General features: G+C 38.2%; 6 protein-coding genes across 12 annotated transcripts; 4 read left to right on the top strand and 2 right to left on the bottom strand.

Moving 5' to 3' along the window:
• Nucleotides 1-23,400: 23,400 nt before the first annotated feature.
• On the top strand, nt 23,401-111,531 carry VSNL1 (visinin like 1). 5 transcript variants are annotated; one of them, XM_032185057.1, is made up of 4 exons: nt 23,401-23,544; nt 60,877-61,043; nt 109,323-109,538; nt 110,481-111,531. In XM_032185057.1, exons 2-4 carry the CDS (start codon nt 60,882-60,884, stop codon nt 110,676-110,678), a joined length of 576 nt encoding a protein of 191 aa, XP_032040948.1. In that variant the 5' UTR covers nt 23,401-23,544; nt 60,877-60,881; the 3' UTR covers nt 110,679-111,531. The 5 variants fall into 5 exon arrangements, with proteins under 5 accessions (XP_032040948.1, XP_032040945.1, XP_032040947.1 ...); XM_032185054.1 differs by lacking the exon at nt 23,401-23,544 and adding an exon at nt 23,741-23,838; XM_032185056.1 differs by lacking the exon at nt 23,401-23,544 and adding an exon at nt 23,741-23,838 and having other exon boundaries at nt 60,881-61,043.
• A 3,224-nt stretch (nt 111,532-114,755) lies between these two features.
• SMC6 (structural maintenance of chromosomes 6) lies at nt 114,756-147,313 on the bottom strand. Of its 3 annotated transcripts, XM_032184046.1 has the most exons (29): nt 147,202-147,313; nt 146,647-146,823; nt 144,837-144,987; nt 142,372-142,520; nt 141,109-141,226; nt 138,317-138,422; nt 137,064-137,200; nt 136,521-136,582; nt 135,563-135,643; nt 134,994-135,095; nt 134,695-134,814; nt 134,504-134,602; nt 133,309-133,455; nt 132,846-132,934; nt 132,135-132,299; nt 130,662-130,840; nt 128,808-129,009; nt 128,526-128,640; nt 127,929-128,089; nt 127,572-127,707; nt 126,531-126,611; nt 124,564-124,734; nt 123,528-123,665; nt 122,613-122,758; nt 121,810-121,935; nt 119,746-119,851; nt 118,413-118,565; nt 116,604-116,701; nt 114,756-115,396 (listed from the first exon to the last, which is right to left on the bottom strand). In XM_032184046.1, exons 4-29 carry the CDS (start codon nt 142,513-142,515, stop codon nt 115,288-115,290), a joined length of 3,291 nt encoding a protein of 1,096 aa, XP_032039937.1. In that variant the 5' UTR covers nt 142,516-142,520; nt 144,837-144,987; nt 146,647-146,823; nt 147,202-147,313; the 3' UTR covers nt 114,756-115,287. The 3 variants fall into 3 exon arrangements, with proteins under 3 accessions (XP_032039937.1, XP_032039939.1, XP_032039940.1); XM_032184048.1 differs by lacking the exon at nt 146,647-146,823; XM_032184049.1 differs by lacking the exon at nt 146,647-146,823 and having other exon boundaries at nt 147,197-147,220.
• A 651-nt stretch (nt 147,314-147,964) lies between these two features.
• Nucleotides 147,965-165,947, top strand: GEN1 (GEN1 Holliday junction 5' flap endonuclease). Its single transcript, XM_032185748.1, is given in 15 exon segments — nt 147,965-148,096; nt 149,946-150,152; nt 151,878-152,064; nt 152,915-153,091; nt 154,625-154,735; nt 156,906-156,979; nt 157,482-157,567; nt 158,367-158,517; nt 158,634-158,670; nt 158,771-158,851; nt 160,642-160,772; nt 162,120-162,181; nt 162,784-162,927; nt 163,055-163,524; nt 163,526-165,947. Coding segments are annotated over 14 exon segments (2,847 nt in total). The 5' UTR covers nt 147,965-148,096; nt 149,946-149,991; the 3' UTR covers nt 164,501-165,947.
• LOC116488272 (zona pellucida sperm-binding protein 2-like) lies at nt 154,387-200,435 on the bottom strand. The gene is made up of 20 exons (XM_032185749.1): nt 200,348-200,435; nt 198,924-199,051; nt 198,304-198,447; nt 197,588-197,671; nt 196,813-196,980; nt 196,648-196,744; nt 196,330-196,553; nt 195,300-195,453; nt 195,016-195,224; nt 194,812-194,929; nt 194,436-194,641; nt 193,906-194,020; nt 192,152-192,321; nt 191,270-191,343; nt 191,070-191,197; nt 190,117-190,306; nt 189,543-189,684; nt 189,185-189,281; nt 155,644-155,743; nt 154,387-154,726 (listed from the first exon to the last, which is right to left on the bottom strand). The coding sequence occupies exons 1-20, from the start codon at nt 200,433-200,435 to the stop codon at nt 154,723-154,725; spliced, it is 2,640 nt and encodes an 879-aa protein (XP_032041640.1). The 3' UTR covers nt 154,387-154,722.
• Nucleotides 181,013-181,522, top strand: MSGN1 (mesogenin 1). The gene has a single exon (XM_032185750.1). The coding sequence runs from the start codon at nt 181,013-181,015 to the stop codon at nt 181,520-181,522; it is 510 nt and encodes a 169-aa protein (XP_032041641.1).
• A 17,415-nt stretch (nt 200,436-217,850) lies between the features above and the next one.
• Nucleotides 217,851-242,120, top strand: KCNS3 (potassium voltage-gated channel modifier subfamily S member 3). Its single transcript, XM_032183520.1, has 3 exons — nt 217,851-217,894; nt 238,296-238,480; nt 239,156-242,120. The coding sequence occupies exon 3, from the start codon at nt 239,205-239,207 to the stop codon at nt 240,687-240,689; it is 1,485 nt and encodes a 494-aa protein (XP_032039411.1). The 5' UTR covers nt 217,851-217,894; nt 238,296-238,480; nt 239,156-239,204; the 3' UTR covers nt 240,690-242,120.
• The last annotated feature ends 46,238 nt before the right edge of the window (nt 242,121-288,358 follow it).

Here is a 288,358-nt window from a genome sequence, read left to right on the forward strand (position 1 = left end):
TCAAAATAAAAGCACACAGATGATATATTTACAAACTGGTATTCTAGGTACTGTGTGGAACATAATTTGAACAAAGTGACATTTCATGTATTGATAGAGGGAATTTATTATTTCTTGAAATGCAAATAACTATCAATAAACTATAGGTTTAAAAACATGTAAGATAAATGCATATGCTTCTATATTATATACAAAATAATATATTAAACATATTATATATTTTAATATATTAACTACAATTAAGTTCTCCAAATGTCAGGAACTTTTTTAGGGTGGTTATCTAGGTAAGCAGCAAACACAATTAACAGACTGATTCTGTTACCTCTGAGCAACCCAGTCACCGTGCAGACCTGACCTCCGAGAGCCAATGCGAAGGAGCTCATAATGTTTCATTAAGTATATAATTGAGAAAACTTTATTTATTTTTCTTAACCCAGAGTGCATGATTGAAAAGATCAAGCAGCATTCCTAATCAGTCAGGTTTACGTATTTAATGGCACACGTAGAGTAAATAAATAGATAAATAAATAAATAAAGTGAGGATACTCCTGTGAAATGCAGAGGAACCAAACGCCCAGGCAACTTGTGGCTTTCCATCCGAGGCTCTCCCCCTCCCTGAGGAGGGTTCCCCTTGCTGCAGGCGACGGGTTCCCTCGTCCTGCCCCCTCCGTCCCTGCCTCTCCCCCCTGCTTTCGTTTATCCTCTGACAAACCTTTTTATATATTTATTTTTAAGTCTTTCACGGAGACCGCCTCCAGGAGCGGTCTCGCTCCTGTCCCGCAGCCCCGGTCCCTCGACGCTCCCGCCCCGCGCACCCCTCAGCGCCCACAGGAACCCACAGGAACCCACCGCGGCGGCACCCCTCGGCCGCCCTCTTCCTCCCCGGGCTCTGAGCGCCCCGCACCGGGGCTGCCCTCGGGGCAGGGGGCACTTCGAGCTGGGAACCTGGCCAAGCGACCCCGGGACAACGACAACGACCCGCTCGGTCCGTGGCGGCCCCACCGCCCGCCCCGTCGCCTCAGGGCGGCCAGAGCCTCTGAAGGCGGGAAGAATCCCTCCGCCCGACAGAATCGTTTCACACCCGTTCTCCTCAGAATCCGAGTCTCCCTCCGCCCGGAGGAAAAAGTCCGGTGGCAGCCTCAGGTTCCCAGCCGCTGTGAGGAGGGATGGCCACAAGTACAAGTTTTGGTGCCTGAGCAAGGCGATGGTGCTGATCGAACAGCACCCAGGCAGTTATTTCTACAAGCTTTCTTCTAACTTGCGTAATTCCAAAAGCAAGAGGCTCTGTGTATGCGAACCCTCACATCCAAAGCTTTTCTTCACAATTCTTCTCTTGATATATGGAGAGCAGAAAAGACACTGTTTCCTTTATCTCTTTTCCCACAGTAGCAAGCATTGATTAAGGCAACAACCTTATTCCAAAAATACCAGATATTCATACAGCTTTCTACTTCTGAATTAGGCATCTTCTATTCTCCTGCTGAAATTCCTTTAAGAATGGTTATTTTTTTTTTAAGTGCACTCTAAACCAGCTGGTTGCTTTGACACCATTAAGGACTGACAGTAAAAATATTAATATCTTCAGGGCCTTTTGCCAAAAAAATATTTTTGTTAAAGTTTATTTCCATGCCACAGTGACCAGGTCCTCTGAAGCCCACCAGATCCAGTGCACCTGGCAGTAGACATTGCACTTAGGAACTGTACGAAACTGAGCCTTAAAATAGCTTTCTTTTCAGTATTCCTCCTTTTGTAAATAAATCTGGCTTATATCTGCTTTCTAATATTCAAGAAATAATATTAATTGAATCAATCCTTAGTTAATAAGATATGGTTACTGTCTGTGTTTAAGTAACAAATAATCTCACTGAAATCAATTAAATTACACTCATATTTTAAAGTACTTACAACACCATATGGAATGAAGTTCATGATATGAACTAGAAATAAGATTTTAAGGCATGCAAGAGAACAGCAGGATCACCACAGCACTTGTGTGTGCTATTCCCTTGCATTAGAGAAGCATCAAGGTGGCATTCCTGGAAGACAAATTATTGTATTTTTCTGAAGCAGAAAAGTTATCGTGTTCACAGTGCTTTCTCACATCTTCTGAGTGGAATAGCTCCTCGCTTGCCTGCTGATGTGAATTCCCTCAGCATGCTTGGTGGGTTGCAGGTAGATAGGAGTTGGTTTAAAATTGTTCATCGTCTCTGAACAGTGAAAACAACAAGGATTACATGAAAAATAGAGAAGACTGCTTTTCCTTGCAACTACACCACGATAAATCAAGATTGATTATTAAAGTCTTTTCTTTTGTTTCACACCTGTGGCTTATTTTGTTGTATACAACTTAGATAGCTATCATAAACTGACAGACTTCCATTGAAGCGTATTTTGCACTCTTCAATTTTCAAATTATGACAAAAAATATCCATACTACTTGATTACTGATATTACAAACTGGATACAGCGTATTTCTACAGATGGAGCAGGAAAAAGACATAATGATTTTCCTCACTACCAACTTCAGTAATATGTTAATATTATATATTTATATGTATATTTATATGTAAACACCACTTCACAATTTAGTTCTAGAATCTTTATAATTTCAAAAATTTTACTTTCTGTTGAATGATTATATCTCCATATGTCTCTCATATAACCTTTATTGTACTATGTTTGGAAGTTGACTAATTGGGTTCAACAAAGAAGTTTCTGATGCAGTGACCAACTTCAGAGATACTCCTCTACTTCAAACTAGTGTTTAAAACATTGGCTTTGTAGCACACTCACCCTCTCTCAAAATAGAAAAGCAAACTATTATAAAATTATAAAAGCAAACATGGCAAATTATTATAAAATAAAGGTCAGGAACAAATAAAAGTCAGGAATAAATACTATGAGATTAAGTCAAATATAAACAGACAGTAACAAAATATAATGATACTAGTCTATGTGATCTGTAAGACACTAAAATTTGACAATTGAATTGCCAAGTGAAACAGCATAATGTTGCTTAACTCCTTTTTCTCAGTTTGGCTGTGCTAGCTTAATGACCGCCCTTGTAATTAAACTGCATTTTAAGAATGAACTTCAAGTCTGTTGTAATCTTTTGTATTTCTGTTATGAATTGTAATGCAAAAAAATCCACTGAAACTAGTTCACCTTGTAACACTGGTTCATTAGGGTTAATAATTAAGATTCCAAAAGTAATATTATTCTTCAGTAGCAAATTATTTTATTATCATATTCCACCTTTTTCAACATTAAAAAGTTGCATTTGACACTCATGAACATGAAAATTAGCATTCTTAGAATATGTATTTTACAAATTAACTTTTTTCAATATTTTACTGTCACACATGTAACACAAGCACCTCATCATTAAAAGTATCCATGAAAAGAGTTGCTGTGTGAAAATACTTCATATGCTTTCTATTTCAACTGCTGCTGTGCACCTCTAACTCACTTATTTCCTATATATCCATGTCATTTTGTAATTGTTTAAATAAAGACTTCCACTGTTCCCCATGTTTAATCCATATTCTTCCACTGTTCCCTGATTAATCCATATTCTCTCCAATAGTTAATGCTTAGCTGTTAAGCTTTTTCTCCTAAATGTTCCTTGGTAGAATAAAGATAGAACTTCAACTACCCCCAGTGTACTTGCAATCATACGGAATACCACGTTTCATCATATACCTTAAATCCATATTCTCAGCAGTGCTCATATTCACAAATAAACAAAAAAAACACATCATATAGGATCATATAAACAAAAACCATCATATTACACTAAGTTTCTATCAGCTTCCACATGTATGCAACAGTTCTTTGAGAAGAGAGTAATTCAGCATCTGCTTGTCCCTCAGAGCTGGACCTGGAATAAAAGTGTCTCCAAAATCACAAATTTCATGAACTTATTTAGTGAATATTTACTAAATGCTTGGTAGCATTTCTTGAGACATTATTATTTTTATATTCCAGTAATACTCAAATTTTGATTTTCCTCTTTTTTCTACCATTCTAAATGGTGACAACTATTTTGCAAACAACACTATCTAGCCCTCTTTAAAAAATGAAGCTGCTCCAAAAGGAAATTGTTTTCCCTTTCAGCCTCATAAAGAGATAAATTAAAATAAAAATACTGTTGTAAAGCAAGGGGGTTACAAAGGACCTCTTCAACCCTTTGAAAAGAGTTACACACATTGTCTTCCCCCTGCCCTGGTCTAGCAAAGCTCCACAGTGATGACTTGAATTCTTTGAAGATGGTTTGGTGCTCTGCTTTCCACTGATAATAGACTCATCTGTTGTTTTCAAATGGAGCTTTGGGGAATATGAGAAGGACATGCTTAAGATGCATTTAAGAGCTTAAGCCATCCCTATGTAACTGTAGGGTGAATCATCCCCTGTGTTACCCGTTTCTTTTGTCCACTGCAATGAAGTCACTGCTTGACTGCCTCATATCGTATACATTTGACAGCTGTCACTTTGAATAAAAACTGTTGTTCATTGGACTTGATATATTGGACACATTCTCTTCCTATCACCTGATGCACTGTTTGATCATACCGCTCTGTGGCTGTGATCATATCATTCTCTATTATATTAACTCCCTCTACATTCCCAAAGACATTCTCATTTTCCAGCTGAAGTAACTTGTTTGCAGCTTGATTCCAAAACAGAAGCAGCAAAAATATATTTTGTACACAGAGCACTAGGCACAGAGATACAAAGGATCTTCATCCAATTTTACCTGCCACTATCCATCTTATCCACAAAGGAAAACAAAGAAAATAGTTATGCCTGCCAGATAGTTCAAAACTCTTTGTTATAAGTCTACAGTGTTGCTGAATTCAGGTCATACATATCCAAAGGCACTCAGAATGCAGAACCCTTCCTTTCATGCTAGCAAGACAATTAACTCAGTCCATATGATCCCTAAGCCTAACTTATTTTTGTTCAAGATACTGTACACAACATATGTTCGTCTTCACAGAACCATAGAAAAAATTAGGTTGGAAGGGGCTTCTGGAAATCGTCTGGACCAATCTGCTCAGAGCGGAGCCAAGCTTCAAGTTGCATCTAACTTCAATCTTTGATCAAGCTGCTCAGGGCTTTTCCAGTCAAGCTCTGAAAACCTCTAAGGATGGAGATTGCCCAATGCCTCTCAGCTGCTTGATTCAAAAAGCTAGTCATACCACTTTTTTAAAATTTTTATTTTATTTTTAAACAAACCATTTTTTCATTGTTGCTATCTTATTTCAGTCTTTATGCTTATCATGCACAGACTAACTAAATTATGTGTGATGCATGAGTAACACACAGTGATTCATTTAGTCTTATAGTAGTATCTATTTCTGATAAAAAGGTAGCTAAGAATAACATTACATACAAAAAAACAACTCTTCAACAAAGCACATGGTGAAGATACACAATATCTACACTTCTGTTTTCCTCTTGAACTCTGTTTACAGTTAAGAAGTTATGTTTCAGAGCTACACTGTAAAGCCACGAGTTAGTCACAGCTACTTATCAGTAGATTTCTATGTCCTTGAAAGTGAGCCTGGTTAACCACAAACACAGCAACCCTTCTGCCATTACCAAAGGAGTATACTGTACAAGTTGCAGGGAGTAACTGCTCAGACAGTATCTAAGACAAGTGGAGCCACTTTGGAGGTCATAAAGTATCACAGAAATTCACAGAAAGTGCAGCTTATGTTCGGAAGATGACAGTGTACTATCTGAGTGTGAGCTGTACACCCATAACATTCTGCAAAAGCACATAATCAGCATGCAAAATATCCTTGGGACAACTGAAAAGTTTTGTAGGATAGTTTTCCCTATATTGTTTGCACCTCAATTCCCACATAGGCAAAAGAAAAAGACAACTAAAATAAGTACTGTAGTATCTTAAGGCAATAAAAGCAGTGCAGCCTACTCAGTTTGGTTCCTGAATTCTCACATAAAGGTACTTGTCCAAATGCTTGATGTATCATGGCTTGATAATTTGGGGGTGTTCAGGAGGCAGAAAAATAACGAACTTCTCTCATCAGGGAAATCAGGAAATTTCTGAAGTCTGCTCAGCCACTTCCCATCTACCTTCTTAAGATTTTTGAGATTTTGTTGCTTTTTTCATCAGCAAGAACAGATGACAATTAAGTGTGCAAGATGAAAGTACCTTTTGAAGTGAAAAATCAAAAACTGAAATGCACCTTTGAGTATTGTGCGTTTAGTCTCTACCTAAGGCCATCAAACCTCATATGAAACCAAACTGACGGGCTTGACAGGGCCTTTATTTGTTTTCTCTTTATTTCTGAACAACCTGTGCTGGGAACTATGATGTTCAACATATTCATGAATTATCTGAAAAAGTATGTAAAGCAGATCACAGTTATTAGAGGTAGTCAGTTAGAGCTGATTGTGAAGAATGACAGCACATCCTAAGTGACTACATGATAAAACTCTAGATATTATTACTGATAAATGAGAACTAATATGTAGAAGAAGAAAAAGTAAATTAGCTATATATATTTAGAATACATTTACTAGCTGTTAATACTCAGGAAAAAAAAAAAAAAAAAAAGATCTGGGGAACTGGAAGACAATCTCTGAAAACAATATTTCAACATTATCCATCAGTCAGAAAAAGGAAAAAAAATAAAAAGGAAAAAGAAATTATTGGGAAAACATTGCCATACGTTTTTATAACATATGTATAAATCTAAAGATAGTAGTCATCCTATCTGAAAACTAAACTAATATAAACTAAACTAAAATGGTACAATAAGAGTGCTGAATGTAGAAAAAGCAATAGTGATGACCAACAATGCTAAACAACATTCAGATAAGAAAAATAAATAAATATAATAGGACTTCTAACTGAAGAAGGAAAATGATTAAGGAAAACAAGATAGAAGTCTATAAAGTCATTAGTTTTAAAAAGTATCAAGCAGGTAAAAAGAAATGTTTCACTGAAATTTAGAAGTGTTATACTGAGCTATACTCAGGTCAGTCCAGCCTAGCACCCTATCTGATAACAACAAAGAGCTCAGACACTCTGTGAAGACAATAAGAATGGGCTAAAACATGTGCATCTGCTAAGAACAGTCTGCAAACATTTCTAGTTTGGTCCCTGTTTAAGTATTCAGGATTTCCATGGATTTCTTCTCTATATTCAATAGATTTCTCTCCAATCTCCCTTTAAATCCACATACACTTTTAGCACCCATGAAAATCAGGAACAAGGAATTTCACAACTTAAACTTAATGATTTTTAGAGCAATCCCTTTTGTTTATTTGGAAACCTCCCTTTCTCATGTCAAAAGACAGCAAATATTCAGTCCTCACGCACCCCCCTCCCCTTGCCATGCTATTCAATCACGGTTTTTTAAGAACTCTATCATATCCAGCTCAGGGATCTATTTTCCAGATTGAAGAAGGGTCTTATTTGGTTGATCTTAGTACAGAAGCAATTTAAGTACCTTTGATCATCCTTGGTCCCTTCTCCGAGCCTTTTTCAGTTCTACTATATCCATGTATATAAGATGTGGATCACCAGTGTATATAGTGGTCAAGTTAGAGGTGCTTCACATATTTATGCAGTGGCATACTTGTATTCTCTTATTTTCTGGTTTGGTTTTCAGTCCTTTCCTAACAATTTTCAACATTCAGCTTGGTGTGATTTTTGTTATGCTTTGTTTTATACTGTTTTTGTGGCTTTTTTTTTCTTTTTTTTTTTTTTTTTTTCTTTTGGCTGCTGCTGAACACTGACATTTTCATTGAACCATCTATCATAAATTGAAGAGCTGGCTTCTGTGCAATAATGGTCATTTCAAAGCCCATAATTTTAAATGTGAAGCTAGGACTATTTTTCCCCCTCTTCAGCAGTTTACATTTCTCCAAATTGAATTTTAAGTGCCAGGTTATTGCTCAATCTCACAAGGCCCTTCTATAGTTCTTCACATGTGGTTCTCATTTTTACTGCCCTAAACAAGTCAATATCATCAGTGAACTTTATCACCTTGTTATGCATTCCTCTTTCCAGACTTTTTTTGTTTTGTTGTTTTTTGTTTTGTTTTTCAAATAAACTATGAGAAATTCCTTGCAGGACGACAACTGAGATATATCACTAAAATTAGTATTTTAGAAGCATGGCACAAACAAAACATAACACTTTTCTTATGTAATTAAAATGTGGAACTCCTGGTAACATGTAGTGATGAGGCTCAAAAGCATAAGTGTTTCCAACACTAATAATTGAGGAAAGATATATCCATCCAGAATGCCTTGGCTGCAAACTAAGATTCATAAAATAACAAAATGTTGATTGTCAGAAGCTAGAGGTTACTATGTGAAGGTTAATTTTGTATTTGTATTACTTCTTATACACTTTCCCTAAGCATCAGGTACTGGACACTGTTGGAGACAAGACACTGTGCCATCTTACACAGACCAGATATATAAGTATATCTGCCAGTATAGACATTTTTACTTTTTTTTTTTTTTTTTTTAAGATTTGTATTACAAATTGTTATTTAAAAATATGCTGTATGCTCACAAAATTTACAAGAAGAATACATTTACATTTACTTTGAAATGTGCCACTAATGAGAAGTTGTCAAACCCAATACTCATGAAATCATAACTGACTGGCCTTCCAAACTCAGTGCCCAATAAATATGCAGGTTGAATACACATCCCTCGTTAAATCTATTAAGATTTTTGAATGAGTTGTCCCTCTTTTTCTAGATTATTCCTGTCTGAATTACTTCCAAAAAGTAATTCAGTGATAAAAAAGAAGGTATGTTGATCCTTCAGTAAACAAAATAGCGTAGGAGTATATTTTGTTCTAATAACAGAAGATTTTGACTATGAGAGAATTACTCAACAATGTTTCAGAGGGTGCTTTCATTACACATTCATATTTCATAAGTTCTTCATAATTAAAACATCAGATTTGGACGTCAGAAACATTTGCTCTAAAGGAATCACAACTGAAGACTTAACTTATTTCTTAGCCAAAGACTTACTCACAGTTTTTCACTTCAGCAGTCTATGACTCTGAAGGTTTCCTCCAGACACATGCTCCTTCTTATATACCAGCCGTGATAAATATTTTCTGAATTCTTTAATTTAGTGTGATTAAGATATATCTGCCAATCATGAAGCAAGATTTAAACATCAAGAAATAAGGTGCATTTTTTTACATTGTAAGGGAATAAGCTCGATGTAACCTATATATACATTATTTTTGTGTGTTTTTATTACTGTTCCCCATGTGATCCTACTCTAATAAAAAGTATTATCTGTGAGAAGTAAATGTGCGCATAAAACACGTTTTTTGTTTAGGTGTCAAAATGTGGTTCTCAAGGGTAGGCACACAAAACTAATGAGAGGTAGCTTAAGTGTCACAGAGCACACGGACAACTTACGTGTTCCTTGTTAGTTCTTTAAAGTCTCCAGATGTTGTGGCAGTAAATACGCATATTGTGGTTTACAAAAAATTGGAAAAGATTAAGCTTCTGAAGTACAGGAAAAAAAAAAAAAAAAAAAAAAAAAGAAACAAAAAAGAAACTGTTCTTGTAAGTTTCAAATGTCATTCCAAAATATAATTCCTATCATATACAAAAGTGAAAACACAAATGATGCCCTTTTTTTTTGTTGAAAAACATCTAACAGACACAGGTAGGTCATCCAGTGCATCAAAACATCTGGAAATGTGCTGATTTAATGGACAGAAGCCACAATTTTTACAATGCAGTTTGTATAACTGGGCATTTTTAAAACTGTTTTTCATGCATTTAACATGGAATCATTAGGAGTTGATTATGACTTACTGTGAATAAATCAACTACTATATATAAAATGATGACTAAAAAATGAATGATGTAAATAATGTTGACAAGGCTGAAACTCAACAGAATTACAAAAGCAAGAATACTTGCTAGTATTTGAGGAAACTGTAGCTTATAATGACTCTACATTGCTGATAATCAAAGTGTAAATATTTTTCCCTGTGGAAACACAACTCACAATTACCTGCTGAATTTGGAGTAATCAGTAACAACAGTTAGACATCCTATGTAGTATTTGTAAGGTGAAACCAAGTGAACCTAAAATGTTTTATCCAAGTTATTGTAAAGAGAATGGATGGCAATTTCCTCTTCATAACTTTTAAAGTTATCTTAGTTTAAATGAGACTAAATATAAAAGAAAGGTTAAGTGTAAGGTACTGTAAATACTGATGCATCCTTTAATTTGTTAGTATGTAAAACTGCAAAGAACAGGAAAAAGGAAAAATATCTTTAAACATGGAAATCATGATGAAAAAATATTATGCCCACATTAATATGAGCATGCTTCTTCTTGTTAAATAAGCAAATAATTAAAAATAGAGAAAATCTATTTCTGTTATTTTTTATTTTAAGGAAGGGAATGGAGTAGAATGCCACTGCTAGGTAACAATTCTATGACATGAAAAGCAATAAAAAAGCAATAAAGTCAATAAAGTTTTCTTCTTCTTTTTTTTAAAGCTTCAACAATCAGACAATAGATTATAGTAACAAACACTGGCTTTTTCTCTCTTGAAAAAAATAACATTCTTTTGTTCATAAAGTTGGATGCATAAGATGGTTTCTGACATAAACTACATAAACACTGTAGCATAGCTACAGTGTTAACTTATATGTATTTGCAAAAACCTTCCTCTCCACAGACACAGAAAAATCCCTAAAGAAATGAAAAATAAAAAGTAGACAAGCACAGAGATAAAACTTCCATTCATCAGCACTCAGTTCTGCCCATCCTGTTTGTTGAGCTGGATGGGAGCATATATTCCTGTGATCCCAAGCTTTCCTGACACTGCTGCAAATTGCAAGAGCATTGTATGTGTCTTCAGCAAGCCCCAGGAATCAGACATAGCGTACAGGTAGGTAGGCTCTTCCTCTCCACTATTGCACAGCATGTAGTGATTTCATATAGCTGAAGGTCAACACTATAAATGAGACATCCTAGCAACTGGTAAATGGTTTCTGTACTGACTGCTTCCTAAAACAACTGCAAGACTATGTTGATTTAATAAGCATTTTGCTTTTAAATTCAGTTATTATTCTTTATAATCTATTTTCATATACTCAGGTGTTGCTAGTTTGACAGAAAAATGGAATTTTAGTAATACTCCTGGTATGAATAAAGATCAGTTAATCATCTTGATCAAAATCTCCCTTTTAAGTGTTTTTCATAGTCAGAAAAAAAAAATGGAAATTGTGGGGGAGGAAAAAGAAACTGAACAAGGACTAGTGAGTTCATAAATCCAGGAAGAATTTAAAGTTCTTTTTTCAAGAATATGCATCAGACATTTGTGTTCAACAAAAGCATTAGGGGAAAAAATCTTTAAGAACATGGAGATTTTTCTTGAGTTTCATGCTGCACAGCAGTAAAGTTAGATGGCTTCCATCTCCTGCTTGGTCAAAATTAAACCTGGCAAACTATCAACCTGGGAGAGATCACAAGCCTTTCTTTTTTACAAAGCATCATGTAAACTGATCAACATCATTCTCACATAAAAGATATACCAGTTATACACATATAAAGATACAGATATATACATAGGTATAGATACATTATTGTAGATCATAATTATGTACTGGAATACAATTTTATATAAAATACATTATTATGTGTACAAAAACACATATAAAGAAAAAATAGGATGTAGATCTTCACAAGCCCCCTATTTATTTATTTATTTTGTGTGCCTGTGTATGTATTTTAAATTGTGTATAGGGAATTAAAATATACTCAAGATGAGGAAAGAAAACTGATAAATTGTCCACAAATCAAGTGTCCTGATAAATATCAGATAAATTGTTGAACATCAACAAATTGTTAAAAGGGACCATCCTATAGAGAAGCTTAAAAAAGTCATACCCAGCACCCTGATAAGCAACTAAACGTCCAGTAAGTAATAGACTACAAAATTTATAAACCAAATTTTTCAAAGACAATAAATCATTTAGAAAAATCCGTAAACAGGAGGAGTAATACATGAGATTGGGCAGTAAATACTGTAGATTTAATGTTGTGTATATTTGTCTGTGCGTGTGGAGTTGTCTACACCCACAAATTTTGCATATACTCACACACATCTAAACAACTCTGATAGACCGTAAGATACATCTCTTTATTATTCAAAATTAAATTAAATTAGGTGGGACAAAACACTTATTAGAGTATCACAGGGTTTGAAATGACATCAGAGAAAAGGATCAGGAATTACTATCTGTTTTGCAAAGATGAGGAATCTAGAACACAATAGGACTTTAAACTTAAACCCCAGCTCTCTTAGCATATGATGCCTAAAAGGGATCTTCCTGGTAATAAATAAATGAGCTCTGAACCGTTGGCCTTTTCAGTATGTAGCTAATTATCACCTACAACTATCATTTAAAAGTTAAATGTCCAGGGTGAGAGACTCTCAGCCAGATGGTTACTCACCTAAGTCTCTAAGAGAAACAAGATGTGTTGCCATGTGGTGGTATCACAGCCAGCTGCAGAGAGTGCAAAATGGCTTACACTAATGATTTCTTTATTATAAATTTATTCAGGTACAATTATTTCCACTACACTGCTGAAAAATCAACATGTTTTAGGTCCAAGACATAAATCTACAATTGACCTATTACCCATTTTTACCAAACTTATCTAAAAGATAAGATTGAAAACAGAGTACTGATTAACTGATTATAAGACTCAAATGACGGTTCATGGACTGGATCCTCTGTTTTAGAAAATACATTATGTCTGCAGAAGAGGAAATATAATCTAAATCAATGCAAATTCAGCAGTGAAGCAGCTGGGCCAGTGGTGTAGATCCCACAGATTTGAGCACCAGGACTGCCATTTATACAATTAGAGATATTTCTTATCAGTCTGAAAACTACAGGGTGCTTTTCATGTAACTTAATTTAGGACATCTGCATTTGAGCTGACCACTCAAAGTTCCTTTTAGAGACAATGGAAAAAATAGGCACTTCTGGGCTGACGTTAAATCTCAAGTATTTTAGATGTTTAGGAGGAGATAAACCTTTAAAGTGCCTATTTCTTCCAACTGACTATACTGGCAGCACAGTGTGGCTAACTCAAATCATAGAATTATAGAATTATAGAATTATAGAATTATAGAATCATAGAATGGCTTGAGTTGGAAGGGATCTTAAAGATCATCTAATTCCAGCCCCCCTGCCATAGGCAGGGATGCCACCCACTAGATCAGATATGCCAAAGTCCCATCCAGCCTGGCCTTGAACACCTCCAGGGATGGGGTATCCACAGCTTCTCTTGGCAACTTGTTCCAGTGCCTCACTACCCCAGTGAAGAATTTCCTCCTAATGTCTACTCTAAATCTATCCTTTTAGTTTAAGACCATTCCCTCTTGTCCTATCATTATCTACCCAAGTAAAAAGCCCCTTTCCTTCCTTTTTATAAGACCTCCTTAAATATTCAAAAGCTACAATGTGGTATCCCCAGTACCTTCTCTTCTCCAGGCTGAACATCCCCAGATCTCTCAGCCTTTCTTCATAGCAGAGGTGCTCCAGCCCTCTGATCATCCTCATGGCCCTTCTCTTGACTTACTCTAACAGCTCCATATCTTTCTTGTGCTGGGGGCCCCAGACTTGGACACAGTGCTCCAAGTGGGGCCTCACAGGGGCAGAGTAGAGGGGGACAATCACCTCCCTCCACCTGCTGGCCAGTCCTCTGTTGATGCAGCCCAGGATGCAGTTGGCCTTCTGGGCTGCAAGCACACTGCTGGTTTGTGTCAAGCTTTTTGTCCACCAGAATCCCAAAGTCCTCTGCAGGGCTGCTCTCAATGAGTTCTTCTCTCAGTGCGTCCTCATGTCCAGGATTGCCCCAAGCCCAGGTGCAACACCTTGCACTTGGACTTGTTCAACCTCATGTGGTTCACATGGGCCAGCTTTTCCAGCCTGTCCAGGTTCCTTCAAATGGCACCATCTGTTCCTTCTTTGGTATCAACTGCACCACTCAGCTTAGTGTCATCTGCAAACTTGCTGAGGGTGCGCTCAGTCCCATTGTCTATGTCATTGATGAAGATATTGAAAAGCACTGGTCCCAAGACAGACCCCTGAGGGAGACCACTTACTATTCCAATGTCTAAATTTGGTCAAGGGAATGTTAGCCTACATTTGCACTGAGATGTCAGTGATTTGAGAAGGTAATACAATACGGCTTCAGAAAAGGATGGAGAAAAATTAAAGTGAGAAAAGACTGTGCAATGAACTGCACTGCAGAATACAGTGCCATGAACTCTAAACAATTTTTGCATACAGAAAGCCGTTGCAAAAGGGGGTAAATAAATCTATCCTCTGGAAAGCATTAGCATGACTGGAATATTGCTGGAATCTAAGTGAACTCATTCAGATATCTCTATCTGGCAAAGCATTATGAAGCACAGACACATTTTATAATCAACACTATTATTTTATCTTTAACCTTTGTTAAGCTGTCACTTTTCCACTGGGCAAACTCAGCAGGATTAGAGGAGGGAAATATCTTCACTGAGACTAGTGTTTGCAAGAAACCTTTAGGCTGAGGCATCCGGACTGCCCTTCAGTTGCTAGATTGAACACGACGGTAGAGTTGCACTATTCAGAAAAGAGAGAGTGGAACATACATTGCTTTTAGTCCCTGGGCAGATTTTCAGAAGAAAAGGAATGAGGAGCTGTCTCCCTCCTCAGGCTTGTCGCTTAGGAAGGCAATTGGCTAAGAGGACAGGAATCATATGCTGCAGTCAGCTTCTGGAAAGTTCATAGTTAAGGCATTGAAGAAATATGAAGAGTGGATCTATCTTACTGCTTCATCCTAGTGTATGAGCACAGGGTGTAATGAATCTTTGTCTAATGATGAATGCCAAAGTACAGTGCAATACAGGGAACAGGTCTGAATAGGTTTGCCATTTTCATAGACCTGCACAGTTCCAGTTTAGTTATTAGAAAATTATTTAAATGCATAGTTTTTAAACTGGGAATATATCTGCTCTTTTGGCTTACAACACTCTTCAGAGCAAACCACTTTGCCTGTAAACTGCTTTCAAAAATTTTTATCTAAGTCAATGGAGAGGTGTATTACAGAGACATTTTTAGCAACTTGTCTAAAACTTCTGATCCAGAGAGACAAATTCCTGATCAAAACCTCAGGACTGTTGGGTCACATAACATTACACGGAGTTAAATAAAATTGAAATTTCCTTAGACCTTGTTAAATCTGATGAAAAAGTATTATAAGTAATGGATAGTTAAAATATCTAGTCTAATGTCTCTATTAGTTTTTGGGTTTATTAAACCTCATCCAAGTCAGTACTGCTATCATTTCTTTGGTGTTATATTTCAGTACACCATCCAGTTAGCAGCAGCCTGCAGGGCTACAATAATGAGCTAGAGGCATAGTTGCTTTTTTTGTTTGTTTTGTTTTTCACAGTGAGTTGGTTTTAAATTAATTTCAACTTAGTCCATGATTTTTGGTTCACCTCCCAAATTATAGAAACCGACAGCCACATTATTGAAAAAAATAGCAGCTGGGAATGACTTGAAGTATGCCATCCAGTAGTTTAGATATCATATATACATATTATGTATATATGGTTACAAGAATCATGATCAGTAAAGAATTTGAAAATTGGAGGAAGATGAATTGTACAGTGTACACTACTGTATAACATGAAATGCTTTATCAAATTGTTAAGAATTAAAAATCTGTGTTAACAATGAAATAAGATTCTGTTCACATAACAAACATTCATTATTGCTATATTAAACCCAATTTTGATAAGCACAAAAATGCATGTAATAATGAATAAACATTTTCTGTTAATCTCCAGATACATAGATACTCAGGCAACCACAGTGTAATAAACATATCCAGAAATGCTGATAATGCTTCTAACAACAATTTTGCAAAGTTATCTGCTGCATTCATTTCAGGTGTTCCTGTTTCAAGTCTATACTGCAACATTGTCATTTGTTTTTGACAGCCATGTTACACTCTTCCCCCTTTTGCTTGGTTTACTTTTCTATCAGTACTATGCAAATCACAGGAGTAAGTACAAATACTTAAATTCTCTTATATAATAAGCCACATTTGAATTTTAAAATATAATACATACACAGTAATTGTCCATTTTTATATATAGAATAATCCTCCCTTACACATATGTATGTGTGTGTCTATATATATATTACGCTATGTATTATATATATTAATTTTTGGTACAAACCTCCTTTGAGAGCAAACAGTCAATACCAGGCTTGTGTAACTGGTTACTCAATGGAGCAGAGGACACGGCAGACTCCAGAAATGAGGTGGTAAACAGATGAGGGATCTCTGGGGATCTGGCAAATAGGAAGAAAATGGATGGAAATGTAACTATATTGGCTATCTATTAGGCTTCTAAAGGGAGTGGAAGTTATTCAGGAAGGCAGAAACACTTGATAGTATCATCTGATGCAGGGCTAAACCATCTGTGATGGTTCTCACAGGTAAAGAGTTTTTGAGTTCTTAGGAGTCTTAGAAAGCAGGCTCCAAGAAAATCACCCTTCTTTGTTCCTCCCTCTTCATTCTCCCTCATCAAATATAATAATCTATCAGCATATGCTCAGGTGTTCCCTAAAGTCAGCAGCAAGTGTGTGTGGTGATGTGTTATGTTACAGGACACTTGTTTACAAGCTTAAAAAGTGTTTTACACGTTTACAGAAAAGCAGGACAGTTAGCTCAGTAGTAGTCATTTTAAATTTCATGCATATCTTTATATTATGCATTTTAATAAACATTCACAAATTTGTATTTTAATAGTTACTTTTGTTTTATATGCTGATATAGCACAATTTGTCTTCAGTGTGGCACTACATTTTCCAGCTGAGCATGCTGGATGTTATATTTTTGAAAAAGAGGCAACAGCATGATTTTGACAAATACAAATGTTGGCAATTAGAAAGGCAATTATTTAATGGGTTAACACATACAGAAAAAGATTACCTAGTATTACAGATGGAAAGATTTAATTGCAAATGAAATGGTGAAATATTTTTTCATTGTGTTGGTTAACTTCTTCTGGCTCTGATGAGCTCCTCTGTCTATTGGTTTTGCACACAGTATTTCCTGTAGCCTACCTTCTGGGATGCATCTCCACTCGTAGCAGTACATCCTGCTTTTCCAATTTTTGTTCAAAACCAAATTATATTAAAATGTATTAGATCTGAAATAAATTGTACTATGAGAAGTTACTGTGTTTTGCAATGCAGTTTAATTACAAAAAGACAACTTACTTTTATTTTTTAATTACAGAAAGTCCATGAAGTTCCAAGTATATTTTCTCCTTAAGCCAGTAAACAGTCCTGATGTTCTCTCCATCTACCCTCCCCTCAGTTTTAAGTAGAAAGTACATTCATGTTACAGGCTACAAGTGTATTAGTAATGCATAACTGTATGACAAACAGTAATAATAAAAATGACGACAAAAATGCAACTAAAGTGGTTCCATCCCCACTACCTTTCCCAAAAGGCTAGGTAGCAACTTGTTTTTTTTTTGGTATGCATTGGAAAAAATAGATATTTTATTATTAAGAAATTTGATAACCTCTCTAACATTTCTGCCTTTTCCTTTATTATTTACAGTAATTTCACAGCTGTGCTTCAGTTTTATTTCCTATATTTATTTTTATTTATTTATTTATTTATTTATTTATTTACACATGCCACAATTATATTATTTTAGCTAAGGACAATCACTTATGAATTAAATAAACATGCAATACCGTCTTCGAACATCTCAAGACTGCATGACCATTTTGACTTCATAGGAATTGTTTTGTATATGTAAGAGTTCTGCCTTGAGCTAAATGGCAGGGGAAAGCATGATGCTATGTTTAGGACATTTGTAGAAAATGAAATGCTTGTAAGTTTTGCCATTCCTTAGCTTCTAAACAACCATTTTTTACTGGAAGCTTACACTTCTCAGGTCCAGAATGTCAACTTTTTATTTCCACTTGAGCAAATGCTCACTTAAGAAGAGCAACAGGAACAGCTTCTGTAGGGAACACAGCTTACTGGTGTTAAGTCTGGGCTCATGCCATTTAGCTTTAGACAGTTTACTAAGTGCCTAAATTTAAATGTATTTTTTCTTGATTCTCAGTTGCCAGGTTTCTGGTCTGAATCACTCTTTCAATGCTTCTTTTTATTTCCATTGACACCAGAGGCAATGAAAGAAAAGAGAAAATTAACTTAGCTATCAGATTTAGGTATCTAAAGTTAGGCATTGCATGCACTTCTGAGTTGTGAGTGTATTATGTAACACCAGAGATGATGTTACATAAATAGTATTTTTTTTGCATTTCATTTCATGAGCCTGAGAAAATGAGGACTAACAAATAATCTCATTAATAAAAACAATGAGTTTTAAATTATTTGGTTTGGCACATAAAAAAGTGACCTGAACACATAAACTCTTTACATTTCATTAAAAAAAAAAAAAAAAAAGTAATATTAGTAAAATATATCTTGTTTTATCTATATTCTTAGGGGCATCACTTAAAAAAAAATGAGTAAGACAGATGAATGTGAAAGAGGCACATAAAATGTAATTTTCATATAATTATATATGGCACATTAAAGAAGTAAGACAATCTACAGTCATTTTGAAACAGATAATCTCAGTCACACACGTTGTTTTCTGTTGAGTATCAAGGATCTCACCCTTTTCCAACTGCAGTGTGTTGCAGCAGCTCCATTTAATCATAAAGCCTTGAAGCAGCTCCCTTCTGCCAATCCTTGCAGCCGCATTGCTGCTTTCAGCTCCCTATGTAACAGACAAGTAAATTCCAGCATGCAGAAACTGCATGAAGGGGGCACAGAAGGGAAAAAGAAAATACCTCCTTCAAATGGCCTGGCAGAACATGAAGTATATAGTTACAGATCTAGATATACGCTCAAATTATTTCTCGTTACATTTATTCTGCTGTTGATTCTTGTACAAAGCATGCGCATAGATGTCATTAATCACAGAATTGTAGAATGTACAGAATCATTAGCAAGTATATAATCATCAGCAAGTATTCTGCATAAAGGGAGAGAAAATACACCCACTGAAATGGTATTGTGCAATTAAAGTGGTGTCTGTAAATTAGGAAGTAATGAAAAAAAAAAAGAAAAAAGAAAAAAGAGACAGAGAGAGAGACAGAAAGAAAGAAAGACAGAAAGAGAGAAAGAGAGAAAGAAAAAAAAAAGAAAGAAAGAAAAAAAAATATCTCATTACCAATAAGCCACCTGCTGATATAGTGACTCCTCTCAGAGACTACTGTGTCTTTTAATAGTGAAATCTCTACTCTGAAGCAAAGAAGGGAGAGAAAAAATGAGAGAAAGATCCTCGATTTCATTAGATTTTGAATTTCCCTCTGGAGATGCTTATCTCCCTTGGTCTATCTCTCTTCTCCCTAAGCAGAAGCTTAGGGCATCCTTTGGTTTCTTTCAAAGCCATAAGCAGAATGTTTAGGATTCAGTGTCCAAAGCTTAAAGGAAACCTGTGTAAGCCATCAGAGACTGTAAAAGGAACATATACCTAGACTTATGTGCTATTAATTTGCATGCTAAGAATTCTTATACTTAGACTGTTCATTCTTATGCTAAAATAAACTCTGATACAAATTAAATAGAAAATTTTGGGTCAGATCCTGACTTTGTTTAAATTCCTGTGGCTCCATTATAAGCAATCTGTTATTTAGCTTCAAAAAACATTTAAAGTTGCTAACTGGCAACAATTAGCTCCATTTGCAATATCCAAAGAACCGAACAGCAAGAAAATGAAAAATCCTACAATTATCTATACGATAAACAAGCATGGAGAATCTATTTCTCCAGAGACTAAAATACAATATCATCATTTACATAGATTAAAAATGAATGTGAAGTGGCTGAAAATGCCAATGGTCTGAACTGGTAAAATTCCACACCCAGCTAACAAAAGCCTTCAGTAGTTGCATAAGGTATAAGACAGAACAATCTCAACTGTGGCATAATAGCACAATTGATGATAATATAATGATTTCCTTTTTAGTGATAACCCTGTGCATCATTTATTAGGCAACATTTATTAAACTTGTTGACTTATGGCAAAATGAAGCTTTTTCATGGGCATTTTTAGTCTGAGCAGTAACACAGAGAGTTTTCACTTTTACTTACTTTTCAAATAGGCTTTTGTACAGCATTGTTACTGTAATGCAATGCATAAAAAATAAGCCAAAGTTTTCTAGAATGATTAATAGCTTACAGTTTCTCTATTTATTTATTTTTTAATGAGCATCATGTTTTCAAATGCAGTTGAAGCTATGATATAGGTAACCTGTTTTTATACAGAATTATCGAAATGTAAACAAGGGAAGCCATACATGAAAACATACTATGGAATATCTTCTGCTTAAATGACATTTTTGTATTGTAGATGGGAACTCTGCCACTGGACTTAATGAAAAAAAAAACGCCACAAGAAAAGTCCTATTTAAATATGTATTACCCCAAATGCTTTAAAATTCAACCTATACTTCTATTTATTTATTTATTTATTTTCAGCAAGCAAATGCTCAGCACCTTCTTGAAAAGCATGCCCCTCCAGGATATTGACAGGTGTGCCATCTGCAAATGACAGTCACTTAGCAGACAACCCTAAGCTAGCTTTCAACTAGCTGATGGAGATCAGCTCAGTAGCTATGAAAGCATGAAACAGCAGCAAAACACCCAAGACACCAAGGTATTACCCAGACTGGTTGCCAACACAGAGCTCTGCACTCAGGTAGCTACACTGCTGCCTCTAGAAGAGTTACCACGATGAGGTGAAATCATGCAGTAACTGCAATATGGACACAATCAAAATAGGTCACACAACTACTACTGCACTGTGATGCTAAGAAACAAACTTATAAAAAAACAGAATAAGAGACTGAAAATAGGAAGGAACAAATTGGTTAAAGCTTGTCAAGCAGATGCCACAGCACTCTATCTTTCATTATGCTAAAGATTATTATTAATGATCTGGCAGGCAGAGCAAGCAATGAGGTAGTAAATATGAAGATGACACAAAACAATTTAAATTAATCAAGACTAAATAAAACAGGAATTTCAGAGATACTCAGTGAAGTGAATCACCTCCCAACTGTGCTAAGTCTGGAAGCAATCTAAATTTTTTGCATTTTCAGGCTGCATTTTTTATTTTTTTTGCACATGCAGAAAATCAAAACATGAATTGAGGAACAGGAATGTTCTGGGAAATTAAAATACATATGTATATAAAATCTTAAAATTATCATCTTCTTGCACAAAAAAGTAAATCTTGGTGTAAAATTAGAGATTTTTGCATATCACACGAGGATAACTTTTGAATTCAATTGTCTGTTAAGTGAAAATACTCTATCTTCCCATGTATTTGTACAGTACCTAACACATCAGTTTGTGTTATAATTTGATTTTTTAAGCGTTTCACCAGTACACTAAACATTTTTAACATCTATCATGTGTCCTGCATATTCATGATGGTGTATTTTTTTTCTGAAATAAATAGCAGAATAAAAATGGGCATGACTTGCTCTAGCTACTCTATTTTGTATTTGCCTTTATTTTGTCCTCCTTTCATCTCCTTGCTGTATATGTCTGCTTTCCTTAGGGTTACTCTTAGGACATGCTAAATTTACTTAATTTATGCATGGTAAACAGTCAGTAACAGAACTCACCATGCATAAAAGTAAACGTTTATGTGCATCTTAGCCACAGAAGGGGTCTACCAATTAGCTGCATACCATACACGGTCATCAGGTGCCCTGGTCTTTACTATTACAAGAGCACCCACTGCCACTGCAGCAGCGACAAGAACAAGTGAAAGGCAACAGCAGTTGGGTTTTACATTGAAGGGCAATATCCTTTGGGTTTTATATTGGAGGATGAGTTGCTTTTTATATTGAAGGGTAAGATCAGTTGGGTTTTATATCAAAGGGATGAATGTTAAGCCAGTTAAAACATCTAACGCTAACTTCAACTCTATTTTAAAGTGTTTGTTGGAAAGAGCTCTTGCTGAAAGTGTAGTTCATAGTGTGAGGTGCTGCCCCCACACACCTGGCAGTTACAGGGGGCTCCAACCCATGGATGGTGGTGTGGCCCATGCCACAAGGCCACCTCCCTGCACACACAATGGTTACGGACGATGCAGAGGGCTCGGGGAGAAGCCTGCATTTGGCCCCAGCTCACAGGGAACGCCGGGAAACAGGTGTGGCCATCATGAATCATAGAATCATTAAGGTTAGAAAAGACCTCCAAGACCATCTGATCCAATCATCCCCCTACTACCAATTTTGCCAACTAAACCATGTCCCTAAGCACCACGTCCAACCTCTCCTTGAACTCCCCCAGGGACGGTGACTCCACCACCTCCCTGGGCAACCCGTTCCAAGGCCTGACTGCTCTTTCTGAGAAGAAATGTCTCCTCATTTCCAACCTGAGCCTCCCCTGGTGCAATGTGAGGCCATTCTCTCTACTCCTATCAACAGCTACCTGTGAGAAGAGGTTGAGCCCCAGCTCCCCACACCTTCCTTTCAGGTAGGTGCAGAGAGCAATAAGGTCTCCCCTGCGCCTCCTCTCCCCCAGCCTAAACCCCAGTTCCCTCATAGGACACATACTCCAGGAGAACACAAATGAAGACCAGGGACTCCCTGGACACCGCCCGGCCTCGCCTGAGAGAAGCCTCACACTGTGCCCGAAACACGCAGACTCCCCTAAGCCCAACCTCAGCCCCCTTCTGCCCACAGAGGTTTTCCGATTCCTCCATCTTCCCGCCCCCCCCCAACACGACGCCTTAGCCCCGGGCGCGCTCCTCACGCCCCTCCTTCCCTTCCCCTCCCTCACGCCCTCGGCAGGCGGCGGCCGCGCGCATGCTCGCGGCGGGCGGGCGGCGCGTGCGCGGGGCTGGCGACGGGGGCGCGCGCGCGCGGCGCTCTGCAGTGCGGGGCGGGCGGCGGCGCGGGGGCGCGCACTGAGCTGCGGCGCTGAGCGGCGGGCGCGCAGCTTGAGCCGCCGTCCCTCCGGCCCCAGCGCCTTGCTTTTCCTTCATCCTCCTCCTCTTCCTCCTCACCGCACGCTCTGTAAGTGCCCCCTCCCGGGAGGGGAGGGGGGGAGCGGGAAGCGCGTTCGCGGCTCCGCGCTCGTCCCCGCCGGGAAAGTTGCTCCGCGGCGGCGCGCATTGGCGAGGCGGAGGGGAGCGGCGGGCGGGTGGCGGGGGAGCGCGCTCCGTGGCTCGTTCGCGCTTGCAAGCGGCTCGGGGACAGTGGAAGTGTAGGGGCGGGTTTTTTTGGGGGGTGAAAAAGAACGAAAAGGTCGTAGGGATTGGGGTTTCCAGTAGGAAACAAACCCAAAAACCCGCGCGGGGCGAGAGCAGCCCTCGCAAGGTCATCCCAAAGCGGCGGGCAGGCAGGAGCGCGCCCCATCTTTACGGTGCCCGTAAGAACCTTTCATTTTTTATTTTTATATATATATATTTTTATTATTGTTTTTTAAGCTGAATTCTTCTCTGGCAGGACGGGCGCGTCCCCGAGCGGGGGCTGCCCCGCTGCCGGCCGGGGCAGGAGGGGGAAGCTGGAGGTGGGAGGAGGCGGCGAGAGGCGCTGCGCGGCCCCGCTCCGCTCCCCCCCGCAGGCGTGAGAAGGAGGCGGAGGGACGGGGAGACGCGAGGCGAGAGCGCTTCGCCTCCGGAGAGCAAAACAAAGGAGCGGCAGGAGCAGGTTGAGGCACAGCGTGAGCAGCACGGGAAGGGGAGGGAAGGGATGGGGGGAAGGAGGCGATTGCGGCGCTGCCCCCGCTGCTCGGGATGCGCGGGGGGCTTCTTGGTGTGTGTGTTTGGGGGGGGGGGGGGGGCGCAACTTTGCGCGCCCCCGAGGAGCGGGGTTGGGGACTTTTTTTTTTTTTTTTTTTAATTTCCCTCTAAAGCCGGGACGTGGGTGCTGTGCTGGGTGCGGTGCGGTGCCCCGCTGTCCCGGCTCCGGTGAGGGGGGAGCTGCTGGAAGCCCCCTCCCCTATATCCCTCCCTATCCCCCCCCCTTCCATGCATGCCGCCACCTGCAGGGTGTCCCCCCCTTCCTCATCCCCAACCCCATCAGCCTTTCCTTTATCGGGCTGTCCCCCCTTTCCCCTGTTTCCTCCCCCTCCCTTCTTTTGCTCTAGCCTGAGGTTCCCTCCTACACCCCCCCAATGTGGGGAGAAACCACAAGGATTTATTATTGTTGTTACTATTTGGGGGGGGGGGGGGGGGCAGATGGATGAGATCTTATGTAACTGCAGACCCCCCCCCTTCCTCCCCACCCTCAGAAGAACCTGCTCGGGGGCTTTACAGAGCTGGGATGGGGCTCTGCTTTTTTTGGGTGAGAAAGAGGGAGTCCGAGCCTGGCCCCGCAGTGGTCGCGGAGCCCTGGGGGTGCCCGCAGCTGCGGCACCGCCCGGGGACCTGCACATCTCGGGGGGCGTCTACCTGCACCACCTGGCTTCACGGCCAGGGAAATTGGAGAGAAAGCACCCAAAGGCCAGGGGAATTAGAAAACCTGCCCTTTTCATCGCGACTGAAATGTGGTTACTCGCATGCCAGAGCCCCGGGCGGTTAGCGAAAGGGGCGAATGTAGGGATAAACACCGTGTTCTGGCGCTGAAGGTGTTAACAGAGCAGATGTGTTTAAGAGATACAGCTACTTTTCCCAACGATTCCGCTGGCAAAATATTTTTAGCGATATTTTATAGCGACCGTTTCTGTCGATAGGCGTTTTCCTCCTTCGTATATCGGAAAGTTGAGCGCTTGGAGATCTCGCCGCCTCTTTCTGAAGAAGAGAGAGATGCACGTATCTGTTAACCGGGATTTGCTGAGGAGTGGAATCCTCACATTCAGAGCAAAATGAGTGTGTGAGGAAGCTCAGTCTTTGTAAAATGCATATTCACTGCCTCTTTTCAGAGTACATGCTTACTAGTAGTTCATTTCTATGACACACTTTCAAATTCATTAGATCTCACTGCGACTCTTTTTTCTAACAAAATGCTTTTTTTTTTTTTTTTTTTTTAAAGAACACAGCTAATTTAACAACATCCATTTACTTGAAAAGTTTTCCAGTGCAATGTTAAACACCACTATCCATTGCAGTTTTGCGGACTGCGATCAATTTTAATTAAAACTTTAATTACGTTTTGCCTCTCCACTCAAACAAAGCATGTATAGTGGTCCGGGCTAATGCTGCTGTCAAGGAAAAATAAGGAAACACATTCTTAATCTTCATTGTGTATTATTCCTGCCTTTGAATTAAATCCTTATCCTGCTGGACTTGAAAGGAACTGAATCACAAACTTTTGTGGCACAGAGCCGCAGTACCCAGTCAGGTTTCTGGGCTGCTCCATCTTCTGGCCCCATACAAACACATGGTACATAAAATTACACTAGTAAATTTTCCCTGATTTTTAGAGTTGCCTCACATTGTGGAACATTGAACTATTGACACCACATCAGCTGTGTTGTTGAGCAACACCTGTCTCAGACGGTCATGGCTTTATGTAACCACCCAACTGCAGGATGCCAGAGCCGTCCCCGATGCTTCCCATTGCATTTCACAGTTCCCCGTGTACATTCCCAGTAACGCACCAGAAGAACCTGCATTGATACGACATTGTGGCACCAACATGAACTGAAATCTGGATAGAAGGGTAAAGCAAAGCTCCATTGTGGGCTGGGATAGGGTATGGCAGGGCAGAAGGATGCTGCTTCTGCTTGTGGACATCCCACTGGCCGTGTAGGGTGGTGATGGTGCAGCAAAGCTGGCTTTGGTGCTGCTCAGAGAAGCATCCTGCTGCCTGCAGTGCTCTGGGCTGTGCCGGGTCTCCTCACCAGCCCTCCAGCACCTCTCTGGTACCTGCCGAGCCATGTTCTCCTGTCGCCTTTCCTTCTCCTCTTGTCGGTCTGTTGGGGTGGTATACCTTTCTGGACTTTTCTGTCTCCACTCTACATTCAGCTGCAAGCAGGATCTGAATATCAGAACGTAGATTCCTCTCAGCAGGCACATGAATGTAGCGAACTTTGTTATGGAGCTTCCAAAATTGTTTACTTGTCAAGCTGTTCTGGTTTTGTTTTTCAGTTTTGGAATTCTAATTTTGTCTGGCTGCACTGTGCATTCCTATGTTTTTGGATTATTTATTTTTTTTTAATTGCATCTGTGCCTCGCACTCATTTTAGGGATTCAGTTCCGCAAATTCTGCAGATTCCCCTGGATTTCCAGAAGTTTGTGTCTCTGTGGCAAATAATGCTGGCTCATCCTCTGAGTATGAATTAAACATCAATGTACACTAGTTGGAATTAGTCAGAGGGTTTAAAATATGATAGGTAAATTTGTTTTTAAAGTACTTAGAAAGACATTGCACTTACCATGAGAAGCTGCGCTCCTAATCTGTGATGTAACATTTTCTGTGATGGTCTTCGTCCCTTCCTTTTTTAATGCATGTTGTTTTTTCCAGCGTGGCTTGGGGCTAAATGCCCTTTGTTTTTAAGAGTTGTCTAAGGGAAGCTTGTTTCAGAGCGGTTTTGACTGCCTTTCTTTCTGCCCTTTCTTTTAATTTTGTGTTACACTCATAAAGAAGAGCAAATGTGGTCTTCCTGCATTATTTCTCTTGCCTAGTTTTGTCTCAGACTTCATCATAATGAGGCAGATCTGTCCCCATTTTCTTGTGGGTCCACATTACCCACATCTGCATGCCTCCTGCCATCTCATAAATCCTTTGCCTTTTTCGTTTTTCCTTTGGAGTATAATTTTGTGTCTTCTCTGACCTTTGTGTGCCTTCATTGCGTCTTTGGATCCCTTTTCCCTGCCAATTATGTTCTTCACTGCTTATTTCCCTTAATCCACGGGAAAGATCATGACTTATTCCATCTCTTCTCTACGTGGCATCGCTAAGAGCACTGCCTGGTACAAGAGCACAGCACGAGCAGGGAAGGCTGTGAGCACGTGTAGTGCTGTAGGATGTCAGGATCCGGATGGGCTCCCAGCGCAGCAAGGTGCTTTCTCACCTCCAGCTCCCATCTTTATTCATCAGAAGTATCTTATCCTTTGAATTTTATACTGTTGCTTTGAGAGGAATAGCCTTAATCCTTTTCAAAGGTAATGAAACAGATGATAAAAAGGATACTTGCTAGTGGAATTCGAAATCTCCAGGTAGGGCTTCAAATCCACGTTGCTTTTTAAGTTGTGACTTAAGTTGCTAAGGATACATATGTACTTTTTCAATTTGTGTTTTAAACTTCTGTGGACATTATCTACGGGGTCTCTTCTTTCAGGAGCTTCTCTACATTTAAATATGAATATGACCTAGAGGACAATAATATGCATGTAGGAAATTAAGTCAGATTACCAGAGATGGATGGTATCACAGCTGAAAGTTGTAAAAGCTAAGTAGTTTCAAGGAGACAGTTGAAGGAGAAGGAAGAGGTGTCAAGCTGTTTTTGTTCATGATTATTCCCCCAAGGAGAGTAAAGAACAGAATATATTTTCTAAAATACCTCATAAAACCACAATTAATTGAAATAAACAATGTTTATTGAGAGTGAGTTGATAAAGGTATTGTTTGTTGACCTGAAAATGACGTATTCTGAAACTCCAATACTGAGGACAAAGGAGGATGAAATGGATCTTACTGAAGATTGTCTGCCTGGAATGAACACCATTTAAATCACATTTTCAATCCCAGACTGTACAAATTTAACAGACCATATTACAGTTTCCACAGTTTTAGTGTTTTGAAAGAGAAAGAGGTTGCTATGTTCCTGATCTTGTCAACAGTCTGTGATTTCTGAAGTCACGAGAGTTGATAACTTGAGATAATCAAGTGGATGTTTTAAAATAATTAAAATATTTTCCCATGAGAAAAATAAAGAATTAAAAAACAAACAAAAAAACCCACCACTTTATAATCACAGAGCACAGAGCCGTTTAGGAATATCTACACAATCAGTCCAAAATGAGGGGAAAAAAGAACCTACAAGCTGTAATGGTGATTTTTACAGCTTGTAGACTAAAATATATGAGATAATAAACTTTTTAAGTTTTTAATAATTATTTTTTTTTTAAGTTTTAAATGAGAGTGACTTTTACTCACTTGACTTATAACTGATTTAATTTTAAATAGTTGATGGTTTCAGAACAAAATTGTTGGTTTTGTGCAACTCCACTGTGTAGTTTACAAAATACCAGAAAGAATTTATTGTCTGCTTACAGACCTTCTCAAAGTTCATTGATGTAAACACCTACAAACTGAGGGAGATTTATGATGGTAACACTTCCAAGCTCCTTTTCCGGTCCTACCAAAGTATTTCCATAGGCTTAATAGTGGAATTTTGTTTAACTGCTGATGAATTGAATCAACCAGTATAATATCAATCTATGGGGTTACCTTGCTCGTTCAGACTTTGATGAAGAACATACTGTCAGCACTGTACAACTTAAAATGTATACTCAGGAAGAAAACAAGCTGTGATGGTAATTTAAAGAGCTTTTAGACTAATAAATATAAAACTCTAAACTATTTGATGAAAATTGCTTTAATTAATTTTTAACTGGTAGATAAATGTGAAGTTCAGAGAGATGAATGGCTTCAGATTCATGAGTGTTTAACTCTACAAGGAGTATTGAAACTTTTAACCAACTGTCCACAACAGTCCATGAAACACATTCTTATTTTTTTTGGGGAAAAAAAAAAAGTCTTGATTGAAAGACCACAGATAATGGAAAATTATCACAGATCTCCCTAAGATTTTCTAGTAGTTAATTATTATTGGTGTTAAAAACGTACACCTCACATCTTGCTTCTGGACTTGGTTATCAGTTCTTGAGACAATCAGTTCGGATAAGCACCTGAAGCAGTTGAAATACCAATCTTAAATAGGTCAGCTGTTGATCCAGGTGTATGTAAGCTATCCATGGCTTGATTTTAATATCTAAAAATAATTCCACAAAGGCAGTATGTTACTGAAAATGTTTGTGTTGATTTTTTTTTGTGTGTGTGTTTTTTGTTGGTGATTTTTTTTTTATAAAAGATTAGTGTTCCACTTAGTAGAAAGCATTTTTATTCAAAAGTAGATATTAAATCATTCGCTATGAAATGGAATTAAATGGCAGTGAGGAGAGCTGAATAATGTCCTTTTGGCGGACTACATTTCAGAATATCTGTGTATTTAATTAGACTTTATTCAGAATGGAGTCATCTAAAATTAGAACATCTTGTTTATAAAAGCTGGTAGAATACAGCATATTTCTGCGTACTCTTATCAGCTATATTTAGAAATATAAAGTAACTGAAGACTCTTGAAGAATGAAATTGGGAATATTAGCAGTTTGAATTAAAAATGCTTTTGCTTTTTAAAAGAATTTGGCATATAGAGAATTCTTTTTTTTTAAATAATAAAAAAGACCAATTTTACAAGGCATTGGCACTGAAAATAAAATCTGCTTATGTAATGGATAACGCTGCAAAAAATCATTTGTGTCACTGCCGCTAATACCCAGCATATATCCAATTAATATCACCATAACTGGTGTTCTTTCATTGCAGCAGAACATATACAGTACTTTTTCAAAGTGGTCATTTTTCATTTTATATGTACATTTTTTTCAAACGGTACAAATGAGTACAGATATTCAGGAGTGATCTTGGAATACCTATATTGAAATGAATAAAAGGCTTTCAATTTGAAAGTACGATAGCCTGAAAAGTAGTTTTTGTTTGATAAGTAAAACATCATAGTGCTGATTTCTGCAGACCTGGCTGATTTATACAAAAGGACTGTATCTTCAAATACATTTTAACTAATTTTGACCTGCATTTTTCACCTCCTTTTTTTTTTTTTTTTTTTTTTTTTTTGGCATATCTCTGAGTTAGATGTGTTAGTAGTCTTGGATCTGATCACATTGATCACATTGTAAGGGCAAAGGATGCTTGGCACTGTGCTCCAGCTGGCATGAGAACATGAAGAAGGTTAGTGTATTTTTGGCTTTGAAATCAGAAGGTGACATGTTTTACGCTGTTAAAACTTCTATATTATGCCTCCTTAAATGAAGAGGGTCAAAGAGTCATAAACTGTTCTTCCTGAATAAGTATATAAAATATACTTATTTTATAATAAAATAAGCATAAAATACGCCTGCCTTCTCCTGTCACAACATACAGACACAGCTGTATGATTGAAATGACAGAGAGTTTTAGAGAAGTAGCTTCCAAGGCTCCATTTCCCTTCCTCAGGTATAGTAAGTAGATCAAAAAATAGCCTTTATCATTCTTCATTAAGAAGTTTAATTTGCAAGATGGTACATGTTAGGCAAGTGCTTAACTATTTAGTTCAGTGTCAATTTTTTATTTATTTTAATTCTCACCTGGGGAAATTGGAGGATTGGAAAGGGTTATTATTCTTTGTATTTTTCTCAGGTGCCTACCACAAATAGGTGCTACTGCAACACAGTTCAATAAGAAATATTAGTTCCTACATGGTTAAAAGGTGAACATAACTCATCGGGGCTTCCCTCTCTGTTATGTGAGAGTGTAATCCTGAAGTGTCAGCAGGAGCTCACTGCCTCCTGTCTTATCTCGTCCTTCAGCTTTTCCCTGATCCCTTTTTTCCTCTCTTGCTGGCCTTGCTTCCTCGCCTCTGTAATTCTGTTCCAACAGCCCCCTGCTTCCTGAGAGGCTCCCTGTGTTTGGGGACACCTGGCAGTGTGTGCTGCACCATGGTGCGCGTCTCCTCCACCTTTACGCATCTTAACTGAGTTTTTATTTTTATTATTTTTATTTTTATTTTTATTTTTTAACTGTGAGCTTTATAAAACAAGGATCTGGCCTTTGTGTACATTCTCAGAAGTGCAGCTGTGTGTATATTTACAAAGCTCTAACATTAAATATTTATATTAAAATTATAACAACATATAGGAGATGTATTAACTGCAACCCGTGCAGAAAGATAAGATGCATATTCAGGGGTTTCATGGAGTGATTCTGAACCAGTCCACGTCTGATAGCAGCATCTGAGTCCATCTTCTGCAAGGCTAATTGAGGCACATTTATTCTGCAGTCGCTAGATTGTGAATGAAATATGCTGACATACTCAAAGCAGCCCTAAACCGAGCATTAGATGTACCTGCAGCAAGCTGGACACAGCAGTACAGCGCTTAGCATGGCTTATGTGCTCGGGTCTTCGTCCTGCCCTTGAGTAGGTTTTGCAGCCTACACTGCCTTGTGCTTTGGCCTCAGTGCCAAGCCAGCAGGTTCAAAGCTGCTCCAGCTGCAGGGGCTGCAATGCAGACATACCCTAGAGCACTTCCCATGCAGCTGGGGTTGCATCCAGATAGCTCTAGACTGGTATTTTCATAAAGAAGTCTGTACGAAGGTATAGTACAGAGTGAGCAGATGTTCAATGCAGCTGCATTCCTCCTGTCTGCCTTGTCTGGTGAATCAATCGCCAATGCCATAACTCTCTGTATTTTAGTGCAGGGTCCCATGTGTTGCTCCTGGTAAATCTGTGTAGTGGAATCAGAGCCTATGTATTATTTTTTATCATTTTGTTTTGTTTTCTGTCTTGTGTAATGACAGGGTAGGAAGATGTGATGTAGGAGACTGAAAATGTTGTAATAATTTAGCATAATACACTTTTTCATTTTATTTCTATGTCTTGTTATCAATGGTCAGTATGTATGTTATCAGTTAATGCTGTATCATCTATGTTTGCTAATTGGCTTAACAAAATCCGTTAATGCAAGTTCTTCAGTTGCACAGCACTTTGTTTGCTTTAGACAAGACTGAGAAAGAGAATGGTTTGCTAGTTAATTGCTATTACATGTGTGATGCATTGCTTTAGTACCTCCTTCAAATATTTTTCACTTAATGTAGGTTTTTTTCATGATATTCAACTATGATTGAGAAACAACAAGTTTCTGAATCACTGAATGAGAAATCTGCAGTAAACATAAAAGAATAATTTGTATTTCATTGTCTATAGGCAGTCCTATCATTGTTTTCTATTATTGTTGTTTTAATGTTGGTGAAAAAGTCAATGTAAAACTAATTAAAAATCCTGTGACTTCACCTGCTTCAAATAAGTGAAAAATAAATATGTTTAGCTATAGTTTGAGTTTTAGTAAGTGTCTTATATTTCTTATTGGGCTTAATAAAAGTAAGATATTTTGAAAATTCCACTTCTTCCCTCTATATTGCAAGGTGTTCGGGGTCATAATATACATGTGACCCATTTCAGCAGTATGCAGCTCCCTGTTGCCAACAGAAATGTGTTAGTGATGATCAATTGCAATATATCAATGTCAACTAATCTCCAGATATGAGAAATAATTAATGGAAAATGTGAGTTTATTTGGGATTATACATCACTGCAATATCTGGAAATTGTGATTCTCTGTGCTGCCCAGTAAACTGAACAGTTCATTGTTGTAGGCATTGATATACTCAGAATGGCTTCAACGCCTGAAGCTATGCAAGATAACTAACATATTCAGTGTTTCTGCAACTCTGCATTTATTTTTCCTTTTACTCAGAATAGTAATTTATGAGATTCCTGATTCTAGGAAGATGTACGCAGCATCTAGTGTCTGTTTCAGTCCTGTACTTTTGTTTTCCATTGAAAATATTTTTAGAAGGCTTGCAGAAATGAGCAGTTTTTTCCATGTTCTGGATAATCAAAGTGAGTGGTAACACTCTGGACACTGGAATGATGAAGTATTGTTTTATAAGTACTGATTCTAGCAGAATAAAACAAGAAATAAAGGATCAAATTCACACAAGTTACAGGGACAAAATCACCATGTGTGAACACCGCTATGGTAACTGGCCGTGGTATGAAAATTCAGACTAGAATAGAAGCAACTATGAGGAGATAATGTGGCATTGGTGGGCAGTGGCTTTTAGCAACTGGCATCAGGTGACAAGCAGAGGCATCAGGAAATACTTAGGAGAAATGGAAGGATGGCTTGATGCTTCTTCATTATTAAACATTCCCAGAGAGTTGAAAGTGATTGAAAATTTCATTTATGAATCGATCCCTTCTTGAATGAGCTGGACCAAAGTCCAACACCATACAAATGTATGGAGTCATTCTTTGACCTGCTCTATGAGATCCCTACTGGGAAAAAAAATGGATCAAGTAATAGATGTGAATAGTGCAAAGTATAGCCTGAACCATCAAAACACTACTGCAGGAGACTAGATCACAATTCATGGGAAAATCTGTTGGTTTAAACTCCGAGTTGACTAGAAATGTAGGTGTAAGTGTTCAGCAAGCTGGTAGCCTAAAGGAGATGAAACTTGGGGAAAAAGAGGTGTGATCGTGAATCATGTCAGAGATGTAGGCAGGATTGGATCTGTGAGGATTTCACCGCTAGGGAGATGAAGTTTTACATGAATCAATAAGGAGGGGGAAAGTGAGCACAGACATTTAGGAAAGGGAATTGGGTAGCATTTGAAGATTTGAAGAGTGTAGAGGTGTCAGTGTCTAGGAAGGACTGAAAGACTGCGGAGTAAAGAGCCTTTCACAAAAGAGGTGATTAATTTGAAATGGAAAGTTACAACAGTTCGAGTACTTTTCATAACTTTTTAGGTGCTACAAGAAAACTTTATTGGAAAAATTTGAATTTGAATCACTTTTCTTTGAACTGCTTCTTCATATGTAATGATAGCCAAGCTATATCAGAGCTGTACTAGAGCAAAAGCATTCACTGAGCTGGGTGCTTAGAGGATGCCTTACTGAGATGCCAGTAGCTTGCCTGCTGCACTGAGATAACTTTGTTTATATGTATGAGATGGGTGCTAGATGTTGCCGTTGGGAAAGAAGGGGAATTGAGATGGTTTTAAGTCACATATAAGACCTAAAAATGACCAGAGAAGATCCCCCAATGCAGGCTCCCTCTGGCAATGAGTTGTGTGTGGGTGTAGGGGAACTGGCTCATCTAGAGGCATTTGGGACATGAAACTAAGCAGGGAGATGGATTGAAAAATAAAATGTGAAGCGTTTGCATAAGACTTTATAAGTTCTCTCATCATATGATTCATTGGTCTCATGACTGAACTGCTGCTTTTCAAAATCCTGCTTTTCCACAGTAAAAAGCTGTTAGTTTGGGGCTCTGATTTTGAAGAATTTAAATGACAAGTTGCTCATTGTTTTGCATTTGTTTTTATGTGCCATGTAGTTTTTCATCACTTATGTCAGTTTTGAATGGGAGAAGACACCTACAGTATTGGCAGATTTATGGAATTTGCCATGATTTCATTCACATCATATATGATGAAGCAGGAGGCAGAAATGTGACTTGTCCCAGAGCTTTTAGCAAAATAATGGCAGAGCAGAGGATGGTATCCAAGACCCTGAAAATCATAGCAAATAGCAGGCTGTGTTTTACCTATCTGCTTGATTATGGTGCTATAATGCAGTTCCTCTTGTGGGAGGAACTCAGTTTGTGCTGCTAATTTGAAAGTGGTAGGGAAAGAAAAAAAACACTCAAAACCCCTATTTCTAGTTGTTACGTGTCACAGTGAAAAATGTTTGGCATTTGTATAAATCATCTGCTGAATCTACAAGTTTTTCCTGGACATAATAAAGGCCAATCCCTTCCTCAGAAGGGTTGCCCTTGCAATTCAGGTGTAACTCCCATACTACTGACTGTCTTCTGCATCTGGCAGCGAGACAAGTCATACAAGAGCTGCTGGTGGCAGGTTTGGCATTTAAAAAGAATGAGAATGTGGACATGGAAATTTGAATGACAGCAGGGTCCCATTGCACTTTTGTTGTTGCACTGGCCTGTCCCACCATGCAAATCCTTGGTATACTTAAGACGTTGGGCAAGGAGCTGTTTCCAAAAATGGCAGAGATTTTCTTTGGAGGATATAACCCTTTTTGGCAGCAGAAGTGGGTTATGTCAGATTAAAATCCCTATGTAATTATCTTCCCATGAAGTAATGGGACAAATACAGAGCTGTTGTCTGCCTGTAACCTGCTTCTGAGACTTGTCCTTCCTCTTGGCTCTCTGATGTTCTCATCGTGAAGCTAGACAGGATGGTTCAGAAATATTGGCTACCCTTGTAAATTCTTACAGAAGCAAGTAGTTTCTGAAGTGCCTGAGTGTAGTTCATGAAATGATGAAAGCAATAACAAACTAAAGTTAATAATGAACTAAAAGTGTTAATTTGAACTTAAGGTATAAAATAATTACTAGGCTATCACTAGTCTAATTTTGAAATATGTATAAAGTGGAAATCAGCAGGTATTCACATTTTTACCTAGGTTCCTGTGCTTTTGCTGCTGAGATCTGTCGAGTGGTGGCGTGATAATAATGATCCACTTGGGCTGGAGCTGTGGAGGACATGGATTAGAGAGCAAAGATTGGGCTCTTGAAGTAGATAGTGAGGAGACGCATGTCTCTCTTATCTCTGAGTTTTAATTACATTGAATTAATTACATCACTTTATTACATTTACATACAATTATTGTATCGGTTTTAATTATCAGTTTAGCCGTAGTCCTTGACACATTTTTTCTTCTTCATTTTTTGGATAATAAAATGCAGTTATCAGCACTCCATTACATATGTGAGTTTCTCATGCACACATGCTTGTTAAACTACTGTGAAAAAATGATGTCCCAGATCAGTTTCTCATACGGATTTGTACATTCAGTTTTATAAAGAAGCCAGCAACTGACCTTTTCTCAGTTGTGTGCTTTATGGAAGACTATAAAATGGTAGACCTCTTCTGTAACTTAAAGTTGAATTCCCCTTTAGACAGGCTTTGTGGCTTTTCTCCTTCAGCATGTGAAGCATTACCTAGAGATCAGTTCAGTGAATAAACTGGAACACGAAAATTTCTCAGAAGAGTGCAATAAACCTGCATAACCAGTTACATCCTGATAATCTGTGGGTTGTGCCTGAGATTTGTCACTACAATAAGAGTTGGCAGAAAAAGCTGTTATCTGTGCTTGCTTGTTTCTGAGGGGAATGGGTATGACACTGTCAAGACTGAGACCAAGACTGAGGTAAAAATAGATTTTTTTAAATATTAGAGCAGAAGAAAAGGGAAGGTACATGTTTTTATGTGGAAGGGCCCAGACGTTGTGTGTTCCTTGTTATTCCTTTGAAAAATCTATATTTCTTTGGCCCACCACGCTAGTGATCATCACTGCCCATCTATTATTATTACGGCAAAATGTTGGAAAGTGAAGTCATTTGAGCACCAATTGCACTGGCTATAGGCCAATTCAACTCCATCAGACTCCATTAAGTTGTTATTAAGTGCTGTCAGCCAGCTCCACATTATGGAAGAAGAGAGATGAAAATCCGTTGTGTGTAAGAGTTGGTTATCTCATTTTTTGGGCTTAACAAGAATCTGGAGCTTGTACAACAAACTTTTCAGCTTAGTTGTGTGTTCTGAAAGTGGAACTCCACAGTCTGGTTGTTCTTCAGCAAAAGAGCTTGCCAGTTTTATTCTGTAGCTCCAGGCCATTCAATAGGACTTTTTAGAGCTCTGAATAACGTTTTTAAAGGCATGTTTTAGCTGTGGTGGATCTTTACTTTTGCAGGAACATCCCATGGCTAGCTGAAGGGGCTCGGTCACTTGATTCTTTGCTTATTTTTCTGCCTGAGGCACTTCAACAACATGTGCACTAATGTGTACCTGCAGTCAAGCTTGTTCCCAGGGGACAGATGAACGAGCAGGGCAGAAACGGTGTCTATCCTGCCTCTCCTGCGGGCAGCAAGCATCAACAACCAGCAAGGAAGCTCCCTGCACTGTGCCATTCCTGCAAGGTTTTCCCCGAATCTCCCTTCTACTTGTCCAAAATAAAATCAAGCCTCAAGTAGAGGAAAAGTAGAATATGCCTGGTGGAAAGCAGCAAGCAGCCCTTTCATCTGCAGCAAGCAGATGAAATAGTGGTTCAGAAAGAAGATTATGTTTGAAATATATTCACTAGCATGGAGCTTACTCGACCTGTCTAAAGTTTTCTCAGAGTGTATAATCTCCTGAGTGTCTGTACTGCATATTTATTAGCTCGTGCAAAATGCTGTGGTGGGAAGCAAGTCCTTCCTTGGTTGGCATGTACTGCAGGCTGGAGTTTGCTATGAGGGTCCTATACCTGCAGGCAGTGTGGGCATGGCCTGCTGCAGAGCTCACCTCAGTGCCCATGGCATAGAGGCACCTGGGGCCTACCCCGCTGACACTCAGTGAACCAAGACCTGGAGACACCACGGACTGCTGACATGACAACCCAGTTTTTCCTAAGAAATGCATGTCCCTCATCAGCTGTGCCCAGGTCACAAGTTTAACCTCCTGTTTCCCAAAGGTCTGTATGAAGCTTTGTGGAAAAGTTTCTTATTCGGCTGTTTCACACAGTGACACAGGATACCATTCCATTTCCTCCGCCCTGTCAGCTGGCTGCAGAAGAGCCTGACTTTTTCACTTTTCTCTATGTCATTCATGAAAAAATATGCAAAGCTACGCTCTACTTACTCCCTCTGTCCACAAACTATACAGTATAATACTATATAAAGGCTATATAAAGTTAGAAAGTCTTCAACACCAGAGTGCATAGCTTGTATGGGGATCTGTGGAGAATATTTTTAAACAGGTTTAATTTAATTAAATTTAATTTAAATATTTTTAAAAAGATTCTACAGCACACTGAAGAATCTTCAGACTTTTTGAGTATTTTTATGCTGTTTTTCTCCTTCCAATACACTCCTGATAAAACCTCTCAGTAGAATCAATTCTGCTCTTGATTATCTATTAAAATCAGTAACAAATAAAATATAATTTCTGCAAATACATAGATCCATGGATGTTATGCCTCCTATGTAAAATAAGAGGTCATGTTTCTGTAGCAAAGTAAATAACAAAGAGGAACTCTCCTGCTTCTGATGTTCTTTGGGTAAAGCTATTCAGAAGTAATTCCATGTATACTTAGTCCAGAAAATTGTTGTTCTCTAGAAAAATGTCTATGTTAACAAGATGCTTTTCTGAAGAACAGGAAAGGGTTATGAGTGTTATTACCTTGAATTTCTCTAGAATAGCTTTTGTAGTTCACATCCACTACCTATTTTAGTCTGAACTAATATTCAGGTGTAGGCATGCCCATAGTGATTGAATCATTAGAAGAATTTGGAAGAATTACAGGAACTTGAAAGACTGCAGTTATCAAAGCAGTGAGAGCTTAGGAGAGCTCTCTGTATGGAAGAATAGGGAGCTAAGCGTGAGAGTGAAACCATGGCTTCGTAAATGGACTTCTTGCACACGGTGTTCCTACCCACAAAATCCGGGAGGTAATTACCTGGCTTAATCAGTCACAAATGAAAGGCTGTCCCAGGAAGAAATTACCTCATCCTGAGGCTGGAACTAGGACAAACCTTCCTGGGCCTGAGAAAGGTGTATTTACCTTTCTCAGGGTTTTCATGTTGTAACAGCCTGTTCCTGAGGTGGTTGGTGGTTAATACCTCCTTTTTGTCTCAGTGACGCAACCAGCCTGAAATCTTTTTCCAAAAGCTGAACGTTGTGTGAAATGCCACTATGTGACCCGTGGAGCTCACTGCTTGGGTACGTGGAGCTTGAAGGACAGCCTACGCAGTTTCCAGGGTGTAGGAAACATTAGGAAATACTGACAGAATCAGTGTGATGAAATAAATAGTGTTCTCAGGCTGCTCTTTGTCTGACTTTGAAAACATTACTTTTTATGGCTACAGATTTTCCAGTGGGAAAAGCTGAATGCAGTTCAGGACTAGCTTTGTCTAGACTTCCACTGGTCCTAACTCCAAAAAAAAAAAAAAAAAAAAAAGCCTATTTGGCTTCTTGCTCACTGAATAAAGCTAGAATTAAATTCACTTTTTTCTGACAGAAAGTCACTGCTTGATTCAGTGCCCAAGGCCATTATTGCAGTGCTATTGATGCACTGGGGACCCACAGTGGTGTTTTTTGATGGATAAATAACTGTTGCTTTACCTACATCTGTATGTAATATCCTAACTCGGGTATAACACTTGTTGGGCATGTAATCTCAGGTATTTGTCTGAAACGTGCTCCATGCTGCCTTTGTCTAGGTGGTGGAGGTGATCTTGCTCTTTATATATTGGTGTTCTACAAATATTAATAACACTGCGCTTCAGAGAGAACGATAACCATAAACTCGTGAAATGACTCCCAACAGTTCAGCTTGATAGTCTGTTGAAATTGGGTTGCTCTGGCTGTACCCTCTTGAGGCTCACTGCCAATCTCATATTTTACCCTGAAATTCCAGGAGGAGACACTCAAAATAAACACTACGCTAACAACACTTTGAGTTATCTTTAAGGCAGTAGCTAGCATCAGTTTCTCTTGAGCCTCTGTGTGACTTTCTTCATTTGAAAATCCATGAAGTTTGACCTTTTGGATACATTTGCTCTTATTTATTCTCTCTGTTGGGTACAGTGGGAATTGAATTGATGTAGCTGAGGAAAGAATGGGTATAATGTAGATGCTAACCTGTTACGACTAAATTGTTCCTGTTGGTCCCATGTTGCCCAGTGCCAGCTGCTTTCTGTCTTCTCACTAGCTTGCTTTCAGGATAGAAAAACACAACTTTTAGATTTGTGTTTGATTTTTCTTAGGAGGAGGAAAAGAAAAGCAACCTGGAAATGACAGGACTATTCCAGGCACCATTGCAGAGTTGTTCAGCTTTTTGTTATGCAAATGCTTCTTCTTTGTCTCTGCTTTTGAAAATAAGCTGATCTTCTCATTTAGTATTAAAGCCTAAAGGTGAACGTGGTCAAAATAACCCATCGCCAAGGTCGGTATAGCCATTGAATCAGAGAGGTTTGCTAATTTTAAACTTCAGTAATGTATTTCACAAGAACAGAAGAGAGAATGTAGGATCCGGACAATACGCATCGCTGTGCACACACATTGCTGCCAATGAAAGCAAAGCTTACAGGTCTAATTTTAGGCATTTCAGCCTTGGTATTGTTCCTTACAGCACAGTTATTTTCCATACAATACAAAGCAGGCCTTTTTTTCAAGTTTTATAAACTGCTTTACAGAGCAAAGCAAGGACAAAGTGAGCATATGTCATAGTTGAAAGCAAATGAAAGAACCTTAACTAAGGCTGAGGTTAGCAGTGATTGCATGTTGTTTCTATTTTCAGAAGGCAATTCTTTAAGAAAAGCAAAAATCTAGAGAAATATATCAAAGATACTTGAAGTAAAGAGAGATATGGTGGCTGAACTAGGACCCTTGGGTATGACTGGATTTGCTTCGGTACATTTAGCTTAGGTAATTAAAATACACTGTGTTTAGATGTCTAGTAACTCATCCTCTTAAAATGTCAAAATTTCCTGTAGTGTTTGGAGAGGCAGGACTTCATGGGATGTCTGCTTATTTCTATCGGCTTAAAACTAAGTATTGTAGTTGCAGTGGAAATGTTACAAATAATTCTTTATGTAACACCATATAGATGCTATTTTCTAAAATTACCATTTATCAATACATTCATAAATAAAGAGTTTGTAGAATTCTAGAAATATAATATTATATAAATGCTTGTGTTTTTTCATACACATGAAGTACCATGGATGAGAGAGAGGCAGTGGGTACTAAGCTGTGTTCCCCATGGAACTATCAGAAAGTCAGTGATACTAATCTGTCAAAACTACTCAAAATAGCTTTAAAATTACTTGAAAAAAAAAGCTAAATTAAGCTTTAAAAAGTAATTGAATTAATATAGTCCCCACTTTCGATCTGAGGGAAGCTTATCAACTAAATAAATGTATGATAATGGCTTCTAGATCGAGATTGTAGAGGACATAAAGCAGATCTTGCTTTGGTGTGATTTTTGTTAGTAAATCTGAGCCCCAAAATGAGCTGTTTGAGACAGGTGGGTAATTGGCGGTATTGTCAGAAGGACAATATCTTGGGCAGAACCTATACAGAGGCTGCTCTAACATTGAGCTGGTATTTTATCCCCATGGTTTCAGCAGAGATCCAATGCCTCTTCACTGGGTTTCACTAGCCAGTGCCTAGACTTAGGTCATGAAGACCAGAGCAAAATTCGCTTATAGGCTCTGCAGTTGGCCCCAGACTGGGAGAGCCAGCGCAGTCTGAGCTCCAGGGGTAGACTTTGTTTCATGCCAATTTAGTTGTCTAAAAGTTAGATGTATAGTGTAAACTAATCACATGGTCATTCCTGCTAGTCAAATGAGAATAAGCATCCCCAGAAAGCAATTAATCCCACTTATCTTGTATATATACTTCTAGCATGCAATAAATTACCTCTTGGTGAATTGGGTGCCTGTTTCTCTCCATTGCACACTGGAGCCTTGATGACTAGTTTAGATTAGATATCCAACTTCTAATGGCTACCACCCAGGTAGAAACAACGGGGATTAATCAAGTTCCCTGCCACATTCACTATTCTGTGCATGGTTTGTGGATAGTTTGCTAGAGAAAAGGTTTCCTTGGTTTTTGTTGCAATCATTTCAAATTATTTGGCATTAATAGAATGATTGCTCAGTTTTCTGTTGTCTCTTGTTACATAAAAGTTTTGAAAATTGTAACCAATTTTTTGCTATTAACTGTCGTCATTAATAATAGAAACTATTTTCATTTGGTTTCTTGAGGGAGCAGACTATGGTACAGACAGGCAGCTTGATGTCCTTCTGGATTCTGGCCAGATTCTGGGAGTCATAAATCAACCAAGCTCTTTTCAAGTTAAGAGAAAAAAATGTTTCTAAACAAGTTTGGAGCAGCGATACTGGAACAGGGTGGAAGTATGACATCAGCGAAGAATGAGCAGAGTGTCGAGTGGCTTTCCTTGGTGGCAGGAACTAATTTGATGGAAACTTCAAAACAGCAATTGCTTGGTTGTTTGGAGGATTGCAGCTCCTCAGGGCTTTCCCATGCCTGTTGGAGTCAAGAGTTTTTTCCTTTTTTTTTTTTTTTTGGCAACCAATCTATATGGCAAGCAGAGCAGACAAAAAATTGGTTGTTCTTCTTAACCTTAAAAAGCCTTTTTCTAGATTTTCTGCCTTTTTTTTTTTTTTTAATGGAAGTGACATCTCTGACCCCACCACCTTTTCCATTTCTGTTTTATCCTGTTGTAAGGGCAAACTGGCAGCTTTGACAATCAGCTTTGTTTCTGCTTTTGTTGGGGGGAGAACAGTTCAAACCTCTGCTTGAACTGAGAAACCTAGGTGAGGAGAGAAACATAGGTGAGAGGAAGGGTAGGCAGGGGTCTCTGCTTCTCCACTTACAAGTGACAAACAAGTCAGTTTACTCGACACTGCTTTGTTAGGGGTAAGGAGAGAAGGAGGAATATGGAATAAGGAAATAGAAAATAAATAGAATAGAAAATAAAATTTAAACCTTTCTCTCTGCTACTTTTAATCCTTGTTTTCTACTGTAGGACATCATAATTGTTTCTTACTGCAGGTATATGGACTTCTCCTGTGGTTTTTCCTCCTGTCCCACTTTATAGGTGATCACGTTCACCCAGCCTTTTAGCACCCAAAGGCATTGTGCTGTGTCTCACTTGCCAGCTCTGTCAATGAACGCAGCTGCTTCTGCTCCTCCAGTCCACCAGTCATCCTCCCTGGGAGCATTTTCTCCTCTGACCAGCCCATGGTGATTCGGGTGGCCAGAGGAGTACACACGGGTGCACAAACTCCACACGTTTGCCCGCATGTGAGGAGGCATGCAGCAGTCTTGCCTTCCTCCCTGCAACTGCACCTCATGCCTGCAAACCACAGCGTTTCTCGGCTGGCTGCCTTGGGTTGTTTAAGCTTTACCCAACATAATTATAAGCTGCATAATTCACTTAGCTTTACAGCCTGATTTTTTAACAGAAATGCTCTCAAATGCTGTATAGCGTGCAGCATCAGTTAAGCACGCTGAGGCCTGCCCCATCCCTCCCGTGGGGCTGCTGCCTCTGTGAGATGCTGACGGAGCCCTTCTGGCAGCCCGGGCATCCATCCCTCCCTCTCAGCTCACCGGGGTGCCTGCGTTATCTTTGTGCCTGAAGACGCCAAGACAGTTTAAATGTCAATAAGACGTTGGCCAGATGATTTTCCTACAGCGTAAGCAAGCCTACTTTTTTTTTTTTTTCTTTTTTCTAACGCATACACCTTGCATGCTATGAACATAGCTGCTCTTGCTGCTTTTGCTGATGAAAAGCCAGCAAAGGAAAAGAAAAAGTGCAGATGAAACAGCAGGGGCGATGAGAATTGGAACCGAGTAGGGAATGAGAGCCAGGTAGGAGGGAGGGAGGGAAAGAAGCTGGGAGAAGGAGTCGGGATGAGCTGGTGCAGACTTACTGGGTCTGGCTTGGCAAGAGTGCTGGCAGGACAGGAGGAAGCCAAGAGCACAGGAAAAAGACCGGGCGAAGAGGCAGAAGAGGGACAACCTGGGGCTGAGATTCACAGCTTGCTGTTACCTAACCTGCCTTACAACAGAGCCAGAGTAATGCTGCACGGACACTTAGTGTTAAGCATGTCTGCATAATAAAACCAGCTTAGCCTATATTTCTTGCATCTATATAGATATACATCTGTGTAAGTGTAGGTGTTACTCAGCAACATTACAGCCAGGACTTGCGCTGAGCCGTGCAGGCACGTTCCTCATCCCAGTCTGTCAATGTGCGCTCCCAGCTTGGCCCGCTCAGCTCCCCAGGACATCGTTAATGCGACATATGATTATTCATGTGCCCGGCTATTTTTAGGAAGCATTAAATGCCAATCCCAATGTTTCACAGTGACGAGTGTGGAAGAAATTGGAACTTTCAAATTGCTGAGAACTGGTACCACATGAAGCAAGGAATGGGTGTAAAGTTTATCATGGTGAAGTTCAGTGCCTGTCCTGCTCTGTATGCTGGTGTCATTTTCTTAGAAAGTAGAGGTGATAGAGTTTAAGTTGCATTTTGAGCAGGAGATGCAGCAACTAAATACTTCAGATCAGATTTGCATAGCTATTTAGGTACTTGGTGAGATTTCATAAGAGCACTCAAGCTGCTGGAGAGCCGGTAGGTACATTTATCCTGAACCTCACCTTGACTTGCTTGAATATAAAGGAACCAAGGCAATTAGATAACAGTCTCTGCAATAGCAAGTAGTCCAGGCCCATGGAAGCGCTTACATGTCTCTGGAAGTCTGGCTTCCTATAACACTTGCCTTGAAGTCTATGTTTTCCATTCCAAGATACACACATTTTCCCACAGAATATAATGCAGAGTTTGGTGTAAATAAAAAAAGACATACTGGATCCTTTTCCCTGAAACTATGTCTTGACATACACTTGCTTGCCTCCCCCTTTGCTTGGCCTAAGTAACAGGCCTGCTCTGGTCAGGAAAGTTGAAGGGATTTTTTCCACCATGAAAAAAGCAGGCAGATTTCCTGAATATCTTTTTTTTTTTTTTTTTTTTTTTTTTTTTTTTTTTTTTTCTTGGAGATTGAAAAATATTACTACCAAAAGCCCATCATATGGAGTCTTCTCAGTTCCAGAGGGGATGCTGTAATAGGTTCTCTTTATACTGATTTTTTTTGGATTTATTTACAAAAAAGAAAAAAGAAAAAAAAAAAGTGCTACAACTATAACCAGCTCAGACAACTCTTTGCCTTCTGGCAGCCAACAGTATTTTATATTGCACCCTCTGATTTGATTTACTAGCTTCTGCTTTTTTTTTTTTTTTTTTTTTTTTTTTTTTTTTTTTTTGAAATTTTTACCTTATTTCTAAGCTGTGTTCTTCATTTCCTTTAACTTTTCTCCTGTATTGTCATGCTTGAGAGAGTTAACAGCTCTACCCATACAGCATTTAGCATAAGCAGGGCATGATACAACTACAGATATGATAGATTATCTGTCGTTTTAAAGCTTTCAGTCAAAACCAGGTGCCTATCTAAAAACTGTACTCCAATGACAAAGATTGGAGATGAGCTGTGAATTTATATGTGAAACTCTACTATTTCCTTCCTAAGTAATTACAATACTCCTTCCCAAGTTGTTAAAATGCATGAATCTATGAAAACGCTTTTAGACTTTAATGACAGGAACATGTTAAAGCCATTTTATATCTAGTTGTAAAGTTTTAAAGTCACTTTTAATGTTCGTGTACTCATAATAAGTTAAAAGGTAGTAGGCAAAAGAATAGTTATCACACATTTTTACAAATTATGGAAAGATGGAAAAAAAATGAAGTGTTCATAAATGGTTTGTGGAGTTGACTAGTAAAGTGGAAAAGTTTACTTATGATTTGAAATTACCCATGACAGTCAAATTTAAATGCAACTATTAAGTGCCACAGCATGAGTATGTGCTACTGAATATTGGGAAGATAAAACAGTAGGAGAATTTGTTGGCGATAAGAGGAAGGTAATGTATGTGGGATAAAATATATTAATGGACTGGAGATAAGTTAATAGAAATCTGGAGAGAAGCTGGGTATTCCTGAGGATAGGTTTCTGAAAATGCCAGTTCAATAAAAATAGCAATTAAAATGGCTAGGAAATACTAAGACTGAAGTGGAAAAAGTATGTCACTGCTTGAGCATGCGGAGCATCCTTTATGTAATTATAGCCACTTGTACGAGTTGGTAAAATCGTAAAACGTATGGAAAAAGGAGTCAAATTTCCTTAGCTAGGCAGAGTCTGGCTGTGTCATGACCGATGAGAAGCAGGCGATTAAGAAATAGTCACTGTTTCTCACAGTACAAGAAATAGGGTCACCAATGAAATTATTGTATAACATTTAATTAAGTTATGAAACTGATTTCCACAGGATGTTGTGGAGACCAGGATATAAATGTGGTCAAAAAGGGATCAGACAAATTCAGGAAAGCTAATTTAATCAGTGATTATTAGACATGATAGTCTGGAGAGTCAACAGAGAGAGAACAGCACCTCCAAAGTATGACTCATCCCATCCTAGGAGAAATGTCTTAGATCAACTTGCTGAATCGCTATCTGGAGATGACTGTGTCTCTGTTGGCCTGAGTGACGATTGTTGTGTAGACACTAAAATCAGAGGATGTTAAAGCTAGGTGCGTTGGATCCCAGTGTAGGTGTTATATTCATATTGTAAAGTTGTATAGGACACTTTGGAAGTTAAAAAAGCTGTGGGTAAAATGGTGAAGATGGCATTGACTATAAAGAAAGGATGTTTTTGTATTTGTCATCCAAGATATTTTTGTTCTTTCTTACCAGCAGTTTGTGCACCCTACTGCAGAAGCATAATAAATACAAAATAGATTATGTCATCATCAAAATCACTCCCAGCCTCTGGAGTCATTAGAGAGAGCAACAGTCATATTTTATCATAAACCTTTTTGCTTCCACATTCTCTAGCGATGAGTGGAGTAATCATGAGGTAATGCCAAGGAGGGCAGTGTTTGATATTTCTAGCTTCCCAAATTGTACAGACCGAAATAGTCCAAGGTAGCTGTCAGTGTGGTTTCAGCTGCTTAGTGTCACAGCTGGGAGTAAAGGATTTCAGCCGCTGCTGGTTCCTGTCACCTGGGAGCAGTTACTGTGAGAGGCAGAGCCATGTGAATGCTACCTTAACTCTTCCTCCTTGCCTGTTGCCTCCAACAATTCCCCTTTGGCTTGGGGAAAGACTCCCTTGTTGGCTTCAGCAAGACCCTCAAAGTTGTCTCAGCAAGTGCAACTCTCTTTAAAACAGAATTGTCTATGTTATGTTATGTTATTTTAATTTTTTTTCTTTTCTGGCCATCACCTTTGTTCTGTGGGCCTCAACTATTCCCATGGACAATCTAATGACAGCCTATTAGGAGCAAACATCCTGCCCCTTGAGAATTAGAGCTATATGTCATGCCTTTCGGGGCTCATAGCCAATATTATTGTCTTTTTCTTGCTGGGTCTTCTAAAGTAGTTTTCCCAGGTGGCCTTTATCTGTTGAGGTAGGTGGTGAATCAGAACAAAATTTTATTTTCCTAGGCCATTTAATGGAACTGCAGGCTGGTGTTTTAGATTTAGTATATTTAGATTTAGAGGCCATTGAAGGGATTTCTGAATCAGCTTGTCAGTATGTAGCAGTCTATCAGTTTCTCTTGTCCTGGCAGATAATAAATGCAAGGAGTTCAGACAGTATTATTTGTGAATTTCATAATGCCATAATTTCAATATTTATATAGCTTTCGCTTGTTTTCATTCATATTTTTATCTGCACCACGATTGCTTCTTTTTCTTTTGTTCAATATATTGCTACTACCTGTTGTCAGAGTGCTTTGCTGAAGGAGTTCTGCATACATGGATGTCTAGATCAAAAATGTTGTTGCTGGTGCTTTTTTGCTCATCTTTTTCTGTCATCTCCAGAAAGGTAATTCCTGAACTGTGTCCTAGAAAAACAGCACTTACAATGTAATATGAAAAGCAAGCGGGTTTCAAGTAAAAAAAATAAAAAAATAAAAAATCTCTACCTTGTGTGTTGTCTTTTGGAGGATGAGGCACGGAAGTTCTTCTGGATGTGGCAGGGCTACAAATACGTCATGTGGTCTCTTTCATTTCCTCCTTCTTCCTCAGCAAAATATTATATTTGGCCATGATGAATACTAGTGAAATTTAGATTTTGTCTCTCACTTATTTTTGTCTTTCTCTAATTTCTCACCAAAAAAAGCATGTGTGCGCACACATGGATTCAGCTGGGCAAGTATATCAGTGTTTTATTAGCACAGCTGCAAAAAACAGTTATAAAAATTTATTCCAGTAGAGCTCTCATTTAAAACAGTTGGAAGAAATTGTTCCAATTATTTTTAATGTATGAAATTACAAAATTATGCAGTCCTTTAGCATGAGAGGCTTTTTCTCTTTCCCTACCACCCTCTGGCTTATCTTTTAACAGAAAGACCATATGCTGTGATTCATACTTAGGACTTCTGAAAAGTTACAGTTTTTTTACGTTGCTGTCTTTTGTAACTATTGTACTATATAAAAGAAACCCAAACTAGAAGAAATAGCTAACAACTTTCAATTGTTGCATATCCCAGATCTGTTTTGTATTTGTAATGAATTTTATGTTATGAAGGGCATACACGAGGCTTAGAGCCTTGCCATTAAGGTCATGAAATAATAATGAGGTTCCTGTATCAGGGACACAGAGTTTCCTCAGAGAGAGACAGCTTTACTTTTGCTTTGTCCTTCTTGCTCATTTCGCAGTTTCTATCAATATTAATGTCAGAATGCATTCTTTTCTTTCCTTTTTTTTTCCCCCTAAATATATAACCTTGCTAAGACCTTTGTCATCTGTAAAAATACTTATATTTTTACAGGAGGAAGGGCTTGTGAGACTCATCTATATTATCTGTCAGTCTGATTTCAAATAGCATGCGCTGATTAATGAGGAAATACTAGGTGATGGTAATGATTATGTGCATTATTACTTTTTGATTCTGGATTTGCCCACATAGCATAGATTCTCCATGCCAAAGAACTTATTTTCTTAATCTTCATTATAGCCATTTTTACATTTTGAATCAATTGTGTGCTTTATAACACAAATTGGATTGACAGCTCTGGCAAGTGAAACTCATAAAGTTTCACTTTAAAAATCACACAGAAAGTTTAAAAAGTTTCACTTTTTAAAATCACACAGAATGAACACTTTTAAATTCAATCCTAGAGGTCCTAGTTCAGCTTCATGCTTTCCCAGCCTTGACCTTTTTGCTCCCATGTCCATCAAAGATACTAGCCAAAGCTAAAAAATGACTTGGAGATCTCAAGTATGATTTGAACCCCTTGTATGTTATGCTATAAACTAGCAAGGACAGGCACAAACAACAGGGGTCCCTGTGCTTAGCAGCTCTCCCTCTGGCACAGCTGACATGACGGCTGACCACGCACTCTCAGCTGCTTGCACACATGCTAGTGGGAGTGAATGGGACGGCTGACAGCTTCTTGGTTAACATGGCATAGCAGGCAAATGTCAGCTCATTCAGCTAGACCAGGAACACCTTATTTTCCATCTCACCTTCAGGTGCATATAACAAAGCCGTCCTACTAGCATAAGCACAGATTCAGGGGAGGCAGGCATTGTTGAAGGTCTCCAGAGGGTGAGCCTGTTGATAAATCTTGTTTAACAAATTTAGGTGTTTTTTCTGTGAAGATTTTTCTCTTGACAAAACAGAGCAGGGCACTTGTAGATGTCTAAAGTAAGTGGGCAAGATCTCATTCAACTGATTCAGCTGCTAATCATAGGGGTCTGGTGCCATCTAAAATGTGTCTTGAGACGTCACAAGGAGCTAGCAGATACCAACAGTCATACTACTCTGTCTGGGCAGCTGAATCCAGTTCAGTGTGGTTTAGGTCATTCCAATCAATACTCTCTAAAGTATGACTTAATCCTCTTTTTGCTATGAGATGGTTACCAACCTGCCTTCTTAGTATTACAGTGAAAAATGTCTCAAATAAGCTGTCAAACACCTATAAATTACACTATTATGTTCCAAACTGTAAAAATCAAATGCAAGGAAAAAAAAAACTTTACGTTTCACACTAGAGCAATGAAGAACTTCTTGTATGAAAATTATTTCTGAAGAAAACATTTTCAGGTTTTCTTCCGTGATTCTTTTATAGTCAGTGTTACTGAGGGTCAGGTTTGAAGTATATTTTTTCCTGTTCAAGTTGTTTATGTGATTCATTTGCTCACTTGTTTCTATGAGTAACATTTCTGACTGCCCCTCAGTGTCCAACTCAAAAGTGTAAAGCCATTGATTTCATTCTGCAGAATTATGATTCATCATCTCAGTAATGTATTTCCTCTGCATTTAATCATGCTCCATCTGAAGCAGTCACAAGGGATAATTCTGACGATTGGTTTATAATGTATTTGGGGTGAGCGTTGCACCAATGGATCACTAGCCACAATGTTATAAACACTTTGTTTTGACTCTGAAAGGTTTTTAGGAAAATAAAAAGCTGTATCTGCTTTCCTGCTAACCACTTCTGTTAATATCTATCATAATATAGTCATGTGGTTTTTAGTAATGTAGCTGTTTAGCACACAAGTCAAAATCATCAGTTGAAGTCAGCTTATTCACAGTGGTCAGAGATGTGTGTGCAAAAGCAAGCTAACTCCAGAGTTTTAGATGTTTCCTTCTCATGGAGGAATACAATGGAAGTAAGAGACTTAAAACTTATATGTATGTATCAGCTTCCATTTATTTCAGTCATTTCAAACCTATTCGTAGACGCTATGCTGTTGTCCCTTTGTCGGTCGTAGTTGTCACCACAGGGCACGGGAGTGAGAAAAAGGTGAAAAAGAGAGTTCAAGAGAGTTCCTGTGAGTTGGGAACGGAGAGGAACTAACCCAGGCACTAATTTTGCTGCAGTTATTCCTTGCAACGACCATACAGTGCTCACCACACCTGCTTCTCCCTGTGCATCCAGCACTATGAGACAGTTTTTGCACTGTTGGGCAGAGCTGCAGTTGATAATGAGAGAGCTCGGTATTAGAAAGGGGTTGGAGAAGGCCAAATTTTTATATAGCTTTATGATGCTCAGTTTTTTATCAAATGAAATTATATTTAATAATAAATATTCTTCTTACTCTTTGAGGACAGGACTTTAATTGACAATAAGAACAACACTGAGGAAAAAGCACAAAGTGACAAGAGGGTAAAGAGACCATCTTGAACAGCATGTTCTCTGCAGTTCAGCCATTTTGTTTTGGGGGAACCTGGAAAGGGTGGAAAAGAATTAATTTTTCCACTGTTTTGATAGGAGGAAATAACAATACAAAAGAGAGGGCTTGTATTTGGTAAACCATCATATGGTGTTTGTAATGGCATTAGTTACACCTGATTAAAGGTTGTAATGCAGAGGAATAGCAATCAACTTCAGTAATGTATGCACCCCCTGGTGAGATCAGGAATAACATTTTGGTTCTAGGTTCTCCACTGTTGATGAGAGGGATGGGATCTTTCTTGCTTCACTTGAAGCATTTAGAAATCCAGTTTCAGATCTAAGCAGGTTTACAAGGCTGCCTCTACAACCGTTAGAAAGAAAGAGATGCTTGTAGAGGGTGATTCATCCTCTCTTAAAATAGGCATACATATATTCATCCTGACTCTTTCAGACATCTATCTCTGCATGGGGTGAATCACCGTGAAGATGTCTTGCCATCTCCATTGACTGCAGAGGAACCAAAGACAACTAATGTTTTAAACAACTAATGTTCAATGTGATTAATCCACCTTGGCAGGAAAGTAAGGTGGTATTGTTTAAAAGCTGCGATAAGGAATGTGGATATAAATCAAGGATGAAGCTTGTATCATAAGCAGAGCCCAGTGACTCAGAAATGTGGTCCTAAAAGACATGTGATGGGTTAAAACCCAAATTGCAATGAGTCTGAAAGGTGAGCAGTAAGAGTACCTATTACTAAATATTCCAGTTTAGAGAATTTGGCTAGTTTGTGGAGCAGGTATGGAGAAAGTACTTACATGTAAATATGAGTAATGGCTGAAGTCTTAAAAACTCTTATCCCCAAGCCCAAAGGAAAAATAACATTTGAATAAACTCTGGTCTACAAATTTACATGAAGGCTATTTTTCAGGTAGAGGAACTGCTGGTCAAGTTTGGCATAACAAAATTAGAAGTGTAATTACAGTCTGCATAAACGTGATTCCACGGTTCCAGAAGAAGGCTGGAATTCACTCAGGGAAACTATAATGTTCAAGCATGCGTTGTTAATTTTGCCCCTCCCCGCCCCCCCAAAAAAAAAGAAGTTTGAAACAACTGTCCCAGAAGAGGTGGAATACTAATTGTCAGTAAGTCTCTGAAATACCTAGAAATCACATAAGCAGTTCTTTTGAAATGCAAGAGTTGGAAAGTAATGATCAGTGCTGAAACACAATTTGTTCCAGTGGCCACTCCTAATGATGTCTAGGAAGTTACGATTTTCAGGGCATCTCACATGGGAAAGCCTTTTGGAAGTGATAGATTCTAGAATAAAATCTCCGTGAGATCAGCAAAAAACAGTTCTATTTGGCATAGGACATAAAACAAACTTGTCAGAGCAGTGAAAGCTCTTCTGGTGGAATATTCTGGATAATCAGTCTAACCGTTACTCAAGTTTATTGGAAAGGTGTTTAGCATATGAATTACTACAAAAAGATACAGTAAATGTTCTGTGTGCATTTTAATATTGTTATTTACGAAGACAAAAATGGAGAGAATAGACCTGTTAAGAAAAAAATGCAAGTGCTGATAAATGATACTTCTTCCTCAATTCACGCCTCCTTGTGATGTACTAGTGACCACAGCTGATAGAGGCTGGGCCAATAGCAAAATAAAATGATGGCAACTGATGCATTTAAGTGTTTGACACTCAGCGTTAACAAGCATATTGTTCTCTTCAGAAAATATTCACTAAATTGTCTAGGAGATCTCAAATAGGTCACCAAATTCTGTCTCAATATTGGAGAATTAAAAGTGGGCATGACCAAAAGAATTACCATATAAGTTATAGCATGCAACAAAACCAAACAAAAGGGTGAAGAAGGAAGTGCTCAGTAAAAAAAAATTTCTTCAGAAATTTTTTTAAGATTGTCCAGAACCAAAACTTTCTGTAGAAATATGGATACCCTCCTCCTTGTGGTTTGAGACAGAGAAAGAACAAGCAAAAGGGAGATTTTGCCCCTGTCTCTCCAAGGCTAGAGCTAAATGCTAGAGCCTGGAAGCTCTCCTGAGCTCTTGGGTCTGGTTGAACAACACAGATAAGTCTCAGCTTTATGTATTTATGTATTTCTTCCTATGTCCACCAGTAAAGGAGGAAAGAAGGCTATGGCATGCTGTAAGCAGTTTCCTAATCCAAATTAGGAGAAGGGACAGAATTAGGACCCTGAGATGTACTTCAGATCACGTGCCTACGGGTTAGTTTATACACAACCTGATGTATTCAGAGTTGGGCTTTGAATATAGCCCTAATGTGCCCCACAGGGGTGGATCAACAGTGGAGCTACTGGTGATTCTAGTATTGGCCTCGATTTGAAAATGCAGAGAATTCCCATTTGGTTTTATTTCAGACTTAACAAAAGACAATATTTTCACACTTTTAATGAAATAAATCCAAATTCTGTTTCCTAGACACCTGAAGAAAAAAAGCCCTACATACCGTTACTTTAAAGCATCCTCCTGTGTGGCTTTTACCTTTCAAATGTTTATTATTATTGTTATTATTATTATTGCTTGAATCTAATTGAATATCCATCTCATTTCAAATAACATTTAAAAATATATCTCTTTTATTTTGCTTAAACCTCTTCTCTCCATTTATTATTCAATTCAGTTGGATAATTGCATCCCTTAATGACATTACTCTCTATTTTCCCCCATTTCTTTTACGCAGAGAGATTGCAGACCTGAATCTGATCTTTGGTAAAACCAGTAGAGTAATATGAAATCATTGGATTTATTCCAGATTTTACTGTAGTGTAATACCATCAGAACCTAGCCTGTTTGCTTCACCCTTATTTCATCATTTGTTATCAGCAGCAAATTACGACTGTTCCTAATTTCAGTATGGGGTTGTACACAAAAATTCTGATTTTTTTTTCCTCTACTGATGGACTTTCTGTTTTTCTGGTGCAAAGAACAGTATAAATGTGGTGAAAATTCCAGAATATAGTGTTAAGTACTATATAAAGGGGAGAGCTCTGCACAGCCTGTCCCTGTTGGGCTTCTGCTGTGTCTGGGCCCTCTGCCACTGCCTGGAGTGTTGCTCCTTGTCTGCCTTTTTTGCCCCAACAGTAACATTGAGAAGTGGATTGCATTCATCTTCCACTCCTGCTGGCTGTATCAGCTCTTTCTCCCTGCTGGCAAAGTGCAGGTGTGGAGCTGCAGTGCGTTAGGATCCATGAGTTCATGGTTCAGAGGAGTAGGAGGAGGGCGCTGAGCAGTGGGGAGCTGGGGGTCAGCATCTTCTCACGGGTAACTGGTGATAGGACTAGAGGGAATGGCCTCAAGTTGCACCAGGGGAGGTTCAGGTTGGAATTTAGGAGACATTTCTTCTCAGAAAGAGCAGTCGGGCATTGGAACAGGTTGCCCAGGGAGGTGGTAGGGTCACTGTCCCTGGGGGTGTTTAAGGAAAGGGTGGACGTGGTGCTTAGGGACATAGTTTAGTGGTCATAGCGGGATGATTGGACCAGATGATCTTGGAGGTCTTAATGATTCTATTACTCTGTGATTTTGTGATTTCTTCTTCTGTGGAACAAGTGTATTTGAGGGAGTGAAGCACCTGTAGTTTGATAGCCTGCTTCTCTCTATCCTTCATGCTGACATTAGCAGAGGAAAGGCTGTAAGTATTAGAAATAGCCCGAGGAGAAAGGAACAATGCTGGGAGTTGTCAGGACTTATAGTTATTATCAGCACACAGCTGGAAATTTGATAAACAGCCTGATCAAAAATAACAAGAAAATTATTCTGTTATTGTCGATTATGTGCATAGTTCTGTGCTTTCCCCAGCATTTAATTGTTTTGGGTTTTGTTCCCCCTATATATCTCTGTATGTTGGAGGCTATACGGTGCTTAATGTACCGTTTATAGATTTGTATTATGTCAAAGATTGCAAAGACACCCACTACACTTGCCTGCTCAATGCCTGGATTTCACATGTAGTCCCCAGGAGTCAGCACGTTCCTGTGGGAGCTTGTGGGCTGGGAGTGGGCAGAGGGGTGGGGATGAAGCACAGCTTTCCTTCCAACCTAATGACTGCCTGCCAGCACAGCTGAGCTGGCAAAGTGAATGTTGTCATTTGCTTCTGGCATAGTCCACACAACTCGTTCCCGTTTCCCAGAGCCAGGGAAGAGCAAAAAAAACATGTGCCTTGCAAGGGGACTCATTTAAAGCACACGCCCCATGTGGCTGCAGAGATGTTGATTGACTACAGCTTTCAGCTCAAGCAGGATTACTGGGAAAGCAGGAGCAGGAACACTAGCATGTGCAAAAGCAGCCAAAATACACTGAGATAAGTTGGGGCAGTCCCAGTGCTTAGCATCACTTAACACCAGGTGCCTGTGCCCAGGGACGTGGGTGAATCTGCCTGCACTCCTTCTGGAGTCAGTGAGGGGAGGGAGGTGACCCCAGTCATTCTCTAAATGATCCTTTGGATGAAACCTTTTACTTTCAATGGAGGGTACCTACTGTGGGTATGAAAAGTTAGGCGGTATGACTGCTCCATTTCCCTCTCATTGTTTCCCCAGATGCTGCGGGGCATCTGTGGTTCTTCCCTCTTCTCAAACAGGGTCAGCGAGAGCAGGTTGCTTAGGGCTGTCTGCATCTGGGCATTGAATATCTCTTGGGGTGGGGACTCCACAGCCTCTCTGGGCAACCAGTGTTTGATCAGTGGCAGAGTAAAAAAGTGTTTTCATGCATCCAGACAGATTTTCCTGAATTGCAGTTTGTGCCCATTGCTTCTTGTCTCGCTGGGCACCCCTGAGAAGAGCCCGTCTCTGTCTTCTTTACTTTAAATTCCCACTTGGAATTTATACACACTGATACGATCCCCCCCCAAACCTTCTGTACTCCAGGCTGAACATCCCCAGCACTCTCAGCCTCTCCATGTACGACACATGCTCCACTCTCCTAATCTAATCACCTCCACGGCCCTTCACTGGTCTCTCTCTGGTATGTTCAGGTCTCCCTTGTCCTGGAAGCCCAGCACTGGACCCAGCACTCCAGGTGCCTATCACTGGTGCTTAGCAGAGAAGGATCACTCTTCTCAAACTGCTGGCAACACTCTTCCTAATGCAACTTAGACAGAAAATAGCTTTATACAACTCGATTTAAGCAAAGGGAGCAAAAAGGAACAGAACAGGATTTTTGGAGACATGACTGGACATTGCTGATGCTGTCTATTCAAAGGAGTTTGGGTCCTTTTCAGCACAAATGTCATGTCTTTAGCAGCACTCAGTTTACTCTTCCACAGAAATGGACAGTTATTTTTGTTTGCACTTGGTCCCTTTGAAAATTGAAAACTTGCCGAGGAGGCCAAAGGGAGAGGAGGGGAAAGAGAGGAAGCAGGTGGGACTGGAACTGTTAGCAACAGTTTGGGGATGTTTTGAAATAACTAAACAGCAAAGGAGCTTCCGTAAGTCATGTTTTGCTATTCACGTTTATTTTTTTTTCTGCTTAGGTCTTGAATAAAATTCTAAATTCTATTTGTAAGACTGACCCCACACTGCTAGTTTAGTACTGGCAAGCCAAGTGGGAGATACAGACCCGATAAACCTGTGTAGGAACAGCTGTAAAATATTCCAGGGGAAAAAACACCTTCAGTTGGCCAAGAGATTTGGATGATGTCCATGTGGAGAGCAGAGAGCTTTTGAAACACCTGAAGCTCGTGTGGGACACACGGTAGCATTGCAGGAAACCTATAAAGCAAAAGATTTATCAGGAAAAAACTGGAAGACCAGGTATGGTTTTAAAACTGGAGGAACCGTCATCCTCTTGCTGCACATGACTTAATCCCTGTTGTCTCCAAAGCCCCTAGTAAATCATATAAAAGCAGTTTGCTAAGCCATGCTTCTGAGTCCTTTGAGAGGCGCTTCCAGCTGCTGCAGCCCCTTGCTCGAGCTGGCTGGCAGTGCCCATCCTGAGCTGCAGTGGTGCAGAGCACAGCCGTGTACGTCCTCGTGTTGTTCCTGCCAGCTGCTGACACAGCCCGCAAGGCTTCTGTTTTGGAATCTGTTTAATAAAACTCCAGCTTTTAAAACTGACCCTCCTACTGTAGAAACAGCAGCTAAGGTGTTGCTATATGAGAGCTGAAGTACCAAACATTGCTGGGAAGCTTGTTCCTCTGCGTGGCTGATGTTTGCTTGCAGCATTTTAGCTAAGGGTATGTGTTTTTTAAGCTCAGCTTTTATTGCTGTTGCTGCTTGTGACACAACTCTGCAGTTTCAGTATTTTTCTTGATCTCTAATCTGCATTGTGTTGCCCTTGCTAATATTAAAATGTTCTCCTGCTAGAGTAATCTCATCGGGAATAGACTTGACACCTTTACTCGTGCTAAATGCCTCCCTCTTTGCTGGTTCCTTGTTTATTGTGAATCTGTCTCCAGTATTTGTTTGGAGTTGAAACATGTTGCCTTTTTTTTGTTTTCCTTTCTTGTTTTTTACCAATCAGAAAATGCAACAGAAGATGAAGAACGCTGCTTGAATCGTCACATTGCATGGTTGGAAGCTTGGAAGTTGGAAGCAAATTTAGAGTTTAAAAGAATAAAATTTTCTAAACAAAGAAATGCTTGCAGAGTGACCTTTCCCCTTCTTGAAGAATTAGTGATTGTGCAGCTGTTCTCTCCTGTATTTTCCTAATGCATATTCATAGATTTTCACAAGGAAAAAAACATGTTTGGGAAACCATGATTCTAAGTTAATTAAAAAGTTTTTCATTTTAGAAAATTAAATGTGTTGGCAGTGGCTTACTCATTGCTAATGGGTAATTGTACTTTTTCAATAATAATAAGAGATTCAATGAAACTCTAGAAGATGTTAGAATGTGATTAACTAGATAATCTGTATATTTGAGTTTTTATTCCCAAATAAGATGGATCTCCCAGAGCCAGAAGTGTGAGTTTATATTTGATAATTATATGAGACTCTTGAGCTTTCTTGCAGATTATAATTCAATTCTGAAGGGGAAAAAAAAAAAAAGAGAGAGAGAAGGAAGAATGGGTGCCTCTAATTATAGGAAGACATTGTGACTGGCTTGGTCAGCTTGTTCAGTCCCTCATTTCAAACAGAACAAGGCAGAGTATGGGCCATGCTGTGCTGGAGCTGCAAATACAAATACAGAACCCACCAGTCCCAAATTATACCTTCCTCAAGTACTGGTTGTTTCTGTGGAACAGTTTCTGAAAGTGTTTATTAAGATCTTAGCCATGGTTTTCATTGATTTAGTAGAGGATATTAAATGTTGAGGAGCATTAGAGATGGCTGGAAGGTGTTTAGGATTTATTGAACAACTTGTGGCTTGAGCAAGCAGCTTACCAAAACAAGGGACCTGCATCACAGAGGCAGAAAAGCTGGGTCTCATTTCTTTGAATCTGATGATAGGAAAGGTTTTATGTATGGATTTTTGTTCAGCTCTATATTCAGGTATTCTTACATATGTGCAGACCCACTCTTTTTCTATGGTGTTTTATGACCACATTACCAGTAATAATAAAGTTAACTTCAGAAGATGGTGCTGATTCACAGGTCTGTCTGTTTAGTACCGGGTCCAAGGGCTGTAAAGCTAGCAAAATAAATGCAGAAAAGTTACTTTTACGTTAACAGTAACAGAAAATTTGCTAGTGAAAAACACCTGATCTTAAAACACCTGATCTTTGCCCATCGAAAATGCTTTTTTTTTTTTTTTTTTTTCTTCATGTGTAAGTGCTGTTGAGAAAATATTAATGGAGGTAAGGATCCAGGTGAAAAGAGTCAAGTAAAAGCACACTTGGCTAAATTAAGAGAGCTAGAAGATGCCTTGTGAATCTGCCTAAGGTAGTTACCGTAATTGCTGAGAATCTTTAATGGTCCTCTGGATCCTAAGCAAAGCACCTTAAGACTGCAAGGGGTCACATAGTTTAAAGGAGAAAAAGAAAAAAAAAAGGGGGGGGGAACAAACAGGCCCCTTAAAGATTAAAACAAATGAAACAATCTGTTGTTTCACTTAAAAGTAATCTGAACTGGAATTACTGTACTTTAGTCTCTGTGGGATTAAAATTCAGATTATGTCAAATTAGGTCAATCTCATACACAAGAGGATGGGGACTTCAAAGCTAAGGCTGGGACAATTGTTCTAAATACTATAAATTACATACCCACCCTTTAACAAGACAGCTAATTTCTAGGCATCTGCACATACAGGTAGGCCTGTGGTAATTAACTGAAAGGTCAAACTCTCCAATATGGCTGAGTTTACCAAAATGTGTGGATGGGAGATTGGCAAATATCCAAAGCGAGTTTGGCACAAGCAGTCTGCTGCCCTTAAGTAGCAGCTCTGTGAGTCCATGTAGTAGGGTTCCTGTAGTTCAGAGAAGATGCAAGGCCAGGAGCAAGAAAGTGCTGAAGCATCTTGCAGGGCTGGAAGAGGAAGGAGGTGCAAAGTATGGGGAAAAAACATCTGCTTGCTGGAAGCACGCCAAAAGATTGTGGACCAGGTCTACCTTCAGTTGCTCATCTAGTAGCCAAGGTCCCAAAGATATCTCTAACTGGAGTTTCTACCTTGATGGGTTGTAGCACTTTTCACTGTCCAAAGACTGAATTTCTCAATTTCGTACCAGCTGAATGCTTTGTAGAAAGCCACCCCCCTTCTCAGTATTACGGGTGTTTGTGCAACTGAACGGCCTTGGCAGGGATGTCCCGGCAACCCTGACCATCCTGTGGGAGGGGATGCTGTGGAGGGGATGAGGACAGACCAGGCAGGGATGTCACCAAAGACTCCCCTTTGGTGGCCATGTGGTGTTTCGGGATGAGACCTGGTGACACTGGTAGCATGGCACTGGTGGTTATGTTGGTTATGGATAAACCAAGAGGAATGGGAAACTTTGCGCCTGCTCAAAGATGGTTCCTGTAAAGGGAGTTTTATAAATATATTGATTCTCTGGAACAGAACAAAATATCTCCTTCTGAGGAGAAAGAAACTAAATTTAGTAATAGGGGAAGATGCCAAAAGCAATAGATTAATATCAGGAATGGGTGGTGATATGGATTAGAAATCAATGCATTCAATGTGGTTCTGTCATTAGAGGCAGATGCTATACTGGAAGATAAAAATGGAAATGCCAAGCTTGGCTCAGGAAAGAAATTATTCATCTCTTTGCAGTGCTGTACAGGACAAGTTAAGTACTGTGTGTCATCTGATTAAAAAATAACTGAAAGACATCTCCTGTCATGAACAAACTGTAGTACAGTAGTACTGGAACAGGTTAAAGGAAAGGATTTCTTAAAAGATACCTCAATTGAAAGGCCAGTGTCAATAGCACTGAAAGTTCGGTATGTACATACACACAAATGAGTATTTTGTGTCTGTATGTTTTATGTGTAATATTTACTAGTATGTCTGTAAGATATATGTAAGATATATGTCATGGATATCTCTGGAGTTAACAGTGGTGATAAACCAGTGTGTGGAGCATCCAGTGGTTTATGTTATAAACCTCTCTGTCCATAACCCTGCACCTGTGAGGAACAGCTGCTAACATGAGTGTCATACCAGAGAGATTTTCAAGAGAAAAATAAAGAGGAATTCTGCGGGCATCCCTGAATGTGTGAAAATTTTTTGTTAAATTAAAAAGAAAAAAGAAGTGAAGTCATCTTTTTTCATCCCTAGTGTGAAGAAAAGCCAGAAATTACAGAAATCACTAAAAATGAGAGGCAGCTTTTCAACGTGATACTAGCACTATGGTGAAATGGAGTAGTACTTTCCAACGGAAGGAAAATACCCTACCATCAAAGTCAAAAGAAAATAAATCTTTCACTTAGATGATACTATTATTAAAGACAGAAGAGATTTATTTTCAACATTAATTTAAAGGCAAATGAGCAGTCTTTCTCCAGGCCTTGAGATATGTGGGTGAAAGATGTATTTTTCACCATTTCAGCCTCTAACGTTCAGGCATAGCTTAGGTTCCTGTTCACTAGGGAATCTGTAAAGTTATGTTTTGACTAAAAGCAGCAGTGAGTGCAAAACAAGTGATGCGTTCGAGCTTTGCCGCTAATCAAGTTTAAAATGATCACAGCAACTTGGCTAATTGTATTAATTTATTTCTTCTTAAGGCAGAATGGGGAAACAAAATAGCAAGCTGGCCCCTGAAGTTATGGAAGATCTGGTGAAGAGCACGGAGTTCAATGAACACGAGCTAAAACAGTGGTACAAAGGCTTTCTAAAGGACTGTCCAAGTGGAAGACTGAACCTTGAGGAGTTTCAGCAGCTCTACGTGAAAGTAAGTTATTATTAAGTTTCTTCTGTTTGGCCTTCAAAAAGTTTACAAAGTAATACAAAGCAAACACATGGTCAAGAGCTGTCCTTCATTTAAACTAAGGAATCCTTCATTAGGAGAAGCAATGCTGGATACAGGGAGGTAAATGGGAAGTGCTGCCGTCATTGAACTAGCACTTCTGATAGCTACAGTGACCAGTACCAAAAGTTTAAGGAAAAAATACGTGGTTTACTCAAAGAAATACAGTCTCTTCACTCTGTAATTTATGAGCCTTTTTCACCTTCAGTAAGAGGTTGCAGCCCTATTCAATAAGCCATACTTTACGTATTTAATACCACTGGAATACAAACCCTGGACCTACTCATATAAAAGACTATATTTCTTTTGGTTTCAAACAAAAGTAGCGAGGCTTCATGGCGGTATGTCCTCTGCAGATAAATTATGCACTGTGTACAAAGGATTTCCTTCTCTAGATTTTGAGTACTACCTTTCTTTTTTCTCTACTGTTTCTTTGCCCTTGATAGATATGAAAGGAAAGGCATGCTGCTGTTCAGTTTATTTTCTTTTTATTCTTCATTATTTTATCATGTCCAATGTAGTCTTTTCCTTACATTTAGTATGTATTTATTCTGTAAAAAGAAGTGCATGGGGGCAGCATGAGAAGTGTATTCATGTTACAAAGATAATTATATTTTAATTCAGAATCGAGTGTCTGCCTAAAGGTCAGAGACTTCAAAGTAATTTTAATTAGGGGGAATACTGGATGGTGATGATGAACACTAGGATCAGAAACAGTTCATAAATACGTGAGGCCCAATAAAAATTTAAAAAGCCTTTCAAATGTGTTAATACTGAGCACACTGACAATTTCTGCAGACAAGTGGGACTATCTGTCTTTTCCCTTAAATGCATACTACAGTCCTATCCTCAATTTCTTCAGTGTAGAACCAGATCACTCTGTGAATCATCACCTAGTCCCTTGTAATTTCTAATGAGTGGTCACAAAAACTGCTAACTACAGTTTATATAAGTAAGCCTCTGTCTTTTTGTTTTAATATTTATGACTAGAGATGTTACCCGACAATCTTTTTCTTAAAAAAGACTGCCTTTGTAATAACTGTTATTTTCAGATGAAATAATTTTTACTGCCTCAGGTATTGTGCTTGTTATTGACTGATAATTTATAGCTTCTATTTTAAATTGTACTCAGTGTACAGCCACAGGATTAGACACCTAATCATTTCTCTGACGTGTTTCTGAGGAAAGTTAATAGTCTTTACAAAATATTCCAAATAAAGTATGTCAAGTGTTTAACTCCTTGAAATCATTATTTTCTTTTTGGCAAATTACAGAATCACAGAGAATCACAGATTCTTTTGTAATAAATTGTAATAAAGTGATTTTTTTTCAATGACTTTATGTGTTGTGGGGGAAGCTATCATCTGAAAATAGCTCGAAGCTGTTAGGACTTCCTCCCTTCAAAAGGCTGTTTGAAGTGTTTGCAGATAATTCACGAGATACTTTACTCATGGAGGAAGTATCAGAGAGTAAATTCAGGATTAAGTTTACAAAATGGTACTGCAAAATGTAAAACAAAGAGTATAGAAGTACTGAAATCTGGAGACATCTCTGTAGTCTTACTGAACCGCAGTATCTGGCTTTTAGTTTTATGGCCTCGTAAATTTTTGGAAATGCACACCAAATAAGATTGTCTCCTGTGCTTTTGTGGTTATGTTTTTTGAGATCTGCTCTGTAATGTTGCTGTTGTATATTTGGTCCAGTTTATAGTTGTTCTATATATAATGTCTATATACAGGGCAAAATACTAATTTTGCAGAAGAGAAATACGATTAGCTGTAGTAAATCCAGAGCTTTACTTCTCCTTCTGTCACTGAAATGCTTCTAAAATAATGGCCCTCGGCTGTCTGAGAAATTAATGGTCTGAGTGTTGTCAGTGGCGGCGACTTCTTGTCCACAGGATGTTCTGCTTGCCCTGGCTGCAGACAAAACCCCAGATTTGACATTTGATCTTTCCAGGAGAAGCCACCAGAAGGAGACCCAAATCACGATTATTACATTTACAGCATTTCAGTTTGTTTAATGCATATGTGGGGTAAAAATGTATGAAGTTAGTATTTATTAATAATTTCTCTGCATGAACTTACGGTTGGGAGAGATGACATTTTAGTTCTTGGTCTGAACTGAATTTTATCAGAGAAGATTTCTGTAAACAAATATACTTGGAAAAGAAAGAACTACGTTTTTCAGTTCAGATTTACATTGTCTTTAAATGATAATGTTTATTTGTTCAAGGGAGTTGTGTGGTACACTTTCATGTGGGTTGAAGGGTGTTGGTCATCTTAGTAAGATACAAAGAATGCTTTTCTTTTACTCAGACATAATAGAAAATATCCTCAACTTAAAGAATAAACACATTTTAGGTTTCTCAAGAGCATTGTTTTTCGGTTAATTTCTTGAATGTTTCTAGTTACTACTCTACTGGCATAATTACAGAGTGGGGTGCACAAACTTGGAGTGCACAAACTACATTGTTGTGGAGGAAACTTATCTGGAAGATGTGTCCTGGAATCACACCTAATGTATTACTGTTTCTAATGCCAGCTAATAAGCACTTACTCCATGGGTCCAAACTAGACCTGGTCTGAATTAAAACATCCAGAACATGTGTGATGTGGATGGTCCTCAACACTAACTCTTCCACCCTACGCATTTGCGTCAATTGTACTGTGCTGTTTACTGATGTAGATGAAGACTATATTGACTAACAGGGAGAATTACTCTAGCTTGGCTTGGAAGCGTTTGCTATTGAAATTTCCATTAGGAATACAAATCATGCAATGCTTAAAATAAATAGCAGTTGTACAATATGGACTCTACAGTAAAATTATTTGCAGCACTTTTAGTGGAAGTGCATATAAGAATATTTAATCAAGAACACTCTTTTAAATAAACAGTAAATAGGAGGAAATATACTTTATACTGCTGCATATTGCTTGCAGTCTCAGAGGTTTGGTAAAACTTAATCATACATTTTTGGATGCACAGATTCTTTTTGGGATGTGGAATCTGTGATGAGCTATTATGCCTCGTGTGAATCCATGGTGCTGAATGACTGGAGGGCTTGTACAGTTTTTAAATTCATTTACTAAAGACTTGTTTGTATATTAGAGTCCCAGAGCCACAAGGAGACCTACATGTTGAAACACAATATTAGCTGCCCCGACTGTCTACACAGAACATGGGAGTGGGGAGAATTTGTGGATACTATTAAAAAAAAAAAAAAAAAAAAAAAGTAAAAATCAAAGCAGCATGTTGTAAAGAAATGTGCCAGTGCAAAGCCACAAGGTAATGATCAAGACAGGAATTTGTATTGAATTCCACATTTCTCCAGGGTATACGCATCTGTTTCCATATGGGAGTGGTATTCTTGAAACCTCTCCTGCAGAGAAATATCTAGGACATTAGGAGTCAAAGCAAAATCAGGTGACTGGAGTCCTTTTACTTTCTCTCTTTAGTAAGGAAGATAATGTGAATACCTTGTCGTTACCACAGTGCTTTAAGTACTCATCAAGCTGTAGGAAACCCAGAATCAATTATCGTGTCCCTGTAAGGAGCTTGAATCTGTACTACTCACCCTCTGTAACTGCTCTGCTGATGAGATAGGTCCTTCTGGTCTGCTGGCAATGCCCCAATCAACCTCTTTTGCTGCAGGAAATAGTGGTAAGTAGCTCAGTGGGTCCATGGGACAGTCTGGATCCTGCAGTTTCCATCTCCACAGTGAATATTCTAAGCATTAAGCTAAATCCTTGTTTGTTCTGTTCAATTGCTTTTTTTCCTATCCTAAAAATTCTTTAATTCTTTTACCTTACGTAAAACATCATTAGCATTGTGGGCAGAGAGCTGAAGGAATTAGTATACAAAATTCTCATTAAAATAAAATATACCAATAAAGCATGCTGGAATATTCCCATCATTCTTTAGGGTTTCTTGCAGTCTAGAGGGCCAAATACATTTTGCTTCAGATCTTTTGAATTCACTGGATTTAGATGAATATGCCCTAGAGTGTGCAAGGGTGCGTAATCAGTACTAATGTTCACAGGAATTATGCGTGTTTATTAAGTGGAAAATAGGCTTCTATATTGTGATACATGTTGGAACTGGGTCACTGAACATGAGAAGCATATTTTCTGGATTAATTACAGAAACAAGCACCAATAGTGCTTTAACTGGAAGGGTAAGGTTGAGAATTGTAGTATAATGCTAGCATTAAATAAAGTGAGTTGCTTTGTGACTTTATTGCACGTCTATTATTTAGCTATGTTTTGGGGTTTTATAGATAACATTTAACTGAATAAATATAGTAAAGCCATTTGATTAATTACAGTCAAATGGTCTGTCATATTTTTGGCTTCTGTCTCACATTTCCTGCCTTGAAGGGAATTGATTCCTAGTCACTCATTTTAATATCTCTAGGAAGAAAAAAGAATCTCAAGAAATCCATTGATATGTAAGCGCATATGTTTGCATCCTCTTCTTCTCTATCCAGATTTTCAAGACGGGTTGGTCTATTCTCATGTGCCTGGTGACAGGACAAGGGAGAACGGACTAAAGTTGCGCCAGGGATATTTTAGGTTGGATATTAGGAAGAACTTCTTTACTGAGAGGGCTGTTAGGCATTGGAATGGGCTGCCCAGGGAAGTGGTGGAGTCACCATCCCTGGTGGTCTTTAAAAGATGTTTAGATGTTGAACTTAGCGATATGGTTCAGTGGAGGACTTGTTAGTGTTAGGTCAGAGGTTGGACTTGATGATCTTGAGGTCTCTTCCAACCTAGACAATTCTGTGATTCTGTGATTCTGTGATCCTTCTAAAGATGGCACACTGCTCCTCAAAATGTTAGGTTAGAGCTGCATTTTAGGCTTTCAGTGCATTTGAAGAAGTGGGATTCCAGAACAACACGGCTGTGTTTGCAGATGCCCCAAACGTAGATGGAGTTCCTCTGGTAAAAGCTGATTTTCCTGGGATCATGTCTTTTAACTGGAAGAGGTGTGCTGGCTTTATGAATACTGTTTGGCCACTGAAGTTCTTCCTGTAATAGGAGTAATTTTTAGGTATATTATACTAATAATCCTGTGTTGCTAAAGAACTACAGCATGATTTGAAATCAGGCAGATTCTAAATATGTGTCTACTCATACAACGATTTTAGTCCATGCTGTTGCTACTTTACAGAAGTCTGCATCTGTAGTGCTTACAGTCCTGGGCAATATGGTAGTATCCTGGACAGTAGGGCAGATGCACCACCTGATTTTACGTGCAACTCAGAAAACATTGTATGTATTTCTTTCTTGTAAACATGACTCTAAAAATCCTTAAACAAGTTACTAGTACCACTGTATTATTGGATTTTTTTAATTGCTATGGGATAGTAAAACCATTATTGTTACATTAGAACCAATTAGAGATAGCAGTAGATGCAAACAGGTAAAGAATAGCTCTGGTTCAGGAGCATTACAAACTCTTTTAAGTAAGGAAGAGGCTAGAAAGAAGTACAAGGAACTGTATTTGCATCAGTGAAAGTTTTGCTTTGTGGGAGGGTTGTAGAATGGTCTGCTAAGTGAAGATTCTTAATGCATTTCTCAAACACTTAAAATCCACACTTTTAAGACAATTACAGTAAAATTGTTAGAAATAAATGCTCCTAAAGAGGAAAAAAAAACAAACAAAAACAAGAGGAAAAAACAAACAAAAAAACCCTCTTTCACTAGAAGTGCAGTGAAAGGAAAATTAATATAGCAGAAGCCAAAAGAGGGAGTGTAAAGTATGCTGAAAAGCACAAAGCACATGTATTTGCAGTCCAACATTATCACAGGGGAGAACTTTTTAGGCTGAACTATGTGTTTAGTGCTCCAAAGCTGTATTGAGTTCTGATGACTTTAAAAACAAAAGAGATCACAACTGCTTTTCATACAGAACTTTTTGTTTGTTTGTTATTGTGTTCTTGTTGTTTTTGTTGTTTTTTTTTTTAAAGGCATGGTCTTGCTGCCTGGATGTCTTCCATGCAAACTGCTTTTGCCGTTGTTCCTCCTCCTCCTTCTCCATATAAAAATGAATAGTCAGGTGCTGTGCCAAAATGTAGGCCTACTAGAAAACCACATGAGAGGCTTATTATATGTTTCAAACAGAAGCTGAGATTGTGCTGTATGAATTTTAAAACAAAGGCTAAGGATGCTCCTTACACATAAAAACAAAATCAAACAAACCCTGAAGGCAGTGTTAACTTTGAAGCTGACTTTGAATGATTCGGGGAAGGGGAGGATGCTGGTAACATGCCCTTCTGCATTTCTTTCTCTGCACGTATCCCAGGAAAAATAATGGCTGGAAGTCATTTTACTGAACATCTTTTTAAATCTCTCTTTAGTATGCAGAGCTTTAAAGACCAACAAGCATATTGAAGAATAAAATATAGTAAATAAACATGAATTCTCATTTAAGCTGCAAAATGGAATGGAAAACAGTAATTTTCAGAAGAGGACTGGCACATAGCATAGTGAACTTTTCTGAAAATATGGCCATAAATCAGACCACTGGATACTAAGAGCCTTTATAAAAGTAGAATGGAGTCACTTCAGATTGAAATCCTAATCTCATTGAAGCTAATGGGAGTTTTCATTCCTGATCCTTATTTAAGAGCTTAGAGCTGCACTGAGCTCTTGAAGTTGTTTATTATCCTGAGTGCTGGGAAGTCTGGTGTGAGCTCCATTAAAATCCAGTCCTGCAAGCTGGATCTGGTGTCTGGAGAGCTCCTCTCATGAAGTGTAAAGAACATACACAATACTAGCTGTCATTTAAAGGCAGCAGTTACTTATAAACTAAATCTGCACGGATAAGCATTGAGAATAAGTAAGGGTCCTGAACTTAGAAAAACTTAGAAAAACAGATCCGGGGGCGAAGAAAGACAAATCCCTTTCTTTTTGCACCATTCTGGGTAGTGGGTAATTTTAAAGGCTAAAATATATTTTTTTTTGCTTCTGTTGCAGAGCACATAATGGCCCATATCCTCCAGATGATCTCTGGAGAATCTAAATCTAGAAAATGAGGAAGTCAGGCAATTCTGAGAGATGAAATCTAAATAACTAAATCTTAATTGCTCCAAATAGCAGCTTGTGGAGTGTCTAGGCTTCTGGGGTGAATTTTCCTGATAACAATTTGGTCGCATATGCTGACACCCCCTCAATGAGAGGAAGGAGTAATGGTCACAGTAGTCCATAAAGCAGTCCAACTGTCCAAAGGCATCTCCAAGGCTTAGAGTCAGCAGATGTGTGTGCGTGTGAAGGTTTAGACAAAACCTCTAGTTGTTGCTAAGTATTTGCTAAGTATTGAATAGTTCTGTAGTGCAGTGGTTGTATATGGTTCCTGAAGGTACTCTAAAGTAACTGGAAGTCCAAAACACTGACAAGAGTATGTCCAGCCAGAGCAAGAAAATCCAACCTGGAATGCTTTAAAATCTCCACATGTACATTCATGCCCTAGTTTCCAACTTGTCCTGGTAAAAGAAGCCAGGCTGGGTAAATTCTCCAACAATATCATGTAAATTACTTTTACTGCTTTTTAAAAAGTTATTATTATTTTTTGAATGAAGCTTGCTGATTCCAAAAAACACCATGCATTTTTATAAGGAACCTTGTTCCATTACAGCTTACCTTTGCTCTGTGTTGGATTCCTTCAGATAAATCAAAACAATGAATTTTGGATGCTGCAATTATTTCTGTAGCAAAACACTGAATTAATGAATACCGTTATGATTTCCCTGAAGGGCAATACAGAAAATGTGGTGAAGGTATGACGGAGGGAGCCGCTGTTAACACATAATATGAAAGACCTCAAAAAAGTCCAAACACAACAAATCCACTGTCAGAGCCAAGTCCCATATCTGTTAAGGCATTCAGATTTACTATTTCTTGTAACGGTATTTATTTTAACAGTATTACAGTAATCCATAGAGCAGTTTTCAGGACTGATCAGTGGTTCACTACCTTTATCCAACCTGTTATAAAAGTCAAGTATTTTGTCCTTCTTTATCCCGTCTCCTAGCCCTTCCATACCATCTCAGTGCTTTACTTCTCATTCCGAGGAAGTCTGTTCACAAAACTAGTGTGAACCCATAAGGACTGTGGAGTGGAGTGAGGGATTAGTGATGTCGAATGTACTTTTTAAAGAGATACTTCATTCTCTTGCGATCTAAACAAAATGAATAGAGCGTTTAAACTCTCTATATTGATAGATACAATCAAAATACAAATGGTTCACTTACTTGCTTGAGGTTACCCTTTGTGTCTCTGGTAATTTTTTATTGGTCAAAATATAAATAATGCCCTTCGTTTCTTCATTTTACTTATTTGAAGTAAGTTTATGTTTTTTTTTGTTTGTTTGTTTGTTTTTTTTTCCCCTACCTACAGAATGGTTTGGGAAGAGGGTTCTTTGACTTCTAAGTATCATACAATGCACATTATAGTATGGTATACATGGCTAGGCTTTCATCATGTATGTACTTTAGATCTACACTGTAGGTCTGTAGTCTACAGTTAAGCTTTGACCGGCCATATTTTAGGCCTTCAATAGCTCTGATTTAGAAAACTGGGTCATCCTAAAACTTGTTCTGAAGACTGGTAAGAATGTGTCTTTTTGTTTTCTGAGACAAAGTGACCTAAGGTCTTTCAGGGACTTTAGTTTGTCAATTTCTTGGTCTAGAAGCATTTGTTTGTTTAAAATAAATAAATGAATAAAAAGCTGTTTGATATTATAGGCTTCCTGCTTCCTGAAGGAACCTTTGAAACCAGGGCATTTCATTTCAGCACTGGAGTAAACTAACATGAAGTCATAGAAGTAATGTAAAGTATTTTGTTTTAAAACATGGAAGTGTTTTTCTCTAATATCAAAGTCTGCTTCCAATATCTCCCTTGCACACAAGACCTGGGGCTGAAAACAGCTTTTGTGTTTTGTAAGGCATAAATGGGAACTTAGAGTTCTGAATGAGTCCCTTGACCCCAATATGACGTCTGTGGCTCCATGCCTTAGCATCACACCCATTCTGCTCCCTCCACCCCAGTGAACTCACCAGATCTTCAGAAAATTACCTGAATGATATGTACTTCCAAAGCTTCCCAGATGGGCTCTTGTGAGTCACTGTAAATGGGTATGAATGCTCCAAAAATTAAAGGATCCCAATTAGTCTGGAACATAGCTCTCCCAGCCATGCATTGCACGTCATTGTGCTCCATGTGCTTCTGGTATTTGACATGGCAAATCACAATTACCACTGTAACGCATTCTGCTCTGAGTAGCTGTAGTTATGCAGGCAGTGAAATCTGAGGTGTTTTAACATGGTTCTGAGCTGTGGAGAACCCACAGAACTCAGTTAGTTACAAACTTAAATACAGTTTTTATCATCATGTAGACACTAGTTGAGATTCCAGTCAGGTTTCTACTAATCATAGTCTGAATGTTTCCAGTACCTTGGGATATCAACTCTATTTCTCTTAAATGAGAGTAAATTTCCATCTTCTCATGTTTAATTAAAGCTCATAGGAATGGTTTCTTTTCACCGACAAACCTATTGATTGCTGAATTGAGATGACTTACCGCTACTTGGCATGAGAATTAGCTAGCTATCTTAATTGTATATTCAAGCACAAACAAAACAAAATGAGAAAAACATGTGGTCTGGAAGATAAAGTAATCAACACAAGGAAATTCAGACTAGATAATACGGTTGCCATTTTGCAGAAATATGTATGAAATATTTTCAGGGGAGTTTGGTGTGAAATACACCTGTATGAGAAGTTGTGAAGTTCAGCTGTCTGGTTGCACTGATAGCCCAGAACTGAGTACTCAGTTTTAAATAGAATTTCCCTGTAGACCAGAGAAACAGCAGTATAGGCATAAGTGTAAATCATCACTACAGTTTACCACAAAGTGAGTATAAAAAAAAAAAATAATAAAAATTTGTGACTCATTAACTGGAATTTTATATGGACCTTGTCAACATTTTTCAATAGAAGCATACTGAATTACGAAGTTATTTCTAGATGTTTGTATCCCCTTTAGGTTGGAAGGATATATCCTAGAATTACTGTTATTCCTTGCTTAGGAATTACACACCTGTATGCAAACTCATGACTCTTCACAGCTTTCTTTGAAGGGAATTCACTGTTTTGCTCCTTCCTGTCAAACTGATCATACCAGGGGACAGCTAAAATCTGATTGCAAGATACATGAGTTCTGGCTACGTGATTCCTGTTCTTGTTGCCAATACCAAATACCTAAGAACTGATTAAAAGTAAGGAACAATTGCTGAATTTGCTTTCATGCTTTTTTTCCCCATTTGTTTTCAGGCTCCAGTTATCAGTATTTTGTGTGTCCGTGTTGACTACATCTCTGCCTCTCTTCTTAGACCTTTTTTTGGACTGGAAGCACTTTTAGTTGCATTGGTATTTATTAATGTAGCAATTACAATGGCTAATTTTATAGTACGTGTCAATGCAGATAATTATGTAATCAATTAAAACTAGATATTGTGCAGTGATAGCCTTGCAAGGCACTACAGATAAAGCCCACAGATGATTTTGGAAGACAACCTCCCTCCTAGCATAGTTTTGCTTTCACTAGAATAAACTCCAGCCAGCTGCTTCTCAGCCAGGTGTTAAATACAGGTAGCTGGAAGGTGATGCTCTTTGGACGTTGTCCCAGTGAAATGCTAATATCCTCAGGTCCCTTCAGTCTCCCTACCCACACACACGTGTTAGCCCTGGCAAGAAAGGATGCAGTTCTTCATCCCACTAAATCACTGCTCCCTGCTTTCCCTCTCATGGATGCTGGTGTCAGTTGGGCAGGGCAGGTGCTGTCCCCTCTGCTCGATTAGCACTCCTAACTTCATTTAGAAGTAAACCACATCTCCTTTCCTCAGGGTTCAATTTCTACATTTTAGTATCCAGCATCTTCAACCCAATGAGTCTTACATTACGTGTGGGTTGGTAAGCTTCGTGCAAACATTATTTGCGTACATTGAACTTTTCCCAGTTTCTTAATTAGAACAAGTCACTTAGGTGGTGATTCACTGCCCTGAGCTCACAATTGCATAGTGATGACCAAATCCCAAAGCTGTATTTGAAAAATACAATCCTACTGTTTTGTGCACATCTAAAGCTGCAGAAAGGTACAGCTGAGCGTCAGCTTCACAGTAATAGTACTGCACACAATTTTCTTCTCATCTCTTCTGTTGCTCATTTGTGCAGAACAAGGGACTCTTTAACATTACATTTATTGCTTTAGAAACTTAGAGTTCCCAATATTTGACTTCTTTAAATAATATTGCATTTTTTTAAGAAATGTAATACTTCAATAATACTTGACCTGAGAAGGGTTTTTTGTGTTCTAATATAAAGTGGTTCTTAAAAAGTCAGAAAGAAAACTGCAGTTAAAATCTAGACCAGCTCTTTAAAGATTATCTAATGTCTTTTTTTTTTTTTTTTTGAGCTGGAAGAAATGCTGGTATGTGAAATATGATTCTGAAAATGGGCCTTTATAATGGAAATAGTTATGTTATTTAATTGTAAGGATGCTGTATTAATATTGGCTTACTGAAGCAATTATTTATCTATCAATTAGTTTTTTTGCTACAGATAAATACATTATGTAACTCAGGGAGCTCAACAAATTGCTGGCATTGTGTTAGAACTGCAAACTCCATACCGCAAATTAGCCCCTATGGTGTCTTAGTGTATCTGCTCATTTATTTTTAAGATTCTTTTCCCCTGGAGTTTTTCTGTATGGCAGGAAAATGGTGTTTAATGGACCTGATTTTATTTTCACAGAGCCATAAATTCTGGAGTTATTCTAATGTACGGCCAAGAACAGGGAGAATAAGCATGCTCTCTACTTCTTGTGTCTTCTACCCTGGGGTGTCCTTGGAACATGAAAGATCATGAAAGAGAGCACATACTCTAAAAGAACATGTACGGAAGCCCTATCTTCATTCTCTGAAGATTAGGTTGATCATGTAGAAAATCACCAGCAGGTCCTGGGCAATAAAACTGAATAATAATAATTAAAAAAAAAAAAATGGTGGAAATAAAAAGTCTTCGTATGAAACAGTTTCTTTTAAAGTGATGTACCTCTTTGTTACCTCTTTATGTAAGAAAAATTACATTTCTACAAAGTAAGCAAATCTGTTTACAAAGGCAGAATTTAACATATTCAGTATGAAAGTTACATTAACATGTAGCCAAATTTATTAAAGGCTTTAGAAAAGGATTAATTTGGCACACAAATTTCTAATAGGCATCCTGTAGAAGGGAGCTGTCAGTGGGAAATTAGCTCTTTAGCTCTATCCAGCAGGCAGTTGACAGTGTGAGGTGAAAGAACCTCATTCTGACTCCATCCAAGAGTGGAATTTTTCTTGCACAGGCACAATAAATACATTTCTGCTAGAAATAAAGAGGCTGCCAAATCAACCTATCTGAATAAAAAGTATGTTGTGCTTTACACATGGGAAAAGTGCTTGAGAACAGTTAATCCCTATGAAAACATTACCCCTGCATTATCGCCAGTAGTACATGCCTTTGGGCTGCTTTCAGTTATTTGTTTCCACTTTCTATACATGCACCCAGTGTTCTTTATTTCCATGTGATTGTTCATCTCAATCATTTTCTTTGCTCTCGTCTATTTTGGGCTCGTGCGCATGCTTTTTACGTATTGCCAGAATTCTGTGGGCTATTTTTAAGTTTCCAGATTCATAGAAATACTGTTCTATATACAGTGTTACAAAAGCAAGTGCACAGTCCTAAGAGGACCACTGATTTCCATGGGATAGCTACTGTCACTGATAAGTACACCAGTGAGCAAAAACACTTCTTCCTCTTCTTCTTCCCTTTTCTGTACAGGAAAAACCTGGAATGGCGTAAAAATCCCATGGGTGGTATGAGTTAACATAGCTCACTGGTTGAAGCATTTTGATGCAAAAGACAAGAGAATTCATTTTCTTCCAGTTTTCACTGCCAGGACATTGGTGTAATAGCTAGGTCAAGGGACAGCTGAAGGTTTGTTACTGTGCAGACAAGAATGCATGTCTTGGAGCCAAAAGAACAAGGGGGAAAAAATTACAAGGAAACTTTTTTTGTTTTGTTAACTAATATTTTGTTAGCTAATTCTTGCTAACAAAATTCTGGCTAAACACACTAAATGGAATATGATGAGAAAATATGTTTTCTACCCCAAGAAGCAAAAAACCTTCCCTCTTGCTGGAGTGGGTCAGCTGATGCAACCTTGACATCTCCAAGGTCCTGCACAATCCTGGCTGTCAGACATACCAACTCCTGAAATCTACCCCTATTTATTTATTTATTTAACCATAATGTGCTTTGCTTTTCTTTTAGAAGAAAAGCAAAGTGAGAACCTTTTCTTCTCAGCTCCTCTCTTTCTTTCCTAGGGCACTGGCTAGATGAGTGGCATGGCCTGATGTGATGTGTGTATCTTTGTCTTTTTCTTCGCCAGCTTTTGAATTTATGCAACTTTGTCTTCCTGGGCAAGGGATGCTGTGGCTTCAGCAAAACGAGAAGCTTGCTGTTGGTTGTGCTCATTCAGCCAGTGGGCTTCATCATTTTAATTTAGTTCTCTCCTTACCTGATAAAAAGGGCATTCCAACATCAGAAAGCAAGCCCAGTCCTTTATGCAAAGGGTGACTTTAATTTATAGCTGAAAATATATGTAAAATATGAATCTATGAGCAAGTTTCTGCATAAAAAAGCCAAGTGAGTTGGCACAGTTGAACATTTCGTATTCACAGTTAATGGAGCTTTTTGAGAAATGATTTAAGAAATGGATGTGGAATCTTTTAATTGAATTTAAATGAAAGTTCTACAGAAAGATTTTTCTTAAAAGGAAGAAATTTCTTCCTTTTAGCGTTTTGAAAATATGTATTTCTAATCTGGTATTTCAATTTCACTTTTTTTATTCTTTTATTTTATTTTTATTTTTTGGCAAAGTGATTGGGGTGTCAAACAGTACAGGTTTAGGTAGTGAAAGAAAATTAAAAAGAGAAGAAATAGAGACCAGATATTACCAGATAGTAATCTTACTATAGGCACTGGAAGATTTAAAATGCCATACGTTGTTATAAACCTACGTGTTTTAAACCTTAAGACAGATGATGAAGGGAATGTTGTTGGGGGACATTATCTAGAGAATCCATTCCATGTTTGATGTTGCACATCTGTGATAAGATACATAGTTCTGATAAGAACCGTACTGCCCTTTTTACACAAGTATTCCTTAGGTTACAAATGAACAGATTGAATATCCCCTGGTCCCATTGAAATCCATGGGAGATTTGACACCTTCTGTGGAATCAAGACTTGATTGCATTTTGCCAGTTTCTTGTTTTATAACATATGATATACTCCAGAAAGGAATGACAGATGGCCTTACAATTCATTTTTTTTTTTTTTGTTATGAGAATATGTTCACCTCTTTTTGTCATTTGTTTTGAAATTCCTTCTCTCTTGCTAACTTCCACAGGCAAGTAATCCGTTGCCAAGCTCATCCTCAAATGACAAACATAGTATCTGGACATGCACAAAAGAAGAAGCTGGACCAGGCGCTCCTGGGAACTCCCATTCAAGCCATTGTGTTCCGTTATTCTTTTTTTATTATTTTTCCAGTTCATTTTTTCAGGCTAAGCAAATTATATTAGCACATCTGTTTAGCCAGATGGTCTTTCAAGTGTCATGAGGCAAGTACAGTCAAAATACTGTCTACAACTAGCACAAGAACTGTGGAGTTTGATGATGACTTGATCTTCTAGGAGGTGAATGAACTATGATCATGATGTTTGGCTGTGGCTGGGGTACGCAAATAGTGTGTGTGGGGGGGCAGCCTAGGAGACTGAGTAGTGATCTGGCTGGTCTCTGGATTGCCAGTTAGGAACACTAATCTTCCAAGGTAAGGCCCAATAGGTTTAATGTTATCACATTTTTTTACTTTGTTTATTTTTCCAGCAGCTGTCACCAAAACAGTGTTAAAAGTATCTTGAGTTCATTAGAGTAGTTCTCTTTCTTCTGTTGCATCCATTGTATGTGCATTAGTACTGTTGTATTAGTATTGTCTATACTACATAATTAGAAAAGAAAAAAAACATCCAAATTGTTGTCCTTCCAGCTAAAAGAAATTAGATGAGAGCCCTTTCCAAATTATCATGCAGTTGATTACAGCCCTAGAAGGAAGCTTTTCCAGAGGCTAATCCAGCCTTGGTTAACTCCAAAGAATTTGCAGTGAGTGACTGTAACGATAAAGCCAGTTGAAAGTTTTAAATGTTGCATGACGCTTTTGCATAGTTATTAAATTGGCCCCATAGACCTCAAAAATTCCAGTACTGCAGCAGAAGATTTTGGGAACATGTTATTACAGGAGATCAAAGGCGTATCCAGTGGACAAATCATCTCATTACAAGATAGATTTTGAGAGGTGGCAGAAACCATTCTCCCCTAAAGGGTGCCGGTGAATTGTTAGATGGCTAGAACTGGGAAGAGGTGTCCAGACACTGGTTAGAAGTATTACAGAGAAGAAAAACACATAATACATTAAAAATTAATCCTAATTACAAGGTATCTTAGAGATTTTATGTCATTTTGAACATATAAGCATGTTTCATATCAAGATCTCATGTTTTCTTAGCAAACTGTAAAAATCACATAAAGTTTCTTCACATACTCTTCTTTGCGTTGTTAAAATCAAAGACCCTGTCTTTGATTTGACCAGCTGCTGTGGTCATTGGCAAGATTTTCTTTCCCTTTGGTGGAAGCAAAATCAAGTCCTTGGTGGACTCAGATAATGGGAAGTAGAAACTGAAATACTTAAAGGGAAAGTGTGCTTGTAGGAATTTGTAAAATCTTTCTTTGCTTAGCTTAGTGCAGTTTCATAGCACAAAAAATATGATTGTTTCTGATTTTTATTAGTTTTATGATAATTATAATAATTACTTTAAAAGTCACAAGCCAGGAAATTCTAAATGAGACAGTATAATTATAATATATAACCATAATAATGCTTCCTTCCATTCCTCACTTGGGTATTGTGAGGCTTAATTAGTTAATGTTTGTGCAGCAGTAAAATGAAAAACACTATACAAGTATTAAGCATTTTTTTCCTGGTTCGATTCTTCAGTATATCTGATTATCTTTAACAAACGTCTTAAAGGGGGACAATTTAAAAACTTCTACATAAACCAAACTGTATTTTATATCTCTCTTGCCAGTAGTTGAGTGGCAAATCACTGTTAGTATTCATCAGTATTTCTTATGGACACACTGACACTGTGACAATGGATTTGACCTAGAAATATTTGCTGATTATCATATTTGTGGGCCTTGGAACAAAATTGAAGTGTTCTCGTGGGAGCCAGAGACACAATTAATGGAAGTGAATGGAGAATGAGTGACACGAGCTGACAAACCATCATATTTAGAAAAGATAAAAAAATCACAAATAAATGGTGTTCGATTGGAATAAATAAAACCTTTTGTAAAAGGTTAGAATAGGAGACTCTGAAATACAATTTCTTCCTTTCTGCTGAACAACAACAATAAAGTTAAAAAACAAAACCAAAAACCTTGTACAACATGTACATCTGCAATGTGTAAGTACCAAAGGGAGTTAGAGCTCTGGGGATGTGGCACTGTGGCCTGGAATATGATGTTTTAAATTATCTCTGGGTTGATGGGGTGCAAAAAAAGATCTGGGTATCAAAATAACTTCTTTACAGACTGTAAGAACCAGTCTTGGTTAGGGATGGTTAAGTTAGTTTTCAGGGGATTATTAGCACCTTTGGAGATAGTACTCTGATCTTGTGCGTTAAAATTTAGGACGTTGCTTTTTTAGTCACATTCATCCCTGCCATTGAGCTCCACCACAGATGTAAGGATTAATTTTGATATCTGAAGACTAGTTTGTTACTGAGGCCCCATTAGGGTCAATGGAAAGAGAGAGGCATTTCCACAGGATTATTCATTTTATCTGCTTTATATAAAACCACCTTAGTTTCTTTAATAGCCAGTGGATTGAAGGAGAGTACTCAAAAGAATTCATCTGATCTTAGACATATTTGGAAGAAATGAATGATACTATGGAAATACTATTCACTGTAAAGGGATTCTCAGGTTTCATAACTGTCTTTCAGATGATTAACTGTTAGATGCCTAAGCTAGATTGTATTCTAAGTGCAAAGAATTAGGCCTTATACCTGTAGTGATGAACATGAGCACAACTCTCCAGGATGCTACACGCCAGGGAAGATATTTAAGTGCGTGTAGGAAGTGACAGCCATCATCTTTGACCTGACCATGCTCAAGTCTATTTGTTTCAGTCTGGGGACCATTTTTGGTTCCTTCTTGCTGATGGTACCATAGAATCAGGAAGCATCAGCTCTAATCCATATGTTTCTGTGAGCATATGGACTTGTCAAATACAGATTAAATACATATCTTTTTTTAAGCAGAGATGAAATGCTAAGCTTTGGTTTCACATGGACATGTGTCATTGCTTTTAAAAATAGGTTTTAATGAAAAAAACAGAGATTTGAAATCCCAGTTCTACAAAGGCAGTGAAAACTTTGTAGTTGACTTTCATGAATCCATTATTTCACCCACTAAATGAAATGGAATGTAATCTGTTTTACTGGTAATCATATGATGGTTAAAATGCTAGAGAGATCAATATATAAAAACAATCATAATTAAATATTGACTCCGTTTTTTTTAACCTCAGTCTATTATCTAGGTTGTGTCAGGCTGGTTGGCTTTTTATTCAAGACTATATTTTGTTTGGAAAGAATTTTTCTAATCTAATATTGCCACTTACTCTGCTTCCAGCCGATTTATAAACATCCGCTTTTAGCAGGCAGGAGCTTTCCACTTTTGTAACCGCGAGAATTTCCATTATTGCATTTACATGTGTCTCAGCTGCTGCTAAGCAACAGGTCTGAGTTACCTGCCAAAGCTGGGATTTAAATCCCAGGTCTGTAAAAAAGATGAAAAAGATGAAATATAGATGTGTAATATACTTAAAATAACAAGTGAAGAATGTGGTTTTGGAAATATGTGGAAATGTGGAGGTATTGGAAATATGTGGAAATGTGGAGGTATAAAACCAATAGAGTTCCAGTCTAGAAACATGTAAATGAAAGTAGTATATTAGAGAAAATTTAGAGAGTGAATCAGTTTGTTCTATTTAGGTGATTTGTTCTTGAAAATAAACAATTAGGTTGTTTTTGCTTTGCCACATCTTACCATGAAGGTCTACATGCAGTGTTACATAGCTGTGAGCAAGGAGTAGGGTGAACATCAAGAAGGAAACTTGGTTAAATATATATATTATTCACAAATAGACAATACTTGATTCAGTGTTTTGTAGTGTTTTCTGGTTTTTTGTTTTGTTTTGTTTTGTTTTGTTTTGTTTTGTTTTGTTTTTAAAGGCAGAAGTATTTATATTTGGATATGAAATGAGTCAGTCTCACGTGTTTTTCAAAGATTCGATTGACTTTTTTTTTCTATTGGTGTTTTTCTTTCTGGTCTCATGTTTGGCGTGACACACTTCAGTGGTGGGACTGTTTCTAAGAAATGGTTTGGATGTTAGAAATGCTGTTGCTGTTAATAGCAACAGCATTTAAGGCTAAGGGTTCATTCGTTATAAGTGGTGTTGTACCAACACATGGCATACAGATGGTCCTTACTCTGCAGACCTTACGGTTTTGTATTTAAGGAGGAAGTGCTGGATATGGGAAATGGACCACAAGAATAAAAGTGAGTAGTGAAATAACACTAGTAGCCCCAGAATTCACAATCCAAAAGCCAGCCTTTGGTAGCCACAGACAGAGTTCAAGAGGGCATTTTGAAGAGGAAGAAGTACCCTGTAGTAGGTGTGTAGCGGAAGGATGAATAGTGCTGTTTGCTCCAAAACAGCATAGTTACGGGTGGCATTGCTGCTTGAAGAAAGGAGCTAGTCTTTATTTGTCTCTCTGGTGAGATGGTGGGCAGGACAGGATGGAATGATTTTAGAGACAAGTAATTTTTGCTTGGTTTCATAAAGGCAGCAAGTTTTTTTCACTGCTTTTGAAGCCATTTTATGATTCTTTAAGACTTTCCCTCCTTTGAATAAATAGCTGTCTTTAACAGAGCATTTAAGAGATGTTTTCTGCAAAATGGTTGCTCTTTTCTGCACTTCAAGACACACAGTCTGATGAGAATATAGCATCACAAAATGTCATTTTAGACAGGTAGTTTATTCAATAAATTCCTAATACTTTCTTTAGTTCTCTGGGTTTGCTTGGAAATGTGTATACATGTAATCCCTTAACACTGGAGCTATAAGAAAGAAAGCAGATTCACACGTATTGCTTGTACTTCGACACACTGTTTTACTAACAAAACTGTTGAAATGAGGCAACAAAACTGTTGTGACATTTGGGACAAAACATTTAGGTGCTGAAAAACAATGAAAAAAAATGCAAAAAAAAATGATACTAACATATTTAAGGCTGTGGAAAACAAAAACAGAACAACTAAATTTGCAACATAATTCAGAAAATTCAGGACCAATTTATCTTTCTGTAATAAAACTACACTGTATTTTTAGAAAGAAATTTGGCAAGAGCCATGGAAAAATGACATATAAGAAATCAGATTAAATCAATGGTTCTGTCTGACTGAACTCAGATTTTTTCTTCAGCACCCGGATAGCTATATCCCCTTTAGCTGTATTTTAGCAACATCACTAGTATGAAGTCTGCAATTCATCCACTGAGATCTATGTATTTACAGCCTCCTGGGAAAGGGTCAACACTGTGCATTCTTTCCACACCTCTTGGAGTTCTCTGAGGGGCTAGGTGGGCCTGTGTATGAAGGTAGTCTGGTTGATACCATTTACTTGACTTTCCAAAGACTTTTGACAAAGTCCTTCATGAAATGAGAAATGAGTGTCACCTATATTTTTTTTTTACAATGCGAAAAGAGATCAGCTTCTCCCCAGGGTCACCCAGCACAAGGACCAGTTCTCTGATCTGACCCTGTGTGAAATGTTTCACACTCTGTTAACTACAGAGGACCCTAAGGAAACACATCTCTCTTGGACAACCCCAGCCTTTAGAGCTGCTCCCTTTATATCCATGCTGGGCCTTTAAGTGGACTTTCTGGGTTCCTGTGTCTCACTGTGCTTTATTATTTTTGTTGAATATAATATGTTAATAGTGTTTTAAAGGGCAATGTATTCTCAGCCTAAACTGTCTTTTCTTCTGGGGATATATCTAAAGCTGTAATGAGAAGCAATGGTTATCTCATTTAAAAATCTTGCTGCTATTCTCAGGGAAGTAATTGATATCTCAAGGAGTACGGCTACCTTTTCCTTTTCTTATATGTATTATGATTCATAAGAGTGGATCTAATTACTTCTTGAATAGCAGTACCTGAAGTGCTTGGAATAGAGATTCTGTCATTGGCACCAGTGGAGGAAAGCCACGGGAACAAAAATAAACCATCAAATAATTTGATTACTTCTCATGCCAGGACTTCCATTAAAGTGGGCTCTCACCTGGGCTGACGTGTTTTAGCTTCACTGAAACAATTTGAGCAAATTTACCCAGGGAGAACTTGAAAAGCAAGATAAGACTAAGACTAAATAACATTTTAGGTCACAAGTAAAAGGCTTATAAGTAAAGTAAATGAACAACATCAATAGAAAAAAAAATCAGCCAAGGAGAAAAAAAAAAAAACACACAAAAAAAAAAACCACCAACAAATCCTGGATTACATCAGTCAAGGCAGCCATTTAACATTCTTTTCAGTAGCGTGTTAAAGAAAAGCATAGAGGAACCCTGTTCCCCAAGTTAACTAGCTGAGAGAATGATTCTCTAATAGCACAGATTTTGGATCAGAGGGGAGTTGTGTTTGCCCATGGTTGTGCTGGCAGCTGTGCTTGCAGGACCCCAGCTGGGACTCCCTGGGGGTCAGAATTATGTTATTGTTCCTGAACCAGCAGCTCTTGAAGGTGGGACCACAGGGCAAATCAGGAAAAAGCAGTTAGTCTTTGTTCTTGCTCTCTTCAAAGTGCCACCTCAAAGCATCCTTGCAAATTGCTGTTCTGCATTGAGCAAGTAAGAAACAGTGCTGTGAAACTGGCAACGCTGTTTCATTTATGTATAAACCAGGAGCAGTCTACTCAGAACAGAGGGAAAATTCACAGTCAGATGGACAATTCTGGTAATGGACAGACAGCAGGAAAATAGACTGCAAAAGCTGTGGCAGTTTCAGTCAGTTGTTAAAACAATTTTTAGTTCTTTTGGACAAGCACTCATCACTAAACTAAGAAGAAATAAATCACTGAGTGGTCTTGTGAGGCAATGTTTTAACTCATTACGGATATGTCTTCTCGTTGGCTTGCCTTGATCTTTAAAAGACATCTTCCTTTTGGTATAAAAACACTTTTCCAGTAAGAAGGCTTACAAATATCAGCGAGCGTTACAGTGTACAACCAAGAACATGTGGTTGTCATTTTGCTTTCTGTTGCTAGTGGAGGGCTCCACGTGTGCTGTGTGTAATCACTAAATTGTATGTGAGCAGTGGCTGTTCTGTATGGCAAACCATGTGTTTTACAAGCCAGGGACCCATTTATTACAGTGTATTTGCTAGAGTTTGTTTTCTTTTTTGCTGTGGCAACTTGTGAGAAAATCATTGTTTATCTGTCTTGGCCAAGAAGGAGGATCTGGATTGGATGATTCAGTGCCAAGATCTCTGTCTCAAACATCCCCATGTTACACTCCAGCTTCAGAAGGGAAACCCAGGTGCTAACAATCTACCTGAAGTACTTGAAGCACTTCCCAAGGAAGAGCTGCCAATTATTTGTGAGTGGACTGATTTGGAAGAAGCAACAAAAACCATCTGCATAGAAGGAAAGCAACTTTGGAGAGAGTTTGTACAAATAATGTGCACAAATTGTCCTGCTTGTACTGGTATAATAAAAATGTTAAAGAAACAAAAAATGGATTGGTAGGATTGACCTATGCAGACAGATTCAGCAGGAAGTCATTTTTCTTTTCTTTTTTTTTTTTTTTTCATTCACAAAATTGCCTGCTCAGTGGGTGGGGAGAGCTGAGACAATTGAGACCTTGTTCCCAGGGGAGAGTTGCGATGCTGTGATGAGAAATAACAAAGAGGAGGGAGTTGTAGATTAAGGCCTCCTTCCCAGCAAACATGCATCCCGAGACCTGGGCTAAAGATGGTTGTGGCCCTCCATTCTTGGTTCCTGGAGCAAGGCACCAAGGCCAATTCCAGCCTTGCCACAGAAGAAATGTTTCTGCCTCCTTCATAGCTCACAGTGTAGTACCTAAAGCATACCTATTAATAGCACACCATTAATAACACACCTTTTAATACTTTCATGTAGGAAAGACACCATTGTGCTCTGAAACCTTCATATATATCAGAGAATTCACTCAGGCACTCTACTGTGAGCTGCTTAAGGCAATAGAGCTTCTCCAAGTCTTCTGCTCAGTAATTATCTGTCCTCTGTTTAACAAGTTTGATGGCTCATTCAATATTGTCCTTAATAACTTTTGAAGCCTATAGAAGCAATCAAGTTCTTGTTTCTCTCCCATTCTATTAATGGTATTTCTAAATGTGTTAAAAATGTATCAAATTATTTTAATCTTATCATTCTGATTTTAAATGAATTGCTTAAAATCTAGTAGCTTATAATCAAGCCTTACATACAGATCTTGATAAATGTCCCTGTCTATTGTAAATTTGTTAGTCAAGACCTCAGGTATGTGCTGCATACTATTTTCATGGCTTTTTAGTTTTGATATATCCCTTAACACTCCAGTGATGTGATACAGTGGTTGTGTATGTGGAAGAGGACTTCATTAATACAGGTAATAGCTCTCTTTAAAAACTACATCTGCTCAAATGTCCCCATATTTTAGAAGCATTTTAGATTTACACTTATCTGTAATGTCTGATTTTTGAGGAATGACCAATTTAGTGCTGCAGACAGTATCATATAATACATCACATTTCTTTCAATCCCAAATCAACAGACGAAATGTAGCAGTTTCACTCCCAGTTGTTCCGCATCCATATCTTGAGAAGCATCCAGTTCACTACCTGATGAACTGTACAGCTTGTATCAGAAAATAACTGCTTATGAAAACAATATAACTAGAGCATAATTAGAAGTAATATTAGCAGGCAATATCATGTAATCATTAGAAACTATGACATTGCTAAGTGATTTTTGTTTGCATTATGGCTGAGTTTAATAAGTGTTTTGCTACAACATACCAGTATTCTAGAAGGGAATAATCTCGATTCCTTGTACTGACAGACATCACGTTGTTTAGTCCCCATGCAAATTCAAATGGTTGAAAGATGTGCTGAAGGAGATGGGGGTGTGCATCTCTTGTCCAGTATCATGTCTTAAATGTATTTCTCTCTTTGTAAAACTACCCAGTGATCTTTTCTCAGGTTAGATCATTAAACCAATCTTCTTTCTTTCTAATCTGGGATGATCAGCTTTAAATGAGGTTTGGGGGTAGGGCTTTCCAGTTGCCTGCTGTTACCAGCTAGTGGTGATTGTATTGAAATTAAAAGTCTTGAGAGCTAAGCTATTAATGCCATAAATGATTGATTTATTATCACTGGAAATGAACTTTGTCATGGAAGGGAACTCTAGAATGAAATCTCTCTATTACAGATGTAAGGGGACAGGTTCTCAATGAAAAACCATGAACAAATTTTAGAGGCTAGGTGTGGATGTTGCAGCTGGTAGACTTGTTGATCTGTTAATGTTCAGAAAGGCTCTGTGCCTACCTTTGCAGCCCAACCCACTCACAGGCAGCAGAAGGGCAGAGCAAGTTGGTAACTGTGGGTGTGCTTCTCACTGGATGATGTCCTAGCTGTTCTGATGTCCCAGCAGAGCAGATGCCAGCGAGGATGATGCAATAAAGGGCCCCTCCTTACGTCCTTTTTCTTAGAGACAGTGTAAACATAAGGGAGGTATAATGCCAGATCTTCCTTGGCGTAGTGGGGAGAGCTGCTCTCGGTGGGAGATGATCTTGGCTGGTCCAAGTGGTCATGCAGGAACTGAGGTCCCAGTTGTTCCCAGTAGAAAGATGTTCCTCCCTCCCTGTTCCCTGTAATTCTCTGTGCAGGACTTACCACAGTATTCCTGTTCCCATCTAAAATGCCATGTTGTTGTTTCAGATCAGGCTGGGGGAGGATTTTTGCGGATGATACATTGATTTTCAACAAAAAGCCTTCAACATTGAAGAGCACTTGACTACACAGCCTCCCGCTGCTCAGGGGCTGGATATTCTGGGGAATATGGTTTGCAGGATGAGCTGTATAATCTGGCCCACATCAGCAGCACAACTCAGAACTGGGCTACCAATTGTAGCACCTTTTGAAGTGAAGAGCTTTTAAAATGCAAATTGAAAGAAGTTGACATATAACAGACTCCAGATTACAGTACGCCTGAAGAAGTAGTTTCACTTAAAGCTGAAAAAGCCTTTGGGATACAATCCCATTTCATCCAACCTGTTTGCAAATTAATTATGCTAAGCAGGTTCTTTTAATTACATTGCTTGAAGGAAGAGCAGCAGAACATGTAAATTCCATACAAGAGAAAGCAAAGATTTCCACAGCCAATTATGGAGCTAGATTCAACAGAGGCATCTGAATCGTGATGTGATAGAATGAGATTATTTTAAAGAAGTCTAGAGAAACTCCTGAATTCCCCATTCTTATTTTTCTATGTATACTGCAGAGCTCAACTGTTTCACACTGGGCATGACATTATTCCAAACTATTAAGGCTTTCTATTATGAAACTTGTGACACAACAGTCTGTAGCACGTTAAAGCACTTGGCTCTTGCATGGGAAAGATCAAGAGCGTTGTTGGACTTACACCACAGTGGAGGTCTGTGTGTGAAATGTTTCTTCTTCATTGTTTCTGAGAAAAGCAAACAGAAAGAGTCCAGATACTCAGTGTGTGGTGTACACCACCACCATCTAGTGGTTAACCTTATAGCTCGATGGGTAGTTGGATGGAAAGTACAAAGCAGAATTAACCAGGAAAATGGGAAAATTCTCACCTGGAGCTGTTATACATCAGTATATTTCAGTATCCTTTATTTGTATACTTAGCAAAGATATTCAAAGAGAAAAAAAAATAATACTGTTCATAAGTCTACCCCTGTTTATCAGCTGAGTGGCTATTTGAATGAGTATGGAACTTGAACAATTATGCAATAGGAAAGTGTGCTACTTTTATAAGGTAATGCTGAGTACAAAATTCTTGGAAATGTGTCTCTTGGAATGTCACTTGCACAATTCCAAAAATAAGTGGAGAAATTTTAAAAATTACTTTAAAAGAATGTTGTGGTTTTACTCTGTTAGGTAGCTGAACTCCACCACAAATGCTCTCTCACTTCCCATCCCCTAAGGAAAACGGGAGAAAACACAATGAAAAGGGCTCAAGGCCTGAGGTAAGGACAGGGTGATCACTACCATTACAGGCAAAACAGACTCAACATAGGGAGATTAATATAATTTATTGCCTATGACTAGCAGCCTAGAACAGTGAGAAACTAAAAGAAAACTAAAAACACCTTACCCCATCCACCCTATTCTATCCCTCCCCTCAAGCAATGCAGGGGAATGAGGAACGGGTGCTGCGGTCAGTCCCTGACACTTCGTCTACACTGCTCCCACAAAGTCACTCTCTGGCCCTGCTGCATGTGGGGTCCCTCCCACGGGATGCCGTCCTTCCCGAACTGGGCCTGCTGGGGCTGCCCACAGGCTCTTCAAGCACTGCTCCCACATGGCTCCATACCATGGGGTACATCCCCCAGGAGCAAACTGCTCCAGCATGGGAGTTTGCTGCCACACGGGCGGCAGCTCCCCCCAGACCCCCTGCTCCTGCGTGGGCTCCATGGGTCTCAGCCTCCTCCAGGCCACATCCACCTGCTCCACCAGGGGCTTCTCCACTGGGGGACTGTAGTGTGGAGGTCTGCTCCATGTGGGACCCCTGGGCTGCAGGGGGACAGCCTGCTCCACCAGGGTCCTCTCCACAGGCCGCAGGGGAACTGCTGCATGCCTGGAGCACCTCCTGCCCTCCTGCTGCACTGACCTGGGGGGCTGCAGTGCTGGCTCTCACACGTACTCACTCCTCTCTCCCAGCTGCAGTTGCACATCAGTTTTGTGTTTTGTTTTTTGTTTTGTTTTGTTCTGTTTTTTGTCCCTTTGTTCAATCTGCTCTCCCAGAGGCCCAACCAGCGTTGCTCACTGGCTCAGCTCTGGCCAGCATCAGGTCCCTTTTGGAGCTGGCTGGAGCTGGCTCTGATCTGATATGGGGCAGCTGCTGGACTCTGTTCAGAGAAGCCACCCCTGCAGCCTCCCTGCTACCAAAAGTTTGCCACATAAATCCAATATAAAGAAAAAAAGCATGACTCTTTTGGCATGTTTCTTATGCTGAACAGATAAAACAGTGCTGTTTATTGTGAGGAAGAAAGACTTTAAACCATCATTTTTAACTATAAGCTTCTGTTTAGGCATATAATTGGTTTGTTTTTGCAAATAAATATCTTTAGGTAACTTGGCTATTACGTGTAAAAAATTTGTGCTTTGTATAACAGGATTGCATTATATATAATCAGGAATGCATTGTTCACCCAAAGTATTGAGGCAGAATGTTCATGAAATGCTTGAAGAGCCACTCTGTTTGCAAAAGGTGGTGTTCAACTCCTGCAATTTTTGCTGTGTTGGAGTCTAAGTAAGTTAGATAGATAGTGGGCACCTCCACCAGCCACCCACTGAGGGAAGAGTTCATCTTACCCATTCCAAACAGCTTTCTATTTTAAGGACAAATCTGATGGAGAGGATTGCTTCTCTCTGGTCACTGTCAATGGAACCTTGATAACTCACTGAGACGGGATATGTGGTTTTGGAGCAGATAAAGTGAGATAAATCTCTTCCAAAACAACAAAGGCACAAATATTAGAGTAAAGTAAAAACATTTTATTTTTTTTTTATTTAAAAGTAGAAAATAGAGTTCTCTGTTCTAGTCTGCAACTGGGAGGGTCTGTCTGGAAGCCGTAGAATAATCAGGCCTGTTCCATATTCTAAGAAGAAGGCCTTGAGAAAGCAGCAGTAAAGACTTCTGCTTCTTTTTCATCATTTCTGGGTTGGCCCTTGATTTTGACTGTATGAATTAGGAATTCATCCTCTCTCCATACCTCACTTATCATTTGGCATAGTGCTCTGACTCTTAAGAGGGATCCTGGGCTGGGGTGCAGTACAAGTTAGTGAGATGTGTCCATGCAGGCCGTTCTCACTATCCGTGGTGTCTGCTGTGATCCACCTCAGAGGCAGTAGTGGGACCCACAGCGTACATAGTAAGTGCTTCTCTAGACCAGGTTGTGACAACCAGAAATTTCCGTGTGGGGAAAGACCCATGCTAAGGTCATACCCTGTGCCATCATCCTCTGAGCTTATTCAGAGTGCACTACTACTGCTTCACTCTCAGCCTCTTTTTCCCTGCTTCAGTCTGCTCTCTGCCTTCCTTCCCCAACTCCATGGCTCCATGTATCTCTGGATCAGGCCTCTGTTTGAAAATATCAGTGAGAGGTGCTGGGCAATGTAAACTGGTGTAGTTCTGTCACTTTGGTGGGAGCACCAGCCAGGGATTTAGCTCTTGATTTGGGTTCAAGGCAGGAGGGTTTCCACAGCTCTCTTTGAACTTTTTTTTTTTTTCCTTTCTTGCCTTATCCTCTGTTCCCTTAAAAAAAGATTTATTACTCTTGAGATATCTCAAGTTGACACTAGCAGGCAATGAAGCTTTTTGGTAAGGATGTAGAGGTCCTCTCTCAATGCCCAGTCAGTCCTTGACCTTCCTGCCTAAACTTTTAACAGCATTAACAGCTCTGTTGATACGTTTTATTTTGCAGATACCACTAGCAATTAAACTAGGACCACCATCTCATTCTTTGTCACTGCCAGACAGTTGTCAGATATTAATGACCAGAGTTTGTTATGACCAGAGCTGGATTAAAACTGGTGACCTACATGTGAAAGACTTTGTATCTCATTACTTCAAGCTATTTACCGCTTGCTTTCTTTGAAATGTAATGCTGTTTTCTGGCTTGCTCTTATTAATCATGTTTGCTGATGTCTGCCTGCTCTGTTCAGTGAGGTGTCTGGGGATCAATACTCTGTGGTCTTCTCTCTGTTATTGCATGCATTTTTCACCCATCCTCAGTTTTGTTCACTCTGATTGACCTTAAGAGAACTAGAAACTGGATAATAACCCAGGAGTAAGAAGATCAAAGCTTTTTGCATCTAGGTCACTACTAATAATCCAGTGGTGGTCATTAGAGCATATGTTTAGCAGCTGATGGAAATTGTTTCAATTGCCTTCTTTATAGTCACAAAATAAGATGTGGCTTTTTTTTTTTGCTTTTTTTTTTTTTTGACACTTTTGTTGACTTCCGTGGGTGTTCAATTAAAAATGAAGCTTCATGTATTCAGGATTCGACTCTGGTTTAGTAAGCTGTTTGGTGACTGCACTCATTTCTGTAAAACGGGAAGCAAATAAAGATCAGGTGTTGGAAAATTAAGATGCTCCAAGCTATCAAGAGTGCTTAGACCCTGCCTTGCCATGTGCTTCCATTTTGGGGGAAGATTGTTGATGCAGGGGTCCTACAGAAAGCCTGTATCTGCTCTGTCTTTCCAGAGAACACAGAATATGAAGAAATAAAGGTTCTAGGCAGGGTTCCAAATCAGGGATGTTGCCAGAGTTCAGTCTGCATTTTAATCTTCTAGCACACAAACTTTCCAGACAGACTGGTTCGGCAATTCAGATGGTCCCACCCTGAATCCTGGACAAAGCAAGTGAGATGCATGACATATACACGTGTAAGAGGGAGAAATCATTGTTCTGCATAGCTACTGCCAGATATAAAATACCATTATGGAACAGAGAAATGCTTTGAATTCTGTCATGCATGCTTTTGGAAGTAGAGTGATGTTATTAGCAGTGAGATTCTCTCCTGAAATGGAAATACATAATTCAGTTTGTGGTTGAGTTAGTTCTATTAAAACTTTGTCTTTATTTCTGCTGTCAAAATACATTTAGAACAAAACCGTCAAGTAGAAGGCAGGAAAGATTAAATTGCTCTTATCTTTTCAAGTTAAACTGAAAAGAGATGTTAGTGGAAGGGGAATCTGGAGGTAGATGGAAGAGTCTGTGCCAGAGCCTCTTTGTACCTACTGCCCAGGCAGAGGGAGGACAAGCCTACAGCATCTCCGTGCAAGCTGAGAAATGTGGGGGAATCTTCTATTCCAGTGCAAGTGGTCACTCTTCTCAGGACTCCAGAGCTCCGCCAGCTCCCTGAAGCTCATTTGGATCCTGCCTGAGTTTTAGCAGACTGCAGATATTAAGCTGTGATAGACACAGGGACAGCAGGAAACCAGCCCCTCACTACGGAGGCCCTTAGTAGGTCCTTTATGCTTTGTATTCCCCCTTGGTTTTGGTCAATCTTTAAGCTGAAAGCCTGACTGCAGTGTAAAGCTATGAGTGATGTGGTATTCAAAAGTGGATGACTAACTTTAAGGAAATAGTTGGGACTTGTTCAGAAACATAACGCAGACAGAAAAGCCTCATCTTACCTCATTGGTTGGACTTGGCATCTATTTCTAGTGCCTGAAAACAAAAAACAACCTTTCCATGGAGAATTTGGAAGAAGATCTGGTTTGTGATCCAAGGTATTTAGAAACCAAGATATCACCTGCTTTACATGGAAACTGTAATTCCTGGTCTTTTCAGAGCAGCCAGAAATGTGCTTGCCCTCTCAGTGCTGCACTGTTTGCTGGCTTCAGAGCTGCAGATGATTCAGCCATGCTAATTCTTGCCAATACCAAAAATGCAAAAAAAAAAATAAAAACGCTGGTTCTCATCATTGTGTCTGGACTTGGGAGTCTTCCTGGGGAGAGTTATGTGACCCCACACCTTTCAGTATAAATAACAGTTAAATTGCCACATCCCAATGCCTGCATGTTGTATAATTTGCGCCAGAGCAATGAGCTTTGCACCTTTTGTTGTCAGCACTGGGTATGTTGTACATGTGCAGGTTGATTCTGCAGTGCATGGGCTTTGGCTCTCTTGTGCCCAGTACATCCCAGACTCGCTGTGCTTCAGCAAGTGTTAGGTGGCGTTTTCCCTGGGAATCTGAGTTTTCCCGAAGACTGCAAAGACTGCTTAGAGCAATTATTCTATGCTGATCTCCACCCAAGAGTCCCAAGCATATGGACCGAAAATGTAATCAGGTGATGAGTATAAAAGTGGCAGAATTGGTAGGTGGCTTGCATGTGTATGATCTTGCAAGCTTTTTTATTGCCTTGCTTTGCTGGTACTCTGGTGTCCACCTGTGTGGGTCACAAAGCAAAGAAGTTTGGGATCACTCAGATCTCTGTAGGTGTGAAAACAGCTCTTCTTAAAATTGAAAACCTGTTATTAACCACACATCTTGTGAATCCATATAGCTACCTAAATCTACAGATTATTACATCTCCTGAAGCGATGGGAGCTTTGATATCTGTCAAAGGAAAAGCACAAAATAATTTGCTGTGACTAGAAAATGTACATTGCCCTCTTGTGAAAACACAGTTAGCTCCACTGCAGCAGTAGAAATAACCAAAGATACATTTCAGTTCAAAAGTCAATGTGTAATGCCACTCTATAAGTACAGCACAGGTCAGTTGTTCCTTCAGACTGACATCTCAGAGAGAGTGTGCTCGTAGGACAACAGCACCGAATCTTTTGTATTTATGTGCTCAGGGTAAGAAAAAAAACACAGCTTATTTTCCTTGACGCTACAATCATTCTGGATTTTAGGCTTTTCATCAGCATGCTAAATGATACATGTCACTGTACTGCTGTGACATCTTAAGTTATATTTCAGTGCCATGACAGGTCTCAAACACATGCTATTGTGACCTCAAATTTGCATTGCGTTCAAGCTTCAGTGCCACACCATCGCTGTCTCTTCCTGTCATTTCTTATCAGAGGTTAGAATGTTTTTTTACAGATTGCAGATATTTATGAGTTTTACTGGAAATTCAACAGGACTGTCTAGTTCATTAGTAAATGTAGAAAGGTTATAGGTATGTCATCAGTTAAAGACTGCAGCAGGAACTAACACTTCGTATTTCAGCTGAGCATTAAAATCTTGTTCTTTACCGAGCTATTCTTGTAGTCAGGATAGTGTCATGCAATCCTTCATAGCACAAGAAGTCACAGGGTACTCACCCGAAATGGGATTCATGTCATGGCTGCTGTTACATACCTGTTTCGGGATGCATCACCCCAGCAAGATGCATCATTTCTTTCCATGGATAAAGAAGATTGAAGCAAGGAATTCTAAGTTGGTGTTTGTCAGGCTGCCTGTTAAACTACACATTACAGACTATTTAAATACATTCACTAACAAAAATATCTTTTTTTCAGCAAACACTGCTGCCAGGATAGAGGTAGTGTATTCACAGGAACTGCTGTTCCAATTAAATATCGGGACTGTCCACAGCTGAGTGTCAGTCAGAAATCTAGTGAATAAGAGAAGCCAGATAACCATTTTTCAGGATGAGGGTGAGGGTGGAAGAAGTATTGATGCATAGTTCCCTCGAGAACAGGTGGAAATGATTAGGTATGAGACCTTTTTCTACCAGCAGGGCTTTATTTAGGTTGAATTTACTTGGTTTTCTTCATGAATAACCTGGACAGCTGTGAAAATCTACCTTTTTCTGTGCTTCCTTTGAGTATACTATCACTGTTTCCAAAATAAAGAGAGCCAAAAGCTTGACACAGGCAATCTCCAACTGGTAGACCTCTGTAAAAGTACTATTGAGCTCTGTTAGCTTCCTGAGAGTAGGTGGTCCACTTAAACTCTAGCGAGTGAGACTGAGCTATTTCAAAGGTAAAGACCCTTTCTGATACTTGTGTAAGAAAGGAGGGACAGAGCTATTGCAGAAAGTAGTTTCTGGTTGACCTGAAGAGATTTTGGCGCTTTCAAAATTCTCTCATCATCATATTCAGACAACCCAAAATACTGCCACTAACTGCTAGTGATATTTGGTTGTGTGAGTGCTTAAAATACTCATTTTGGGAGCTCTAGTGCTGTGATTTAGAATTTTGCTTTCTTTTTTATGAGCTGTGTCTGCCCAGAGCCATGTCAGATACTGCTGCCAAATCTGCCCAGGCAGTGAGACCATATCCTAGTCTTGCTATAGGATATAGTGGGCTTCTATATCCTGTGGGCTTCATCCCAGGTGTGGGTTGAAATGCAAGTGTTGTATTTTCTAGTTGGACTCTAGGCCACAGCCTGCAAGACAGTTTTCTCCATATTTTGACAGCAGTAAAAAGCAGTAGAGCCCATTAGCTATGTTAGGCTTTTTTTTTTTTTTAATTATTTTCTTCAGACATGTCCTACCTAAGGCATATTTCAAATTTCTTCCCTTCTGTTGTTTAACAGGGACTATATATACACAGTTGTCCTATGTTTCTTGTTCAGTAAGAACTCATTACATCCTCAGAGACTGAATTCCCTGGCTGTTTTGCTGAAGGTCTTTGCCTGGCTAGTATTATCACCCTTAGGTATTTAGCTGTCACTGAGGAAAGACGCAAAGAATTTTGAGTCTCCTTTACAAGGAAATCTGTTTGCAACATTAGTTATGAAGATGCTGCCACTTCTCCATAAAAATCTCATGCTATGGGGAGGGGGATTATGCCCTATTTTTATGAGAGCATGTACAGATGAAATGCCAACTCTGTCATATATTTTAAATAAGATGCTATGCAGAGTTACATTCTAGAGACAGCTGTCTTAACAGAGTGGTTGTTCATCGAATGCCTCTGGCAGATGATTTATAGTGTTTAGAGGCTTGAAAATCCTTTGGCCATCAAAAAGACCCTTCAAGCCAGGAGTGTGTTGAGAAAGGAATTCAATAGGAGGACAAGTCCAGAAAAGCATCCATGCTGGATAAGGTGTCTACCTATTAATTCTGTGGTAATAGCAGCTAATCAATGTGATGTGATGCTTTTTTGTTTAATTCTCACCTTCTTGTAACTTTGGTTTTGATTTTTTTTTGTTTGAGAATTTAACACTTTACCAGAGTTAGCTAATCATTTTTCAACTTAATTACACTTGATACACAAAGTGAGTCTATCAAATATGTATGAAATGTATTGCATTACTGTTTCTCTATAAATTAATCCCTAGAGACCATTACATGCAGTCAACTCATAGAGAAGGTATAAAGGAACTTAGAAATGTCAGGAAATGTCAGGGTGTATCTCCCAGCTGTAAGCTTCAAAAGGACATTTTGGCAGTTGGCATCACCAAGAACAGTCAGTGTTCCTTGGAGGATCCCTCTTAGCAAATGTAAACCAGAATCCTTCTGGAAAGCAGCTGGTAGTGTAAGAGTTTGGTTATGATTACAGAGTTTTTTGTTCTACTATTAATGTCTGTAGGGCTTTTTATTCATCTTTATTCACTCTAGGATACAAGACTATTAAAGATGATGAGCTCTGCTGCTCTCATAAGATAAGAGAGCTAACTTATCCAAAGGCATGTATGACTAATCCTCCTTTGAGTTCTCACCGCTATACTGAACTCTTTTTGCTATTATTATTGTTATTGTATTGCCTGTTTGCTAAGGATTGAGTAGCTGTTATTGTTTATTCATGAAAGCCTACAACCTGATTTATTTAACATGTTTACCAGAATACTTGGGGGAAAAAGTCAAATCTATTACTCATATTCATTATTCAGTGTGAAAAAGCAACAGTTGTTCCCCAGTGTGAGCTAGTTACCATAATTATAATTTTGGGCTGTTAGATTGCATCAGTCTACATTTTTGAGCGTATTTTTGAGGTTATGTTTATTAATGGGAAACATTGGTTCTGATACATCCCTCCAGTTATACCTTGCTGCATCTATAAATAGACCTTGTATAATACACTTCTTGCAAGTGTATTTAGTTGGGCTTTCGGGTTTTTAGAGGATTTTTATGTCTGAGGGGAAGAATTCAGATGGATCTGATTTTGAAACAAAATTGCAGTCACCAGTACAGTGAAGGCATAAGCTCTACACTTGTCATTCTCAGAATTTTATGCATGATGCCAGTGGTATGAATATCTTCAGTTGGTCTGGTGCACAGAGAGTAATCTGATCCGAAGAACGTGTAACTACTAGAAGGTTGTGTGATAAATAAAGCCGTAAGGACTCAACATTAGAGAAGTGTATTGCTGATGTGCCTTTATTGTCTCCTTTTCAACTGGCCTGTAATTATGTTATTGAAACTGTAGTCATTATGGTGATGTCAAATAGTACATGCAATGAGATATCTTGTAATGATAAATGGGCATGGATAGCAGCTTTAAAGATGCATATTGATGTATCTTATTTTTTAGTAGGATTCTCTTCACCTTTTTAGATAAAGATCATTTTAATTTAAAGGTCACATTCTCTGCAGTTTTTAGAATTTATTTTATGCTGTCCTTTTGTACGGCTGTTCTTGGCAGGTCTTACTGTGTGCTAGTGTTAAGCCATTTATAGACAGAGTATATGAATAATTGTAAGATCTTAACGGAAACAAGTGTTGGGAAAAATCTTAGCTGACTGATTTATCGGTAACAAAAGAGGCTGCTCTACCCATTATAGCTTTTTGCTTCAGAGCTGCACGTGTGATGGCTTTCTGATGGCAAAAAAGGAGCTTCAGCTCCTTTTCAAAGGTTCTATGTACTGACGGATTAAAGTTATTCAAGAGTTCATTACTTCATTACTTCAGCAGGTCGATGCAGGAGAGATGCCTGCTTCTCACTTCCAGTGCTTTAAATCAACAAACAGCATGCACCAGTTTGTACTAAAAGGTTTACGTTTTTCTCTAAAGTGGGCCCATGCCAAGGAGCCCAGGAGTTTATTGGAGTAGGAGGGATGGAACTGGGGGGAAGCTCTACTCTGCTAGATGATAGTCTCTGCCTTAGCTGGCCAACAGCATAAAATGGAGAAACATTTGGGAAACATTTATTACTGAATATCACTACTATCAATACCCATGTTTTATCTGCATTGGCTTGTGAGCAGAATTATTTAGTAATAGCACAGCAACAGCATATCTAGGGCGATGGCATCCCTGCATAAAGGCAGGGATCCATATGGCTCACAGGGAGGTGGTTCTACATCTCTTCCTACAGATGATAAAAGAACAAAAATGATGGAAAAAATAATTCATATACAGTGAGGATTTTCCCTTCTTTCTGAACACCATTAGGTTCACATCTCAAGCTTGTCCAGGACTCTCTGGATGGCATCCCCTCCGTCTCTTGTATCAACTGTACCACTCAGCTTGGTATCATCTGCAAACTTGCTGAGGGTGCACTCGATCCTGTCAATGGCACCGACAAAGATATTAAGCAGCACCAGTACCCAGGACAGACCCCTAAGGGACACCACTTGTCACCAACCTCCACCTGGACGTAGAGCCATTGACCACCACTCCCAACCACAAGGTGTCTTTTATTGGTCCAGTCCTTAAGTTTTACCAACAAGCTCTCAACCTGTTTCTGACTGTTTCTCAGAGGCAGCTCTTTGCAATCAATCCCTTCCCTAACACAAAGGGCAACACCCACACCCTCCTTCCCTGCCTTTCACTTCTGAAAAGGTTGTAGCCCTCTATTCCAGTATTCCATATACTTATGCATGGTCCTTAGTAGCAGAATGATGATATTTCATGGTTTTTAGACACTATTGGGCTTGTCAGTCATGGCATTGACCTTTTAAAGCGTTTGTGCTTTAAGAGAAAGCTTAGATATGGAAGAAAATATGTTGTCTTTCAAAGCTGGAATCCTAAAACCACACTGTATTGAAAGAGTCCTTTTTTATTATTATTGTCTGTGACAACAGAATTGGAAGGTTTACAGATGGATGAATCTCTTAAGTAGGTCTGTACAAATTTTTCAGAAAGAGACCCGAAAACCTATCGCTCAGAGCTTTGTTGCACATGAAAAGCTTTGGAATAGGCCTTGAAGCACTTAGAAATGTGGGCCTATTTCCAATTTCAGATAATTAGAAACTTCATTTTAGGACAATTCGTCTGTGACTTGTTGGGTTGCTTTCAAACTCACTACTAAAAAAGAAAGTCAATAAGATACGCCTAGGGAAAGCAAGGGAAAAAAAAAAAAAAAAAAAGATACCAATACACTGCCCACCTACCACTTATCTATTACGTGAACTATTGCCACCATCCTTCCTGCCTCTCATGTCAAACACTGGGGTTGTTTCCATTCCCTCAGCTTTTATCCCTTTTGTACTGCATTGAAACGTTATTCTGTAATACATCATTTTAACGGCTCTGATCAGGTATCTGTTTATGTTCCAAAAGCTTAGGGACAGATATATGGTCTCCAAGCAAATAGCTGTCAGGATTCACTCGTGTTGGTTTCCAAGCACTCTATCATTAATTAATGCCCTTAGGCATTGTTAAAGGTTTTCACTTTGGGGTACAAAACAAAAAATAACCACTCCCAATCCATTCCCCATGATTGGTTGGGAGCAGAGGGATGAAGATGGTGGTTATTTACATAGAACTCCACAATGACTGATTTAGAGACGGTAGCTGTAATCCAGACATTTAGCCTGTTACATATGTTCCTGTTGGGACCGAGCTGCCCACTAGGCATATCTGTAGGTGCAGGCTGGAGTTCCCTCTTCTGGCCTATGCTGGCAACAAGCAGCAGGGCACGCTGATTTTGTGGGTAGTCAGCCCTTCCCATTTTCTGTCTTTGAATATTTATACTATTCTCAGCAGGGCAAGTTCTTGCAAAGTGCTTGTGGTATCATACAGCTTTCATCTTTCTCCACTCCTTTGGTCTTTCTGGACTGTGAGGGTGGTGAGGCACTGGAATAGGTTGCCCAGAGAAGCTGTGGATGCCCCATCCCTGGAGGTGTTCAAGGCCAGGTTGGATGGGGTTTGAGCAACCTGGTCTACTGGGAAGTGTCTCTGCCCAGGGCAGGGGTGTTGGAACTGAGTGGTCTTCAAGGTCACAAATCATTCAGTGTTTCTGTGATTTCAGTTTTTAGTTGTCTTCTTTGGATTAAAAGGTTTATGGACTGCCCTACTGTCAAAGGTTGGATTAGCTGGAAAAGATATCTGAATCCACCGGTTTCCAGCTCACTGGAGTGATCTGTATGTGTAAGGGAATTGGTAGGGCTCCCCAGAAGTTAAGGCTTTTTGTTGGTAACTTCTGAAATGGCAGGTTTTGTACTTAGTATTAAGAAAAGGAATTCTGTAGTTTAGCACTCACTGAGTTCTTGAGGTTTGAATCCTCAGATCTCTGATACTCCCAGCTACAGCCATTTTCCTTCTCTTTCTGCAGTTCTCTTTCTGCAGTACTGAGTTATAACAACTCCATCGTGTTTAAGAATTTTAGGAGGGCATGTTACATAAAGTGTATGAGACATTTCAGGCACGAGGCTCTTTTCTGTGGTTGCATCTGCATCCGTTCATAAGAAGAATATCTCAGACTTTAGTGACTCGTGTTTCAAATCCCTTTTTGGCTGGAAATAGCACTTACCAATGCTTCTATAGCCCTGTTCTTCTCAGAAATTTGCACTAAGGGCTTCACAACACAGCAGGCACAGCATTGAAGTTAATACTCTGAACCTTTGGAGCCAAAACTCACAGGGAAATTAAACCTCTTTTTTTTTTTTTCCCAGAAATCTAAAGAGGTTGGATGATATTTAAGAGGGGGAAAAAAAAAAAAAAAAAAAGAAATGTCCCAGTGTATTCTCCATCTGGTATGTTACCAGATTCCTAAAGAGATAACATAGTGTCAAGAAAAAGGATGTTGCAATTAGTCTGGGGCATAGCTACAGCTGCATAGCTACAGCACAGCAGGATCCTGACATTGTCATAGCCCTGTGCTATCACTGACCTTGGGGTAGTGGAAGACTGTGCCAAACTTAAAATAAATAAAGTGTTCCAGTGCTGTTTTTCAGTTAAGGGAGATCAAAGAGAAATAACATTTAATCAGCCCTGGTCCTCGAGTTATGCGTTAGCAATACTAATTGTTTTGACGACAATTCTCTCTGAAGATTTTTTTTTTTTGTTAGCAGTGACTAATAACTGATCTGCTAGCGTATTGACCTATAGCACTACCACAGCTCAATTAAGTTTCTCATTGTCCAAATCTAATCAGAGAAAAGCTGAGATTGAAAATCAATTCATTTCCTGCTAGTTAATGACTAATTCCCCACAAATGTGAATATAGAGATTAACTTTTCAGGTTGAAAGTTTTTTAGAGGAAGACCCTGCCATATGGGTGTTTCAGAAGAGGAAGTGCTGTCTCTTTTTTCCCATCCATCTTCCTCCAGCCCCTTGGCATATGCTGGCTGTAGCTTGTGCTGTTTTACTGTGGGACTCGCTTTGTAATTGGCAAAGGTTTGTGCTTGTTCTCTGGTCTCCTAGGTTGACCTGTATCTCACATAATAGCAAGGAACCAGTATTGATGATCCAAAGTCTGTGCCTGAATTCTCAAATATTTCTACTCTGCATGCTCCAAATGGACATTTCCTCAGTGGCTCCAAACACATTTAAGACAGGATGACCTAGGCCTCAATGTTAATGTAAAGATACAGACTTTTCTCTGATCGTACTTCAGCCTGTATAAGTCTTGAATTTTCCCACTGAAGGGGAGAAATTTCATGGCTCTTCCAAGTATTTCTTCTTTATGTGAAGAACTAACAGCTACTTATAAGCCTCCGAATGTGTCTATGCATGCACACATGTTCACAGCATTAAAGCTACTGAGCAGAGACACAAACAGTAAACATCCATGAGATCTGGCAGCTCTCCCCTGTTCTTGCTGGCTCTATGACTCCCACTGCAGCTGTATCTGAAATAGTTGCAATCTTTTGTTGTGTTGATCGCCGCACGCCTCTGAGGTAGGGATGCATCACGAACTTACATGTGGAGAACTGAGACCTGAATCTAAAAAGGCATTTGGATTCTGATATTTGGTAGTCCTCAAGATTATCCTTCATAGAGGCTCAGCCCTACAGCTCAGCTACTGATCATTTATTTATTCATTTAATTTTGCCTGTCCTAAATCCTTATCTCAAGTCTTTTTAACAGTATTTCATTCTTACATTCTTTGATGAGACACATTTCTAATGTTCCTGTATCCTTCTTGCTCTGGAACTGATGTTTTATCCCTGATGCTTTTATTTTTATTTTTTATTTTTTATTTTTTTAATTGATGCAGAAAATACCTTGCTGGTTTCTGCTTTGCAGCAGTAGCAATGAATTGTGTCAGTGTTGAAAGGCTCAGGTCCGTACCTTTCAGCTGAAGCTCAGATGCATGTGTATTGATCCACTGCAATCCTATGGGGGTAGTCTCTGCCCTGATACTCGGCAGAACAATCAGACTCATATTTTTGGACAACTTGAGAGGAAAACTTGATTATAGGCCTCAGAAGGAATCTGGCTGATAAAACCCATGCGGACCTGTAGTACCAGATTGTGGTATTACATGCACAGATCCTGTGTTTTCCCACTGTGACAGCCCTGCACCTTTTGTATATATAAAACACAATAAAAAGGCTAGAGCTGAGGCATAAAATGCCTTTCTCCCAGTTACCTAGCAGGGATACACATGCCTTGGGTGAGAAGTGTTTTGGTATGTGTACAACAAACCAGGAGGAGTTAATAACCCTTGAAACACTGAGTGGGAGAAGAGGGTAGAAAGAGGAAATCAGGTCATACTATGCTTTCAGTAAAGGCAGCAGCAGGAGGAACACAAACATGAATCTGACTTCTGAAGCGGTGCAGCTACATTAACACACGAGAAAAATACATCGATGCAGTTGCTTCATTGCCTATTCCATCAACAGAAGCTGCAGTCTTACATATGAACGAAGTAAATGTCATCATCTTGCAGTTTCTTGGGTTATGTTAGCATCTGAGAGTAATACATGGAGCTTGGATTTGAAAAGGTACAAACTCTGATGCAGTAGCACCATTTTTATCCATTTATTTGCATTTTGGAAGGCAGAGGGAACACAATTCATGAATCATGAACAGAGTTTATTAGAGGGCTATGCTTGCTTCTTCCAGCTTCATCTGCAAAGTAAAAATAGCTAGGAAAAGATAATTGAAATGTTCTCCAAAAAAACCCTGCTGCTATTCCCCGCAGTTTTCACATGCATCATTAACCCAAAGAGCCCAATCAACCAGCCAATTTTCCCCTGGCTTTACCTGTGAGGGAGCAGAGACCTAGGATCCCCCATGAGACCCACTAGTGCAGCACTTGCTTCAGCTCATGTGGAGGGGCACAGCATTGCTTCTGCCCCACTGAGATCAGTGCTGTAGCTGGGGGTGGCTGTTGAGAGAGCATTGGGAGCTCTCCTAGAATTTTTCTGCCTAATGCAGTGATAAAGCAAGGTGAGGAGGAACAGAGGATAGGGAGAAAGTCAGAAGAGTCTGAATGCCATGTCTGGAAGTGTTCCCGGTGTTCCCACATGTTACAGCATCACATCTCTAGCACAGCATGGAGACGCCCAATTCCACCCCTCGCAGTTTCAGTAATGGAGTTGAATCCTAATAGCCTTCATTTGATTTCCAGTGTGTATGAACAAAACAGCTCAGCCCATTTAAAGGCATGCGATGCAGTGGTGTATGTATGCCTTTCTGTGCTGATGTCTGCTGCTCTGTGGCTGAGAGCTGAGAACTGGAAAGAAACATCCACATCTCTGGGATCCAGATCACTTAATATTTGATCAGATTGTTAATGGAAGCCTGCATAGCTTCCAAAGTTACTTCTGCTTTCATGGAGCCAAATTCATGGATTCTCGTTCACTGCCTGATAAATTTGTGCAGTAAATTTCTGCCTTGGAAAGCTCTGAGACTCAAATGCTCAGTGGTTATCTACATTTGTCTAAATGCTTTTCATTTAAAGGGCAGTTGGGGATAGTATCCACAGAAGGATTTAGGTGTAGTATGGTGTGAGTAACTGCCTCTGGGAACAGGATCTCAAAAGTCTACTGAAAAGAGTTGTGTGAGGAAAACCCTTGGAAATCCTAAGGCAAAACATTTGGACACCTTAGAGTGGTGGAAGTCCAGGCTATGTATGTGATTGCTCAGCACCCCTCATTGCCTGTGTCCATTTGTGGGTTTTGCCTTGGATGCCTAAATGCCCTAGGGAGTTTGGACTTAAACATTTAGTTATGTTTCAGTTCATTAAATATCACTTCTAATAATAGAATCATAGAAAGGCTTGTGTTGGAAAGGACCTTAAAGATCACTTAGTTCCAACCCCTCTGCCATGGGCAGGGACACCTCCCATCAGACCAGGTTGCCCAAAGCCCTATCCAGCCTGGCCTTGAACACCTCCAGGGATGGGGCATGCACAGCTTCTCTGGGAAACCTGTTCCAGAGCCTCTGAGTGAAGAATTTTCTCCTAACATCTAATCTCAATCTCTCCTCTTTTAGTTTAAAACCATCCCCCCTTGTCCTGTCATTATCTGCTTGAGTAAAAAGTTGTTCTCCGTCTGTTTTATAAGCGCTCTTTAAGTATTGAAAAGCCACAATGATCTCCAGGTCTCCCTGAAGATCCCTGAAGCCTTCTCTTCAGGCTGAACATCCTCAGCCTTTCTTCAAAAGAGGGGTGCTCCAGCTCTCTGATCATCTTCGTGACCCTCCCCTGGACCTTCTCTAACAGCTCCATATCTTTCTTGTGTTGGGGGCCCCAGAGCTGGGCGCAGTGCTCCAAGTGGGGCCTCACCAGGGCAGAGCAGAGGGGGACAGTCACCTCCCTCCACCTGCTGGCCACTGCTCTGCTGATGCAGCCCAGGATGCAGTTGGCCTTCTGGGCTGGAAGCATGCACTGCTGGCACATGCTGAGCCTTTCATCTACCAGAACTCTCAAGTCTTTCTCTGCAGGGCAGCTCTAAATGAGTTCTTCTCTCAGTCTGTACTCCTGTCTGGGATTGCCCTGACCCAGGTGCAGCACCTTGTAGTTGGACTTGTTGAACCTCATTAGGTTCCTATGGACCCACATCTCAAACTTGTCCAGGACCCTCTGGATGGCATCTGTTCCTTCTGTTGTATCAACTGCACCACTCAGCTTGGTGTCATCTGCAAACTTGCTGAAGGAGCACTCAATCGCACTGCCTATGTCATTGATAAAGCACCAGTCCCAGGACAGGCCCCTGAGGGACACCACTCATCACCAGCCTCCACCTGGACATAGAGCCATTGACCACCACTCTCTGGGTGTGACTTTCAAGCCAATTCCTTATCCACTGCGTGGGCCACCCATCAAGTCCACATCTCTCTCTAATTTGTAGACCAGGATGTCATGTGGGACCGTGTCAAAGGCCTTGCAGAAGCCCAGGTAGATGACATCAGTCAATGGATGCAGTCACTCCATCACAGAAGGCCAGCAGATTGGTCAGGCACAATTTGCCCTTGGTGAAGCCATGATGGACGTCCTTGTCCTGCATGTGCCTTGACGTTGCTGCCAGAAGAACCCGTTCCATGATCTTTCCAGGCACAGAGTCTTTCCAGGCTCACTGGTCCATAATTCCTCAGGTCCTCCTTTCTACCCTTATTCAAAATGGGAGTCATAAAAAAAGGGGAGTAAAAAATGGATTAAAAAATGGGAGTAACAAATAGTAACATATAAATATGTTAATATGTAGTATGTTATATAAATGTTACTATTTGTTTTGTATATGTTACAACATACCTTTGACAGAACTAGAAGTAAAGAAATGGTTTCAAATTTAGCATTATCATTCATAGGCACAGTTCAAACCCCACTGAAGTAATTAGATTATTTGCATCGGCCCATACTGCTCTAGTGTCAGGCCCACACTGACACTATGATGTTTATCATGTTATGATGTTTAGCATCATAACATTTAAGAGGCAGATGAGCTTAAAAGAGAACTGTGAAAATTACCTAAGATAAAGCAGAGTTTAAAATATACTTACTGGGGGAAATGCTAGAATCCAAATCTTCTTTCTCCTAAAGGAATTCCTCAAGCACTGATTTGAGAAAAAAACACATTTGTCTCTTTCTGATTCCTCTAATATTAGTTTGGGCAATCTGTTCCCAGTTTGGAAACTCACAGTTCCCTGATCCCCAGTGAGCTATATCTGGCACTTTCACCTGAACTCCAATTCAGTTTGTCTCAGGCAAGGAAGGAAGCATATGTGGGGTTTCCACATCCAGGCCAAGACCTTTCAGCAGGGGAAGGATGTTACATCATCCCACTGCTGGGATTTTGGAAAGCCTGGTATGTAGGCAAGCACTGAAAACACTTGCTCAGCCAAAAATATATGGAAGATAGCTAGGAAAAGGCCTAGTCTGAGGATTATAAGAAGCCTCCCCACTAAGGGCTGTGAAAACTTAGTTAAAAATAGTTTAAGCTCAATGATCCCTCTGCTTCCCCTGCCAGTCAAGGGAGATGTTTCTTTGACCACTTCAGGCTGCTCTTTGGAGGAGCATCTCTTCACTAACCAAAGAGTGATGCATGACACATCCCCAGGCAATGCTGAAGCTCTCACACCCACAAATATGGGCTCAAAAACAAGGTCCTGCTTGGCCTTGCCCCGTCCTGCTGCTCCCCTCCCTCCTGGTCCATGCCACCCGTGCAGGGATGCTCTTTGCCACTTTCCACTACAGCATGGGCATGGTTGCAGCTCCCAACCTTTCACGTTCAATTCACTGTCGTTACTCTGGAGAATGAGACTTAACAAAAATAATAGTGGTACATTGTGCCTTACCTACCCTTATTTTGTGCATCCTCAGGAACTCTTTGAAACATGGGTTTTATCTATTTTAAAGATGTATCAGTCCTGACCTGCCCTTGAGCACTGTATTCCCAAGGTAGTCAAATCTCATCCAGAAGGACAAAAGTACTGGGTCATACAGGCTATAAAAGGGCATGTTCTGCCTTCTGCTGTGTCCTTTTGTGCTGTTCTGCTTATGCTCCTGTTATATCTGTTACATTAGGTTTCAGTTTTGTACAAAAAGATGCTGGCAGCCCTGCACTTCACCCCTGTGCTGGAGCAGGCACGACTTTCCCGAAGGGTCCCAGCCATCTCTGCCTGTAAATCTTCTCCTGTTCTCATGCCTTAACACATGAAATGTAAGAGTACAGTAGGTTATATTACTTTTTTTTTTTTCTTTTTTTCCTAAAGGACAGAATTAAAAAGGAACCCATCTTCTTATCTCACCAGCTCTTGTGTTTTATGTCAGATTTCTGGCAGGAACCCAGAGCTTTGTCCTCTTGAAAAGCTACTGAGCAGCATCCTGCATTATTATAGACATTTCCCTCAGTGACCAAAATACTGCCGCAGCTTTAGCTCATGATGGAAATATCCATCGTGCTCATGCGCTGTGGTTTCAAACAGATTTAATGCTGTGGCTCTGCGGAGTGGAAAACTGTATCTGAGCCAGCTTAAAATGATAACACTGACATACATGGCTGGAGATAAGACCTCGTCTGAAATTGGTCCCTCTATAGAAAATATAGTGGGTAACAGTTGTTACAACTGTTAGGAAAATACACTTCAAAGGGCTTCTTTCTTCTGAGGATCTGTAAGATGGGGCTTGACCAGCAGCTGTAGGTGTCTGAGTTCAAATTTAAGAAGGTGGCTACAAAACCCATCAGTCTGAGCTTCCAAAAGAAGCCAAACTTTCCAGTTTTTAGAGTGCTCATTTTCTCTTTCAAAGGTGAACTGTGTGGCTAGCAAACTTATTAAAGGGATGAAAGAAAACCTAAAAGAGTAAATAGGATAAACAACTACTTCCTAAAATGCATTTGTAGCAGGGATTGTCTAAGGCTTTTCCCATAGGAGCCGGCTGCACCACCTGCCAGTTGCAATCCCTTGCAGTAGTCTTTTACTGACCCTTGAAGGTTTCAGACTTGCAAGATCCCATTTACCCTCATCTCAGCTGGTTCCAGCTCTGTCACCTTCAAGACATTTTTCTTTTCCTCCAAAATTTAGTGGTAAAATGAGGGACTTGTATTTTTTTCTTCCTTTTTACTCTCCTAATTAGTAGCTGTCTGTAGAGAACAGTTCCTTCACACACCAGCATATTGAGCTAACCAGTCTGGAAAAAAAGTGCAGGCCAGGAAAGAGATTGGAATAGACAAGCAGAAATAAAGAAATGACCAATGTTTGGTCACCCATAGAACTGAGTGCTGTAAAAAACCCAGGCAGGTAGAGCTGGCTGTGGTTTTCGGATGTAAAGGGTAAAGCAGGATACATGACTGGTGTTTAAAATGAGAGTGCACTTTTCAGTAGTATCACTGCAGCAGAAGGGAACTGCTGCCTTTAACGTGTAAATTCATCACCTGGGCAAGGGTTTCCTGAGGAGGCTGAGGATCCTATGGATCTGCCCAGATGCTGTAGGTCCCTTGAGAATTCCTGTTGTGTTTCTGTGCTTGTTTTTGAAGCATTCAATGAGCCCATGCCAGCATGCCATATGAGGCGAACTAAACCACCCACATATTCCTTCCTGCCAAAACTGGTGTTTGTCTTCCAGTGAGCTTTGTCTCCCATTTCCACTTGGCTAAGACTAATTTAACATAGTTAACAGCCTGTTTTAATAAGAAAAATAAAAATAAAAAATAAAAAAAAAAAATGAAAAAAGACTTTACACCTTACTAAGGCTTCACTGTATTTTAATGGATAAATATTTTACCAGAGCTGGCTTCTTTTGCTCTGCAATTGTTTTGGTTTTCTTTTACTTCATTTCTTATTAATGAATTATTTCATAATGGGCCAATGGACAATGGAAGTCTTCAAGTAGGTTTTTAAACAGGTTTTGACATTGCTTTTGAGTTGTTCTGGGCTAAAAATAATACAAGCCAGCAGGTACAGAGTGGAGAAGAGCGTCCTCAATCCCTTAAGGACCTTTTACTGCATTTGTTCCCCAGAGGGAACCAAACAGAGAAAGTAAAAAAGGCTTCAATTCCAAGCATTCCCTTTGCTAAGCTGTAAATGCCACCAACTTTCACAGCTCAGAAGAGAAAAATTGTTAACCTGTTTATGATGAGAAAACTGGGAGGATGCTTTTCTCCCTGTTACATGAGGTCGATGTAAGACAAGAGATAGGCACAGCTTGCTTACGCTCATCTAATGAGGGACTGAATTATGTGCTTTTATTTCCCCATGAATAATTTAGAAATGGTCTTCGGCATCTCCAGCCACCAACCCCTGCTAATCCCCGGCTTCATCCTGAGGCTCTTGAGTGTTTCTGAGTGGCTGTCACTTAGCCATTTTCATAGGTGACCTTCTTCACTGAAATTCAGTGCTTTAGTTCTTCAGCTATGGGAGAAGGAGCCAAGAGCCAGCAACTGGATGCTGACCCATCCAGATTCAAATGAGAAAACAGGAGCTCTAACAGCAATGTTAAACTGAACAAAATACCTCTGGAAAAGGGGTACAATGTGTCCCTCTCTCTCTGTGCTCACAGCCTGTGTTCCTGAAAAGACATGTGGGAAGTGTGATGAGCATGTCTGACACCATTTCTGTGATAATACAAAATCCTTCATTCCTTTAGGGTAATCCACAACAGGGCAATATTCTGAATGGATGTGGACAGAATTTAGCCCTATGTCTTTTGAGAGCAAGAAGCAATGTTTGCAATGACCGTAATGCCACTGAGCCAGAGAAGAGATCATGTTGCAATCATACCTGTACAGCACTGCAAAGGTTATCCAGAACTGTGTCTGAAAAGTTGATATCAGAGAAAATAAGTCTGAAGGAAACTTTCAGGTTAGGACCCCTTGGGCACTGTGCTGAGAATACAAAAACAAACATTATTTGTATATAGTCTCTTCACTGCAATGGGACTCCGGCATTGTCTAAACTCCCTTTCTTATGAGATATATTTTCTTGAGTCTGGGTTACAGGAATAAATAGAAACTACTGCTTCAAATGTCTTAAATTATACTTCTTTTTTTTCAGAGGAAAAATATCAGCCAAAAACCTACATCTGATGGTCATTTTAAATACTTTGTTAAGTGACTGTCAGTGTTCATCAACAGCAGATATTAAGCGTGAACAGCATTGCCCTGTATTGTTTAACTGAATCTCAGTTTTCATGATATGTATTTATAATGTTTGTTGGCAAAAGAGAACATATGTTCCTGATTTTTCAAGCTATATGTGGATTTTTTTAAATAAATAAATTTTTATAACAACAAGCCCACACATCTACTTGCTTGCAACAATCCAAGGGCTGGTTACTGCTAAGCAGAAAAAATACTGTTAAAATTCACCTTGGTTGCTGTATTTCATAGTCTGACAATAAAGGCAGCAAACAGTAACAGTTGTAAACTTAAATGCTCCTCAGAATTAGAAGTAGGCACCCAGTCTGAAATAGTTTAAAAATGTGTTGTAGAGCAGACAAGAATGAATGCCAGCCTGGCTCTGGCACTCAGAGCACCGTCTGTCTCCCTAGCACTGCACTACCCCAAGGTGTGTTTTCAGCACTGTTCGTAGCATTAAACAGGATTTGGGCACCCCACCTCGTTACGGCTCGGGACCTGCTTCCTCCAAAGAACAGAGGCCATGAGATGAAGTGCAAAATGCCACAGGTGCAGCTTGAGCCAGAGACAGTTCTGCTAATTTCTCTGATGGGGTTGAATTTAAACCACTGGGTTGAACTTCCAAGGCTGAAAGATGGCAATTTGCTTCAACTAAACATGCTTCCTCTGAAAATTCCTAAAAACATGGAATGTATGGAATGTACCTACTGCTGTACATCACTGTTATTAGATACAATCTCTAATTTGTACCCAATTGCATTGTAATGGTCTCGTTAAACTAGCCTTTTTTTATTTTCCCTTACAATATCTTTTTAGCATTAAATCTGTAACACTGTTTGCAATAAGCTAACAGATTTTCATAAGAATATTTTTTTTTAATAATCATTACACTTTAACTATTGCAGAAGTTTACCTTGCATCTTTTCAGTTTTACACAAAGCCCACCAGCAAATCTTCATAAATTTCTTACTTTGGTATTTTGCAGGCAGGTGCATAGCGTGCTACCTTGCATTGCCCACAGTTCTGTTTATTATTTTATTTTGTAGTTCTTTCCGTATGGAGATGCTTCAAAGTTTGCCCAGCATGCCTTCCGAACCTTTGATAAAAATGGAGATGGGACCATCGACTTCAGAGAGTTCATTTGTGCACTGTCCATCACCTCTAGAGGCAGCTTTGAGCAAAAGCTAAACTGGGCCTTCAACATGTACGACCTAGATGGTGATGGTAAAATTACAAGAGTGGAAATGCTGGAAATTATAGAGGTGAGAACAATATGGCACTCAAAAAGAACATGTCTGAACATTAGTAAAGTTTAATTACTCTTTCACATACCTTTTAGACTTCAAGCACATGAGACTTTGCGCTGTATCATTAAAAAGTGCACGTTATATATATATCCTATACTGACTCATACCTATGTGGTACAAACACACTACCATTTTAATAGATGCGTAATCTTTGAGAATCGCTGCAATTACATATGTGCATATAAGTTCTTAAATATCAAGAGATAAATTTGTTTTCTGATGAATGGATTAAGCATAAAAACAGCAGAGCAAAGGATTTACAAAGCTCATCTCAAAACCACTTGACACCCATGAAATTACTGTTTTGTAGCTTGAGTGGCTGAAAGCTTAATGGAGATTAGCTTTAAACGATTGCAGAAATTTACAGGGATAACACCACAGTATTTTAAGTGAGCTTTCACAGGGGGGCTTTAAGATTTAAGACGACCATCATATATAAGGGGAAGTGTAGCTTACCTCCCTAGTCATCTGCCAGCTACTAGCCACCGTGGTTACTGCCTGACTTTGCTCACATGTATGCATGGAAAGCTTTTGAAAGGAGATAACTTCTAAAACTGTTTATTCATAGTTTATATGGGATATCTCAAGGGAATGACGAAAATGAAACAAATAGTTCATCCAGGGAATAGGTTACAAAAGCTTTGCACTGTAAAACAGAAAACCAAAGAAATTTACTCCAATATACAAAATGCAACCATTTAAAGAAACATTTAAAGAAGAAAGTAAAATCCATTCTTCCTCGTTTTAAATGAAAGAACATCGGATTCTAAGAAAAAGAAAAATCCTCAGGGAAACTGGCTATCAGTTTATTGTTAGAATATCATTCCAGAATTTGATCAGGAAAAAAAAAATCTAGTTAATCATAGAAAACTCAACATATGTGGTTTCTTCCCAAAGGCCATCTACAAAATGGTGGGCACCGTGATAATGATGAAAATGAATGAGGATGGTCTGACGCCTGAGCAGCGGGTAGACAAGATCTTCAGTAAGATGGATAAGAACAAAGACGACCAGATCACACTGGATGAATTCAAAGAAGCTGCAAAGAGTGATCCTTCCATTGTATTACTCCTGCAGTGTGACATTCAAAAATGAGCTTGTGTACAATGCATCATAGACTGCACAGAAGTTTAATGTTCCATTCAGTTTGCAGCTATTTCCACACACACAAAAATTTGCTTGGACTACCTATAAATGGACTTGCTTCTTGTGTTTGAAACACTTGTGTGCATGAGAATGTCATTTGCTAAAGAATTTTAAAAGTATATATTATAAAAATAAACTGCCACAACGTGATGTGTGCACTGTCATTTCATAACAGCCCTATTCCTCTGAAGCCTGTGCAGCAGTCCTGTGCTGCAGTGAATTATATTATTTATTGTTCATGTTTTACTGATGCTAGCTCTGTGTCTCCTAGACTGAGTAATGTTAGTGACACTGAATTCCCATGGTAATGTTAACTGTTTATTATAAACCATGTCACCATTCTGCTGTAAAGTAGTATTGGACAGACAGAGGGAAGACTTCCTCAGTTCTTGAGTCTGATCCACACGTGCTTGTATTGTCAGTGGATATAAATGTACTTCATTTGCATGCCTTTTAGGTTTGCCTTAATTCTTACCTCATTTGCATCCCTTCAATCTGGAAAGAGCTATGTCAGAGGAATGCAGTATAAAAAAGCAAATCCTGCTAAAATGATCCCTTTAAAAGTATATATAAATATATATATATAATGTTTAAAATATTGTTTTATTGGAAGTTTAAAGGTTTTATTGGAAGTGTATTGATCTTTGCCTGAATTTTCAAAAGCTTCCACAGAGGTTGCAATATATATGTCCCAAAATAAATTTATAACATTTGACCTTTTCCCCTAATTCTTATTTCACGTCTTCAGCATGGTAACAGGAAAAAAAAAAAAAAAAGTTCTATCTTTAACTATCTGTCACTGTACTACTGGGAAATATATATATTTCATTATGAAAGCATGAAGAAAACTTCTTTTCACTCACTCGGTAGAAGTCATATTATACAAAACCAACAGTTGTAGTGCTTGTGTTATCAACAGAACAGCTGTTTATCCTCTAAGATGTTAATGCTAAGATTTAACAGTATACCTACAAGACCTGTGCTTACATAACTTTTTCAGCCAGCTGGAAGTCAAATACAGTTTATTTGCTTGGCCTAAACCTGGTCTTTTAATGGTTTCCCCAGAAAGTAAGAGTCTTTCCTCTTACAATATGATATGAAACTAATACAGGCATAAAATAAAGTGATATTATCAAAAAATTGTTATTGATAAATTAACCTTGCAGCATGATTATCGAGAAGAGGTAGTCGAAAGAACCCCCTTTTGTCCTCAGTTCTACGTGCAATCAAGTTTGTCTATACCGTGGCAAGTATGAGTTTTGCATAGCCCTGGGAAAGCATGGAGAACTATCAGACTGCAGATAATCTTTCCTATACACAAGGTTTTCCAGTTGCTCCATTGCTTTAAATAAAGGCCGTTGCTCGTAGGTAAAAAAAAAAAAAAAAAAAGTTGTCTGAAAAGCTCACTACTGCATGTTTGATATTTCTTCTTTGCCTTATGAAATAAGACAGTACTCCCAGTAGCTAAAAATCAGACAATAAAACATGACAAAACGAATCATACTCTCCACTTCCAAATATTAAAAGTGAAGCTCATCTTAAAATTGAGGGAAAAACACCACGCTGCTTAACACGTTTTGCTAACAAACATATGGGGGAGGGAAGGGAATCAATCATGACCACAACCACAGCCATCCTTTCCTAGTTAATTTTCCTCATATTCCAAACAACAAAGTGTAGAAGTTTCAATTACATTATTTTTTAAAAAACAGAATTTTACTTCGCCTACACAGGTAGTATTCTTGCCAAATTAAATAGCAGTATACTTTGTATGTTTGGCTGTAACTTAAAAATTCTGAAAAATCTAACATACTTCTGAGTACGGCATGCCCATTGTTTCTACATAGACTTCAATTACTAATGGTAGAGAGGATGTTGAATAATCCTGGGATTTTATGCATCTTTTGCTTCCACATACTTATTAGGGCATCAGTACATCATTCTGTATTTCCCTGCGCCTCAAATTTATGTAGCTTGACAGGCTCCATTTACTTTAATGCATCCTTTAAGGACTGCATTGCCATCCAAAATGGCCAACAGCTCAAACAGTCTCAAATGTAACATCATCATCTCCAGGTAGTTGGTATAGTAAACTCAAAGAACCAAGAATAAGATAGTTTTGAGAGCTTGGTAGAATCACTGAAAAAATAAGTGTATCCAAGCAACTGTTTCAGTAATTGTTTATTTAGAGCTAATCCTCTATCATGAAACCAGTTACTTATAATTATTATACAGCCAAGCACGTATTTTCATCAAGTACAATGGCAGATTAGAATAAATACAGGATATGATTTGAATCAAAGACCAGAGTCATTGCCAATTCCTCCAATTTTTCAAGTAAATCTGTAGAAAACTTGAGAGAAATCTCAAGTGTTAGCTCAGTAGGAACAGGGTAATTTTCCTTATCCTCTTTTCTCCCCGCAAGCCATTATAAAAATAATAATGGAGATAAACATTTTTCTCCCTCCTGCCTCTGCACTCTTGCTTATTTTTTTTGATAGCTTAAAAAAAAAAAAAAAAAAAAAAAAAAAAGAAATCAGGAAGAAATAAAGCTTTACAGTTGTATCAGTTCTCACTGTAAAAGGGTCTGAAATATACTCCAGTTCCAGCATAAAGTCAAGTCAAACTGAACAGGTGGCTCAAGACCATGTAAGAGTATTGCAGACTCACCCCAAAACACAAGCTGGGTTCACATTCCAGAAAAGCTTTGCCAAGTATGCAATCTGCATGTGTCTTCCCATGCTGTTTTCACATGATTCTAAACAAGTTGTAAGTATCTTCCATTTCATTCTATTCACAGGATTGTTGGATCCTCGAGTTTGGTAGGAACCTAGTGCAATCCCTTGCTTGAAGGAGGTGCAGCAGTATTCAGAACCTGAAAGCCTCCACGGATAGAGGTTCTACAGCCCGTCAGGACAATATGTTTAAATGCCTCATCCTTATCGTGAACAACCCCTCACATGATTATGTAGCCAGAACATCCACATTTCAATGTTGGGTCACTGTCTCTTGTGCCCCTGCCCTACACTTCAATGAAAAGCCTGGCTTTGTTTTGTCAGTAACCTCCTCTTAGACATGGCAAGTGTGCTGCAAGTGTGGTGTTGGCCATTACCCTAGGTTTTCAGAAGTAAACATTCAAAGTCTTTAAAAGATCACTAGATTTAATTCCTAAAGTTAGAATGCACCAAGAAAACCAACTGCAGTTCTAGCCTATTTCCTTCAGTTCTCAGCTAGTTTTCATATTTTAGAGATACCCACAAATTTAACAAATACTTGCGTAAAAACTGAACAGCTTTAATAAACACAAAATACAGTGACTAAAACTAAATTTGGTTTTTAAATTTTGGCTACATTCACTTTAAACTTAAACTGTACAGATATTTTATTGAGGAGTTGCTATTCAGTAAATAATTCTGGAAACTATAGAGCTGTTCTTTGAATAATCTTAATGGCTCCTGTATCATCCAAAAGCAAACAAACAGAAAGAGTTATGCCTAGTGGCTGAACTCTAAATTGATTGTTTCTGAAGAGCTCCCAATAACTGCAAATTCCTGGAGAGAGGAGAACAGGACAGAAGTAAAGTTAATTTGTGGCAGTTTGAAAAACCTGGTTATTCTTTCTCCTTCTATCCTCCCAATAAATATAATTTTTTAAAAGACTCAATTTTATTTTAACAACTCAAGTATAGTCGAGGGGTGGGGCAGTGGGGTGGGTTGGGAAGCCCACAATCTAGAAAAGTTACTCTAAGTTACTGTATTATTTCTTAAAACTATGCCACTTTGCTCCTCTATATTGAAGGACTCCCATCATTTTGTTAACATAATGAATACCTGCGAACTTAGTCTGTGCAAGAATTGGAATTAAGAATATAAAATTATGAAGACATGATTTGCTAGTTTTTATAAGCACATGTCCTAAGACACACAAGCTAGTCTCTATAAAATTTAGGAATCAATACTTTTTCCTGCTCAGAAAATAAACTGAAAAAAGTTCTTCATTTTCAAAATTATGAAATTTTGGAATTATGAAAAAAAGCAATAATTTTACACATTCAGCTGCTGTGGTTCCGCTGTAAATAAACAAACAACGTTTTACTGCATGTATTAGCACACATTCAAGAAATAAAGCAGAGATAAGCAGAAAACCAGATTTTAAACTCAAGGCCAGTTTGAAGAGTGCAGAGACACTAAATCATTGTCACAAGTATTAGTTCCCATAGTTTATTAAAATAGTACTCCACAGTTATACAAAATACATGTCATATCCCCCTTTCTCCCGCCCTCTCTCCTTCCCCCAAGGAAAGAAAAACTAGTAGTTGTTCGTTAAAATAAAACCCTGAATGCTCAGTTGATATCATGAAAATTGTTCTTATCCTTGGGCTGTAAGAACACATAAAAGTAGTTCTGAGATTAAAAAAATAAAAACCAGGAACTACTTATTTTCCTGAGGGTATTTAACAAGAGAGCCTCTTATCCAGCAACAGGCAGTAGCAACTGGAATTTACAAGCATCAATGTACATTTATCCTCAATATTGTGCCATATTCATACAATTTATACTCAATCATCTTCTTCTTCTTCATTCCTATTATGGAAGTTCAACTGTGTTTGGCCTCTTTCAGGGTCTTGCATTCGGAGGATTCGAATATGAGAACTCGTAGGCAGAGAACTAAAAATAAAAGTATGCATCATTTAAATAGTGCACCTTCTCCACAAATTTATTGTTTCCATTTGATTCTTTCCATTATTGGCCTTAAAATTACTGCATCTATTTTCTTGGACCCTTTTAAAACAGTAGCATGGGGTGAAGATCTGGCTTCACTGAACTGATACTGGAGCAAGACTTGAATAAAAGCTTCAGGTGACAGATCCTCAATGATACATCTCAATCCTTCAATTTTTTAACAATTAGACTATGTTAGTTACAGAAAAGGTACTTTTTAAGAGAAACTCCAATGTAAGTAACAATTAAATATGGTTCTTATTTGCCTTACAGATCCTGAAGGGGCACACACTTTATATACGTATCTCTCATCATACTAAGAATGAAGTTACTAAACACATATTCTGGCTTCTCCAGTGATAGCTCCTACTATTTTATTGAATAGTTTGAGAAATTCCCTCAAAGCATTTCCATTAAGTAACATGTTGAACACCCCGTCTCCCGCCCCCGCCCTCCAGGTATTAGGAAGGCAAGATAATTACAATAAATTAACCTCATTTTGAAGATTGCTTAGGATCTTTGTATATTTTGCAGGAGAAAAGAAAAGAGAAGAGAGGACAGAAGAGAAAATGTGATAAAAATTATCAGGCTTCACTGATTACTTCTGGCTTGTAGAGAAGAATTGGATGAATAAGGTTAGACAGTGACTGTCCCCTTAACTGGGCATAGCTTTACCACAGAATTATATGGAGGACTGTTGTTTGTTTGTTTGTTTTAAAAAGATCCAGGTGCTACAAAAAAACAGAACAGCAAGCTATCAGCTTGCAGATTTAAAAAAGTCAACTCAAGTAACATAAGCCTGTTAAAAGTACGGTAATACTAATAGGAAAATTAGACAAACACAAAATATTCTATCAGTTTTCTGATGGGAGACCAGCAGCCCACCTGGCTCCATGCAAGGAAACATTTCAAAAAGCTCCTCTACTTTAGATAAAATGATTCAAGTTTCACTGAATTACCACATTACATATGGAAAAGTGAAAAATATTCTCCTAAGTTCTTAAAAACATCAGCAATGAACTGCTTAACTGTTAATGTTCTACCACTGAAAATCACAAAAATTCTCCTCAGATTTCCTTCTTTCAAGTGATACTCATTGCAATACAACTTTCATGTCCTACTTCTACTAGGAAATACAACACAACATTATTACCTCATGCTTTGTGGGGTGAGCAAAATGAACTGCCGATGACGCTGAGAGTCAGCCACCTTCAGAATCATATCCATTGCAATTCTTCTGTTAACCATGTCCTAAAGACAAAATCTTTATCAGTGAATACTGCCTGTATACTTCACTGACTTCTTATTGCACAGATTAGGACAACTACCTAGTAATAAATAAATTAGAAAGTATCTTAATAGTAAGACCTACCTAAAGTAGTACATAGATGGTAAAGCTTAGCTAAACAGAAACAACACTGGAGAAATACTAGGGTTAAATTCTAAAAGCTATGAAATAAAGCTTGGGAAATCTTAAAACTTTACTTTTTAATATACACACAAAATATCTATCTATCAGAACAATCTATCAGCTTCTATCAGAACAATCACACTCCTACTCACATTATTTTTCTACCAGCTTTTATATACACGTGTAATACTTCTTTATTGGTATGCTAAGATGAACTTTATTTTAGTTGAATAACATTTCTTATAACTTTCTGCCTCAAAATTATCTGAAAGGATGTAAGGGCTACATGAAACCTAAGTTACTTTGTAGCCAGATTATTTATTTATTTATTTCTAAAAACATCCTTGCGTAGGCTTATTGAAAAATATGTATAATGTGAGGATATGATGAGCAGGGGTTAAATAACGCTCTGCTTCCACACTGTCACACATGAATCTAGCTGTCTCCCTTACAAAAAGGCTGATGGGGTCCTCTTGTGGTGAGTCTCCAGGATTACAGCAGAAGTAACTACAGATGTAATGTGGAAACAGTATGGTGTGCTTATTGGCACAGCAGTAGAAAAACAAGTGTTGAGGAATTACTTACAGAATAAAAGACATCTAAGTTCTCTGCAGGGCTACAGTTTTGACTATCCATCTTTTTCTGGACATATGAATAAACTTCAGTACAACTAATTTGTAAGATAAGACAAATTGAATAAGATGATAAGATGAGAGCTTTTCAAGTTTGTTTGTGGAATCAATGATTATGTCACTGATTCTACAACAGGGAAACCTCAGACATTTAACATGCTGAAATATGTCTGCTTGACCACCTTAGATGCAGATGTTCCTTCCTGATATTCTTTATGTATAAAGTACACCGCCTGTTTTTTTTCTTTCTTCTAGGTCTTTGATTTCAGTAAATAAATCACTGATTTAATGGGTGAGGGACACTGAAGCCAAAGAAGAAAAAAAAAATAAATATCAACTACTGTCTTTGTCTCATGGAACTAGTTCTCCAGGGAAGTGATACACAAAGATGATGTTTATCAGTTTTAGCTGCCATTAGTATTTCCTATTCGTTAATATGAATTTCAGCATCTCGGAAAGTAGGTACAAAACAATTATCTGAGTACCAAATCATCTGCTATATCTGCACTGAAAAAATGTATATTCAACATATATATATATCATAAAGATGTACATATATATCATAGAAGCCAAGGCATGTGCTAAGCCAAGGACTGTCACAGCATCATACAGAGGCAACCTCTGACAAAAACAGTAACTGCCCAGGGAAGTAAAAACCTTTATTTTATGATTTTTCTGCTGAACTGAGATTTGAACTTGCAGAGTAACATGATATTCCTAGTTCTTAGTGCCAATTATAAAACATTAAGCTTCAAAAAAAGTCACTAAGCTTAGTAAACAAGACCCCTAATGAGCACTTCTGTTTAATATCACTTACTGTTACCTATAGTATTTTAAATTTCTAACCAACCACAGGTCACAAATCAACTATTTTGCTAATTTATACAAATCAGAATAGCAAATGTAGTTTAAACTATACCATGTAGACATCAAATTCATCCAAACATCTGAAAGGAGATTCAGTAATGGACCACAGAGAAAGAATGAAACAAACTGTTGAGAAGGAACGTTCACCTCCTGATAACGATCTCACATCGTTAAGAGCAGCTTTGTCTTCCTCTCCAGGCTGAACCTTGAAATAAAGATAATAAAATACTTTTTAAACTTGGAGACTTCCTTAAAAAAAAAAAAGTTATTGGAACTGCAAACATGTTACATATGAACAGAGAGATCACTTGAGGAACAGCTTATGTACTTCACTGCCACTCTGGAAAGAATTCAGAATGAAATGGCTCCTAGCCATTTCTGGGATCACTGCAACTTTATCCACCATAGTAAGATACACTGAACAGATTAAACAGATGATTCTGCCAATGTTTTCTTATTAAATTCTCTATTTTAATACCTATTAAACAGATTAAATAACTGTCAACAAATGTAATTATATCACAGTAAAATCCAATAGCTACCAGCTGTAATAGAAAAGCAGGTAATTGATTCACAATAGTAGCTTAAAGGAGGAAGTTTCTTTACCAGAACAAGTGAATCGTTGTAAACAGTCACTCCCTTCCACTAATTATGATGACACCTTGTGGCACTCTCCATTCAGGATTAAGCTTCAATATTTTCTTATCTTGCTAATTATATTACTTTTAATGAACTAAGCAGGAAAATAAAGATTTTTTTTTCTTTTTTTTTTTTTATTTAAATCTTCCTTGACTATATTTAAATTTTATGCATGATAAACATGAAATATGAGTCACAAAAAATGTAAAAAGATAAAGACAGGCAATAAACTGAATCCATAAAATATGAAGTTGAGTTTTTTGGGTATCTATCCTTCACCTGTTTAATGAAGAGCGTGTCAACAAGTATTTGTGTCATCACTACACATTTTCCTCCTCAAATCCTAAAAGCAAATTCTCCCACAGAATAAATAAATAAATGCTCTATGACTAAGACTTTCTGGGAAGCATGTTAAAAGATACAAACTTACAGAATACACAGAGAAAACATAATATTGAAGCCATCAACCACTTAAAGGCAGTAAGATGTTACACAATCATAAAAAGTAAATCTTCCTGTTATTCCATGTTATCTAGCAACATCCCTATTAAAGACAATGATACAGTTTGGCTTTATTCTTGTTTGTTTTCAACAGTGTGCTACAATTTGGCATATCACTTTTTGGAGAGGGGAGAACAATTCTATTCTTTGCAATACATGCTCTAGCAGCTGACACTAAAAGCAAACAAAAAACCACACTATTTTAACACACATTATCATACTTCAAATAGTATCAAATAACTTACTGTTATTGAAAGTGTCTCATTCTTGTGGTCGAAAAGTATTTTTCCACAGCAAGCTCGAATGCGTAATAAGTAGTCGAAGTACAGTTTGCATCGTAAAGAAAGGAGCCTTAAATCAGTTAAATCATGCAAACAAACATTAGCTCACCAAGTTTAAAGATATTTGAAAAAGTGACAGCAAATTTTTTAATCAATGGTTTCACATCATCATCTTTTTTTCCCCAAATCTCAAACAGTTAACATTGGAGAGAAATTAAAGACGCAACATAACAAGTGTAGAAATCCAGAAGTACAGAGTTTATATTTTCTGTAAATTTAATCCCTGCTTCAATCGACTAGAAGCTTTTGACATGCTTCTTTCACAACTTCACCATGAAATAACCAGACTCCACTGCTATTTCCCTATCCACTGTTAGTGCTGCATCATTAATATAGTGAAAAATTTACAAGGACTCTGCTAGACTCCAAGAATTAAACATTGCTGATTCCCTCTGCACTCCCTTCCTTCCTCAATTCTAGTACATAATTCTCCAGCAGACAATACAACACTGTTCCTCCAAGAATTTACTATGGTTCTTTAGTACACATTAGAGTGGGACCATTCTATGATTCCATGATTTGTATTCAAATTCAAGCACTAGGAACAAGATTCAGTTTGACCCTTATAGGCCCCAAAAGGCAAGTACCAGATTCTGCCGGTACAAATTTATCAACTGGCATTTCTATACTTCCAGCACAAAAGATAGGATTCTTTTGATCATTACTATCTCTCATGATTGTATTGGCAATCCCATCCAAATCCCAGACTGAAAAGTACAAGAAGCAGAACCAATACATATATCCCTCAATTTCTGCTGAAAAAAAATATGTATATATGTATATATATATATACATATACATATATACAGGACAGTAAGGGACTGCAGCAAGAAAAGTGGTGCACTCCCAGTACAGACACTTGTCAGACTGACAGCTGTCAAATCACAGGACCTGAATAAAAATCCTGAATGGTTTTTCAGCATAGGGCAGAGAAAGAGCGGCTGGCCCACAATGAAGTTATGGGAGCATACCACTGATAACTAGACTTAATGAAAATGAATGATAGGCTGGATTATTTCAATGTTAGCATGTTGCTGATATTTTACTGTCCAAAACCAGTACTGAAACAGAACTGTCTTGGATTGAGCGCGCATTGCTGAGGCCTTTGGTGTGAAGAAAAATATTTGCAGCCTCAACTGACTTATGTTGTGTTTCTAGCTGTCAGTCCAGGCAGACTCTAAATTGTCAGACATAATAATATTGGTACTGGGAGCAAGATGAAGTTAAAAAAACTATGCAAGGCAAAAGTAAGGCAAAGGACTAGTAGCCGTGCTGACACAATCACTAGAACTTGGTGAGGGTCATCAGCTGTGCACTGCCTCACCTCAGAAGTATTATGGGACCTGAAATAAAAAAGGTATCATTTTTGTCTCTGTTCTGTCCAATATCAGGTAATCTGTATGATCTGTCAAGTGTGTCAGAGCACTCACTCACAGCTTCCTCAAACTGTCTCACACCTGCTGGCTTATTTAAAGCAAATATCTCTACTTTCAAGAATGTTAAAGAAAATCAAAAAAAGTACTGTCACAATGAATCTCATGTATACCTTACCATGTGTAACATATCAGTGTGTAAAATATTTGAAAATTTCCAATGATAAGGATCTATAACTTAAGCATTAACATTTAGGCTCTGAAACAGGTTTAACTCTAAGACCATCACGAATACCATCTTTACAATACCTAATTCTCAAGGGTTTGCTCTGTAATTTACTCTGGAGTACAGGCAAAATTTACGTATCACCAGTTTATTTTGTTAGCCACAGAATGCAATCTCAGACAGCACTGAACCACACACCTCTGCCAGCAAGTCAAAAGAAAATACTTTGTAGCTGTTCAGCTCTTCGTTCAAATTATAATAAATATAATCTTATGTGTGGAATAGTTGTTTGTTTATTTTCTAAAGACATTATTGAAGAAATACATACCTACATACTAATCATCTGAAATTACAGCATAATTAAGTTACCTTAGGAACTGTCGATATATTCTGAATCTTTGTGTCATTATTTCTTCCAGCAGCATAATAAATCTCTTTAAGTTCTTTACTTTAATGTTTGCATCTTCGTATCTTTCCTTTGCATCAAGAAATTGCCTGTTTTAATTAACAGAAAGTCTAGCATTAGCATGCATTACATTAAAGCCAAGCAATTGCTGAAAAAAAAAAAAAAAACAAAACATCCACACACAAAAAAAGTTTCATGAGGCTCTAAGTTAAAGCTAAAAGCATTTCAGCATGTTAGGTAAGCTATCTTTCATGAATGAAAACAAGTCAAATTACTATATTTTACCTCAGTTTGTTTTCCTTTTAAATGGAAGCTCTCGCACTAAGGAGAAATAACGATTGGACTCCCCATATCTATGAGGAATGATTTCTTGAAATTGTTTTCTTGAAATGCAGTCAAAACCTCAAGTAACTGCCTAAATTCTACATTAGCTACTCAAACTAGAAGCATGCTTAATGCTCAGTGCATCCCAGAGCAAGTGAGCTTTGTTCACACCACCATAGCTGGGGTACCTCTAAATACTAAAAGAGCAAGTGTCTGATTATTAGTAACCTGAGAGTATCAACCCTGTGTAAGATCACTACAGGGGCAGTTCAACTCTCCTAAGACCATTCAGTACTGATTGGCTGTACAATCATCACAGCACGTTTCTACGTCTTCATACATCACTTAAGTATTAAAACACATAAATTCAGTATAAGAAAACTGTTGTTTCCCCATTCTCTTCCATCTTACCTGAACTAGACAGACATTAAAGATGACTTACTGTATTATTTCTTCTCTGTTCCCATGGTGATTTTTTTCTGAATTTATCCGCTCTCTTAAGCGATTCATTTCTGCATCCAGACTCTTAACAGTTCTGCTGACTTCTATGCGCTCTGCATAGATTTGCCTAGCCTGGGCAGTTTTTTCCTACGGTAATGTTTGAAATTCAATTGTTACTTGTTGCAAAGACTAACAGACTTTTTAAGCCAAGTATTTTGTCCTATGGAAAAAAACAAGGCCTCTAAAAAAAAGCAAGTTTTCATATTGTTCTTTGTGTACAGTCATTACAGCAAATTTACTGTTATTGTCAACAATTTTACTCTAAATGTTCATTCATATGTAGGTAGTTACTTCAGTGCTAAGAACTGTAACCACGTGAGAATTTTTCATATGTTCACAGTTCTTGATCTAATGCAAATAAATAAGGAACTAAATGCACTCTATTTCAACAGGGCCTAATCTTCCAGAAGTCTTCAGGAATGTGACCATAGAGTTTGTCAGTAAAGCCAGATTAGTGAAGTATGCAAAAGATCAGGCATGTGATCTGTACGAGAAAAAATGCTAGCATCCAAAAAGCAAAACAATATTATTCAATTTAACTTAAAATATGTATTTTAGGATTAAAGCATTCTAATCTTTGCATTGCATAAATGTAGCAAAATGAGTCCCAGGTAGATAACCATTAACTTATCTATCAAGACTGAGATGGTGCTCTGCCAGACAGAGAGATCTTGATTCATTTATACAAAGTGAATTTTACTTGATTTAGACATGAACAGCTTAGAATACAGCTAAGAAAATACACAGTTTAACTGGGCATTAACATGGTTTGTATGTTGTACAAGAAGAATGATTTATTACTAAGTTTTCAAAGGATCTTGACCATAAAACTTCCATTAAAAATAAACAAACTTACCTCTAATTCTTTTTCTTTGGCAGCTAGTAATTCTTTATGTTTTTTTATGCAAGCCAAATGTTCTTTCTTCCTGTCTTCATAGTGCTGCCAACGACGTTTTCTGTTTTCCACCTCCGAGTCCGCTTTGCTTAATTCATCCTATTTTTGAATACCTCAAGATTTGAAAAGTGTACTGTATAGGGTAGATTCCTAAGCATCTCTCAAATATGTACACACCTTTCACAGGTTATCATGCTGTTTTATTTTATTTTTTGTCACAATAGTTAAATATAACTAATATATTTTTCAGTTGCCATCCTTAACTATTTCCTTCCCGTTTGCTCTTGCTTCCTTAATTCTAGCTGACTAAATATCAATACACAATTTATGTGAGGTATACAAGAGATTCCTACAGCGATAATTCTGACTTTTTCCTCATTACATACAAGTTTCCTCATTCTACAACTTTAGAATACTGTTTATATGCTGGACTCTGTTATTTTCATTTTCAAACCATTAATTCTTGAAAGCATAAGATTATCAGGATTCTATTTGCCAATACCAAAATTTTGCATTTACCTTCAATTTGCTACTTATCTCAAGCCTTGTTAATTCTCTGCGATTTCCAGGTCTCTTTCATACAAAGCTACAAAATCTATTTTGAAAACTGACCAAGTGTGCATATTCTTAGCCATGCCTTAGCAGAAACAAACAAACAAAAAAAAAGCCAAAACAACAGATATGATGTACTTAAAGGAGAAATTCAATTAAACCATTTTTCCTGCTTTTTCAATTCCTGACTAAAACCACTTGAAAACAAAATATCTTCTCTTTAAACCTGAAATATTACAGCAACTAAACTTAACAATCAACATTATCTTCAAAATACTGCCAAGCTTATTTCTTGACATAATTTAGAGGGAACGCCCTACTTCTATGTTCAAGGGCAGCTCTTAACTGTATTAGGAACAAACATTCTTTTCTCCTGCCTCCATTTAACCTCATTCCTGTTGCCACACAAAGGGAACAAAAAAATACAATATGGAGTTATCAGTACCTTAATCGGACCAGCAATTTCTTCTACTTGATGAATTTTTTCTTTTATTTCTTCAAATCTTTTTTCGGCCTCCTGGAGAATATTGTTCAGTTCTTCCATTCTTCTGCTTTGCTCCTGCATTTCTTTTTTTGCAGATTCCATCTTTTTTTTATTTTCTTCAGACACATCTTCCTGTCAAAATATTTTAAAACAAAGAGCGAAAGGAGTCCATATATTTGCACATTACGTGATTTTTATTTTATTATCATTACCAGGGTATAGGCAATACTCTAAGCTCTCTAACGAGAATAAAAACAGCTCAATGTAATTGCCATGAAGGCTCAAAAGAACAGATGGATAAATTATCTTGAAAGCCACTAAATCATATAGCAGAAGAAAATGTGGAACTTCTTTATCTGAGTGAAAATTAAGCTGACTTAATTTGGGAGTTGATGGCTAGGATTTTGTGAAGAATTAGCCATGCTAATGATTTACTACAGTAATTTACTAAACAAAGAACATTATGGCTTCCTTCTGGATCTGTGATGGAGGACGTACATTCCATATACAGAGGAATATAGGAAGAGGAAGTGAATTTTCACTGTTCCCTAGAAAATTATACCATTCCTAATTGATTACTACTATAGATACTTTCTGCTCTGAAAAGACAAATGCTCCAAAACTTAAGAAAAAATATGTAAGCGAAACCTTGTATTGTGCTAATATTCTTTTTCACAATCAGACAACTGGGAAATCAATGTAGGAATGAAAAATAAGTGAAAGAACAGCAAATACTACATAGAAGTGATCAGAAAGTGCAGAAAAAAATACCAACGAAAATCAAAGAAAAGACTAAGGAAAAGTAAATATGTAAAACTACCAGCTGCATAAGACTATTGTCAGAAGGCAACAGTAAAAATTCTGTTGTCGAATAATTGTCAATTTTTTTTTTCAATCACAAAAAATAAAAAGATACTCCCCTACAAAGAAATATGATCTTTTCAATTCCATTTAAAGGACAAACAATGTACATTTTCCTAAACTAACAAAACAAGATTTGAAACAAAACGTAAGAGTTCACAGAATCTGTATCTCCCAATTCTTTACTTTTTGAGTATGTTTTGAAGGGTTTACTCACATGAATATGTTCACTTGCTGAAAGACAACTTACTGTAAAGCTATAAGGTTATGGAAGTTACCATCTCACTGATCCCATGGCATGGAATTTAACCAAAACAATTGTAGTCAGCATTAACAGCATTTGTCAGACTGACTCTATGAATTAAGATCTTGATTGTTTGTAGACACTAGCTTATTACAGAGGAATAGCTAAAATTCCATGGCCACCAACAAAAATTATAATAGATTACCAAACATTTTTACTCTATTCTTAAATTGCTAACTATATATTCTAAGAACATGGATAAGCACTTTGTAGGAATCACAATAGTGCAATCCTTTCTTAGGCTTTTAACTTTAAAACTGCATGATGAGTTTACTATAAACCAAGAAACTGTGGATACAGGACAGAGAAGCAGTGCTGTGACATAATTTACGCTAAAGAGTGATCTTCATCTATGCTTCTAAGATGCTAATTCTGTCCTCCAAACCTACATCACTGCTCCCCCCCCCCCCCCCCCCCCCCGCCCAGAGTTTTATGGCACTGCGTATCTGGAATGATGAAAGAAAATGCACAGAACATCTCTTTATAACACCACCTTGCCTTCCATAACCCTGCAGTACCATTGGTTTGAAGAAGGTGATAAATAGAGGAAAATCCAAACAAACAAATGAACACTCACCAAAAATACTGCCATTACAATAATTGCACACTTTCTCTCAAGTATAACATTTTTCACTATTTTATCCAACTTGTGCCCTGGATGGTAATCTACAGTATTTAGTTGTTTCTTATTTAAAATAGTTATCAACATTCAAAGACATTATTTCACATCCCTATTAGACATAATTCAATATTTTTTTCTTACCAATATTCGGATGTCCACTGACTGGTTTTCTTCTGTATTCTCAAGATCTGCTATTTCTGCTTTTGTTGTTCTTATTTTTATCTGGAAAAAAATATATTAAGTTTACCTTACAAGAAAAGATCGTATAAATTCATTGAAGTCAATACAGAAAGTAATATATTCTTTTAGCTTCACTACTGCCTACGGAAGAACATTCTTCCCACTTACCTATGGAATCCATTTTAATAAGGCAGAACTTGCCCTGAAAGTAACATGCACTTTAAAATCATTATTACTACATTTCCTTTCAACATGAATAAAATATATTTCATGTCCTTCAAATACTTGTCTTCATCAAATTAATAAGAGTTCACGTGCCGCTTCTCTGCTGGTTATTTGCAATTTACTTAATAAAGTATACATTAGCATTTTAGTTATATAGTATTTACCATCTTACGCTGCCTAACAGTAGTATCATCAGCCACCACATATATATCCTACCTACCAGAACTGGAAATCACGTAGAAAACAAAGATTAATGGTTGTAAATGGTTTATACAGAAAATCAGATTAAGCCAAAGTCTAAAAGCATGAAACACTCAATTTATTAAAACATGTAAAGAACATAAATGAAGAGCACAAAGAGAAACAAGATTCTAGGAATTAACAGGCAAGACTCGATAGAAATAAAGGAGAAAGCAGGAAAAATAAACTTGTATCAAATTTTGCAGCAACTTCCTTCCAACTCCTTTCTTGCACCACAAAAAACAAGTAGAAATTTCATTTGTGAGATTTAGTACAACTGAAAAAAAAAGATACTATACAGAATAACAGCAACATATGCCAGGACTGATATGACTTGAATCACTTTGTCCTAAACAATGAAAACATCCTCTAGATACTAATACGCAGACCCTTGTGTTTTTGCACAAGCACCAAATGAACAAAGGTAAGCATAAATATTGAAAAACTATCACCCACTCAAATTATAGTATAGAAGTCAAAGTGAAACAGGAAAAAAAATGATTAACGCCTAAAGATTAACACAACACCTATTTTTACCTGTAGTTCTTTTTGGTGTTGTCGATGACGATGAAGATGATCTTCATTCCGCCTAATCTCATTTTCAATGGAATACAAATGTCGCTGACATGCTGTCAACTGTGCCTTCCTGTTTGCAACTTCACTCTCTAAATGACTTGGGAAAAAAAAAATTGATACTGAGATATTATATACATACAAAAACACAGACATACACGTATAAGTTATTGAGTGACCAAAAAAAGTACATGGAGAAACAGGAGAGTAGTGGAGGGTGGAAGTTTCTCATGCACATACATCTAAATAGAAAAATATGCAATTCTACTATTCATGTCAACAAATGCACATTTTAGAGAAACAATGTAAAAAGATGCTTACTTTATTTCTGCTTCAACATTTTTGCTGAGATACTTGGGTCTGCGGTAGTCAGAAGAATAGTATCGCCTGTCAAATACTTGATCCCCTTCAACAGTGAAAGCTTCTCTACAATTTCTTGGAGGATTATTAGACTGCATTACTTCACGAGCTTTACGGCTACTCTGAAAAATACAATTGCCTTATCATACCTATAGAAAATCCACCATAATTAAAGATATTACTTTAAAACTAACGGAAAAGTTCTCTCACTCAGAAATCATTTACATTTCTAATGAAAAATAAGAAACACAGTAATGAAAGAATAATTTTAGAGTATGTAGCATTAAGAATCTGAAAAGGCATTGGTGTACGGACTGCATTGTTACACAGATAACTGTTGCAGTTATTGTCTTTACGGACCTCACCTCAGTGTCTGTACGTTATGCTTCTGGGGATGGAAAAATAAAAAAAAAAAAAAAAAAAACAAAAAACAAAACCAGAAAGTCACCACACCTCTACCTGCCTGTCACAGACAAAAACCAGAGGAGGAACTGGATATAGACTATATAAAGAGACAATGCCTTTCTTTAGAGGCCAGTAGGGAGGGGAGAGCCTTACTTTAATCAGCAGGATTTTTTCTATACCCCTCATATCAATCAAACAGTTGGCAACCACTGGATCATCTATTTCCAATGCTGTAAGAACTGATGGGAATTCTGGATGGTGAACTCCTCTAAAAAAAAAAAAAAAAACAACACAAAACAAAACAAACAAACAAAAAAACCCAACATACATAAATTTCACATTAAATTCTTTGAATCAAAATTATACATAGTTCTTTCAAATTGATAACAATTGATAACACTGTAACTATGTAACAAAATTCAAAATGTAACTTACCTGTGTCTAACATCATAAACTTTATCCTGAAATTTATTTACAATTATTGAAGGTCTAAGCCCACGTGGATAATGATTTGCCATCAGCTGCTGAAGAACTCTTTCATCACTATGATTATCACAGCAAAATGCCTGAACTAAGCTCTTTAAACAAGATTCAATAGCCAAGGACAGTTCAGCATCTTTCGGATGAATGAAAGCACCTATACAAACAAACAAGACAAGGCTTTAGGAGCTTTGTTCCATAACATATACTTACATAATGCATTTTTACCGCTGTGTTCTTGTTTTCATTTTTTTCTTTCCTTTTTAAAGGCTCTGAAATAAACCTTTATTACAAGAAGGAAAAAAAAGAGTTCACTAAAAAAGAAATTGCTCTACAACAGACAAGCTACCCTGACAACATACATAATTTGTCTTCCTAGAGGCCTGCGCTTCTTTTGTTTTTGTTAAGTTCTTTGAGAGGCCACTAACTCCATTAAGATACTAATTTGATGGCAGCAGAGCAAGAGTGTGTCATGGCAAAGACTACTTATTAACTGCTCCAAGGGTGAAGGCAGAGGAAAACTATGCTATAAGTTAACATGAGGATTTCATTGTATCACCTGTCATCAGTAGCAGTGTTCACACATCCCCACCCTGCAGTAAACACCTAGTTTTCCAAGTACCTACACGGTAGATAAGATACACTGACAGCCACACATAGAACTGACTCGTTCAACTGTACTACTTCAATAATTAAACTGAACGGTTTTTGTGTGTTTTTCTATTGCTGTTTTTGTTTAGTACACCAGGCAGGATTTTTTTCCTCCATTTCCCTAACTTTTATCAGACCTATGAACTAGAAAAACTGCTTTTCTAATAACTATTTATTTACTCTATGTTTTAAAAGTTCACTGCATTGCAACACATCACTGAAACACCCAATCCCCATCATTATCTTAAACTATTCCTCCATTGGTGAGTAGGAAGATTTTGAGGGATGAGACCTTCCTGCAACACACCTCACCAAGCAAGCAGCATCAAGACCTTACAGCCAGACTTAACTCTCCCCTGGAATTCCTGTTAGCATGGTCAATCTAATCTAAGAGCAAAGTCCTCAGCTAAGCATCTCCCTACCTTATGATACTTGGCAAGCCCCTTCAGATGTCATAATTCCACTCAAAACTCTCCTGCTCTGCAACACTATTCTGAAATGTATTTTACAATGTCTTCACAAAATAAACAATTGGAGAGTTGGCATGACAGGCAAAGAATTTTTTGATTTAAGATGTCTTCAGAAGAAAATTACCCAGACTCAAAGGGGAACAGCTCTAAGATAACAGCATAATCTCCCAAAGTCTCCAAACTTCTTCCCAGAAGTCCTAGAAATACTGCTAGTATCACACAGTTTAGCCAGATGCCCTTTCCTGAGTATAAGTGAGCCTTTCATGCCATCCAAATTTAAAAGCAGGAAACCTTTTAAACCCCCAAACTCATTTTTTTCCACAAATAGCCTGAAAGGATGAATTAAAACAAGATCAGTAACAAGCCATGAAACCAAGCCAAAGTTAAGAGGTTGTGTAGGAATTGAAGGGATAGCAAGTTTCACATTGTAACTGCATAAAATACCATAATAAAAACAGCTGCAAAATTAGGAAAGACAGATTTTACCTAAATAATATGACAAAAAGGACAGAAGCAAAAGATAGTCTACCAAAACAAAAATTTTAGTCCAGGAATTACAGAAGATATATTTTGAACTCCCTCAATAACAAATAGCTTTTCTAAAAGTTCATTGTTGCCAGCAGCAGCCATTCAAGTAAACCTGTACAGAAATATTCCAAAAACTGTATTTTTCAGCTGTTATTCTTACCTAAAGGTCCAACAGGTTTGCGTTTAAAGTGTCCTTGCCTGTAGGCTGTTTCAACTGCTTCAAGAAATGATGGTACATGTTGTCCAAATCTTTTAAAGATATTTGTTTTACTATCTCTCAGCTCTCTCAGCTGTTTCTGCTTAGCATCCAATTCTTGTTTCATATCACCCTCTTCTCTCCTAAAAGAAGAGATTTTTTTTCAGTAGCAGCAGCTTATGAAGTCTTAATTTTAGAGAAATAATTGTGGTCTTATTTTTTTTTAAGTATTAATATAATAGGATAGCATGAGAAGACCTCCATACATCAAAGTACAACTAGTTACAAACCCACAATTATTTTAGAGCTTTAAGAAACATGAGACAAAAAAAATAAAAAAAAAAAAACACAAGAAGATGCCACTTTGCAACATAGCTTTATGTGACTTTACCATGGTGAAAGGTACGAAGAGAAGAGCACAACACAGATAAAAATGCTAAAGCAGATGTAAAAACACCAAAATTATATCAAGCAGTACAGAATGCTAGAGATACATATTGATAAACAATTTTACTTGGTGAAAAAAAACAACCGAAGCAAAAAGCACAACAGCAAGACAATATTCTAAGATGAATTTTGTCTTACAGAAAGACACCTAACAAACTGTAAATTTGTATTGTGCATTATTTACACAGTAATACATGTTATAAACAAAAAATGACAACAAAGTAAAAGATCAATACTACTTTCTATTTTCATATTTCAATTTCACCCTCTTCTACAAAGGTCTTCAACAGAAGAAAGAAAATACTGTCTTTGATATTTGGTAAAAGATGTTTTGTTAATAACATATCATGTATAATGGGCAACAATTCTCAAATGTCTTTAAACAATAAATGGCAACATAACCATAACCCCCTCCGGTAACCACTGCTCAAGTTCAGGTTTCCAAATCACAGCGTATAAATGCTTTGTTTTTCTAGTTCATTTATGAGTTAAATAGACATTTGAAGCAAGTGGTTTAAAGTCTCTATAAATTTACATGTAATTATAGATACAATAATTATCTTTAAGTGTATATAATTTGTTACATCACGTTGTAGATCTGACGACGTCATACCGGGATTTACTAGCATATAAAACATGAAAATAATGCAAATCATAGTCCCATAAGGTGATGATACGAGAATAAGTGACAGACAATGGGAAGAAAGGAGGACATCAAATTGCAGCATAGATTTAAACCAGGCTTTAAATTAGTATTACCTTTCATCTTTAATAACATAACGGTTTTGTTAATTCTCCAAAAGTTTCGGAATTTAGCCATACTCTGCGGAGAAAAGTTTAGCAATTCCTAAGATCAACTAGGAAGGAGAGGGAAACAACAAACAAAAGCAAATATAGAAACTGAAGCCTCATACTCGAATGCAAGGAAATGAAGGTATATAAGAGATGATCTCTCATAATTTGAAGTAAAAAATAACAACTCTAACTTACCTAAGTTTAGCATCTTCTTCCTTATGTTTATAAATAGCCTGCTGAAACTGATCCATCTGTTGGCCAATCATCACTTCTTCATCATGAAACGCCTGTAACTTTTCCTTTAACTGTGCAATTTTCCTTTGTTTTTCCATCTTTTCAGGAACTGAAATCCTATTAGCACTAGAAGAGATCACACTTCAATATTTTAAAAACTGCACTATAATTTGCAGGGTTTACTTAATTTTAGTTAAAATGATAAAAGTTTTAACAAAATACTACTTCTGATATGTACTTACAAACTTTTAGTACATCACATATAGATAGATCTATGAATCAAATGTATTTAAGATTCAGAGCATTCACAAGATCTACAAATCAGAGTGATCTTTTTCATTTTAAATTTGCAATCACACAATTCTCACATTACATTCCTATAATAACTGTTTTAAAGAGTATTTGTTTTGCAACACTGTATAAGCTAGAAAAATGTATACTGTCACCAAGGAAAAAGAAAAGCTTTTTTCTGCCCTATTGCCTCATGACCTTCCAGTCAAAATCTTGGCATACAAAGAAGCATGGACAGAGACATTTAAATGTTTAATCTTTAGAAGGGTCTAGTTAAACAACTGTTTTCTGTTACTACAGATTTTCTCATTAATCAGAAGAACTCACTCTGTATATATCTATACAGTAAATATACACCATAATCACTGTATCTGTATTTACCTGTTTTTCATTTCTTCAATTCGATTACGCAGCTGTTCATTATCTTTTCCCAGACGTTTCAACTCAGTTTTGACACGGTTATAAAGTACCTGTGAAGGAAACAGGACATTATCTTAGCAGAAACAAGAATAATTTCAAGACAGAAATACAGTTTTGAGAAGGTAAACAAGGAACTGCATCTGAACAAACAATTACTAATACTTCCAATAATAAAAAAAAATCAAATTAATTGTTATACCTTCCTTTTTACACTCTCTAATCATATGCTGACTGAAGCTGTCCATTGCTTAACACCTGCATAGAGATATAAATTCTATGACCCTGAAGAAAAGCTACTTGCCAATCAATCACCTTTTTGAATTACACATTCAGGAAGCTTAGACATAGAGAAGCATATACGGGTAGACAAGGAAGAGAATTAAGGCTTTAAATCAGTATCAACATTGAAAGTTGCTTTGCCTACCTCAGCTTCATTAACTGCTTTTCTTCTTGCCTGCACATCAGCTTTTAATAAAATACACTGAGGTTGCAGGGTTTCTGCTTCTTCATTTATTGTTACTAATTTCTCTTGTATTGTTTTGTACTTCTCCTCTGCTTCATTTACTTTAACCTTTAGGACAAAAAGAAAATAATATGCAAGTAGTAATGAAACAAAATTTTCTGCAAAACCTCTTCATGCTACAGAGGAAGTATGACCTAAAAGAATCCATCTGCTGACACATCTCACAAGTCATTCACAATATGCAAAGAGGAAAATTAATATAGGAACACACTCAGGAAACCAAAGACTATCAAATCTTTTTTTTTTTTTTTTTTCTTACTTATGCTTTACTCAAAACACAGGACTCTAACTACAGTAAGGCCAAATGGAGAGAGGTGAGACCAGTATCCAGACAATGTTTCTTCAATATTACACATACATGTTTGGCCATACAATAAAAAAATACTTAAATTTTAAAACAAATATGTACTTTTAGGTGTTTTTTTTTTTTTCCAATATTTAAAAAAGTGCCAATTCAGAGAATTTGGAGAAGTTTCAAAAGACTGAAAAGTTTAAAATAACAGTGCCTAGTATTTCCCTGCAAATGATACATGTCATTGCAATTCTGAATGTTTTGCAATATTATTCTTTTCTGCTACCTCCAGAAGTTTTAAGTACCATCCAAAAAGTCTGTTTAATTTCCAGATGTCTCCTGGAATCAGACATTCATCTTCAGTGCACTGAAAACTAAGGAAACCTAACATGACACATCTCTGAAAGATACTCTGCTGTTAAAAGGCACAGGCACTGAAGGAGTACCCTCAACAATGAAACAATTTCAGTTCACATTCATTGGGATAAGCAATGGTAGCCATCCAAAATTCACAGTAAAAGTAGTGTAATTATACGTAGATCTAAAGCATCAGCATGAAAACCACTCATATAAACCCCTATTAAAAAGCAGAAAACTAGTCCTAGTATTTTTCTCCAATTGGATGTGGAATGCAAACATTTGCAGATGGTAAACACCAGTATCTATAAGACTACAGAGCCTTGAAAAAAGCCTAGAAAGTCAGTTTACAGGCTAAAGGAGAAGCACAATTTTCAATATTATTTCTATTCTTAAGCGAAGAAAGCAAAACCAAAAATTGAAACATAGTTTAAACTTTATATGTACCTGGCATTCCTCTAGCTTCTGATCAAACTTTTCTGTATTTCCTTCTTCAGCTCTGATGCCTTCTCTGATTGGCTGTATTTCTCTTTCCATCTCACCCACCTAAATATTAGCACATATCAGAATGCCTTCAGCAGTTTAGGAATAATTTAAAGTTGGTTTTATACGTGGAAACACTAGAACAAGGAACTTACCACAGCCCATGCCATTTTATGTTTCAACTCTTCAAGATGATTTCGCATTTCATTAACATACCCAATGCTTTTGTAACGTTCCTTTTTTTCATTATAAAGCTGCTTAAGCTCTTGAAGACGCTTTAAAAAAAAAAAGTTCAATTGTAGAAGCATAATGCTACAATGCAATATGAAATGTTGGAAAGATTTTTTTTTGAAAGTTTAACTTTGACTAAGAACAAGCCAAAACTACATACTTTTAACTATTAGCTATTTCAGTGCTCAAACCTGTGTTAATAATTACTGCGACTTTAACATACCTCTTCTCCTTGTTCTATCTGAAGACTTGTATTTTCTTTAGTTTTCATAATATATGAATAATCTTCTTTCATTTGCTCCAGCTGAGTCGCCTTCATAAAAAACTATAAAAGAATAAAAAGATGCAGATGTCAAATATATTAGTTTACCTAAGTGAACTTTACATAATTACCATGGGAAGACCACTCATCCCAACTGCTATGTACAGTAACTGATACATTAAGCAAAATAACTGGTGAGGTATTTTTGAATAATGAAGCAACTCAGCAGCATCCTAGAAAATTTAATAATTTGGTCAATACTTTTAGAAAAAAGAAACTTCAAATAACTGTTTCTGCAAGTGGATGACTGCTACAATCAGGTAATTAAAATCAAGAATTCTGAAAGTTGTTTTTTTTTTTTTTTTTTTCCCCCAAATGACAGCTCTAAAATTTTCAAACCTGTATTTTTTGTTTCAAATATTTCTCTTTATTTTCCTGGAGTGCATTGTGTCTTTTTTTAATTACCTGAACCAAACTGACTAAAAGTTACCTTTTAACATTTAATCAATGTATTAAAAGATTTTTCTTACCTTATACTTGTCACCTTCATTTTTAGACTGTAAGAAGTGCTTACTCATCTCTTGAGTTAAAACAGACATGGGATTATCTACCTGTAATGTTAGATGCACTACTTTATTTTTATTTTAGAGAAAAGAGATACCATGTAACTGCGATTAGGGTTGGGATGGGAACCATATGCGCGTACACACACACGCACACAGACACACGCACACAGACACACGCACACAAAAAAAAAAACAACCCACACTCCTAACACAAATTTGAATCAAAAAAATGACTTTTGAGGAACTGTTTTCAGGGAAGAAAAACGTTTTCTGGAAAGTGCTTGTTTTATCTATTTATTTAACAAGATTAACATTGGGAATTTCATCCAATGCCATTTAATTTGTCTTCATTTAATTGCCCAAAGTACATCATTCAATTCAATGAACTGTCCAATATATTCTTCCAGAAGTTCCCACAACATAAAATCAATACATAGTAAATGAAATTTATATTATTTGACAAGCTGAATATTTTGAATGTTTTATACTTGATGTACACTACCTAATCTTTCCTTAATCACATAGGCAGCAAAAAAATAAGAAATACATGTATAAAAAGTCTACCACATTTCTGCAATAGAAAAAGTTGAAAAAAATCATCAGGGGAAAAATAAATAAATAATAGGGTCCAGGTATGTAAGAAACCTACATAGGCTAAGACTTTCATTAATGTGATACATAACCCAAAGTTTGCAGATTACACCAAAAGTTTACTTGTCTGGTACAGAGTCTTATTCTGCATGATATGAGGTTGATAAAATTTTAATTTTCTTTTGCCTTCAGGAGTGATCACGAAAGAACATGCAAAAGGTGAACTTCTCTTATTACACAAAATGAAGCATTGCATTTAAAGAATTATAAAATATATGTATTAATATAGTACATCTTAAATTACACAGAATGTAAACACTGCATCAATTACCTGTATGTTAAAGTGATCCAGTATTCCTAAGAGTTCCTCTTTCTTGGAAGAAACTACGGTCCCTGAGAGAGAGAATAACAATTGGTCCAAAGAAAAGAGACATGCAACCTTCCAATCTTTTGTTCAATCTAGTGCTTCTTACTGAAGATAAATGAGATTAGTATTTTTGTAGCATTGCTTTATTCCTAAACAAGATATATATATATATATATATGTTTAATTTTTCCAATATGATATTTGCATTTGCACAGAAATTTGTACTTCTATTTAAAGCCACTTCTTACTTCAATTCCTCTGTGACAGAATTTAGGTAAATCAGACAATTCAACAGCAACAAAAAAAAAAAACTACATAAAACATAATGTTGTATGACCTCACATCATGCAGAACCTGACACAACTGCTTTTTACTTTCTAACATACGAAGGTCTTAGATGTTAAGGTAAATGCAAAACTTCTGACCTTATAAGAAACAATCTGTCATTAACAACAAGGCATTTAAGGCAATGAGAATATTTGAAGAGCTTTAAAGACTAACACCAACCAGATTTGCTTTTCAGTCTGTAACTTCTGCTTCCTTCCAGAGTAATGTGCTGATTCACTATAATAGAGTCACCATACACTTCTGGTTTAAATGCATCTCTACCTTGGTTTCGCAATGTTATTGAGATATCTGCAGAACTTTAAACAAAAAAACACACTCAAACCACCACAGGCAAACTGAAATTAGTTCCAAATAAAAAAAAATAAAAAAACACAGAACATTCTAATTTTCCACAAAAATTGTCATGTCTTGTGTAGGTAGCAACTTAAAGTCAGTCATAGTACAAGTAAGAACAAAGCATACTGGTGCTGTTTGAGCCAAAACAGACATGTAGCCAGAAACATTGCTACACACTGTCCTTTTGCCCCTTCAGATAAGTTAGGAGTCAAGAGCAAATAGTTGTGAGAGCAGATTCCCCCACCTGTCCTTCCATCTGACTGCCTTTGTGTTTAGGTTGCAGAATCAAGTTCCTTTTCGGTTCTTCTACTGTCCCCAGACTGGTTTCTGGGGTAAAAAGCTGTTTGGCTTCTGTAAGCCATGCCTAACAAAAGTAACCTATAATTCACTGCTGAAAGCATTCTTCTAGGAAAGAAATTACGTGGTTTCAATTCTGAATTCAGATTTTCTGGTTCTTAGGTGAACAATGCAAGTGTTATTATGTATAAGGCACATACTGCAAAAATTTGTAGTACCAGGCACCTCTAAAAGGAAAAGCCTAGGACTCTGGGTTACAGCACTATGTAAATGTAAGCTTTTAAACCTCCTCCCATCTATTTTTGGTTCCCCTAAACATACTAACTCCACTCTTGCTGCAGACACAAATTCACTTCCTTTGCATTAAATAGTCCACCTGCATGTCAAGGTCCTTGCACTCAAATCACAGGACTTATCACTTCTGACTTACCACTATTCTGTGAGTAGTGAGGTTAACTCATTGCCTATGTTTTTTTTTTTGTTTTTTTTTTTAATTAAATCAAATCCTTCTGTAGGATATTCAAGTATGCCATGAAAGCAATATACAAGAACTAAGCAATAAGTAGCTCATTTTGCTATGTCTTAGCAAAGACATAGTGGCATTCTACTGGTAAATTTCTATTTATTTATTTTTAATATGGCAGTGTTATGCTTTGCTTTTTTTTTTTCCCTTATGAGTTAGACCCAGTTGGAAAACAGAGAGAATGAAGTTAACAAAAACCATAATCAAAAATCACTGAACTACATACCCCATCTTAAAACGAAGAAGTTTTACTTACGTTGCTCCGGTTTTTACAAACATTTTTAGTGAGGAACCTCTGTTAGTAGCAGTGGCTTTCCCACCAAGTCCAACAATAAGAGCAGTTAACACAGAACTTTTTCCACCTGTAATAAAAGCATTGAAGTTTTTATTTTATTTTAAAGTTCTTGTGCTTTTTATCCAATTCACTTACCTTATAGATTTTCACAGAATCACAGAATTGTCTAGGTTGGAAGAGACCTCAAGATCATCAAGTCCAACCTCTGACCTAACACTAACAAGTCCTCCACTAAACCATACATGTATCACTAAGTTCAACATCTAAACGTCTTTTAAAGACCTCCAGGCATGGTGACTCAACCACTTCCCTGGGCAGCCCATTTCAATGCCTAACAACCCTTTTGGTAAAGTTCTTCTTCCTAACATCCAACCTAAAACACCCCTGGCACAACTTCAGCCTCTTCCGCCTCGTCCTGTCACCAGGCACGTGGGAGAATAGACCAACTCCCACCTTGCTACAGCCTCCTTTAAGGTATCTGTAAAGAGCAATAAGGTCACCCCTGAGCCTCCTCTTCTCCAGGCTGAACAAGCCCAGCTCCCTCAGCCACTCCTCATAAGACTTGTTCTCCAGACCCCTCACCAGCCTCGTCACCCTTCTCTGGACTCACTCAAGCACCTCGATGTCCTTCTTGTAGTGAGGGGCCCAAAACTGAACACAGTACTCGAGGTGCGGCCTCACCAGAACTGAGTACAGGGGGACAATCACTTCCCTAGCCCTGATGGCCACACTGCTTCTTACACAAGCCAGGATGCCGTTGGCCTTCTTGGCCACCTGAGCACACTGCTGGCTCATATTCAGGCAGCTATCAACCATCGCTCCCAGGTCCTTCTCTGCCTGGCAGCTTTCCAACCACTCATCTCCCAGCCTGTAGCTCTGCTTGGGGTTCTTGTGCCCCAGGTGCAGGACCTGGCACTTGGCCTTGTTGAACTTCATGCAGTTGACCTCAGCCCATTGGTGCAGCCTATCCAGATCCTCCTGCAGAGCCCTTCTGCCCTCGAGCAGATCAACACACGCACCTAACTTGGTGTCATCTGCAAACTTACTGAGGGTGTGCTCGATCCCCTCATCCAGATCATCAATAAAGATAAAAAGAGGACCAGCCCCAGCACCAAGCCCTGGGGAACGCCACTAGTGACTGCCCTCCAACTGGATTTGACTCCATTAACCACAACTCTTTGGGCCCGGCTATCCAGCAAGTGTTTATCTCAATGAAGTGTACGCCAGTCCAAGCCACAAGCAGACAGTTTCTTGAGGAGAATGCTGTGGGAGACGGTGTCAAAAGCCTTGCTGAAGTCAAGGTAGACCATATCCACAACCTTTCCTTCATCCACTAATCGTGTCACTTTGTCATAGAAGGAGATTTGGTTCATCAAGCAGGACCTGCCTTTCATAAACCCATGCTGACAGGGCAGCCAGGTGGTCAGGCCCAGTAAGTGCCACATGATGACACTCAAGATAATCTGCTCCATGAGCTTCTCTGGCACTGAGGTCAAACTGACAGGCCTATAATTCCCCAGGTCTACCCTCCAGCCCTTCTTGTAGATGGGCGTCACGTTTGCTAGCCACCAGTCGACTGGGACCTCCCCTTATAGCCAGGACTGCTGATAAATGATGGATAGTGGCTTGGCCAGCTCCTCTGCCAGTTCTCTCAGTACCCTCGGGTGGATCCCATCTGGCCCCATCGACTTGCATACATCCAAGTGCCGTAGCTGGTCGCCAACCATTTCTTCGTGGATAGTGAGGGCCACATTCTGCTCCCCATCCCCTTCCACCAGCTCAGGGTACTGGGTATCCAGAGAGCAACTGGTTTTGCCGCTAAAGACTGAGGCAAAGAAGGCATTGAGCACCTCTGCCTTCTCCTCATCTTTTGTAACTAAGTTCCCCCCCGCATCCAGTAAAGGATGGAGATTCTCCTTAGTCCTCTGTTTTGCATTGATGTATTTGTAAAAACATTTTTTGTTGTCTTTAACGGCAGTAGCCAGATTGAGCTCCAGATGAGCTTTGGCCTTTTTGCTTGACTGCTTATGTATTCAAGCACTTAAATTCCAATTTCTATCAGATACATAAAATAGTCATAGCTGTAGAAATAAACAATTACCAAACAACAAACAGACAAACAAAAAAAACATTCATTCTTTAAAGTACCCCCCCCCAAATTCATTCTGAGCCAAACTTCTGTTGCTATTCTTTAGCAATACACATTCAACAAGATGTCCTACCTCAGGAGGAAAAGAAACTCCCTTCCTCACAAGCATGCAGAAAACATTTATACAAGAGAAAAAATCAAATACATATTATCATTCAGTTAACTAAAAGGTTTTAAGCTCTATTTAAACACTTATATTCAATTTTTGAAATGTTCCCTCCAGAAGAAGTGAACTTGCGAAAAGAATCACACCCTTCTAAAACAGCTTCTACTTCACATAAACTTGGACAATTACTATGTATTTTAAAATGAACATATGAGTACATGAAGCTTATATTTGAATTATACATAAATTTGTATAATAATGTGTTTTGCACATTATCTTTTGCAAACCTCTGAATTTAAAACTTCACTTTTTCATCAGCTCTGGACTACCGGCATAGACCCATGGGCTTCCTGAGTCTAAAACTGAACCAATCTACATTCTTAGAATTGTTAGCTCACCTATGTATCTTTCTTTTTTTTTTTCCAAATCAAAATTAGATGTTTTAAATTATTACCAAAATCAGTCTTTTGGCATAGCAATGTTGCAATTAATACTTACTTCCATTGTTTCCAACAACAAAATTGAGATTTGATCCAAACTGAAAAGGTCCCAACATGGAATGGCACATAAAGTTCTTCAGCTGGATACTTTCAATTATCCCAACTTCCCCTACAGTCTAAATAGATATTATGTTATGTGTGCATTTTAATTAAATACATTTCATCTATTTTAAATTTAATGAGAATTCAAATGACTATGTTAAAAACCATCAATGTTAACAAACCACAGGGACATCGGAAGGGTTTAATGGTATTGTGAAAAGTTGCTTATTACATAAATTAAGATCAAAACAGTTACCCAAACTTAACTCTTAACAATGGCAAGTTTCAGTTCCTGCCATAACTAACTTACAATTAATATAAAAGATCAAGATCATAATACATACATTAGAGCAGTAAGTAAAGAGCACCATAGAGAGATTTCGTTATTTAAACACCACTAAAATGTCTTAGCACAATTTTGAAAAAGGGAAATAGAATTAAGTTAGCAAGGAGGAAATGAAACTAGAAATGAAAGGGACACCCCGATGTTCAACTCATACTATTTTGACAGGTAACTTTATCTGCAATGCTTCAGAAAAGCAATGCTTTCTAAGCAAACAAAGTTTTTTGGAAAAATAAGAAAATCCAATGACACAGAATAGGTACTGTTCAAGAAAATGAAGAGAGGAGTTACACCTCTGTGGATCATAAATCAACCTCAGTGTCGTATAACATGTAACACTGTACTCATGTGCTCAAAAATTACGTTTTTAAGAGTCCAACATCAAATTAAATTATTACGGAAAAAATGAAGAAAGGTATTCCTATTGTCAAGTTTCACTTCTAAAACAAGCATTTCAAACATTTTTAATTGCCATTTCAAAGTGTCAGCTATACAAAAGAAAGCATCTAGTGCTTCTTTTAGTAAACCATTTGTTTTTCTAAATATTTTTTCTTCTTTTCCTACAGCCCTAAACCAAATATGCCATACTTCTATTAAACAAAATCTTTCAACTTTACTTGGTTGTCAACTTCAATAGCATTCATTCCATAAAACCAGAATACTGTTATTTTATGATCAACTGTCAAAACTACATGATCCACAAAAATATGGTAAGAATGAACTCTTTCAGAAGTTCTCATTACAGCCATTCTCTCTATTTTCTTTTAGATTGGTTCAGTTGAAGCCTACATACAAGACTTATTTCAACATCAACCAAAGATAGAGAATTTTATACATCAATTTTCTTAGTTTTGGAATTTTTTTAAAACAACTTACCGACACAGAAGATAAATTACTATCAAATGAAAACAATAAGTTTTCTTCATCATTCAACCCATCACTGTGCTCATCTGTGAATTCTTGCCTCTGTCTTTTGTGGGATCTAGGCTTTGAAACACTTTCTTCCTTTCTCTTACCCATGAGTACTGAAAAAATAAAGTAATTATAGTGAGGATGTATCAAACTGTAGCCCAATATGTAGTACTGAATTTACTACTGAAACTCACAATCTGTATGTTACAAATATGCAGTACTGAAATGAGATTGAAACTTACAACCTGTTATATGAAAACATACCTACAGATAATACAGACTGCACTTATTTAATTTGATACAAGAAATTCAGTCGTTGCAGTACGTTCAACACATTTTTCAATAAAATGATTTGCACAGCCAAAAAGAAAATGTATTAATTATACGTGGTTGAGAAATGTCTAGACAATATGTGGAATACATAAAGTCAAATAAAGGAAAATTTAGATTCATACTGCTGCTCCCTTCCTGCTTCTGCGCACAGCCAACCTGCTTTTGTTAGACAATGTTACGTGATCACAGTAAACAAAACGCTATCATTTTACTAATGAAGGACAACAGTTCTCTATATAGAAAACTTACCTATACATACATGCATATACATATAAATGCTTCCTCTACAAAGAGATAAATAACCCACCTCACTACTATGACTAATAAGAAATAAATCTTGCAATTTAACAAAGTAACAAAGTCTACTAAAGTTGCATAGAAACAAAAGAACAGGGGTCTAGGATAGTCAAAATTTCACATTTTCTGCAACAGTATCGTTAGGGTGTGGTTCTTATTCCCCCTAAAGTGCATATTAGACTCTTTATACCTAGAGTCCCAAAGTACCACACAAAACATAGACCACATTACTTTTATCCACAGTAGAAACAAGGTCCTGTTCATACAAAGACAAAGGCAAAGACATTTGCCAGCAGTTAGGTCAGCTATTGATAAGTGTCCAGACCATGCTCAAACAGATATCCATTACATAACTTCTGAGTATCAAAATGTTTCCACAATTGAGCATGTTCTCCTGCTCATGCTCTGTTGCTTCCTTCCAGAGAAAAAAAAAAAAAAAGGCAGCCAAATCACACAAATCTCACCATGCAGAATTCAGAGGCACTAAATGCAATTAATGTCCCTGACTACAGAAAAATCACTGAATGGCCTAAGAGTAGGGTGAATTCATTAATAATGAAAAAAAACAAAAATAAAAACAAAAACATGTGGGGTACCAAATCACTTCTTGTCACAGATATATTTGAAGTTAATGAGTGACAGTTTCCCTGTCTTAAATGACAGATGATATGACACAGGAAAGAAGCCTGGTGGGTCAGCCCAGCAGTTCTTAACATGACCTCCCGGATCCTTCAGGGAAGATAACAATGATCAACAGAAAGTTAGGTGGGCAGGCACAGTGGTTCCAGACATGCAATGTATGGTCCCAGGGGACCCCTACTCAGTGAAAGCCCTCAGGCATGCCCAGAGCTTCTCCATGGTTCTCTCTCAAGGCTTGCCTGGGCTCTTGCTCCTGCAGTCTTCTATTCCAGGACTCTCCCCAGGATCCTCCAGACCCTATCAGTTACAGGACAGGGTAAAAGACCAGCTTGAATTCCTGGAGCACCTGATGACTGGCTGTCACCATCACCGGCATTCAGCCAGTAGCAGGATAGCAATTTTCAGTAGCAGGATGGCAATTTTCAGGTTACTTAGGGGCATGTCATCTGTGGATAAACTAAGTCCAGCCAGCCCTCTCATCTGCCTCCTCTGTTTCTGTCTCATCTCCCTAAGTTCAAGCAACTCTTTATGAAGCAGAATAATAAACTGACTGAAGGCACTGAAAATTGATGCAGAAAAAATACATATTTTTTTTTAAATTCCCAACCATTTCACCATACAAATTTGTATGTTTGGGTCAATGTGGAGATAGAGTGCTTCTTTTACTTGTGCCAGCTTAACGTTCCGGTCAAACTCTAGCCTCATTTCAACAACAAAAAAAAAAAGTTTGAAAAGCTCATACCAAAAAGCAACAGAGACAATAAATATCATTTATTATATCAAACACCACAGACATTAAGATTTGTTACATCACTAAAGACCACTGAATTTCTATTCTGGGTATTCTTTGGGTTTTATAAAACAGTACTTGATTATCTCCTCATTAATTGTCTTAGACAAAGCACACAAATAATAAGAAATAGTATACATCCCTTTCCCTCAAGTGCAAAAGATGAACTTCAAAGCAAAGGCAGACATGCAATAAGCTTCCCATCTTACCTTCTTGCAGTAATATCAGGGATGTCAGGTTAAGCTCTGGACTATTACAATGTTAATGAAATACTTACAGGGAATCTGCCGTTTCTATTTTATGTTATGTAGTTTAAGACCATACACATAAAAGCAAGCAAGCAAATACGCTTCATCATTCAGTTACATACCTTTTACTGTGCTACTTTCAGTTTCCTATAAAACCATGTCATTATATTACTTGAATCAGGAAGCAGTTGCTTGTATGCTCTTGGAATTTATCCATCACCCAAATATGAAGGTAGGCATTTGTTCAATTTGCTGTTCCGCTGAAGTCTCACTCTACAAAGAAGAGAAAACACAAGACTTAAATGCTACAATGAATATTAACTAAAGAACAGGGCTATGAATTCCATTGCTATATCATTTGCACATCTAAGGAAAAGAGACTACGAGAACGGAAGACAAAATAGCCTAGAAGAAAACTCATTCATGTAATCTAAGCATAAGGAAGTCAAAAAGAGAACAGTTTTCACTCCAGAACTCTTAAAGAATTAGTACTGAAGATAAAACTTAACAGAAACTTAAACTATTGAAACAGCCTCTGAAATTGTTATCACAAGTACCAGAAGATGTAAGATCAACAGTGCGTATAAAAAAGCAGAAAGGCAGAAGAAATTGACCTCATCAACAAGGAGTCCACTAATCAGAATTCACAAGAAACTAAGCTTGAAAAGTTAAATACAAATACAAAAAGTTAGAATAATTAGACACACACACACAAAACCCCCCACACGCAAGCAAGCAAACGAGAACACTGAAAATGACATATACTACACTCAAGCTTTACTTTTAGACCATCTTGGTGTTTCTGACAAAAAGAAGTTCCTTTTTTTACATTAATCACTTGTACCATGACACACTGATTTTCTTCATTAACTTTTAAATTGAAAAACATAGTCACTTGCAGTGACACTGGCACTACTTATCATGATTTTAGCAGCAGCTTGGGAATATGTCAAGGCAAAGGAAAAGCTGCAAATGTGACCATTAAAATGTGCAAGTATCATACTGGAAACTATTAAACTGGCAAAAATAAAGATTAGTATAAGTATTTTAATGTATGCAATAGACCAATGGGAAGTTAACAATGAATACTATTGACAAACATTAACAGAAGTTTGTTTAAAGGACTAGACATCGTATTTTTAAAATGAAGTCTAAATGTACAGTTATGTTGTAATATGAAATAGGATTAGGTTAATGGAAACTTGCAATGACAAAGTCAGGAACATCAATAATGTGAGAACTAGACTGTCATTCAGAAAGACAATACAAAAGTGCTCATTTAATAAAAAATGATCTTTACTAGCATGGAACGTAAGAGCACAATTAGGAGTAAAACCCACAGCTATTAACTGTGAGTGAATAAGGGCAAGAAATATCCAATTACAAAAACATCACAAGATCACTACAAATCATAACAAACAATTTTCATGCACATAATGAGAAAGTGAAAGGAAACCACTATTCCAAGATGTGCCACATGATACTGTCTAAAAGTATTTTAGGACTATTACATGCTATAATAGAAAACTATTTACACCACTAACATCAAAGTATAGGAAGACAGGCTGCATGCACCGGAGGCAATATGCATTGCCCAGGGCATTGCCAGGGCAAACCCAGGGCATCCTATTTCCAGTTTCCATTGCAATGCAGTTCTAAATTTTTCTTCCTTCCTCCCTGCCTAGCTGGTCACAGCTGGTATTGATAAATGAACTACATATTAAATCTGGTAGATACTAACAATAAAGGAAAGAAACATACCCAGCCAAAAAAGCCTTTTCTTTTTTTTTTTTGTACTAAAAGATCTCTCAGCACAGCCCTCTGGTGAGCCAGCTGCTCATGTTATCAGGCACACAAAGCCTGTACCACCCCACACAGACACTTAGCAAGCACCTGCCGGAGAAGCAGCAAGCGATGGCAGCTCTACCTCACCTATGGGGAGGAACAAAATCCCTCTGCTCTCAGCTCCCACACCACAGTTACTCCTTGTTTGTCCCAAAAGTTGCCCTGGACGACCTGAAAGGATGCAATCACCTCCCCGTTGCAAAGCTTATGTCGGTAGATGCACCGGACGAGAGAAACCTCACATTAGTTTCGTTTCTGCCATAGCTGGGAAGAGAAGGAGGAGAAGCAAAAAGACGAGGGGAAGGATGAGGAAGAGTAGAAAAAGGAGGAGGAAGGTGCTCCCTGGTCAGTATCTCCCTCTCCCCCTGCCTTTATAATGCCGGATGCCTCGGGGCAAACCCCATGCACTACCCCTGAGCAGCAGGCAGGCACCAGGGGAAAATTTCACCCAGCTCGACCGCCACAGGGACAAGTCAGAAACCAAAAAACCCACCCTTGGGCACATGAATAAAAACAACACCCCTGGGCACTCACCCCGAGCAGGCTCAGCAAGGGCCCGGCCTTATTCTGCTGACAGCACAGCACTGCCGCCACCGGGACCCCTCACCCAGCCCCATAAAGACGACCCGTTCCTCACCCTACCTCTCCTCGATCCCACTGCCGAGCGGTGGGGTCGTTACAACCGGCTGAAAGCCGCACCCCCGCGGAGATTCCGAGCCCGTCACGGCGGGAGGCGGCCAGCTGGCTGCGACGGAAGAGCCGCCACGGGCGCTGCGCCTGCGCGCTCTCCCGACCGCCTCCCTGAGGGGGCCGTTTCCCAGCGCCCGCCATTTTCTCGAGGGCGGAGCTGCCCTCGGGGCGGGGGCGGCTGTTAGGGCTGAGGAGCAGCGTGAGGGAGAGCGGGTGGTGCTTGGGGGGCCCTGGAGGTCTGAGCTGGGGAGGTAAATTTGTTTTAATTCCTCATTAGAGTTTGGTTGCGCTTTGCTCTGCCGCGTGGCAGGCGGCTGAGGAAAAGCCTGAGCCTCTGTGGGGGCTCGGGTGGGAAGGGGCGTTGGGTCCCCTGCGGCCAGTGTGGGGCTAGGGCTTTAGGTTTGTAGGCGTGCAGTCATTTTGTGCATCTTGTTATCGGGCAGGGAGGCTTCTGGAGAGGTCTTCTCGTTGTAAGCAGGCAGTCAGGGAATTCCTCTCTTCTTTCAGGCGCTACTTCAGGATCCCGAGTTCGTATCAAGGCGGGAATTTTATGTTTGAACAGAAGGCGCATGTGCGTCTCGGTGCTTTGCTTTCATGCGACTTCTTGGGGGAAAAGCCTTAGGAAGTTTATCTCCAGTGATTTAGAAGTATATCGGGAAAGAAGGAGGCTTGACCTCCCTCCTTCAGAAGTTTCTCTTTTCTAGGAAGACTAGAAACCTGCGATGAATGAACTTCAAAATCTGAATAGGCAGATCACTCCTATTAGGAGTAGTAGGTCTGTCTTTATGCAGGATCCAGACGTAAATATTTTACAGAATACCCTCAGAAAGTAGAAACTGGATGTATGGTAGGTCTTACAGATTTTCATAACTCAAACCGAAATATATTTTGAATGTAGGTAAGGAAATGTTACTGAGGACAGGATTTTGTTGGGAAACAAAATGGGAAAAAAGATATTTGGTTGTTTTCTTTGCTTTGGTTTTAGTTTCAGATTTTTAAAACTATGTTTTTTTTTTGTTTGTTTGTTTATATAACTGTTAATCTCATGAAACATTAAGTATTTATAGTATGCTTGTCTTCCCTGTTAATTAGGTACCATGCAACATACCCTAAATTATGCCACGTATTTGCATGCTTTATTTATAATTTTAACACATTTCATGTGCTTGAGGCATAACAACAACAAAATCCCTCTACGTTACTACATAATGTTCTGAGAGCATAAAACTAAAACCAGGTTGTGTGACTGAAGAAGTGGATTACAGAAACATGATATCTGTTGAAAGTAGATCTTTCCTTGAGAATGTGATTTAAAAACAACCTGGAATACCTGCAGCAGAAACAGTACATTATTGAATAGCAACCTTGCTTTAAAACAGTTCTAAAGTACAAAAAAAGCACCGTACAAAGACAGACTTGCTGTTCAGACTCTGAAGGTGTTGAATGTGAAAGATGCATAAACTTAATGTGGCCATGTTCACAAGAAGCCACAAGATGGCATAACTACTCGTCTCCTAAGCGGATCTCAGAGTTCACCTAGTCATGACTTCAAAGGAAGGCTGTGTGTGTTATTTGAGCGTGTAGTAGTTTCAAAATCAGGATGCAAGAAGTACAAAACATTCCAGATTTTATTTTTTATCTTCTAATATTGGAGGAAATGACAGAAAAGGAAATAAACATGAGGCAAACTTTGTATGGTAAGGCAATGTAGGTATAGACGGGTGTTGTGAGGGAAACGTAACGTATATGTTAAGAGTTGTTTATATAAAAGTGGCAAGGTATGAAAACCAGAACAATAAAAGGACTGTGAAGTAAAGGAAATCCAGGTATAGGTAGTGTGAGAACAGAGCTGCTTAAGTAAAGAAGAGATAAAGAAATATTCTTCCTAATGGGTGTATGTTATTAGCTAGCATTCATTGTAAGTATCTTAGTGCCAGTCACACAATACTGCAATTAAAAATAGTAAGAATAGGCACATTCACACATTTCTGGAATCATGCTTTTAGAATTGCTGAAATATTTGTTGAAAGGGAATTCTGGAGGTCATTTTCTCTTGCAGAGAGGGAAGTTCTACCAATATTAGATTAAGCCACTAAGACTGTGTGCTGTCCAAATGTTGGAAATGGAGAAGGAAGATTCTGCAGCCTCTGTGGGCAACCAGTGCTGAAGTACCCACTGTTGTTATTTCCTGATGTTTAACTTCCTAAGCCACAACCTTGGCCGTTACCCCTTGTAATATGATCTTGGACTAGCAAGGAGAGTTTGATTTTTGTCATTGTAAATATTCCTCAATCTACTGTTATATGTAAGTTACTATAATATGATCTTTTTAAAGTGAATCCTACAGCCTCAAATTGGAAAATAATGGCCTTATGGGGTGCGGATTTTTTTTCTTTTTAAATAAGTCTTGGTTTCTAGCTGTGTAAGGGACATATGAGACTTGGAAGCATGTTATGTTTTTTCAGCTGATTTTTATTTATGTTCAGCCTATTAGCAATTAAAATGTACAATCCAAAGAAGGTATTTAGTGATAAGCCACCTGTGAAATGGAGTCACTGTATATTTGGAATACATGATCGCAAATGCTCTTGACTTATAAAAGCAAAACCGATAATGCCTGGTTATTTATTTTCTGAACTTAATGTTCATAATATGTCATTTCATATTATGTTCTAAAAATATTTTATTTTGTTTAGTCTTTACAGCTAAAACGTTCACATTGACAACAAAGAAGGTGGAACAATGGGAGTGACTAATCTGTGGCAAATCCTTGAGCCTGTGAGACAACCTGTCAGCTTGAGCAGTCTTAAAGGAAAAACACTTGCTGTTGATTTAAGTTTGTGGGTTTGTGAAGCACAGACTGTTAAAAAGATGATTGGAGTAGTTACCAAGCCACATTTGAGGTATGGTATCCATAGAAATTATTGTAGCCCAAAGGTTTGGAGCTATATAATTTAGTTTTGGTACTTCTAAACTTAAGACAACTTACCTCCAAAATTTATATGACTGTGTTTGTTTTCTGTTATCACTTGTGCTATGTTCATAAAGGGTTTGAAATGAAAGCATGGTCCTACTGGTTGAACTCAACTTAGTGCTTGGGTGCAAACAGAAGAATTTCTTAGGCTCAGCATATCTTTTATTGAGGCCTTAACAGTAGGTAAGATTGAGATGGGTATAAGCAGAACTGTGCTGTGGTATAGCACTGTGCGATATGAAGATTATCAAGTGGCAAGCACAAATCAACATGCTAATTCCCATATATTTCTGAGTATGTGTGTTAGAAGGTACTGTGGACTTTTAAGCCTGTTTATGACAGCAGTTTGGAGGCTGGTAGATTCAGAACATAACGGGAGTCAGGCATGCTTTAGCCTGATGTGGCGTATGAATTGAAATTTTAGTTAAACATATTTATTTAAGTAGGAGGTCCGAATCGATCTTCAGGCTTATGAGCAGCATTCAGGAATGTGTGTATGTTTAAAGTAGCACATATAAGCAGCTATAACTTCAAAGCTTTCTGCAAATGATGGTGATAAAAATGAAATCATATATATAGTTTTTAAATGACCAGTTAGCTGGTTAGCTCAAAATTATTGAGTTACTAGTTGTTAGATGTTTCTGTGGCTTCTGTTGAACTCTGTTAATGTGAAATATTAGCATCTTCTGAAAATCTTTTCTTAAAATATTATACTTAGGACCCCAGATTGATAACTGGGTAAAAGTTGAAGCTTAACATGAATTTTTCTCTATGAGAAAGTGAAATGGAACCATCAGTCCAGATCTCTTGTGTAGTCTTTCCAAAGTAAGACAAAGGAATGGACAGATTTCTACCAGGGGAAAAAAAGATTTCATGCAGTTGGAGATCAAATTATTTTGCTAAGTATTCTACAGAAACTTTTATTGTAATCAATTGATTTCTTTTTCCTTTAATTTCTGAAAATAGAAATAGCCTCAAGAGATCAACTTACACTCTTTTACCGATAACAAATATACAAAATTAAATCTAGAAGAGTGGTCTTTCCTTGTAAATCGAAGAGAGATAAATGTTTGGTCACTTTCTTTGGAAGATTCATCCAGGAATTACTGGAAGAAGCATATGCTGTCTGAGTACTCTGATTATTACTGTTTAGACCAAGTGGTTAGTATTGCTTTTAAAACTAAAATTCTTCCCATCAATGGTGCAGATTTGCACATTAAATAAATTGGCATGGTAATGGTATCTATGTATCTAATATTAAAGTATTCATTTACTTCAGATATGCCTGCGTATCTGAAGTAAATTTTCAGGCTTAAAACAAAACAATCAATACGGATGTGTTTGAAAGCAGACTTTGGACTTTGAATATATTTTATTTAGCCTTCTAAACTTGTTTATGATTTTGTTCCTTAAAAAAAAAATCTTTCTTGTCCTTAGGTGATATTTTTTCAGATGTTTCGTAATGCTGTTACAAGTTGCTAGTAAAACGGCATCAAGGAAATAGATAAAATCTGTTAGCTTTGGGGTAAGGGAGTCATAGAAGATGGAGAGGAAGCTAAGGTTGTTCCTGGGGCAGACTAAGGGACATAACAAAATCATCTGAAGTAATCAGGCTTCCCTAATTCTACTTACGGAACACATTACTTTATTGCAGAAACCTATTTTTTCGGTTCTCTTTCTTAACATCAATGGGAATTAAACTAGTGTTTGTCATGGAAGGAGAGGCCCCCAAGTTGAAAGCAAACACCATGAGTAAGAGGAATGAGATGCGCTATGGATCTTCCAAGAAGTGTGGGGCTGCAAGAACAGGGAGATCTCATTTTAAATCCATATTAAAAGAGGTGAGTAATCAAGGGGTATGTTTCAGTATTTTTTTAATTTGAGAGAAAGAAACCTTAAATAATTCAAAGACAAGAACTCAATAGTTTTCTATGCAACAAATGTCAGCAATATTACGAGTTAGAGCGAACAAACCCTTTTGTAATTGGGCGTTACAGCATCTGTTAATTTATTATAGTAGGGGGGGAATGTCAGAATAATTTTCTTGTTTGATATGTTCTTTGTGTTATGCTACAGTGAGCTGCTGTCATAATCAAGTGCTTATTACAGAAATTCCATCTGTGTTCTCATGGCTTTGGTAGATTTAATGTATCAATTCATGTTTTATTCTTAAATTCTAAAACAATTTTTTTGTTCTAAAATTTGTAGGAAGTATATATTAGTATATTTAAGTATGTCTTAAACTGTTGTAGTCTTAGGCCAACAATACTGTACTGTCATGCTTTATGTTTTTGAGGAGTCTGACAGTTTGAAAGATGGCTGTGCTAGCCCAGTATTACTACTGAGTACTAAGCAAACCATGTCGCTTTGTGACGATAAACTCTTCTTTTGCTCTTAATTTGAAAACATCCTAAAAATATATTTAAAGCATACAGATTTCTGTGAAGGTGTTCATTCTGTATTTAATGCATTGTTCTTAGTTTTTTTAGTTACTTTAGTTACTTAGTTACTTTTTTGACTGCTTTATAGGAAGAGTAGCTTACTGTTACAGTTTTTGTATTGATATAGTGTTTTATGGTCATTGCAACAGTAGCAGTTTTCAGAGTGGACATACATGCTTCCCTGAGAAAATTCGTGCTAATAACTGGATTTAATTTAGCATTCAATCTCTTTTCTTTTGGATTCTTTCAGTGTCTGGAACTGTTGGAGTGTTTAGGTGTCCCTTGGGTTCAAGCAGCAGGGGAAGCAGAGGCAATGTGTGCTTACCTAAATGCAAAAGGCCACGTTGATGGGTGCATTACCAACGATGGAGATGTCTTCTTATACGGAGCTCAAACAGTTTATAGGAACTTTGCCATGAATGCTAAGGTAATGTACCTCATTAAGGCCAGAAGGAGATTTTGCTTGCTCTTTAGAGTTTTTCTCAAAGTAGAAATTAACAGGAGGGCCTTGAAACAATTACTTGGACACCACGCTTATCATCTGGTAGTTGAGGTTATTTAATATAGTCCTTTAAGACAGGAATGCTTTGTTGTATTCACTGCCTGTCTACCAGGATTTGAGAGCAAAACAATTGGATTGAAGAACACTTGCAGTACTGTCATCTGTGTTAATGCTGTCCTGTGATGTCTAATAAAGCTAAGTAGCAATATTATATTTCCTTCCTCAACAGTAAAGAATTTATTTGAAATAGCTGATTCCAGTAAACTTACAATTAGGGCACGTGGGAATGGTTAGCCTTTTGGTTGGTTCACACATTTACATCTTACATGTTTATTTTATTCATTACAAATATATTTACATTTAATACTGCTAGTCTCAAATATGAATAGGACAGGGATTATTTATCTGTGTAACAATCAGTTGTTGTGACCTTTCCATTAAAAAAAAAAAAAAAGAGAAAAAAAATCTATTAATCAGTTTATGATCCTGGTCTTGTTCAGAGTGCAGTTTTCTGTAACCGAAAAATGAAAAGGAAAAATGATGTTGGGGTTGGAATTTTAAATCTTTATCTGAAAGACTTGTCAATAAGGTACTTAAATAATAGGAAAAAAAAAATAGAACCAAATAAAGCACTAGGAATGACTAGTGAATGACTAGGGAAGAAAAAGTTGATGGAAAATGATTTGCTTTGATGGCACTGTATTTGGGGTCAAGACGGTCTAAATCTTCTTTCATTCAATTTCCTTATTCATTACCAAAAATGAAGGTGGACTTGATCTTTCAAGGGTATTTTATTACATATCTTAAGGTACTACATATCTGCCTATTGATAGAAAAAGTAACTCTGTGTGGGGGTGTCCATTTGGGGCATCTGTTTCAGATAACAGGGTTCTATTTGTTTTGTAGGGGCTTCCTATCTTTTTCTTCATGTTAATCATTATTTAATATTGTTGTGTTTGAGTCCTGTCCTTAAGGCTTCATGTGTTCCTTTAGCTCACAGGTATAATGTTAGGTTACAGTTTGACTTCCTTTGTTCTTTTTTTTTTTTTTTTTTTAAATTCAAGTAGCGCGTTATAAGGTTTATATGGACTTAAAAACTGCAGTTCCTAAGATATACAGCCATTAGTACTCAATAAAGTTAGTTTTACTACTTCTACAGATAGCGAGCAATAGAGAAAACAACTCTTATTTCAGTTTCTTTGAACATTTGATGCCCACACTTACAACCTGAAACTCCAGAACTATAGTTATTAATCGGGTGCCCATGCATGATATTGTAATTTTAATTGCGGCTTTATATTTATTTTTTTTTGCTGTTGGACTCTTCTGTGTGTTATAGGAAAGGCCTGTTGCCTGAAGACATGGGTGAATAGTGGTGGCTAAACAAAGTGAATGTGATTAAGGCTGTTCCTTCCTTGATGTTGTAGAAATAAAACATAAAATAAATTCTTCTTGCAGGAACCGTATCTTGACTGTTACACGATGTCCTCTATCAAGGAGAAGCTCGGTTGTGACAGAGAGTCTTTGATTGGGCTAGCTGTTCTTCTGGGTTGTGATTACCTTCCAAAGGTAAGCAATATAATTATTTTTTATTAGGTACTTACAGTTTATTGTTTTTCAAGACAGTATATCAAGGGAGACTTGTGCATGCTGACAAAACTTTGTGCAATGCATGATTACTGAGATTCAGTTGAAGATGCTTAGTAACTATACATGTACATATGTTTTTTTTGATGTCTTAAAGATAATCAAATTATTTAATAAACGTTAATCTTTCTAAATCTATTTTATGTATTATTTCAGACTGTAGTCTTCACCTCCATTATATGAAAGTATCAACAATGTTGAAACTTAGCAAACATGAAAAGTGAGTGATTGCCAGGATACTTTGTACCCATTAGGATGTAAAGTACATCCTCAGTAGAGTAGCTGAGGAAAATGAAGAAAAAACATTTCTGTTTATTCTGTTTGGAATAGTTAGTAGTGATGGTTTTGAATTGTAGTTATTAGTAGCACCAGTTCTGGATGGAGCTTGGATGTATTTGATAGAACTTTAGTTAAGGGAACTTTACATGATTTTCAAATAGTTGACAGCTACTTTGTGAATTTGAGGTAATGAATGAAGTGAGAGTGATCTCGCTAGTTACTTTTTTCTTGAAAGCTTTTGAATTTTATTTTTGTTGAGACTTTCACCAGAAGGTGTTGGAATGGCTATTTGAAATGGAAATTAAGTGGTGTGAAACTAGATTTCTATATAGTTCATCGTTCTGTGACCATAGGCAATGGTTGCTCCCATTCAGAATTGCAGTGGATGTCTAGTTACTCTTAAATCATAGTATATCAATTTGATAAAACTGTCCTTTTAAACAACAGACAGTATGCTGAATGACAGAGCACATCGATCTAACCTTTTTTTTTTCTTTTATTAAAGACAAGCCTGAGAGGGAAGCAGAAAGTAGTGGCTAATCGGTACTTACTGTAGTGCAGGTAGCAGCTCCTGGAATGCCAGGTTCTTGCATATGTCTTCTGGAGTCACACAATCAGCAATATGTGATAGGTCTTTTGAGTTGCTGAAACCTGGCAAAGCAAAGAAAGATAGAAACTTCCAGGGAAAGCTGAACTACAGGAGTGCATTGTGGGTGTGATGACTGGCAGAAAAGATAAATGGGAAGACCACTCTACAATTGCACTTGCTTTGTTGATTGCATATATGTGATGCTTTCCTTGCAGAAGGCGAATACCTGCCTGCCTGAGTGGCTGCACAACCAATGACAACTTCTAATTGGTTTTGAAAAGATGTTTATTTCATACAGTTGTATATATTCAGTTGTTATATTTGAATAAAAACAAGCTACTAGTTTATTTGTAGTAGTGCTGTAGAAAGGACACACATACTGTTTATATTAAGTGGTACTGATTCTTGATTTAAATCATTCAGGTTATTTTGAATCCATTGTCTGTCACTCTTCAGTATATCTAGGGTTTACAGTAAAGTCCTAGATTTCAGCCCATGAGCTAGCTTCTAAAAATATTTGCTGTTCCCATGTATTACTTATAGGGCTAGTCTTGTAAAGGACATGCATACTACAGATATAATAACAGCAAAATCAATGCAAGATGTAATAGCAAAATCAAGCAAGTGATTGTTGAAGAGGAAAGGAGGGCTTCTTTCAGGTTTGGGTTTTTAATTTATTTTTCAGAAAAATGCTCTTGCAATATTTTTTAAGTCATCTCTTGGAACATAAGTATTTAAGGTTAAAGCAGTTTCTTTGTCATAAAGCCACTCTCCTGTAAGTGAAAACTTTTTGGTAGACATTTTTCATCTGAGATTCCAGTCTTTTGAGTTTAAAATCCAAGACAGATTCATTCTTTGGTTTGTCTTTCCAAAAGTTCTGAAAAGTTTAATCTCTCTGGCAGTTAGCTGTCAAGAATGTTTCAAGTATTTCATATTGTAGTTCTGTTGCAGATGGTGTACAAAAAAAAAAAGAAAACCAAAAACAATGTATAGAAAGTAAGTAGTGGAAAATGGATGATTTTATCTTTGCTACTGGGTGTCTGGTAGTACAGGTATAATCTGTCACCTCTGACTACATAACTATGTCAAAAATTATTTTTGTCAGTGTAGCTCAATGTCTGTTAATGTTTTATCATTTCTGTTAATAAGATTGTGAAGGCAATTTATAAAAATCTGTATACTTTGTATGTCATTAAATGATGTTTAATATTTCTGTCTCTATAGGGCGTTCCAGGAGTTGGAAAAGAACAAGCTTTAAAGTTAATTGAGACTTTGAGAGGTCAAAACTTACTGCAAAGGTAAATTGAAAACTTACCTTGATTTTATTCTAATACTTGCTGGTATGGGCTTCATCTCCAAGATGATGTTAATAATATTTAACTCTTTTTTTTTTTTGAGGGACAGGTTACTACATTCCTTACTTCATATTTGCTAAGCAAGCTTCTTCATTTTTTTAAAACACAAGCTGACTCCTAGCTTTTGAGTTAGCAGGTGTATGTTGATGTTTTAGGAATGCAAGTCACAAGGACTGATGACAGACTTGCTAATTTTTTCTATTCTTTTTTAATTGGGTTGTGGATCAGGACAGGGGATACTAAATGCTTTCTTGGTTTTAATGTATATGTCAACACTAGAAATCCAATAACTATGTGCTCACAAAAAAAAAGTCTATTTCATAAGTTAGAAAACTGCTTTTTAAGCAAATGCCTGAGAAGTATAAAGAGTGTTCTTTTTAGTGTTTTGTTTGAAGTATGAAAGCTTTTACAGTATTTTGTAATGATTTCAATATCATCCTTCTAGATTTGAGCAATGGAAAGAATTTCAGTATGATGATCCAACTGTGGTTGTTAAAAGGGTAATTCACTGTTCTGAGTGTCATCATCCAGGTCAGTGTAAAAAGCATTGAATTTTATTTTTAGCTTAATCATTTGTTGTTTTTTATTCTGGGCATGGGGGGTTGTTTGTTGGTTGGATTTTTGTCAAAAAAAGAAAAGATTAAAAACTACTTTTCTTGTCATTCAGCTTCTGGGCTGTATTCAGATTTTCAACTGTGTGTATTTGTGTAAGTGCTTTTTTGAGGCTGGGGTTACCTTTTCCAAATGTGAAACCAGTTGATAGCAGATGGAATATTAACAGGATGTCCTTGTGTGATCCCAGGTACTTGCCTTTTTAACAATGTCAGTGAAGAAAATGTGCTACATGACAAGCAGCTTTTTTTTTTCCCTGTCTGAGTTGGTCTTGCGTAAGGAGGGCTGAATCCATTAGTATTGCTGAGTTTTTAGCCCTTTCTTAAGAAGTTAGTCTTAGGGAACCTCATTTTGGTAGCACATTTGATTGGTGTACTCATTCAAAGCTATCAGTTGGAGAAGAAAAAGCTTGTTTCAAATATCCATTGCTTAGTATGTTTGTGAAGGTGTCACAGACTACTTAGGTTTTTTTAGGTATTAAATTCTTCAGCATAAGGTGCAAAACTGCTTGTTAATTAATCTTGATTAAAAAAAAAGAAAAAATGTATTTGTCAGTTCTTACTGTAAGTATATAGTTAATGCACTCGGATCTGCTATTATAACTGAATATAGCTCCTATTCCTCTCAAATTCGTATGTATTCCAAATTCTATATTTTTACTACTAATTTTGTATAATTGGAAGCCTTGTCATTGTGATTTGTATATCTGCTTCTATAGGGTCTTACAAGGAACATGAGCGCGGTGGATGTAAACTCTGCGAAAGCACAAGATACTGCAAACCCAATGACTCCAAGTACTGCTGCCCTTGTGAATGGCATCAGTTAGAACAAGTGAAACAAGCAAATGCAGTGGAGGACAATATCAGAAAGTAGGAGTGCATTGAAAATAAACTACTTTTCCCTGTTTTCATGTGCAGGGTGAGGTTTTAAGCTGTGCATTTTTCCTCTTTGTGCCCAGTTCCTAACACATTTGTTTTACCCACAGAAAAGCTAATAGTTGTGAAGGCTTTCCATTCTCTGAGGTAACAAGCCTATTTAAAGAAATTTTTCTTTTACTCAATTAATTGAAATTTCAGTTTTCTTCCCTCTCTTAAACTGCCTTTTTTCTGTTTTTATCTCAAGGTTATCCAAGAATTTCTCGTAAACAAGAATAAATTAATCAAGATAATGGATTGCAAAAGACCAAATTTATTGTCCTTTCAGGTACATAACACTACTGGTTGTTTAGCTCTATGTGGCTTTTATTGTTTATGCATCTGTGATAACTTTGATCTTGATCGGTGATTTTACTGGAAATAAGAATTACAGAATCACAGAATTTCTAGGTTGGAAGAGACCTCAAGATCATCGAGTCCAACCTCTACCTAACGCTAACAATCCCCACTAAACCATATCCCTAAGCTCTACATCTAAACATCTTTTAAAGACTTCCAGGGATGGTGACTCCACCACTTCCCTGGGCAGCCTGTTCCAATGCCTAACAACCCTTTCGGTAAAGAAGTTCTTCCTAACATCTAACCTAAAATTCCCCTGGCTCAACTTAAGCCCATTCCCCCTTGTCCTGTCACCAGGCACGTGGGAGAATAGACCAATCCCCACCTCACTACAGCCTCCTTTAAGGTATCTGTAAAGAGCAATAAGGTCGCCCCTGAGCCTCCTCTTTTCCAGGCTGAACAAGCCCAGCTCCCTCAGCCGCTCCTCGTAGGACTTGTTCTCCAGGCCCCTCACCAGCTTCGTCGCCCTTCTCTGGACCCGCTCAAGCACCTTGATGTCCTTCTTGTAGCGAGGGGCCCAAAACTGAACATAGTACTTGAGGTGCGGCCTCACCAGAGCCAAGTACAGGGGGACAATCACCTCCCTAATCTTACTGCAACTTTTTAATATACTACATCTTTTGAAAGTCTAAAATGACAACTTCAAAAAATTAATTGATTTTAAGTATGTATGTAGAAAAGCAGAAGTAAGAGAACTTGAGGGAGGGTCACTTGCCATTCTATTTTTTCACTGTCCAGTGTTATTAAATTGAGTTGCTGAATGTTGCGTCATCTGTAGTGTATAAAGTACTGTGTGGCTATATGGCATAATGTTTCAGGGATGTTAACCTTTTTTTCCTCTCACCTTTCATTAAGGTATTAACAGATACAGCTCTTGTTTTTGCTCATACCTGTTTCATCTTCATACTGACACAGTGTGTATGTGACTTGCAGCAAGTCATAATTGCAGACTTTTTTCTTTAACTTTCTTTTTAGTGTTTTCTTGGCATTATCAAGATTAGCAGCTTCTGTATGTAACAGACAGAAGAGGCTTTCATTTTTACTGGTGCATGTTTTCCCAAAATCAGATAGCAGGCCGATATTTAGCGCAATACTGCCAATTTCCAAGTTTAGAGGCCCTTTAATTCAAAGTGCACAAAGCTCAAAAGGCTTACAGGATATTCTTTTGTCTAGAGAGTGAGGAATAAGGCTTCTGGGGTGAAGGTAGGAAGAGGTGTTTGTATATACTTGCTGTTGGAGTTGTTTTCTAAGAATGATTTTTATTATGTATTTTTACTGCTGAAGGCAGATCTTTTTATAATGTTTCATTTTCCTGAATTGGTATGTTAAGTTATATAAAACTTGATAGACTACTGTTGAGCATCATGGTTTTAATAAAGATCTGTATTCAACTTCCTCTCACATGTAGAATCAGTAATTTTCACAGCTCCTTGCATAGCTGTCCTCTGTCTGATAAGGTGTTTAGTAACTGTCTTATTCCCGCTGTTGCAGCCACACAGCTGTTCCCTGGACCTGTTACTGACAGCAGAAGAATCTACCCAGATAAGGATAACTGTTCCTTCACTTGACAGTGAAATATTACTCAGCATTACCCGGACGTATAAAATGTTCAAAATACTTTAAATGTTCAGTCCTGTGTCCCTACTACACAGCTGTCAAAATTTGATATCTAACAGAGTAAAAATGTTTTTAAAGTGTGTTTTTGTTTTACACTAACAGATATTTGCTTCTGAGAAGATGGAATGGGCAAAGAATTATGCTTGTAAGAAACTGTTAGCACTGTTGACACTTTATGATATGAACCAGAGAAAATCTGGCTACATCAGTTCAAAACAACTGCAGGCAATACGGTAACTGGAGTTCTTGAACCTAATGTTTACCTCGTGTTGCTTAAGGAAAATTCTCATGTTTTTCTTCATTTTTATAAACATATAATGGTATTCTTCCATCTGTTTTTCAAGCTATGTGCTTATTTTGATTAAAATTTTTGATTAAAAAAATTTAGATCCATATGCCAATATCTGTGCTGTTGCTGCTGCGCAAAGTAACACATACAGCAGTTTCCCTCAGTTCTAATAGGGTCTGCTATGGTTAGTTTCTATTCACTTCAGTGATTCAAGATACGAGCATGAACATCAAAATGAGCATCTGCAGATTCGGTTATGTGTCTAATGAATTTGCTGGCTTACGGTTCATTTCTGCTACCTGTTTTTCTCTAAACATTTTCTTTGAGGACAGCTGCCTTTATGATTACGGAAATGGTCAGGTATCCTGTCACTAAAAATGGGTACACAGGAAAAACAAGATAAACAAGTAACTACATCCCTCTGAATATTTTCCCAACATCCAGGTTTCTGTTACTCAGGAGTTTTCTGAGCCAGGTTTAGAGAGCCATCAGCCCTCAAAGCATTTTCTTTTAAATGATCTAATCTTTTCTTAAGCCCTTTTCTTAAGTTTTCTTAAACTTTCTGAATCTACAGTGTCTGTTGGCAAAAGGTTCCTGAACTTAACTTCATAGTCTTAAAGAAATTATTTGACGTAATATCAAACGACAGGCTTTTTTGGTATTCATTTTTTTTCCCCAAATTCTTACATTGCAGGAAGGGTTAGTAGTTGTTCCCTGTTTCTCAATGCCTTTCAAGACTTCATAGACCTTAATTTTAAGGAGAACAGTCAGTGTCAATATGGTAGTATCTTTTCTGGATTAATGAATCACAGTCTGTCAGTACCAGCCTCTTCCTACAAAACTGGGATGTAGATATTTTTAGAAAAAATCTCATGAAGTTCCTGTTCAGTTCACGTCTTAGATTCCTTCATGCTCTTTTGCAAAAAATATGCGTGATACTGTCTGTTCACTGAGAAACTTACTGTCTATGGCACCAGCCTTCTCCATGGCATAGCTGAAGATACCAACCTGGTGTTTGTAGAAATTTATATTATGGTTGTATTTTACAAAATGGCATTTTTGATTTTTAGTTCTGCTACTCTAAGCAATATCAACTAAAAAAAAAAGTCAGTATTCAAAATCTAGACAGAGAACTTATATACAAAAGTAACTTTTTTTAAAAAAGCTAAGTTTACTATTACAAAGATAATTTTTGCTCAGAAACATTCTAATTTAGAATACTCGAATATTTTAAAATAGCTTAAATTTTACATTTCCTGTTGAAACATAATCATGTTCTCTGTTCTTACAGGATAGTCAAGACACGTGTTAAAAATGGGATTCCTTGTTTTGAAATTGAGTGGCAAAAACCAGGTTGGTGTGGTTCCCATGTACGTTATTGAACAATTCACAGGAAAAGAACAAAAGCATTCTTGAAAGGGGAAAATAGTTTGACATTTATGAGGAAACAATGTGTGGGTAAGATTGGAAATTGTGAGAGATGTAGAAAATGTGCATCGCATTTCAGATACCCTGAAACCAAAAGCAGTACTTAAAAAAAATAAAAGCAATCAAACAAAACAACTACCAGGTCAAAACTAAACACAAACTCAAACAAAAAACATCCTACCTACCTACCAAGAAAGCAAGAGGGTTCGTTTTCAAGGACTTTTTGTGGTACATGTTAATAAGACCTGTACTCTGTGTTTCATGTCTTGTTTCATTATATATCTGAAGCTGTGACAGCTTACTAGCTAGAAACTTCTCTCTTGACAGACTTCTATTTTTAATGTGCCTGCTTGACCCGGGCACCTGGCAGAAAGAAAGCAGTTACAGTGTAGCTAAATCTCAAACCTTGTGCTGTTTGCCTTTTTACATATCTTCCTTATACTGAATTCTTTTGTTCTTTCTCTTTCTTATCCAATCCTTTGAAATACTCATGTATATATATGTCCAATATAAATTCATTGTTCTAGAACATTACATTGATGCAGAAGATGACCCTGTGGAGTTGTTTGTAATCACAGTAGAAGAGGCATCTTTGTTTCAGGCTGCTTATCCAGATGTTGTTGCTCTTTACCAAATGGAAAAGTCAGAAGCTCTGGCAAAGAAACAGAGAAGTAAGTCCAAAAGTTTATATCTTATGAACTTACGGTTCTTGCCAGAATACCAGAATCAAAGGCAGCAAATATTTCTCCCACTCTTGAGCAATATCATGTTTGATCTGCACCTCTTTTTTCTTTTCAGACAGGAAAAACAAACCAAAAGAAAAAGATTTATCAAATGTCTGTGATGAAGTTACTGATCTTCTGTCTCAAATGAATTTTAAATCTACAAGTGAAATTCTTACTGTGCAAGACCACACACCAGATACAAAAACTGCACCTGAATTTGAGATACACCAGAGTAACACTGAATCAAAAGAGCCAGCAATAGCGGCAGCTTCCTGTGTAACATGCCTTCAGATGCCAGTATCAGCAGTTGGGCTTTCTCTGACTGCATCACCGTGCTCGCACTCACAGGGTACACTGGCTGACTCATCTGTATTACCAGCACAATTTACTAAAAGTTCAGAGAGATCATCTTCTTCCTCTGTAACAGCTGATCTACAATTGAGCAGTATTGATTGGGAAGGAACTTCCTTCAGTGCTTCACCAGCCCAGGTGTGCGATAGCTGTGATCCAGCATCTGACTTGACTGCATGCATAAAGCGCTCACTACCCGCTACCTCATGAAACAGGGAAAAACAGCTCAGAATATTCTGGGGCTTTGCAGTCTGATACAGACCATTCTGACAGTGCAGATGATTTAGTTTCAGATGGTGGTACGGCAGAACTTCAGAAGTTGTCTTTAAGTGAGCGTATATTTAGGAAGACTTCTATTCAGTCAAAGCCTTTGCTGTTAGAAGATGTAATGCAGCGAGAGCCTCTCAAAGGATTTAAGCACACAAAGGCAGCATTGAATCCTGATAAAGATTCTCTCTCTTCCTCATGCCCATTAAACAAACCAGTGCAAGAAACTAAAACTATGCAATCAGAAACCTGTTCAAGGGAATATGGTGTACATATTTGTCAAGATCAATGCAAAGAAGCTGACAGCCTGTATGAAATGATGCAAAAAGACCACAATATAACATCTCTAGCCCCCTGTGGGCAAACAACAGAGCCATTATATACTGTGTGTGAAATGCTTCCCCCATCTCAAAAGCCAGAAGATATGGTAACTGGCCATCACTTTACAAAATCTTGTACTCAGACTGCTTGGAAAACTTCTTTTAAAAAGAGCGTGTGTCAGAACAGATGTTCCTCTAGTGAGGACAGTGATGATGGCAACACTAATAAAAATCTAGTTTATAAGAAACAAAAAAGGCAGCTGAACACCGGCCAGTTTAAAAAATCTTTTGCAGAGAAAAGGGGTAACACTGTTAGTAGCAAAAGAACAAGCAGCGACTCAGCACTTATACTTAAACAGAGGAAGAAAAAGACCGACTTTAAGAAATCTGGTAATAATTTGTCATTGCAAATATGTCCAGAACCTTCCTGTGTAGTGGAAATTGATTGTTCCAAAAGTCCAGAACAACCGACCACTTCCAGTCCTGTGCAGCAAGCTGAAAGTGATGTCCAGATTTATCCATGGGCAGACAGTCCCCTTCCCCTGTCTGAAAGACTAAAAGGAAGAATCAAAATCAATTAGGTCCTTCATGAAATAGATTATGATAACAATTAACTCTGAACCTCAGCTCTTACAGAGGTCTTTCTCAAAATCTCTGCAGTGTGCTCTGTCAGTTCAAAGTGGACAAATTCATAATGAATGTGTACTGAAATACATCATATTGGTGCTAAAGTTTGAAACTAAAATGTTAGCAAAAGTATTAAATCACAACTTATAGGCAAATACCCATTATTCTGGACTTGATCATGTTCTGAACTTTGTATGTAAGCAGCATTCTGTAGTATACAAGGGAGCAAAAGATGTTATTTTTGAAATATGAAGTCTGTTTTTTCCCAGCTAAGTTGTGCTTCATGTACAGCTATTAGTCCTTCTGATTACAAAAATAGAGCTATTAAAACAGCGCCTATGCTGCTGTTTGATATGCTCGATAAGACAAAGCAATAGAGCTTTTTACAACTGAAATTTTCCATTCTGCCCAACTAACTTAATTTTGCTAGTTTTAAAATAGACACTGATTGTGTTGGTTATCTCTAAAGGACCAGGTAGAGACATGCAGCAGATGTACCTTACAGCGTAGCTAAATTTATATCTGCCATGCCCTATAATAAACTGCTCTTTGAGTGTGTGCACCTTCCAAAGAATAGAAAAAGCCATCTAAGGATATTCTGTTTTTGTAGTTGTGACTTCTGCTATTTAAGTGAACGTCATGGCTATTATAACCATGTGCTTATAGACTGGGGCATTTTTTACTTACAAAAGATGTGAAATCCTATCTAACATTCACTTCTAATTATATTGGGATGAAGATTAAATTACAGAAAATCAGAATCTAATAATGGTATTGCAGACTCTTAAAAATATCACGTACTGTAAATGTTTGTTCTTGAACTTGAATACACTGCATATTTGAAGGTGTTCTTCCTCCCTCTTTAATACACAAGCAATCTGGTTATAGGCAAAAATAAAAAAAAAAATAGTCTTCAGCAGCTTATTAGAAATGCTTCCTTGCCTATATTTAAGCATTCGTAACTACTTTTTCTATGCACCAACCAGAAGGATGATCACTCTTACTGACAAATAATGTTAATAATAGAAATCAACTTAGAATATCTATGCCTTAATGAAAATGTCAGTTCTTTCCTTATAAAGGTCAAAGCTTTAGAAGTTAGGAATCTAAACTCCCAACTGTGTTCAAGGAGGAAATAGAAAATTTAATTAGCAAAAATGGTAGCTTCTTACATTGCCTAGAGGTAGATAAAGTTGGTTTGGAGCAGGTTTTCCAAGTTAGATATGCATTATGTAAATAAGAAAAAAAAATCCAAAAATATTGGAAATGTTTACAGTTTTGAAAATGGTCTCTTGCGGAGACTCATTGTGCAGCTGATGTGAGAGGGCAGGTGAGAGAACAGAAATGCTATGAAATGGCATAGCAGTCACCTGGGGCTCCCCTATCTAGTGATCAGTAGTGGACAGGTCAAACTTTTTTTTTTTTTTTTTGGGGGGGGGGGGGAAGAGGGAAAAAAATGTTGTTTATGTTTGATTCTCTTACTGCCCTACTGCTGATTTTGAATAGTGAAAGTTAGAATTGGTACCTTTATATTTTCATGAATAAAAATACCATCATCATACAGCTGTGCTTGCTTTTGTTCCCTCTCTATGTGTCCCAATCCCTTATTCTACTGGAGACATCAAAAATTTTTCACTTTAGTGTGTGTATGTGTGTGTTTGCTTTCCAAACCTGGCTATGATGACTGCCTTAATAGATTATTTGCCAAATATACTGGGCCAGAATTACGATATGATGGAAATCAGAAATGAGATGGTTGTAAGGCACTGATAACTAGGGGGGGGGGAACGACACTATGTTTTTATATGAATATAAATTAATATGGTTTTCTAAGTACAGTTCAAGCACAAAAAGCATGAAGACTTCAAGTTTTTCATTTGCAGTGTCTCATTTTTGCTTAAGTTTTCCACCCCTACTTCAGAAGCAGTGATAGATTTGAAAACAGCTGTATGGGATGCCCTGTCTCATTTAGACTCTAGCTCCTCATTGCCACAAATTGCCATAACATTTATCCTTGAGGGTGACTTGTCAGACTTCTGGTTCACAATTAAATTTGCCATTTGCTACAAAGGGGAAAATACTGTTTAAAAGTATTGTGACCCCTCACTTTGCTGTAGCTTACTCAAGGTGAGGATTAGGGTCCATTTCTTTGGAACTGTGTTTACAGTACCAAAGCTGACTGCTTTGCAACCCCTGTATTTAAATAAATTGAATGGGTGTAACATAACCTCCTTCTCCAGGAAATATTCCTGCAATATCATATGAAAATGGTCATAAGTATAAATGAATATGATGCATCATTTATACTATTTTCATTTACCTGTCATGGTCAGCCCAAACAAGCTGTATCAGAATGCTCTAGATAAAGCAATAAAACTATATCTGCTGTGGAGATGGGGCAAGTAGATGTGTCATTCTTCGCAAAAGTTTTCCTATGGAAGCACTGTAGCAGCCCCTGTACTTTGGCTAACAGATCACTTCTGATACCAGCATCCCTTTGGCCTGGAGAGATACAGCCCAGAAGTGTAGGTTGTCTTAGCAGTGCAATGGCACTTATTGCAAGTGCAATTATTTCCACTTAAAAGCAATATTAAACATCTAATTAGTTCTTCAATGTAGCAAATTATAGTGAAGGGATACTTTATTTGGCGTTACTCATGGTAATTGTAACTCTCCCTATTTCAGGTCCATAGGGAATCAACTAGAAAGCAACTGTTTACATAGAATATATAAATAAATAGATACAGAAATATAACAGACAAAACAAAACAAAGACTAATTCCTGGATATCCCTCTATCACCTGCTTTTATTTTTTTTTTCACTGGAAAATATTACTGGCATACTTAAGCATGTTCACACCTTGATAGAGTGATACTCATTTTCATTACATTTACCAATTTTTACTTAACTAATAGAATTAATGAACACAATAATTTTGTGACAGTTGACAAGGAAATTTCCTACCTGGTTATTTAGCTGAACTTTGAGGATTTGCCCAGGCTTGGCTCTATGCTATCATATCAAGAATGAAACTTGGAAAATGTGGTGGTGAAAGAGGCTGAGGGCAGCTGCTACTCGAGACAAGCTTGAGTCTTTTCATGTCTAAAAAGGTGGCAAACCCTGCCCTATATTATCAGCAGATAAAAGGAAACCACAGTTAGAATATTTTGGCAGCTGCTGTGACCCTAAGTGCTACTGGTGCAACAGTAAAACTCGGTGCTAGATTTGGCGCTTTTTTCCTCCAGGAAACAAAACACTTCACTGTTTCAAGAAAACAAAATTACCGTGGGTGACAGAACCACTCTAGCACAGCTCTCTTGCTCTCCTATCCTGCACTGTAGCTACCGTCAGTACTGAAGTTCACTTAGCTTAAGATTAATCACTAAATTAAAATAATAGAACTTTAAAAGTTCTTTAAAAGTCCCATCTCCACCCTCTACCCCAATCTCCCTTGAAGGGTTGGGGGAGATATTGTCACTTCAAAGACTGAGAACAGCTGGAAAAAGGGCTCTCCTTTGAAATTTTTGCTCCATAGAAACTGCTAACCACTGATTTACTGATGGGTATTCACAATGGCTTAGATGTCTGACTGAAGTACAATGAGGGGGAAAGCTAACTTCAGCATATTTTTAATGCTTAGTGTATTTTTGTAGAATTATCTGTGCATTAACATTATGTTTTTATTTTAAAGCAATTTGCTCTGCAAGAGTGATTCCCCAGCCAAGCTTGAAGCCAGATTAGTTGTCCTACCACGAACGCTCCTGGCAAAGGCTAGCTCCTTGGTAGGCTACTGCTATTCTCTGGGATATAGCAGGAGGAATGGTAAGTGTGGTCTGCTTTGAATAAATTTGTAGGAAAGCTTACTAGAGGAATCCTTACCCAGTATCTTCTCCCTTCATCCCAGCATGCCAGTGCTGCTCTGGCAGTAGTAACACATAATGAATAACAGGCTCAAGTTTTATCTGCTGCAAAAACAGATGAAATTTGTGACCTCATATCAGACCGAATTCAGGCTGCCTTCCAGGATGACGTGACTGCCAGAACAGCTTCAGCCCTTAGGCCCCTCTGTAGCTCAGCCCACTGTGGTGTGTTGTAGATACTGCCTTTAAATCCTTCATGCTGGTGAGCTGGATTCACTGGGTGGAAAAGAGCCCTGCGCTCTGATTTCCCAAAGCCTGAAGTTTAATGGAGCAAAGGGCTCCAGGAGGTAAAGCCATGTGCACACCTGTTGTAAAGGGGCTTTATAAGTCTTTTCATCAAGACTAACATGTTGTTAGTTTTTGTAGTTATTGCATGGCCTCTACTAAATAAGACCCTCCAGGTAGGAATATGGGATATATGGGATATGCTCTATTTTCTTGAAATTATTTACAGGGCCAATGTCTCACTGTGACCTGGGATGATACTGCTGACGTAGTATCTTTTATGTTAAATGCTGCTGAAGGAGTGGGCAATTTGTAGTTCACAGAAGACAACATGGCACTGGGCCAGTGTTATTAATTGCATCTTTCTGTACCCAAGCTGCTTTTGTGGTTTAACTGTGGCAATGATTCTTTCTTCTCCCCACAGAGCTTGCTTAGCCATGCAGACTGCAAGTCGCTTATGTCCAGTTGATTTTATAGAAATCTGAAAGCTTCCTGAGAGTGAGCAATCAGAACTATTGCTTAATAGATTAATTTGTCTTCTCTTAGCCTGTTGGATAGATCAGGAGAAACATGGGGTGGCTTTTTGCCCTGAAGTTCTTAGTAATGAAAGAAATTCAGCTGGAAAGGGAAAATTGTGTTCAATGCCCTTCTTGACCTGGGTGGCTTCAAATCATCTGTCTGGGGGAAAGTAGCCTTATCACCCAGTGAAGCCTAAGGGAAAGATGGCTTGTTTGTGCTGTGTGACTTCCCTTCCCCATTCATTGATATTTACCACAAGCCCACAACTTGGAAATGCTTTGTGGCACAGCGAGTGACAGCGAAGCTAACAGGGAAAGACTTCAAAGCAGTAAGGTCCTCCTGGTGTGATGTGCATGTAGGTGTCTGTATCACCTTGCATAGCCTTCTTGTACATTACTTCTAGAGAAAAGACTGTTCTTGCACACTGTGTTTAATCAATCATGTAATTTAGAGTCTAACCCAAGTGGTTGACTGTGGGGATAGGAGCATGCCAATGGGGGAATATATCAAAATGTTGAAGAGCCACTGAAGAACCAAGCAAGTGCAGAAATTACCTAGCATGGATGTTCTGGGCAGCCCACCAGGCTGGTGCTTGCTGAGGGGTCTCCAGCCAGCTCCCTCACACAACCCCTTCCTATCCTGACCAAGAGCTTTCAGGTCAAGGTGTACCCTATTACAGCGATCTCAATAAAGCTCTCATAGGAAAACCTCGCTGCAGTTTTTTGTTTAACAAAGCAGTGTGCTAGAATTTTACCTTATAGGTCAGCATTAGGAGTTGTTGAATATACATATATATATATATATAAATTCTCGCTCTTTTGTTCAGTTAAATCAATCAAATACTTACACAGTGTCCCTTGCATAACTCTACTACATAACATATCTATTTTAAGAAGTAGGAAAGAAAAAAAAAAGTTGTATTTATTCTCCATTAAGAAATTATTTATATTTTCAGAATAATGACAGGCTGAACTAAGGATGGATATAGTGTCTTGTCTATCTGGAGAATATAGAGCTTAGGAAATGAACTTTAACAAATTCCCCTAGATTTAATTCAATGTCATAGCCAGGAAGCCAACTGATAATTTCTAGTGCATAAATCACAGTAGCTCATAGTTTGACCACTAAAAAAAATAGCTTATTGTGAGGACTCTTTTGACCCTGTAATAACCCATTGTCAGAGTTCTTGGTTTAACTTTAATACCAACATTATATGATCACAGATTTTATTTATGGATCATTTGAATAATTTATTATGCAGATATTCTGATTAGTGGGCTATTGGACCATTAGCCAAATAAATCTAAAGGTAATAAAACTCACAGGAAGATAAATGGCTTTCTTTTTCTTGTTCTTTTCAGCCAATTCAGGCTAATTTAAGCCTTTCACAGAATGGTGATAATGAAGGAATTGTTCTCAGCAGCGTTATGGCAGGTGATTTGCATTTGAAAGTTTGACACATTTATAGTCCTTTGATCTTTTCCCTCCAGGGCTGTGCCCCTGGCCAGACACCTACATGCACGTACTGCCAGGTGGAGCATCCAGGAGCTATAACAGCTCTGAGAGTTACTCTGAAGATGTAAAATAGAAAAAATAATTATATAATTTGTTGCCAAAAATTCTATCACTGAATTTGAGTGTCCCTAATACTGCAGAGGAAAAAAAAAAAAAAAAAAAAAAGAGTTTGAATTTATTTTATAAGATTTTCTTTAAGGTAGAGAAAGTCCTCATGGAGGAATTTAGGGAAATAGAGTGTGATATAATGTTTGCTAAACCAAAAAGATTGGCTTCTTTTGTCAGTTTGAATTTACTATTAAAAGGGCACATCTCCCTGTAGGAAAGCAAGAATTTTGGCACCTAGCAAACTTGAGAAAAGACAGCCATGGAGCAATTTCTTAAATACATATTTTTGTTTATATTGTGGAAAAATAAACAAATAAATAATAATAAAAAAGTAAAAGTAATTCTCTGAGCATGAAAGCAATCTTTGGGCTGGAAGAGGAAACCCTGAAAAAAAAAATAATCAGGGCTTTACAGGTATCATAAACATATCTGAACAAAATCAGGCATATAAACTAGGATATATATAAAGGATGTTCTTAGTGTTTCTGTTTGTTTGTTTGTTTGTTTTCTACATATAATAGTTTCTTACTCTTTTACCCCAAATAAAGTAGGAACCCATAGGATTCACAGGGAACTTCTCTATTGTGTAAAATTTGATATAATCAGTGATTTTCTCTGCTCTGTTGTAATGGTTAATTCCAGGCCCATGTGTGCTAGGGATACATTTTATTCTCTTCTCAGAACTGATTCCTAAGGGAGGCTGGGTTCACTAATTAAAAATTGCCTACATGAAATTCCTTCCTGTGCAACGACAACGACATTTCTCCAAGCTGCTTTTCTCCTGAAAGAAGATAGGGCTTGGGAGCTTTCTTGTAGGAGGAAAGCCTGTCTGAGCTCAGGGAGGCCCCAAGGACATTAGAGCTGGCTTCAAGCTCTATGTTGTATTTGGGAGGATGGGGTTCCCCCCAGGAATACTTAGGCTTTTTAAAGCTGTGTAATGAGTATTGATTAGTCAGTGTCTGAAGTACACTGAAAGTAGCAGAGACTATGTAAATGTTAGCTTACTTCAGATGCATATTAATAGGGAATCCCTATCATCTCTGTTGAATTTTTTTATTTTTATTTTTTTTGCCTCCCACTCTTTTAAAAGATGCTCCTACAATCTAAGAGTTAACTTCATGTTGAAAGCACTTGAAAAATCAGTTACTGGTACATTTTGTTCTTCAAAAGAGAGCACTATCCATCTGTGTTACTTTGCTTTCAACTCATCACAGAATGTCAGCTATCTGATAAAAGCAGGAGACTGATGAGTGTGCATCCAAGCCTGACAGGTCAGGTCAATGTCAGGGAAAATTAAGATTCCCACCCTGCCTCTTTTTTTTTTTTTTGAATGCAACCCATTTGCTAGTACTTTAAAATTTCACGATTTCATGGGGAGATGGGGGTGGGGGGTCTCAACTGGTTTAAAGCAATATTGCCTGGAAAATTTAGATTTGTTATTTGATAGTGTCTCCATTTTATGCAAAACTTTGCAATAGGACAATGCCAGAAGCTTTCAGTTGACCTCTGTGGTGGGCATCATGGAGGAAATCTCTGCAGAGAGGGAACCCTTCTCTGGCACAGTCACTGTCTAAGGCAAGGAGAAATTTGGGGGAGCAGGAGATGAAGATGGGGTCTCTGTGACCATGCAGGTCAGCAGCAGGTCTGAAAGCAGACCATCTGACTTCTCATCTGTGTGCTTGAGCTGCCTCTCTGAGCAGTGATTTCATGTTTTCCCTGCTTTGCAGCAAACTGGGCCCCAAAATAGCAGAATTTTAGCCAGGTCCAGCTGCCCTCAAGATCTGCATATCTGCTGGTGATATACCTGATAAGATATACCTGCTTATTCATGCATGCACGCACCGATTTTACACAACCCAATTATCATTAACTAAGCAGAAACTTAGTGAGGGTGCAAACCAGATGTCTGTGTCTCGTCAGTGACAGGGTAGCCAGCAGCATGCAGTGAAACAGGCTCTCAGAGTGAAGCAAGCTAAGAGTTAAGCTGTTATCCCTTTTTCTCAATAGTTCTAGTTTCACATTCTTTTCTTTTTACCTTCACTTTTTTTTTTTTTTTTTTTTTTTTTTTTTTTTTTTTTTACCTAACAGATAGGTATAACCTTAATTTACTGGCCCATAGATAATTTTTCCTAGTTAGAGGTATTTGTTCATTTGTTTGTATGTTTGTTTTTGTCTCGTGTTTAAAAAAAAAGAAATTAAAATAATAAAAGAGTTTGCTAAACAACAGTGGCCTCAAGTAAATGAATACTTGCACCTGAGCCTCTATCTAAACTATGTACTGTAACTGTAACTACTGTAGATATTTATTCTATAATCTGTGCTTTGGACTTCCTGAAATGCCTGTTACAAGTGGATAATTAAATGTTTCCTGCTTCTAACATTACCTTTATCCATGCAGCTGTGCAGATAAACAAAGATGTATGATTTATATGGGCAGGGAATGTTAAAAAAGGCATCCTGTTCTACCTGCAGTATCAAGAAAAATAAAAAGAGAATGAGAAAGAGGCTGAAAATCAAATAATCAATTAGATCAAACTTTAATAAACTTTAAGAAAAAAGGAGGAAGGAATAGAGGAAGGAAGGGAGGAAGGAAAGGAGGAAAGAAGGGAGGAAAGAAGGAATGAAGGAAGGAAGGAAAAAATAGGGAAAAAAAAGGAGAAGAAATAATATCTAGTCACAGAGAGGAAGGTTGAAGTGGAAAAAAAGTAGAAGAGATGGAAACTAAAAGTTGATCATGAGACAGAGAAAGGGAACAAGATCTTCAAGTGGTGGAGAATACACTCTTGCGTGCTTATATTCTTATCACTCAAGAACAAACTTCTAAAATTCTAATAAAAAAAAAAAATACAAGTATTGGTGTCCTGTATCACCAGAACTACAGTGAGAAACCTGTAAAAAGCCACTGAGAGGCTGAAAGCTCTTAAGACTCAGCACCTGGCATTGTCTCTTTTTCCACTGTGAATCTCTGTAAAGAAAGAGCTTGGCTGCTCTTTTCTCTCTCCCATCAGGGAGCTGCTGGCTAGGATCCAGGTCTCCCTGGATCCTTCTCAGCTCCAGACCCAGCTCTTTGGGCCTCTCCCTACACTCTATGTACTCCAACTTGTGGGCCTTTTGCTGGACCTGCTCCAGATTGTCAACCCACCCTCTTCCCCAAGTCTTCTGCAAAGCTGCTTCCTGACCAATCACCCTGGGCCTGTTTTGTTGCATGGGGTTATCCTGGCTGCTGCAGAAGTTTGCATTTGCTCTCCATGCACCTTCTGAGGATGCTCACAGATCATTTTCTCCAGCCTGTCCAAGTCCCTCTGAATGTCATCTCTGCTCTCCAATATATTAACTACTTCCCCTGATTTGATATAATTTGAAATCCCATTGTGTGTGCAATTTATCTGTTAAAAATAAGAGTAATTTTACTAAAATGTATTCAAGTTTAACTCATTGTAAACTCAAGTTTAATTCATTGTATGAATTTTATCTCAGAAGTTAATGTTATCTTCTGAGAATGTTATCTTCTGAGATAACATTCAAGGCAAATGCAGAAAAAAAAAAAAAAAGTACTTAATGCTGTTCCTATTAATCAGTGGATTGAAGGACAGATTTTTTTTTTTTTTTGAAAATGACTGTGATTAAAATTAAGATTTAACAACTTGCCAAGAAATGTATAACTGATGTTTAAAATCAATGATCCTCACCTACGGGTTAACCACAAGCTTGGGAAAGGTAGCTTGCAACACACATACAGCACTTTATTTCAGAAGGGGAAATATGTAAGAGCTAAATAATATTTCTAATCTAACACTTGTACGTTTTCTCTTACTGTAGACTATTGATCTGTTTTATAATTGTTAAACTGAACTGCAGGCTGTGCTCAGAGCATAACTTCATTTAGCACCGAGATGAAATGCGGTTTCTAATAGCAGCAAGCAGCAATTCTACACATCAGTGCTCAGACACAGGAGAAGGAGAAATGAGCAATCCCTTTGAGGTATGCTGGGTGAAAAGTAACAGCCTGAGAAGAAATGTAATCACAGCATTTGAAAAATAGCCTGCTTCACAAACACTCAGTTTCAGCTGTGCAGCTCAACTGGAAATAATCACGACTGAGATTTTAATGCTAATTACCTGGCTATTGGAATTTCTCATAAGAATTAGGGAGTTTTTGAAAATTCATCATGATGCAAAATGAACCATTTAGAGGATGGGGCACAAAGAATCAATGTAGTAGTAGGAAATCAATAGTACCAATCTTGAACTTTTTCTGGGACCCTTACATGTTGTCTCAATTTTAAAAATAGCCCTGTGAAACCACTGTCAGACATGGCAAAAGCAATTATGAGGGTGTTCACAAAGATAGCATAAGAAACATTTGGAAAAAATATATATATTTTACTTTATCATTCATGCAACTTGAACTTATGCTTTTGGGCAGAAAGGAGGTATTGCTTATGATCTTAGTAGTTACAACAGGTATCCCTCCACCATTAAAAACTTTGAAATACATCAACTCAATTTCAGTAGACTTTTTTTCTAAAAACTAATGTGAAAGTTGATAAAACAACTCTGCACTAAGAGATAATGGAGCTCTCCTACCTAAACAGCTTCTTTTATTTTGATAATACCTATTACTTTTCATTTTCTGAGCAAAATAAATCTCATTAGACTCCCATTCCTCCGCCAGTTTTTTGCTTTCCTTCTGGCTGAAGTAACCAGTAGACATTAAAGACCAACCACATAGCCTAACCTCCTTTCAACTTCTGTTAACAGGGGTATTAAAAAGACATGCCTGAAAATCAGCTGAAAACCACTAGGTAATAAACTCCACTTAAAAGGTGGATAGGTGTAAATTCCACACGTAGGCCTTTTCATCTAGGAAGCCAGTTGCTTGGAGATCAGATGTTTTAAATGAATTGTGGGGCTGATGTCACTTTTTGGTCAATAGAGACTGCCACTATTTGGAGGATCAAATACTTACATGTGAGGATGTAAAGCTAATAGATAGGTCCTGGTCCTACCAGGCAACTGTGGAGAGATCCTTGTCCCTGTGCAAAGCCCTGGTGAAATCAATGATACTTGCATGTTTCTCCTCCATCACCAGCCTCTTAGTTTGGTATTTTTGAGTTGAGAGCACTAAAAGGTTTACAAGTTTAAGGCAAGATTTTAAACAGCGCTAGTTTTCTGCTCTTACTACAAATGAATAACACTGGATTTGTTTGGCCAAAGGTGGTGATAACAATCAGGGATCCAATATGCACATGGTTTTCATGGATTGCAGTAATGGTTGTAGGCTTCCTCTTATGGGTGTGGACTCAGGATCACTCCTGGTTCTCTCACTGCCTTCCTTCCCTCTGGGAATTGCAGCTAGTTGTTCTTCCACAGTCTTGCACAGTCATCTGCAGTCTTGCACATGAGGGCATATTGTCCTCAAAATAAATAAATATATAAATAAAACTGTATTTGCTGACACAGTCTGGCTTGCTTATCTTCAAGTCTTATAAGTCTTATTTATTTAATTTGAGATTGGATGCTCTTCCACAACTACAAATAAGCTACAAACTCTACTCATTAAAAAAAAAAAAAAAAAAAAAGAAAAAGAAAAAGAAAAGTTTCTATCCAGATTAAGGAAAAGCCTTAAAAAAGAGAGAACCATTACCTGGTGGCTAATGTGACTCCTGATAACAAATGTGGTGATCCTTCTCTTCCTTTATTGCAAGCTTGGGCATAAATCGAGGTGTCCAATGATACTTTTCAGAAGTGTTAAACACCTGCTGTGTCTGCTGAAGTCAGTGCGACCTGCAGCTGCTCCTGCCATGTTTTATATATGGGCAGCCAAATCTGTGCAAAGCAGGTCTGTAACAGCCACTTCCACAATGAGTGGGAGACACAGCACCTAGTTCTTGGGAAACCTCTGGTTAAATAGGAGATGAAGCAACTTTAAAAGCTTTGCAGATATAGATTTTTATTTTCCCTATGGTACAAATTGCAAGCTGAAATAATATCATCTAAGTGCTCCACAAGGCTATTTGTATGATCTGCAATACAAGGGACTTCTGTTCTATCTCTCAAGGAGGTTGACCGCTAAGGTATTAGTGTTACCAAAATATATTTATTCATGCTTACTCAGTTTTAGCTTGCATTCTACCCATTTAATATGATTTTTATTTATCATTTATCATTATCGTTTCCTCTACCAATCTCACAACTTGGTGAAAATCTACTCTAGATTTTTATAGAGAAAAATATAGATCTGTCCTTAAATAACTACATTAAAAATTCGTTACCTATCATAATTGTGCATGGCAGTGATTATTTGGACAACTTCTTTTAAATTAAAAGGTAAGGTAGACATGTAGAGAAGCACTAAAAAATCTTCTAATCTATACATTTTTTTAATAGAAAAAGGTTTGGTCCATACATGTTTCTCCTTCCTTCTGCAATGAATGCAGAAATCTGAGCAGGGGAACTTTCATTTTAAAGGAGATGAAGATTGAGATGTTAGCCTTTACACTGCAGAATAAATTACTGAAATGGAAATAAAAATTGTCAGTCAAACTGAAAATCTCTTATCATTTTTTCAAGTGTCAGTGAGTATTTCATTGATGTTGACCTCATATCTCACTACCCTTCAGTGTTTTGGCATTACTGACAAAAAGGGACTTCCCCAAGCCTGTGAGACAGACATAAAATAAAATAAAGACTGCAAACATATTTTTTGCATGTATTTAAATTCTAGGAATTTGCCACCTGAAATATTAGACTTTCTTAGACTTTTTTTAACAGGAAAGTATCAAATAGTCACAGGGTACAGAAGAATAAACCTGGTATTCAGCCCATAGCCATGCATTCCTCTGCATCATACTTTTTAAAGGCCTGTATAAAAGAACACTGGAACAGCTCTACCAATGCCAGTTTTTTTCCATTACATTTTTTTTTTTTTTTTACTGTTATCATCGTCTCATTACTTTGTGATATAATTATTTAATTTCCCAACTGATGATTCTCATGTTGAGGATAGAGGTATCCAAAATTAACTAATCCAAGAACAGCTAAATACCACAACACTCTGTCGACTTATTTAGGTTGTGGATCATTCAGGAATCATGAATAGAGACCTTACATAGCTTCTCAATTTGGCCAAAACCTAGGCACACTTCATGTGAGTACATTTCAGAAACCTGGGGGCTGTGGGTAGAAATGGGAGGTTATTTCTCAAAATCAGACCTCTGGCTGCATCTATGCCAGTAGAGCAAACAATGTTGCAACCTATTTTCTGGCTCTGAAAAGAAGCTTGCCAGACCAAGTACATTCATACAGGTAAACTCTCTTTGTTCACCCCTATATCCTTGGTGGCATCCCTTGAGCCAGAGTCAGGCAATGTCTAACACATGACTAGTTGGTTTCAAGCTGAAATGGTGCCTGGGAGCATTCTGGTAAGGATACAGGGAGCACAACTGCAAGGCAGTGTGAGCATTACTCCTGTTTATTCATTAACATAGAAAAGCCTGTAAATGTTCTTTTTCCATGTAGCAGTTCATAAGTTTAGAAGCTGAGCTGCAAGAACAGCATAAGCTTAGAAGATACAGAGATTTTTCATGCAATCAGATCAGATGTCTACATACTCTAATATCCTATCTTAGTAGCTCTAAACAGTTATCCAGAAGATATAATAAAAAAGCAAAAAATAGATAACAGTATAATTTATATTACTTTCCCCTGGCTAATCTCATCCCAAATCCCTACATACAAAAATATAGAGATGAAATCTGACTGTGTGCAGTCACTTATAGCAATGGTATCTTGGACAAGCACAGTTTTTTAATTCTCTTTTTGGTATCTAAACAATATTTTCCATCATTTACTCACAGATTGAAAGTACAAATTAACTGTCAGCATGAACTGGTTAAAGACAGCAAACAAGTGTTTTGTTGAAATTTCTGCTTCTAAATTTGACTGTGTTTAAGAGCTTAATATTTGATTCCAAAATAAAAACCATGAAGAAGAATGGTTCACATACATTTATATGCAGTTATACACAGACTATGAAGGCACTATGAAATACAAGTAATGAGAAGGTAAGAGAAAAATAAGTGGGTGAGAGATTTTAACTAGGACAAGAACGAGTCTCCTACATATGCTAAATTAGATTTTGTTTCTAACTTGTGACTTGGTGACCATCAAAATGATACTCAGTGAAGCTCATTCAGTTCACTGATGTTACAGAAAGTATCTGTTGCTCATCTTGTCTTAATTTTAATTTGTAACAGGAATTTGTGATTCTAAGGACTGTTTCAACTCATTTTCCTTAAAGAGAGAATAAATAAGAGATCAGAACACCACTAGCTAACAATAAAACCTAAAGCAATCCTGACTGTGGTAAGCTGTGCCCTAAGTTTCCGCATGGAGTACATTTCATCAGAGTCAAACCATCTCACACCAGGCTGAAATGCTGAAACCTTTCACTTTGTGGTTCCTTCTTACTCACCTCTGCATAAAATCAGTAAGTATCCTGCAAGCTGCTTCCCAGTGTTTTGATCTCAAACTCAACAAAAATACGTAAAAGCCTTCCAAGTTATTTCAGCGAGTATTGAATTGGCCCATAATTTAAATGAACTTTTTTTTTTTTTTTTTTTTTTTTTTCTCTTAGTGATTGCAGTGAGGATTTCACAATCACAAGGAAATGGTGTATTCCAGTTTTCTTTGGCTACGGGCCATCTGGAGGCATTTCTCCCCATTTTTCAGAGTGGATTATGGAGCACAGAGATCATTACACAGAAGCTCTAAAATAAATTCTACTCTACTTTTCTGTTTCCCTTAGGTTGGCACTCTCTCTCCCCTTCTTTTATATTTTAAAATATATATTATATTTTGCTTCCATTATGAGCCAATACAAAGACATGGCTGGCAGCTGAACTGCTCAGTGGCTGCAAAGCCCAATAGTTTTGGATAGTTTTCCCGGCTCTCCTAATGATTTGTTGTGTGTTTTTGGGCAGGATCCTCCTTGACTATACTTATCCATTTCCCCAGAGTAACAGAGATCATTAATCATCACTGTAAACTCTTCTGAGGCCTACAGATGAAAAGTGCTCATTATTAATGCTATTAATTTAGAGGGTAGTTTTTCATTTCATGTTGAAATTCTTAACATAGAACCTCACTGTTGCATTCAGTAAGGACTGGATATATTTTTTTAAGTATTATTATTTTATTATTATTATTATTATTTTTTTCTTTGGCAGAAGTCCTAGAGGTAGGACAGGACTTATTTAAAAAATAGCTTCTAGTCTTCTCCTTCATGTCTAATCTGTATACTAGTTTGTATTAAATTTATATATAAAGCCTTGTCTGGGACCAAAGTTTGCATTTATTTTATTTCCTAGACATTTTTTTTTTCCAAAGAAATTTTTTCATCCTCATACAACTTTTTTTAAATAGGACTTTGACTTTGTTTACAATTATAAATTTCCTCTTTGCCTCTCAACCCACGATTTAAAATGACAAATAAATTTGCAAACTACAGGGAATGCCTTGCTTTTCTCCTTTAATCTTCTGAAAACCACATGATCCAGAGAGAAATGGCAATCTAATGAGAAGAGAAATCCACAGAGCCATAACATACCAAAATACAATACAACCATCTCTGACTTCCATGATTAAGACACTTATAATGAGAGACTACCTCAGCCGCAGTCTGCATGGATCAAATCATCACTGTTGTAGTGCCATTGCTTTCAGTTAGACAGAATACAGGGCTCGATGGTTGAAATTCAGGGGCTGTGTTAATGCTCGCTATCTTTAAATTCTCTATCTGCTAACTTTTGCAAAATTGTTCATTTTCTTTTTCCTTTCCCAACACTTATTCCCCCAGTGCAACGTTAAATGTTGATGCGCAGCCTTAATTGGTTTAGTCGCAAGAAGATAATCTTTTTTTCCTCCTTTCTCACTGTTGCCTGTTAGCTTAAAGGCTTTTTAGCTGAAGGTTGATAATTATCACTGAGAAGAAACTAGCACATCAGGAGTTCATTTTCCATCTTAGCACTTGTGGTGCTCCTTTGAACTCCTCTTGCCAAACCCACGCTCCCACTTTGTCACTTTCCTCCCTCCATCATAAAAAGGTCTCGGCAGCCGGCGGCTCCAGCTTTTGCTGGCGGGCAGCGGGAATTGCTTCTCCTGCGCGCTCCTCCAGGATGGACAAATTGCATGAGACGCTGATAAATATGGAAGATGCTTTGGGTTCAGAGCACTCTGTCTGCTTATCTTCCTGGGACTGGAAAAATGCCACCGGGGCTTTCGAGCTGCACCCTGTCTCCTCTCCACACAGCTTGTCCCCGACGCCGTCCTTTGAGTCCTACTCCTCATCCCCTTGCCCGGCGGCAGCAGAGACCCCCTATGGTGGTGGCAGCCTGGTGGGATATAGCCTGGTGGACTTCCCCCCTGCCTACCTACCCAGCCCCGGGCAGGCCCGGCTGCCCAAGGGCACCAAAGTGCGGATGTCAGCCCAGCGCCGAAGGAAGGCCAGCGAGAGGGAGAAGCTGCGGATGAGAACCCTGGCCGATGCGCTACACACTCTGCGTAACTACTTGCCCCCCGCCTACAGCCAGCGGGGCCAGCCCCTCACCAAAATACAGACCCTGAAGTACACCATCAAGTACATCAGCGAACTGACGGAGCTTCTCAACAGCGTCAAGCGGGCGTAGACCCCACCTGGAACACCTGCCCTTCTGCCCCCTGACTCTGCTGTAAAGAGCCTTTACAAAAAAACAAACAAACCCAGCAAAATTTCTTCCTCACCGGAGCATTGTGACACTGGGTGCCAGAGGAGCAAGAGGGAGGGGGAGTGAGGGTCACTGGTATACATAGGACACGATGCTGGAAGGTGATGTAGGATTGCCTTAAAGCTGAGTTACAAGTCGCTGAGATGGAAGTCTTGCTTTTTTCTTTTATCATTTTTTATTTTTTAATAATAAGCTTCTGAGAAATTTTAAGCTTAGTTGGATATTAAAGTTGAAACAAAAAGCTATCTGAGTTTCCTAGGATTTACATATCACTGTTCTTACTGATCTTCTGTTTAATGAGGACAATAGTAAATCCATAGGATTTAAAGTGATTTTTAAAAAAGTAAATTAAAAACAATATAAGGATAATAACTGTATTGGTTTGTAGGCACTTTAATGTTAGGACAAGGAAGAACATGTATAGCTAGTTCAAGTGTTGTCTATTTATCCACATTTCTGCTGTACCTAAAAATCGAGAAACAGAGTAATAGTAAGAAAATCTTTGCTCATAAACAAATAAATATCAATGTCATAGTCTGTATCTTGTGTTATATATCTGATAGATAGGTAAAATCTAGCCATGACTACTAAATACTGGAACTGAAATATAAGCTGTCATTTTGTATAGATAAATTACTGTCAAATTCTATCTTCTGTATTAATATATACAGAAACGTGTATTATTTCTGTATTTAATCTATAAAACTCTTCACTTCTATGTCTAATAAATTGCAGAAGACATTTTTACATCAACTTTCTAGAACAAATAAGGCTGAGTTCTTTTCCTCTTCTTCCTCCTCTCTGGCATGAGATAAATTGATTCGGATATCAGAAAGATGCAAAGTTTTATCCTCAAGGTATACTGAAATGTAGGATTCTGACAACCATAACATTTCCTTAATAAAAGCTGTCATGTCAGATATTTCCTACAACCAGTAACAGTCCTGTAAAACACACCCATTAAATTTTCAAAAAAAAAATAAAAATATGATGACATAGTCCAAATCTTTAATTTCTTTGCCTTTTGTATGATGGAGATCACACAAGTCTCACCAGCAAAAACAAAGAGAAAAAGTTTGTTTTGTATATCTCATTGCAGATTGTTTATAAAGACTTGGCTACACTAAGACCAGCAATGCACAGAGAGGAGCAAAACCTGGGGGCAGACGATGCATTGCAGGGCTGAACAGTGCAGAGCTAATTAAGACAAATTAACCTTTTCTCCATGGGGAGATGTAAGACACTGAGAAAGCAGCAGGCAGGAGGTAACAGGTTTGTCTCACCAGGATGAATCAATCAACACATCTGTGTGGGGCAGATGGTCTAAGTTTGAGGATGCATCCTGTAGCAGAGCTCTGCAAAGCTAAAACTTTATTGCACCTTTCTCTTTTTTCTTTCTTCTTTCTGGTTGTTTGGAGTGAAATAAAATTGGTTTTGTACACTTTTTCTCCCTGGTTCAACCTAAGCTGACTCAGTGTTCTTCTCACATGATATTTGCATGTTGGAGCAAACAGTGTGAAATCCATCACTGTCTGAAAAAAGCAGCTAAGTTCAAATTTATGCAGGTAGCAGTGTCACTCAAAACATATTCACATTTAAGCATATCCCCTATGCTTCTTTTTTGTTTTAACCCACATTATATTTCTCACAATCTTTCAGGCTTCAGCATAGGCAAGATCAATGTGGATTTTTATTTATTTATTTATTGACTCGGTCCTCCTACTGTTTAAGGAAGTGAATTTGTATGTTGGCCACAGGATCTTTCACAGAGGCAGAACTGAGAGCTTGATGCTGAGTCCTTTCACAAAGACTCTCACTGTAGGTGACAGCAGTAAAGGGGGTACCTGCTCACTGGTGCTGGCAAGCCACAAGCAGATACACAGAGGATAGTCCTATCATTGTCATCTTGGTCATAGACCATCATCATTCAGAAGTATACTGGTTTGATAGACCAGTGTACTATACCAGATAAATTGTCTACATTGGGGAAGTCTTTTAATCTTGTTCCTTAAATCTTCCAAACCTGGAACTACAAGTAATAACTGTGTTTCTAGCTCTTCATAAAGTAAAGGAAAGGAAGTAACAGCATCCATTCCTATGGCTATTTTATCTGTAATATTGATGGTCATACAGCATTACTGCCTCAGTTTACTCAACTATAAAGGAAGACAGTGATAGTTAATGACTTCTGAAGGCTGCTGCTCATAAACAAAACTATGTAATTCTGTATGCAAAAAGACTGTCCCAGTAGAAAGGAGACAGCCTACAGATTTGAAGAATGGTTCAGGGCTGGCATTTCCTACCCACCCTCCCCGCCCTTGGCCACAGGAGAACCAAAGGCCCTGAAGATGTTAGGCCATATCTCTCTGGGTGTCCTGCAGAGTCCTTCTATATAGGGCATGCTATACTCATGGAGTTTGATCTGTTAATACTGACAGAGCCACCCCCCTATCATGGAAGCTCCAGTTGCACCTGTAAATAATGAGGAAAAAGTTACCAAAACGTAGGAGTAAGAGGTGTAGGTGGGTTCAGTTCATGGCTACAGGAGTGTAGTTATCATGTCAAAGGAGATGATTACAGTCTAAAGTAGCACCAGGAGTGTTTTAGGTTTGATATTAGGAAGAACTTCTTTACTAAAAGGGTTGTTAGGCATTGGGATGGGCTGCCCAGGGAAGTGGTGGAGTCACCATCCCTGGAGGTCTTTAAAAGACGTTTAGTTGCAGAGATTAGCGATATGGTTTAGTGGAGGACTTGTTAGTGTTAGGTCAGAGGTTGGACTTGATCTTGAGGTCTCTTCCAACCTAGACAATTCTGTGATTCTTCTCTGCTCTGAGACCCAAGCTGGAGTCTTTGGTCATAGGCCACCAACATACGAAGGACATGAAACCGTTAGAGACAGTCCAAAGAAGAACCATAACGATGGTCAGAGGGCTGGAGCGCCTCGCCTATGAGGACAGGCTGAGAGAACTAGGGTTGTTCAGTCTACAGCAGTAGGGTTAAAAGTAGATGGTCTTTAAGCTACCTTCCAACCCAACTCAGTCTCTGATTCTTTGACTCTAGAATTTGGATTTCCTAGCATGTGCCATGTTTGCTTTGCATAATACAGCTTCTCTCTAGCTCTCTCCTTTTGTAGTTCTTCCTCTTAGCATATAAGTTTCACTGAAGGTGAAGGGAGGGTTTGAGTTATTGTATTCATGACAGCAACAGGACTTGGACTATATTTTTTAATTTTATTTTTAAGAATATCAGAGTTAATGTCACCAACAGGAGCTGTATGAGAATTGGCTCTTGTTTTCTTGTACCTCAGAGACCAGCATCTATTCTAGTGCACATGGAGGTAGGTTTTGTTGAGTAGGGAGCCTATCTGCAAAAAGGAGAAAATCCAGTAATTAGGGTGCCAGCCCACCTACAGTTCCATTCTCCAGCTCAAGCATTCCCTTTGAGATCAGGAGAGCGGCAACATTACTGGCCACATGAACAGTGCTGAAGATGTCAAGGACGTCAAATTGCCTCTTGGTGGAAATAGTAAGTATTTCAGAGAATAGTCCTCAGTAGTTAAAAGACACAGAGCCAGAGCTAGCCTTGAGACCCTCTGTGAGCTGCAGAAGGGGGGGAGCTCAGGGCCGCCTGCCCCCACACAGCACTTTGAAATTCTAAACTGAGGAGCACCACATAGGTGCCAAGAAGTTTTATGGTTACACATTTGGGCTGCACATAGGTGTGCTGGAGGGGAAGAAAGCCTTCTGCTAAAGGGCTTCAGATGGTTCTTCAGTGGAACTTATCTCTGCAAGGTAGAAAGTCATACACATCTATATCTATATAAAATTTATACATAGTGTAGGTTTATGAATACATTAATGTATGAGTACAGATACACCCCAGCTTCTGAAGAGCCAGGTTTCTGCATTTATGATAAGTTACAATAAAATTAAATCAGATAAAATTCATGGCTGTAATATATACAGAACTTAGTCATAGAGAAGTCACCCTGTTCCCAATAAAGCAGCTTTGCTGCCATAAGTTAGAAAAATTGAGTCCCTCCAAAAATGCTCCTTGGTTAAGCTTCTGCATTTCTGCTTCTTTACACAACACGAACCTAGGCTTGTTCTCTTATCACTACATTAAGCACTGTAAGGAGACTGATACAGCTTACTTATGCTTTGAAACATTTAAAGTAGGAACCTGCCTAAGATTTGTCAATGCACTTGGTGTACTGCTTCGGTGTTTCTGGATTTGCATGCCCAAATGGAAGTAGAATGTGTTAGGAAGTGACAATCTGAAGACTGACAAAAGAAAAACTATCAGGTAGAAAAAAACACTTGAACCAAAGACTCACATCATTAGCTCACTCTTAGAACATAGTTTCTTGTTGGTATATGGTTATGACATTTAGTCTTCTAATGAAGACACTAAAATTTAAAATAAAAACCAAGTGTACCAAAATGAATTAGGTCAAAGAACAAGTGTAGTTTTTCTTAATCTTTAGATATTTAATAGATAGTTGTTGCTGTTCTAAGAGACTAAAAGCAGCACACGGTTTTAAAAACACTAGCCAGGTCAAAGTTAGAGTACATTAAAAGAACCATTTCTATCAACAGCCAGATAGAGTGTGGCTAGTTATAACACTGACTTATCACCATTTTTTCCAAGTGGAAATATCTGTCTGCAGTAGAATTCCATTATTGTTTCTATTTTCTTAGAAAAAAACAAATCACACAAGACTTCTTTTCCCCTTAGATTTTTATCATTCACCTGTTGAAATTGTAGGAGACATTAAGCATAAACAAAGAAGATTGATCTCCTTTCAACTTGTGTTAACAGGGATATAAAAATAACATCCCAAATACCAGAGGGAAAAGCATGTGGTCATAAAATATCCACTTAAAAGGCAAAGAGGTGTTGATTCAACACTTAAAGAGGATTTTTTTTTTTTTTAATATATAAAACCAGGAAGGTGCTTACTGAATTTTAGTATAAACAGTCCTCTAAGGTAGACAAAGTACTACTGTCACATTGTCTTTAAAATATTTGCTGATATTGAAATTGATTTTGTCTCACATACTGTTGTAAAATCTGACAAGGTTACATGAATCTTAGTTCAGCCATGGAAAGAAATTTAGAAAAAATTTTCCTTGAATTATCAGTGAAGAAAATAAAGGACTGTCTTATCTATTAAGAATTCTCATTTTGCAAACTGACAATGAACAATTTTTTTTTTTTTTTAAAGAAGACTAAAGAGTAGAGAAAAAGTTAAATAGGCATCATATAGCTTTATTTTTTTTACAGCTCTTAAATCACTGTCAATAGGGAGAATCTTGAGATGTCGACTAACCCGGGGGAGAACACATCTCTATAGATGAAAGATTTTAAATACTGCATTTATATTAAACAATTTCACGTTTGAGTCTTGGTTTGAAGAGAAGTATCAGACTCAGGAAACCACATCAAGGACAGAGTTCATGATAGACTGACCCTTCCTCATGCTTGGTTCTCACATCTGTTCCTGGATATTACATTTTTCCTCCCCACCCCTGTAAGAGGGGAGAAGGTGGCTCAGGCTACCCAAGGCAGCCCACACTGTGCTGGTAGATCACTGGCAGATGAAAGCTGCAGCTCCTCAGAGGAAGCACTGCAGACCAGGCTTATTTATTGGGAGACAATCAGCATGATATAAGATGTACAGGGAAGTTGCCATACCACTTAAAGTGACTATACTTGTATTCTGTTAGGTGCAAAGCCCTAGTAGCACATTACAGATGTGCCCTGTGAATTCTCAATAGCTCATGCCTACAGACTGAGGAATAGCTGGTGCCTAAGCCATTCAGTTAATATAGGGAAAAACAGTAAGCACGAAAATCACTGTCAAGTCTCATCAGGCTTACAAGTTTTGCCTTTTCCTTTCATTTCCTTGCTGACACTTTATTTGCTGACTCATTCCTCAATATCATAGCTCCATAACTTTAGTCTTCACCAACCAGAGAAGAAAGAAGACTAATTTAGCATTATAGCCTCTTCTACTGGAGGACAGTCCTGAGGCACAGCTAGGGACTTTTTGTCACTCATCATGAAGCCCTGTTTTTTCCCCCCCCCCCCCAGAAACATTAACTACAGATACACCTAGCAGACAACTGGAAGATGGACAAGACTTTGAAACATGATCTTGAAATTATAGAATGATCAGTTTAATGGAATCTCTGTACAGGTATAACAGCAGAGCTACAAATATTTGTGTTTTTCTTCACAAAGTACAAATAGATTCATGGGATAGTTTCTTGCTCAAGGTACCTTTCACAGCAATCCCTTGTAGTAGAATTTCATTTAATATAAAGTTAAAAAGCAAACAGCCCTGTACACCACCCATTATTGTGTCTTTGGCTCTAAGCAATAATGATTCATGCTAAGCAGTCTTTCCTTAGAACAGGAAAATACAGTACTGGATCTAAACTCCTCTTATATCACTACTCAGATGCAAAGAAGTCAAGAAATCTTCTACCCATTTAAAAAAAAAAAAAAGGACAGGATTATCTGACAGGAGTGCCTACTTAGCATACCTTATAACAAGGAAAAATCCTAAACACTTTATAGATGAAGTCCATGTATTATCATTACTACTGTAAGTCTCCACTAAAAGCTTTTTTCCTTTAGGGTGACAGATTACTCTGCTAAGCAGAGTTACTGATGCTACTTGTGACTGATTTACCCCACAACCAAGGGAGGCAACTTGACATTGCAGAGCCACAACCCTCCAGTGAAATCCATCCACAGCTTACAGGTTTTCTGACAGTTGCCACTACAAAATAATATATTTATTCCCAGTTACTTCAAAAAAAAATTACTGATATTAAGGTCCCTGCAACACTTTATATGCTTTTTTAAAAAAGTTTTAAGGTGAATAATAACAAATGATTTGCAGTTGACATTACATCTGCTGCTACCTTTCCCTTTCTACACCAAAACAAATGCTTCCAATTGCAAAGTAGCTAGACAAACTTCAGACATGTTAGCTGAGAAGACTAGGTCAGATGCCAGTCACACAGAGATCAAGACTACTAGACTCTAGAGGAGTAGAAGAGAGCAACACACTACAGTTGATTAAGAGACAAAGATACAGCTATACATGGTTAGTTGACAGTTTCATCAGTAGACAGTGTATTTTGCAGTGTCCTTGAAAGTCGGGGCAGACTGAATTTGCATAGGCTATTTAACTGAAAATTCATAAAACTATACAGTTCTGTTTAGTCTTTTAGCCTCTGTCAAAAGTCAGTGTATTCACCTACAGAGAGGAGAGAAAAAGGCTTCTGTGCATGATGTTAAATGAGCAGTACATTCAGCATATCAGTAATGTGATCTAAAAGCGATACCTACCTCTGCCAGTCATGTTTTCCTTCCTAATAAGCACTGCCCCAGATGATGCTTGCCCATGCGGTTGTGGTTCTGTACTGCGGTCTAATGAAACATTTCAGCTTTTAATATTCTGTACAGCACACACTAGGACTAGGAGTCTGCCATCTGACAAAGCTCCTGAGAGCATATGCTGTGCTGCTGAGCAAGCTTCAGGAATGACTTGAGAAATGCTTTTCTTACCAAGTCTATGTTTCCCAGGATTGCATCTCCTCTGACAAAGGAAGTTGGAAGGCTGTGCCATAGTGCTGCAGATCACCACGCTGCAGTGGAAATACAGCTACAAGGTAAAAATATTTGTAGTGTGTACAGGGAGTCTTATTTGGCAAATATTGGATACATGTACTGATTCCAAATGAGATGAAATGAATGATGAGTCACTAGTCTCTATTTATTACTCCTATAGTGTTAAGTCTTAAAGGAGGTGGCTAATAGCATCCAGCAGCACCTGGCCAGCCGAGATCTTCTACAGTATTTGCTGCATGCACTACTCCAGGCTCATGCATTGAGATCACTGCACAGCAAGCCAGAGATATCTCACCTGCTTTTGTAATGGAGTAGTGCCTTCTATAAAGGTGAACATTGTCACTTCAAATCTCTTCAGGTGCTGAGGAAATTTTACTCTGGTGCTGTAATTAACTTTGTGGAAGACTGTTCTGTGAGAGTCTTTGCTGTTTCCACACCTTTTTGGGAAAATGAAAAGAAAGTGTATTTAATCTAAAGCTTTATCACTTTGACAAGGTCCTTCTGGAAGCAAGGAGGTGAAATGAGGAAATTTCCTTTTTTCCTCAAGCCATGGTAGTAGATGATAGAGCCTCTCCCAGTCACAGTCCCTGTCTTTTGCCATGGTATTTAGTTGTAGTAATAGTTACTTTTTATTCTCTTATAAATATTAGCTAGAAGCTAGTATTTCTGCCAACCCCTGGTGACCTTCTAACACCAGAAGGCATAGCTAATGTGCAGGCACCCTCATGCCCTTCACAGATTAATAACAAATACAGATTTAGGACCAAAAATCCTTCCCAAGTGACTTCTGTTCTTACTCTTTCCTTCCAACTAACGTTAGAGGCTTTGTGCTCAGCAGTTACCAGACACACGAGAAAAGCTCTCCTTACCCATTTATGAGGATTGGCCACTGTGGAAGACTGTCCTGACTTTTTGAGTTTGTAGCCCAGCAGTCTTCCAGGTTTAGTTCCAGTCTTGGATCTGCAGGCTGCAGCAGTTCTACTTCAAAATATAGTGTTTCCTTCAGGTATTTTACCACAGGATATTCCAATTCTTGATAGAGGTCAGAATAAGACTCATCTAGAAGAGAACATTGATGGCAAAGTTTCCTTTTTACAGAGTAGGTATTCACCAGCTTTGAGTCACTCTGCTTTCCACCCCTATTTGCTCTATCACAGTGGCACAAAAAAAAAAAAAGAGATGTCAACAAATAGGGCCATGATGGTAGAAAAATAAGAACTAGTAAGGAAAGCAAAGACTTGAACTGTATTTTTTGGCTCTGAATATCTAGAGGAGAGAAACTTCCTTCTGTAAAATCTTTTAAGTCAGACTCATTCAAAACTGCTTTTAAAAAGGTAACAAAGCAAAAGCATCAGGTCCACTCCAATCAGGGTGATGTTTTTGTTTAGACTTCAGTTAGAACTTTTTGCCAGCAGTGTTACCATTTTACAGCAGTAATGCATGTAGCTTCCTTCTGGCAGAAGTTATGGTTATTGTGGTTTGTGGTAATTTCTCCACTCACCTCACTTCAAGTACTGCCATCACATCCACTACACAGAAGTTGATGTGCTCATACCAAGCAGAAAAACCATGAGACTTGGTTGCACTTGGAATGATCCACTGTAGATACTCAATCATTTGTGTTGCATTCTGGAGGTACAACCTCTCTCAGAGGCCTTGAAGATATTTTTCAGTACACACTGGTGATATTCAAAAGTTGCCTGGACATAGTCCTGGGCAACTTGCTCTAGGTCACCCTGTTTGTGCAGGGTAGTTGGACAAAATAACCTCCAGAGGTCCTTTTCAACACCATCTATTCCAAAAATTCTGATCATGAAGTTACCTTTAAAAAGCTTCAATGAGAGGTCAAGAGAGCCAAACCCTGGCTTAATACTGGATGACGGGTTCTTCTTAGTTTCATAACGGACATCAACAGTCTGCTTGATTGTGTATAAGCATACAAACTTTAATCTGAGGGAAGAGGCTTAACATTAGATTTTAGAAAACAATTTGGACAGCCTCCCTCTAGGAAATGTCACTTACTTGTATACTGGTGAATCATTTCCAGGCCTGAAGTAGATAACCTCATTCTCATATGTTATTGATGTGCTATTAAACTGAAGGATACATATTGTTACAAACAGGACAGTTACTTTAGAAGTGACTTTGTTTTTTAAAAAACATCCACATCCCTCCATCTGACTGGCAGATGGCTCTGAGTAGAGTACACTTGGAAGTGGTGAGAAGTTACTGTCCTGCACCTACTGAACCAAAGCAAGCTACAGCTAACAGAGTCATTATCAAGAAGTAACTTATCAAGTAACAATATCTTGAATGACATAGCACCACAGAAAGACGTGCACTGGACCACAAAAAAAGGAGTTCTGTTGATTATGTTATCAGAATCATTGCCTAGCATTCAGAGAAGTAAGCTGCTTTTGGTGTGACTAGAATTTGAAAGTGATTTGATCTATTATTTCCCCCCCCCCCTCCTCTCTCAAGCCTCTCTATTTAAACAGTATGTGGCAGGAAGAAGAATCTCACTCTAATGCTGGTTTAAGTATTCGTTAGTAATACAGAACCAGCTTCTATAATAGATCAGTATGTACTGGCAACAACAACAACAAAAAAATCACATTCCAGACTTACTAAACAATTCATGAAGTGTCAGACTACATGCTGGTTTCAGAAAACAAGCACATCTGGTTCTGAAAATTTCTTTCACCAACTAGGAAGGTGAAGTTTCAAAATTCAGCCCAACAGAATTTGGTATCCTCAGAAAAGGACCTTAGGTCTGCCTCATATTGAAAGTGACTACTTTTGAGTTGTGACCTTTTGCAGCTTCTACTCAGCTCTGAGCTTCTGGCAGTTCTAGTACTAAACCTATCTCAATAAAGAGTAAACTTCATATCACTAAGCACTCACTTTTCTTCTTGTTCCACATGTATTCACATTGAATTTGAAAGTTGCAGTCTTCTCTGTTACTAGGCTTGGCTTGCAGTTTCTGTCACTTAACACAAGGAGGCTGGTATCCAGGTCTGCAAGTCTTACCAGTTTCACTGCAGTAATAACCACAGTGCCATTGGGAAGACACTCTGAAAGAGGGAAAAAAAACAAAAACATTTTTCAGTACAAATCAGTTCTTCAGACTCCAGTTGTTCTGTTCTGTAGCTTAGTACAACTAAGAGGTTCTGTATGGGTTTACTAACAAGACTTTTAGCAGCTCACGAGGATGAAGATCTTAAAAAGACTTCAATACTTCCTTGATTTTCTCAAAGTTAACACCAATAGAGTGTGCACTAGACAACTAACAATTTAACTCACCTTTCTCTTCCTAGAATGTCTCACTCTCTCCCAAAGATTTTTCTACGTCTATTTTTCTTTTGTCTATGACAAAGTGACGTGCTTGGTGGATGAGGGAAAGGCTGTGGATGTGGTCTACCTTGAATTCAGCAAGGCTTTCGACACCATTTCCCACAACATTCTCCTCAAGAAACTGGCTGCTTGTGGCTTAGACTGGTGTACACTTTGTTGGGTTAGAAAATGGCTGGATAGCTGAGCCCAAAGAGTTGTGGTGAAAGGAGTCAAATCCAGTTGGAGGGCAGTCACTAGTGGCGTCCCCCAGGGCTTGGTACTAGGGCCAGTCCTCTTTAATATCTTTATCGATGATCTGGATGAGGGGATCGAGCGCACCCTCAGTAAGTTTGCAGATGACACCAAGCTAGGTGCGTGTGTCGATCTGCTTGAGGGTAGGAAAGCTCTGCAGGAGGATCTGGATAGGCTGCACCGATGGGCTGAGGTCAACTGCATGAAGTTCAACAAGGCCAAGTGCTGGGTCCTGCAACTGGGGCGCAATAACCCCAAGCAGAGCTACAGGCTGGGAGAGGAGTGGTTGGAAAGCTGCCAGGCAGAGAAGGACCTGGGAGTATTGGTTGATAGTCGGCTGAATATGAGCCAGCAGTGAGCAGTGTGCTCAGATGGCCAAGAAGGCCAACGGCATCCTGGCTTGTGTAAGAAGCAGCGTGGCCATCAGGGCTAGGGAAGTGGTCGTCCCCCTGTACTCGGCTCTGGTGAGGCCGCACCTTGAGTACTGTGTTCAGTTTTGGGCCCCTCGCTACAAGAAGGACATCGAGGTGCTCGAGTGAGTCCAGAGAAGGGCAACGAAGCTGATGAGGGGTCTGGAGAACAAGTCTTCGGAGGAGCAGCTGAGGGAGCTGGGTTTGTTCAGCCTGGAGAAGAGGAGGCTCGGGGCAACCTTATTGCTCTCTACAGGTACCTTAAAGGAGGCTGATGAGCGAGGTGGGAGTTGGTCTGTTCTCCCACATGCCTAGGACAAGGCGGAAGGGGCTGAAGTTGCGCCAGGGGTGTTTTAGGTTGGATATTAGGAAGACCTTTACCAAAAGGGTTGTTAGGCATTGAAATGGGCTGCCCAGGGAAGTGGTGGAGTCACCATCCCTGGAGGTCTTTAAAAGACGTTTAGATGTAGAGCTTAGTGATATATCTCCTACAGACCTTAAGTTGAGTTGTCTTGTAGCATATTACCTGGCAGAAAAATTGACAGGCACATATGGTATCACATCAGTGTAAGATCTAGAAACATTTCAGATAGTGTGGGCTTATGTGACTTACACAACCCAAAGAGCATTAAAAGCTAAACATATCAGTGGCAGTATACTTACGTATTAGCTCTGAGGGGGAAAATCTGCAGGAAACTGAGAAGTCCTTATTAGCCAAGGTGACTCCATCTTTTAAGGTTAAATGGAGTGAAGCCAATACTCCAGAGGTATGAATTTCCTAGAGAGGATTATCACAGGTTAAATGAAGATCCACTACTCTTCTAGAAAAACTAAAGAACTAGGAGGAGGTTATCACAAGCCAGAGGTAATTGTCTTTGACCAAAACTAAACCCACAAGAGATTTTTCCTCTTAACCTAGAAGCAGATGCAGAACTTCTTCAGTAGATTCACAATACAACAAGTGTGATTGCCTGTGCAATTACCATTAATTGGTTCTTCAGCCCTTTAGTACTGCCAACATTAGCCAAGGGAAATAAATGTTCTTCCAAGGAAAAAAAGTCCTTCTTTAAGCCTTTTAAGTCTATCCAAATGGAAACTATTTTGAAAGCTTCATTTTATCTACAAGGGTGTAGTATATCATGTTCATCTCATAGCTAGCACATCTTTTAGTTGATACAGACTGGTATCCTTACCTCATAGTCCAGGAGGGAAGAAAGGAAAGGGACAGAGATGGCCAAGTGAGTACCATTATCACTCAGACTGTAGTTGTACTTCTGTGCAGCCCCTGGTGTCAGGTGTCGGCCTGAGATGAAGGGCATCCAGTTCTGGTCCACATTCCCATGAATGATGTGGAGATGGAGGCTGTTCTCATCACAAAACCCCCTTGCACTGGGCAGTACTGTAATACAGCTAAGGGTCAGCCAACATGCTAGGTGTCATCAGAGTTTAATAGCACTATTTGGTACTGACAGCATCACTAGCTGAACTTCACCCAGTTAGCAGCTGAGTTCACAGTCAGGTAAATTGCAGCCAGATAAATACAGTTTTGCATAGATTTCTCTAGCTTACCAGCATCTTTAATAGCAGATAGTGTAACAATGGGGACAGAGAAGGTCTCACTTGTTGGATGAACGATGAACTCCAGTGTGACATTCAGTGTGTATGTTCTTATGTCATCTCTCAAATACTGAAATAAAACATTTTTAGAAATAAAAAAAATACTGAGTGATATCATTTCTACACCATGGTATGCTGCTCTTTCTTAGTACACACCTCTTTCTTAATGCTTTGGGCATCAAATGACACATGTATTACATAGGCTTTGCTTTGATTAGCATATTTAATCTCATATGTTCGATACCCATGCTGAACAGCCTCAGGTACTGTGACAGTTGCCCCCTCAATGGTCAAGTTCACAAGCTCCACATCCAAGAGGAACATTCCCACTGTCACATTCATTATCCTTGCACTCAGATTAGAATCTGAAAAGGAACATACTAGCATCAATATCCTGTCAGTACCAAAACCTTCAGTAAACTCAATGTTAGGATACTTACTGTTGGTTACAGTGAGTTCTACTAGTTCAAATGGTGTTTCTATTTCCTTGATGATGGTATGTTTGGTTAGTCCCCATTTGTTATCCTCCCACTGGTGTTCCAAGAACAGGTTGATGCAGTATCTTGCCCCATGCTGTCCACTGTTCACAGAAGTCTGGAATTTTATAACCAGCATCCTTTAACATAACATGACATATATGAAGTACAAACTGTATCACAGCATTACAGGGTCAGATAGAGCTACAGTTCCAAACAATTGTCCTCCTCATCTCTGTGGCTCTGCTTTTATGCTGGGAAGGAAGTCTGAAAAACCAGCACCTGTGAGGAATCATGCACTCGTGTCATACTTACTGTATCACTATAATAGGCTGTATTTTTTTTTTTTTTAAGAGTTTATATTATCTCAGGATACTCAGGAGACTACCTTTTGAAGGTTGTTCCCCACCTCCTAGTTTCAAAACAGGGAATTTTTTATCAGTGAAATAACTCCTCTTGCATTCTCCTTTTGAAGTTCAGCTATGATGTTTGCCTAGGACTGAGTTCATTCCAAGGGACTCGATTTAGAGGTATAGTCTCAAAGCATCCTGATATGTGGTCTTGAGGACAAATGGCATATGTTCTCGATCTTAAACATTTTGTGGAAAATATGACAATCTATGCATGTTTTATAGACCAGCTAGGACTGTCTTCAAGGAAGATGACATCAGGATTGAAAGGTAAACAAATCTGTGTTAATCTGAGGAAAGATAGAAATCATAGTTCTTTATAGGATTCTGTCCATCTCCATTTATCAGAAAAAAGTTTTCACAAAGTGATGTTTAAAAGAACCCTTTGGTCAGGGTTTTGGGGATGTTTGATATATGTTTTCTTTCCCTTCTCCCTCCCTTTCCCTCCTCTCCTCCTCCCCAACCTTTTCCCCTTTGTAATGACCAGAATGAAAAATTATTCCTCCCCAGGAAAACAACACACACCACCACCACACAGTTACAACAGAAAATAATTTACCTGCCATCCAATATAACCAACTAACCTTGTAATAGCCACCTTCTGCACCTATTGGTACCTTCATTGTAATCACATCAAAATCATTAGATAACACGTATTTCCTGGAAGCCATTTCTTCAACAGAGAGTTTGTGTAGATTCACACCAGCTTCAACAAGAACATCCTTAAAGCTAGTTGCTCCAGTACAGAGTGCTTGAATATATTTTGGAACTGTCCAGATGATCGTTTTGTTAGCGTAATCCACACCATCTTAGGGACCAGAAAGGAAAACTGTCAGCTCATTACAGTAGTTACCAGACATTCCCTACATTTAAACATTGGGGTGAGGTACCATATTCCTTACCTACAGGACATGCCACAGCAGTATCCACCATCAGGATCATCCACTGCTGTTTGTAAAATGTACTTGATCTCACTGCAGAAAAAGTAATTCCCTGAGCCTGCAGGAACAGATCTGTTTAGACCTATATAATCTGACAACTTGTTGGGTTAGACTGAGTGTACCAACCTTTAACAGCTGAGTTTGTGCAGCATTATACGGTACTCGCAGCAGAATCCTGGTGTCTGTGGTGTTGAGTCCATAGCCAGCACTCCAGGCATCACTCACAAGCAGAGCCCTTTTCTCTTCTGGTTGATGAAACACTATTTGCCATATTGAGGCTTCTCCTGACTTAGCCTGCCCATAGAAATTCATTAACAGTTTAAACAAGCTGTTCAAAGTGACTTACTATATTGGATGATTTATGTATTGAACTACACAGAAATTTTGTTTATTTATTGCAAATACTACTGTGATACTTCTCAAGCTTTGCCCTGCTCAGCCTATCACACAGAGGAAGCTTTCCATATTGAAAGCAAACAGATATTGAACTGAAAAAAAAAAAAAAAGATACACCTCTTCCTGTATGGAGATAAGTTATGGGGAAAGAGATTAACTGCAATGCTACACTAAAAATATAGGGTCCAAGAAAAAAAAAAAAAGGCATTCTGGAGTTCATTCTTAGGCCATGGGTTCTTAGAATTTTTGTTGCGTACCCTTTTGCCTGGGGAAGGCCTGAGTTTTAGGTTGTCTGAGAAATACATCCCTACTTCTTCCTTGGAGATAAGGCTTACAGGTTGCCTGTATTTCGAATATATATTAAAATCTCTATAACTTTGTAAAGAAGTTCTGCTCTTCCTACTTAAATGTAGTTTTTGAAAAGACAATTTATACTGTGTGGACATAGGATGGTTGTGTTGGAAGTAGTACTCGTTCTTATTAGGAAGAAAAACTGTAATTTTACCTCTGGAAAGGCAAGAGTCCAGTCTTCAGACTCTTCTTCAATTAAGTCCTTTACAGTCTGTGGAACATCCCTTCTGACAGAAACCTGAAGAAAAAAGTCACTCTTCTTCTTAGCGTCACCATCAACCCCCTTGTCTTGAACATCTCACAATTTTTTTTTTTTTTTTTTTAAAAGTACTTTCAGGACAGTAGGAGATTAAGAATAGAGACCAGCATTTCCCTAAGGGAAATCTTTCATTTCTCTCTTCAAGTCAAGAACTCATGATATTTTATTCCATAATAGTGTATTATCCATAGTCGACTTCATTTCAGCTTTTTTTTTTTTTTTAAGCATTCTCTAGTTTCAGCATTTTCACTTCCAGTTAGTGTCAGGGCTTCATTCTTACAAACATGTCTGCTTCAAAGAGGAATTGTTCTTTTTCTCTCTACAGTTCTTCCCAGAAAGTTCAGTAGGTGTGCTTTCTGAAGGAAAGTTTCTTTGTTATCTCAACATTTGTTGAGATGCCATTCAACCTTAACCTTTTGAAAATTATTTCACAACTTTACTGGCTATTAACACTATTCAGATATCTATAAAAAAAATAAATATATCACTAAGCTCAAGATGCTGCTGTAGCTTCACCAATAAGTCTTTCATAGTGTGATATTCAAAGTCTGTTCCAATTCCCATTCCTAGCATTTAATCTGATTACAAAGATGAAGTCTTCCAGTGCTTACCTCCATGTAGTTAGTTTCACATAGTAACTCTCTCAGACTCCATGGGCCATAACGACAACTTGCACTTTTTAGGTGAATTGAAGCATTTTTCATATCAGGGGTATGAGATGCTTTGACTTGTATAGTTACTGTGAATGTGTCTTTCTGCACGGACATGGGAAACATTCATTAGACACATTTTTCCTAGTAGGACATCAGCTATCCTTGTGACCTAACTTAAGAAATCCACCCATGAGACTTTGCACAGAAAAGCACCTCCATACTGTTATTGTTTTTTCCTTGGTTAACTAGCCTGTAAGAATCTACATAACACAAAAATGTTTCATATTCTTATCCAGTAGAAGGCACTTGCACTTCTAGGACACATATGTAATATGCTTCTTCATATGCTCATCTGTCCTATTCTGTAGGGCATTGAAGTGTCAATACCATGGTGTATTCTCAGATATCCGGAAACATTTGAAGAGAACTAAACATTCTGCTAGTAGATGTTCAAGATATTATGACCCCTCAGTTAATACCTGTCAATAATTTTTTTAATCTTTTGTGTAAAGGTCATACACAGCATCAGTACTGAAAAAAAAAAAAAAACAAAAAACAACTATATTAATTAGACTTACCTCCAAGTAAGAATGGCAGCTTAGTGCAGAAGCACGAAACTCAATGTTATTCCAGCTGCTGTAAGTTACTGTATAGCCACACTGTGATGCCAGGGCCTCATCTAGCTCCCAGGCTATGCCAGATTGATCTATAGGAAATTAGTTAAGATTAGTATTAATAAGTACGACTCCTGCTCTGCAAACTCCCCCAGCAGTCTTCCCTTGTCCCTAGAGTTCAGCTGGCCCAGGTTCTTTTATGGCCCAGCAGTATACCTTGAGGTCAAACTTAAGATAAAATTGCAAAGAGATAAAGCTATGTATCAAAATAAATAGAAAGATAAAAGTAAAGCTACAAACAGACTGTGACAGGAAACATAGCAACTGAAAGGCTAAGATGATAAATGACCAATATGGGAAGATGTGAAATCCTGAAGGATTGGGGAGGAAGCCCCAGTAAGTACAGACCAGACACAGATCAGTGTCAAAGCTGTCATGGGTGATTAATGATAACAACTCACAACACAGGGGCTTTAGTTCTGGGACTGGCATAAACTCACGTTTCTCTCTAATGCCTGGCTGGCCAATGGAGACCCTTTAGGAGTCTTATCAGGATGATAAGCACACTAAAGCTTAGCTTGAATTTAAACTACAAAATTATCATTGATTTTAAGCCCAAAATAATTGCTTTACATTTTCAAGCCATACATATCTCAATTGCAGAGTCTACTGATGTATGGGTAAAGGTTCTCAAACAGAAACATATATTAAGAGGGGTAAGACAAGTTTAAAGTTCTAGGAAGATGGGTGCAGTACAGCAGATCATATCTAGTCAGACAACCAACATGAAGAGCTAGTTCAAAACTGAGTTTGCATTTTTATAGCTTTATATCTGATTATGTTTATTGAGCAAAGTTAACTCATTTCACCCTTCAAGGGCACTCTGTGGTGTTTTTTCCACAGAAACACACCACTCATTGATTCTGTAGTCAGAGGCCCCAGATAATTTAATAATCCACTAGGCCCCTTAGTTATAAGCAAAGAAGTGGGGAATCATCTATGCAAAACCAGTAGTGTAGCGTCAGCTTCAGCTTTTGTGCTTTCCAAATAGTATGTGTGGTTACTCGGGCATATTTTTACCAGGAGGGAAATCCACCAACATGTCTAACAACTACCATATCTTCCTACATTGTGCATTTTAGTTTGAGTGCAAAGACAGCCATGATTAGACTTGATAAAGCTAAGTTATAACTTAATAAAACTAAAGAATAGGTTAAACAGAAATAAAGACATTTTTAAAGATAATAATAACAATGAGGTGTAACATACTTCCAATAGCTCTATACATTTCATGAGATCCAGGGAATTCTAGTATAGAAAGACCTCAAAAGATTTTCAAGACATCACCTTGTGCAATTTTGTCTCCAAGATCTTCTTTATCTACTTACCAACAGCAGAAAAAGATAAGTATTTGTCCTCAAAGTATTCCACCCTCAGTGTTATACGCAAAAAGTTTTCCATGCACTCTGAACTCATGGGTCCTGTGTCAAAAAATCAGTAAGTTAAGAATTAACAGTAACATAAAGAGAAACCTGCAACTTCATATTCTGCTTCGTAAATAACAATACCATAATATTTATACTTCAGAATCTCTTGTCAAGGGATGTTAGAGAGTGCAAATACATAATATAAACAAACAAACAAAAAAATCCAGAAGCACTTCCAAGAGAAAATGTAGTAGTGTAATGACTGTAACCATGCCTGGCCAGCCACCAGCCAACATTACTACCTGTAGCAACAGAAACAGGATTGTGAAAGAGGTTCAAGAAGCCACTGAATTGGGTGGCCCAAGCTGAACATCTTTATTAGAATAGAAAAAAACAAGAAGAAAAAAAAAAAAAAAAAAAAGAAAGAAATCCTCCTCTAAACTATTGAAAGGAAATGGAAAAATGATAATAACAACAATAATAACGAAGAAAAAAATTTCTGTGTGAGGACAGTTCACAACAGCTTTACCTGGTCTCCCATGGGTCCATGTTTCAGAAATAAATATTCCTGTCACTAAGAACCTGTATGAGAAAACACGGATTAACAGTAACTCCTACTGTAACAACAGCTTGCTAACTGATTTTTGCACTAGAAGTTCTAGTCCAGATGTTTCAGCTACAGAACTAGATTTGGAAACTGCAAAATGAGAATTCCTTGGTTACCACTGGAACGTTAGGCACAGTAAAGTAGAGAAGTTAACATATCTGATGCCTCTAGAAAGATAACAGCATTAATCACCATGAAATTCTCACCTCAGCACCAGACCCAGCTCCATTATGTATTTATTTGCCTGCACTGCTTTTCCCCTTAGAGCTACATAGAAATGCAAGCTTCCTTCATGAAATTTCTATAAAAAAATAAACCCTTTCTATCTTCTCAGAAATTTGGGTTATGGGGAAAGGCTGTCACCTTTATAGTGATGAAACCCATTTTCAGCTGTTTACCCTCCTAGCTACAAACTGATAATTTATGTCACCTGCTCATTTGTTTTACTGATTAAATCTGCACCTATCCACATCCCATCAGCTCCTGACCAGCAGGTGGCTGTTGTGTAAAGGCAGTAGGATAAATGGTGCTGTTTTGGTAAAGCATGTGGCAATTCATTGTTTCTGAGTTATCTTTGTTTCTCCATGTAGAGAAGTGTCTATGGTCTTCTCTGGAGAGCTGAAGTGTTTCACAGGCAGATGTGTGTCTGCAGCTTTAGAGCAAGTGGTGTAATAAGAAAGGAAGAAACTGTTGATGTTTGAGGTAATTGATTACAACTAATGTTGAAGGTGATATATACTGGAGACTGCTGGACATCTCAAACCAAGTGAAGAAGTGTCTGATTGGGTGGCCTGTGGGACTCTAGAACAGAAATGATCCTTGTTGGTCATGGCCAGCCTATTTCATAGAATCATTAGGGTTGGAAAAGACCTTCAAGATCATCTTGTCTAATAATCACCCTACTACCAGTGTCACCCACTAAACATTTCAGGAAAACTTTCTCAAAAACTGTGGAAAAGTAAGAGATCTGCCCTGAATACAAGCAGATCAGAGATAAAGACCCTGCTTTTGCTGCTTGTTGAATGTAGAGAGGTTACTCTGTGGCCCTAGGTCCAGATCAGTGATGGCTTCCCACCGTTATTAACATGGGTTAATACAATATACATTATTAACCTGGGTTATGCAACCATGTGTGATGCATGTGACCATCATACTCATGGAGCTGATGAGCTGAGATGCTCATGGCTAGACTGTAGTCAGGTCACTTAGTGAGTGAAGGTGTTGGTGTGATGTCTGTTTGCTTTTTCTGTAAATATTGAGCTGAGCATTGTTTGTATGTAGCTGTAGAAAATATAATAGCACAAAAAATAATAGATTCAATATTTTTTTTATTACTGTATATAACAAAGCATGCAAAAATAGTATTCCTTGTCTTGATCATCATTTAGTGCAATTGTCAGTTATTCTGTGCCAATAGGTCCTTAACACCAGAGACAGAGTTCCACCGTGGCAATTCTCATTTCTTCTCTTTCATGGCCAAAACATTGTTTTGGTTTCCCTGTTTCTTTGAGCAATATTTCCACATTTTCTTTCTGTGTTTTCTAACAACTTTACCAGGAATAATGAATTTTCACTTTGTGTGTATTGGTGCATGTCATCACTGAGTGGTCAGATATTCTAGTCTCTCTGTTATATATTTCATGTTTAGACTCTTTATATTGGGGATCTTTTTTGGCCTAGGCTTATGTCTGTGACAATCTGGCTTTGCTCCTTCCTCTGCACACTCGAAGGCATATGAGAGTAGAGCTGAAGGAATTGTAGTTAACAACAATGTCCTGGAGAGGGAGCCTGACACCCTCCTATCGGGATGCTCTTGCCTGCTCTGCCAGCCAGCTGCACCTTTTCAACTTTTATTCAGTGTTTGTTCTTAAATCTAACAAATGTTACACCAAGGTCGTTTTAGGCAAACATATGCATTAATTCTGAAGTTATTTATTACAGCTAACCTTACTGTGTCACTCTGGCATCTTTAAAAAATTATATATATATATATATATAATATATATATATATAAATATATATATATAAAAATATATATATTATATATATTATATATATATAATATATATAATATATATATTATATATATATTTTTATATATATAATTTTTTAATTTTTTAATTTTTAATTAATTTTTTAATTTATATATATATATAATATATATATTTTATATATATATAATATATATATACACACATACAAAAAGTAAAAACAAAGTTTACTATGTTCATAGATACCTTTTTTTTTTTTTTTTAACCAAGAAACAAGTTTTATCCTCAGCTAGCTTGTTTTCCCATTATTTCTTTTTGAAATACCTTTATCTGTTAAATTTTCAACTTTACATTTTGTTGTTGTTGTTTCTGAAAAGCACCGTTATTTATATAGAATCCACTATTGATTGTAATAATAAATAGAATGATGATCAGGAAGTCAGAGCTTCAGTATTGCATAACATACTGTATTTATTATTTCTGGATAGATGGCCATTAAAATTATGCCTACTTTCTCTGTGCAGTTATTATTTACATTACTACAAAAAGGTTATTACACTTTTCCAGAACTTGATTTTAAGTACCTCTAGGGAAGTACCTGAGATTTCCTCTAGACTGCGTGGGCTCTACCTGATATTTAAACTAGATCTACGCTGTTGGCAAAACCATCACCTCAGTTCTGTGTTAGGTGTCCAGATTGCTTATGCTTTTCCTGTCTGAATTTAAGAAGAGATTGGACTGTGAACTTAGGCACATGGTCTGAACTTTTGGGTAGACCTGTGCGGTGTCGAGAGTTGGACTTGATGATCCTTAAGGGTCCCTTCCAACTCAGAATATTCTATGATTCTATGATTCTATGATTTTCTACCCTAAACAGTCTCTACTCATATTTCTCTTCAGCCTACCAATACTTACATGCATGTTGAGGTTATGGGGCAAAGCAGCATCCTGGTGGTGACTTGTTCAGTTTTTGCAGTTTGAGCAGGGTCATGGCAACTAACAACTACATGCTGAAGAGGAAGGAGAATTACAGTGGTCCTGCTAAAACTCAGCCTTATCACAGCAGTACTGAAAGCATTACCCGTTTAGTTTACCTGCATGGACACTGTCTGCATGTTTTCTTATTTTTCCACTTTTTACCAGGCAATTGTAGATTAATTCCTAGATACCTTAATTTTTCTGGCTTGTTTGTTTCTTTGTTTGAATTTCTTTTGTTATGTAGCATGTCTTGGACCATAATTATGACTCTGGGCAATAAAATAACACAAATTAATCCAAGGTTTATATAATTTATATATATTTATGTACAAGAAGGACATCGAGGTTCTCGAGTGAGTCCAGAGAAGGGCAACAAAGCTGGTGAGGGGTCTGGAGAACATGTTTTATGAAGAGCGGCTGAGGGAGCTGGGCTTGTTCAGCCTGGAGAAGAGGAGGCTCAGGGGTGACCTTACCGCTCTCTATAGGTACCTTAAAGGAGGCTGTAGCGAGGTGGGGGTTGGTCTGTTCTTCCACGTGCCTGGTGACAGGACGAGGGGGAATGGACTAAAGTTGCACCAGGGGAGTTTCAGGTTGGATATTAGGAAGACCTTCTTTACCAAAAGGGTTGTTAGGCATTGGAATGGGTTGCCCAGGGAAGTGGTGGAGTCACCATCCCTGGAGGTCTTTAAAAGATGTTTAGATGTTGAACTTAGCAATATGGTTTAGTGGAGGACTTGTTAGTGTTAGGTCAGAGGTTGGACTCGATGATCTTGAGGTCTCTTCCAACCTAGACGATTCTGTGATTCTGTGATTTATAGTCAAACCAAAGTTATCAACTGACTTAAGTAAAAAGCAAGAAGTTGTTTTTCTGTCACAGTTCTAATTTCTAAAGAATTTTGAAATCAATAAGACTTTATTCAAACTCTATGGCCAAAAATGCCAAGGATGACAAAATTTTCCTTCTGGACTTTTTATTTGCATTAGGGTAAGAAGAGGAAGAAATGATGTAGTATTTGACACACTTTCATGGCTAACAGTTGTGTGGATGTATGTGCTCTTTAATTTACTAGGATCAGCATGTCTGCATATTTCCAGTTTTTTGTCTGGTAACTGATAGTTCTCCCACAACAAGTAGCAACTGAGTCGTAGGGTCAGATCATGTAGAGTCGTTACCATTGTATTAGGAAAAAAAAGGAAGTCTGCACAATCTAGTACGGCTATATCTAAACATTAAAAACTATTTTGCATATTTTGAAGGCAAAACTGCATGAGAAATGAAATTCAAGTCACAGTGCTTCTCAGATTAAGTGATAGATAACTCATTGTTAATAGGAAGAATAAAACTGAGAGAGATTTTGCAGTCGCACCCTTGTAAAGTGACCCTTGTAAAATGCCCACTGGAAAATTTATTATTCATTTTCTTCGCAGGGTTGCAATACAGAATAATAGTTATTAAATGAACTATCCTATCTGTCTCACTCTATATCCTCCTTCTCCCATGAATCTGTTCCTAGACAGTATGTTTATATGCTCAACTAATTCAAATATTTTCCAAGAAAAATAAATAAATAAATAAATGGGAAGACAGAAAACACACACTTTATCTGTAAGCAATATCTACAAGAACAGACACATTAGATAGAATGAAGCCATTAACTAGAACTCAGCAACTTAGTCTGGGCTGTCTCTGCTGCAAGATATGACTCCTCTGGGGATAAGAATGATTTCCTAAATAATCACCGACTTGATTTTCAGCTAGGTACAGTCCTGCTCTCGGAGTACAGTACAGCTAAGATCCCTGGAGAGTCAGAAAGCCATCTGTCTTAGAGATGGGTGGCATGGGTGGCTTCCCTGGGGCTCTCCCATATTTAGGGGCAGTAATTATTTTCATTTTAACTTGCAACTCACAGATAAAATTGGGGACCAACAGGTTTAAGAGGACAAATGTCCTGAGCTAAGGTTTTTTTAAGTCATGCTATGACAGTTCTTTCTTCTCTGAATAGGGTGCAGAAGGAGACTTGAGGCAAGCCTCCCCACAAGGAGTGTCAACCATGAGCATACTGAGTTGTGAAGTACATGGTGGTTTGCACACAAAGCACACACGAGGCTATGCTTCCACCCCATCTTCTTTCTGCTTGTGCTTTCTGTGTTATCTCCTTCAATGTGGTGTTTCAAGGGCAGTGGAAGCTCTCTTCTGAACCAGGACCATAACCTATGGAGTTAGTTATGAGATTTCCTATAATTAGGAGTACCATTTTGAAAGTTTGGCTGCATCAACTTGGCTCAATAAAACTAAGACAAACTAAGCCAAAGAGTTACACCAGGAAGTAATCTGGCCCTTAAAGTCCAGTTAGAATTTCAGAGTAGGAATTTATATGCAGTGGAGAACAATCTGTGGAAATATCTGGAACCAAATGCAAAGCAATTTAGATTACTGTGATAGTACAAAAGCGCTTTGTGTAGACAATTTAAGACATCTGCCCATGGTCCAGACATCTGTGTGCAATGAATACCATTTTTGAGCTAGCTCTTTATTTGTCATTCCATAATGTCCATTAATAATTGCTGCCCCTGTACAACCCTGTCTTTGTCTATATGTTGTTATATATGGATACTTGATGTCTGTAATAAACAAGGAAAGAATTACTTGTTCTTAAATTGAAAATACAATCTGTGATCTAGTTCTGTTTCAAATATATACAAGAGATTTTAGTCTTCACTCCCATTCTTTCCCTTTGTCTGTATTTGAAGTTGCTGTTGTACATTTATATCCCTCAAAGTAATGGGCACACAAAGTAGATCCTGCCATGCAGATAGGTCACACAGATATAATCTTCTTGTATTTTTAGCTCATCTTTAGTTTCAGTGATGTTTCCTGTGATCCTGAAGAACCTGACCAGGACTATGGTCAGAAGCCATGCTTCTTCTCTTCCTACAGGCATACAGACCACTTTTCTTTGGCCACTTCAAACATTTCTCTGGTTTTATAGTCACTATTTTACTCATTTGTAATCCTATATGTTCTCTTATTTATGTAAAGTGTACAATATCCTACAACATCTTTTATTTATCTGAAAGTAAGTCTTCAGTGTTATAAGGAAGAGGAAATTTTCTTTGGTGCAAGTCCATGCACCAGTCCAAATTAGAATATGTAGCAACAGAAATAGCAAGTGAAAATGCCATGTAATCTCCAGCAAATAAACAGATTTTTTTCTGTCTGTTAAGTAATTCCATATTCCAATAGTCTTATTAGCAGTCCAAATGAAGTGATATAGAACCAAGAGAAGAATGATCTTTGCAGGCATCCTTATAACTAATTTGTAAATCTAATTGTAATTTATTTAAATATGGTTCTATACTTGTTTATTGACATCTCAACATTTTTTGTGTTGTAGTCTTGAATGGATAACTTTTTCGTATTTGATTTCAGTGACCTATGGAGAAGGTTCTCCAAACTTGGAGGAAGAAGTTCTCTGTGTTCCCAGCACATTGTAAACATTGAAGCTTATTTTTTTATTGTTATTGATTGGTTTATTTAGAAATTTGGAAATGTATTCAATTGCACCAGTGTTTATCTATTTTGCTCTGCAGGTAGAACTTCTTATTGCCTCTGGGGAAGAAGATAAGTTCAAATTCAGATGACACATCTCTATCCAGAACTGGCAGGCATCCAATGTTAAGTTAAAGGTCTCACAGCACTTTTCATAATGGTTTGGGGACAGCCCTGTTTTTTTGCCAGAAATAATGTCTTTTGCGGAAACAGATTCTAACCATAAAGAGTCCAGTGATCTTTACTTAGGACCATGAAAGATATGCAGATGGTCACTTGGTATATCCCCATTTTGTGTGATGAATTGTGTGAATAAATACCAATCAGTCTCTCATAGATTAGGAATGTCTACTTCAAATTTTCAAATGTTTTTGGAAGTCTCGTAAAACATGCATCTGTGTCTTCCATTCATAAAACAGGGTTAATAATGCTTCATAGAAGTGTTAGGCAAGATACAAAAAAAAAAAAATGTAAATTGCTCATACACTACAGAAGATGGAAGATCATGGAAGATCACTTGTGCTTTACTGTAGCTGCATTATTTTAAATATAATCAGTCTGTATTTATATAGCCTTTGGTAACTGCAGGGAGAATTGGCCCTAGATTAAGTATTTTACAAAGAAGACAAACTTATGGCATAAGTAGATACTGCTAACATCTTTTTGGTGTTTCAGGACAAGATTAGTATCACATGTCCAATTATCTTTGTATATGTTCTACCTGTAATTTCATTCATTAGATTGCAGAATGTATGCAAAATCAGAGGTTCTTGTGGAGTTCAGGGGTTCTTTTAGTGTAGCTTAGTTAGAAAAGTTATTTAACAGCTTTCAGATTAGGCTATGGTTTGACTATGCGTTGCTCACAGGGGCAACATTGCTTCTATGTCTTCCCAGTTCTGGGTGAACTTTAGTGTCCTCATGCTGCAAGGTGCTGCCTCCACAGGAGCATCATTTCAACTATTTATGGGATAATGTCATGGAATGAATAACTGCACCACCATTAGAAAGAAACATATATGTTTACAGTTCTTAATTAGTGCTGGCACAACCATACACAAGGAGAGGAGGTGGGCTGTTTTGACATGGGGGAGGGATCATGTATGGAGAAGACATATTGCTACTTTCAACAGATTGTCAGACAATGCATTTCAGCACAATAGATGTTTTGACCAGTTACTTCAGTTACCTCCAGTTACTGCAGAGAGGCAGGCTCTGGCAGCCTTGAAGAGTACAGAGTGTGGTTTACACCTTTCTCAAACTTAGGCAACATGGGTGCAGTCAGAATGCTTACATGAGATACTTATAAATTGTGATTTGAGCATGGCATGCAACTGTGAGAGGGGCCTGAAAATTATGGTTTAGATTTTTCATATCGTTGCATGTTCATAAAATAGCTATGTTACCGTGCCGAAATTGCAGGTCCATTTGCAAACCTAACTTTCTGATATTACCCAGCACAAGCAAGACTATCAAGAGAGTCCTGAGTCCTGACTCTAACAGCAGGTGAAAAGCAAGTGGAAGAGTTGTCAAATAGTGGCTTGACTTTTTTTTTTTTTTTTTTTTTTTTTTTTTTTTTTTTTTTGTTATGGTGCAATTGCCATACCATAAGCAACATATGCTATTCCAGAATTTAGACATATTATAGACAGGACTACTATGGCTTGAGAATAAAACTGTGGTAAACTTAGTAATAAGTTTTTATTTTACGTAAGTTGAAGGGATTGTTATTTTTATGTTCCAATGTTATTTTTAAATTAAAGAGCAGCACTCTAACATAGAAGCACTGTATAGAAGTACAGATGAAGCTCTTAAAACTATTTGTCAGCCTGATAATGCTACAGCTTAGTCCACAGGATGTCCCAGGACTGCTTTTAGAGCTCCTCCATGTAGCGAGTGAATCCTGTAAAGCAGTTTGCTTTAAAGTCCTTTGCAGTCTCTTTAAAGCACAGGACTGGAAATCAACAGTGATGTTAAGTTGATTTTCTTTTGAGAAAGCACTATGAGCTTTGAATGTCTTCGGCTCCTTAAGACAATGACTGTTGTTTTTTCCTCTTGCAAGGCAAAAAACAGTGGCTGGTGTTCAAGGAAGTATTAATAAAGTAACAGATTCTGCTGCAACTACTTTAACTCATATATCTGGAAAAATCTGAGTGTTATAAGGATCATCCAGCAAATATACCTTTAGGGGTCAAAGATATCAGGTTTTGGTACTGTGTTAGAAATTTCATAATTCATCCATATATGTATTTTACCAGGTCCTGTACATTTATTTCATTTGTACAAAGAGATGTTACAGTGCCATTAAACCTAAACTCGCTGTGGATTTCATATATCTTTCCATTAAGCAATCAGGTTGCTCCACAGCTGATTTATAATTGGCCCATCTGTTTTTACTTTGGTAATCCCTGCTTCATCAGATGCACTGCTTGCATCTGTGTTCATCTAGTATTTCTACATTCAAACTGGACATATAAATAGATGTTTGTCTCTAAAGGAAGCAGGTCTTAAAGCATCAGATTCTAATCACTGTCAGAAAATAGAGATAGTATTAAAAGGGTTTTTGATCAGGATAACTATTCACAGCTTCCTTTATGCAAATGTTAAATGTTACTATTTTGATTTAGTTGATTTCCACATTTGCTTGCAGCAGTGTCCTGAAAATCTCAGGTCTGGGAAGAAGTTTATGAGTCCATAAATCCATGTACTTTCTCTCCCACTATAACAGGCAATCCTCTATACGATCATTTTCATGAAGTGATTAAAACCTACTCCAAAACAATCCCATTTTTGCTCATCAGACTCCCCAGTGAGAGAATGTTCCAGATCTTTATTTCTTATATGTTTGGGGATGTTCTAATTTTTATCCAGATTGTGTTCTTGAGCAGTTTATATTGATTTGTTCTTGTACCAGTACAGCTCTTGAACTTATTCTTATTTGTTGATTTTATTCCTCATTTTTAAAGAGAGAAAGCATTCTCACTATTACTCTTCATTTTATAGAGTGAAGCAACTGAGTCTTTCTCATGCCATCTATTAGGCTTGACTTTCCACTCCTGTGAACATTCAAATAATATCTATTCCAGTTTGACGTATTTTTATGTAATATGGGTTATCAGAGCTGAATACAGATGAGGTTTCACTGGAATATATATGGTGATGCAAGTGCTTCTCTATTTCTATTGAAAATATTGTGGTTATTTTTTTATGACCATGTTCTGCTGATGGCTCATCATCATGCTGTGACCAATTATTATGATGATCTCTCTCTATTCTTACTACTGATAACTATGAGCAGGTGGATTCAACACAAGGCTTATCTCCTTGGTGCATCTGAACTGTTGGATGTGAAATGGCTCCCAACTTTAAGCAGCATAAAACTTTATCATGTTATGCCCTGTTAATACAACTATATGAAATAGAGTTTGCTTGCATCCAAAAAACTTCAGGAAAAGGCAGAAAAGCTCCACAAAAAGGTACATTCAGTGTGAAAAGTAAGCCAGTTACGTACTTTTAACCATCACCACAGCCTATGTCCTACTTAATAATTTATCTTGGTCATTAGACCTGAGATGGGTTCTAAGATGGGTTTTCAAAGATCTTAATGTTTTGGACTCAGACAGATTTTGGGGTAGAGATTCCCAAGTATAATAATGCAACAGAGAATATTGCTCTTTGACAAATAAAATAAAATTACAGAACAAACAAAAAAGTCTATGGCAAAACTATGATTTACAGTTAACAGCAAAACAGGGTAAAATGTTCTATTTCATCCACTCTCTTAATTCAGGGTCTACATTTTTACTTAGTTTATAGATGTATTAATGAGGATGGTCATAAATTTCAAAAGCACAGCAAACATCCTTTTCCAACATCGATGTTTCTTTTTGGTTGCATCATCACTGGAATGGGTTAGTGTCTCACCTTCAATGGACTGTGCAATTATTTTAGTGGTGTAATTTTGGTCAGTACCTTCTCAATAACTGTTAAATCATAAAACAAACAACAACAACAAAACAACAAAATATCATGTAAATATCCCATCTTAACCACAGAGAGGTTTTCATATACTTTAATAACACATTAAAACAATTTTAGCTTTTTAGCCTGCTAGGCTGAAGTTTTTCCTGTAGTCAATCAGATGAGACAAGCCTCCCTGAAAAGCAATTCCTCTGATCAAATATGTGTTTGTGATCAAATTCTAAGCTTTTAGTGGTTTTTTTTTTTTTTTTTTTTTTTTTTTTTTTTTTTTTTTTTTTTTTCCCCAAACACATTAAATAAACACAGGATAGTAATGAAGAAGTAGTAGTTGTTTCATACAATCCAAAGATTTTATTTGGCTGACCCAGACCCACAATAATTATACAGCTGCCTTCATTATTCATTAGAAGAACATGGTGGAATGCTTTCAGATGTAAATACCCTTACATCTCAATAATCTGAGCTATATGCCTATATAGCAATATTGATTCCTGGCCTTAAGTGTTGAAGAAAATCTTTGCAATTCTATCTTTCACCCACACAGCTGGTGACTGATGGCCAGACAGAGAAATGGACATTTAAAGGACTTCAGAAGTGATCAGAAATGTAAAATAAGGACAAATCCCCAAAAGGTAAGAAAGTTGAAATAGAAGAGAAAAACTATTATAGATTTGAAAAGAAATAGAAGAAAAGGTTTAAAATATCAGATAAGGAAACGGAAACACCACTATAACTTTCATATTGTTCCATTCATTTTAGTATTACCTCAGCTTCCAAACTCTGATGTTCAGTTTCTTCTCTCTATAGACCTGTCTGTATTATCCAATCTTTAGGAATTTTTTCCTTTGTACTTGATTGTATCACATCTACCAAAATGAAGTTATGTGCCTAGACTGAGACTCCTAAGGGACTGCCTTAGTAACACTGAATAACAATACAGTTGAAAACCAAGAAAGACAGTGAAGGAGAAATAAAGAAGGAAAGAGAAAGAATATTGAAGAGAAAAGGCCCCAGTGTCCTTTTATTAATATAGAATCATAAAATAATTAAGGTTGGAAGAGATCTCCAAGATCATCTCATCCAACTGTCCCCCTACCGCCAATGTCACCCACTAAACCATGTCCCTAAGCACCACTTTCAAACGTTCCTTAAACACCCCCAGAGACGAAGCTCATCACTTCCCTGGGTAACCTGGTTTGTTTCATCTTCCTAAGGAAAAACAAAAAACAAACAAACAAACAAAAACAATCAGAAACAGCAATTAAAAAACAAAACAAAACAAAACAAAAAAACAGAAACAACAATAAAATCCCAACCCCAAAAATAGCAACAAAAACAAACAGAAAATACCACTGCCACTGCCCAAATAAAACAACAACCCCCAAACCCTCTATAAACCTGTAGGAGAAATAAAAGATTGCATAAGGTCCTTCACCATTCTTAACATGTGTTTCTCTCACTGGTAGATCCCATCTTCTTTTATCTCTATAGCTATTCTTTCACACTATTCCTTTAAGAAAGGAAAAATATTGTAAAGCCCAGTGAATTTCTTGTTAAGCAAAAAATCAGTTATGACAAGCAAGCCAGATTATATATCCAGTGTGTAATTTCTGTATTAGTAGCCTGTGTAATGATAGCTGCTGCATTCAACATTTCCACGAGTTGTCATTTATATATTGTGCTGTCATGGTCCTACTTTTGACCTATTCTACTGGATGTCACATTGTAATTTCAGATTAGGTTGAGTTAGGAACAGTACCAGCAACTTCCTATCTATCTCAGTGAATTCAGTAACTTGCAGTTCATCACCTTTTATTAAACAAGCTTCTGCATTAATATGTTTTCAGAATAAATGGAAGACATACTTTCCACAAATGCAAGATGCTCCATGCACACATACCTTTGACTTGTCTACCTAAGGAATATGCCAATAACCCAGTAACCAGTGAATAACTTGCATAGATGAATTTCTGCTTGATTGAAGGTCTGGGATTCTTCATATATTCCTAGAAACAATTACAGATGCTTTTAAATTCAAATACTAGCAGTATTCTCCTCTGAGTTTACTAGCAAACTCAGCACTAAAACAAACAAACAAAAAAACAAAAACTCACAAAAAAAAAAAAAAAAAAACAGTAAAAACTCTTGAGCTCCAAATTCTGCTTCTGCAGCAGATGTAACTTTTCATCCAGTCACAGTTTAACAAACCCTTTAAAATATCTTTTTGGAAATACTTCCTCATCTTGGAAATATGCAATTTAGTGGTTTGAAAGTTCTGTGTTGTACTATATGAAGATATTTTCTCTAGCTAAATAAGGAGGAACTCCACACATTTATGAAGAAAGTTTGTCTGCCTGAACTCAATAGCAAACAAAATAAATACATACCAATTTACTTAATTCAAAGGATCATAGTCCCCAGACTGAAGCCACAAACACAAGTATAGAAATGCTCTTTTCCTAATCTACCTCTCACTTGTGACAATGTAAAAACATGATCTTATAGAAGTAGTTCCTCTGATTTTTGTGGGTGGGAGGACAAAAACTATGTGGAGTGGTGCAAACCACAAGTAAAACTGAACTGAAGGAAACAATTTGCATCCAGCCAGAAACCTGAAATCCTGCACTCAAAAACGTGTAAGTCAATGGGAAAGTGAAAAGTTGTGATTCATAGGGGTTCTTCTGCAGCAAGTGACAATTTCCTGTGCTGACTGGTGTGGTGGCTGTGGCTGTGCATCAGCAAGTGCTGCAGGGTGTGGAAGAAACATCACAGTCCCTGTCCCACGTGTCCCCTTGGAGGCTGGAGCAGAGTGGGTAGGATTGTAGTGAGCAGAACAGATCAAATTCAGCTCTTGCTGACAGAGGAATTGCCATTGTAATTTATTTTTTTTCTCCCCAAGAAAGTACCTAAGGCAGAGTGACTCCTACTTTGTCCCACAGCTGTGCAGTTTAAATTATGAGCATTTGTGAAGGAAGAACATTGAGCCCATTTGCCTTTAATAGGGTCCCACTGGTGTAAGTGTTGACAGAATTTGGTTGAATGAAGGCAATTCAGGGAAGAAAACAAATAGGGGAAAAAATGGCCAGCCCCTAGGGATGGCAGAATTACATAAACACCACAAACCCCTGCACAACAGTGCTCAAGGCATTGCTGTTTCCAGTTCAGATTAGCCAGTGGCAGCCTGACTGTGAACAGGATCACTGCATGCTTTAGAGAGCCATAAAAAAGATGTAAGCCATTTTACAGGGGTCACAATTGCTTCCAGTGTGCAACCATATGTTCACTAGTGCAAACTTTTCACTCCATTCCCCCCACTGGTGAAAGTCTTCTCATCTTAATAAGGATTTAAAACAACAGTTAACTTATTACCAGTACTTATTAAGTTAACTTAATAATTAATAAGTTAACTTAAGTTAACTTATTACCAGTAGCTTTGAAGGAGTTAAAACTTGTAAAAACTAGCCTGGGCACTTTAGAATGATTTGTTTCAGAATACAAATCTTTCTGTTTGACCGTTGGCTAGATTACAAGATAATGTGGGCCAGCTTTATATATGCCACTTATCCTAGCAGTTTTCATCATACAATCAATCCTTTTAAGCAAGAAAACAACAATTAACCCCGTTTTCCAATATTATAAACCTCTGCAGAGCAACAACGATGACAGTGTTAACAGCCTGGATTTCCCTCCATCTCTTTTCCTCATTGCTAGCAGTTGAGTTCATGCCCACCACCACCACCAGCTGCCAATAAATTTCCCTGCATCAGGAAACTAGAAATGACCTCTCTCCTTTTCCAGATGAGCAAGACAAACAAATTCCAGGGCATGTTTTCAAATGAAGATGCAGAAACCTGCCAAAAACCTCAAATCAGCCCTCTATGTAACAGCATGATCAGAGTTTAGGGGAGTTGCCGTGGTTTAGTGGAAGCACATGAAAAAACTTCTCTTTAAGGGAAGATGCTCCTTCAGACAGATCAGTGCTCAAGCACTGTTTATGTGGAAATAAGCCATGATGCATCAAATACAAAAATAAATGTGATTCCTTAGTCTTGTGATGCTTCTTGAAGAGAAGATGTCTGGATCTGCAGAACACTGGGAGGAGAGAATTGACATTTCTAGATGTGCTGCCCCCAGGGGCTGGGCCTGTCATCCAGAAAAGAGCAGTGCAAGATCATGCTGATGTAAGGAGCTGCAACTTATGGCAATGCAGGTTCAGGCTTGGCAGGCTGGGTGAGATGCCAAGGCAGCACATTTCTGCCCTCTGTGGTGGGCAGACCAAAACCATGAGAGGTATCCAATGGCTACAATGGTGGCTAAGGGCAGGGATCACCAGGACTGTAGACCTGAACAATGAGCCCACCACATCCCCCTTTACTATCACAGATCTCAGCAGGTGTTAGATGCCCCTGCTGCCCAGAGAGCAGCTGGTCCCCTTCCTGGGCAGTTTCTAGCATCTTACCTGTGATGACTCAGGTTTTATAACCATCTGATGGGCTGCTGTGCTGCAGTATCATTTCAAAAGTCAGTGACAGTATTTCTGCACAATCTTTCAAATTTTATGCTGAGATCTCTAAATGATCCACTGAGATGACCTCATTTGCCTTCAAGAAGAATTCCATTCATATTCTTGTATTTGGATAATTCTGAGAAAGTCACTAAGCACTCAGCCCCTTAATTTCTTGCAAACTTTCTGTAACTAAATGTAATTCTGTGCAGGTCATTGCTTTTGATCTTAATATACTGCTGGTGAATTAGGTTTTTCAAAAAAAAACCAAAAACAAACAAACAAACAAACAAAAAAAACAACATATAGCAGAAATGCAGATTGCTGTGCATAGCACTGACGGGTTCATATAATTTCTGGGCAAGCCATATTCTGCGGTGATTAAAGCTTCTCTGATTAATGGAACAGGAAGATGATAAACAAGTTTTTATTAATGCAAATATATACCATGACATGGAAGAAAAAGAACCCTTTCTGCACAGCAATAGCAACTTAAGAGAACACCAGAAAACACAACCAGAGAAAAATACATTGTCTTAGGATCCCCACTCTCCTCAGTCTTCACAGCTCAGGGCACTTGTAAGACTTCAAAATTATCACCAGGAACACAATAACATGGTGAGTATTTATGTTCACTTGACAGCAAGAGGTTATTCTTGAACAACCTTGTTAAATTGAATTCTTTGGCTTAAAATATTTAAAACATGTAATGAATTCTAAAAAAAAAAAAAAAAAAAAAAAAAAAGGAAAAAAAATGTTTGCTATAATCACATTATTATTATTATTATTATTATTTTTTAATTTTAAAGAGGGACTAATTAAAAAAAAAAAGCAAAACAAACCAAACATATGGAGTGTTTTTTTTTTTTTTTTTTTTTTTACCCCAAATCCTGAAGTAGGTTATGGTAATGTTGACGTCTTCAAGGTTCTTTTTAATGAAAAGTTTGGAAAAGTTTATGAAAAGTACAGAAAGTGAAGGCACAATCTCCTCAATCCAAGGAACACTGGTGGGGTTGCCCAAATATTCTGTTGTGTATGGTCCGAGCAGGCCTGACTTCTTGTTACGCTTTGGCTTTCACTAAGGCAGAAATGAGACCGAACACAGATTTGGGGACAGGACACCAAGAGAAACCCCTGCAAAACCTTGAGGCGAAGCCACCTATTCTCCCCTTGAGCACATCGGTGGCAGCAAATCGATAGCAGATCGATGCCGTTTGCGCTGTCGGGGTGCTGTCAGCACCATCGGTGCCCAAAAGCAGGAAGGTGGGAGCCCCGCAGCCCATACTGGAGGGACTCCAGGGGCAGCCTCGGCGTTGTCCCCTTTGCCGTACTGGCTGCCCCTCTCCCCGCTCCTGGGCTGTGGGAGCGGGGGGCACTGCTCGGTATGTGGCACGGGCAGGTCCCCACGCGTGCCTCAGGGACGGGACCCCACGGGTGCGGTGTGGCACACGGGGAAAAAGCAGGAGCTCTCTGGGTGCAAAGCAGGACCCCCCGATCTCAGTGCGGGATCTCCCAGTCTCAATGCGGGACCCCTGGGGCTCAGTGCGGGACTCCTGGGGTGCTGTGCGAGACCCCCTGGTCTCAGTGTAGACCCCCCAGCCTCAGTTCGGGACCCCCCCGGCCTCAATTTATGCCCCCCGCTCTCAGTGCTGCCCCCCCCACCCCGGGACCCCCGTAGCCGGCAGCAGCGCGGCTCCAGCTGCCCCGCCAGGAAGGTGCCGGTCCCTTTGCGGCTCCGGGACGGGAACCGGACTCCGGAGGGGGGGGCTGGGGGGTGCCTGGGGCCGGGGTGGGGACTCGCCTGATCCCGCCCGCTGCCGCCTCCCTTCCCCTCCCACCGCCCGCTGCGCGGAGCCCGGCGGAGCCCGGCGGGGCAGGCAGAGGAGCCGGGCAGCTCCAGGTAGGCAGCATGGCACGGCTCCGCACGGCTCCGCACGGCACGGCACGGCATGGCACAGCATGGCATGGCATGGCATGGCATGGCACAGATCAGTGCCAGAGGTGCGACGGGTTCTCCTTGCGCTTTGCGGGGCAAACAGCCGGGGGAGGAGAAGGAGGAGGAGGATGAGAAGGAGGGATGCTGCAGCTTGGTACTGGAGAGCCCCGGCTCCTCCGAAGTCGCTCCCGGAGCAATCCGTGCCCCCCAAAAGAAGCAGCCCCGGAGGTGGGGACCACTCTGGAGCCGCGGAGGGGACGAGGCGATGCCGGGGCGGCCGCGTGTTTCCTCGCCGACTTCTCCGCGGGTGCTTCCTAATGGCTTGCGAGGGAGTGGATCAATAGAGATGGCTCTGCGTCCCTTTCGCATTGCAGAGCTCTGCCTTGCCTTTTAAAAACACATTTAGATAAAAAAGTAAACTCTCTTGGAGGAGCCCTAAATCACTGCGGTAGCCACTGTGGGTACAGAAAGGCGAGAGAAGTGGCTTCTCACTGCGTGGCTGGTTTAAAGCAGACTTAGTAAGTTGGAGATAGTTTCCCTGGTTTTAGATCCAAGGGAATTTTGAAGGGCCTTTCTCTTATAATAAAGACTTTTCTTACATGCTTCTGTAAGACAGTGAAAATCCTCACTGCTAATTTTCTGGCTTTTCTTGGCAGTGTGTGCTAGTCCTATGCCAATACCATCTCTTTTTTTTTTTTTTTTTTGCCTGAACCAGACCACAACTGCTGTTTTTTCTGGGAGCTGGGCTCTGAAGCAGCACGTCTGCTGGAGAAGGTAGACCTCAAGATCTGAGCAGCGGCATTGTATTGATTCCATTAGCAGAATTTACAGATCTACTGTCAGATCCCTTTTAACACAGTCACTTTCCCAGAATTAAAGTTCTCCTCAGAGCATCTGTCGCAGGTCTAGGCCAATAGATGGCATAAGTTATTCAGACTAACATCCTAGGAGGATCGAGGAGGCAGGAGTACACTTTGTGCAGGAGCCAGAGGTTTTGGGGGGTGTGTGTGAGTCAAATCCTGGGAGTCTATGATATCTTGAGAAGGTCTCATTTTCAGAGGCATGTCCTGAGTCATGCTTTCTTACTTTCCTCAGTTAGCATTTTCCAAAATCTTTCTCTGCTTAAAGCAGTTAGGGTTAACCCCAGTTTTGGTAGGACTTGATTTGTGTTGATGTCCTAGGTTTAAATGGTAGCAGAGGTGGGCTATATACTGTGGGCTGTATTTGTTATTAGCTTAAACTTTGTGGGCTATATTTGTTATTCACTACTAGGTGGAAGTTGCCAATTGCAGTGATGTTGAGATCTGTAATCATTTGTGATGAGACTGTTTGTTGTTGTTGTTTGTTTGTTTGTTTTAAATAGACAACTTCATCCCCTTCTTGTTGCCCTCTACTTTTCTAAATTCCACTCATAAAAGTAGTACTTGGGGCAATGGGAGACAATTGGTTAACGATGAAAAAACTTTGTGGATTCTGTATCCAAACTTCTGCTGAGACAGCACTGTGGATAGGCAAAGAGGATTTTATATTCTGAAATTGGGTAAATGATTTATATATAAGTAGGTAGCTAAATGATGATAAAAAAGCTTTAACTGACAATATTCATACCTAGCTTCTGTGTAGTGCTTGTTATCTGTCAATTTCAAAACATTTATTTTTTATAAAGAGACACTAACATTTTTTCCTTTTTTTTTTTTTTTTTTCAATTGCAGGAGTTGAAAAAATCGGAAAGGTACAGAAATAATATCTAAATTTCCTGGTTCCTAACTTTTTCTGTTAGGCATTCTTTATACAGGCTGAAATGATTTGTTTATATTGATCTTAAAATAAGCAAAACCTATATGTTTTTATAGCAGAAGACATCAATGCTATTTTTGAAGTGACTTTTCTCCTTGAACATAATATCTAAAGATCTGTGTCTTACCAGGCTTAGCACTAAGACAACCCACAAAAATGGCAGGAGCCCTTCAGCTCCCCATTTGTAAAAGCAAACGGCAAAGGAAAAAGCACAAATAGAGGTTTTCAGTTGCACTGATGCAAACTCTGGTGTTACCCCTAGAGTTATTCCAGAGGCTGGTGGGGTTGCATATTTTCTTAAAACATCTTGTCCTTTGAACAAACAGAGAGGTTCTAAGTAAAGTATTTCTTTGCTCATCCTCTCTAGGACTTAGCAAATTCCCCAGGGCAAGAAGAATATAAGCACCTCAAACCTGAACAGATGATAAATCAGTATTAAGGCACTGATATCACCTTAGTTCCGGAACTACAGCTACAGGCAAAGTAAAACCCGCCATTAACTGTTAGTGCCAGGACTATGGGGCAGGCTCAGCCTTAATGCAAAGTGAAGTTCAGCAGCGACTGAACCAAGCTGTGGAGGCACCTTATACCCATATGGGGAATGGAGATGGCTGGTCTTTCCCCATTCAGCCTTGATGCATGTGCCAGGGGTGAGCACTTTTTTCTGGCGGAGCCCCCAGCGAAGCTGGTGTTGGACACGGTGCCTGCCTCTGTGCTGGGACAGCTGCCAAACACCGCTGCCACCATTCCTGGGCTGCGCACTGCAAGCATCCCTCCTCCGTGCCAGCTGGGCATGCTGAGCTCTGCACACTCCCAGGTAAAATAAATGCCAGTTAGCCAGGAGCATGCATGAAAGACAGATGCTCTGACACAAGCTAGGGTCAGAGTGAGCAGCAGAGTACAGCCTGTTGGGCAATGTCCTTCCCAACAGCCTGTCTGTCCTCTTGGTTACTCATGAACAGGTTGTGGCCAGGCTTGCTTATTGCCTTTTCTCCCGGAATCCCTCTCTGGCTGTGGCTAAGTCCATTTGTTTACCGTGCGCCTCCTGTCAAAAGGCTCTTGATTTAAAGAACTTGTTTACTTGCTACTGGGGTGCGTATATTAAAAAGACCTGCCCAAGGCTAATGACTAGAAACGAGGCTCAAGTCTCTAAACTCGCATCATTCTCTGCCTTGCAAATTTTCAGTTATGGGATGGCTGCCAAGGACACATAATAAAACAGTGCTCATGAATAAATGAAATGTATTCCACTAACCTGTGGATATTTGCTTCTTATCTTGCTTTTGCCCCATCTCTTTGTTCTTCTTTCTTGTTCTCCTTTCATTCTTTTCTGTTTAGCTTCTTTCTCCTTGTCTAGACTTTGCTTTCTCCTTTGTCATTTGTGGAATCATCCTTATTCTCTTCCTGTGTCGCCTCTTTATTTCCTGAGGGGAGAACACCCCCAGAAGGCCAGGCCTGTTTGATTGCCTCTGTCTGGTTCAGTGCAGTGGGCCAAACCCTCAGCTGAGAGCAGCAGTCCTTGACCTGTTACAGTCAATGGTTCTGCACCAGATGATGCCAGGTGTTCAGCTGCTCCAAGCCATGACCCCAGTTTGCTTCTCCACCATTTGTTCTTTTCCATCATTTCCCTCTGGGCCCTTTCATTTTATCCATATTTTAATAACACTGCCCTTTATACTCTATTCCCATTTTATTTGAATCTGTTCTATTCTGTCTTGTCTTCCTATCATTCATAATATATCTAGAGTCCTAACAATAGTGTGTTAAACTGCTGTCATCTCTTATTTGTGGATAACTTGTTTTTTTTTTTTTTCTTTTTCTTGAAAATAAATTCTGTATCTGATGCTTGAATTTATTATTATTATATTTATTTTTATTTATTGTTCTGCTCTACAAGAGATGCCTTTAAAATATGTATCTTGCTTGGAAAGGAAGATGGTGTTGACTGTGTTGGTCCTTAGTTTCTGAGAGAGCTCATTCTACACTCATCTTATTTTCAAAATAGATTTGTCTTCTGGAAAGATGAGGTTTTTACCTTAAATCCAATGTGGCCAATGTTCTTGTTCTGGAGCTTTCTTTGCTCTGGAATCTGGTCATTTGCAGTGTTACAGATAAAGCCTGAGACCTTGAACTTCAAGCACTGCTCTGCAAGGAGCTAGGATAAGTCTGAAGCAAGCATGATCATCTTTTTGGTAAGTTCTTGGTAAAATTGGTGTAGAGGACTGGAAGTGGAAGGCTTCACTCAGTTTAATTCCTCTAAATTGTTTCCCTCACTGATATCTGTTCTGCCACATATTTCTGATTCAGCAGCAGCAAGAAATGAAATGTAGTTGTCCCCTCTTGCCCAGCAGGTTGTGCTGGCAAGGTGTGTGTGCTCTGAATATACGTCTACTATGACCTTATTGCTCTCTACAGGTACCTTAAAGGAGGCTGTAGTGAGGTGGGGGTTGGTCTGTTCTCCCACGTGCCTGGTGACAGGATGAGGGGGAATGGGCTTAAGTTGCACCAGGGGAGTTTTAGTTCGGATCTTACAAAGAACTTCTTTACTGAAAGGGTTGTTAGACATTGGAACAGGCTGCCCAGGGAAGTGGTGGAGTCACCATCCCTGGAAGTCTTTAAAAGACGTTTAGATGTAGAGCTTAGGGATATGGTTTAGTGGGGACTGTTAGTGTTAGGTCAGAGGTTGGACTCGATGATCTTGAGGTCTCTTCCAACCTAGAAATTCTGTGATTCTGTGATACTTTGTTGGAGTCGCATGTGCTCTGAAGAAGGTTGTCTTGGGGTAAAGACTAAAAAGACTAATAGATGACTTTTTTTTTTTTTTTTTTTTCCTGGGTGGGGGATGGGGAGGGAACCAACTAACTGCACGTGGAGAGAACAACGTGTGGTGGGTTTAAGGAGGACAGATTACTTATCATCTGAGTTAGAAAGAATTTTGCTTCCCTATTCTTTCCTCCACTTTTGCACATTTTTGTCATTTGTTCATCAGTGTGGACAAGCAATTTAGATGCCAGCTGATATCTTAAGAACTGGTTAATTCTTCAATGTGCTTATTCATTCCAGCCCAGTGCTGTTCTAATGACAGGCTTGGGGCTCAACCTGTGCAGAGGGTTGCTGGTCTCTCTCCTCTTTCAGTTCTCACAAAAAGCAAAGCGAAGACAGAGACTTTATAGATTTGGAGATGTTGAAGTAGAACGTGTTGGCCTGCTGTGTGATGCTGAACGGGTCACCCCTCAAGTCTCAGGTTCTGCTTCCAAAGCACGGAGCTGAAGGCATCTGCCTCATGGCAGTTTAAAGTTAATAAAAAGATAAAAGATTTATGGACAAAAAAGTGTCTTGTATGTAACAGTGTTGTACAACTTTATATTAGCAATTTGCTGCCCCATATAGGGGGCATTTTATATTTCTCTGCATTTTATTTTTCTCTGAGCCTAACAAATTGATTGCTGATGTTGATGTAACTACAAGCAAGTTACCTGTTGGAGGTAGATAACCAACTCAGGAAAAATCTATGAACAGTTTTGATTTGCATGGAGGAGTTAAGACACAGCCTGGATAGTTTGCCAAAAATTGGAGGTGCTTCTGATAGCTTCATGCTGCTCCTTGCTTCTCTTCTACCTCCTCCCCTTGTGCTGAGAAGAGCTGAGGCTGTTTCCAGTGGTGTTAACTGCCATGCAGACTTCTGCACAGACATCTCCCTGATACAGGGGCAAAAAGTGCTGCAAAGGGAAAGAGGATTCTCACTTCTTACTTTAGTGGGAAACGAATCGACCTTGTAGTTTGTGAGATGATAAATGTACAATATAAACTTAGTGTATAATTGCTGTCAGTCAGTATATCAGTATGTTTAAAGGATAGTGGTGGGGAGGATGTCCCAAAGAAGACTTTTATTACAGTACTTTTTTTTTTTTTTTTTTTTTAATGAAAATTCTTCACTTATCTGAATCCCTGTAAGTGCTGATTTAACTGGATTACAATTCCAAAACTCCTTTGTAATTTTATGAACTCAGTTTATTGCCAATTGAAAGAAGAACAAATAGAGCCATAAGTCAGATTTTGATTTTGAAAATAACCAACTCATTACTGCAGCCCAAATTTAAGTTAGTTCTTGGTGTTTTAGCCTTAGCTTGTGACAAGCATTGAATGATGGTTTCAGCATGACATTTTAGTAGCACCTTTTCCCTGAATAAACTGCAGAAAAGGATGCTGCCTTGTATATTCTTCTGAAGCTAAGAAACACTGTGTGCCTGCCTGTCCAGTGCAATGTTTGCACTGAAAAGGACAGCCAGTGTGGATCAATACTGCTCTTTTAATTCATCCGTGAAACCGGTAAAAGCTTGTGCTGTGGAAAAAGGATAACAAGGGTCCTCACTGGTATTTTAGCTCAATGCCTTTAGTCTGGAAACAGTAATGGCGTTTACGGTCTCATTCTTTGTAAGTTGTTCTTCTTAGGGACTTGTGCTTTTTTGTCTTACCATTTTCTGTCTGTTATACCAGGCAATGAACAGTTTCCCCCCCTTAATTTTATTAATTTGTTAGAATGAGAAAAAGGTGCATAACTAAGGACGATCCAGTCCTTTGTGTCTCAACAGTACATCTGACGCTCATGAGAAGTTTGTGGGATACATGGAAAACTGTGAAGCTCATAAATGAGAAGAGCCTAATGTACAAGCACATGTGTCTCTGCTGGCTTCTCCAGCAGTTCCTGGCCCTAGACCTGTGACATGGATCTCAGAGGCATTCAGACATTTTTCCCTCAGTGATAAATCCTAGTGATTACAGCTGGTAGCAAGTGTTTTTGCATTCGCATACAAAGTCTTAATGTTAAAGGGCTTCCCAGAGGCTTCTGGGGAACTGCTTGTCCTGATTTCAGCTGAAATAGAGTTAATTTTCTTCATAGTGTCTGCTGTGGTGCTATGTTTTGGATTTAGGAGAAAATTAATGTTGATAACATGCCACTGTTTTGGTTGTGGCTGAGGAATGCCCACATTAAGTCAAGGACTTTTCAGCTTCTCATACCACCCTGCGAGCAAGTAGCCTGTGGGTGCACAAGAAGCTGGGAGGGGACACAACGAGGCCAAAGGGATATTTCATGCCATAGGACATCATGATGAAAAATAAAACAGGGAGCTGGTTGAGCATTGGTTGATGAGTGTTGAGCAGTTGCATTGTGCATCACTTTTTTTTTTTTTTTTTAAATATGCTTCTGTCATTATCATTATTATTATTTTCATTTCCTTCCTTTTCTGTCCGATTAAACTGTCCTTACTTTAGCCCATGCATTTTATCTTTTTTTTTTTTTTTTTTTTTTTTTTTATTATCTCCCCCATCCCACTGTGGGGAAGGGGAAGTGAGTGAAGAGCTGTGTGGTGCTGAGCTGCCTGCTGGGTTACACCACAACACTGCTGCACAAATGAAGCAAGAGGCAAGAGTCTTCGCACCTCTTCGTTCCCTGCAGAATGAGTTGTCCTTCGGCATCCTGCTGTGATGCACTGTTCAATGCTGGCTCTTTTCACTGAAACTTGTAGCCTTGCCCTCCTTGTATCATCATTCTGTTTCTCTCCAAGCTTTTATTGAGCACATACTGAGGTACTTCATTTATATGTAGACCAGAAGAAAGTAATGTAATTTCAGGTGTCTTCTTTATTCCAGTGAATTGTAGATTAGCTCTGCTGCTAAGGTCAAATGTTTTTTTTTTGTTTTTTTTTTTTTTTGCTTGAAGTGGTGCTTAGTGATACTTTGCTTTAAGCAGCAGCTTCTAAAGGGAAACTACCAACTGACAACAAATATGTGCTGTTCTTAAATTAGTTTCTTCTGATGTACTGAATATGCTTAATTAAATCTAATTCCTGCTCTGAAGCTATTCCCTACTTCAAGGCTAAGGAAAGTCTCTGAAACATAACTTCTTTCAGCTCAGAATGAGATTTGCAAAGTTCTTAGCCCATGAAGCCTTGTGGCCATTGGTACTCATGATTGTGGGTAGTGAAGCAGGAACATAACAGTGCTCAATTTAACACCAAAAATTGCAGTAAGGAAAACACTGTCGGATTTATCTCCTTTTTGGTGGATAAGTAGTCAGGTTCTCAGGTGTCTCTCTGGACCCATTGGTAGCAGACTGCCTCCCTGCTGTGTCTCTTTTGAAATACCTGGGGCTCTTTGTGGGAGTTTCTGAATCTGTCTGGCTGAAATTTACCCCAGGCAAAAGCCTAAGAAATCCATTGCCCTGTTAAAACGTACAGCAAAACCTTTGCTTTCCCTGTATGGGATTAAAATTTTACCTAGCCAACTGTCCTCATTTTTCTTCTCTGGACAATCATCTTAGACATTACAAGACCATGTTTGTAGAGGTAGGTTGGGAGAAGGATGGAGGGAAAGAGCTGTTTCCACCTTCTGAAATTCCTTCTAATTTGGTTTATTTTGATACTCCATTACCAAACTTTCTGTCATTGAAAGGCAATGGTAAGAATTACCCCTAAGTAACTTTAGAGGGCTTGACATTGAGTCCTGGATTGAGTAAATGGCTGTATTGTTATGGACTGTGCAAACACATTTATTAGTTTTGCCAGAATACCGCCCACTCATGTAACACCTCAGCCACCTCACAAATTATGCCAATGTGAAGTATTATTTTGCCTCTGTAAATCCAGGTGTTAGCAGCTACTCAACACTTCCTGAAAAAAAGGGATGGTTAATAATACTGAACGGTGCTGAGATGAATTGCACTCACTTATTCAGTGAAAAACTTATTTGCTGGCTGTTCTATTTTGCATAGAAGGACAATGCCTCAGCTATTTCTGTGAACATTCTATTGAACACTTGTGCAGTGAAGATACCTGCTTCACACCTTTTCTGGCAAATGTCCTTTCTTGCTAAATGCTTTGTGAGAACAGCCAAGTTGAAGTAATCGGGGAGGTTAGTGAGGCTGAGATGGCTAATACTACATTGGTATGCTGAAGGGATGCTGCTAAAAGGGATTTCAATGTCCTGGGAAAATCACCCAGGCTGCAACAACCCCATCCAACAGTACAGGCTATGGGACTGACTGAATGGAAAGCAGCTCTGAAGAGAAGAATGTGAGTGTCCTGGTAGACAACAAGACTCAGCAGTGTGCTCTTGCAGTGAAAGGATAGGACTTAAAAACACGGCTGTAGCCAGCAGTTACATGTATTTCCCTCTGCTTGGCACTGTGAGAAAGTATCAGAAGTATCTGACAGTATCTGGACTATGTCTGGCCTTGGGCTCCCCATTACAAGAAGGATATTGACATACTGGAGTGAGTCCCACAGAGGGCCATCAAAATGGTCAGGGGATGGAGGACACAGCATACAGGGGGAGACTGACAGAGATGTGCTTATTCAACCTGGAGAATAGAAGGCTTGAGGCAACTTTACTGTGGCCAATATTTACCTGATGGGTGAGTACATAGGAGACAAAGATAAACTTTTCTCAGAGGTGTGCAGCAATGGGATGAGAGCCAGTGTACTCAAGTTGGAATGTAAGAGCTTCTGATTAGACATTAGGAAAATATTTTCATTATAAGAGGGGTCATACACTGGCCAGTTGCCCAGAGGGTTTGAGAATTCTCCATCTCTGCAAACATTCAAAATTCAATTGGCCCTGTGCAGCCTGCTATAACTGGACCTGCTCTGATCATTGCATTGGACAAGATAGTCTCCAGAAGACCATTTCAAAACAGATTAGTTTGTGATGCTACCTGGAAAGTCAAGGAGAGGAGTGGAACAAAGTGATGTCCAGTATTTGAGTGATGGGCATGTACCCAAAAATCTGTGCACTGCAAGAAAATGAAGCCTAAGTATGGGTAAAATTTACAGACTGTTTCTGAATGGTATGTCCGCAGAGCTTGGTCTGTACCTAATGCTTCTGTAACACCAAGCTACCCTCCTTCTGCCACTCTGAGATGGCACATGATGGTTAGAGCCAGTTGGCTTGGTCTGTAGCGTGCTGCTCCCAGTGCTGGCTGAAAGTCTGGGCCCAAATAATTTGTTGCATCCAGAGGTTTCTATACTCAAAAAATATCTCTCTTGAAGGTATTGTCTCTGGCTGTCTCAACATACCCTCCCTTAGCATGTGGCCTCATGTCATGCACACTCACACATTCACACATTGTAAAAGTTACTTGAATGATTTGAAAACAATTGTCAGATCCAAGCAGACAGCAGAACTTACATCAGTGAGATCTGGAGCTTTGCTTCAGAGTAGTCTTGGGTCAAGAGATTTTTATTTATTTTATTTTATTTTATTTTATTTTATTTTATTTTATTTTATTTTATTTTATTTTATTTTATTTTATTTTATTTTATTTTATTTTATTTTCTGAACAACACAGTGACTCCTTTAGTGAAATACCTCAAACACAAAGGTTTTTACAGTTTTTCAGCTGCAGGTTTCACCCAGAATTTCCACAATAACAATTGCTTGTGTTCCTGTTGCCTAAGAGACAGCAAATATGTTGGAGAATTTCCCCTGGGTAAAGAAAACCTTTCTTTATCACTAAGATTAATAGATTTTCCTCAAAACATATAAAAATATAGATATATATAAAAAAATGTCACTTTAGCTACTCAGACTGCCAAGTAAAATTAGATATGTAACAAAGGAAGAAAATGAATCATTAAGAAGATTTTGGAGATACCCTGTTTCTACTGTCTGTCCTCAGTGACTCCATTTCATTCCAAATCTACTCTGTTTATATATCCATGGGCTTGAACTGCAGCACAGGATGGTTAGTAGAAGTTAGGAAAACAACTTTGAGGGGACAAGGGCATTCAAGCACTGGACTAGATCCCACAACCTCTCTGGGCAGTCTTTATCATGAGAGATTAAATAAACATCTGTCAAAATTTGTTTAGGAATAACTGATCCTGCCTTGAAGAAAGAGAGGGTTTGAATTAGCTAACTCTTCGGGATTCATTCCCAACTTAATTTCTGCAGTCACTGGTATATTACTAACATAACAATTTTATTTATAAATAATAATAAAAAAAAGTTAAGTGATTGAGATGCACCCATAATAATATTGTAGAGAGAGGATTTTTAAAGCAGTTTATCCCAAAGCTAGAGATTTACAGAATAAAACTAGCATGGATTCAAAAGTTATGTGTAGCCAATTCAGTGGTTTAACACTGTGCCATCCATGGCTGAATTGTCCTTTTAGATATTTTGGTTCCGTGTCCAAGTGCAAGTGAAGGTGTGATTACTAGCACAGGCAGGACTGATTTCAGATCACAGAATCACAGAATCACAGAATTTTTAGGTTGGAAGAGACCTCAAGATCATCGATGTCTCATAAAAAGTTTTTCTGCTATGATGTTCTACAGCAGAGTCCTGTGTTTTATGTTCATAGGTGTCTCCTCCCAGCATAAGGTGGGAGAAACTTGCTTTTTGTGTGTACTGATTTGTCCTTGTTCAGAACAACCGTTTCATCCAATCAAACTGAGTTTTGCAATTTGACTTTGTGTGCTTCAGAAATATTATCTTGCTTCTAAAAAAATAAATACTATTACTGCTAGTACTACTGCTACTACTGAAAAAAAAGAAAAAAAAAAAGAAAAAAAAAAGAAGAACAAACAACCAATTATGAGGGGGAGAAAAAGAGAATCTTGGAGCAGAAAAGATCAACAGTCCTGCAGCATCAGGAGTCTTCTGTGGTATGAAATGGAAGACAATTCCTCACACTCCAAAGTGAGGAAAAAAATAAATAATTTTCCTTTACAATTGCAAAATCTAGGATGAACTAATGAATGGGAATTTTTGAATATCAGGTCAATCATCCTGTAGTGAGTTAAATCTTATTTTTAACTCTGTTCCCTTTCCACAGAAGGTAAAAATGTTATGAATTTCACCAAACTCTTACTTCCTTTCCTTAACATGGAAAAGTTATAATGGTTAATTGTGGGTATAACTAGCCTCTGTGTGGAGGCTTGTGAACTGTTAACACTCAGCTTGAAAACTCGGGAGAGTCGTAAGTAGTACATTGGCTTCTGTAATACAGAAAAAAAGCATTATATTTAATTGTTTATCCCTTTATGTTAGGCCTGGAGAGGTTATAGTGGCTGGATAGATTGTACAGTTTCTTATCTCTGTCAACATACCCTGCCAATGCATTTGCTGACTCCTGAAATTGCACTGCACTATAAGTACAGGACTAATATTTAGATTTTCTTCTCCCTCTCTCCTTTTTTTTTTTTTTTTTTTTTTTTAATGAAGAAATATTTAAATACAACATACTTCAGGAAAAACGAATGCCCTGCTATCAGACTGCATTTGACTATGGGTTCTAGGCCCAGGTACCCAATCCTGTGTTTCCACTACTTAGTTTGGTGTATGGCAGCTATGGAGGAGATTGTGAAGTGAACACTGGAGTGAGGTGACTTGGGCTGCAGTTATTCATGGACAGCTGATCTGCTGTGTGACTTCAGGCATGCTGTTTTCCCTACCTGGGTATCTGCATCATCTTAGTTGCTTAGGCAATTAACCTTTATCTCATAACCTTAACCATATGTTTATGAGTAAAATAGAGTTTCATCTCTAAATAGACAATGATCAAAATGAGAATGAGGAATTATTTTTAAGAAATAGATGAATGTACCATTATTCTGTGCCATTTTTCCTTTGTGGAAAAATGTCTGATACTGGGATCAAGTATCAGATGCTTTTGACTGATAGTGGTAACACAAACTACCAGAACAAGTGTAGCAATAGGATCTATGTTCATTGTGCTTGTTGGAGAAATACAAGAACGGTAACAATGTAGGACTTGGTACAAAATAAAGTAGAGAATATTGTTTTAAGGAAGGGAATCTATAGAAATTGTCCTTGTTTCAGAGGTCCTTTGACCTGCAAGTTAAACGTTCACTTCAAAAATTTTTTGTTTCGAAATTGTACTTTTGATGGAAGCAGGGTGTCATTAAGATGACTTGTCAAAGAAGATTATTGTCAAAAAGTTAACCTGGAGAGAAAGAATTTCTTTTACCATCAAACTATAACAGTGTTGACCTGGTTGTAATAATGCCTTGGGGATCTTTGTATCTTTTTTTTTTTTTTTTCTTTTCTTTTTTTTTTTTTTTTTTTTTCTGTGAATTTCAGCAATTGGGACAATACGTCTCAAGGAAATGCTTAATGACTTCTGCTGTCTTGAAAACTGACAGGTGTCATAATGACAGCATTGCAACTGTGCTTGATTGCTGGGGTTTTACAGGTAGATTGTCAAGCAAATGTATGTCAATCTGTCAATTCCACTTAGTTAAAGTGGATAATGATCGTTTAATTTTATCTGAACAGACTATAAATTGCAGAGCCATTGGGAATGTTGCAAGGTGCCAGACTTGTTACCTGTCAAAATGTGTGTTATTGCAAGGAACATTTCAGGTTTCCTTCCTTCCTTCCTTCCTTCCTTCCTTCCTTCCTTCCTTCCTTCCTTCCTTCCTTCCTTCCTTCCTTCCTTCCTTCCTTCCTTCCTTCCTTCCTTCCTTCCTTCCTTCCTTCCTTCCTTCTTTTCTTTCTCTCTTTTTCTCTTTCTATCATAAGATGACATTCTGATAATTGGGTGGTATTAGATTTTGCTCCCTTTCTTTTATGTATATGAGAAAGTAATTCAGACCACAGACCATGGTTCCAAAGAAGCTTCTGTGATGTAGATGCTACAGCTGGTAGTTTTTCTTTGCCCCTTTCTTATTCCCACCCTTTGGCATATACTCTGTTCTTGCCAGCATCCTCATAGCAGAATTCCACTTTCTGAGAGGATTTATTTTACCTAATATTAACCATATGCAAGTTAGGGACCTTATGGGATGTGTCATCTAGGCTGCTTATCTAGTTAATTTAGAGAAGGACTTCTCTAACAGGTGATTCACCCCACCTGGAAATATGTGCCCAAGAAAAATGGTATGAGCCATGTGCCTGAGGGGCTTACTCCTCTTACTTCTTGCTTGTGTCCTTTCACTCTGAGTTATAATAGTTCTATTCCTTCCTTCATCAATGCAGTCTTTTGGGGCATGTGATATTTTAAAGAAAATGCATTTTGCTTTGAAGACTGATCTTCCACAGGTACAGCTGTTTAAATAATTTTGTATTTTATTGCCAGCAGTGTTTCTAACAGCTGCTGTTGTTTCCAAATGACTATCATTTCTTTCAATTTTCCATATTATTGAAAAGATGTACAAGCATTTGGTACTAGTTTAATTTCTGAAAGTCTGTTGACATCAACAGTATTGTACCAGGGATGAATTTGACCAAATAGGTTTATGTGGAGGTAACATCAGAACAAAATTTGACCTTGAAGGCTGTACTGAATCAATTTCAAGAGAAGTGTAGTTGCATGATTCTTTAATTCTCATAGCATTTTACTATATTATTCTGGATAAAGGATGTCACCGCTAATACAGCATTTAAAGTAAATAACAACTGAGCAAATAATTTAGCTAATGAACTTATCATCTTTGCCTCACAGGATATCCATAACCACAGAACAGTTTCAGATGGTCTTGCTATTTGTTCTAGATTACTTTTTTTTTTTTTTTTTCTTTTAGGTTAGCCTGTGTCACCACAGACTGCAAATGGTTTTGGAGTGAATTTGACAGTGTCAAATATTACAAAATAGGGCTGGTTACAGCTAGTATCATAATAAGAGAAGTTGCAACAAATAATATTACCTTGCATATTTTCAGGCTTAATCATATGCGCTCAGGTAGTAACAACTGCCTAGATGACAGGTAGTAACTTCAGTCATACCGACTGGATTTCAGTCCAAATCATTAAATGTGATTGATTAAGTAAATTATATATGCATTTAGCTGTTTTACTATGCTCAGTGAGCCAGAAAGCATACACAATACTCTTAGGTGGTGCATTAGACAAGCATTTGCCCTATTTTGTGTGGTTCCAAATCCAAACACTTTCAAAACTGGTTAAAGTTTTGATTCTGAACTGAAGTAGTTAGAGTCATATCCATAGTTTTTTGAAGTAGCTAGATGTCTAAAGCTCCATGTATGTAGCTAGGGTGGTTTCTCAGGAAATTAGCAGAAGTTAGAACCTATGTGGTCATTTGCATCATGAGGAGGAAAAATCTGATGCCTGGTGATAGCTGGGTACCCAAACAAGACACCTGAGAGTGAATTTGCTTAATACACAGATTTTTGAACTGGGGAACTTTAAATGGAAATTATTATATTCTTTGGGGAAAAAAAAAATAATACAAATCCCTGAGATCTTGAAGAATTTTCAGAGTTATAAAGATTTCCCTGTCCTTCCAAGCTCAGGTCAGTATTGTAACTCTTTTGATTTCAGTGTGAACAGGACTAAGGACTTTTATATTTATAAACTTTCTACTTACAGGAAAACATCATGAAATGTGTTTCTTAATCTTGAGAGGCTTATGAAGTGCTGCAGTGTAACAAGCAGAAGGTGAGGCTATAGGCAATTTAGCCATGAAATAAACTAGTAGAAAATCTGTGGGGACATGCTGTCTTCAAATATTTTAAGTAGCAAAGCACAGCATAGTCTATCCAACCATAAATCTGTTCAGCTTCCTTTCCATTGTGCCTGGATAATCACAGACAGATTTATGCTAACAAAAGCTGAAGCTGTCCCAATTTGGAACCAGTAGTTGAGGCACTACCATAGTTAAATGTGCAACAAAAAGATGTCAAAAAAGATGTACTGTAGCTTGTGATGTAGGACCTCACTGAGTAGGGGGACTTTATATAGAGAATATGGGAGTGATAACTGAAAAAGAGAAACTTTCTCAACATATAACTTTTTGGTGTGGAGTTCACATCCTCACTAAAAAACTTTTACAGGGATGTTCCAGAAGAGGATGGAAACCTCTTTTTGCCACATTATACATCCATCGTGAAGCTCTCTCAAAGGGACTATATATACAAACTCTGTCTCTGTGTCTCTCCTTTTGTGAGCTTTAGGGATTTCACAGTATGCTAAAAGCCCAGAAATTTGCTATCTCCTTTCCAAGCCAGACAATGGGTCTGTGGCCTCACCAACAATGAACGACTGCAGAAGTGCTGGCTAAAACCCATCTCCAATTTGGACTGGGAAGACTTGGATCCTGTTGTTTTGATTTTTATTCTAATGTTTATATCCTTTTCACACAGCTTTCCTTATGACTGGCTTTTATTTGGCCCTCAAGCTTAACATTTGGAACTTCTATTGAATGTTTTTTTTTGGCAACTCAGAAAATAATGTTGATTCTTGCAGTAAACACCTTTCTTTTGTGTTTTGTTTCATTTTCTATTCTATTCTATATGAGCTCTTATCCAGTAGCTCATCAAACAAACTGAATCAATTAAAGCAACCAAGTAACTAACATCTGCTATGTGTTTGCTTCCATTCTTATACTCTCTCCAGGGCAAGAAGTGTGTGCTTTGGAATAGTTAGCAGTCTATTATGGTATATATGAATACTTGTTGTTTACAGAAGGCAAGATCAAAGAAGCTGATGGTACTTTAAGTTAAGAGTTGCAAAGTTTATGGAAGCTCTGTGTTAGGATGTTCATGATGCAGGCTTTGGCACTCCAGGAAAGCATCATTTCAAGCTGAGCACAGTTTTACCGTTGAATAAAACAGTCCACTGTGTAAGTAAAGGGCTCCCTTGTGCTGAAAGAGAAGTTGTCATCTGTGGTCTTTGCCCAGGGGTTGGAGCCACTTGTTTAAATGCCACAAATTGTTCTGGTGGTGCCTGGCACAATATCACGGAAATATTAGAATGAGTCCAGAGGAGAGCCACAAGGATGATCAAAGGGCTGGAGCATTTCTCCTATGAGGACAGGCTTAGGGAGTTGGGGTTAGTCATCCTGGAGAAGAGAAGACTCCAGGGAACATTACATCAGCCTTTCTGTACCTAAAGGGGGCCTACAGAAAAGCTGGGGAGGGACTCCTTTTCAGGGAGTGTAGAATAGGACAAAGCATAATGGCTTTAACCTGAAAGAGGGTAGGTTTAGATTAGATACAAGGAGGAAATTCTTTACTCTGAAGGTGGTGAGGCACTGGAACAGATTGCTCAGAGAATCTGTGGATGCCCCATCCCTTGAAGTGTTCCTAATTTAGGCTGGACAGGGCTTTGAACAACCCCATCTGGTGGGAGGTGTCTCCGCCTATGGCAGGGGGGTTGGAATTAGATGATTTTTGGGTCCCTTCCCACTCAAACCATTCCATGATTCTATGAATATCCTGGTCTATGTCTCAGGGATCAAGGTCACTGCAAGTGAAACAAGAAATTCTTCAGATCCTGAAGCTCCTCTTGACCTAGTTTTCTTGAAACTCTCCTGTGCATTCCTGGTTCTATCTAAAAGTCAGTTAACAGTAGGATTATAGCAGGTTCCAGATGATGGCCTTCCTAAGCAGGATCCATTTCCTCTTTGTATCTTGCACAAATTATGAATACAGTGCCCTCAAAATAAAGCAGTAAATTGTTGCTCACCAAATTTATTATACAGTGTAATTACATGGATACCATTATGAGTATCATCTGCATAACCAATATGGGTTTATATTGCTGTCTCAACAATAAGTCTGTCTAGTATTCAAAGGAATGCTGTGCACTAAAGTTCTTGTTTTGCTATTTCTAAGTAAAACTTATTTTCTTTTTGTCATAGTTTCCACCCACTCCCAATAATCTTAGATCTTGCCTGTTTTTTATAACATTAGCGTACATTTCTAGTGAATTGTTCATCTTAATGAGTTGTTGAAAATGAAGTAGAGTTTTACTCACTGAAATTAATCAATAAACAGAGTTAGTTTGATTTTGAATATACTTTGACCTCCAGTTGCTGCAGACTCTGAGAAACGTTAGGCGGAATTTATGCTGTTGTAAAATCATGGCTTGCCTCTTGATCCTGAGTGAAGTGCTTTACTGTTTATCGGTTGAGTCCTGCTGCCCTTCATCTGTGAGCAGAGATCAGTGCTTTTATTTTATGTCTTAATCATTTTTAAAAGCTGAGCCTTGGGAAATACTTTGAGCAATGGTGTTTTACAGTCATTCTGTTAGCTAGTAAATACCTGTCTTCTAACTACATCTTAAGGTGTAAAATCACTTCTATATACTCAGTTTATCATCCTGTAAAAAATAACCATTCTCTGTCTTTCTTGTTTAGAAAGCAGTATTCCCCCCCCCCCCCCCTTGTGTTTTAACAGAATGAGAACTTATCTTGATTGTATGGTAGTCTATGCACACAGTAAAATTAATGTTTCCAACTAGTTTGGATTTAAGATAAGTTGTTTAAAGGAGTTTGTAGTACCCTTCTCCATTTTCAAAAATAACATTTCTTTGACTACATAAATAAATCTTACTCTGGATACAAATATGTTTTTTCAAAATTAATTACCAGAGCATATATTTATCTGCACCATCTTCAGGGCCTAGTTGTTGAAGTCTTATAGGTGTCAGTAATTACACACAAGAAGATAACTGAGATGTCTAGTAGCTTTGGTTTGAAAGAGTCTTCTGAACAAAAATTAGTAAATACATGCTTGTAGCATTACACTCTGTGTTCCTACTTGCACGAGGAACTACAGAAAAACAGAGCAAGGGAAATACTGAAAAGAGAACAGTACTGAATAGATCTGTATTGATGTTTGTGGCTATCTTAAAACAAACAAATAAAAAAAGTAACAACAACAAAAAAACACAACACCAAAGAAACAACTATAGAAAAACAACAGCAAAATTGCATGTAGGGAGGTTAAAGGTAAAGAGAATGAGAAGTTCATGGCTCAGAATGTCCTTTGTAAAGTTCCCCTAAACAGAGAAGTGGATCTGCAGTTAAACCCCGGGTGTCTTAACTTATTCACTAAAACACTGAGCTCCTGGTGGTCTATTTTCTCTGTTCTCTCTCTGGCTGGAATGCACCAGAGTGGCAAAAAGACAAGAGTAGTTCTTTCTGTCATGGCAGTTGCAGGGAGTTACTGTTCTAAATAACAGGTGTTCTGCACCACAGAGCAAATATATCATTGCATCTCACAGATACTACAGAATAGTTTCGGAGAGATTCAGCTTCTCACTGATAGACTTTTCAAAGCAGTTTGGTGCTTTGCCTCCGAGCATGGATCTGTATCTCAATTTCCTTCTCCTCTCCTTGGCATTTAATAAGAAGTTTGAACCCAGTTTTGTAGAGTTTTTCCCATTTCTGTCTTTTGCTACAGTCAACAAGTGACCAGGACAGCACTGTGCATGAAGGTTGACCGTACAATGGAGCAGGATTGGACCTCCATTTAGGTCCCACTGCAGTAAAAGGGGATTGGGAGTTCTGCAGCGGAGTGGATCCCTCCCTCTGAAGCAAGCAGCCTTGCAGGGGTATCACCCACTTGGGGTGATAGATTTGAAAATGAGCTGGAAAATGTCTCCATCTCCACAATGCATCCAGTTTAAAGTCAGTCTGTTTTAAAAATATGAGGTCTGTTCTGCATTAGACAGATGTGCCGAAGAATTGTATGACAAGTTACTTGGGGTGATTGATGAAGCTGTAGCTGGCAGTAACTGAGATGCAGGCTTATCTCTGTTCACGTTATTCACAGTTGTTTCGTACCAAGAGGTCAGTTAGTTCATTTCAGTCAAGTCTTCCCTTCTCCACAAGACTCTGTGGATCTCATCTTTTATTTGGAGCTACAGCAAGAAAACACTTGATATCTTTATGGATTGACGGAGTGGGGCTAGATGGCTTTGAGGAACTGGTCTATTAATACAAATGCCCAAGGCAGAATGAAAGCTGAATTCTTTTAGTTGACAATGAATAAAGATTGCAGATTTTTTTTTATTATTTTTATTATTATTTTTTTTTTGCTTCTTACTTGTTCTGGTGCTGATGCAGGACTCACTCTTCAGGGCTGGTATTCCAGCCATCTACAGTGACTCCTGTTTGAGAAAGTGTCTAGGTTTTTTCTACATACATAAGTGCTGATGCTCCTGTCTCATGTTAATGTACAGCAGGGGCGTAACCATGTTGCACACACTGCGAACAGCGAAATAGATAGAACTCTAGTGACCTTCATTAACTGAGCCAGGAGACCTTGAGGTGCAGCAGAAAATATTCAAACTCTAACAGATCCAGACTCTGAATCAGAGTTGGTACTACTATAGGAGGCACTGAAAAATAGACAGGTATAGAAAATATTGTGTGTTCCTTGAGTAATTTGCCCATGCCATTAAAGAGCACTAGAACAATATACTTATATGTGTGAATCCACCCAGTAGCACTGGAGGATTACAATGCTCTCTTGCCACAATTAAAATTAATTAACTTCCCTATTAAATTGAAATCAATTAGTTTAGTATACATCAATTAATGTTTTAGTGTCAGAGATCAAGAAATTTTGCTCTCTGTATGATCAGAAGTGATATAATTTCATGAAAAGTGTAAGAACTGCCAGTTTAGGCTTGAAAACAATGGTTTCTTAGAAGGAAAGCAAGCGCTAAATTATCCTGAAAAAAAAGAAATTAACTTATTTTCTGGTAACTATATCTGCCTTTTTGAATTCAGTTGCAGCTGAATAATTTACAGGAAAATGTGGAAGCATTTAAATGTCCTTCTGTCTATCTGCAGGTATCCACAGTTATGTGCTAAGGCAAAATTTTTCTGGAAGTTCCATGTCTGGAAGCTTCTGTTTCCAGAAATGACAATTGAACACCAGCTTCTCAGCATTACCATAGTGATTGTATCCATGCTGTGGCAGAATAGGAAGAGCTTCTGGAACTGACCAAGGTCGTGAGAGGGTTGAGACACTCCAGGTGAGTAGGAAACCAGTGAGCAAAGTACCTTGAGGAGGGAGTGTAGATGTCCAAATATGGACCGGGCAAAATTCTAAAGTCAGAAACTGGAAAGCTTCAAATGCACATTTGATGTTTTCAAGAATACAGAACGCTTTTCTGTAAATGACTCCAGAAAGAAATGAATTGGTATTACAATGGAAGTAATTGCAGTTCGCACTCATGCAGATAATGTCGAAAGTAGTGGATTATAAATTGCCAGTTCATATAAATCAATACAGCTCTCCCGACACCATAATTGAGATACTTGCTCTTAAGCTTTGTCCTAAATGTTTTGATGGATTATCAAGTTTTCTCTCTTTAAACCAAAGATTTCCAGCTTCATTGCAGTATCTATTAAGTATTAATTTCAATGTGATAGTAATACAGAGACTGATTTATCGATAAATTAGGCATTCTTCCTGCACACTAGAAAATTAAGGGGAGCTAAAACAGTGTCTATAGTTCTCAAATTTTGGTAAAGCTGAGTTAAACTGTCAAATTAATTTAAACCTATTTCTGTGGACTTCTAAATAATAATAATCCTTTTTTTTTTTTTTTTTTGTTACAACATTACACAGTAACTGGAGAAAAAAGAATGTGTCAGAAGAGCAAAACAGAATTAAGTGCTCTAATAATATTTTATGTTCTTTTTAGGTTCAATGTAATCTCATTGGGCACTAGCAGTGGAACTGTTCTGTTCAAAATGGTTTATGGTGAATTTTTCCGCAGACCCGGCAAAGATGCAGAACTTATCAATTTGAATGTTGGTGGCTTTAAACAATCAGTGGATCAAAGCACTTTGCTCCGGTTTCCTCATACCAGACTTGGGAAACTTCTCAAATGCCATTCAGAAGAGGCTATTCTGGAACTATGTGATGATTATAGTGTTGCAGATAAGGAATATTACTTTGACAGGAACCCTTCCTTGTTCCGATATGTTCTGAATTTTTACTACACCGGTAAACTTCATGTCATGGAGGAGCTTTGTGTCTTTTCCTTCTGCCAGGAAATAGAATACTGGGGGATAAATGAGCTGTTTATTGATTCCTGCTGCAGCAATCGGTACCAGGAAAGGAAAGAAGAAGGTCCCGAGAAAGACTGGGATCAGAAAAGCAATGACAGAAGCATTGACTCCTCTAACGAAGAATCATCCATATTTGATAAGGAGTTGGAAAAGTTTGATAATCTGTGTTTTGGTGACATAAGAAAGAAGATCTGGGTCAGAATGGAAAATCCTGCATACTGCTTGTCTGCCAAGTTAATTGCGGTGTCCTCCCTAAGTGTTGTCCTGGCGTCAATTGTGGCAATGTGTATTCACAGCATGCCTGAGTTTCAAAGGCTGGATGCCAACGACAGGGAGATTGAAGACCCTGTGCTGGAAGCTGTGGAGATTGCGTGCATTATTTGGTTCACTGCTGAGCTAGTGATCAGGCTCATCACTGCCCCAAGTCAAAAGAAGTTCTGGAAGAAACCACTGAATATCATTGATTTTGTCTCTATTATCCCATTTTATGCCACCTTGGCTGTGGACACAAAGGAAGAAGAAAGTGAAGATATTGAAAACATGGGGAAAGTGGTTCAGATCCTGCGGTTAATGAGGATATTTCGCATCCTGAAACTGGCCAGGCATTCTGTAGGACTGAGGTCTTTAGGCGCTACTTTGAGACATAGCTACCAGGAAGTTGGACTTCTCCTTTTGTTTTTGTCTGTTGGGATTTCTATTTTTTCAGTTCTTGTCTACTCAGTGGAGAAGGATGATGACTCATCAGAACTGCACAGCATCCCCGTTTGCTGGTGGTGGGCAACCATCAGCATGACCACTGTTGGTTATGGGGACACTTACCCAGTCACGCTTGCTGGAAAGCTGCTTGGCACCCTATGCATTATCTGTGGGATATTAGTGGTAGCACTTCCAATCACCATTATTTTCAATAAGTTTTCTAAGTACTATCAAAAGCAAAAAGATATTGATCCAGACCAATGCAACAATGATCGCAAAGAGAAATGTAATGACCTACCTTATTTTAATATTAGGGATATTTATGCAAAAAAGATGCACTCATTCATTTCTAGCCTTTCTTCAGTAGGAATTGTAGTCAGTGACCAAGATTCAACAGATGCCTCCAGCATTCAAGATATGGAGGATGTTTATAACACAACATCTTTAGATAATGGTACAGGAAAATGAGTTGAATTACTTTCTCCTTCCTTTATTTCTCTCTTCTGATCCTTAGTAAATGTGGACTTAGAAACTTCAGTGAATTTATTAAGAGCAGTTAATTCTCAGGGTACTTAACTCTCAGCCATATTTGGACATTCTTTGCTCTGAGGATGCCATACAGGCTTCATTGTTTATATGAGGTTTTAAAATATGCCTCATATGGTGGTTTAGCTTTCACACAACTAGTGATATGCATTTTGGGGAGAAAAAAAAAGGCAGGAAAACAGATTTAAATGTGAGATTGGCGTTTATTTTATTTTTATTTTTTCCTGTAGAAATCTGATAGCTTATATGTTCAGGCAGACATATATTGCAAACATATAAAAATTATGGCACATCAGTAAAGTCTTTACCTCCAAACACATCAGAAGAAAGAAGGAATTATGTACATGTAAAACTGTAAAACATTTATCTAATACTGGAGTTGGGAAGCAGCTTCCTAAGCTGGGACAGAAAATGTATTGGTACATACTGTTTTTACTCCATGGAAGCATAATATTTATGAATTTCTTTCCAAAAGCACAATACATTTTTAGTTTGTTGAAATAAATTAATCCCATTGTGCCTGTATTTTTCCCAGTGTTCCACATCCAGTATGGCCAAGCTCTGTCAGGTCCCAAAGGGTCTAAATCATGAGTCCTGGGATGAAGCATGTGGCCTAGGGCTGGAAAGGAGAGTATTGTACCTTTTAACCACCTTTTCTGTCATTGCAAACCTGAGCAATTCTGGTGCCTGGAGAGGATCCTGCTGTTATTAAGACCACCCTAGTGGCTTCCCCAGAGGCTTTGTTTTATGGGTACTGAAGCAAACGTCTCTGGTGGTCTTTAGAAGTTATTGCTCCCTGCTCTCAGCTCTGCTTCCTTGCTGGAGGTTAGAAGAAAATGTGAGCAGCATCTCAACTGCACTGGTTCTCAGTCCAGGACTGTAATGCCAAGGAATGGAGATGCATGGACGTGCTCTCTTCTACCATATATTGACCATCTGAGAGGTAGAGTGTGCAATGCATGTGGGCATAAGTAAAACTGTTGCAGCTCATTTTTCTAAAGATTTTCTGTTGATGACAGCAGCCTTCCTGGCTTGTGCTATGGACTGGAGCAGCTCTCATTGCCTGGCAGAGTGCTGCAGCACTGTGCAACCCTCTCTTCTCCAGGGATTTCTTATGCAGCTAGCTAATCCTGCTCTGGTTCAAACTGTATCTTCTAGAGCTATTTAAAAGGGAAGCTGGCCCTTGAGCCTAGCAAGAAGGAGTGCAGGAGAAACTTGAGGACATTATAGTAGTTAATATTTGTGAACATAGGGGTTTTTTAGGTTTTTGTTTGGGTTATTTTTCTGGTGACTAAATTAGATGCTGGGAAATGGAGAATCCAAGCTACTGTGATATTGATATTTTCCTTAAAGAGAGGCTTTTTTTTTTTTTTTTTTTTTTTTGTAATTCCTATTGGGCTGAATCAGTTTCTACTCAGGCAGATCAAACTCAATAGGAGTTGACTTCAAGACTGAGTAAACCCAGATGGGAATCAATTACTCTGCAGAATAACCCAGAAGGCTGATTTTTCATGTGTGTGCCAGAATTTCTACTGCAAAGTACACTGAGTGAATAGCTGAAGTGCACTTGTACTTGCTGAGGCACAGAGCTCCAACCTCTTCCCAGGAGAATGAGAAAAAAAAGAATGGGGTGGATCAACCTATACCTTGGAGAGAGGTGTCCCTCAGGACTGTTGTGCACCAACATAGTATTGTGGGAATACTCTGAGCTTTGGAGAAACTTCAGAATTTGGTTTATTAGTTGCTGAGTATCATAAGTGTATGTGATGCTTCACAGATAATTTAGGTTAATTCTTCCCATTGTTAATGCAGGAAAACCAAAGGGAAAGTTAGCCTAGATGTGTTTTGTTCTTAGTGAACAATTAGCATTACAAAGATGCAATGATATAAAATGCTAAATATGTATGTGCATGTGAATGTAATAAGAACCAGCAGAATAACCGCATAAAAATTGCTCTGTCCAAAGAAACTCTCTTGGCAGTTTCCACATAAAGATAAATCACATTGCTGTTGAAGTTCAAAAGGAATGAAAAATATTGTAATGCAAGAAAAACTGCAAGAAATTTGTATTAAATCATTGAAAAAACACATGCTATTGAAAAATCTCATTTTGTATATTAAACATTACCCAAAGATCACAGAAAAATTGCACTAAATGGTAATTTATCATAAAATTCATAAGTTCTTGATTGATCACATTAATCAATCTTAAAAATTTGACACTAAGTTACTCTGACTTTTTTTTTAATGTGTAGATAAATCTTGCAACACAGTGAGGTATATCTTTTGGACCATATCAGAAGGTAGAGTACATATCCATGTGTTATGCAATGTGTTATTCTGGGATGAGACCAGAGCTCTGTTCATATCAGTTGCACCTTTAAAAAAAAAAATTAAAAAAAAATGGCTTTGTTGCTATCTGTTTCCTTTGCTGGAATAAATCCAGCTCCTCAATTTGACATGACATGGAGCAGGATGTGAGCCCTGTTTCATGCCAAAAGTTCTGCCCTCAAAGCAGAACTTCGATCCTGTAACATGCAGCAGTACGGAAAAGTGACACAAGACTTGAGTGCCAGCAAATAGCAGATGAGAGTAAATACAGAAATACTGCATACTCTTTCTGCTAGTGGTAGTTTTAGTAGAATTTACTGTTAAGAAGTGAGTGTAAGAGGAGATTTGTTTCTTATTTATTTCGTCTTCTTTCCTGGTCTAGAGTTATATAACATCAACACAGTATCAATGGAAGGCAGATTGTCTTTATTGCTATTTTATTCCTGTACCACATGCTTTTCTCTTTTAAAATGCTGCCTAAATTCTCTTCACTCATCTGCTCTGTTTCAGATACCAAAACACAGAAGAGGTTATGTTCGGATATGCATCCCATTTTGTATGGGAGCAATTTGCTTGTCTTTATACAAAACAGTTTTCTGGCACATTATTAGTTTCTTTGTCTTGATGGCAAGCACTTCCCTTTTGATATTCAGTATTTCCACAGTAGCAGTTGTGCTAGCAGAGTTCTCCCCCAGTGTGATGTAGGATGGGGTATCGCCCAGCTTGTCCCAGTTTATGCCCTGCCGGGAGCAGGCTCTGTCACTGTTGCCTTTTGGTGTGTGTCAGGAGACTTTAAAAGGCAAATGTAGAGGAACAAGAGGGAGGTCTTTCTGAGTCCAGAAGGGCATCTTTCATTTGCCTGGCTGGCAACAGACAGAGCTTAGCTGGGGTGAAATTAGTGAATAGTCTTGTTGTGCATATGGACACTCTTATGGGCTGTGCTTTTTTGTGTAGGAAAAGTCAGTATGTGTTGCAAATCAGTGGCAAAGCATAAACATAAGCTAAATAAGTGATAGCACATCCGTGTTAGGCAAGGAAACAAAATATAACTTATCGGTTAGGTAGAAACTAGTGTCAGGCACTGTAATGCGAAATATTACCATTTAAAAGCAGAGCCTGGTCTGGTTTCCATGCAAACAGGTTGCTGTCAGGGAATGCTGAAAGTGTCAGGCAGCTTTGACTGGTAAATGCAGCATACAGTCTCACCCAGGCTGGGATGCTGTGTATTAATGCATTTATTCATTTCCACATATCCCTAACAAGTTGAACAAGTGACAGAAAGCCGCTAAGCTATGGAGAGCTTCTCTGATATTTTTTGATTAGCTGACAGTATTTGTGAAGCTGCTAATACCTCTTCATCCAAAAAAGAACATTTCTGAAACAAAATCAAAATAACCCTGTGCTAGATGTGCAATTTGTGTCTAATAGCAGTAGCTCAGTTGCAGTCAGTAAATATTATTGTCTGGTGCTCTATAGCTGCAGTGCTGCTGCTTATATTTCTGAGATGTTTATGCTCTGTCAATCAAGAGGCAAGAGCAGATGCCAATAAACAATCTCAGCACTTTCTGCTGCACCATAATTGCAACATCTCTTCTAAGCACAGCAAAATGTCACAACTCACTGAGACTTTTTTTTTTCTTTTAATTTCTTCTGTGGTTGGAGTTAATTTTTCATGATGGGCCTATGGTCCAAACATGATCTAGCAGAAGGAAGAGCCATTGTGTGCCTATAGACAGGTTACAAAATGTTGGCATTTATTTCCACTCTGGAAGTTGCTCTTCCACTGGCACAGCTAAGGAAGGACAAACAGCAGTAATTCATAGTTAAGAAGCAAAAGGCAGAGTTCCTTTAGGTGTAATAATTAGATTAAATAAAAATGTGACTGCTTCATTGGGAAATGATCTACATCTCATTTATTTTTAATGAATATATTGAAGGGGGTAGTCTATGCTTGGGATATAGGAAGAAAAGCAAGTCAATGGCTCTCTCACCCAAACCCACGTCTGATTCCCGCAGATCTCATATCAGTGGGAAGGAAAGACTTTGTACCACCCCTAACGTGACCATGAACCTCCTGGCCAAAGAGTTTCCAAATTGAGGGCTGGTTGAGGAGGAAAACCCATTTCTGGCATCTGGCTGGAAAGAGCCTTTCTTGTTTCAGCCATGACAATGTGGTGCCATGAATGAGGAACTCAACTATTTCAGTATTTTGTTGATTAAAAGCAATATTATATGGTTTCCAGCAGTGATTTGTTAAGATAATCTTTCACTGTTTCTTCAAGACTTTCAAGTCAGAGCTCAAGAAGGCATTACAATGGTTTAATCTTTAGTTAGTCTCTACTATTTAATGACATATATACTGTCTAATTTTCCTATTTCATTATGATATTCAACAGTATTTCCACTCAAATCCTATTATAACCCACACACAAGTATTCTGGACATTGTTATGGTATAATTCGCTCTTATTGTCTTAGGATTTTTTATGAATCAACACAGAGAGAAGGGCATCCTGGGCATTATTTGTGTCCCCTAACTTCAGCTATTGTGTGGCTGATTGTCTGGACTATCTCTGTCAACTGAGAAAAAACAGACCTCTTCAGGAAACAGCACATCCTATGTATACAAAGGTCCTGTCAGAAGATGGGACACACGTCCATTGGCTATGTAGCAAGCCGGTATGGTTTAGTTCGGTTAGATGCCTGGCCTTTAGGTAGATAAAGTTAGATGTGATGGGTGTGACAACACAAGGTGTAGGCACTTGACTACGGTGGTGCCATCCCCTGAACAACGTATATGTAGGAAGGGTCATGTTTCTGATGTAGGTCTTTGGACATGAGTGACATGAAGACAGACACAGGAATTTATTCTGTTACCTTAATGTTGCTCAGTGATGGCTGCTGGGTAGGAATTAATTTGGCATAATATTGCTAAAAACAGCTTCCTGTACAAGAAAATCTGGACTTTCCCAAAAAGCCTTGCTAGCTGTCTGTTAAAGTCTGGAATAACCTGCAAGTTGAACTTCAGTTTCCTCTAGTAATTAAAAAATACACATAATAAAGTACCAGAGGGAGCAAAACAGTGCTGGCAGAGGCAGGCACAGTATGCTGACAGTACTTTTGTGACCCAAATTTGCATTATTTCTTGGCTTCCTGTAAGCTATATGAAATATTCTGACTGTGCCATGTGTTTTAAAGTCTGTCTCTGTACATTAATATAAATATTATAATGGAGCCAACTCCTGGTATTACAGCTGTGAAGCCAGAAAAAATATCCAAGCTTGGAGAAACCGCAAAAACATTGGCTACAACTGCAATATTAAGGTTGTACCTGCCTTAGTTGTGGGGAGGTCAAGGGACCAAACACAGGTGCTGGTACTTGGGTTTCCATTTCTCCCTTTGCACAGTTAGTACTGAGCTCTTCTTGGTAGTGCATAGAGGCTGAGGGACCTGTATGGCCCTGGGAACCACTCCAAAGTCCCTTCATGGGGCTACTATGCTTGTGGTCCTAGGAAGGAATGGGTATGGGTGAGAGTATAATGAGGTCTGTGTGGAATAAACAGACTTTCAGGAGGTGGAATAATATCTTTGAATTTGATGTCACCACACTCCTACACCCCTAGGAAGCTACCTGGGAGAGAAAGCAGATGCAAGGGAGAAGTTCAAGGTCCAGATATTTAGCTACAGCCATTTGGGGGCTACTCTGTGTTGTGTTGATCCATGTGCTTTTATGGAATCACAGGTAGAGATTTATATATAACCTTGAACCTGTTCCATTAGATGCAATAATGTATTTTCTTCCCATAGGCTTTTTGTTGCAGGGTACAATGTGTCCTTTTCTCTAGGCCAGTTTCTAGCCATGACGCTGTATCTGCCTTTCACGCTGACTGGAGGTTGGATGCTTCTGAAGTGTTACACATGCTATAAATTATCCTTGCAGCTTCTACAGCATTTCCCAGAAACCTCAAAACTGCAAGCATTAAAGAGTTCAATAAGTTTGTCTGTCCAGAATTACTTTTTGACAGAGTCAAATGTCATGCATTTCAGAGAAAGCAATCTTCTCTGCTCCTGAACATTAGATTTTAGTGAAATTTAGGACTTTGGGATATTTTTTTTATCAATTATTTGAAGATCAGCTTAGGCCCTACAGCATGGAGATAGATAATTCTGGCATTTAATTCCAGGAGATGTAACCCCAAGTACACAAATATCCATTTCTTCCTCTCTTCTTCTCTCCTCTCCCTCTCCCTCCCTCCCTCTCTTCCTTCCTCTCTCTCTTTTTTTTTTTTTTTTTTTTTTTTTTTAATGAGGTTTCAATATTCTGTGTTTGGACTGTGTATCTTTGGAAAAAAGTGTGGTGAATAACTGTACAAAGAGCCAGCGTAATGCTCAGAAGTTCACAGAGATTTTGTATGAAGCAGGAGGACGTTGGTGTCTGACAGCATAGCTTCACAAGCCTCCTGGGTGGAAGGAAAAACAGATTTTATTTATTTATTATTTTTCATTCTTTTTCTCTGAATAGTTCAGGAGGATATGGAGTAACAATCTTGCTGTGCTGTGGTGACTGAGAGTGTTGAATGAAATGATGGGTACATTGAAGTTAAGGCTGTTAAAAACCAACATGACTTTTTTGTAAACACCCCCCTCCCCTGGGTCAATCACTTTTTATGTTGTTCCAACTTTTTTTTTGAACACAAAAGCATAACATAAAAAAAGCACAGCAATATTTTTCCTTGCAGGTTTTTTTTTTAAAGACTAAATTAGCTGTAGTTATAGGTGTGGAAAGAGAAATGGCTGGTGGGCAGGATGTTGGGGTGCATGGAATTTATTAGAATTTATTTTGCAATTCTGTTCTTTTGCCTTTGGCACCACACAATTTTATTTATTTTTTATTTATTTTTTATTTTGGTAGTAACTGAAAAATTAAAATAAATATATATTTTTAATAAATATTTATAAATTTTATTTATAAATATATATAAATATAAAATTAATATATTATTTTCTGGAGGTTTTGTTTGTTTGTTTGTTTGTTTGTTTGTTTACACAATTGAACCTGGAGGAGAAAATATGGTACATCATCTATATTGTTACAAGTTTTGAGGATGAATTGTAATCTCATCTGAAGCATTCCTAACCAACATATGGATTCACACAGAGGTATGGTATATTTAATGCATCTTAAGTCACAAAATGTACGTTCAGTGAATGAAAGGTTAAGAGAAAGGATGAAACTAGTTCTGTCTAGTTACAGCTTTTGGTACTATAATGTGCTTTTGGCTTTTAGACTGCCTCTGCAAATGGGAGACTAGTTCTTTGAGTATTTTATATATCTAGACATATACATACTGATCGGACAGCTGTCAAAGCATTATTGTGTGGGCTTTTAGAAGTCTGGCACCAAAGGTAACATCTCTTCATCTACTGTGCTGGCACTTGCTGAAGAGTTGCTGCGTTACAGGGGAGTGCGGTGCATGCAGAGTGATCTCGTTAGGCAATGCAGTGAGAGCACGCAAGGTGCAATGTGGGTCCTTGCCAAGGGTGCTTTGAGCTGGAACGTCAATTTTTGTTGGCTTCCTTTCACTGTATTATCACCAGCTGAAAATCTGTATGTGCACCACTTAATGTTTAAAATCATCCCAATATGATTTAGGGTATCCAGAAAGGGCTTTGAAAATCCAGTTTCTTTGAAAGCTAACAGTGAAATGAGGGAGAAAAGGTGGCTCAAATACTTATTTATTTTATTTTATTTTATTTTATTTTATTTTATTTTATTTTATTTTATTTTATTTTATTTTATTTTATTTTATTTTATTTTATTTTATTTTATTTTCCCCTGGATTTTCTGCCCTAGTGTAGGAGTAATGTCAGAACAGCAATGGGAATAGGATAAAAAAATGTTGGTGAAAATTCAGCGTTAGGAGAGTCAGTTTAGGGCCACTGTGAGTCCATATGAAAATAAGTGTTGGAGGAATCTGTGGACTGGGGTAGGGAATATGCACACAGCAGGGATACGCCATGCAGCTTTTCTGTACACTGTGCTTGGGGTGCTGGGTGGAAAGAAGATTATGTCTCTGCACCAGCAGTTTTCTGTTGCATAGCTGCACCACATTGACTGCAGCCTTCTGTGCCCTATCCACAATGTTTTTCTCAATCTGATAGAATATTTTCCAAAGTTTTAATGCTTCTGCAGTCTTGAAATCAGGGCAGAGGCAATGAGAGCAGCTGGAGGAGTGTAATGGAGCAGGAGAAAGGGGGTGATGGAAAGAGTTGTGTCTATAGAGAGGACATACTGCAATGATGCTTTGTTGGAAAATGTTGCCCCCATGTCTTGAAGCTTTTCTTCTCCTCCACTCTTACAGAAAAAAAAATAAAAATATTCAATGGAAAAGGACTGTGCTATATCATGACTTTTACTAAGTGCAGTTTCCCTTCTTGTGGTCATTTAAAACTGGATAAAGCACAGCAAAAGTAACCTGGAATATAAGTCTGTAGTGGGAATACAACAGCCTAGCTCACTGTATGGTGTCTCTTTCCCTTTTGACTCTGTACTTTATGGCCTAGGAGGGCTTTGGTAACACATACTCCCCTTTTAGGTATATGGCATGTGTTAGGATATATAGCCCATGCAATGTCCCCAGCTATTCAGCAAGCTTAAAAAAAGGGTGAATGTAATTTTTGGATTGCCAAGATCCTGTTCTCCCTGTACATATAATTCCAGTATCCACTTCCTTTGAAATGCCACTGACTTCATCATCACAAATGCAGTTCAGCACACAAATTATTTTCAATAAACCTTACAAGGGCTGATTCTTTTTTATTGGACAGAGGAGAAAAAAAGAATAAAAATGTACGGCTGTTCATGTAGTGAAAAAAAAGCAGAAAAAGGTATCTGAAGAATAACTTTCATGGACAGATATTTCCACAGTTATCAGAGCATGATCTTTGTTGGATTTAATCATCAACAAGAAACTATACATGAGCATTAAAAAAAAAAAAAAAATTGCTGACTTTTTCCTATCTCTGATTCCTTTCATGAAGATTGAGATACCTCTTTCTCTTGGCTAGTCAGATTATGAATCACTTGTTAATTAAGTGGTCAAAAAGTAGCTGAAAAAGGAATTTGGGACCTGATAAAGCTCAGAATGGAGGAAGCCATCACTGTGATCAATCCTTTCTGGTTCTGACACATTAATTAAGAGATATCTTTGGCAGGGTGATGGAAACTCAAGTGCTGGGAGAATGTACAGCAAAGCTTTTTGTTACTGTCATTGCTTCAATACTGGAAGCCAATCCTGCTTCCATTGGGAAGCCTGAATTGCAGGTATATCAATATGAGTGGGCACAGATTGGGAGGGACAGACTGGGGCTTGCTCAGGCGTGTCACTGTCATGGTGGAGAGCTGTAGCTTTGGGTGACAGAGGATTGGGATCTTCCCTTGCAGCTCTCATCAATGTTTCATGTGATCCCGTGCCAGCCATTTTGTCATCCAACACTTCTGGTTTCCATCACGTCTTTTGCCTCTCTTTTCAAACATTTAAATTGTGTAGGACGACAGTTGTCTCAATCTGTACAATCCTTCCCTAGGGCGAGCATGATGGTCAAAAATGCGGTGGTCTTGCAGAAGACCTCATGTTAGCATGAAAATGGTGACTTCAGCTGTGGGGAAGTAGAAAAAGTTGAGGTCTTGCTGGAAAAACTGATTTTAGTTTTGGCCAAGCTCTTTAAAATGATCTGTCTTTAATGAAATGTCAAAGAAAAAAAAAAAAAAAAAAAAAAAGAATCATCCTCTGTTCTGTCCTGCCATAGTTATGTAAAATTTTTATATTTTATTAGAGTTAACAATAGATTTTTCTGTTTGGTTGCTGAACCAAGTTGTCTAAAATGTCCATAATTTAAGGCCCCTTGAACTTTTTTTATGTGGCTCAATTTTTCATTTGATTTTGAGGGGTTAATCCTTTTTGCATCTAATTAAATTTAGGCTGGTTTGAAATAAGAAAAATAAAATGTTTCACAATGAAAAATTTTTTTTTTTTTTTTTTTTTTTTTTTTTAGAATATGTCGAAATGCAATATTTCAGCATCCTCAGAAACAAGATGCTCTTAGAAAATTTCACAATGAAATGTACACTGTTCCAAAATCCCTCCTGCCTTTTTTGTTTTGTTTTTGTTTGGTTTGTTTGTTTTGTGGAAAATTCCCACCAACTGTGGGCTGGGTTCAGAAATAAAGTTGGTCTCCCTGTCACAGCCCTTTTCAATGAATTCTCTATTCACAAAAAAAAAAAAAAAAAAAAAAAAAAAAAAAAAAAAATGTTTTCATCCAATTTTAGCTGTATTCTTTGGAAAATGCTTATGTTCCCTGGAGAATTCAGAGCAAAAGTCCATGTCATTTCCATCGTTGCTATAGCCAATCTGTTGCCTTCTGTTGTGTGTGGCACTCAGCTTGTGATTGGTAAAGAAAAACGAATGGTCTAGTTTGCTTGAGTTGAAAAATAAAATGTAGTTGCAAGAAAATCATATCTTGAGAAAGGAAATGAGCCCTTTTTAACAAATTTACAAGTGAGAGCTTCATTATTAAAGTATACTTAAAGCAAACAAACCAGCACATGAAAAGCCTGGTGGACCCCATCAATTTATGTGATTCCTTTGATGGGAATCTAGCCCTGAAATCTGATCACAGAGAAAATTATTTGTTTTAAATAGTATTTACAAATGGATATTTATGTTCTTCTGGAATAATTGGTGGATGTGTTTCAAAAAGAGCTCTTTCCAGTAAACAAACTAGCATCAACCAGTAACTGCTTAGTGGCTGGTAAGCAGAAGTAGAGTACTAAAGTAGACAGAAGGGCTCAAGAGAGAAATTGTTCTAATATTATTGTTTAATATTTATGCTTTTTAGTCTACAGGAGACAATACTTGGACAGATACATAATTCTTAATATATGTGAAAGGCTTGCAAGAAGGAAAAGCTTTATTATTATTATTATTATTATTATTATTATTATTATTATTTATTTATTTATTTATTTATTATTTTTTTCTTCTTTAGGCAGTAAGGGTGCTGAGTTCAAGCTGGGGAGAGTGAAGGTTTGATGTTAGAAGTGGTTTGAGGATTCTTCCTGCTACTTTGTGGCCCCTTACTCAGGCCCTGCTCCAGCTGGTCATTATCTCAGTGACACTGATACAAATCTTTGTAAAGATAAAACATATTTTTCAAATCAGCTGGGTTTTAAAAAATAAAGCAATTATCTCCTGAATCACCAAAATCTGAGTGGGTGGAAGGGAGCTGTGAGCCAATTTGAAACCCCCCTGGATTATTGTCTTCTTGACAGAGACCCAGCCCTTTTTTTTCCATGACTCCATAGTTGTGGTAACAACCCAACACTTTTGTGAGTTTGCCGGGGATGGGAGAATTCATTCCAGTGAGGGCCCAGTTCAGTGGTTTCAATAAGGAATCTATTGGGCTGGATACCTGTGTAACAAAAGTTTCTCTGGCTCGAGTATTGGAATATGAAGAGGAGAAAACAAAGTATGGGACCTAGCCTCACACATTTGAATTGCTGTTGTGACACTGTCTTGAGCTTAAGGGGAGAAGCTGATATCTTCTGTGGTGTCAACTAATATTTCCCATGCTCTCTGGCAGAAGTATAGGAAGGGTCTTCAGGGATGAGACCAGGAATATGTTTCAATAGAGACTGAAATATTTTCTTATGCAGTAAACGGATCCTTGGGAACAGGATGGGGAGACATTGCCAGTCTGTCATAAGCAAAATTCTAGGGCTACTCTCAGTTTCTGTCACATTTGCCTTCCTTTTCTTTGATAGAGCTCATTTTAGTATGTATGTGAGTGTTGTACAGATTTGATTTATCTTCCTAGCTTCCCTTGTAAGGAAGTGCTAATAATTCTATTTCATTTCTGATTTTAAAAGTCAAAGTGTAAAGCAGAAATGTTTAATCATCTGCTCTGTGATCAGCTTGATTTGTTATGTACACATTTGCATGTAGTAGTGAGAAAGTTTTTCTTGTATCTTGTGTATATGTTATTATATAGCTATTAACATTTTCACTATGTAAACAGAAGTGAGCTGAACTATAGAAAAGAAATCCAGGTCCTTATCTACACAAAGCATTTCACATGTCAGAAGCTACATATTTTTATAGCTCTAAATTAATTGTTTTCCCAAAAAAAATTTCTTCCAAAGGAAATTTCAAAATCCCACCCTTCCATTGTGATTGGGAACAGTTTTTGGTTTCATTTCAATTTCCATAGCAACAGGAAATTTTGTTTTCTGACAGGCTTTGCATACAAAAAACCTGATTTCCCTGGCCTCTTTTGAATAAATCAGCATACATTTTTACGCCTGTTAGTATATTGAACCTCTTTCCTTAACCCTTTAACTCCGTTTAGTTAATTGAAACCCTATCTGTTTCTCCTTTGACAAAACAAATTTTCCTTATTTTCTTAATTTTTCAAATATGATTTCATTTCAAGGTGGTGGAATATAATCTCCTCACTGTATCATTTTAAAGTCAGGATCTACCTTTCTTTGTTATGTTTTGTCTCCATTAATATCCTGTGTTTGACATGCTGATCAGCCAGTCCATGTATGCTTAAAGAGTGCCTTATGAATAATATAATGGCTACACAATATTTAAACTTTGTACCAAGTCTCCTGTAATTTTGAACAAAATATTTCAATCAACTTCTGAATAGATGTCAGACTTCTAGGTCAGAGGTTGGACTCAATGATCTTGAGGTCTCTTCCAACCTAGAAATTCTGTGATTCTGTGATCATTCATGGAATGAGCAATGAAATCTCATGGTATTTAACACTGGCCTCACATGTGCCACAAAATCATTTATTATAAATGCTCTAAAGTTTCAAGATACATAGTTCAAATTCAAGCAGCCTCATAAATTTGGTTGTGAAAGAATAAATGAAAGAAAGTCAGCCTTATTCCTTGCCTACCTTTTTAGCTTCTATCAGTATTGTTGAAAAATGGCATCTCTGTGTCCCAATAGCAAGTGTTTCACCTGTCAATCAGAGTAAAAATATTGTTGAGCCACTCTCTGAGCCCAGCCTAGTTCTCTCTCTCTCATCCTTGCCTTCAGCTGAGCTTGGCTATGCACATGACTCCTTAACTTGAGGGAATATACATGCATTTCTTGTTAGTCCCCACAGCTTCCCCTGCTCTTTGACCCTTTGACACAAATCTAAATAAGGCAGCATTCACAGCAACTGTCTGTGCAGATCTTCAGTCCTTCCTCTCTTTGATTAAAAGAGAAAAGTAATGGCATCCCTGACATGTGAGAAAATGGTGGCATGATAAAGCCCTGGATGAATTAATGGGGCAGTTCAAACCTTTGAACTCTGCTTTACCATAACAGTTGGAGAACTCTACAAAGGAATCGAAAGAGATGATGTTCTGTGGAGCATAGCTTCTGAAGATAGCATCTTCAGAGGATGGCTGGTACCCTAGGTGTTTCCAGCTGCCTCCTAACCTTTTAGAAAATGGTCTGCTGATAGAAGATAACTTTAATATCATTAAAGCATTAATAAGATTATCTTCCACAACATTTTATTTGATTCTGTTTCGGCAGTGCAGTCTTTTTTATTGATAGATTTTTTTTTTCTATATTTATCCATGTCTTTGGTGTAGCTGCTTCTCATTATTTATAGATATTTATATCAGAAAGGCTTTGTTGATGCTGATACAATTGAGTTTTCCATTGATGTTGAGATCTGAGCTTAATTATGTCTCTGAATGCTCGTTTGCAAGTCGTAATAAAACTGATACACTTTTTTTTTTTTTTTCCAGTCAGTGCAACATAGACAGCCTGTATTCATTGTTAGCATAGATATTAATATTTGATTTGATACTTATATCTTTATAAGTGCTGAGCAAACCTATCATGTTGCTCTGCTGATCTGAGAGTTGTTTACATTTTAAATAAATATATTTTGAGACTGTATCTATTTATGACTTTATCCCCTTGTGAATGGTTACTGCAGGTCATCTGTTGTTTCAGAAGTATTAGTTAATCATACAGGAAAAGGAGCACAAGTGAAACTTGATGATTTCTTCCTGTGGGAAAGTGAGCAATCATTTTTGTTCATTTTGAGATTCATAGATTAGCTCACTAGAAACTGTATTTTAACACATATGACTTTGTAAACATTTGAAATAACATTTCTGAATTCTGAGGGCATAGAGAAACATTTATTTCCAGCACTTTCCCCAACTCAGCTAAAAGACCTGTCTCTCTAATATTCATTCAAGGATACTTTCGATATAAAATCAAATGCCAGCAATATATTTTTGCTGACATATTTAATTATCATTGCTGATATACTCAATGATTTGTAATGCTTCATTTTCATGTCATGACATATTGAAATAGAGGGTGTTCAAATAATTCTTAAAAGCTAGAGTTTCTATTGTGTCCCAAACTGAATATGCATCCTTAAAAAATACTGTGGGCTTTAGAATAACTGAGAATAACTTGTATCAAATCATCTTTATTTCTTCTGAACCCTTCCATAAAATTATTACTATGAGCATGCTAGAAATCTGCAGTTATGACTGCTGCAGAGGACAGAAAGATGTGCTTCTGTCTGCAACATGTCTATGGACTTCAGATGGATTTGGGCTGGAAGAAAGTCAAAATCCATGACCCAGTCTGAGTCATCTGCAAGAGCATGTGCATAGGAGAGAGGTGAGAGGCTCTTCTCTGAGCCTGGGGAAAGCTCTTTGTTCCTTGGAGGCTGCCAGCAAACACAAGCATTTTTGTGGCTCCTGGTCAGAGGGAGTCTTGCTAGGAAGCTGCAACATGACTTTGGGAAGCCCAGAAGAAAGCCTCTGCTAAACCCAGACTGTGAGGAGGGTGAGGTGCATGGGCAAGGAAGTGGAAGGAGCTGTTCAAGCACTTCTTCCTCTGGGAACTATCTATTTTGAATGACAGGTGTAACAAGTGATGACATCCTGAATTAATTTTCTCCATAGAACAGAATATTAGTTTGTAAAAAATTTATGACCTACAGCCTTTCTGGAATTCCACTTGCTTATTGCTATCTACAGTAGAACAGTTTTTTTTTTTTTTTTTTTCCTATTGTCTTTTCTTTTCCCAAAGATCATCAGAGCTTTACAGAAGAAAGCAAGGGCCATCAAAGGAAAATATGGAGTGTAGTCACAGCTATGCTCAGTGAGGTTTAGTAATCCCTGTACCACAGGCCCCTCCAGTTCTTCTGTTTCTGGTCCTCATGGATGGGAGATGTTTGTAAACCTGTTTTTGGATACGTCCCATGTTCAAGGTTATGTTCCTGCATCTTTTCTACACAGACAATTATATTAAAGTTAGTCCACAGGGCACTCTGGCTTTTTCAGGAGAGGTGAGTGATGGCTTACCTTCATTTTTTCTGGAAGACAGATCCACTATGTCTATATAGTATATATCTATATGTCTCTCTTGTACTGAAAATTTTCTTGAACCCCTTCTACCCCCCACCCCACCCCTTATTTTTTATTTTTTTTCCTCCTGAGACAGTATGGGATAGAAGGACTCTATTCAGCATTAAAAAAAAACAAAAACAAAAACAAAAACAACCAACTGTTAAAAGACAATTGTCTTTTACTTTGTTATTTTGTGACTGTTGGTTTTGACAAAATCATAGATTTCTTTTATCTGGTCAGCAAATTATTTCCATCCATCTGTAGCCCCAGAAACTTGCCTGGATCTTGGAAGCGCATCTGGTCCCAATTTCAAATTGAATTGCCTCATTTTTACTTGACGTGAATGCGTGTGAACACTTAGCTCATAATTCCATTTCTATGCATCACAGTCCAAGAAGAAATCTCTCAACCAGTCCACTCCCAGCCCCAAAACAAATGTCAATATCTCCCTACTGTAGCTGTCTGTCCGTTGTAAGCTTTCCAAAGAGTATTTACAGTGTGGAAGAACTGTGCAGGGGAAGCACATGCCTCCTTCTGTGAGCTCCTATTTGTATGCAAAAGATTTTCATGGGATTACTGAAGATGAATTGCATTACTGATGTCAGTGAACCTCTCTTTTTGTCCAGTAACTGCCATTCTTTGCAGGGTCCTTTCAGCTGTGTAGATAATAGTAGGAGAATAAGAAGCTTTATGACAAGAGTCAGCTACTTAGATCAGGCACACTTTTTCATTAATTAACTCTCATACTTGTGAGCTTCTCAGATGTTCCTAAAAATGGTCAAACCAAGTTGCAGAGTAAACAGAGATTGGAAAATACCTGTATTTTACATCCTTTTGAACACCAAGGATGTTTATGGTAACAAAAAGCCTGGTAGTCTTTGTACATCACTGGTCTGAGTTCATTAGACAACACAGTTGCAGTCTAATTGGTTTCAATTAACTTTTGCCCTCCAAATACTGTGTGGAGAGCCACAGCTGAGCTCTCCTGGAGGTCAGAGTTAGATGGGACATGCAAAAAGCTGTTGGTTGCAGCCATACACTAAACTGACTGATTGTTCTGTAGCAGTCAGTCTGAGCTGTGACAGGGTGGTGGCAGCGGAGGAATTGCTGACCTCTGAAGTCTTTGCATCCTGTCCTGGGCTTACCAGCATTTATCAGCACTAGTAGTGGTTTTGTTTCATTTCAGCATAAAGCATTTGCTTTAAAATCTGCTTTGATGAGTATTATTGCTTGTAGGATGACAGACAGTCTGAGTGCATTAACTGATAAACTGGCTTGGGAACAGCTTATTAGCATAAATATTAAATATGAGACTCAGTAGTGACTAATGGGTAATCCTTTTAACTCCTCTCTCTCTGACATACTTCTAGCCTATGACAAAAAGAGGTAGAATAGAAAGAGGATAAGTTAAGAGACCTGGTGACTTTGATGATTATAAGTGATTACAGTAATATGTGTTTGTTTTTTTTTCTTTTCTTGGGTATAGCTGATAATCATTGGCATGTCAATGCCAATGGCAGTGGCTTATCAATACAAGCAGCAAAATATATTGTTACTTGGGAATTTGAGGTTTAATTAGACAGATGTTTTAGTTTAACCACGTTTCATTTGATAACATTTGCTCACAGAATAAACAGTTTTTCTGCTTCCTTACCTCTGCTCTTGCAAAAGGCAGTGGAGATTTGGTATATATTAGCCTTAAATTCGATGCAATTTCTGAAAGAGATTTCAGGCAGTGTTTTTCTAGTCTATGAAAAAGCAACAAAATTATTATATGGAAAAATATTTGAAATGATTGGAGTGGTAGCTTTTCATCTGAGACATCCAAGCTTTTTGTTAGAACTATTAAAATATTTTTAGAGAGACATGCAAGTTCTTGAAGCTGATTTCCTGCTTATCTGTCTAAACATGGAAGATGTCGTAAATCAGGTTATTAATAGCCTGATCCAAAGGGTCAGTGTGCGTCAGTAGATGAAAAATAGATAAGAAGTAACTTTTTAATTATTTGAAGATTGGCTGATATATCTCAAACTCATAATGAATCTCTGTGAATGGAACACAACCAATTTTTGTGTTTTCCTTTGGATTATTGAATAGGAGTAGGACTTACAGAGATGGTAGTTAAAAATCTTGATTACTTTGAAGATAATGTTTTGCAAATGTTATATTGTCTTCTTTGGCCATAAAAGAGATTTTCTTAAGCAGTTTGATGTGCTAGTACTCATAACTGTAGGATGTGATGATGTTTGTTTCTTGGTCCTGAATGAAGCAAGACATTATAAAGCTAAAATGCAAAGCTTTTAGCTGTACTGTCAGCTGCTTGGAAAACATTTTCACTACAGTGGGCAGAAGTTGGACAAAGTAACTAATTCATCTGGCTTCAAAACTGGATAGATTCTCCCAGAAGATGGCAGTGCACCTATGAGTAGTGTTCTGCCAGCTTTGCAAGCCATATCATTTCTATCTGTTTTTTATATGTTGTGTGCAATAACAAATCCAAGTAATGAAAGATGTGTGTGGATACAAAGGACACTTTTGATGCTGAAATATGAACACAGGTGTTCCAGAAAGTCTGTATGTCCTGCATGGATGGTAATGGACTGAACACTTCTGGATAGGTCAGTAAATTGTTTAGCATGCTGAAGCACCAACCAGCATACTGAAGATCCTCTTTCCCTTGGAGTCCTTCAGATAATCCCTATGCAAAACCCACATCCAGAGCTTTAAAATGTGTCTAGGTTCTAAAAGTGTCATTATTTGCAGAGGAACAGATCAATGTAGGATAGCAGTAGCTAAGAAATGGAGGAAATAATGACGTTTAAAACTCTGGCTATGTTACTTCTTTGCTCCATTGTTTCTCAGTGAAAAATTTGTTTGTCCAGATAAGGATCAAAAATAGATGTTCAGAAAACAAAACAAAACAAAACAAAACAAAACACAAAAATGACTACTTCTTTATTAATTCTAGTCTAAGAGTAATCAGTATTTGCTGTAAATATAGGGATATTTCCAGTTCAGTTTCTAAAGTTGTAATCTAAGTATGGATTTTCAGATGTGTAATCAAATGAGAACTACTTAACCTTTCAGAATTTCCTCCACCTCTTATCATTTTATTTATTTCAGAATTATCAGTAGAGAATGCTAATATCCCTTTAAAAAAAATCCAACCCATTCTACAGTTACGATTTACAAATAGAAGTCACTAGCTCTTCTGCAGTGTTTGTTTTATGAACTGTTTGATATGCGTATTTACATGTATGAACATGTGATGTAACTGAATGTAGAGGGGGAAGGAGTTTGTGCAGAAGGGAGGGAGAATAGAGGAGCTTTAGAAATATAGCAATTCTTAGAGGAAAATTTTGGAACAAAAGGTTGCCATCCATGCTCTGTCTTACCCAGAATTACTACTGGTACCTAGAGAACATTTAAATGTTTATTCTCTGTAGCTTAGTTTGAAAAAAGTTCTGTTATGGCTTATCTGTAACCATTTATTTAGTTTTCCAAACAGCGAAGATACACTGGCAGTAAAAATAAATAAATAAATAAAATTAAAAAAACCTGTTTATTTAATGTAAAAAGAGATTAAAAAAAAAAAAAAAAGAAAAAGAAAAAACACACCACGATTGTATGTTCTTGTTCTGCAGTCAAATATAATTACATATTCTTGTTCTCCTGCTTAGACACTGTACATTCTAATTTTACTAAACTAACATGAGCTGCATCATTTCCTTTGCAAAAAAAATAAAACAAAACCAAAACCAAAACAAACAATCAAACAGACAAAACACCTACAAAAACAAACAAGAAAGTAAAATGTTGTAGTTGTTTTCACTTTCGTCCTCCAGTAAGTCATGGGAGCTGTGAGATAAATTATGTTTTTAAATTGTAGATGTCTGCCCTCTGTTTTAAAGGTGTGTTTGTCTTCATCATAGAACAACCATCTTTAATTTCTTGGAGGACTCATCTGTGATTGGATTTGACATGGCCATAAAGTCAGTCAGACAAAATCTTCCTTATTTCCTGAAGGGATAAAGCAGCACTTTTCTATTCAGATGGCCAACAAGCCTGTGCAACAAGCCTGTTTAATGGAAACAATCACAATCCATAAGTTGTATGAAGGGGAGAGTGGTGACAGATTTGATCCTGTCACCAGATTCACCAGTAGAGCCTATTGCCAATTCCCATTTCACCACCCAGTAACCACCCTTTCACTACTGAAAAGCATCCTTCCTCTTTGTCAGGAGAAGGCTTACATTAAACCCAGCACTTCCTCCCCAACAATCACTTTTTTAACATAATTCATCTGATGCCTGCACATCTCCCACTAGTCGTATAATTGACTGAGCTCTTGGGTCCTGTGCTCCATACTGTGCCTGTTGGCATTTGCTGCTGCCACTGTGTAACCTGGATATGTTATGATATGTAAATGATACTGCTTGTTATTTTCTTGCTCTGTTTGTGTAAAATCTCAATAAAAGTGAAAATTAACAGTAGTCAAACTGTGCAAATATCTTGGCTGACTATTCCACAGTAAGGCAAGCTACCTCAACACCAATAAAATTTTGACATTACTCTTTCTTTGTGTATTTTTTCTCTGTGGTTGTTAGCGAATTTTCTATCTTTAATCTCATGGCTCGAGGTAAAATCAACCACATGACTTGGTCTAGAGTAATACAATCCTGTGTTAAATTCTGGGACCCTTACATTAACAAATGATATTTACATTACAGGCAAAAAAGGCATTACTAAAAAGAAAGGAAGGATCACAATATGTGATTTATTATAGGGTCAGTGTCTGACAAAGTTATTATTTTTTTTTTGTGTGTGAATTGTATGTGAATTATAAATAAATCTGCTGTGCCTTCAATAATTAAGCCATTAAATTTATTTTCTATCATACGATACTGTGATTCAGGTGCTTAAGATACTGAAATTCATCTGATGTTTTCTTCTACTGGAGTTCTGTGTATTTTCAGGAAATTCATTTCATGGGACACACTTAAAATACATAAACTACATTGGACTCTTTCTGAAAACTCAGTAACAGCTTTGCTGTTAGACAGGAAAACTGGGGAATCTGGTTGCAGTCTTTCTGTGATAATTGACTACAACTAATAATATAATGCTTACAGTGCTCCAGTAGGAAGCAGGATAGCCAAGTCTGAACTACCCTTTATCCAGAGTGAGTTCAAATATGCAGCTTCCAGGCCAGCCCTAATCTGAAATTCATCTCTCTTTTGTAGCTGTGTCCGTGGACAGAAAAAAAAAATAAATTAGGAATGCTTGGGACAGAAAGATCATGTAGGTGTCCTGCAGGCATTGTAGGTGATCAGCATTAGACTGGTTTTTGTTGACTTATCCGTGGTCTTCCTACAATCCCTGATGGTGCTGTAGCCTCACAGTCTGTTCATTTTCTATCCTAATGCTGAGCATCCCATTTCCTTCAGTGTCCTGCAAACCAATCCTCTTATTACTGGTGAATTTCTGATATCAGATTGGGTAGCCTGAAGATCCTAGAAAGGAAACCAGATCTTTACAGAACTAACTTGCCCTTTTTAGCATAAAAGAGACTCATTGGAAAAAAAAAAAAAAAAAAAAAAAAAAAAAATCTGTACAATACGTGACTCCTAGACACTTCTGAAGGATGTTTTGGGGCTGCACACATTTTGGCTGGTATCTGAAAACAGCTCACTAAAAACAGCTGCTCTATGAACATAGGTACAGATTTTGCTGATGGCTGGTTGCAGAAGTAAGAAGGTAGATAAGCCATCCCAGGTACTTTGAATACAGCCTCAGGCTGCAAGTATAGCAACATCATTAGCAATCAGAGGTTATGTTGTCTAGGTTATGTTGTTTATAGAGGACCTCGTTATGCTTGGGAGCTCTCGCAACCCTTCTGTCATTACCCTTTTAATTCTTTTTTAATTGAAGGTGCAGACAAGCATCCGTTGTACTATCTAACCTTGGAACATATTCACTTTTGTGAGTAGTTCTTACTAAATAGCGAACACACTTCTAGCAGACAGATGAATCTGAGCCTTTTCCTGCCAAGTCCTTGTCCCAGGCTGGCAGGATGAACATTTTCCACTAGGTACTGAGCTTTCCTCAGTGCAGTGCATGCATGATGAAGGGAAGAGGAGGCTCATATGTAGCTACAACATTGTTTGCATGAATTAGTGACAAAAAAAAAACAGGGACACACACACTCTTCCATCCTTGTGTTCAGGTTACAAGGAGTTGAAAAGCTTCATTTCTTCCAAGAGCCTGGTGTTCCTAGCACCTGAATAAAGTATGTAGACAGCATGTCTGGCAAATTTTGAGCTGCCACTTCAGGTAATGAGTTACTGAGGAGATTTTTTGCATCTCCTAAAAACAGTATCTTGCAGGATGCTGGACATCATCTGTGATAGGCAGCAAGGGATTCAGGCTGAAAGGACCTTCGAAAGTCCTGCAAAAATGAGATTTCAGTAACAGATGAGTCTGAGTTCAAGCTTCTTGAAATGCAGCAATGTGAACCAGACACAAATTTTAAGTAGAGTTTAGGCTCCCTTGAGCCATGAGACTTGGAGATCTTGAGCTGAAACGTGTACACACCTAAACAGAGGACTAGGACTCATGTGTGGGCACAAGATATGTTCATGGAAAATGTATTGAACAGTTATGTCACAACATGGAGTTAGTATCAAAGGATATATTTATATGTGTATATATATATGTGCAGGGAGAAGATTAGGAGGATTGTGGGAGAGTTTCTTTTTATTAATGGATAGCCCTAGATGGTATTTGGCAGCTGTTTGGGCAACTTGTCTACTATGCATGTCTTCTGTTGTGGGGTATTCACAACAAAGTGCTAATAAGATTCTTTAATCAATGTCCTGAAATAACCATATAAAGCTGTCTTTTTTTTTTTTTTTTTTTCTTTTTTTTTCCCATGGGCTACATTTTATGATTCACCCTATCCAAACATTTTTTTTTTTTTTTTAATTAACTACAGGCTGATCTCTATGCATTTATACACATCTCTCTAAGAACTGTTGAGTAAGATGCTCAGATAACGTAGGAATTCTGTGTAATTCTGTGAAGCTTTCTTGTGCTGAAGAACGAATCTTGCTGACAGTGGAAGATCTTAAGAATTATTATAGTCAGTGGAGTTCAAAGAATACTCAGCCCTATTGGAGGCTTTCAATACCCTTACATTTCTCAAGTATCACAGAGGGGATGCTGAACTTCCAACTGAAGTGACTGCAGTGCAATATTTTCGGATATATGTAGCTCAGTCGTTTGAATGTTGTTTTAGTTTCTTAAGATCACTTTGGATTTCATGCTAAATCTTTAAGGTTATAAATATTTCTCAAGTCAAGATAATTTCTTATCTTTTCCAAGTGAATCACCTTTATGCTTGAATGAATTGAAGTTCAGTTATACAGCAGCACGAGGGAATATTGTATTGGTGATAGAGCATTTTTGGTCCGAATTTCTGTGTCAGGGCATACATTAAATGACTACTCTGACAAAGTACCAATCCTATCTCTGTAACCAAAAATGCTGAGTAATTTCTACAACTGAAAATGAATACAATTCCATTTGTCTTCTTTGAGTTGAAATCTGAGAGTTTAAGAAAGACAGTATATAAGGGTATTCTAAGTGGGATATCCATCATAAAAACAATGATAATTTTTATGTATTGTAGTTTATTTTTTATTTGCTTATACATATGAACATACATATACATATATATGTGTACATGCACATATATTTATATTTAAAATTTATATATACATAAAATTTATACATATTTGTGCATGAGTACTAGTATGTTTAACAAATTTTCTTAGTACATGCACATAGGATAAACTTCTACACTTAAGCACTCTTTTAATCATTCTCTAATTTCATGCAAATGAAATTGATAGCAGAGAGTTTTCAGAAATCCCTTGATTCAGTATGCAATGCAGAGCTCAGGTGGCTGTATATATACTTATGACAGCCTTATTTCACAGTGTTTGTGAATGTGTTATTCATTATGTGTGTTATTCTTTGTGTGTATTCTTTGTGTGTAGAGGTAGCAATTATAGACACTGGAACAAAACCACTTTTACTGACAGTTTTTGTCAATTTACAGTATTTTACTAATACTCATAAGAGATATTTGGGAAACGAGGAGTTAAAAAAGATACTTTTAAATTTTTTTCTCATAATCTAAGAGGAGTTCTGCTGCAGAGACAGAACTGAATGTGTTGAGGGTCAGATTTCAATAGAGTTGTACAGATCTTCATTTTTTTCCAAGTCCCCCTGCCTCTCTCCCTGCCCCCCCCCCCCCCACCTTTTTTTTTTTTTTTTTTTAATCAATAATGTAATTTGTTCTATCATGGCTTTGTATACATTAATAAATGAAGTGAAAGACTTTTACATTTATCTGTGATGCCTCACTAGATTGTAATCTATATTTGCAAAAATAGTATACCAATTGTGCAGAGCTAGTTTGATTAAAAATGATCAGAGAGAGATACATGACAACCTGAGACAAAAATCTGCATATAACTGGGCCTTTGACACAATGTTTGCAAACCAGACATTTTGTCTCTTCTTCTCAGAGTCTTAGATCATACCAGCCATTGGCTCTGAGCAATGTTCAAAGAATTTTGTAAGTATCCAGAAGTATTTTTATTATTCCATTCTTGGGAGATAAGAAAATGAGAGAGAGAAAGAAGATATGTTCTTCTGCCATGGAAAATCCCACTGCATCCAGCTTCAAGAGGGAATCCTTAGACCCGGGGGGATTGCTGGTTAACTCTCATACAATATTTAAAATATTTCCTGGTTGTGACTTTAGGTAGCAGCTGAAATAAAAGAACTTGATATTTTATGAGGTAAGTCAGATCAGATCTGTCTTTTTCCTAAGAAGTTACCTGGAACAAGTAACAGCAGAAGATAAGGAAGTGACTAAACAAAGTTTTCAGCAATACCTAGAATGGAGAAACTGCTTTTCCTTTCATTGTTTGGATGCTGCTGGTGTTCTTAGTGGTAGTCACAGGAAACCGCAGAAAAGGACAAATCAAGAATAAAGAATGTTGTTTGTCTGATAAAGCTGGTCTCTGTAAAAAAATCCTTAGGCTCAGACTGAACAGTTTCTAGCAGATGACATGTTTCTCCTGCTGTTGTGTGGTTTGATGCACTAGGCAGGTTACCCAGAAGTTATATATTGCATATTACTATCATGTTACCAAATATACTATTGAAGAACAGTACATAGTAAGCAAGAAAGCAACACTATTGATGTGTTCAGTTGATATCTTTGTTATATGTAGAGGAAAATACCTCAACAATTCCTCTTTTTTAAGAGGAAAATACCTATTTCAGTAGTATCACAAAAGACACAACACAAAAAATGCTTCAAATTTGTGAGAACCACATTGTTCAGTTCATGTATGCATCTGTATTGGGTTTACATGGCAAGGTTTGCAGGGAGTTGGGGGAAGGAGGGAACGTGTGTATGATGAGGAGGAGTGCTACAGGGGTGGCCTCCATGAGCAGAGTCCAGCACCTGCCCCATGTCAGATCAGAGCCAGCCCCAGTCGGCTCCAAACGGGACCTGATGCTGGTCAGAGCTGAAACTGGTAGTGAATGGTGGGCCTCTGGGAGAGCAGACTGAAAAAAAAAAAGGAGGGGGGGGGGAGGGGAAGCTACATAACTCTAGCTGGGATAGAGGAGCGAGAAAATGTGAGACTCAGCACAGCAGACCCCAAGGACAGTGCAGAAGGAGGGCAGGAGGTGCTCCAAGCATGCAGCAGCAGTTCCCCTGCAGCCTGTGGAGAAGCCCCTGGTGGAGCAGGCTGTCCCCCTGCAACCCATGGGTCCCACATGCCGCAGATCTCTATGCTGCAGCCCATGGAGGAGCCCCCGGTGGAGAAGGTGGAAGTGGCCTGGAGGAGGCTGCGGCCCATGGAGAGCCCCCACAGGAGCAGGCCCCGAACTGGAGCTGCAGCCTGTGGAGAAGGAGCCCACGCAGGAGCAGGGGCTCTGGGGGGAGCTGCTGCCCATGGGGGACCCGTGCTGGAGCAGTTTGCTCATGGGGGATGGACCCCATGGTATGGAGCCATGTGGGAGCAGTTCTTGAAGAGCTGCTGCCTGTTGGCAGCCCCCGCAGGCTCAGTTTGGGAAGGATGGCGTCCCGTGGGAGGGACCCCACATGGAGCATGGGCAGAGAGTGACCGTGAAGGAGCAGCAGAGATGAAGAGTGTTTGCTTTAGCTTTCTCACTGCTCCATCCTGTTAGCAATAGGTAATAAATTACATTAATCTCCCTATGCTGTGTCTTTTACTTGTGATGGTAGTTAGTGAGTGATCTCCTTGTCCTTATCTGAACACACAAGTTTTTCTTTTTATGTCATATCTTCTCCCCTTGTTTTATCAAGGAGAGGGATTGAGAGCGTGGCTGCATGGTGCTTAGCCGTCCATCAGTGTGAAAACACCACAGCTTCATCCTGCACTGCTTGTATGCCAGAGACTCCAGATACCCCAATATTTTGGACACCTTGCATTAGTTTTGAGATGAAAGTTATCTGATATATAACAGCCATGTCAGTAATTCTACTTGAGTGCATCTTATTTAGTTAGCAAGCCGTTGGCTAACAGGAGGACTATAATCACAGGATGTATTGGGATGCAGTCATAGCCTTCTCCCATTAGCACTTTTTGGGAAAATGCTTTTTCAGATTTACAGGATACGGTTTGCTTTGTAACACATTGTACTTCTGTTAGCACTATGCTTTTATTGACTTTTGGTGTTGGTACACATTCAGCTTACACAGCAACTGAAAAATATCTGAAACTGATTTCAATAAAGATGCTTCAAAATTAGGTGTAGAAGTGTCTTAAATGTTACCTGTTTTGCCAGGCTGCCGAAAGGACAATAATATTTTCCTACCTTACTGTGGTCTCATGAGATGGAATTAATTAATAACAGCAAAAGATGCTGAGTTCCTCTGATTAAGAGTTCAGTATACAAGGAAGATAATTAGCTTTTATAAAGTGTTTCAAAATCCTAGCGTGATTCAGTGGTGGTATTTAGAAGAAAGTGTTTGCTGCTTTCTCCAGATAGTGCCTCCTACTATATAGTTACTGCAAATCTTTATGCACATGCTTACTGTTAAGCACAAGCTGTTTCTTTCAAGTTAGTTGGACAATTTGTATTTGTGGGAAATAGAATTCCCTTTAGGTACTCTATAAATATCACCACTTTTTTGTATATTTATAAAATAACATATTTATTGGATTAAATTAATTCAATAATCCATTTGCTTTAAGAATGGATGTAAGTAATTACTTACATTTAAAAATATTTTCAATTATCCTGATTATCACCTCCCATTTCCTCATGTGTGTATCAATTTTTAAATGAATATTTCTGCACAGGAAACCTAGGCTATTCCAAGATGTGAGCATTGTTGATATTTATTTATATTACAAAAGATCCTGAAGATCCTAATCACAGATCCTAATCACAATACATTCTTTGCACTGAGCAACTAAAAAGCCAGAACAAATTACGTTCTGTGCTCAAGTGCTTTATAGGCAAGTTGAAAACAATAACAGTTCATCCCAACCTTATAGCCAGCAAGTGAAAAGAAGGAAATAGGCAGAAATTCTGCAGGTGAATTGCTTGAGAGAAGCTTGAGAGACTAAAGGAATCAGTTCTGATACATGTCCTCAGTGACAAAGGAAAATTTGACTCTGACCCCAGTGCTGCAAAGACTTTATCTTTGAGTCTGAGGGGTGAGCTTAGCATATTCATACATTTACATGCCACTTTAATTACCTGCTTCCACTTTCATAGCCTGCAGTAATATAAAGAGACCTGAATAGCTTTGATTATAAAAGTAGCTAAGGAATTACTTTAGAAGGATAATAGCCTTATGAGATGTTAGATGCGAACAGCTATAAGTCATTTCTTCAAAATATTTTGAAATTATACATTGAAAGTGTCTACCAGCATTCTGCTGTTTTTTTTTCTTTTCTTTTTTTTTTTTTTTTTTTTTTTTTCCCCCAGTGGGTGTTAAGTTTTATCAATGGCCCCTCTCTTAAATAGTATTTTAGTTTTAAATGAGCATTAGAACCATCTAGCTCATGAACAGTAGGCAAATAACATTTCTTCATGATTGATTATGTAACATAACCTCAGGTAAGTGTAGCATGACCAGTTAATTGAAAATTGTTTTCCATTTAGAATTCAGTCTTTGCTAGCCAATGATAAATAATTATTTCATCTGGCTCATTTCACATTATACACTTTAAACACTCAAGACCCTCACTGGCTTAAAAAGCCAAAGCTATTATTCTATGTTTCACAACTTTCCAATACTCTTTATTTAATATTTCATTCTCCTATTTTATAGCACTTTGCTTTTAAATTGCATTTATTCAGATAGATGGGGCAGACAACCTATTTTGTCTATGCTTCCTTATTTCCCTGAAGATTGTTCCTTATTGAAATATATTAAAAGAACTGAGTGAACTCTTTTACTTAGCTATTGTGGAGTAGGTGCTATACCTGCAAGGGTACATTGTGTTTTCAGATCTGATATGATCTTGTTATTGACTGGGAATGGATAAAAATAAACTATGCAAAAAAATCAAAGTGAAAAATGGATATTGAAAAAATATGTGTATTTTGTATTACCACCTTCAACACTTTATGATGTCCTGGAACAATTTTCAAGTCATCTGAGAAAAAAAATATAGCCATATAAAATGCCCTGTTATCATATGAAATGAAAAGATGTAGTTCTTTAGATTGCATGTCATTTAGGGACTTCAGATTTGCTTGAGCACTCAGTGACAAGGCACAGGGTGACATCTACCCCTTGAATTTATCAGTGTTATCAGAGCTTCTTTCTGGAAATGATATTCCTGATGTTATTGTCAATTCTAGTTATAAGTAATGTTTAAATATTTATGTGACTGCAAGAGTTTTATACCTAATTTATTTCCTTTTTATTACATTGATGTGTTCTGTCTTTCATTTGTCTTCAAGTTGTAGTGTAAGCATTTTAGAGACATACCTCTGTTATGTATTCATTCTGTGAGTAGCTTTATGGCACTACTGCAATTATTTACAATAAGAGGTATTCATATACTGAGATACGGATTTCGTTTCACTTTCACCTTGTTGCTGACAACTGGTAGATCAGCATGTGAAACAGGAAGCTCAGCTCATGTACTTGATTTAAGCTGAGTTGAATTTATGTCTCAAGATTAGTGAAAGGGAATAAAATCTAAAATTCTGATTCTCTAAGCCATCTCACATGATTTACTGCAATATATAGAAAAAGAGAGACAGAAAATTGTAATATGTTTAGTGATTTGCATTTGATGGGAAGAGATAATAGCTGAAGAGCTCAATGGAGTGATATTCACATCATCCATTACATCCCCTTCTTACACAATGTAATCAGAGCCCTGTGTAAAATGGTTCATTACTGTGAATGTTATGACATTGAAGGTTGAAAAGAGAGTGCTAAACCCCCTTTCTCAGACATGGCATGCTTCTGTTTTGAGCAAAATGTTTAGCTTTATTTTTTTAATTAGGTACATCATCATGTTTGTCTCCCATAAAGAAATGTTCAGCCATTCAGGTAGAATAAACAAAAGAAAATAGAAAATAGGAAGAATAAAAGAAGTCACAGTAACAAACATTTTAAACTGTGGAAGATGAGAAAATATTTTGAAAAGTAATTCTTGTAGAGTTCTATTTCTACATGAAGCATTAAAAGTCTACACTAGGTGTCAGATTCTCCATACTGTTGTACCTGTCATAAACTAAAGGAAACTTAAATGGACTTGGGCTATGAGAGTCGGGAGCATTTACATTGCTAGAAATATTTTTCTTCCTCATAACAGTAATATAACAGTAATAACTTCTTTAGATGAAGAGAAGTACAATAATTTTATTTTTAGAATATTATTTTTATACTTAAAACTTACCCTCCAGAATTTAGGACCCAGATTATAAACTGAAAGACAAAACACCATTTACAATTTATAACCAAGTCCATGGCTACAAATCAAGAATCCTGGGACAGAAGCCATTATGATAAGAATCATGGTCTTGATGATATATTAGCTGGGCTCTTGCAAATGGAATGAAAAGAACACAGTGCACAACAGTATATAAGAGGTATAAAGATATTTGGAGTAATTTTAAAATTTTAAACTATTTCAAAACATTAAATATAATTATTAAATTTTAAATTTAATTCAAAAATACTAAAGAGAAATGCATTTCTCATTAGTTCTATCAAATGCTATAAACAGTAAGGAGTAACATCCTACCTATATTCCTTATTTCCTGTTTATCTTACCATCCCTACAGTGAGAAATAAATACTGTCCTCACAGGTCAGCAGGGTCCACACTGCTTCCTTCTACAAACTTCTTGTTACTCAAGAAAACTGGATATTATTTATTTATTTATTTATTTATTTTTCACAGTTCTCAGTGACATATCCCATCCAGTTAATACTGAGGAAGAATTTTGAAAGCCAGTATTTTTAACAGAAATCTCATATCTAACTGATGGCATACAAGTATCGTGTTCTAGGTTAAACAGATATATATAGAGAGAATCACAACTAAGTACATATTTGTATTTCAATAGTGCATGGACAACCTTTTCCTTAACCTCAATTGCCCTGTATTAAATGCTTATAAATCTAGAGACCACAGCTAGATACAGACACAAGATAAGTAATTATGTAATTATTTGTGCAAGCAAGAGGCTTCAGAATAGCAGTTTCTTAACCATTGATTTTTTTTTTTTTCAAAAAGAAGCTTTGAGGGGAGTTTTGCAGTTGTGTAAAGGGATTTCTACACGAGAAAAGGGGTGCTGAGAAATGTGAAGGACTGAGGACTGAACTGGGTGATGGAAGCTGACAGTATTGTCTAATCAGAGAGGAATGTTCTTTGCAATGAAATCGGGATAGGAGTAGCACAGAGAGGCTGGGTGATACAGGATCTTGCTGAAAATAATGATAACCTCTTCCAACTCTTGCTCAATGGTATCTGAGTGGAGTCCTCTAAATAGCTGGAGGCTTGGATATTCAGTGCCATACATATTATCTGGACTGCTATGGAAAAGCAGCCCCCCCCACTATACCATGCATGTCCCAGGTTGGGGTGAACATGATTATGACGGAGGGTGCATGACCTCTGAGCTTGGTTTGGTCACCCAGTTTCCTTGGGGACATTAATTCACATCTGCTTCTCCTCTGTCCTTTTCTTCATTGTTCTGCTTCCCTCCTTAGCTCATTCTTTCTCTATTTAGATAGGAAGCAATTTATTACAGAGGCTGTTGGCTTGTTACAAGCAGTGTTACCTTAGACCTTTGTTTTACTCTTCAGCTGCCAAATAGTGTGTGGCAAGTTAGATCTCATTATTTGTTATTATGGTACCAGTTCCCCCTCTACAGTGATCTGAGACTGGCAATTAGCATTTTAGTGTATAACTTTAAATATTAGTACGGAGGAACTCCATTTTACTTTGATAAGCTTATCCTTGATGTGTTTTAGCTGACTATCTATATTTTGTGGTTATTAGCTCACCTCCTGTAAAAGTTACTCCAGAGATCATAGTCCAAATATGACTAATGGATAAATCAAATATCACAAGTACTTGGAAAGAGCTCAGAAGGAAACCTGACACCAATTTCTCATCCAATATAGTTAATGTTTTGGGCATCCCATACTTCCCGCTCAGCTCATCCCAGGAGACTGTGGTTAAATGGCAGCAGAGTAAGTGTTCCTAGATTAACTGTCTCCAGTTTCAGACTGCAATCATGCTCATGGGATTCACAAATGCAACCATCACTCAAGAAAACAACAATGAAAGATCAGGTTTTTAAAAGAAAACACTTCACTGCTGACATGAGAACCCAGAACAGGGCAGAGATACACAGTGACTTATGTCCAAGTATGAAAATGAACTGCAAAGACTTAAAAAGGACTGGCAGATTTAAGGGACAAATTATAATTCCCACTGAAATAGGTAAGTCAGAACACCTAAATACTGTCAAAATAGGAAACAGAATTTCAGGGTATCTTAAAAATGGCTTCTGGACTGTAAGTGTTTAAAATAAGATTTAACCCTTTTTGCATAGTAGTGACAAAAACCAATGCAGTACATTCAAATGTTGTTACTACTGTTTTGAAAGTGGCAATAAAATACATGAAAGCAGCTTGATTTTATTCCTAATTTCAAGGCATTAAAGTGAATATGATTCTTCACAATACTTTTGGCAGAGATGTAGGTCCTCGTAGGCAAATGATAACCTTATGCACTAGAGCTCTTGGATATGTTGCAGATCTAAACATTTTGGTCACACAAGGTAAAGCTCGTTTAAAAAAAAAAAAAAAAAAAAGTATTTGACAGCAAAATAAAAATAAACAAACAAACAAACAAATCTGGAGGACATAATCTCAAATCAAAACCCAGTGAAGACAGGTATTTATTCAGCAATCGGTAAATCCATTTTAACTTATTTGCATTTGTAGAGAGCATTAAAAGACTGGCATTCTAACAACACTCTCATTATTCAAGTTGTTTTCATTATGCAAAATTGTCTATTTCTTTGTGCTTATAGTCAGGAAGAAGTGCCAAATGAGTAGAATTCATAATCAAATAGGATCTAGAGAGAGTCCTATGTCTGATCATTATTTTATCATAAATATTATTTGCACACAAATATTGGATAAAACACATCTTCCAACTTCAGAACGTTGAATAAGACTAGGTTTAAAAGGGAAGAAGCATTTTATTTTACCTCTGGAATTTCCTTCCAAAACATATGGTTGTTCTTACGTTTATGAGGCAACCATAGAAGCACAGTGTCATGCAACATATAATTTAGGATTTGGGGTAAAATATAAGGGACATTCATTTTTTGTTGTTTTAATATAGTTTTCTCTATTTTTAGAATGTTGGGGTGCCAGTGGAAAATAAAGAAACCCCAAATCGAGCTCCTGGCTGTAAAGAATGCTCGTCACATGATATTACACTTGGCATGTGAGCAAGTCAGAATACTGCAGAAACAACTGATAATCTTGTTGGTCTCTGACTTTTCAACTTTGCTTGCGTAGCTGACTGTTTATTCTGCTATTTATATCTCAAATGCCACTTGGAATATGCTCAAAATATGGCAGAAATTCACAGTAAAATAACTTAAATCAGATACACTGTCTTCCAGTCTTCCTTACTTAAAAAGGGGAAAGAATCTCAGAAGTAATATAACTTGGAGAAGCATACATCTTTATTTTCACCACCCCAGAACACTTCAGTCTGGTTTTAGCCTCTCTAATGCCACTGGAGTGTCTGAAGAGAAAGCATTATGATGCCTACAGGCCAGGAATATTTTACATTGTTCCCAGAAGACAGTTAAAGTTTTGCAGTAGAACTACTTATGAAATTAAAACCTATTTTTTTTTTTTTTTTAACAAGAGAAATTTCTAAAGGTGTGGAAGAAACAATGTTTTGTTTTGACCAATATTTTGGTATAATTTTGGATTAAAATAAGACTGGCCCAAAATATAGTTTGGAAGAGGTTTTTCCTTCAGAGTATTATTATTACAGGCTGTTTTTTCGCAAAGGAGATATTGTATTTTTTTTTTTTCCAGACGTAGTACCTAAGCCTCATTTTAATTTCAAGACTTTTAATGAAAAATGGTAAAATCTAATTTCTATGTAGGCTGTTTTTCTGTGGTCACCCAGACAGAATGAGTTGTAGGAAACTGTTTTCAGATCATTTCAGCATATTGTTATCACTAAGGACAGAGATAATATGAAGGTGGTCTCTTGCAGAGAGATGCTACCTTTTCTTTCTTAGTGTTACCTAAACATTCCCAACATATACATTGTGGATTCTAAATCTTGCATTTCTTTCAGTTGTCGTTCCAATGCAATAATTAAGTGTATATACTTCCAATGAAACTTTAGGGACACACTTTAAGTAACACCATGCAAACATAAGTTTTGCATGAAACTATTTTTTACCATCTATTCAAGTCAAGCATTATAATAATGAGTTGTTGCCTGGATATGTGCTTCTGGGTATCTGAACAACAAAACCGCTCCTCCCCATTTCTTCCTTTATTTTGGTCTTCTACATTCTTCCTTGTCCTTTTCCTTATTTCCTAGCCTTCTTCTTTTAGGCTGAAAGGTAACTTCATTCTCAGTGTCCTATACGGTCTTTAAGCTGATACTGATTTAATTAAACAGTAAGGGATGCAAGAAAACTGCATCCAAATAAGTCTTTAATAGCACAAAAAAATCTTCCTGGTTTTCAGTAGCTGTTCTTAAAATCTCACCCATCAGCAAGGTACTAGTGTTGGCTATATACAACATGAAAAACTGAGACAGAGGAACATGGGATTACTGAAGCATATAAACATGTCAAGTAAATTTTTAAAAGTAATGTAGCTGGAATTTAGGATGTCAGTTGAGGAGAAAAAATCTTAAAACCAGTTCTTTGGATGCCTTTTTATCATTGGTGAAACTGCAAGAGTGGCTAAAGTTCTGCCCTGCAAATTGTCCTGCCACTAACTCTCTTCCCAAATTGGGATCCTTTAATTCACTTTGCTACCTAGTTCAGTGAAATACTCAGTCTAAATGTATCCAAATGGTACACCTATGGTATATCTGTGGGAATGAGCACAACATCTACTAATTTGTGAGAGTAACTAATTAATTAACCAGAAAGAGAAGCAGAAATTACTTAATTTGCAGTCCAGCTGGATCAGATGTTGGGGGTAATTCACATGGGAAATTGGCAACACACCCCCATGCACTTTTTATCTTGTAGAAGTTCAAAACCATCTAACAGAGAATATCTGAATTAGGCATGATCTTAGCATCTGATAGATTTTTTTCCCCCCTTTTTCTTGAAGCTTTCTTGCTGTGCAGCAAAGAACTGGAGAGCCATTGGACAAAGCAGAAAATGTAAGGACCAGCACAAGTCTTTAATCCTGTTATCAGTAAACTTGCCTAAAAAGGGTGAGTTGTGGATTCTTTTTCTTGTCCCAGACAGTGTTTATGTATTAAATGTTAAACAGTCAGTGAATAAAATAAACAAACATGCTTCTGAGCTGGGACTGGACCCTGGTACTTAATCTCCAAAACAGAGCTTTGCCACCTCTCCCTGACTGAGCTAATTGTAGGCATTTTTCTGCAGAAATTCATGACACAATCAAACAGAAATGCTTTTAGATTGTTGTCCAAGACTCTTCTGGGAAATGGGTAGTTTGGTAACATCTCAGGCTGATAACTCTCCCCTGGCGTGTTACAAGGGAGTTGTGTGCCCAGTTCAAGGGCTGAACCTTGCTCACAGACAGCCAAGGATGTGTGCCCTCCTGGGTGCCAATACTGACATCTACATTTGGCTTCAAGTGCAGGAAGGGCTATTCTCTGGCATGGAGGCCAATGGTCAGCATAGTGCCAGCCTTATCACTTTTCAGTTCTGCTTTTCAGAATTTGCTGCCTTTAGCTAAACTGCCCATTGGGAATGGCCACTTGCCCACATTGGCTTTTGATGACTGTCCAGGAACCATCTGAGAGACTCTAGTGCCTGTTTGGGTCATTCTAACAGTTTAGGCCTGTTAAGTCAAGCTCCTGTGCTTGGAAACATTCTCTTGTGCTGTTTAATTCATTCTTGTAAACATAGCCAAATTGGTCCATCAAAGTCAAGCAGGAAGCATCTTGCCCTTTTACTAATCTGTGTTTATTAATGCTAAGTGATAGCTGGGGCTCTTGCTGCAGGCAGTGGCCCTTGGTGGTCTCTAGGGGGATAGCTCTGCTATTCATGGATCATGTGTTGGATGCAGCAGCTGACAACTACTTGCAGTAGCTTGTCAACAATTTGCAGTGAGGCAAGCCAGCACAGTTCAGCATATGGCCTCTCAGGAGTTTCTTTAAAATCAAGAAAGAGGAAAAGCTTTAAAAGAAGGATTTGAGGGGGGTGGGGGGAGGAAGAGGCATCTGTTACTACATGTTAACATGTAGTTAAGCAAACTACATGTATTGTTAACAACATTAAGGTAGAAGCCATCTCTTTAATTGGAAACTCTTGCTCTGTTCATTTGTTGTTTCATAAAGCTATTAAATGCTACTTTTTTTTTTTCTGCCTGGGTCCCTGATTGCCACAGTAAAGGTAAATTTTTTGCATAAAATCAGCATTGAACATCCTAACTTGCTTTTGTTTTCAGTTTTGAGTGGAAAGGATCTGCTTGGGTCTTCTAGGGCCCTCTGCAAGTTCCAGATGCATGAAATCCATTTTAACATCATCTTAATGTGGGGGTTGGTATATTCTCCCATGTGCCCAGTGATAGGATGAAGGGGAATGGGCTAAAGTTGCACCAGGGGAGGTTTAGGATAGATATTAGGAAAAACTTCTTTACTGAAAGGGTTGTTAGGCATTGGAATGGGCTGCCCAGGGAAGTGGTTGAGTCAACATCCCTGTAGGTCTTTAAAAGATATTTAGATGTAGAGCTTAGTGATATTGTTTAGTGGAGGACTTGTTAGTGTTAGGTCAGAGGTTGGACTAGGTGATCTTAGAGGTCTCTTCCAACCTAGATGATTCTGTGATTCTGTTAAATTAATTAATTATTGAGGTACTCTGAAATAGCTGGAAACACCATTTATAGGTTTGGATACTAAAATATGTTAACAAATCATTAGATGTCCTTTGACATAGTTGAAGCTTTTTGATGCAATACCACCCCAGAATATTAGGATATTTACTTACAATTCAAATATACACTTAAGCACTGACTTTTTAAGACTTTGGCCCCAGTGTGCTAATGAAGCAGTTCACCTATTCCATGGCAAGGCACAACTTTGTGTTATGGTGCAAAGGCATTGAGTCTGAAGTGGAAATTCACTCTTCATTGTTCTCAGTTGGATATCACTGGATTAACAGCAGAACCTAATGAGTCATGGGCCAGTGCTTGAGTTGAGAGCAAGGCCAGGCATTCTAGTCCAACACTGACTGTTGCCACCAGCCTCCTGTCAGTTCTCTAAATCAGGGCAATATCACTTCATTATTGCTTTTAATGAATATTGATGCTTATTGAATCAGCTACACGAGCTGGGCTTAGCTCACATGCTGCAGAATTGTCAGACGTTCTGAATGCAAATGAAACACAGATATTAAGTTTTCATGGAAAATCCTGGAGAAAATAAAACTCATACTATTTAGGCTATTTATTTGGATGTTATGTACAAGAAGAAAACTTCTGTCAAGGAATGAAAGTTATTAACTGCTTAGTGGATTTCTTTGCATGTCAACCACCATCTTTTTCTGTTTAGAAGATTTATACAGCTTATGGGTAAACCTTATGGATCAGCTGGTTGACAGATGTGATGACGCAAATTCATAAATTCTTTCAAGTTACTAGAGTTACATTATTTACATATATTGAAGAGTATTTTTCAGGTTCACATTTTTTATTTTTGTCCGTATTCTGTAGATTCCAAATACCAGCTAGTCTGCTCATTGGGATCTACTGAGCTGTTATTAACAGCAATAACATAAACTTTTGCATTTGCAAAAAGGAAAAATGATTTGTTAGCATTTTACATCTCCTTCAGGACTTATATTACCATGTCTCATCTTTGTGCCTCACTGCATATTTTCATGAGAATTTCAAAAAAAAAAAAAGGTCATGATCTTGATGTTCTCTGCTAGGAGTGAAGGGCTGGGATTAAAACAGGTTTGCATAAAGTTTTTCTCTATAGAAAACTGGAACACCTGCTTTCTCCCTTCCCCCCAGAATTCTTCCATTTCAAAAATGTCTTTTGACATAAATGTTCAGGACAAAATAAAAGTGTTTTAAGATAAAAAATGTGGTTGCATGAATTTGAGCTATATGATGTATTTTTTTCTCGTAGCATTTTATTTCCCCAAAAGAAGACCTTCTGAGAAGGTCCTTTGAATTACAAAATATTTACTGTTCCTTTTAGTTGTCTTGATTATCGATGTTCACAAATCTTTTGCTAAGTCTAAAAAATAGATAAAATATATGTTTTTAAGACCAAAGCCCTACATACCGATGACAAAGAGAAGGGATATACCTATTATTAAACCACATAAGCTATATACTATATAAATATACTATAAAATACTGCATATGTGCTAAAAATAAATATTAAAGCTTAACATGGACAGAAGACAACTCAGCATTATTGATATAGTGAAGAAAGCTATCTGAATCACATGTCTATAACTTCTTTCAAGTTCTTCAAGAAAGCAAATCTTTGGCTAATTTTTGTTGTTTGTTGTTTGCATCCTGTTGGTGTGCTTGCATTGGCCTTATTAACTTCTCATAGACATTTATCATGTATATGGCATACCACTTTGCTTTTGCATTGTGATTTCTAAACTATTTGTAGCACACGTGATCACGTGATTTTTTTTTTTTTTTTTTGAGGGGGGATATTTTTTCTAAGGATACAAAAGTTCTTACATATAGTACAAAATCTTCTTCCACATTTTACTTCAATGTTGCTTGCCTAGATCACACAGATCGGGTGCTGAATTTCAAACTCAAATAGAGAACTATAAAGTTCACTTCCTATTATAAAACATATTTAAATTCAGAGATAGAGCTTGAATTTACTAGCTAGGGAAATTACAGCACAGCTATAAAAAAATTCTCCTGTACAGTACTTCATAGCTTTGGAAAATCATGTAAGATGTCGAAGAAATTAGTAATTTCTGACATTCAGAACAGATCTCTCTTTGAAAGCTTTGTCATTTGGTATATATTGTTGTAGGCATATAAGGTGTTTGAGAAGTAGCTTGCAGGCAACAGGCCAATCTCTCCTGAGATAACCTGAGAGGAACAGTTATCTAATTGGTGGATGAAGCCTCTTCATATTTATTAGTGCCATCTTCAATTACATGTTCTCAAATTTGCATGTCAGTTTGTGTCATAAAGGAAACTGAATTAGTCTGAAAATAAAAGAATTTTTTTTCCACTTGTTAAATGTAATAATATAATTGTACATTAAAGGCAGTTTGTTGGTGGATAGCTCAAACATTTTCTAACTTAAAATACATGAAAATAAAAGTATCTCAATAAACTTTTTGGCTAGTTTTAACTGCACCAATTTAGCTAAATTATTTTCAGTTTTCACAGGAGGGATTCAAATATCAGAAACTTCACTAATTGCAGAGAAATCCATTTGAAACAGGTATTGAAACATCAAAGAATATAGAGGACATAATAGTATTATGCACACTTTAAAAATATAAACCATGGGAAAATAGATTTATTTTCTTTAGTGAAAAGAATGTTCTTCACAGTTTCCCTGTCTGGAATAAAGTGCTTGCAAAGGAAACAATGACAGATTATTTTCCATGTCTCCTCTTGCTAGAAGAAAACATGAATTGGCTGTATTATCAGATTAAGATTTATGTTAGATATTGATAAACTTATTTTCCTTACCCTTCCTATGAAGCTGTGGTAGAGCAGATACTTAGAAAAGTCATGTTACCCATTTTGTTCTATGTATTTAAGTGGCTGACAAAAATATGTGGGATCAGCAACCCATAGCACTGTAGTAAGTCTGCATGTTGAAAGATTTTTAATAGTAAAAAGACAAGGTGAGTTACAGGGCTAAGAGCAACTGCCCCTTAGATTTTGCTATATACAGAAGAAAACAGCAGATGAACTGACCAGTTGAGCCCTGTCCCACCAGGGTGTGTTTGTACTGGATGGAGTTTAGGAGTGAGTTTGGGATTAGAGTCAGGCAGAAAAAAGGATTAGTGGCTGAACCAAAGCAAGCAGAGGAGAAAACAATCTGTGAACTAGCATCCAAAAGTTGTGTGTCACCTTGAGCAAGTTACAGCAGATTTTACAAGCCAGTTAGGCAATGAACCAGCAAATGGGACCCTGCTGGGATTTTCAAAAGCACTTAGACACAAAGTATCTAATTTTTCATCTGAAATTAGAGTCTGAGGTGCTTTAAAAATCTCACTGAGGGCTATGCATGTCTACAGTCACAGTGATACCTTGAAATTATGGCCTCACTGCAGCCCACTTTCCATCACTAAAACTGAAATAATAGCAATAACAACAGTATCATTCTCTTGCAGGGTGGCCCTGAGAGTAATTTTGTTGGAAAAAAAAAAAAAAAAAAAAAAAAAAAAAAAGACGTTGGGATTCTCAGGTACTGTGAAAAGAAAACTACAGAAGTAGCAGAAACGTCACTCTCCCCTTGCTGGTGTTCAGGTTCATGTATGGGCTCCAAAGTTTCCAAAGTTCAGCTTCACTCCAAGCAAACAGTGGAGGCAGCTGTGGGATATGGTTGGGAAGGATGACCCTGCTATCACTTCACAGGTAGCCCCACCATGTGAATAGGTGGGTGCCTGTTTGTGTTTCTTTCCTGCCTTAGTGAAGGATTATTTTCTCCTTCTGTTGCCATCAGCAGGATTAAGTTAATAAAAGAATTGCGTTGAAAAAAGCATGGCCAGCAAGTAAAGGGAGGTGATTCTCCCTCTCTAATCTGCTCTTGTGAGACCCCACTTGGAGCACTGTGTTCAGCTCTGGGGAATCCAGTACAAGAAGGACATGGACATACTAGAACAAGTCCAGAGGAGGGCCACAAAGATGATCAAGGGGCTGAAACACCTTTCCTACAAAGACAGGCTGAGGGAGTTGGGGTTTCTCAGTCTAGAGTAGAGAAGAGACCTTACTAGAGGGAGACCTTACAGCAGCCTTTCTGTAACTAAGGGGGGTCTACAGGAAAGCTGGGGAGGGACTCTCTGTCAAGGGGTGTAGTGGTAGGACAAGGAATAAAGGCTTCGAACAGAAAGAGGGTAGGATTAGATTAGATATAAGGAGGGAAGCTGTGGATGCTCCATCCCTGGAAGAGTTCGAGGCCAGGTTGGATGGGGCTTTGGGCAACCTGGTCTAGTTGGAGGTGTCCCTGCCCATGACAGGGGAGTTGGAATTAGATGACCTTTAAGGTTCGGTCTAAACCAAACCATTCTACATTTCTATGGCTTTACAAAAAATAAAAAGGTATTTCAGCAACAAGACTAAATAGCCATGGCTACAGTTGGTTCCAACATATTTAAAACTGAATCTGACACATAGTTTGTGCTGTGATCTCTGGTTTTGCTCTGCTCTGAACTGAGATGGGATTTAGCTTCAGGATAACATACTTGGCTTCTGGTGTTTGCATTGTATGTAGGTTTGCATTGTATGTAGGTTCTTGCATGTATGCTGGTGTTGAGTAGAGACCCAGCCATTACTGTCAGTGGAGCCTGGATGTTTGTTAAACTCATCCTAAATAAGAAAGTTGCCTGGAATCAGGCACCTCCGGCCTTCTAAGGTGTCTTTGGGCTTCCAAAACATCTGCTAAGGTATGGCAGAAATAATGAGACACTGGAATAGGTTGCCCAGATAAGCTGTGGATGCCCCATCCCTGGAGGTGTTCAAGGCCAGGTTGGATGGGGCCCTGGGAAACCTGATCTAGTGGGTAGCATCCCTGCCTATAGCAGGGGATGGAACTAGATGATTTTTAAGGTCCCTTCCATTCCAATGATTCTGAATCATAGGAAAGATGACTCTTTCCTATGATTCTAGGAAATACACAGGATTTATTGGAGGTTGCATGCCCTGGATCCCCTGGTAGTGCATACTGAGCTATATTTACCTATGTTCACACTTATTTTTGGTCAGATGAACATATTCACAGTGGCTGTGCTGGGAGCCTAAGTGTCTCTTGACATGAGAAAAATTTGTCTCTGTGGAGCCTAATATCTAACAAATGTTAGTTCTACATGGAAGTCCAGATATGATCTAGTAGAAGATACTATATCCCACTGCAAAATGGGACTGTCTTATCTAATTATATTTCAGTTATATAATTACATCATGTTTTCAGATACAACACTTACTATAGTGATCCACAGTTTGGAGCACTATTTAATAAAAGTATAGCCTTCTCAGAAGACAGCTCTCAGCTTATGCAAGAACATTTTATTTTAGTTTGTTTTGGCTTCTTTCCCTGCCTGTCAGGAGGTAAAATGTGTAGCAATCCTTTCCTATGCTAAGACTCTCCAGTGTCCCCCTGGTCCGCACAAGGTGCATCTTCTTCATTCCCTGCATGTTATCAGCCCACTTCTAGCCTGATAGCACAGTTGAAGTTAGGTTGAAAAACTGAATGTATTTACTGGTTAAGATTTTGCAAACCTGTGACCTTTATTGTGACTTCTGCTTCTTACAAAAGCAGTTAAAATGTCAGATATTTATGCTTAGAAGAAAGCAATAATCAGTTTATGGCAACTATTAATACATTCATTTTTTTCTAAACATTATTTTCTCTGCTGATTTAATGTGATTTCCAGGGACAGGAAAAAGTAGACACTTTAACTGAAGTAACTGTCATACAGTACTATTTAGTGGGTCATAGAGTACTGCTCTTAATTTTCTCCTTCCTGACAGAAATATCTGAAATCTCCACCAAATGTACTCTTTCTTGCTCCCTGCTTATACTCATATATCAAAGACAAGACAGGCCATTTTGGTCCATTCCCACAGAACTGTAGGGAAATATTTTGGTGCTTAACAGACTCTCTCACTCTGAGCATCCCTTATTCCCCATACTTTGGCCTCTTTTAGTTTCCATAAACATTCCTCTCAGGCTGCAAAAGCAGCAGTCAGCCTGCTTTGGATGTGTACACAACTATTACAAGCCTGTCCCAGAAAGATGTTCAGAAAGATAATCTCTTGTTTGACCCTTCTGGCTTGCATTTATGCCCTAGCAATTGCTATAACTTCAGATACTATATTAGTGATTCAGAGAGTACAGGTTTTTCTTCAGTACTTTTTCTCTGTAGTTGTTTCTCTCTCTCTCTCTCTTTTTTTTTTTTTTTTTTCCTCCAGGCATAATGCAAAGTCATTCTCAAATAGTCAACCTTGTTCCTACTGCTAATGAAAGACATATATACCAAACTGACGTACTTGGTGGCAGTTACTGGTTGATTAATTTGTTTGCTCTAAAACAAGATTATTTTGTTTACATTGAATTTTGGTATCTCAGCATTCCCAAGGTCGGGGGGGGGGGGCGGGGGGGGGGAGGGGGGAAGAAAAGAAAAGGAAGGAAGGAATAGGAAGGAAACGGTGGCAGTAAATCACATGGGGTCACTTGCAGTCTCAAACCTTTGGTGCAGTGAGCCACCAACACTTCATCCTGGTGCAGGGAAAGCAGGGTGCTCCATGGACCATGGGAAGATGCAGAAAGTATCATAGAATAGCTTGGGTTGGAAGGGATCTTAAAGACCATCTAGTTCCAGCCCCCTGCTATTGGCAGGGATGCCTCCCACTGGATCAGGTTGCTCAGGGCCCCATCTAACCTGGCCTTGAACACCTCCAGGGATGGGGCATCCACAGCTTCTCTGGGCAACCTGCTCCTGTGCCTCACCACCCTCTGAGTGAAGAATTTCCTCCTAAGATCTCATCTCCCCTCTTTTAGTTTAAAACCATTCCCCCTTTTCCTATTATTATCTGCCTATGCAAAAAGTTGCTCTCTATCTTTTTTTTTTTTTTTTTTTTCTATGTCCTTTAAGCATTGAATGCCCTTTAAGCATTGAAAAGCTGCAATGAGGTTTCCCTGGAGCTTTCTCTTCTTCAGGTTGAACATCCCTAGCTCTCTCAGCTGTTCTTCATAGGTGAGGAATGTAAGTATGATCCTACAGTCCAGTGATGCAGGTGAAAGCAAGTGACAGGTGCATGTATTCTGTGCCAAACAGGTTGGGAACTCTAGCAAGAAATGTAGGTCAGGGTTTCTGGTGACAGGCACAGTTTGTGTACTGGGAACTATGTGCATGAATACTCTGGAGGTGTTTCTCCATGTGCTGCTTGACACATGGCAGAAGATTGCTCTTTGACAAAGCACACCTGCATGAAGGACTGGCACATGATGTTTGCCTCCTTGCACACATCCTAGGTCCACAGAGAGGTTCAAGCAGCCTGCAGAAACTTTAGGTGAAAACTTTAGACTGAAGATATGGAGGGCGGCATGTTTGAGGCCTGGAAAGCAAGGGCTATTTTAGAGTGTGTTACAAATACCTTTTACCTTTCTCCTTAGTGGAGTCCTAGAGCTTTAATTAAACACTAATATTTTACTTTTATAACAGATACTGTTTTTTGTTTGTTTGTTTGTTTGTTTTTTTAATAAGCATTTGTGCCATAGGCAGGGCTGTCATCAGAACACAAGAAGTACACTGTATGTTGAGTTGATGGTGGGGAGGAATGACACAGTCAGGGTTTTTCAGGGCAAATATCAACTTAGAAATGGAAGTATTGTTGGATTTTTAGTGTCCCTGCAGAATAGATAACATCACAACTTCCTTCAAAGTTCTCTACAGAGAGACTCACTCAGTAAAATGCAGCAGTAAAAAAACTGCTATTGCTGATCTTACAGCATGAAAGACACACCTTCCACACATTTCCTGTGTGGAAGGGATGCTATACAGAAGGCTCTTGACAGGCTCAAGAGGTGGGCCCATATAAACATCAAGAAGTTCAACAAGGACAAGCGCACCTGGATCAAATCAATCTCAAGCACAAATACAGGCTGGGCAGAAAATAAATTGAGAGCAGCCTTGAGAAGGGCTTGGTGTGGGATGCTGGCTGATGAGAAGCTCAACGTGATGCTGCAGTGTGAGCTTGCAGCATAAAAGGCTAACCATACACTGAGCTGCATCTAAAGAAGCATGGGCAGGAGGTAAAGGAAGATGATTCTCCATCTCTAATCTGCTCTTGTGAGACCCCACCTGGAGCACTGCATTCAGCTCTGGGGCCCCCAGCACAGGAAAGACATGGATATATTAGAATGAGCTCAGAGGAGGCCCACAAAGATGATCAGAGGGCTGGAGCACCTCTCCTACGTAGAAAGGCTGAGGGAGTTGGAGTTGTTCAGCCTGGAGAAGAAGTTATAGCAGCCCTTCTGTACCTAAAGAGGGCATACAAGAAAGACAGTGATTGCTTTTGATCTAAGCACTTAACAAGAAATACAAGAACTTAAGGGTGGTTTCAGTTGTTCAGGATGATTTTATAATGCTAATTGGGGGAAAAAAAAAAAGCACAAAGTACCTTTTCTTCTGAATGAAGCATGAATGAAACAAGAGACAGCATCTGAACTAATTGTTACAGGATTTTTTTTAGTTAAGGATAGTCCCCCAGACTCCCCTTCTTTTTCTTTCAGAGCCAGTTCCTAGGTCTTGTTTGGATTGTGATTTTAATTCGTCTTTATTTATCTTTAGTCTTTGCTGCATCAGACTGGGAAATATTTTGACTTGTGTGGACTCTGCTCCCCTTTGGTCCACAGGCTTATGTATAGAGACCTTTTCTCTTTCCAATAAAACCAAACTGGTAAACTGTAATCTCCTCTGTACAGGCAGGAGCACAGAAAAGTACTATTTTCACTAGTCTGCAATAGAACCCATTTTTGTGAACCCGTTGTGCTACTATAAGCTTTGTATATGACTCACTTTATATTATTGGAGTTGCTGACTCCTACTGCCTAGGGGTTGCGTATATATATATATTTAATTATTGTTATTTATTCCCCTAGAAAGGCATCATTCACAACCAGTGCAAAAAAATGAAAATATGAAACTTTATTGACTGATGGATGAATGATAGATTTTTCAAGTGTAGAGGAAAGCTTTCTATTTCATTGTTAAACAACATGAATTTCCAGACGTACGATATAGTAAATCTAGGATGTGGCAAGTAGAACTTAACCATGTGTTCAGAGGCAAACACATGATTGAATGCTCTGCTAAATCAGAACTCAAGATGTTTGTAGATGCTGTGCTTGAAGGAAGGGAATAGACTATTTGTATTCTAAATGTTTGTACAGTTTGAAAAGTGTTATTGCATTAGCCCTGTCAGCATGACTTACCTTACTGGCTGGTCTTTTCTGTATTGCTTTTGCTGCTGTTTCTAGTTTGTTCATGCCCTAAAAGAACTTACTTAAAGAGTAAATCTTACAGTAATTTTATGCCAAGATTAGGTTTTATGCACTTGCTTTAGTTTCAAGCAATTTATAGGCAACTGTTACACTTCTCTTTTTTTTTTTTTTTTTTTTTTTTATTATTTAAATTTAGCTGATTAACATCCATTTGATCCATCCAGGATCCTATAGGCTATTATTACTGAAGTGAGACAAAATAACAGCAGTAGACTGTGATACACGAAAACTGTAAAAACAATAAGTGAAATTCAAGTTGGTGCTGCAAGCCTTTGTAGAGAAATTGCAGTTCTTACCGCGAGCAATGGTATGAGCTCTTTGGCTGTGTCAGTAAAGTTGGATAAATATGCTTCGTTGTATTTCCATCAGCTCTGGTCCCTAGTTTTGCAGCCTGGTACCATCCCAACTGTCTGTGAGGATGAGATAAGAGTGTCACCATCCATCAGTGTGTCTTGATTTGTACTGGAAAGAACTGGTTGGTGTTTCTAGTAAGTCTCTTGTTCTGATCAGGGTTTTGTAGATGTTGAAATTCTGGTTGCTTGGAGAGCTCCATAACTGAACTGACTCTTCTTTTCCAATCCTAATGATTCTGACTCAGTCAGGCACAGTTGTGGATGCACTAAATCACATAAGGGCCTAAAGTGCACCCTGTTTACCTTGAGCTCCTGCCATTTAACTAATACTGAGATGGTCCAAGCTGGCTCAGACATATCTAGCTCTACAGGCTTCATTCATGTCATCATATGTCACCAGTGTGTCTAGGCTTGAAGATCTAGAATAATAAGTGAGTTATTGCTATTAACTTCTTTATGTCTTCATAGCCACTGATCTATAGTTTCACCCCTATTGATGCCAATGTCAGTTATTCCTAACTGTGACAGAAACATAAAATCTAAGAGATGCTCCCTGTTTCTAGCACTAAGTTAAACCCCCTGCACTATTTATTTCTGCAGTATTGATTTTTATGGTGTTCTTTAAATTATGCCAGTCATTCTTGATGTCTTATGGGAATATAGTTATATATTTTAATAAAGTAACTTAGAGGTATTTGTTTTCTTTCCTTTTAGAAGTTTTCCGATAAAAGAAACAGCTAACTAAAATTCATTACCTGATTCTTCAACAATTAGTGTAAAGTTAGACACGAGAGAATTTCTTGAACATAATTTACAGTTTATAAGCAAATATATTTTGTAGATATATCTTTGCAAAAACAAACAAAAACCCCACAAGGCTTTAATCAGCTGAAATGCTGTTTCATTTTTAGGAAAAACGAATGTCTCAAGCACTGATCTTTTACAGACTGTTATATATCAGTTATCTGTATAGAGAAAATGAGTCTGGGGAAAAAAAAAAAAAAAGGAGCTTATACATGCTGCTTCCTGCTTAGACAACTTGTCATTGAAAGACAGTTCATTTAGAAAGCTGAGTGTTTTCCCAAAAGGAAAATGATAGGAAAGAATGCCCTTCACAGATTTTCAGGGAATACCAAATTATATCCACAACGTAAATTTTGTACATGCAGGGCCAACATCTTGTTTGTCCACAGGAACGCTGGAAATAGGTGAAGACTCTGTTTATGGTTTCTCTGGTGGTCTGGGTTGGTTACCTTGTTAAAAGTGTTTTATCTTTTAAAAAGTACATCAAAGAAGCAAAAAAATCCTGTTCAAAATACGCAGCAACTTCACTTCACTCCTCAATATCAACAGCTGCATGTGCAGGCTCCAAGTCAAAGTGAATGCTAACCTGGGACCTATGAATCTTAGATTTTTCAACTTGCGC

This window comes from Aythya fuligula, chromosome 3 (assembly GCF_009819795.1).
Source record: "Aythya fuligula isolate bAytFul2 chromosome 3, bAytFul2.pri, whole genome shotgun sequence".
NCBI classification, from domain to species: Eukaryota; Metazoa; Chordata; class Aves; order Anseriformes; family Anatidae; genus Aythya; species Aythya fuligula.

Coding starts and splice junctions, on each gene's coding strand:
- VSNL1 (XM_032185057.1), top strand. CDS start 60,882: ATGGGGAAACAAAATAGCAAGCTGGCCCCTGAAGTTATGGAAGATCTG. Junction 61,044..109,322: donor TTCAGCAGCTCTACGTGAAA/GTAAGTTATTAT, acceptor TTTATTTTGTAG/TTCTTTCCGTATGGAGATGC. Junction 109,539..110,480: donor AAATGCTGGAAATTATAGAG/GTGAGAACAATA, acceptor TTCTTCCCAAAG/GCCATCTACAAAATGGTGGG.
- SMC6 (XM_032184048.1), bottom strand. CDS start 142,515: ATGGGTAAGAGAAAGGAAGAAAGTGTTTCAAAGCCTAGATCCCACAAA. Junction 136,583..137,063: donor CAGACTGAAAAGCAAATCTG/GTTGGTGTTAGT, acceptor TCTCTCTCTCAG/GGACCGTAGTTTCTTCCAAG. Junction 126,612..127,571: donor AACACCAAAAAGAACTACAG/GTAAAAATAGGT, acceptor ATTTTTTTCCAG/ATAAAAATAAGAACAACAAA.
- MSGN1 (XM_032185750.1), top strand. CDS start 181,013: ATGGACAAATTGCATGAGACGCTGATAAATATGGAAGATGCTTTGGGT.
- LOC116488272 (XM_032185749.1), bottom strand. CDS start 200,435: ATGAGTTCAGAGTGCATGGAAAACTTTTTGCGTATAACACTGAGGGTG. Junction 191,344..192,151: donor CATGTGGAACAAGAAGAAAA/GTGAGTGCTTAG, acceptor TGTATCCTTCAG/TTTAATAGCACATCAATAAC. Junction 155,744..189,184: donor TCCTGGGAAACATAGACTTG/GTAAGAAAAGCA, acceptor TTGCTTTGCCAG/GTTTCAGCAACTCAAAAGAC.
- KCNS3 (XM_032183520.1), top strand. CDS start 239,205: ATGGTTTATGGTGAATTTTTCCGCAGACCCGGCAAAGATGCAGAACTT.